The sequence below is a fragment of the Bubalus bubalis genome, chromosome 6 (genome assembly GCF_019923935.1).
Source record: "Bubalus bubalis isolate 160015118507 breed Murrah chromosome 6, NDDB_SH_1, whole genome shotgun sequence".
Classification (NCBI taxonomy): Eukaryota; Metazoa; Chordata; class Mammalia; order Artiodactyla; family Bovidae; genus Bubalus; species Bubalus bubalis.
The window spans coordinates 28,462,858-28,732,041 of NC_059162.1; the positions used below are offsets into that span (position 1 = coordinate 28,462,858).

General features: G+C 37.9%; 3 protein-coding genes, 1 long non-coding RNA gene and 1 other non-coding gene across 16 annotated transcripts in view; 2 read left to right on the plus strand and 3 right to left on the minus strand.

The window, feature by feature from the left end:
- Positions 1-14,703: 14,703 nt before the first annotated feature.
- Positions 14,704-20,028, minus strand: TSHB (thyroid stimulating hormone subunit beta). 2 transcript variants are annotated; one of them, XM_006058672.2, is made up of 3 exons: positions 19,922-20,028; positions 15,483-15,645; positions 14,704-15,041 (listed from the first exon to the last, which is right to left on the minus strand). In XM_006058672.2, the coding sequence occupies exons 1-3, from the start codon at positions 19,978-19,980 to the stop codon at positions 14,787-14,789; spliced, it is 477 nt and encodes a 158-aa protein (XP_006058734.2). In that variant the 5' UTR covers positions 19,981-20,028; the 3' UTR covers positions 14,704-14,786.
- Positions 20,029-39,011: 18,983 nt separating this feature from the next.
- Positions 39,012-190,622, minus strand: SYCP1 (synaptonemal complex protein 1). Of its 10 annotated transcripts, none has more exons than XM_045166061.1 (33): positions 190,452-190,622; positions 189,613-189,749; positions 188,348-188,432; positions 188,124-188,167; positions 187,896-187,952; positions 185,969-186,133; positions 185,160-185,227; positions 182,563-182,636; positions 173,008-173,066; positions 171,708-171,777; positions 170,765-170,838; positions 166,612-166,720; positions 149,251-149,345; positions 148,538-148,722; positions 147,267-147,334; positions 140,920-140,981; positions 114,405-114,509; positions 113,309-113,412; positions 111,550-111,667; positions 110,659-110,729; positions 106,132-106,213; positions 103,582-103,644; positions 99,464-99,526; positions 99,230-99,292; positions 91,356-91,472; positions 90,824-90,934; positions 89,615-89,707; positions 89,052-89,126; positions 53,995-54,054; positions 48,313-48,495; positions 43,700-43,846; positions 39,588-39,677; positions 39,012-39,497 (listed from the first exon to the last, which is right to left on the minus strand). In XM_045166061.1, the coding sequence occupies exons 1-33, from the start codon at positions 190,471-190,473 to the stop codon at positions 39,360-39,362; spliced, it is 3,057 nt and encodes a 1,018-aa protein (XP_045021996.1). In that variant the 5' UTR covers positions 190,474-190,622; the 3' UTR covers positions 39,012-39,359. The 10 variants fall into 10 exon arrangements, with proteins under 10 accessions (XP_045021996.1, XP_044800446.1, XP_025143829.2 ...); XM_044944511.2 differs by lacking the exon at positions 190,452-190,622 and adding an exon at positions 190,294-190,439; XM_025288044.2 differs by lacking the exon at positions 190,452-190,622 and adding an exon at positions 190,186-190,340.
- On the plus strand, positions 143,163-143,269 carry LOC112585841. The gene has a single exon (XR_003110419.1). It is a non-coding gene; the product is annotated as a U6 spliceosomal RNA (small nuclear RNA).
- A 6,382-nt stretch (positions 190,623-197,004) lies between the features above and the next one.
- On the minus strand, positions 197,005-199,517 carry LOC123465928. The gene is made up of 3 exons (XR_006641248.1): positions 198,649-199,517; positions 197,743-197,840; positions 197,005-197,609 (listed from the first exon to the last, which is right to left on the minus strand). It is a non-coding gene; the product is annotated as an uncharacterized LOC123465928 (long non-coding RNA).
- Positions 199,518-265,977: 66,460 nt separating this feature from the next.
- The window catches only part of SIKE1 (suppressor of IKBKE 1), a 7,117-nt gene continuing 3,910 nt past the window's right edge, over positions 265,978-269,184 (plus strand). The window contains exons 1-4 of one of the 2 annotated variants that reach the window (XM_006064801.4): positions 265,978-266,246; positions 266,471-266,576; positions 267,545-267,687; positions 269,035-269,148. In XM_006064801.4, the coding sequence (XP_006064863.1) occupies positions 266,076-266,246; positions 266,471-266,576; positions 267,545-267,687; positions 269,035-269,148 (534 nt within the window). In that variant the 5' untranslated portion in view covers positions 265,978-266,075. The remainder of the gene's footprint in view (positions 266,247-266,470; positions 266,577-267,544; positions 267,688-269,034; positions 269,149-269,184) is intronic. The other variant, XM_006064800.4, reaches the window with a different exon arrangement.

Here is a 269,184-nt window from a genome sequence, read left to right on the forward strand (position 1 = left end):
GTGTATATATAAACACATGTATACATATATGTGTACAAATATATATGCACATATATAAGTTTTTTGTTATATTTGTTTACCTGAACTAATATGAGATCAGACCCAAACATTTTCTTAAATGTATGGTACCCAGACACTGAATCAAAGCATCTTGATGAAATATTTTAAGTTATTTCAAAATTAAATTTTTATGTACTGCAATTGCTTGTTTGATTTATCTTAAAATTCCATCATTTATTTATCCATACCTTCATACAACTTATCTAAATGTCTAACTATTAATATCAATCAACCCAAACAATTGATGAAAAAAGGAAAGAGTAGTAACCTTTCCATAGTGTTATTAGTGGGAACTATGGATCACAACAAACTGGAAAATTCTTAAAGGGATGGGAATACCAGACCACCTTACCTGCCTCCTTAGAAATCTGTATGCAGGTCAAGAAGCAGCAGTTAGAATGGGACATGGAACAACAGACTGGTTCCAAATTGGGAAAGGAGTACGTCAAGGATGTATATTGTCACCCTGCTTATTTAACTTATATGCAGAGTACATCATGCGAAATGCCAGGCCAGATGAAGCACAAGTTGGAATCAAGATTGCCGGGAGAAATATCAATAACCTCAGATATGCAGATGACACCACTCTTATGGTAGAGAGCTAAGAAGAATTAAAGAGACTCTTGATGAAAGTGAAAGAGGAGAGTGAAAAAGTTGGTTTAAAACTCAACATTCAAAAAACTAAGATCATGGCATCCAGTCCCATCACTTCATGGCAAATAGATGGGGAAACAGTGGAAACAGTGACAGACTTTATTTTCTTGGGCTCCAAAATCACTGCAGATAGTGGCTATAGCCATGAAATTAAGATGCTTGCTCCTTGGAAGAAAAGCTATGACCAGCCTAGAGAGCATATTAAAAAACAGAGATATTACTTTGCCAACAAAGTTCTGTCTAATCAAAGCTATGGTTTTTCCAGTAGTCATGTATGGATGTGAGAGTTGGACTATAAAGAAAGCTGAGCACCAAAGAATTGATGCTTTTGAACTGTGGTGTTGGAGAAGACTCTTGAAAGTCCCTTGGACTGCAAGGAGATCTAACCAGTCAATCCTAAGGGAAATCAGTCCTAAATTCTCATTGGAAGGACTGATGCTGAAGCTGAAACTCCAATACTTTGGCCACCTGATGCAAAGAACCAACTCATTTGAAAAGACTCTGATGCTGGGAAAGAATGAAGGCAGGAGAAGAAGGAGACAACAGAGGATGAGATGGTTGGATGGCATCACCGACTTGGTGAACATGAGTCTGAGAAAGCTCCAGGAGTTGGTGATGGACAGGGAAACCTGGCGTGCTGCAGTCCATGGGGTCGCAAAGAGTTGGACATGACTGAGTGACTGAACTAAACTGAAGTGGGAGCTGTACTTAAAAACAACACTCTCACAAAGTTATCGTATATAGTTCTATTTCAATTAATACTGTTTGACCTAAATTACATTTCTCTTCCCCAGAGTAGCTCCTTTATTATCCAAAATACAACCTGTAAAATTGCACACTGCTCCCTTGTAATGCCCTTTGACCACCAGGCCCTTGATTTCAGCAACTTCATTTTCCCTACCCATAGGAGGGAGCACTAACGGGCCTTTGAAGTTAGTTGCTTAACTACATCATCTTAGTTTGGGCTCATCAAAATCAAATTTGTCTCAAGGTATATTTTAAGATGGGCTTCCCTAGTGGCTCAGCAGTAAAGAATCCACCTGCAATGCAGGAGCCACAGGAGACAGAGGTTCAATCCCTGAGTCAGGAAGATCCTCTGGAGGAGGGCATGGCAACCCACTCCAGTATTCTTGCCTGAAGAATCAAGAGGAGCCTGGTGCGCTACAGTCCATAGGGTTGCAAGGAGTCACAGGTGACTGACGGGACATAGCATACACACACGCATATTTTAAGAGAGACAAAAGGTTTCTATTTTCTTTCAACATGACTCTTTTTTCTATAAGATGTGCCTGTGAGGTATTGCATGTGGGTGTCCTTTGAAAGGTAAAAAGACTACACCAATGCAAAATGTTATTATTAATCATTTTGTTGATATTCTCATTTTAACAAGGATGACTAAATACATTTCAGGAGTCCACTATTCAGATGGCTGTCTCTAGGGACATGGAACACATTGAAGAATAGAAGTAATATGTCCAGAAAGCTGCAAAGCAAAATCTATGCTGATTTCACAAAGTTTTTAGCTAATATGCCAGTAACACTTTCAAAATTTTGATGTTGTTTTGTTTTTGTCCTGTATAACCTATGATGGTTTTACTTATATTAAATAGAAGAAATTTAAATTAAATTAAAAGGTATAATCAGCAAAGTGCCTAGCATACCTGACATTGATAAATATTACCTATTGTTATAATTATTATGTTTATGAGTTTTGTTAATTATTAGGTTGGCATGAAAGTAATTATGATTTTGGATGTGAATTTTAAACCATTATAATTCACTCAAACATATCTTTATTAATCAAAATAGGAATGATTACCATCAACACATTTTTACCAATGAGAATTAAGTTTGTTTATTCCTGTAGTGTAAAAATCTGTGCTTCGGGATTCGACGAATTCTTGGAAAGCATTTTCTGCTTGCTGCTGGTTGTCAAGATGCTTGAAGAAGTAGTCATCAGTGGGCAAGAGATCAGGTAAATATGGCTGATGAGACAGCCCAACTCATTCAACTTTTGAAGTGTTGGTTGCGTGACATGTGGTTGGGCATTGTCATGGAGAAGAATTGGACCCATTCTTTTGACCAATATCAGGTGCAGGCATTGTAGTTTTCAGTGCATCTCATCAATTTGCTAAGCATACTTCTCAGATGTAATGGTTTTGCTGGGATTCAGAAAGCTGTAGTGGATCAGATCTGCAGCACAACACCAATTACGGACCATGACCTTTTTTCGGTGCAAGTTTGGTTTTGGGAAGTGCTTTGGAGCTTCTTCTCGGTCCAACCACTGAGCTTGTCATCAGCAGTTGTCAAATAAAATACACTTTTCATCACATATCACATCTGATCAAGAAATGGTTTGTCATTGTGTAGAATAAGAAAAGACAACACTTCAAAATGACAATTTTTAAAAAATTTCAGTCAGTTCATCAGACACCCACTTATCAAGCTTTTTCACCTTTCCAATTTGATTCAAATGCCAAAAGACCATAGACTGGCTGACGTTGAATTCTTGGGGAACTTCTCATGAAGTTTTAAGAGGATCAGCTTCGATAATGGCTCTGAGTTGGTCATTGTCAACTTTTGATGGCCAGCCACTATGCTCCTCATCTTCAAGGCTCATCTCCTTTGCAAAACTTATTGAGCCACCACTGAACTGTATATTCATTAGCAGTTCCTGGGCCAAAGGTATTGTTGGTGTTGTAAGCTGTCTCCACTGCTTTACAACCCATTTTGAACTCAAATAAGAAAATCACTCGAATTTGCTTTTTGTCTAACGTCGTTTCCCTAGCCTAAAATAAAGAGCAAGTAATAAATCATCAGGAAAAAACATAGCACGAGAAATGTGCATTAAAATGATGTTTTAACATAATCACATTTATTTAAGAAGGTATTCCAATATCAAATGACAAATGTCAACAATGCAAAAACCGCAATTACTTTTGCACCAACCTAATATAATTGAAACATGCATAATTGTGTATAACTAATTAAAAGATGCTTACTCCTTGGAAGGAAAGTTATGACCAACCTAGATAGCATATTCAAAAGCAGAGACATTACTTTGCCAACAAAGGTCCATCTAGTCAAAGCTATGGTTTTTCCAGTGGTCATGTATGAATGTGAGAGTTGGACTGTGAAGAAGGCTGAGCGCCGAAGAATTGATGCTTTTTTTGGTGTTGGAGAAGACTCTTGAGAGTCCCTTGGACTGCAAGGAGATCCAACCAGTCCATTCTAAAGGAGATGAGCCCTGGGGTTTCTTTGGAAGGAATGATGCTAAAGCTGAAACTCCAGTACTTTGGCCACCTCATGCAAAGAGTTGACTCATTGGAAAAGACTCTGATGCTGGGAGGGATTGGGGGCATGAGGAAAAGGAGATGACAGAGGATGAGATGGCTGGATGGCATCACTGACTCGATGGACGTGAGTCTGAGTGAACTCCGGGAGATGGTGATAGACAGGGAGGCCTGGTGTGCTGCGATTCATGGGGTCGCAAAGAGTCAGACACGACTGAGCGACTGAACTGAAAGATACTTCCACAAATGACAAATACCTATTTGAACACATTCATCTGTTGAATTAATGAATAGTTTTTGATATATTTCCCAATTCTAATTTAACAACTATATATCAAGAGCCATAGCTAGAGTTCCTGTATTTTTCTCTGGGTCTCTCTGTCTTGTAAGATGCAACCCACTCTTCAGTTCAGTTCAGTCACTCAGTCATGTCCAGCTATTTGTGACCCCATGAACCTCAGCACGGCAGGCCTCCCTGTCCATCACCAACTGCTGGAGTCTACCTAGACCCATGTCCATTGAGTCAGTAATGCCATCCAACCATCTCATCCTCTGTTGTCCCCTTCTCCTCCTGCCCTCAATCTTTCCCAGCATCAGGGTCTTTTCCAATGAGTCAGCTCTTCGTATCAGGTGGCCAAAGTATTGGAGTTTCAGCTTCAACATCAGTCCTTCCAATTAAAATCCAGGACTGATCTCCTTTAGGATGGACTGGTTGGATCTCCTTGCAGTCCAAGGGACTCTCAAGAGTCTTCTCCAACACCACAGTTCAAAAGTGTAAATTCTTCAGTACTCAGCTTTCTTTATAGTCCAACTCACATCCATACATGACTACTGGAAAAACCATAGCCTTGACTAGATGGACCTTTGTTGGCAAAGTAATGTCTCTGCTTTTTAATATGCTGTCTAAGTTGGTCATAACTTTCCTTCCAAGGAGTAAGCATCTTTTAATTTCATGGCTGCAATCGCCATCTGCAGTGATTTTGGAGCCCAGAAAAATAGTCAGCCACTATTTCCGCTGTTTCCCCATCTATTTGCCATGAAGTGATGGGGCCGGATGCCATGAACTTTGTTTCCTGAATACTGAGCTTTAAGCCAACTTTTTCACTCTCCTCTTTCACTTTCATCAAGAAGCTCTTTAGTTCTTCACTTTCTGCCATAAGGGTGGTGTCATCTGCATAACTGAGGTTATTGATATTTCTCCCGGCAATCTTGATTCCAGCTTGTGCTTCTTCCAGCCCAGCATTTCTCATGATGTACTCTGCATAGAAGTTAAATAAGCAGGGTGACAATATACAGCCTTGACATACTCCTTTTCCTATTTGGAACCAGTCTGTTGTTCCATGTCCAGTTCTAACTGTTGCTTCCTGACCTGCATACAGGTTTCTCAAGAGGCAGGTCAGGTGATCTGGTATTCCCATCTCTTTCAGAATTTTCCACAGTTTGTTGTGATCCACACAGTCAAAGGCTTTGGCATAGTCAATAAACCAGAAATTGATGTTTTTCTGGAACTCTCTTGCTTTTTCCATGATCCAGTGGATGTTGTCAATTTGATCTCTGGTTCCTCTGCCTTTTCTAAAACCAGCTTGAACAACTGGAAGTTCACAGTTCACATATTGCTGAAGCCTGGCTTGGAGAATTTTAAGCATTACTTTGCTAGCATGTGAGATGAGTGCAATTGTGTGGTAGTTTGAGCATTCTTTGGCATTGCTTTTCTTTGGGACTGGAATGAAAACTGACCTTTTCCAGTCCTGTGGCCACTGCTGAGTTTTCCAAATTTGCTGGCATATTGAGTGCAGCACTTTCACAGCATCATCTCTTAGGATTTGAAATAGCTCAACTGAAATTCCATCACCTCTACTAGCTTTGTTCATAGTGATGCTGCCTAAGGCCCACTTGACTTCACATTCCAGGATGTCTGGCTCTAGGTGAGTGTGAGTGATCACACCATGTGGGTGTGGGTCGGGAAGATCTTTTTTTGTACAGTTCTTCTGTGTATTCTTGCCACCTCTTCTTAATATCTTCTGCTTCTGTTAGGTAAATACCATTTCTGTCCTTTATTGAGCTCATCTTTGCATGAAATGTTCCCTTGATATCTCTAATTTTCTTGAAGAGATCTCTAGTCTCTTCCATTCTATTGTTTTCCTCTATTTCTTTGCAACCCACTCTAACATTAGAATTATTTTTTTACTTTGTTTTGAAACTACTATTTTGTACACTTGAAAAAACTCTGTTATGAGACTGCTGATATGCTAATATGAACAAAGCAAGTCTCTGCCCTCAAGGAGGTTAGAGTGGAAAACAGGAAAGTATAATTACCATAAGGTAAGTGCTGTGATTATCATTAACCCAGAGTGGATCCACTCAGCCTTGGAGAGGATGGTCAGAGGAGAGAGGCTTCCTGAATTTTAAGGACACCAAACTAAGTCCTGAAGAACCCATACAAATGAGTCAAGTAAAAAGTAATAGAAGTAGAGAAAGTGAGACATAGCTGTGTTAAAAGCTAAATAGAAATGGCCAGGAGAAATGAGAGGGTAGGGAAGAACTTAATACTTAACAATAAAAGTAGAGTGGAAGATACCACAAAAAAAATAATTTTTATTACACTTAAATTCAGACTTGCTGCTCAGTAAAGGAGGCAATCTCATACAGAAAAAACACTTTTAAAAAATTGAGGTATAATTGACATATATTACTTTCAGGTGTATGAATTAATGATTCAATATTTGTAAATATTTCAAAATGATCACCACAATAAGTCTAGGTAATATCTGTCATCATAAATTGTTAAAGAATTTTTTTCTAGTGATGAGAATTTTTAAGATTTATTCTCAGTAACTTTCAACTATGCAACACTATTATTAACTACAGTCACCATGCTGTACACCCCTATGACTTGTTTATTTTATAACTGGAGATTTGTTCCTTTTGACTCCCTTCATCTATTTCATCTACCCACCCCCCACCCTCCTCTTCTGGCAACCACCTATCTGTTATCTTTTTCTCTGGGCTTGTTTGGGATTTTTTGCCACATATAAGTGAAATCAAATGGTATTTGTCTTTCTCCATCAGAATTTTTCACTTATAATACACTCAGGGTCCATCCATGTTGTCAAAAACAGGAAGATTTCCTTCTCTGCTGAGCAGTGGTCTATTATATACATCTACTAAAACTTTATCCATCCATGGCCACTTAGTTGTTTTCAATGATGCTACAATCTTGACTATTATAAATAGTGCAGGAATGAACATAGAGGTGCATATATCTTTTCCAGTTAATGTTTTCATTTTCTTTAGATAAATATCCAAATATGGAATTGTTGGATCATATGGTAGCTCTATTTTCCATTTTTTAATGGAAACTCCATACAGTCTTCCATGGTGGCTCCAATTTATAACCCACCAACAGTGTACAAGGGTTTCCTTTTCTCCTTGCTATTTGTTTTCTTTTTGATAATAGCCATTTAATGGATGTTAGATGCTATCTCATTGTGGTTTTTATTTGCATTTCCCAAAGATTAGTGACACTGTACATTTTTTCATGTACCTGTTGGCCATCTGTATGTATTCTTTGGAAAAACTGTCTATTCAGGTCCTCTGCTCAGTTTTTAATCAGATTGCTTATGTATCTTTTTGATGTTGAGTTATATGAGTCTTTGTTTATTTGGGATATTAACCCCTTGGGATATATTGTTTGCAAATACCTTCTCCTATTTAGTAGGTTGTCTATCTTGTCGATAGTTTCCTTTGCTGTGCAGAAGCTTTTTGGTTTGATGTAGTTCATTTTTGCTCTTGTTTCCATTGTCTGATGAGACCGATTGAAAAAATATTGCTAAAGCCAACATCAAAGAGCATACTGCCTACATTCCCTTTTATGAGTCTTATGGAATTGGGTCTTACCTTTAAGTCTTTAATTCATTTTAAGTTGATTTTTGTATATGCTGTGACAAAGTAGTTCAGTTTCATTCTTTTGCAGATAGATGTCCAGTTTTCTCAACACCATTTATTAAAGAGACTATTCTTTCCACATTGTATAGTTTTGGCTTCTTTGTTGTATATTAATTGACCATATATGCATGGTTTTATTCTAGGTGCTGTATTCTGTTCAACTGATTGTCTTTTTTAATGCCAATACCATACTGTCTTGATAACTATAGATTTGCAATATAGTTTGAAATCAGGGAGGATGATGCTCCAGCTTTGTTCTTCTTTCTCAAATTTGCTTTGTTTATTTGAGATCTCTTGTGGCTCCATACAAACTTTAGAATTGTTTGTTCTAGTTTTGTAAAAACTAGCATTGGAATTTTGATAAAGATTGAATTGAATTATGTAGATCATTTTGGGTAGTATGGAAATTTACTTTAACAACATTAATTCTTCCAGTCCATGAGCACAGAATATCTTCTCATTTATTTGGGTCTTCTTCAGTTTCTTTAATCAATGTCTTATAGTTTTCAGTGTACTGGACTTTTACCTCCTGGGTATTTTATTTTTGATGCAGTTGTAAATAGGATGGTTTTATTAATTTCTCTGTTACTTTATTACTAATGTATAGAAATGCAACCAATTTCTATGCATGATTTTGTATCCTGAAGTTTTACTGAATTCATTTATTAGTTCTCACAGTTTTTTGATGAAGTCTTTAGGGTTTTCTGTATATAGTGTCATGCAGTGACCATTTTCATTTCCAATTTGTATATCTGTTATCTTTTTCTTGCCTACTTGCTCTGGCTAGGACTTCCAATACTATGGTGAGAGTGAATATTCTTGTCTTGTTCCTCATCTTAGAGAAAACGTTTTCATTGGTATGATGTTTTCTGTGGGCTTGTATATATGACATTTATTATGTTGAGGTACATTTCCTCTAAAAGAGAACTTGTATTACTTGAATTTCCTTTTATCAGGAAGCGTCACACTATTACCTGACAATATATCATCTTGGTACATTCACTTACTTCTAAAGAGTTTGGCCATTAGAAAAGCAAAGATTATTGCACTGATTCCAAATCCATTAGGTTATGAAAGAACTCTTTATATTGAAAAATCAAATGAGAAACAAGAGGGACTCTTTTTAAAGAACAGAATCTCAAATCTCCTCTGCCAAAAACTGTCCTTCAAACTTGAGATTGAATTAAAGACCAGTTCAGAACATGTTCCCAAATTTCCATCTTTCTCTTCTCACACAAGCAATAATTCTTCAGTTTCTCATTTATGCTCATTTGTTATTTATTTCTTATTTATTCTAAGTTCTCTATTTATTATCTCACTTCTAAACCCAAAGAATACTAATACTTTCCAAAACAGCATTTCCATATACTCAAGTTTCTGGATCCAGTTGAGGTAAATTGTGGGTCATGCCAATTCCAAAGCTCTTTTCATGGATTCTTTGCTTGGACAACTCCATTTTCAAAAGTAGTTTAATACAACATATATGTGTCTAACCCAAATGGATTGCCTTCAGTGGAAGGAAACAAGTTGTCTCTGATGCACTCACTATAAGGTTCCATGGTGGTACAGGCCACTATACTCATGTCCAGGCCTAGCCTCCTTAATGAAGGAGGAAGCCCACATAACAAATGTCTTCTGAAGAAGTAAAACTCTCACTGTTGGCAGAAGACATGATGCTCTACATAGGAAACCCTAAAGACTCCACCAGAAAATTACTAGAGCTAATCAATGAATATAGTAAAGTTGAAGGATATAAAATTAACACACAGAAATCCTTTGCATTCCTATAACACTAACAATATAGAAATCAGAAAGAGAAATTAAGGAAACAATTCCATTCACCATTGCAACAAAAAGAATAAAATACTTAGGAATATATCTACCTAAAGAAGCAAAAGACCTATATATAGAAAACTATAAAACACTGATGAAAGAAATCAAAGAGGACACAAATAGATGGAGAAATATACCATGTTCATGGATTGGAAGAATCAATATAATGAAAATGAGTATACTACCCAAAGCAATCATAGATTCAATACAATCCCTATCAAGCTACCAACAGTATTTTTCAGAGAACTAGAACAAATAATTTCACAATTTGTATGGAAATACAAAAAACCTCAAATAGCCAAAGCAATCTTGAGAAAGAAGAATGGAACTGGAGGAATCAACCTGCCTGACTTCAGGCTCTCCTACAAAGCCACAGTCATCAAGACAGTATGGTACTTGATGACAGAAATATAGATCAATGGAACAAAATAGAAAGCCCAGAGATAAACCCACCCACCTATGGACACCTTATCTTTGACAGAGGAGGCAAGAATACAATGGAGAAAAGACAATCTCTTTAAACAAGTGGTGCTGGGAAAACTGGTCAACCACTTGTAAAAGAATGAAACTAGAACACTAACACCATAGGCAAAAATAAACTCAAAATGGATTAAAGATCTAAATGTAAGACTAGAAACTATAAAATTCCTAGAGGAAAACATAGGCAAAACACTCTCTGACATAAATCACAGCAGGATCCTCTATGACCCACCTCTCAGAGTAATGGAAATAAAAGCAAAAATAAACAAATGGGACCTAAATAAACTTAAAAGCTTTTGCACAACAAAGGAAACTAAACAAGGTGAAAAGACAGCCTTCAGAATGGGAGAAAATAAGAGCAAATGAAGCAACTGACAAAGAAGTAATCTCAAGAATATACAAGCAACTCCTGCAGCTCAATTCCAGAAAAACAAACGACCCAATCAAAAAATGGGCCAAAGAATTAAACAGACATTTCTCCAAAGAAGACATACAGATGGCTAACAAACACATGAAAATTGCTCAACATCACTCATTATCAGTTCAGTTCAGTTCAGTCACTCAGTCGTGTCCGACTCTTCGCGACCCCATGAATTGCAGCACGCCAGGCCTCCCTGTCCATCACCAACTCCCGGAGTTCACTCAGACTCACGTCCATCGAGTCAGTGATGCCATCCAGCCATCTCATCCTCTGTCCTCCCCTTCTCCTCCTGCCCCCAATCCCTCCCAGCATCAGTCTTTTCCAGTGAGTCAACTCTTCGCATGAGGTGGCCAAAGTACTGGAGTTTCAGCTTCAGCATCATTCCCTCCAAAGAAATCCCAGGGCTGATCTCCTTCAGAATGGACTGGTTGGATCTCCTTGCAATCCAAGGGACTCTCAAGAGTCTTCTCCAACACCACAGTTCAAAAGCATCAATTCTTCGGCGCTCAGCCTTCTTCACAGTCCAACTCTCACATCCATACATAACCACAGGAAAAACCATAGCCTAGATAGACGGACCTTTGTTGGCAAAGTAATGTCTCTGGTTTTGAATATGCTATCTAGGTTGGTCATAACTTTCCTTCCAAGGAGTAAGTGTCTTTTAATTTCATGGCTGCAGTCACCATCTGCAGTGATTTTGGAGCCCCAAAAAATAAAGTCTGACACTGTTTCCACTGTTTCCCTATCTATTTCCCATGAAGTGATGGGACCGGATGCCATGATCTTTGTTTTCTGAATGTTGAGCTTTAAGCCAACTTTTTCACTCTGCACTTTAACTTTCATCAAGAGGCTTTTGAGTTCCTCTTCACTTTCTGCCATAAGGGTGGTGTCATCTGCATATCTGAGGTTATTGATATTTCTCCTGGCAATCTTGATTCCAGCTTGTGTTTCTTCCAGTCCAGCATTTCTCATGATGTACTCTGCATAGAAGTTAAATAAGCAGGGTGATAATATACAGCCTTGATGTACTCCTTCTCCTATTTGGAACCAGTCTGTTGTTCCATGTCTGGTTCTAACTGTTGCTTCCTGACCTGCATACAGGTTTCTCAAGAGGCAGGTCAGGTGGTCTGGTATTCCCATTTCTTTCAGAATTTTCCACAGTTTGTTGTGATCCACGCAGTCAAAGGCTTTGGCATAGTCAATAAACCAGAAATAGTTGTTTTTCTGGAACTCTCTTGCTTTTTCCATGATCCAGCGGATGTTGGCAATTTGATCTCTGGTTCCTCTGCCTTTTCTAAAACCAGCTTGAACATCAGGAAGTTCACAGTTCACATATTGCTGAAGCCTGGCTTGGGGAATTTTGAGCATTACTTTACTAGCATGTGAGATGAGTGCAATTGTACGGTAGTCTGAGCATTCGTTGGCATTGCCTTTCTTTGGGATTGGAATGAAAACTGACCTTTTCCAGTCCTGTGGCCACTGCTGAGTTTTCCAAATTTGCTGGCATATTGAGTGCAGCACTTTTACAGCATCATCTTTCAGGATTTGAGATAGCTCAACTGGAATTCCATCACCTCCACTATCTTTGTTCATAGTGATGCTTTCTAAGGCCCACTTGACTTCATATTCCAGGATGTCTGGCTCTAGGTCAGTGATCACACCATCATGATTAGCTGGGTGGTAAGATCTTTTTTGTCATTATCAGTGAAATGCAAATCAAAACCACAATGAGGTACCATCTCATGCAAGTCAAAATGGCTGCTATCAAAAAGTCTACAAACAATAAATGTTGGAAAAGGTGTAGAGAAAAAGAAGCCCTCTTACACTATCGGTGGGAATGCAAACTAGTACAGCCACTATGGAGAACAGTGTGGAGATTCCTTAAAAAACTGGAAATAGAACTGCCATACAACCCAGCAATCCCACTGCTGGGCATACACACTGAGGAAATCAGAATTGAAAGAGACACATGTACCCCAGTGTTCATCACCACACTGTTTACAATAGCTAGGACATGGAAGCAACCTAGACGTCCATTGGCAGACAAATGGATAAGAAAGCTGTGGTACGTATACACAATGGAGAATTACTCAGCCATTAAAAAGAATGCATTTGAATCAGTTCTAATGAAGTGGATGAAACTGGAGCCTATTATACAGAGTGAAGAAAGTCAGAAAGAAAAACACCAATATAGTATACTAATGCATATATATGGAATTTAGAAAGATGGTAGTGATGACCCTATATGACAACAAAAGAGACACAGATGTAAAGAACAGTCTTTTGGACTCTGTGGGAGAAGGCAAGGGTGGGATGATTTGAGAGGGTAGCGTTGAAATGTGTATATTATCATATGTGAAGTGGATTGCTGGTCCAGGTTCGATGTATGAGACAGGGTGCTCAGGGCTGGTGCACTGGGATGACCCTGGGGGATGCGATGGGGAGGGAGGTGGGAGGGGGGTTCTGGATGGGGAACACATGTGTGCCCATGGTTGATTCATGTCAATGTATCACAAAACCCACTACAATATTGTAAAGTAATTAGCCTCCAATTAAATAAATTAATTAATTTTAAAAAATGTCTTCTGAGCTTGACTATTTATAAGGGCTCTCTCTGAACCTCATAGCCTTTCCACAGTTCAAGTTCTTGAAAAACATTTTTCAGATTCTGTGAAAGTCTTATGTGATTAATGCCAGTTAAGTTTAAACATTAGACTTTTTACTCATTAATCAAATATCTATATTCAATATACAGATTCAGAGGGAATGTTATAATCCTGCAGCTTTAAGTGTTCATGTCATCAAGCAATATGAGAATCCGAAGACCCAGATTAATATTTGGAGCTCATCCTAATATCAACTTCAGATATTAAGGTAAGAATAATTTGGATTCCTGACTTTGCCTATAAATGTACAACTACTGTGTCCTCGTCGGTGGAGCATGGGTTTGGGTACTAATCCATCTGCACTGCCTTAGCATCCCCTCAGACACTGTCAGCCTGTAGGTATTTACATGATGCCCACGTTAATGCAACCAGTGACTGTGGGATATAGCAAAGACAACTGACCCTGCTGACAATGGTTTTCACCCAGTGGCAAATTCTCTATCCAGAATTTGGATAGAGAGAAATGGAAAATACAGGATTAGTCATCCTTCTGAGGTCAGGTCTGCAGGGGACTAGGTCTGTCACTTCACACAGCTCTTGAAACCAAACTCATATGAAAGAGTACTTAAGAAAGGAAAAGAAAAACAAAACACTTACTAAGCAAATTTACTGGAAAACAGTGTTTCCATATTGAAGGTTTAGGTTAAAATTTAAGATGATTCCTCTCAATGAAATCCCTTCACATTCTACCACTATTTCTAAAATCTTTCATAATTATACTAGTTTTTCATGACATCAAAAGCCCAAACAGCACAAGTTGCTGAAAAATGTCTCAAATTACATGAAAGACTACAAAGGATTTAGACTTCTACATGTAAAATGATCATGGCCTCTTATCTAAGCTTTTGGAGTATAGCTTTCATAAGTCAGTAGGCCCACCAGAGTAATTAAATAGATTAGAATATACTGTTTACTGAGTTTTGGTGAAGTTTTATCTTGTGCATTTGAATGACAGGATAAAGTACTATATTGCAAATTTCACATATTCCTTACTATTTCCCTCTGCTCTAGTCTTGTTTCAGCCTTTGGAAGTAGGTGTCTCCAGTACACTGATGCCATGTGTTACTTCAGGAGCTGATAACACTACTCTGTAGCTTTCCCATATTCATTTTCTATTAATAGGCTAAGACGAACCTTATGGCCCTCTGTTAAAAGAGTCTACTTAAGACTGGCTTTCATTAGTAACTCATGTCCCTGTTCTTCATTTTACCACTCTGCCCTTTCATGTGGAAATCATCCTTCATATGAGCTGGAAATGCTCTTTCACTCCCCTTTTCTTCTGAAGCCCTTACGCTCTCTAATGCATGAATGGGTAGGATATGGATGAAATAGTACTCAAATGTATACAAGGTGTTGTGAAATATGTCAATATTTTATTAGTTTTATTCCAGGTAAATACATTTAACCAAATTGCAAATTACATTACTATTAAAATTAGATAGAAAATCCCACCACATAGGACTTCTGAGGTTTGGTACAGTAGTTTGTTTTGATGGCCTCATGTATACAATCACTATAGTCGGTATTACACTTGCCACACTTACAGCTTATAGCTACCGGGTAGGGGAAATAAGGAGTAACATGGCGTGGGCATCCTGGTATTTCTGCAGTCTTGTACATGAAATCTCTGTATGTACAGACATCCTGAGACAGGGCATATTTGGGAAGAAACAGCTTGCCGTTGACATCCTGAGGAAAGAATTTAAAAGGAGCATAATGCAATAGGACTTTAGAAAATAGATAGTAATGGAAACAGATAAAAATTAATTAACATATTATTTTGTCATAAATAGGACTCGAGGAGGATTCTTTAGTTCCATTTCCCAATGCCAACTTAATATATCCACACTAAATCCCATTGAGATAAAAGTGACACTCCCTCTCTTTCATCTTATATCATGCGACCAATATGCCATTTAAATAAATTTTGGAAAAAGCTGTTACAAACAGTTATCTGTGTCCACTGTGCTGAGTATACACTGTAACCTGTGCACTCTACCTCTACAGAGCCAACAAGCATTAGATTTTGGAAATGAGGTTGTGGTTTATCTCATTTTCTTTCTGGATAGAAAAGGACTGGGTCTAGGTTTATCTAATTTTCAGCTAAAAGAACTGAAATGCACTACATACCCGTGTCATACAATATCCAGCACAGATGGTGGTGTTGATGGTTAGGCAGTAAGCACATTCTTTCCTTTCGACATGCATCATATACTCAGTTGGAGTACAAAAAGACATTGCTTGTCCATATGCAAGGCCAAAAATCACAGACATCAGGAAGATAGCAGTCATGCTAAATCAAAGATAAGATTAAGATATTACATGTATCCTTTAGAACATTCAGAAGGGACATTTGGAAAGTGCTATAATGTGTATGTGTGTGTGTATAAATATATGTATGTATTGAATACCCTACTTTGTCTTAGACCCTATATTAGTGTTTTTGAATAGTTAATTTTCTCAATAACCTTTCTGTGCGCACTTAGATGTGGCTATGATCCATGTACCCCATCATGACAAAGCTCACAGAATGAAAGTCCTGCTTGCAAGTGCCACTTAGATCCAGTGAAATGGCGAGCCTGAAACACTACAACAGAAAAGTAGCAGGGACATGTAGTCAACTAAGTACAAAATAATTCATTCATTGGAAACAATCAAAATACCTGCCTTTATCATTATAAGAAGTGAGTTAATAGGCTTCAGTAAGGGCGTTCCCAGAAACGTGCTTTTCTAAAAATTTTGGTTCAATAGCTTAAAAGGCCAACAAATTGGTCATAATAAGAAAGGGCAAAGAAATCAAGGAAGTGAATGATCAAACTTGAGTATCAGCTCAAGGCAAATAATCTTGTGTATGATTCTACCCAATGTCTGTCAAGAAAGACAAGGCTAGAGAAAGTCCAAAAATGGTCAATTAAAATTACACTGGTGTTACAGGGCTAAACCCAGCAATCTAAAAACCCCTCTTCTCAACACTTGGGATATTCCTTTAAAGTTGAAAGAAATAAAGTTGGAAAAATAAAATTATTTTACTTGAAGTTGTATGGAACTCATTATCTTAAAAAGATTATGGAGGCAAAAAATATAGGTTGACACAATGAGAGTAACACAATCAAGGATGACAGGCCCACTGTAGGTTAGCCAGGAAAGTAAAATAAGTTTTGGCTGCATGGAAGACATCAGAGGATTCTCAACCTCTGCAACTTAATTGCCTCTTTTAAAATCATTCATAAATGATTCATTGAGCACCTAAACAAAGAGGTATGATTTCAGGCCCTAAATAATGAGAGCCCCCTGATGAAGAGTGTGTTCACTATCAACTGGTCATTGTAATGAGCTGGATAATGTTATGACAGTTTTGCCACTGACAGGGGATAATCAAGTTTGAGACTTTGGGATATAAGTTGATCACGTCAAAGATTAAGAAGATTTTTTTCATCTTATAAATACCATACAGTTGGCTTGGCATATTTGGATTCTTTACCTTCTCAAGGATCATAGTCAGAAAAGAAAATACATATCTTCATGGAATAGCTTTGAACACAAACTTGTTTTATTATTTTATTAAATAAATTATAATTCATCAAACATTGTTATTCAATCTGGGGCCAAACTATAGTGGAATGACTTCACCGGTGGCTCAGATGTAGGAGACCCAGGTTCAATCCCTGAGTCGGGAAGATCTCCTGGAGAAGAAAATGGCAACCCACTCCAGTATTCTTGCCTGGAAAATCCCATGGACGGAGGAGCCTGGTAGGCTACAGTCCATGGGATCGCAAAGAGTCGGATGCGACTGAGTAACTTCACTTTCACTTTCATTCAATCAAGAAGAGTGTATCAAGGTTTTTCTCAATTTTTCCTCAAATCTATCAATTATATTCCAATAGCATCTTTAAACTGCATACACTAAAACTTCCATTAATTGAAATCTCATGGACTCAGCCTCAGTTAACAAGCTAAAGAATTTTTGTCTTTAATTAACTCATAAGAAAAAAATGAAACCACATTCGACAAGCTAACAGGTATTTTAAATGTCAACTTCCAGAGATTAGTGGCTATTCCAACCAGTCTCCTATTTGCAGAATGAGAACCACAGATGAATTAGACAAATATATATTGAGCATTTTAACTAGGCACTGAGAGATATAAAATGGATGTTATAGTCTTTGACCTCAAGGGCTAGTCTAGTGAAAGAGATAACTATGAACACTAATTAAGAAAAATACCTATTGTTTAACTGGTAACACCACGTGTTGGTGATGATTTTGAATAAATAGAACCTTCATATGCTATTGGTGGGATGGTAAAATGATACATAAAAATATTTTGAAAATCAGTTTGACAGTTTCTTATAAAATTACACATATACTTAACTGATGACCCAGCAATTCTACTCCTAGATATCCACTCAAGATAAATAAGAACAAATGTTTACAAAAAGTAGTTAGTGTTTTAAGTGCTCAGACACTTGAAACTATGACTCTGACACCACAATAATCAAAGACTTTTTCTATATGGACAAGGAAGTGAACTCACCCATTAAAAAGGGTTTTCTGGTAAATACTTTCAAATAAAATTTGCATATTCTTGGTATGAAATACCAAGAAACAAAATTACAGAAATTGTGTACAGCAAAAGAACAGGGCAAAAGCACAAGAGCAAAATTACAAGAATTCCTTGCTCATAGAGTCTGATTTTCTCAGTGCTTCACAAATGTGAGCTCCCTCTATGGTAGAGTTGGTTCCATTATTTTACAGCCACAGACTTAGAGAATCCTCTGAAGGATCGTAAAAATATTGACTGAGTAAATGACATAAAATACTCACACACCATGATCATACAGTTCTTGCCCATTTAGCCAGCCAACCACTGGATTTTTGCCATTGGAAATAATTAATTTCACGTATTTTAACTTTTAGGCGTACGATCTATATAAAATAGATATGTGCTAACCTAGTGATGAGAATATTGGTTCTGAAGGTAAGGAACAGATTTCAAGATCTCCCATAGATCTATGAGAAATCAACTAAAATATTGAATCTGTCTGGCCTAATTTCCCCATCTGCAAAGCAGAAAGAGACAAGTACATCTGATCCTTTTTGAAACTGTAGAATTTTAAAAAAACAGTCTTGGAACTTTTACTCATTGTTCTCATATCCATTATGGACACTCTAAATTGTTCTGAAGTTCCTCTTTTAAATGTAAAACTCCAAGCTAACAAAAGAAAAATTAAAAGTGCTGAATCATCTTTGCTATATAACAGTAAATAAAGTAAGAATTATTCTTTCTCCTTTATTGCAAATAGTAAAACTTCACCCAAAGAATTTTTCTGGGCCTTAATTTCTTCAGCTGTAAAAAAACACTGAGACCCAGAAGATGATAAGGAAGGACTTTTCAGCACAAACACAGTATGATTCTATGTGATAAATTAGTGTCAGGTCCCTGGTCTAATAGTGATCTAAAATTATGCTTCCAGATTTTATTGCAATTGTGTGTAACTAAGAAATTAAGAAATCTGTGCTTTCATTTTTCCATATACTCCTTCCTAAAATCATAATAAGAATAAAACAATACATGTGAAGCACTTGGAATGCTACAGAAGACTATGTAACTATATAACATTCAGTATATAAATCAGTGTTAGGTAATATCTTCTTATAAGACCTGCCACAATTTCTCCTGTATCGTCACCTGGATTCTCAACCTCTGCAACTTAATCGCCTCTTTTAAAATTATTCATAAATGATTTATTGAGCACCTAAACACAGAGGCATGATTTCAGGCACAAATTATGAGATGCCCTTTTCAGTGCCATGATCATGTACATCTACACTTGCAACATTTTTCCTGATTCCAAGATATCCTCTTTGCTTTGTCCCCTACCCAACATTTTCTCTCATTTTTTTGTTCTTACTACCTTTATTCTAAGCACATTTCTCTCTATTGTTCTAGTTTCTTTCACCAATCTTTTCTCTTCAAATCCCTTACTGTGCTATGAAAAGAATCAATTGCCCACCCTGTGAACAATCCAGGAACTACGCTAAAGCAATATATTTTTCTAGAGAGCAAAATGTACCAAAAGGTATGTATGTGCTTTGGACACTATCCAAGGCAGGTTAGCTATAACTAAAATAATACAGAGTAAATTACCTCCACAAGTACCCCAAACTGAATTTACTCCAAGTTTTCTCAGAAGCACATTATCATCAAAAATAATCATTAGTAATTGACAGGATTTAATACATAGATTATTCAGTTGATTAAAACATTTAAATCAAATGTAAACAGTAAGGGAAGGCCATGAATAGCAATCAGCCTTCATTAGGGAACTGACCAATTTTTCCTCTGTGTTGAAGTCAGTAGAAAATTTTCTTATCCTTACATATGTAATTTATTCATCTTCACCCACCATTGAACAATTTTGAAGCAGTAATTAGGATTTCTAGAGCTTATCAAAGCAAATTATCACTCAGCATTTGCCATTTTTAAATACCTGCTAAAATGATGAAAATAAGAATAATTTGCAATAGCAACATTTCATTTCACAAAGCCTTCTCAGGGTAGACACCTACCTTAGTTTGCATTGGTGAGCTGATGTTGTAATGACCCAGACTAAAAGCTCTTGGTTCATTTTATACCCTTCAGGATAATTCCTCTCTGATCCTCTTGTTTATATAATCACATTTGAATTACTGCTTTCTTATCTGAAAACCACCTATTGAAAATTCATACTGAATCTCAAATAAAATGTGTTTAGACAAACAACTTCACATCTTCCTCTGGAAACTCTGACATTATTGTAGCATGAATTTTCCTTTTCTCCTATTTCAAAATAAAATTACTCTTGTAAATACATCCTTTATTAATATTTAAAAATATAAACACAGAAGGAGAAAAAACAAATTCAAAAAAAAAAACAAAACCCTTAATATAGTCTATGTCAGTCTTGGGAAAAGGCGATGGCACCCCACTCCAGTACTCTTGCCTGGAAAATCCTATGGACAGAGGAGCCTGGTAGGCTGCAGTCCATGGGGTCGCAAAGAGTCGGACACGACTGAGCGACTTCACTTTGACTTTTCACTTTCATGCACTGGAGAAGGAAATGGCAACCCACTCCAGTGTTCTTGCCTGGAGAATCCCAGGGATGGGGGAGGCTGGTGGGCTGCCATCTATGGGGTCACACAGAGTCGGACACGACTGAAGTGACTTAGCAGCAGCAGCAGCAGTCTTGGGAATGAAAATTTTGGGGAAATTTGAGTGCCCCAAATTTTATCTAAATGCTCATTTAGAGATATATAAAATTATTGCTCATCTATAAAGCAAAGGTAACTTCTTTATGGCAATCCAGGACAATTGGTTCATATCTTGCTGATTAAAACTTGCTGATTAAAATAGTTCAAAATAACTTAATTGTTTTTTCTTTGAATTTAAAACTTAGTAAATAAAATTTACATGTGGGAAACAATAGTATTTAAGTAAATGGCCAAATATTTTGAGATCTCAAACTGATTGAGCTCAAATCCTAGTTCTGTCATTTACTAGCTATATGATATTAGCATGCTTGAGCTCTCTTTTACTTCCGTTTCTTTGCCTGTTTGAAGGTAGTATCAGTGTTTGTGTAAAGCACTTAACACAGTGCCTGGCATATAATAAATGCTCAATAAATAGTTGTTGCTGTTATTGTTGTGGTGGTGGTATAGTCACTAAGTCGTGTCCAACTCTTTGCCACCCCGTGGACTGCAGCACGTCAGGCTCCCCTGTCCTCCATTATCTCTCAGAGTTTGTTCAAATTCATATCCATTGAGTCAATGATGCTGTTTAACCATATCATTCTCTGCTGCCCTCTTCTCCTTTTGCTTTCAATCTTTCCAAGCATCAGGGTCTTTTCAAATGAGTCAGCTCTTTACATCAGGTGGCCAAATATTGTAGATTCAGCTTCAGCATCAGTCCTTTCAATGAATATTCAGGGTTGATTTCCTTTAGAATTGACCAGTTTGATCTTGCAATCCATGGGACTCTATAGTCTTCTCCAACACCAAAATTTGAAAGCATCAGTTCTTTGGTGCTCAGCCTTCTTTATGGTCCAACTTCACATCTGTACATGACTACTAGAAAAACCATAGCTTTGACTATATGTACTTTTGTTGGCAAAGTGATATCTCTGCTTTTTAATATGTCTAGGTTTGCCGTAGCTTTCCTTCCAAGGAGCAAGTGTCTTTTAATTTCATGGCTGTAGTCACCATCTGCAGTGATTTTGGCACCTAAGAAAATAAAGTCTCTCACTGTTTCCATTTTTTCCCCTTCTATTTGCCATTAAATGATGGGACTGAATGCCATGGTCTTAGTTTTTTTAATATTGAGTTTCAAGCCAACTTTTTCACTCTCCTCTTTTGCCCTCATCAAGAGGCTCTTTAGGTCCTCTTCCCTTTCTGCCATTAGAGTAGTATCATCTGCATATGTGAATTTGTTGACATTTCTCCCAACAATCTTGATCCACCTTGTGAGTGATCCAACCTGGCACTAAGGGCTTCCCAGGTGACTCTGGTAAAGAATCTGCCTGCCAATGCAGGCTCAGTCTCTGGGTCAGGAAGAGCCCCTGGAGAAGGAAATGGCAACCCACTCCAGTATTCTTGCCTGAAAAATCCCATGAACATAGGAAACTGGTAGGCTACAGTCCATGGGGATGCAAAAGAGTTGGATGTGACTTAGTGACTAAGCAACAATCACAATTTATAATAACTCAACATTTATTTAGTTAAAAATATTTAGCTACAGCACCTAGTACATGTTTGTTGAATGCATAAAAGGCTGAGGGAGTACCTGAATAAATAATTACTGAATCTTTGGAACCAACATACACTTTTCTGCATTCCACAGCCATAACTCAGTTTTACCTCTTTAACCCGTTTGCCTCACTGTAACAAAAGCAATATGCCAACAGTTCAATGGACCATTATCTTATAGCATACACAAAAACAAATCCAAAATGGATTAAAGGCTTGGATTTAAGACCTTAAACTATAAAAGCTCTAGGAGAAAATACAGGCAGTATACTCTTTGACATTGGTCTTAGCAATATCTTTCTGGATATGTCTCCTCAGACAAGGAAAACAAAAGCAAAAATAAATAAACAATGCTACATCAAACTAAAAAGCTTCTTCACATCAAAGAAGAAACCATCAACAAAACTAAAAGACAACTTATCAAATGGTAGAAGATACTTGCAAATCATATATCTGATGAGGAGTTAGTATCCAAGAAATATAAAGAACTCATACAAATCAACATCGAAAAAACAAACAACCCAATTAAAATATAAGCACAGAACCTGGATAGATATTACAGATGGCCAACAGACACATGAAAACATGCCCAGCATCACTTATTAATAGGTAAATGCAAATCAGAACCACTGAGTTAGCACCTCATACCCATCAGAATGGCTATTATGGAATACAGAAAAAAATTACAAGTCTTGGAGAGTATGTGGAGGAAAGGGAGCCCTCATACACTTGGTAGAAAGGTAAACTTGTACAGCCACTATGAAAAACAATATGGTTAATTCCTCAAAAAATTAAGAATACAACTACATGATCCATATATTTCACTTCTGGGTATTTATCTGAAGAGTACAAAGATACTAATTCAGTCTCCGGCCGTATCGGCCTGAAGGCGCACGATCTCGTCTGATCTCGGAAGCAAAGATACTAATTCAAAAAGATATATGCACCCTTATGTTCATGGCAGCATTATTCACAATAGCTAAGATATGGAAACAAACTAAAGTGTCTATGAGTGGATGAATACATAAAGAAGATGAAAAACTACTCAGTCATAAAAAGATGAAATCTTGCCATTTGCAACAACATGGATGTACCTTGAGGGTATTAAGCTAAGTGAAATAAGTCAGGTGGAGAAAGACAAATAATGTATGATTTCAATCATATGTGGAATATTTTTAAAAATCAAAAGGAACAAAAACAAACAAATAGATACAGAGGACAGATTGGTGGCTACCAGAGGAGAAAGAAGGTTGGTGAGAAGGCAAAATGGGTAAAGGGGGTCAATTGTATGGTGATGGATAGAAACTAGCCTCTTGGTAGTGAGCACACTGTTGTCTATTCAGAAGCTGAATTATAAAGCTGTACACATGAAGCATATAATGTTATAAACTGTTACCTCAATAAAAATATTATTCTATGTGAAAAAGCTAGACCAAAAAAAGTGCATGCCATATGATCGTTTATATAAAATTCTATAAAATACAAATTAATCATTAGAGCAAAAGCCAGTTAGTGATTATATGGGGATGGGGAAAGACAAGGAAGAAGAGAAGACTGGGATGACAAAGGGGCACAGGAAATTTTTAGGGGTAATATGTTTTTCTTGATTATGATGATTTCACAGGATATACATTTGCCAAACCCTATCAAATTGTACTCTTCAAACATATGCACCATTATGTTCTGTACCCCCAAAATTCATACACTGAAGTGCCAACCCCTAGTAACTCTGAATGTGACCTTATTTGGGAAATAGAGCATTGCAGATGAAATTAGTTAAGATGAAGTGAGTTAGGTCTCTAAAAGAACATCATTTGGTATCCTTATAAAACGGGGAAATTTGGACACAGACATAGGAGCAGGGAGAATGCAATGTGATGATTAAAGTTCCTTGCCACAAGGAACTACCAGAAACTAGGAGATCGGCCTAGAACAGATCCCTTCCCAGCACCTTTGGAGTGGCATGACCCTACCCTACCAATATTTTACCTTGGACTTCTAACCCCTAGAACTATGAGACAAGAAATTTTTGATGTTTAAGCCATTCCATTGTCATGCTTTTTTATAACAGCCCTAAAAATCTAATACATGCAGTTAATTATATGTCATTTAAGTGTTAGTCATTCAGTCTTGTCCGATTCTTTGCCACCCCATGGACTGTGACTGTGTAGCCCGCCAGGCTCCTCTGTTCATGGAATTCTCTGGGCAAGAATATTGGAATGGATTGCCATTTCCTCCTCCAGGGGATCTTTCTGACCCAGGAATTGAACCCGGATCTCCTGCAATGCAGATAGATTCTTTACCATCTGAGCCACCAGGGAAAGCCCATAATTTACAGATTGCTGCAATGTTCACCTTGCTCATGCTCAGTCCTGTCCACCTCTTTGCAACTCTTTGGACTGTAGCCCACCAGGCTCCTCTGTCCATGAGATTTTTCAGGCAAGAATACTGGAATGGGTTGCCATTCCCTTCTCCAAGGGATCTTCCTGACCCAGGGACCAAACTCATGTCTCCTGTGTCTCCTACATTGCAGGCAATTCTTTACCTGCTGGAACAAAACTGCCTGCAATGCAGGAGACACAGGAGACATGGATTCGGTCCCTGGGTCAGGAAGATCCCCTGGAGAAGGGAATGGCTACCTACTCCAGTACTCTTGCCTACAGAGTTCTATGGACAGAGGAACCTGGCAGATTACAGGCCATGGGGTCCCAAAGAGTCAGACATGACTGAGCGACTAACAGTTAATTGCATGTCAGTCATACCCCCAACAGAGCTGTTTTTAAAATTCCAGTAGATAGAAATAGTCTGTGCCTACTTATCTGGATACATGTTGTATTACTTTTTAACTCTTCCTTTTACTATACTCTTTTGAACATTGTAAACTTTTCTTGCAACAGGGCTTTCCATTTGCTGTTTGCTCATTATGAAGAGCTCTTTCACCATATCTCCAAATGGCTTCATTATTTCCCCAGAAAAGGTTTCCTTGACAACCAAATTTACTGTCTCACACTAGCCCTATCACTTTTTATTCTACCCTCTAATACTTTCTTCATAGCATTTATAAGCTTCTGATATTATTTTATTTGCTTACATGTTTTTCTCTGTTTCTCCCTTTCCAAATAGAATATAAGCACCATAAATGGAAGGGCTTATCTGTCATGGTCATCACTGTATCCTCGGAGTTCAAACCAGCCTATTGTCTATACGATATGTTCAATAAATATTTATTGAATGCATAAATGAACATATAGATGCTAATCTCAGAATGTATAATTTGGTGCATAGAGAGGTTATTAACTGCTTCGATGTTCTATAGATAGTTACAGGAAAAGCCAGGCTAAAGTCCAAGTTTCCTAATATCTTTTTTATTACATTAAAATTAAAAAAAAAAAAAATTTTAACTCACTTTCAAAGGTGAAAAAAAAAAAAAAAAGCCATTCACAATTAGTTTAACAGAGCAGTGACATTGGAATATGGATCAGAGTTACTAATACTTTCCCCTCCTCAAAGAGTAGGTGCTTTTCTACCTTGCAATGTGCTCCAGTTCCATAAAATTCTAAAATCCTATGCAACAGATACTTTTTTAAACATCAGTTTATTCATCTGAACCTCTGAGTTATCTATAAGCGTCAAATTACAATAGCCTACAATTTGAAACAAAATTTGTTTATTAAACTCCTTTTAATGCTCTTTTCTTAAACAATACAGATAATTGATAGCAAGTAGAGCTGGACCTAATGGGCATATTGATCATGTTATTATCTTGGAGCTCCAAAGTGAAAAGACAATTTTGATTTAATATGTATAAAAATTACGTCAATTTGCTGTTCTCTTTTGGTAACCAGTTAAAGCCTCTAACATGTCAGATTTATATGAATTTATGCAAACTTGTTCCATCCATTTGAAAACATTTTTAAAATTAAGGTCATCTATAAATGTTAATAGGAATTGCTAATGTTTTCTGTAATAAAATTTGTAGTGTCATATAGTCAGATTAGTATCAATTTTTCTTTCCTATATATCAAAACTTATTTCTCTAACCCTTAGTATAATATATTTCATTCTATTTTTGTTACTTTATATAACCTCTTGGTAATTAGATATTATTTCTCTGGCTGAATAATATGAGCAGTATTAACTGTACTCACAATAACACGTGTAACCACTTCTCAGCAACTAATCAACAATATGTTATGAATTTCACCAAAAAGTATTTTAACTTCTCTCATCTTTGTTTAGTAGACCTTTTTCTTTAAAAGGAGTTCATAGTATTGTTATCTGTCAAAATCAATAAAAGATTGTTAGCAAATTAATCTGTGGTAGCTAAGGAAAATAAACTAATAATATAGTTAACTTTCTTCACTCAGATCAGATCAGTCGCTCAGTCGTGTCCGACTCTTTGCGACCCCATGAATTGCAGCACGCCAGGCCTCCCTGTCCATCACCAACTCCCGGAGTTCACTCAGATTCATGTCCATCGAGTCAGTGATGCCATCCAGCCATCTCATCCTCTGTCGTCCCCTTCTCCTCCTGTCCCCAATCCCTCCCAGCATCAGAGTCTTTTCCAATGAGTCAACTCTTCGCATGAGGTGGCCAAAGTACTGGAGTTTCAGCTTCAGCATCATTCCTTCCAAAGAAATCCCAGGGCTGATCTCCTTCAGAATGGACTGGTTGGATCTCCTTGCAGTCCAAGGGCCTCCAAGAGTCTTCTCCAACACCACAGTTCAAAAGCATCAATTCTTCAGCACTCAGCCTTCTTCACAGTCCAACTCTCACATCCATACATGACCACAGGAAAAACCATAGCCTTGACTAGACGAACCTTTGTTGGCAAAGTAATGTCTCTGCTTTTGAATATGCTATCTAGGTTGGTCATAACTTTCCTTCCAAGGAGTAAGTGTCTTTTAATTTCATGGCTGCAGTCACCATCTGTAGTGATTTTGGAGCCCAGAAAAATAAAGTCTGACACTGTTTCCACTGTTTCCCCATCTATTTCCCATGAAGTGGTGGGACGGGATGCCATGATCTTCGTTTTCATACACATGTGTAAAAAATAATTGAAGTGAAAGAAGCTAGACACACAAAAAATCACATATGACATGATTCTACATATTTGAAATATACAGAATAGGTAAATTCAAAGAGATAGAAAGCAGACTGGTGGCTACTAGGGGCTGGGTGAGTGGAAAATGGGGACTAACAGCTTAGAGGGTAATTAAGTGATTTGGAACTAGATAAAGATAATGCTTGCACAACACTGTGAATATATTAAATGCCACAGAACTGTTCATTTTGAAATGTGTATTCAGCTATAATAAAGAAATATTGCCATTTGCAGCAACATAGATGGACCTATAAAAAGAAAAAATATGATATAACTTACATGTGGAATCTAAAAATAACACAAACAATACTAACAATGTCAAGATGCAAAAATTCTTCACAAGAATTTTAGAAATCAAATTCAATAACATATAAAAAAGGATAATATGTCATGACCAAGTGAGATTTATACCAGGAATACAAAGTTGGTTTAACACTTAAAAGTCAATTAATGTAACTCTAGTAATATGATGAACTTATTCAACATGCTAAAAGATATCTATTGATAACATCATCAGTTCAGTTCAGTCGCTCAGTTGTGTCTGACTCTTTGCGACCCCATGAACTGCAGCATGCCAGGCCTCCCTGTCCATCACCAACTCCCGGAGTCCACCCAAACCCATGTCCATCGAGTCAGTGATGCCATCCAACCATCTCATCCTCTGTTGTCCCCTTCTCCTTCTGCCCTCAATCTTTCCCAGCATCAGGGTCTTTTCAAATGAGTCAGCTCTTCGCGTCAGGTGGCCAGAGTATTGGAGTTTCAGCTTCAGCATCAGTCCTTCCAATGAACACCTAGGACTGATCTCCTTTAGGATGGACTGGTTGGATCTCCTTGCAGTCCTAGGGACTCTCAAGAGTCTTCTCCAATACCACAGTATCATACTTAAGGTGAAATAACTGGGGAAAAGGCAAGGATGTCCTCTCTCACCATGGGAGTATACAATGTAGTACTAAAAATACTAGCCTGTGTAGTAATAAAATAAAAAGAAAAAAAAAACATAGAGGTTGAAAAAGTAAAAATTTCTTTATCCACAGATGACATTGACCATCTATGCAGAAAATATAAGGATTTTTGTAAGGAATATACAAAAATGCTATGAGAACTAGTAAGCAGATTTATCAAGGTCACAGGAATCAAGTTCATTAGACAAAAATTTCTACCTCCCTTGGCATCCTTACCTTCCTTCTGCCACAGGGTGTCTGGAGAGTCAGACTGTTACACTCAGACTATGTTACATACAGACTATGTTACGCTCTCTTTCTGGGTCCTGGTTACTAGTAGGGGGACATCCTCAGGTTCATCTACTTGCTGGGCTGCCAGTTAGCTGCTTTGACTCCCATGTACCACAAACCATTCCATGAGTCCTCCAAAGCAAATGCAGCTCTTAATAAGGCAAATAATACCTGAATCAGCAGAGCTGGCACCCAAAATACCAGTGTTCCAATCCAACCTGGTCTTTAATAGACTGTGGTCACCAATTACTGACCAAAAGCTGCCTTGGGTGGCCCTAACATGCTCATTTGTAGGAACTACAGCCTCCAGGTTAACTTCTGTTTTTAAAGGAACTGGAATAAGCAGGTGGGTAATAATAATGGCTGGCTTCCCTGGTACCTCAGTGGTAAATAATCCATCTGCCAATGCCTGTCTAATGCAGGAGACACGGGTTCAATCCCTGGGTTGGAAAGATCCCCTGGAGAAGGAAATGGCAACCCACTCCAGTATTCTTGCATGAGAAATCCCAAGGACAGAGGAGCCTGGTGGGCTACAGTCCATGGGGTCACAATGAGTTGGACATGACTTAGTGACTAAACAACAATAATAATAGCTACCACAGGCACCAGCTTGGCAATATAGGTTCTCCTGATATATCAAGTACTCCCAGGCTAGGAAGGAGGCTTCTGAGGATAGAGTGAGTTCACAGGGCCAGTCTAGAGCTAGGGAACATCTAAAGTACAAGTCCTCTTTTTTCATTGTCCTTGTTGAATTTTCGCCTTCATGCAGTGAACCAAATTCACTAAAACCTAGTGAAGGCCCCCCTGTCATGGCATTCATAACATTGATTTCATTAACAAAAATTAGAGATAATAATTATTAGCACTTGCTTTGTGCTAGACACCTTTCAAAATGTCTGTTAATTCATTTTCTCTATTTATAATTATCACCATTTTACAGACCAGAAAGCTGAGCCACAGAGAGGTTATTCTGAACTTGAAAGGCAGAGTTAGGACTCCAAATTGAGTCAGCCAAACAAACCCCATACTTTTCACATACACATCATATCCCCTGTGGTTGAAGTAGTTTTGACTTAATTAAACATGATAATTCAATAAACTATATTTGCTATTTAGAGAAGCCCTGATGGCTCCGCAGTAAAGAATCCACTTGCAATGCAGGAGACACAGGTTCAATCCCTGGGTCAGGAAGTTCTCCTGGAGGAGAAAATGGCAACTCACTGCATTATTTTTGCCTGAAAAATCCCATGGACAGGGAACCTGGTGGGTTAGTCCAAAGGGTCACAAAGAGTCAGACATGACTGAGCATGCATATTTGCTATCTAGGTGATAAACAGAATGTACAAAAATCTCAGATACTATTATAAGAGCTAGAAAACCTTAAATGTAATACTTGTTAATCTGGTATAAGTTGAGAGAGGATTTGGCACTATGAACAATTTGTTGTCATTCCGTCACTCAGTCGTGTCCAACTGTTTGCAACCCCATGGACTGCAGTATGCCAGGCTTCCCTGTCCTTCACCGTCTCCCAGAGCTTGCTCAAACTCATGTCATTGAGTTGGTGATACCATCTAACCATCTCATCCTCTGTTGTCCCCTTCTCCTGCCTTCAATCTTTTCTAGCATGAGGGTCTTTTCAAATGAGTCGGCTCTTCACATCAGGTGGCCAAAGTATTGGAGCTTCAGCTTCAGCATCAGTCCTTCCAATGAATATTCAGGACTGATTTCTTTCAGAATTGACTGGATTGATGCTCTTTGCAGTCCAAGAGACTCTCAAGAGTCTTCTCCAACACCACAGTTCAAAAACATCAATTCTTTGGCACTCAGCTTTCTTTATGGTCCAATTCTCACATCCACTCATGACTACTGGAACAATATTGTTGACTATGAACAATACTGTTGACAAAGAAATTCTCTACTCTTTGAGACTACATCATTTAATGACTCTCAATTTACTGGAAAAGTCACTGAAAAAAAATTGATGCATTATCCTTTGAAAAATCATAGTTCGGACACAGGCTTCTTTTAACTACAGACAGCCTCATCAAGCAAATAACACAGCAATAATTTTTAAATTAAAATTAATTTGAAAATTATTAGAATAATTAGATGATCTGCACCATAGTTTTATCACTGGTTTTTTGGTTTTGGGGGTTTTTTTTGGCTGCACTGCACAGCATATGGGATCTTATTAGTTCTCTGCCCATGGATGGAACCTGTTCTCTCTGCAGTGGAAGCATACAGTCTCAACCACTGGACTACCAGGGAAGTGCAGCAACATCTATTAAATTTTAAATATATATCCCCACAGGCCCATGAACTCCAAGCTAATAATTTATCCTATAGAAATGTTCATAGTACATAAAACTGGAAACAAAGAGAAATCCCATTATATCAGTTAAGATAGAATAAGTTTTGCCAACAATGACAAACAACCCTAAACTCACAAGAGCTTAACACCACAAAGTCTTATTTCTTATTCATACTACATGACCATGATGGGGTAATCAGAAAACCTGATTCTATGTAATTTTCACTCACAGACCTAGGATGACAGAGGTTTCGTCATTTATAACATCACGAGTTGATGCAGCAGGAGGAAGAATGTAACAGAGGGTCTCGTGTTATTAACCAAATACTCTGGCACAAAAGTAATGAATGCATACCACTCCTACCTAAAATTGATTGTCCAGAACTTATCATAAAGCCTTACCAAAGTGAGAGGGAAAGTATAATTTTCTCATGTGCCTGGCAAGAGATAAGAACTGGATATACCTGATCATAAATCTCTATCATACTTGAGTAAACAGCTGAATTATGGTTCTACCATGAAATATTACTCAGCAATTTAAAAGAATGAATTGGAACTATATCATGTTTTGGAGAGATTTCCATGAGATAATGAATTGAGTAAAGCAAAACTCTGAAAAGTACACATTATCTCATTTTTATAAATTAGTGGGGAACCCTGCCGTATACAGAGGAAGAAACATGGGGGAAAAGAAAGCAGAAGGATAAAATGAGGCACTAAGAATTTGTATGATTATGTTTAGGCACTGAGAAGGCCATGGCACCCCACTCCAGTACTGTTGCCTAGAGAATCCCAGGGATGGGGGAGCCTGGTGGGCTGCCGTCTATGGGGTCACACAGAGTCGGACACGACTGAAGTGACTTAGCAGCAGCAGTAGGTTATACATATGAATATAGAAACTAAGTCATTTTTATCTTTTCCTTATAATTTTGACTGTTTTTATAGGCCTCAAAACACTGATCTGTTGAAATTAAATGAAGTTTTCACTTCCCCTCAGCTCTAAACTCTGATTTCATAACTTAAATAATAAATCTTATCTATCTCTATTTGTCATTTCCTATTTCTAACCCACAGTTACCTGCTACTGATTAAAGATCTTGATGTACTACTACAGCCTGTTGACTATTAATTACACTGAATTCAGGTTGCCTGAACTATGAATAATTTATTTTTAACCTTTATATCAACCAAAGCAGCTTCCTCTTTTACATCATTAATTTACATTTACTTGAAATGAGATATTTTATTACTGCTTAAGTAATCAAGTTAGGATATTTTTCTTAGGAAAGGTATTAGATCTAATCTAAAAGTCTATAACTTAAATTTTCAGTCTAAGAAATGTTCCTATCTCTCACCTAGACTATTTTAATATCGTCAATAACCTCACTTGTACTGATTTACATTATCTAATGATCTTTCTAAAACAAAAATCTTTTTCAAGTAGGGGAATAAATGATAGACTTGGAAACCATATACTTTATATTCATTTGTAAAATTTTAAAATATATTTTAAGGGATAAAGTCTTAATTTCCTTGCTTAACCTCTATTCCATCTTCCATAAAAAAATGTCCAAGCTTTGCAACAGAATATACAACCTCCTATATGAAGAGACCATGGTCTGGGTATACTAATTACTCTTCATCATTCATATTACATTGTATATATTGCTATTTCTTCCACTTTGATTTCCTCTTGTCCTTATACACCTGTAGAATTTCTATTTATGTCCAAAATCCATCTCTTCCAGAAGGCCTTCTCTGAAGTCAAGACGTGAAATTATCCTGTATGTCTCTGTATCTTTTGTACTTATATTCATTTGTTTACACTTTTATTTTTGCTACTTTTGCTAATGCAAAAGTCACTGAGAGTAGGTACTGTGTATCATATAGACAATTCCCAATCCAACTATTTATTCTATACTTTCAAGTATTACTACTCACAAGTATATGACACAGAATAATCCTTTCTTGAATCACTTTGTTCTTTAGGCTTCCATCATCATTTACACTTCATCTGTCTCTCTTATTGGTCTTTTTTTTTTTTTAATTTTATTTTATTTTTAAACTTTACATAATTGTATTAGTTTTGCCAAATATCAAAATGAATCCGCCACAGGTATACATGTGCTCCCCATCCTGAACCGTCCTCCCTCCCCATTCCATCCCTCTGGGTTGTCCCAGTGCACCAGCCCCAAGCATCCAGTATCATGCATCGAACCTGGACTGGCAACTCGTTTCATACATATTTTACATGTTTCAATGCCATTCTCCCAAATCATCCCACCCTCTCCCTCTCTCACAGAGTCCATAAGACTGTTCTATACATCAGTGTCTCTTTTGCTGTCTCGTACACAGGGTTATTGTTACCATCTTTCTAAATTCCATATATATGCATTAGTATACTGTATTGGTGTTTTTCTTTCTGGCTTACTTCACTCTGTATAATAGGCTCCAGTTTCATCCACCTCATTAGAACTGATTCAAATGTATTCTTTTTAATGGCTGAGTAATACTCCATTGTGTATATGTACCACAGCTTTCTTATCCATTCATCTGCTGATGGACATCTAGGTTGCTTCCATGTCCTGGCTATTATAAACAGTGCTGCGATGAACATTGGGGTACACGTGTCTCTTTCCCTTCTGGTTTCCTCAGTGTGTATGCCCAGCAGTGGGATTGCTGGATCATAAGGCAGATCTATTTCCAGTTTTTTAAGGAATCTCCACGCTGTTCTCCATAGTGGCTGTACTAGTTTGCATTCCCAACGCACATATGGACACCTTATCTTATTGGACTTTAGAGCAACTTCTCTATTGCTTGACAATGTCCCAGTAACCCCAAGACTCAGTATTAACTCCTTTCCCTTCTATAACTACACACTCACTATCTGTAAAGAGAGTGTATTCAGTTCTGTGCTTTAAATAGCATATTTATGCCAATGATTACTAAATACTGACTCTTCTGGAAAACTCTAGATTCATTTGTCCAGTGACACTCTTAACATCTCCACTTAGACATATAAGCTATCTCAAATATTACATGGTCCAAAACAGAACTTCAAAACCCAATCTTTCACCTTTCCTTTCTTTCACCTCATCCTTACTTCCAACCAAACTGTCAGTACTGACAGCACATCTTTTTGGTTCCACTATCAAAATATATCCAAAATATTAACCTTTGAGTCCTACACCCTTGCTCAGTTTAGTATGGCTAATATATGCTCTTTTTACAGCCCAAATTTGGCTCCCTCAGCCCATGCTTCTGGTGGAGCATATGGCCTGTAGACACATTAAGGTACCCATTTTTGCTTCAAAGCTTACATACCATTCACTTAAGATCCATAACCTGTCACCTATTTCTGTAAAAACAGTAATTCATGTAAAAGCAAGGCTACCATAGGCTATAATGATCCACTAAGTGAAAATTCCTATGGGGCCATTGTCCAGAACAGGACCACCACCACCACACCAGACATCAATATTAGGATGTTATTTGGCTCCCCCAAATTCCACTCTATTTTTTCTCAAAGTATACAGCCTATTTATCAAAATACAGGGATTTGATAATGCTCTACTGGATTAAATCTATCCCCTCATTAGAGGACCTTTATTCTGCACGGCAAAGTCTGCCCTGTAAAACATACAGTGCAGAGCAGGTCACACACCTCCTGCAAGAAGTTTCATGCTGAAAAGAGTAGAAGGCCAGGTCCCTTGGGCCCAATTTTTCTAAACTCATCAGTCATATTATATCACTCCTTCAAAGAGTGATTGAAGGGCAGGAAGAATTTCCTACCAACCTAAAAATGGGCTACGACAAAAACCTTCTTATAATAACATCTAAACTACACTCACTTTTTAAAAAGGTATTAAACATTATATAATTTGCTTATAAAAAATTGAATTCTGACTTAAAAAAAATTTTTATAATAATTAAATTATAAATTTTCCAATTGTTTACTAATACTAGTCAAAATTCTTATGAGTTTTTTGTGAGATATTTTTTATGAGATTACCACAAATGAGTATATTGATCTTTTAATTTAGAATGATATATTAATTTTCTTACTCTGATGTTTACTCTAAAACTAAAAATAATAGCATCAGTCTAAATTTTATTCTGGACTTGGTTGTCAAAACTCTCCGGAGCTCAGAACAGAAGAGACAAATATAGGCTACTTACTATAACAACATACTTTGAGAAAATTTTCTAATTTTCTAATTTCTAATATTTGATCTTTTTTTGTTTTTTTTTAAATATAAATTTATTTAATTGGAGGCTAATTACTTTACAATATTGTAGTGGTTTTGCCATACATTGACATGATCTTATTTTTAAATCATGCATTAAAAATTTTGGTTCTGAAGTTTTACTTACTATAAGAATCATCAGTATGATTTGTAAGTTTTCCTTAAGTATATATTACATTTTTATTTAATCAATTCAACAGATATTGAATAACTACCATGGGCCAGGCATTGTTCTAAGTACTCAGGGTGCATCAATAAATGAAGCAGACAAAAATCCCTGACTTTTGAAGTTTACATTCTAGTCAGTGAAGACAATAAATAATAAACATACTAAGTGAAATATATAGTGTGTTAGAACATATGTGCCATGAAGGGAAAAAGCAGTGTGAGGGGAATCAGAAGTACTGGAGTTAGGGGGAAATTTCCAAGGAGCATGCCCGGCATGTTCAAAGAACAGCAAGAAGCAATCATTAAAAACATAAGAGCCTAATTAACTCATTTTTAAATTAATAGCAAGGAAGAACATTTAAAAATTTAAAGAATGTCAACTAATTGTGACAGACTAGTCTTTCATCTGACCCTTCTCCCTAATCTCCTGAGACATAACTAGAAATTGGTCACAGTCTGTCTGGAAATTAAGTGTGGCCATATGATTTGGTTCCAGAAAGTAGAATGTAGGTGGAAGTGATGTACATCTATTTCAGATCTGGGTCATTAAAAGCTTTCCACGTGAATCCTTCATGGTATCTCCCCTTTGGCAACAACCTTAGAAGCAAGTTGTTGAAGATAACAGAACAAGATGTTGGAAGGAGCCAGGGTTCCTAAATAACTGCCTGGAGAAATGCTTCTTACTAAATAGAAACATTTATGTTGGACTTTAGACAAGCTAGAAGTTAATGATTAGCCAGAGAAGCTACTGTTAACAACATACAAATCTTGTTTTATTTTAAAATATCTGAAAATACATAGTAGCTTCAAATGTGAGTATCATGTTATCAAGACTAATAATCCTCCAAAGAAAATACTTACTCAGGAGGCTATAGTTTCACTTAAAGTTTCTAGATCAAAAGTTAGAAATCCTAAGACTATATATCCAGTTTTCAGAGTATAGTTATACAAATTGAAGGAGGAATGTAATTTCTGTAATATTTATAGCATTTCCCCACCATAAGGAAATTAAAATTCTACTGCACCAAATTTGTTATAGACAACTTTAAGACTATTTTGTCCATCTGGCAATTGTTTTTATAAAGTTCATTTACTCCCTTACTTTATGAGTCTTTCATACTTACTCTTCTTTTCACAATTTACAACACTTTCTCCTTAACCTTCATTCTCAATGGGTGATCTTAATTCCGACTTCACTAAGAAAACTGAAGCTATGAAATCAAAAGTTCTACGAATTTCTATCCACCACCATCTTGTGATATACATGGTTCCTTTTCTCTTGTTACTATGTTTCTCTTGTTTCTCATCAATTCAGTTCAGTCCCTCAGTCGTGCGGACTCTTTGCAACCCCATGAATTGCAGCACGCCAGGCCTCCCTGTCCATCACCAACTCCCAGAGTTCACTCAGACTCATGTCCATAGAGTCAGTGATGCCATCCAGCCATCTCATCCTGTCAGTTCTGTCTATTCTCCTAGCTAAAGTGTTAGTCACTTGGTCACATCCGATTCTTTGCGATCCCACAGACTATAGCCTGCCAGGCTCCTCTGTCCATGGAATTAAAAATTCTCCAGCCAAGAATACTGGAGTGGATTGCCATTCCCTTCTCCAGGGGATCTTTCTGACCCAGGGAGAGAACCCGGGTCTTCTGCATTGCAGGCAGATTCTTTACCATCTGAACCACCAGGGAAGCACTTTAATCTCTCACCAGATGTGATCACTTTTCCCTATTACAGGCCATTCTACCAAAAAAAAAATCTTCTTTCTCTTTGGTATAACCATTTCCTATCATCCTGAATCTTTCCCTAATTAAACTTGCTATTAATTCTTATATCTTTTTTAAAAAGAATCTTCTTTTGACTCACTTCCATGTCAAGTGGACATTGTGGACATGTCATTTATCTTCCAAGTATAACTTCTTGAGTTTCTTACTTTTGATGAAGATAGCTGTCTCTACTTTTTCCCTTCCTTTGCTTAAAGAAGTAGTCAAATTCCACTTCACAGGAACTGCCATGTGCTAAGTTGCTTCAGTCGTGTCCAACTCTTTGTCCAAATGTAAGCGCTAGAAGATAAGGCTTATTTTTCCTGCTTCATTCACTGTTATATTCCCAGTATCTAGAACTGTGCTTAAGTCTTAGTGTGGTACATGTGTGCTCAGTCATGTCAGATTCTTTGTGACCCTATGGACGTGTAGCCCGCCAGACTCCTCTGTCCAGGGGATTTTCCAGGCAAGAATACTGGAGTGGGTTGCCATACCCTTCTCCAGGGGGATCTTCCCAACCCAGGGACTGAACCCGACTCTCTTAAGTCTCCTGTATTGGCAGGGGAGTTTTTACCACTAGTGCCACCTGGGAAGCCTGAAACTGCCATTGTTCAGATTAACAAAGACCTCCACATTAATGACACACTAATCAATTTTACCTTACCTTTGAGCAGCATTTAACACAATTTATCACTCTTCTTTGAAATACCTTCTTGCTAGACTTCACTATTACCCTAGCTAATCCTTTTATGGTTCCTTCTCATCTTTGATCTCTTCTCTTTCCTAGGTACAGTCATGCTCACAATTGTACATATTCTCATCCACTCTGATAGCTTTAAATATGCTGCTAACTCCCAAATTTATATCACTACCCTGGATCTGTCTCTAAGCCTGCTTAACTACTTCTATTTGGATGTCTAATATGCATTTTAGACTTAACATGTCCAAAATTGTATTGCTTGGCCCTTTTTATTATATCCCACATCTAATCTTCAAATAGATCTAGAAGTTGACTTCTTTATTCCTCTGCTGCTCTCACCTTTGTTCAAGCCACTACAATCTCTCATGTGCATTATTAAAATAACTAGTTTTCCTCTGTCCTCTTCAAAATCTGTTCTCAATACAACAGTCAGAAAGAGCTTTATTTTTAAAACATAAGTCAGATCATGGTCTTTGCTCAGAAATGTCGTATCATATTCAGAGTAAAAGCCAAAGTTCTTACAATAGCCTAAAGCATTATATAATCTGTCCCCCCAAATTCTCTATCCTGTTAAATACAGGCCTTTTCTACTTTATACCCTTCTTTTGCTCATTGTCCTCTACCCACACTGGCCTCCTTGCTGCTTCCCAGATACACTAAGCACATTTCCACCTCTCGGCCTTTATACTTTTTGTTCTTTTTATCAAGAATGTTATCCTCATGATAGCCACAGTTTCACTATTCATCAGCTCTTCAAATGTCATTTCAGTATAGGTCACTCTACATAAAATTTCAAGTCTTTTCAACACTCTCTAATACTCTTGTTTTATTTCTTCTTAGCAATTATCCTTAACTAATATACTATGTGTTTATATATTTTATTTATTGCCTATTTTCCCTGTAAAATGTAAGCTCTGGAAGAAGGTAAGTCTTATTTTTGTTATATCCCCAGTATCTAGAACTGTACTTAAGTCTTAGTGTGGTACATATGTGCTGAGTCATGTCCGATTCTTTATGACCTTCCTCTTCCAGGGGATCTTCCCAACCCAGGGATCAAATCCATGTCTCCTGCTTCTCCTGCGTTGCAGGTGGATTCTTTACCACTGAACCAGATACTCAATAAATATTTGCCAAATGAATATTGAATAAATGAAGTATTTTAGGAAGTCGTATCAGGAGAATCTTTTTTCTTGCAATGTAAAGCCATCTGTCAATTTTATCAAAAGATAAATCAAAGCTGCTTCAGACTGTGAAACAAATAAAATGACCTCAAGATTTGAAAAATAAATAATACTAACAAAGTTATGATGAGCTGCTCAGGCGACCTCACAAAAACAATGAGAAGTATCTGTGTGAATCCAAAATATTTTAATAGTAAAGAATAAACAGTATATCTCAACAACGTGTTCCTAGTGTTCAATGGACAGTTTTATAAGTGCGAAAACTTAGCCAAAATAGCTTTCATCAATTCAAGAAAAGGTAAAACCAAAACAGTCATCTAATTATCTGAATAGAATTACACATTTTTAAGTAACAATGTGGTTATTTCCCATTTAGGCTGATACATTAAAATATAAAGAAACAAATTATTTACAAATCAAAAGTCTTAATTTCAGAATATGTTTGGCTCTTTAGAAAATAAGAATTAAAAACTTAACTATAAATTTTATGTTATAGGCTCCTTAATCACACTGATTTTCTGAAATTAAACAAACAGCTTTTCTGCTTCCTTTAGTTTTTGTTTCCTATTCATCTTAGCAATTACAGCCCAACGGTCCTCCTGCGTTTTCCTCATAGTTTCAGACTTCTGCATAGATCCAGGAGTCATTAGAGATGAAGGAGTCTGGATAGAAAATAAAGTCATAATATGTTTAACTCAAAAAAAAAAAAGAATTAAATCCAGCTTTTGAAATTTGCTTTCCAAAATAACTACCTTTTTTGGCGTTCTGACACTAAGATGAGAAACTGGTGGATTATTATTCTTGCATAGTTTTCTCAGTGTCTCTTCCTCTGAAACCATGCTCTTAAAGAAAAATATAAAAATATAATTTGGAGGCTGCCACCATTAATATTATATTATAAAATTTTTGTCTATATTCCACATATGAGAATGAAATGGAAGAGTATAAAGAGGAAGAAAAAAAGAGGAGGTGGGGAAGGAGAAAGAAGAGGAAAGAAAATTTAAAAGCCTGAAGGAAGAAGACAATGACAAACTAAACTCAGTCTGCCAGACAAGGAAATCCTATTTTGATTCTACTAACCATACATCTAAAAGGTTATGTAAAATACAAGATGTATATGAATAGTGTTTTTCTACTGATTTCTATTTCAGTTTCACTTTCCCCACTCTTCTTCCCAGCCTTTTTATTCAAACATACTTAGGCCTTATAATAAGCATTCATAATCCTATAAAAATGATAAATGTCAATTATCAATTTCTGAATATTTTCCCAAGTAATAATAGCTAACATTTATTTAGTTCTTTCTTTATGTCAGGCACTGTTTTAAGCACTTGGCATATTTTAACTGGTTTTAATCCTTACAACATTTTTATGATCTACATATACTATTATTATCCTCATTTTAAAGGTGAGGAAATGAGACACACAAATATTAAGTAACTTGCCCAAGACTATAAAGCTAGTAAGAGATAGAGCCAGGATTAAAATCCAGGTAGGCTGGCTCCAGAATCCATTTTCTTAATGAACATGTAACATAAATTTAGTCAGAAGCAAACAGTTCACAATATCTTTTCCTGCTCATTAGAGTCACATTTAATACAAATTTCAGAAGGTTCATGGATGAAAATATTCAATCATTTTCATAAATTCTAAGATTTCAGCAGAATTCACTAAGTCACAAAATTTCTCTTTCTTGAACAGGTTTAGGCAATTTGTGTATTACAAGTATTTTTTCCATTTTTTAATTTCTTCTAGGTTATCTAATTTGTTGGCATATAATTGTTCACAGTACTCTATCTCTAAAAGGTTGGTAATAACATCTCCAATTATATTTCTGACTTAAGTTACTCCATTTTTTGTCAGTCAAACTAAGATTTGTCAACTTAATTGACCTTTTCAAAGAAATAAATTTTGACTTCATTCATTTTCTCTGTTTTCTTTTCCCTAATTTGTTTATCTCCATTCTTTTTTTTTTTTTTATGAGTGCAATCATGTGGTAGTTTGAGCATTCTTTTTTTTTTTTTAACTTTACATAATTGTATTAGTTTTGCATTCTTATCTTATTATTTCCCTCCTCTGTCACCTTTGGGTTTAATTTGATCTTCTTTTTCTAGTTCTTTAAGGTAAAAAGTTAGTTTATTGATTTTTTTTTCTTTTTCAGTGTAGGAACTTAGAGCTATATATTTCCCTTAGAGCACTGGTTTTTCTGTCTCACATAAGTTTTGGTGTATTGTGTTTTCACTTTCATTCATCTCTAAGTCAAATTCCCCTTGTGTTTTCTTCTCTGATCCATTGGTTAGAAGTGTATTAATTCTCACAAATTTGTGAATTTTCTAGTTTTCCTTCTCTTTCTGATTTCTAACTTCATCTCTTTGTATTCAGAGAAGATAATTTATATATGATGCCTAGTTTTTTAAATCTACTGAGACTTGTTTTGGGACCTATATGGTCTATCCTGGAGAATATCCACGTACAGTTGGGAAGAATGTGTATTCTTTTGTTGAACTGAATGTTCTATATGTGTCTATTAAATCTATTTGGTGCGTGTTGTTCCAATCTTATTTCCTTATTTATCTTCTGTCTAGTTGTTTTACCCATTATTGAAGGAGAGGTATTGAAGTATCCAACTATTAATGTATAACTGTCCATTTCTTCAATTCTATAAAGCTTTGCTTCATATATTTTAAGGGTATGTTATTAGGTGTATAAATGATTAAAATTGTCATAACTTCTTGCTATATTGAACCTCTTATTTACATATAATGTCCTTATTTGTTTCTTGTACTTTTTGATTTAAAATCTATTTTGTCAGATATTGGTAAAACCAACCCACCTCTTTTTTGGTTACTATTTGCATATCTTTTTCCATCCTTTCACATTTAGCCAATTTGAAGCTAACATGAGTCTCTTTTTGTTTATTGGAGTATATAATCCTCCAAATATACATTGTAAATTACTCATATGTAAGTAATTACTGATAAAGAGAGACTCAGTTCAGTTCAGTCACTCAGTTGTGTCCGACTCTTTGCAACCCCATGAATCTTTGATATTCATTTCCTATATGCTTTATAGATGTTTTGTTTTGTTTTGATTTGGTTTTGGTCACTCATTTCCTCTATTATTACCTTCTTTTCTGTCTAGGTAACATTTTTGGTGGCAAAATGTTTTGATTTCCTTCCCATTTCCTTTTGGGTATATTCTATGCTTTTGTGGTTACCATAGGGATTACATATAACAACCAAACATTATAGTAACCTAATTTGAATTTATACTAACTTCAATAGCCTACACAAACAGCTCCATTTTCCTTCTGTTACTGATGTCACAATTACATCTTCATATATTGTGTGCCCAGCAATATAGATAAATTAAGCATTAGCTTTTAAGTTATGTAGAAAATAAAAAGTAAAGTTAGAAACCAAAATTACAATCATTTCATCTTTTATAATTTCCCATGTATTTGACTTTATCAAAGACCTTTAATTTCATGTGATAATTGTAACTGATAAAGCCTATTGTGAAGTGTCTTCTTAGATAATTTAAACTGTAATAGTATAAATAAAATACTGTAGTGTTCATGGTGTTACAAAGTTGTGATGCTACTTTTAAAAATGACATGAAATCATGAGTTATTCCAAATCTCAGATAAGTTAAGAAACTAGCCTAAATTCAGAGAAAAACAGTATGAATTCTAGACCTAGTATGTCTAATTCCAGAGCTCATGCTCTTTCTACTAATTCTCATCACTTTTTAAAATATCTTGACTTCAGTTTTACCTGGAAATTATTGTGTACAATGACATACACAGGCCATGGAGTTGGATAGTTGGTGTTCAAATTTTGGCTCCATGACTTTCTAATTATGTGATATTGGAAAAGTACCAGTGTGACTCAGTTTCCTCATCTGTAAAATGAGAATAAGAACTCTGTCCCTACTTCTAAAGTGTTAGATTGTTTTAAGAAATAACTGAAGTATTCTGTGTAAAATTTTTACAATAGTGCCTGGTTTACAGTCTTAATTATTATCTATAAAACAAAGAGATACTAGAGTAGAAATTTTCTTTAGGTTAACTTAAACAATTACAATTTTAAGATTGCAGCTATTTATTATTCTAGAACAAATGAAAGCAGAAGTCTCAAAGCAGTATAAAAGCCTGAAGAATCTCATAGTTATGAGTTGCAATAATAAAACAAATGGCTTTAATTACAATTTTGTAATTAAGAATCTTTGGTAAATTGCTCCATTTTGTATAATGAGGTTAATCTGGTTTTAAACTAAATGAGTATAAGTTTAATTATTCTTAATAAATTATTATTATACCTTTAGAAAATAATGGTATGTATGAAGTAGGGAGTAACTGGTCATACAAACTGCCAGAGGAACTATCTTCCTTAACATGCCATTTTTAACACATTAACTCTTTAAGACTCATAGAAATGTTATTGTTTTCAATTAATAAGTGGTATAAAATTAAAGAAAACATTTATAATATGCAAAATCAAGAGAAGTCCTGAACAACAAATTTGGCTGCAGCAAGATTAAAGGTATTCAGTGGGCCTCAAAAAGAAAAAGGCAAAGAAAATAACACTCTTCTGGAAAATAAGAGAATTAGTCATCTCAAATGCCAACTATGTCATATCAAGTATTTCAAGATGTCCTGTTTTCTGAAGTTGAGAGAGATTTTTTTAACCCTAAATTTTAAAATGCTGCAAAAGCAGAGAGTCCTATATTAAAGGAGATTTTTACTTCTTTTCAGTATTGCAGTAATAGATACTATGCACATATAGTATACACATACATCAAGAAATAATATAGAAATATAATCATGTAAACAATAAATGCTGATTAATTGTAATAATTTTACCAAAAGATCAGTAGTTTCTGAACTATCCGAATTAACATCAAACTCAAAGACCATTTTTCTCTTTTTACTATTACTTTCTTCAATGGGTACATTCTTGTTTCCTCTTTGCTGAATTTTTAGTTTTGTTGGTGTTTTCACAGTATATGCCTATCCAAAATAAAAACAAAACAAAACATTATCCCATCAAATAAAACATATATTATTAATAAAGGCAGGTTGAGTCTTTAACAATCAATAGTAACTCTCCATTATTATTGGCATGTGTATGAAGTAGAAATTTTGGATAAGAATTTAATTCAGAAGTTTTTAATAAAATAATGGGGGAGAGGGAGGGAGAGAAGGAGAAAGGAAGGATGGGAGAGACACTCCAGCTTCAGTAGCCAACAACCTTAAGAAAGACTTTAACTTTTCGAACAATGATTAAGATCAAAGAACTGAGAGCTTTTATTACTACATAAAATCCTGATTTATAAGAAAGCAAGTTTGCTCATGTTTTGTTGATAAAGTAATTCCATTAGTCAATTGTTTAGTATTCCATATTATCCTGTAATATGTAAGTTTTATAATTTTTAAAAATTGTCTTTAAAAAGTAAGGTCACAGCAAGAATGGCAGAGTAAAACTCCAAAAATTTGCTCTTCCAACAAAGCAATAAAAATGCCAGTAAAAGTGGTCAAAATCAATTTGTTTATAACTGTGGAAATTAACAAAAAGCTTGCCACAACCTAAAGAGTTGTTTCTTTTTTTTAAATGGCTGAACCTCTGTAAGAAGAGCAAAACTAGCAATGCCTGAACTCTTCCTCATCTAATCCCCTGCTCTCTTAAAAAGTACATTCCTGGTCCAGCCTGGCAAAACAGCCAAGAGCAAAACACACTTGGGAGCTCTTTCAAAATTTTATGCTAAAAAAGTTGTCAATATTTGACCTGTCTAGTGATTATCTAGCTTCCCTGGTGGCTCAGATGGTAAAATATCTGCCTGCAATGCTGGAGACTCGGGTTCAATCCCTGGGTTGGGAAGATCTCCTGGAGAAGGAAACGGCAACCCACTCCAGTACTCTTGCCTGGAGAATCCCAAGGACGGAGGAGGCTGGTAGGCTACAGTCCATGGGGTCGCAAAGAGTCAGACACGACTGAGCGATTTCACTTTCACTCATTTAGTGATTCTCTAGACAATTTCATTTACAGGGCTGTATTTGACCCAACTTGGAGCTCACTCAGTTAAAGGGGAAAAAAAGGAAAAAAGCTTTCTCCTCAATGTTTATGGAGTTGTTGTTTTTTGTTATTCAGTGGCTAAGTCGTGTCTGACTCTGGGAGCCCATGGGCTGCAACATGCCAGGCTTCCCTGTCCTTCACTATCTCCTGGAGTTTGCTCAAACTCATGTCCATTGAATAAGTGATGCCATCCAACCATCTCATCCTCTGTCACCCCCTTCTCCTCCTGCCCTCAATCTTTCTGGCATCAGGGTCTTTTCCAATGAGTCAGCTCTTTGCATCAAGTGGCCAAAGTATTGAAGCTTTAACAGTTACAAACAAGCGTTTTAACTTCAGTCCTGTCACTTCATAGCAAATAGAAGGGGAAAAAATGGAAGCAGTGACAGATTTAATTTTCTTGGGCTCCAAAAGCACTGCCAATGGTGACTGCAGCCATTAAATTGAAAGACACTTGCTCATTAGAAGGAAAGCTATGACAAGCCTAGATAGTGTATAAAGCAGAGACATCACTTTGCCAACAAAGATCCGTCTAGTCAAAATTATGGTTTTTCCAGTAGTCATGTATGGATGTGGAACTGAACCATAAAAAAGGCTGAGCACCAAAGAACTGATGCTTTCGAACTGGAGAAGACTCTTGAGAGTTCCTTGGACTACAAGGAGATCAAACCAGTTAATCTGAAAGAAAGTTCAGTTCAGTTCAGTTGCTCAGTCATGTCCGACTCTTGTGACCCCATGAATTGCAGCACCCAGGCTTCCCTGTCCATCACAACTCCCGGAGTTTGCTCAAACTCAGGTCCTTTGAATCAGTGATGCTATCCAACCGTCTCATCCTCTGTTGTCCCCTTCTCCTCCTGCCCTCAATCTTTCCCAGCATCTGGGTCTTTTCCAATGAGTTAGTTCTTCGCATCAGGTGGCCAAAGTATTGGAGTTTCAGCTTCAGCATCAGTCCTTCCAATGAATATTCAGGACTGATTTCCTTTAGGATGGACTGGTTGGATCTCCTTGCAGTCCAAGGGACTCTCAAGAGTCTTCTCCAACACCACAGTTCAAAAGCATCAACTCTTTGGTGCTCAGCTTTCTTTATAGTCCAACTCTCACATCCATACATGACTACTGGAAAAACCATAGCTTTGACTAGATGGAATTTTGCTGGCAAAGTAATGTCTCTGCTTTTTAATACACTGTCTAGGTTTGCCATAGCTTTTCTTCCAAGGAGCAAGCATCTTTTAATTTCATGGCTGCAACCACCAACTGCAGTGATTTTGGAGCCCAAGAAAATAAAGTCTGTCACTGTTTCCACTATCTCCCCATCTATTTACCATGAAGTGATGGGACTGGATGCCATGATCTTGGTTTTCTGAATGTTGAGTTTTAAGCCAGCTTTTTCAATCTCCTCTTTCACTTTCATCAAGAGGCTTTTTAGTTCTTCACTTTCTGCCATAATGGTGGTGTCATCTGCATATCTGAGGTTATGATATTTCTCCCAGCAATCTTGATTCCAGCTTGTACTTCATCCAGCCTGGCATTTCGCATGATGTACCCTGCATATAAGTTAAATAAGCAGGGTGACAATATACAGTCTTGACGTACTCCTTTCCCAATTTGGAAGCAGTCTATTGTTCCATGTCCGGTTCTAACTGTTGCTCCTTGACCTGCATACAGATTTCTCAGGAGGCAGGTAAGGTGGTCTGGTATTCCCATTTCTTTCAGAATTTTCCACAGTTTGTTGTGATCCACACAGTCAAAGGCTTTGGCATAGTCAATAAAGCAGAAATAGATGTTTTTCTGGAACTCTCTTGCTTTTTCAATGATCCAGCGTATGTTGGCAATTTGATCTCTGGTTCCTCTGCCTTTTCTAAATCCAGCTTGAACATCTGAAGAAAATCAACCCTAAATATTCATTGGTAGGATTGATGCTGAAGCTGAAGCTCCAATACTTTGGCCACCTGATGTGAATATCCAACTCATTGGAAAAGACCCTGATGCTAGGAAAGACTGAGGGCAGGAGGAGAAGGGGGAACCAGAGGATGAGATGGTTGGATGCCATCATAAACTCAATGGACATGAACTTGCACAAACTCCAGGATATAGTGAAGGACAGGAAAGTTTAATGTGCTGCAGACCATGGGATTGCAAAGAGTTAGACATGATTTAGCAACCTAACAACAATTCTTTAATAGAGATCATTTCATATTTTGAATAATAAAATAATAAATACAACAAGATAATTTCATATAAAAGCCTTGCTATGTACTTTACTAATTTTCATAATTTCCGTGAGGTGGATAATACTGTACATATAATTCAATATATATAATACAGGACATAAATGGGACTATTTTTGTCTGAAATTGTCAACTAAAGCACAAAGTTGGGGGGAAAAGTGCTAGTAACTTACACTCTAAAGAAAGCAATGTATAATTAGGGCTACCTCCTTCTCTAAAGCTTATTAAAAGGTGGTAGAACAGGACTAACAATCACCAAATCTCTCTCTTATTCCCAGTTAATTTATACAAACAGGGAGGGAAAAGCACAAAATTTTGGCTTGGGGGTAAAGATAGATTGAAATACTCCTCCATCAACTCTCAAGGCAAGTAAGGATATAACTCTAAAAAGGAGTTTTCCTTTTTATAGTTAAGTAATTTTCCACTGAGGGGACTTATGTATACCTATGGCTGATTCATGTTTATGTCTGGCAGAAACCATCACAATATTGTAAAGTAATTATTCTCTAGTTAAATTTTTTTTTAAAAAAAAGAAGCCTTATAATGACTAATGGTGCCTTCTAGAAGGGGAGACTGGCATCTCATTCCCTAGGTGGATATAAACCTAGGAAGAAGACTTATTTATCTGTCTTTATGTCTACCTGAACAAGTAAAAAGAAATCAGAGTAAGACAGATGGCAGAGAGGAGGAGAGGGAAGTCAGAAGTAGAGCACTATACACCACCATTTAGCACTGAAAGGTTGAAAGAATTCCCCATGGATTAAGTGGACATGTTGAAGATAGCTAGATATGAGCCACCTTGCTAGTGGTACCTGCTTCACAAGGACACTGCTAACTAAAAGACTCCAGCAACAAGATGATGAGGAGTAAACAGCAAAGGCAGGTAACTGAGGTGATACTGGAAAATTCAAGTCAAAATTAGAGCTTGTCTATCAGGGACCTATGCACTGGTAAAAGCCAGAAAGTGATAAAATTTGCCCAAGATGTCATTAAGATGTGTACAGTGATAGAATAAAACAATTAAACTATTTCACACTGGTGTAACAAATCACCAAAACTTTCAAGACAAAGGTTATTATACCTATGTGTTTGATACCAGATATATGGTATATGATACCAGAGACTTTTTTATTTAAAAAAAAGAAAAGACAACTTTCTTAGAAATTTTAGCAACAAACCTTTGGTAACGGTGTAGATAAGATATTTTTGGCAGGTGTACGCAGATAGTCTCTTTTATCTTTTGAAGATCTGCTCTGATTAGCTGATGGGAAGCTTCGAGATACATTTTGTGAAAGAGGTACTTTAGAATCAAGTTGCCAATAATTAGTTTCAGGTGTTTCCAATAAAGATGTCTGTGTTTTCTATTGAACAACAAAAATGAACGAAGTCATCATTAAGTGTCATTTTAACTGAAGTGCAGCAACTTGTAAAAATAACACCGAAATAAACTAGAATTTACACTCAAGTGTAGTATTGAGTAGAAAACTTTGAATAAATTACAACTATCTTCTTTATGACTTTATTTTTCTTATTTAAAGATGAAAATGGATTTTGCTCCCTTTGTCCTCACAGTGCTGCTATAAAAATAAATAATAATCTCAACTCTCTATTTGACCAAAAGTTGTAAAGTCTCCAAAGACAATTCTCTAGTCCTGGTGGAAAAAAAAAATCTTAATTTGTGATTCATTCCAAAAACCCTACAGCCCAAAGGCATCTCTTTCATGTTCTCATAAGTCCTGTTTCATCTGTAAAAATATCAGCCCTTTTCTATCCACTAGTTTCATTCACCTTCAGGAAAAAAAAAAGGGGGAGAGAGGAAAAATTATGAAAGTAAAAACCTAGAGAAATTTTCAGGGCAAGATAAAGGAGCTGATTATGAGGCACAAACTACTATGTATAAAATAAATAAGCTACAAGGATATATTGTACAGCACAGAGAGTATACCCAATATTTTATAATAACTACAAGTGGAGTATAACCTTTAAAAATTGTGAATCACTATGTTGTATAACTGAAATTTATATTTAATAATACTGTAAGTAAACTATACCTCAATTTAAAAATAAAAAAAATTTTAAAGGAGATAAATGAGGTAATTTGCAGGTTTCTTGCCAAGTTCATAATACTTTTTAACACAAAAAATTAATTTTGGTATCATTTTTTCAGAGATGCATTTTACACCAGTTCAGTTCAGTTCAGTCGTTCAGTCGTGTCCAACTCTTTGCGACCCCATGAACTGCAGCATGCCAGGCCTCCCTGTCCACCACCAACTCCCAGAGTTCATTCAGACTCATGTCCATCGAGTTGGTGATGCCATCAGCCATCTCATCCTCTGTCGTCCCCTTCTCCTCCTGCCCGCAATCCCTCCGAGCATCAGTCTTTTCCAATGAGTCAACTCTTTGCATCAGGTGGTCAAAGTACTGGAGTTTCAGCTTTAGCATTAGTCCTTCCAAAGAACACCCAGGACTGACCTCCTTTAGAATGGACTGGTTGGATCTCCTTGCAGTCCAAGGGACTCGCAAGAGTCTTCTCCAACACCACAGTTTCAAAGCATCAATTCTTCGGTGCTCAGCTTTCTTTATAGTCCAACTCACATCCATACATGACCACTGGAAAAACCATAGCCTTGACTAGATAGACCTTTGTTGACAAAGTAATGTCTCTGCTTTTTAATTTGCAGTCTAGGTTGGTCATAACTTTCCTTCCAAGGAGTAAGCGTCTTTTAATTTCATGGCTGCAATCACCATCTGCAGTGATTTTGGAGCCCAGAAAAATAGTCTGACAGTTTCTCCATCTATTTGCCATGAAGTGATGGGACCAGATGCCATGATCTTGGTTTTCTGAATGTTGAGTTTTAAGCCAACTTTTTCACTTTCCTCTTTCACTTTCATCAAGAGGCTTTTTAGTGTCTCTTCACTTTCTGCCATAGGGTGGTGTCATCTGCATATCTGAGGTTATTGATATTTCTCCTGGCAATCTTGATTCCAGCTTGTGTTTCTTCCAGCCCAGCGTTTCTCATGATGTACTCTGCATATAAGTTAAATAAGCAGGGTGACAATATACAGCCTCAACATACTTCTTTTCCTATTTGGAACTAGTCTGCTGTTCCATGTCCAGTTCTAACTGTTGCTTCCTGACCTGCATATAGGTTTCTCAAGAGGCAGGTCAGGTGGTCTGGTATTCCCATCTCTTGAAGAATTTCCAACAGTTTATTGTGATCCACACAGTCAAAGGCTTTGGCATAGTCAATAAAGCAGAAGTAGATGTTTTTCTGGAACTCTCTTGCTTTTTCGATGATCCAGCAGATGTTGGCAATTTTATCTCTGAGCAAATTTTACATACTCTTCCATAAATATTTCTATAACATAGCTGATAACACAATTTTGATTAAAGAAAACTTGTTCTGCTCTCTGGACTTATCAGGAATCATCCTCAGAATCTCCAAAATTTAACTGCTTTCATGCACAAATTTTTTTCACCCAAAAGGACTGAGAATGGCAACTATACCACCTTGTGGTCATATCTAGGAATCTAACATTTCCCTAGTAGCTTGGTAGACAAAGAAAATGCACCAGCATTCTAGACTACTGAAATAACCCTCTTTGTAATACCTCATGAAGATGTATTACTCTCCTACAAGTTACATTCTTTTCTATTACATTTCCAGTGATGCATATATACAGAACATTCATGCTTTTCTCTGTCATACTTTTTAAACAAATATTTATTCAGCACATCCTATGTGCCAAGCACTATTTCAAATGCTTCACAAATACTATCTCATTTAATCTTTATAACAACTTTTGGGAAAGTTGTTTTATAGATGATAAGACTGAAGTATGAAGAAGTAACATACCCAAACTCAGAAATTTTTGATTGATAAACCTAACAATTCTCATATATAAGGTTTGTGATACTTCAATACTGTTGGAATAAAGCATAGCACACAAAAGCCTATTTAAATCTTTTCATTTATCATTTTCTCTTTATTTGCAATATATATATATATCCAGGCCCCCAGATAAAATATAAGGAATTAACTAATCTATTTGATAATGTATATAGAGAATAGATATATATTACTAGGATTATATAGGAATCAAAACAAATCTGCAAGAATATCTGATATATATTTTCACAATATGAACATATTCTATATTTAGAAGTAAGTACTGGAGTTTAACCAATGTATTATCTTCATCAGACACTTTGCTTAGTCTGTATGTAAGTGAAGTCACTCAGTTGTGTCTGACTCTTTGCAACCCCATGGACTGTAGCCTGCTAGGCTCCTTTGTCCATGGGATTTTCCAGGCAAGAGTACTGGAGTGGATTGCCATTTCCTTCTCCAGGGGATCTTTCCAACCCAGGGGTTTAACCCGGGTCTCCCTCATTGCAGACAGGTGCTTTACTGTCTGAGCCACCAGGGAAGCCCAGTCTGTATCTAATCCTCCCAGCTAATTCTAATATGACAATAATTTCTCCATATATAATGTTTTCGTGTCTGTTATATGTGTCTGGACACATGGAGCACTTAATATTCATTCACAGGTACAATAATTCTTTTTTTCTTCTCTTCGAACACTCACTTCAGTCGTGTCCAACTCTTCGTGACCTTATGGACTGTAGCCTGCCAGGCTCCTCTGTCTATAGGATTCTCTAGGCAAGAATGTTGGAATGGGTTACCATGCCCTCTTCCAGGTATCTTCCTGACACAGGGATTAGACCCGTATCTCTTGCCATTTCCTGCACTGGCAGATGGGTTGTTTATCACTAGCGACACCTGGGAAGCCCTTCTTTGAACACAAACGTATCAAAATTAAAGCACCATCTATACCTTAACAACTGAACTGTTCTCAACAACTCTGTTTTCTTCAGTTTACAGTCTGAGCAACTTCTGTGGAGACTTAGGAGACTACATCACTACATATAAAGAATATTTACTCACTTTAACTAAAATTTGCAAGAACAGTCTTCTGTAATAATCCTATATTACCAAATATATTAGAAGCTGAATATAACCTCCCTTTTTCATACTTGATGCTTCCTTTCATGTGCAGGGAACATTCCTAACCTCTCTCTGCTTCCTTAGGGGAAGAGCAATGACTTAACAGGATTGCTGAATATGGAAGGATTAATTGTGGACATATAATTCAACCTCTTCCTTATTTCTCCCCTTGGGTAACCGAAGAAGCACACATTCTCCTCTACGCCATATATCTTAAAAGAGCAGGTCATTCAAGTGGGTAGACTTGTCCTAATCCAGCTCTATCTATGACAAGAGTAGATAAACTTGTTTAATTTGGGATTTCAGGATTAAGAAATCCTGTTTTCTTCAAATATAAGCCACATTATCCAATATTGTTTATCAATAATAAAGATGAAGGACTGATGTTGAAGCTGAAACTCCAATACTGTGGCCACCTGATGCGAAGAGCTGACTCATTTGAAAAGACCCTGATGCTGGGAAAGACTAAGGGCAGGATGAGAAGGGGACAACAGAGGATGAGATGGTTGGATGGCATCACTGACTCAATGGACATGTGTTTGGGTAGACTCCGGGAGATGGTGACGGACAGGGAGGCCTGGCATGCTGTGGTTTATGGGGTCGCAAAGAGTCAGACACGACTGAGGGACTGAAATGAACTGAACTGAAAAGATACTATTTTGATTTTCACTACCTTTCTCAACTGGTTCAGATTTAAGAAGCAAGATGTGATTTGTTTAGCCCTCTCAAAAACTCAAAATTAGACATAATCTAAACATGAGCTTTAAAATTTTTGAATGAAATGTTTTCCCTCTAACATTGGAAATTTCTCAAGACAGAAACACAAATGTACCTAATTTAATACTATAATAAAAATTTTAAAAGATTAAAATCTTCTCTACATTTCCAAATGACAGATGCTTTAAAATGTTTTAGCTAATGCTTTTGGATTAATAAAGAAACAATTTTGGAAATGAAATTGTGTGATATATATTATTTTTAAAAATTTTTGGTGTATAGTTGATTTATAACATTGTGTTAGTTTCAGGTGTATAGCAAAGTGAATCTGTTATATGTATGCATACGCATATATCCAATCTTGTTTAGATTCTTTTCCCATATAGGCCATTACAGTAGAAGTCCCTGAGCTATACAGGAGGTCTTTATTAGTTATCTATTTTATACATAGTTGTGTGTATAACAGAGAAGGCAATGGCACCCCACTCCAGTACTCTTGCCTGGAAAATCCCATGGGCGGAGCAGCCTGGTAGGCTGCAGTCCATGGGGTCACAAAGAGTCAGACACAACTGAGCAACTTCACTTTCACTTTTCACTTTCATGCATTGGAGAAGGAAATGGCAACCCACTTGAGTGTTCTTGCCTAAAGAATCCCAGGGATGGGGGCAGCCTGGTGGGCTGCCGTCTATGGGGTCGCACAGAGGCGGACACAACTGAAGTGACTTAGCAGTAGCAGTAGCAGCAGTGTGTATATATCAATTCTAATCTTCCAATTTATCCCTTCCCAGCCTCTTACTCCCTGGTAATCATAAATCTAATTTCTACATCTGTAACTCTATTTTTGTTTTGTAGATAAGCTCATTTATAGCCTTTTTTTAGATTCCACATAGAAGTGACCATATGTATAGTTCTTTCTCTGACTTCATTCAGTATGCAATCTCTAGGTCCATTACTGCAAATGGTATTATTTTGTTCTTTTCTATGGCTGAGTACTATTCCATTTTATGTTGGTACCACATCTTTTGTGTGATATATTTTTGATGTTATTTTCCAATTTATGATAAAAAATTTACTAAATAGATATTAGAAAACAAAATGGTTACAAAGAAATTTATGAGAATTATATAAAACTCTTACCTTGTCTTTTTTTTCTTTGAGAGTAACTGTGTTTTCTTTCATCTCTCTTTTGAGTTCCTCCTATTAAAAATGAATATCAAGTACATACAACATAGTCAATACTATTATAAAAATTATTTTTCCTATTATCAAATCTTTCCTAAGAAATACTAATAAAGAATCCTGCCTTCTAAATCTTAAAAAACAATGAAAAGAAAAAAATTATTTCCTTTCTACAGAAGTATGTTATTTGATTTTGATTATCTTTTTTAAAAAATTCTGATCTGTCTCTGGCAGGTACCTGTGGACTCCTGAGTAAGTCCTTTAAGACACCAAATCTCAGCTTTTTCATTTGTAAAATGAAGTACATGGATCAGCTTATAAAGTAAGAGATATACACAATTAACTAGCTATAAAGAGCTGCAAAGAGATTCAAAATATTATGAACCTTTAGAGGCAGAATACACTTATTCTCTGTGTATTAAGAAAAGCAATTCAGTTGAACACTGAATAATAAATTTTCAACATGAGATGAACAGGGATGAGGAATAAAAAGACAGTTACAAAAAAGGTACAAAATAGTTATAAAATAATACATCATTTCTCTAGTACTCCAGGAAATAATGTATTCTGTTGGAGATTAGTGTATGTACATTCAGTAGGGGAAAAAAGGAAAAATTAACCCTGGCCTAGAAAAAATAATATGTACAATGCCTTTAATATGAGAGTCATCTGGAAAACAGAATGGTTACAGCCTCAAGTAGCCTTACAGGTGTCAGAGAAGGAAAAGTTTCAATGCACATGTACAACTTTAGGCAAACCTGCCTTGGCTGCCCATGATGCCTATGACAATATCTGTACTCACTGAACGTCTTATGTACACAATGCTCTCTCTCTTAAAATGTTGCTCTTAACCAGACAATACACTTCACCATGAAAGAAGCTGGCAATAAGCTGATATAACAAGTAGTCACTGTTCTTATTATATATCCTATAAACTGGCAATAGTTGATCTTCAGTTATCACAATTGACATCTACTCTGTGGGTATGAAATGCAGTCTTCTAGGATAAAGTATATCCTCTAAACTAGCTAAATTACACCGACTCTCAGAATACACATCTCAGCTTCTAGAGGACAGAATGGAGAAAGCGCCTTCCTAAACTGTACTTTCTCTGACTCTTGACTTCTGCAGGTCTGGAGATCTTAGTACAGTCTGTTCTAATACAACATGTGTTTCCAAGGTATGGATTAGCTCATACCCAAAAGTGTTTCTCTGGTAATGTCTAACTGATCATGAGTTCCCTAAACTAATGGGCAGTCCACTAAGGTCCCTATTTAATGAGTAACTAAAAAATGTCTGCAATATAGACTGGCAAAGAAAGGATTGACTTGAGGTACAGGAGTAGAGTATGACAGCCTTGTGCTCACCTTTCAGACCTGAATAAATTTATAAACCTAGAACCCTCTAAATTAAAAGATGGATTTTGCAATAATATCAGAAATACATACTGAATTTTGGTAATTGGATATTGACTATCAGCTAACACCAACTCTTATAACCCATAATGTTACTATTTTTTCACTCACTAACTTGAGCACAGGTGTTTTGGGGTCACATGATAAATACATTTAATCTAAGTCCACCTCACGGTGAGCCCATGGAACCATAAACCTATTCTGTGATAATTTCTTTAGATCCTGAGTATACAGTTGAATAGATAAACTCAGTAAGTGGCATAATCACCATATTAGTTCTGAATACACAGTGAGATTTTTTACATTTAGAAGGACAACTGGAAGATTTTAAAACTCTCTTTCCATATCAAGGATATAGACAAATATACAAAATACCACATCTCACTAGGCAGAGAGTAAGGTACCATCAAGAGATGAAAGACACAAGAAAGGTGATTTAGCACAGTCTCACAAAGTCAACGTATTTTAAGTAGAAGCTAAGACTATCATCCAGTAACAATTTCTACATATTGATTGGTATGTAAGAGGTCAAAATCAGAATTGGCATATCATGAAAGCCAAAGTGTTAGCCACTTAGTCATATCTGACTCTTTGCAATCCCATGGACTATAGCCCACCAGGCTCCTCTGTCCACAGAATTCTCTAAGCAAGCACACAGGAGTGGATTGCCATTTCCTACTCCAGGGGATCTTCCCAACCCAGGGATAGAACCTGCATCTCCTGAATTTTAGGCAGATTCTTTACCATCTGAGCCACCAGGAAATATTGGCTTACTGACTAGGATCAAAATTGAAAACTAAGAAAAAGTTTCATATAAAACATGAGTTCAACTTAAATACTGGAACTGTGCTTTTATCGGGCTTCCCTGGTGGCTCAACAGTAATCTGCCTGCAATGCAGGAGACCACAGTTTAATCCCTGGGTCAGGAAGATACCCTGGAGAAGGGAATGGCTACCCACTCCAATATTCTTGCCTGGAGAATTCCATGGACAGAGGAGCCTGGTGAGCTACAGTCCATGAGGTCACAAAGAGTCAGATTAATCTTGATAATATAAAATAATAAAACATAAAAATTATATATATAAAAGAATAGGCAGTAGGAGAAAGTGTTCAATATATTGTTTAAAAACATAAAGATAACCAGTAAAATGTCTCCGCTGCCTTCAAATTATGGTGCTGGAGAAGAGTCCTGAAAGTCCCTTGACAGCAGGGAGATCAAACCCTTCAATATTAAAGGAAATCAACCCTGAATACTCATTGGAAGGATTGATGTTGAAGCTGAAGCTCCAGTATTTTGGTCGTCTGATGCGAAGAACTGATTCATCGGAAAAGACCCTGATGCTGGGAAAGATTGAGGGTAGAAGGAGAAGAGGGCATCAGAGGATGAGATGGCTGGATAGTATAGCCAATGCAATGGACATGAACTTGGGCAAACTCCAGGAAATGGTGAGGGACAGGGAGGTCTGGCATGCTGCAGTCCGTGGGGTCACAAAGAGTGGGACATGACTAGGTGACTGAACAACAACAACCAGTAAAATAATTAAAAAGGCTATATACACCTCCCAAATCAACCAAAGATACACACACACATAATTCAGAGAAAAATAAAATAATTATTAAATTTATATTATATTAAATTAATGTAATATAAAATGACAAAAACATGATTAAAATATATATCATACTGATAAGGGTTAATAATCCAGAATATGCAAGGGTCAGGAATCTAGAATATGAAAGGAACTCCTAGAACTCAACCAAAAAACCAAATAATTTTAAAATGGGCAAAAGATGTAAACAGACAATTTTCCAAAGAGGATATACAAATGGCCAAGAAGCTTATAAAAAGATGTCCAACATCACTAATTATATGTGAAATGCAAATCAAAAGTACAATGAGCTAACATTTCACATTCATTAGGATGATCACTATCAAAGTAATAGAAAATAAGCATTGGCAAGGATGCAGAGAAACTGGAATCCTTGCCCATTATCAGTAGGAATGAAAAATGGTACAGTTGCTATGGAAAACTGTATGGTGGTTCCTCAAAAAATTAATATTAAAATTACCATATGATCCAAGAATCCCACTTTTGGGATATATATCCAAAAGAATTCAAAGCAGGATCTCCAAGAGATATCTGCATACCTCTGTTCATTAAAACATTAATGACAATAGCCAAGAAGTAAAAGCAGCCCTAATTTTCATCACAGATGAATGAATAAAGAATATGTGGCATATACACGCAATGGAATATTAGGCAGCCTTAAAAAAGTAATGAGAGAGACAGAGGGAAGAAGAAAGAGAGACACAGAGAGAGAGAGAGAGGGGAGGGAGGGAAGGACAAGATGATTGCATGGTATCACCAATCAATGGACATGAGTTTGAGCAAGCTCCAAGAGATGGTGAAGGACAGGAAAACCTGGCGTTTTGCAGTCTATGGGGTTGCAAAAAGTTGGACACCACTGAACGACTGAACAAAAGAAGGAAATTTTGTCACATGCTACAACATGGATGAATCTTAAAGACATTTTGCTAACTGAAGTAATCCAGTTACAGAAAGACAAATAATGAATGGTAATTAAAATCACAGAAACAGAGAAAAAAGGTGGTTATAAGGTAGTGTTTAATGGATTTAGACTTTCAGTTTTACAAGTTAAAAAGTTCTAGAGATCTACTGTACAACAATATCTATATGCTTAAAGCTACTAATCTATACACTTAAAACATGTTAAGATGGATATAAGTGTACTGATACATATTTTTACCATGAATTTAAAAACAAAACTACAACTATTCTATCTTATAAATATCAATATAAAGGTATTAAATAAAAATATAGCAAACAGAAAGTAGCATCACATTAAAAATACTTCATGATCAACTGGAGTTCTTTCTAAAAATGCGAGACTAAGTTTTAAATATATATCATATCAATAAATACTATCAGGAAAACTAAGCAGTTAAAGAGACTTCTCATATTAAAGACTCCATTAAGGTTAATAAGAAATAGACAAAAACATATAAAATAACCAAGTATAAAAAGAAAAGATCACAACAGGAATATCGGGCAAAGCTGACTTCAAAGCAAAAAGGGCAAAGATAAAAGATAACAGTTTCCAAGGAGCAATTAATCAGTACAAACTTTTACACAATGAATAGTATTCATCAAAACACATAAAGTAAAATTGGTTAAAAACTCAAGAGGAAGAGAAACAAAACAGTAATAAACCCTTAATGCCTTCTTTCAGTTTACAATTTATCAAAAATTAAAAATATATAACAAAGTAGATGTCAAAAAAAAAATTGATACAGTAGATCAAACTTCTTTGTAAGGGTGGAAGAGTAAATCCAGATTATAAAATCTTCCTCTCTCTAACAAAAAAACACAAAAGGAAAGAGGAAAGGAAAGTGGTTAAGAACTGGCAAAAATGAATCCAACAACAGAAACATGCCGTATCAGGCCATAATCTTCCAATTCTAGTTAAGGTTCATCAGGAAAGACACAGTACTGTCTGATTTGTGCTGTGCTGATCAGAGTACTGGGCTGATTTGACTCAATGTGGCTCCTAACCTAATCATTACTTAGGTATTAGTGGGATTAGTGAAAGCGAATACATATAATAATGAGAATAACTGTCACTAATATACCTGGATTTGATAAGAAGAAATCTGAGGGGATACGTAGGCAGTTCAGGAAAAAGAAGCCTAGGAAATGGAGGAAAAAATCACTAAGTTTTATCACTTTAGTCTCTCTCATCTGGACAAAAAAGTACAACAACCATACCAATAAAGAACTAATTATCCGTGCCAATAAGTAAAACATAGGAGACAAAGAAAAAATCTAAAAAGGAAGAAAAGATTCCCCTGAAGGAGCAGAAAACAAAAAATAAGAGATTCATTAAAAAACCATGTGAATTTTGTCCTTATTCATGTGGCTGCCTGCCGCCACTCTGTAAGTAGGGTATACCAAATCATGATATTCTTGTCTTTTTCCTCATAAAATTTGGTGAGTGAGGAAATATAGCTTTGAAGAGAGACTGGAAAAATGGCAAAAATGAATAACTATAGCTTAACCTGTCAGAAAGACATATGGGCTCCAAGGCTTCACACGGAGTTGGTTAAAACACGTGAAGCCTAAGGACAAAACAATCACCAAAAAATAACCACAGACCAATCTTTGATATGAATATAGATATAAAAAAATCCTCAACAAAATACTAGCAAACCAAATCTCGCTGAATATAAAGAAGGCTATATGTCATGACAAACTAGGATTTCTCCTAAGACTTGAAGTTGAATCTAATCAAAATTATAGACTTTGTACTACAATTGATACCATCAAGAAACTGAAAAGACAATTCAAAAAATGGGAGAAAATATTTAAAAATCTTAAATCAGATAAGAGATTTATATGTAGAATACATAAAGAACTCCTAAAACTCAATACTAAAAAATAAGTAGGAGGTGGTCCTAAGATGGCAGAGGAATAGGACAGGGAGACCACTTTCTCCCCCACAAATTCATCAAAAGAACATTTGAACGCTGAGTAAATTCCACAAAACAACTTCTGAATGCCGGCAGAGGACATCAGGCACCCAGAAAAGCAGCCCATTGTCTTTGAAAGGAGGTAGGAAAAAATATAAAAGATAAAAGAGAGACAAAAGAGGTAGGAATGGAGATCCATCCCGGGAAGGGAGTTTTAAAAAAGAGAGAAGTTTCCAAACACCAGGAAACACTCTCACTGGCAAGTCTGTGGCAAGCCTTGGAACCTCAGAGAGCAATATAACCGAGAGGAAAAATAAATAAATAATTAAAACACACAGATTACGTGCCCAACGGTAACTCCCAGTGGAGAAGCAGCCCAGACACCCGCATCCGCCACTAGCAAGCGGCTGGGGTAGGGAGGCGCCGGCTGCACTGCTTAGAGTAAGGACCAGGCCAGAATGCCCTGAGGGTAATCTGAGGGACCTAACTTGAAGTAGCAAACCAGACTGTGGGATAGCTACCCTGCAAAAAGCCCCTAAGACACTGCCAGGCCTGCTCACAGAACAAAGGACTGAGCAGAGTTAGCCAGCTGCGGACCAGCCCTGCCAGAGACAGGCAGGCAAGGGCAGCCAGAGCCAGAAGGGGGCAATCGTGGCCCCAGAGAGACATCATCTACCAAACTGCAAGCAGGTTTCGTTGCTAACCAAGACTTCTTGGGATTCTGTACAGTTGACATCCGGGGTGCACCAGTTGTACACCCAGAAAACCAGGCAGCAGGGAAGGAGGAGGCGATAAGTCACAGCGACCGCGCTCACCAAACACCTGGTCACCTGAGCTGCTCGGACCTGAGAAGGGCACAAAATGCAGGCCCAACAGAGTCTGCATCTTTGTGGAGTACCTGAGTACCTGAACCTGAGCGGCTTAGTCCTGGGAGGTGCATACAACCCAGAGCCGGCCTCAGACAGTTCCCAGCAGAGCAACCTAGAGCCTAAGCAGTGTAGACTGGGAAAGCACACACACCGTGAGCGGGGGCAAACCCAGTGTGGCCTAGACACTGCGAGGACACGCCAGGGTTATTTGTTTGCAGCGTCCCTCCCTCCCCATAGCACATCTGAACAAGTGAGCTTAAAAAAGTGACCACCACCGCCCCCTTGTGTCAGGTAGAAATTAGACACTGACGAGACCAGCAAACAAGAAGCTAAAACGGAGGGAACCGCCTTGGAAGTGACAGGTGCAATAGATTAAAACCCTATAGTTAGCACCCAACCACATAGGAAGGGGCCTATAGATCTTGAGAAGTATAAGCCGGATCAAGGAACTATCTGAAAACGAACTGACCCCACACTGTCCACAACAACATCAGAGAAAGTCCTAGATATATTTTTACTATTATCATTCTTTAAATTAAAAAAATTTTTTTAAGTCCTCTCTGTTTTAATTTTCATTTTTATAACCTACTACTACATTGCAAAAAAAAAAGACCCTATTTTTTAAGGCAAACTTCATATATATATATATATATATTTTATAATTCTTGTGACTTTTTTCCTTTAATATTGTATTTTTGAGAATCCAACCTCTAGATTTTTAATCTTTAATTTTGGGTATTTGTTACCAATTTTCTACCTTTAAGAACACAATCTTCAGTACCCATTTTTACTTGGGAGCAAGATTACTGGCTTGACTGCTCTCTCCCCCTTTGGACTCTCCTTTTTCTCCACCAGGTTGCCTCTATCTCCTCCCTCCCCCTTCTCTTCTCTACCCAACTCTGTGAATCTCTTTGTGTGTTCTGGGCTGTGGAGAACACTTAGGGAACTGATTAATGGCTGGATCTATCTCTCTCCTTTCGATTCCCCCCTTTATCCTCCTTGCCACCTCTGTCTCCTTCCTCCCTCTTTTCTGTGTAACTCCGTGAACATCTCTGAGGGGTCCAGACTGTGGAGAGTACATAGGGAAGTGATTAACGGCTAGCTTGCTCTCTCCCCTTTTGATTCCCCTTCTTCTCCGCTTGGTCACCTCTATCTCCCTCCTCTTGCTTCTCTTCTCCATGTAACTCTGTGAACCTCTTGGGGCATCCCTCACTGAGAAGAAACTTTTCATCTTTAACCTAGATGTTTTATCATCGGTGCTGTATAGATGGAGAAGTCTTGAGGCTACTGTAAGAATAAGACTGAAAACCAGAGGCAGGAGGCTTAAGTTCAAATCCTGAGAACACCAGAGAACTCCTAACTCCAGGGAACATTAATCGACAGGAGCTCATCAAACACCTCCATACCTACACTGAAACCAAGCACCACCCAAGGGCCAACAAGTTCCAGAGCAAGACATACCATGCAAATTCTCCAGAAACACAGGAACATAGCCCTGAGCTTCAATATACAGGTTTCCCAAAGTCACTCCAAACCCACTGACATCTCAAAACTCATTACTGGACACTTCACTGTACTCCAGAGAGAAGAAATCCAGCTCCACCCACCAGAACATCGACACAAGCTTCCCTAACCAGGAAACCTTGACAAGCCACCCGTCCAACCCCACCCACAGTGAGGAAACTCCACAATAAAGAGAACTCCACAAACTGCCAGAATACAGAAAGGCCACCCCAAACACAGCAATATAAACAAGATGAAGAGGCAGAGGAATACCCAGCAGGTAAAGGAACAGGATAAATGCCCACCAAACCAAACAAACAAGGAAGAGATAGGGAATCTACCTGATAAAGAATTCCGAATAATGATAGTGAAAATGATCCAAAATCTTGAAAACAAAATGGAGTTAAAGATAAATAGCCTGGAGATAAGGATTGAAAACATGCAAGAAAGGTTTAACAAGGACCTAGAAGAAACAAAAAAGAGTCAATATATAATGAATAATGCAATAAATGAGATCAGAAACACTCTGGAGGGAACCAACAGTAGAATAACGGAGGCAGAAGATAGGATACATAAGGTGGAAGATAGAATTGTAGAAATAAATGAATCAGAGAGGAAAAAAAGAAAAATGAATTAAAAGAAATGAGGACAATCTCAGAGACCTCTGGGACAATGTTAAATGCCCCGACATTCGAATCATAGGAGTCTCAGAAGAAGAAGACCAAAAGAAAGACCATGAGAAAATACTTGAGGAGATAATAGTTGAAAACTTCCCTAAAATGGGGAAGGAAATAATCACCCAAGTCCAAGAAACCCAGAGAGTCCCAAACAGGATAAACCCAAGGCGAAACACCCCAAGACACATATTAATCAAATTAACAAAGATCAAATACAAAGAACAAATATTAAATGCAGCAAGGGAAAAACAACAAATAACACACAAGGGGATTCCCATAAGGATAACAGCTGATCTTTCAATAGAAACTCTTCAGGCCAGGAGAGAATGGCAGGACATACTTAAAAGTGATGAAAGAAAATAACCTACCACCCAGATTACTGTACCCAGTAGGGATCTCATTCAAATATGAAGGAGAAATCAAAAGCTTTACAGACAAGCAAAAGCTGAGAGAATTCAGCACCACCAAACCAGCTCTCCAACAAATGCTAAAGGATATTGTCTAGACAGGAGACACAAAAATGGTGTATAAGCTCAAACCCAAAATAATAAAGTAAATGGCAATGGGATCATACTTATCAATAATTACCGTAAATGTAAATGGGTTGAATTCCCCAACCAAAAGACAAAGAATGGCTGAATGGATACAAAAACAAGACCCCTATATATGTTCTCTACAAGAGACCCACCATGAAACCAGGGACACATACAGACTGAAAGTGAAGGGCTGGAAAAAGATATTCCATGCAAATAAAGCCCAAAGGTAGCAGGAGTAGCAATACTCATATCAGATAAAATAGACGTTAAAACAAAGGCTGTGAAAAGAGACAAAGAAGGTCACTACATAATGATCAAAGGATCAATCCAAGAAGATATAACAATTATAAATATATATGCACCCAACATAGGAGCAACGCAATATGTAAGGCAAATGCTAACAAGTATGAAAGGGGAAATTAACAAGAACACAATAATAGTGGGAGACTCTAATACTCCACTCACATCTATGGATAGATCAACTAAACAGAAAATTAACAAGAAAACACAAACTTTAAATGATACAATAGACCAGTTAGACCTAATTGATATCTATAGGACATGTCACCACAAAACAATGAATTTCACCTTTTTTCTCAAGCACACACTGAACCTTCTCAAGGATAGATCATATCCTGGGCCATAAACCTAGCCTTGGTAAACTCAAAAAAATTGAAATCATTCCAATCATCTTTTCTGACCATAATGCAGTAAGATTAGATCTCAATTACAGGAGAAAAACTATTAAAAATTCCAACATATGGAGGGTGAACAACATGCTGCTGAATAACCAACAAATCACAGAAGAAATTTAAAAAGAAATCAAAATATGCATAGAAATGAATGAAAATGAAAACACAACAACCCAAAATTTGTGGGACACTGTAAAAGCAGTGCAAAGGGGAAGGTTTATAGCAATACAGGCATACCTCAAGAAACAAGAAAAAAGTCAAACAAATAACCTAACTGTACACCTAAAGCAACTAGAAAAGGAAGAAATGAAGAACCCCAGGGTTAGTAGAAGGAAAGAAATCTTAAAAATTAGGGCAGAAATAAATGCAAAAGAAATAAAAGAGACTAGAGCAAAAATCAACAAAGCCAAAAGCTGGTTCTTTGAAAAGATAAATAAAATTGACAAACCACTAGCCAGACTCATCAAGAAACAAAGAGAGAAAAATCAAATCAATAAAATTAGAAATGAAAATGGAGAGATCACAACAGACAACACAGAAATACAAAGGATCATAAGAGACTACTATTAGCAATTATATGCCAATAAAATGGACAACGTGGAAGAAATGGACAAATTCTTAGAAAAGTACAACTTTCCAAAACTGAATCAGGAAGAAATAGAAAATCTTAACAGACCCATCACAAGCACAGAAATTGAAACTGTAATCAGAAAATCCTCCAGCAAACAAAAGCCCAGGTCCAGACGGCTTCACAGCTGAATTCTACCAAAAATTTAGAGAAGAGCTAACACCTATCCTTCTCAAACTCTTACAGAAAATTGCAGAGGATGGTAAACTTTCAAACTCATTCTATGAGGCCACCATCACCCTAATACCAAAACCTGACAAAGATGCCACAGAAAGAGAAAACTACAGTCCAATATCACTGATGAGCATAGATGCAAAAAACCTTAACAAAATTCTAGCAGTCAGAATCCAACAACACATTAAAAAGATCATACACCATGACCAAGTGGGCTTTATCCCAGGGATGCAACGATTCTTCAATATCCACAAATCAATCAATGTAATACACCACATTAACAAATAGAAAAATAAAAGCCATATGATTATCTTAATAGATGCAGAGAAAGCCTTTGACAAAATTCAACATCCATTTATGATAAAAACCCTCCAGAAAGCAGGAATAGAAGGAACATACCTCAACATAATAAAATCTATATATGACAAACCCATTGCAAACATTATCCTCAATGGTGAAAAATTAAAAACATTTCCCCTAAAGTCGGGACCACGACAAGGGTGCCCGCTCTCACCACTACTATTCAACATAGTTTTGAAGTTTTGGCCACAGCAATCAGAGCAAAAAAAGAAATAAAAGGAATCCAAATTGGAGAAGAAGAAATAAAATTCTCACTGTTTGCAGATGACATGATCCTCTACATAGAAAACCCTAAAGACTCCACCAGAAAATTACTAGAGCTAATCAATGAATATAGTAAAGTTGAAGGATATAAAATTAACAGAGAAATCCCTTGTATTCCTATACACTAATAATGAGAAAATAGAAAGAGAAATTAAGGAAACAATTCCATTCACCATTGCAACAAAAAGAATAAAATACTTAAGAATATATATACCTAAAGAAACTAAAGACCTATATATAGAAAATCATAAAACACTGGTGAAAGAAATCAAAAAGGACACTAATAGATGGAGAAATATACCGTGTTCATGGATCAGAAGAATCAATATAGTGAAAATGAGTATACTACCCAAAGCAATCTACATAATCAATGCAAGCTACCAACAGTATTTTTCACAGATACTTGATAGTACCCTATCAAGCTACCAACAGTATTTTTCACAGAGCTAGAACAAATAATTTCATAATTTGTATGGAAATACAAAAAACCTCGAATAGCCAAAGCGATCTTGAGAAAGAAGAATGGAACTGGAGGAATCAACCTGCCTGACTTCAGGCTCTACTACAAAGCCACAGTCATCAAGACAGTATGGTACTGGCACAAAGACAGAAATATAGATCAATGGAACAAAACAGAAAGCCCAGAGATAAACCAACGCACCTATGGACACCTTATCTTTGACAAAGGAGGCAAGAATATACAATGGAGAAAAGACAATCTCTTTAACAAGTGGTGCTGGGAAACTGGTCAGCCACTTGTAACAGAATGAAACTAGAACACTTTCTAAAACCATACACAAAAACAAACTCAAAATGGAGTAAAGATCTAAATGTAAGACGAGAATCTATAAAACCCCTAGAGGAGAACATAGGCAAAACACTCTCGGACACAAATCACAGCAGGATCCTCTATGACTCACCTCTCAAAGTAATGGAAATAAAAGTAAAAATAAACAAATGGGACCTAATTACAATTAAAAGCTTCTGCATAACAAAAGAAACTATAAGCAAGGTAAAAATACAGCCTTCAGAATGGGAGAAAATAATAGCAAATGGAGCAACTGACAAAGAATTAATCTCAAAAATATACAAGCAACTCCTGCAGCTCAATTCCAGAAAAACAAATGACCCAATCAAAAAATGGGCCAAAGAACTAAACAGACATTTCTCCACAGAAGACATACAGATGGCTAACAAACACATGAAAAGATGCTCAACATCACTCATTATCAGAGAAATGCACATCAAAACCACAATGAGGTACCATTTCACGCCAGTCATAATGGCTACTATCCAAAAGTCTACAAGCAATAAATGCTTGAGAGGGTGTGCAGAAAAGGGAACCCTCTTACACTGTTGGTGGGAATGCAAACTAGTACAGCCACTATGAAGAACAGTGTGGAGATTCCTTTAAAAACTGGAAATAGAACTGCCATACGACCCAGCAATCCCACTTCTGGGCATACACACTGAGGAAACCAGAACTGAAAGAGACACGTGTACCCCAATGTTCAATGCAGCACTGTTTATAATAGCCAGGACACGGAAGCAACCTAGATGTTCATCAGCAGACGAATGGATAAGAAAGCTGTGGTACATATACACAATGGAGTATTACTCAGCCATTAAAAAGAATACATTTGAATCAGTTCTAATGAGGCGGATAGAACTGGAGCCTATTATACAGAGTGAAGTAAGCCAGAAAGAAAAACACCAATACAGTATAACAAACTATATATATGGAATTTAGAAAGATGGTAACGATAACCCTGTATGAGAGATAGCAAAAGAGACACAGAGGTACAGAACAGTCTTTTGGACTCTGTGGGAGAGGGCGAGGGTGGGATGATTTGGGAGAATGGCATTGAAACATGTATATTATCATATGTGAAATGAATCACCAGTCCAGGTTTGATGCAGGATACAGGATGCTTGGGGCTGGTGCACTGGGATGACCCAAAAGGATTGTATGGGGAGGGAGGTGGGTTTAGGATGGGGAACACATGTACACCTGTAGAAGATTCATATCGATGTATGGCAAAACCAATACAACACAATATTGTAACCAATACAATATTGTAAAGTAATTAGCCTCCAATTAAAATAAATAAATTTATATTTTAAAAAATAAATAAAATAAAAAATAAGTACCATTATATCTACTACTGTGGGCAAGAGTACCTTAGAAAAAATGGAGTAGCCATGATAGTCAACAAAAGGGTCCGAAATGCAGTACTTGGATGCAATCTCAAAAATGACAGAATGATCCCTGTTCATTTCCAAGGCAAACCATTCAATATCACAGTAATTCAAGTCTATGCCCTGACCAGTAATGCTGAAGAAGCTGAAGTTGAACGGTTCTATGAAGACTTACTAGACCTTCTAGAACTAACACCCAAAAAAGATGTCCTTTTCATTATAGGGGACTGGAATGCAAAAGTAGGAAGTCAAGAAACACCTGGAGTAACAGGCAAATTTGGCCTTGGAGTACAGAATGAAGCAAGGCACAGGCTAATAGAGTTTTTCCAAGAGAATGCACTGGTCATAGCAAACACCCTCCTCCAATAACACAAGAAGACTCTACACATGGACATCACCAGATGGTCAACACTGAAATCAGACTGATTATATTCTTTGCAGCCAAACTTGGAGAAGCTCTATACAGTCAGCAAAAACCAGACCGGGAGCTGACTGTGGCTCAGATCATGAACTCCTTATTGGCAAATTCAGACTTAAATTGAAGAAAGTAGGGAAAACCACCAGACCATTCAAACGAACATGAACGTGAAGTCGCTCAGTCGTGTCCAACTCTTTGCAACCCCATGGACTGTAGCCTACCAGGCTCCTCTGTCCATGGGATTTTCCAGGCAATAGTACTGGAGTGGATTGCCATTTCCTTCTCCAAGGGATCTTCCCAACCCAGGGATTGAACCCGGGTCTCCCGCATCGTAGACAGATGCTTTACCATTCAGGTATGACCTAAATCAAATCCCTTACAATTATACAGTGGAAGTGAGAAATAGATTTAAGGGACTAGATCTGATAGAGTGTGATGAACTATGGACAGAGGTTCATGACATTGTACAGGAGAGAGATCAAGACCATCCCAAGAAAAAGAAATGGAAAAAAAGCAAAATGGCTGTCTGAGGAGGCCTTACAAATAGCTGGGAAAAGAAAAGATGCCAAAAGCAAAGGAGAAAAGGAAAGATATACATGTCTGAATGCAGAGTTCCAAAGAATAGCAAAGAGAGATATGAAAGCCTTCCTCAGTGATCAATGCAAAGAAACAGAGGAAAACAATATAATGCGAAAGACTAGAGATCTCTTCAAGAAAATTAGAGATACCAAGGGACCATTTCATGCAAAGATGGGCTTAATAAAGGACAGAAATGGTATGGACCTAACAGAAGCAGAAGATATTAAGAAGAGGTGGTAAGAATACACAGAAGAACTGTACAAAAAAGATCTTCATGACCAAGATAATCACCATGGTGTGATCACTCACCTAGAGCCAGACATCCTGGAAATATGAAGTCAAGTGGGCCTTAGGAAGCATCACTACGAACAAAGCTAGTGGAGGTGATGGAATCCCAGCTGAGCTATTTCAAATCCTGAAAGATGATGCTGTGAAAGTGCTGCACTCAATATGCCAGCAAATTTGGAAAACTCAGCAGTGGCCACAGGACTGGAAAAGGTCAGTTTTCATTCCAATCCCAAAGAAAGGCAATGCCAAAGAATGCTCAAACTACTGCACAATTGCACTCATCTCACACAGTAGTAAAGTAATGCTCAAATTCTCCAAGCCAGGCTTCAACAGTGTGAACTATGAACTTCCTGATGTTCAAGCCGGTTTTAGAAAAGGCAGAGGAATGAGAGATCAAATTGCCAACATCCGCTGGATCTTCAAAAAAGTAAGAGAGTTCCATAAAAACACCTACTTCTGCTCTATTGACTTTGCCAAAGCCTTTGACTGTTTGGATCACAATAAACTGTGGAAAATTCTGAAAGAGATGTGAATACCAGACCACCTGACATGCATCTTGACAAATCTGTATGCAGGTCAGGAAGCAACAGTTAGAACTGGATATGGAACAATAGACTGGTTCCAAATAGGGAAAGAAGTACGTCAAGACTGTATATTGTCAGTTTGCTTATTTAACTTCTATGCAGAGTACACCATGCGAAATGCCAGGCTGGATGAAGCACAAGCTGGACAAGATTGCCAGGAGAAATATCAATAACCTCAGATATCCAGATGATACCATCTTATGGCAGAAAGTGAAGAACTAAAGAGCCTCTTGTTGAAAGTGAAAGAGGAGAGTGAAAAAGCTGGCTTAAAGCTCAACATTCAGAAAACTTAATATCATGTCATCTGGTCCCATCACTTCATGGGAAATAGATGGGGAAACAGTGGAAACAGTGATAGACTATTTTTGGGGGCTCCAGAATCACTGTAGATGGTGACTGCAGCCATGAAATTAAAAGATTTTTGCTCCTTGGAAGAAAAGTTATGACCAACCTGACAGCATATTAAAAAGCAGAGACATTACTTTGCCAACAAAGGTCCGTCTAGTCAAGGCTATGGTTTTACCCATAGTCATATATGGATGTGAGTTGGACTATAAAGAAAGCTGAGCACCAAAGAATTGATGCTTTTAACTGTGGTGTTGGAGAAGACTCATGAGAGTCCCTTGGACTGCAAGGAGATCCAACCAGTCCATTCTAAAGGAGTCCTGAGTATTCATTGGAAGGAGTGATGTTGAAGCTGAAACTCCAATACTTTGGCCACCCAATGCGAAGAGCTGACTCATTGGAAAAGAGCCTGATGCTGCGAAAGATTGAAGGCCAGAGGAGAAGGGGAAGACAGAGGATGAAATGGTTGGATGGCATCACCAACCAATGGAGTTGAGTTTGGGTAAACTCCAGGAGTTCGCGATGGTCAGGTAGGCCTGGCATGCTGCAGTCCATGGGGTCGCAAAGAGTCTGACATGACTGAGCGACTGAATGGAACGTAATGGAACCCTAATTTTAAAATGGGCAAAGTATTTGAGTAGAGATTTCTCCAAAATGGATATAAATGTCAATAGCACATGAAAAGATGATCAATACCATTAGCCATTAAGAAAATACAAATCAAAACACAATGATATACCATGCCACATCCCCCTGGATGACTATAATCTGAAAAGAGACAATAAGTATTGGTGAGGTAATAGAAAAAGTAAGACCTTGATGCATAGATAGTGGAAATCCAAAATGGTACAGTTGGGTAGTATCTTAAAATATGAAACAGAGAAACCATATTACCCAGCCTCTACTCCTAAATATAATCAAGAAAAATGAAAACATATATCCTTACAAAACTTGCACACAAATCTTAACACCATTATTCATAAGTTAAAATGAAAACAATCCAAGTTTCCATCAACTGATAAATGGATAAATAAAATAATATATCCATATAATAAAATATCATTCAGCAGTAAAAAGGAATGAAGTACTGGTATATTCTAGGACACGAGTGTGTGTTAGTCACCCAGTTGTGTCCAACTCTTTGCGACGCTATGGACTATAGCCTGCCAGGTTCCTCCATCCATGGAATTTTCCAGACAAGAACACTGGAGTGGGTTGCCATATCCTTTTTCAGGGGATCTTCCTGACCCAGGGATTGAACCTACATTTCCCACACCGCAGGCAGATTCTTTACCATCATAGCTGGACTTTGAGGACATTATGCTAAAGTGAAAGAAGCCAGTCACAAGACCATATATTACATGATTCCATTTAAGTGAAATATTCAGAATAGGTATATCTTATATAAACAGAAAGTAACAGGGAGGAGCCAAGATGGCGGAGGAGTAGGACGGGGAGAACACTTTCTCCCCCACAAATTCATCAAAAGAGCATTTAAACGTCGAGTAAATTCCACAAAACAACTTCTGAATGCCAGCAGAGGATATCAGGCACCCAGAAAAGCAACCCAACTCTTCGAAAGGAGGTAGGAAAAAATATAAAAGACAAAAAAAGAGACAAAAGAGGGAGGGACGGAGTTCCGTCCCAGGAAGGGAGTCTTAAAAAGAGAGAAGTTTCCAAACACCAGGAAACCTTCTCACTGCCGAATCTGTGCCGAGCTTTGGAAGCACAGAGGGCAACATAACAGGGAGAAAAAAAATAAAAAAACAATTAAAAATTGCAGATTGGGAGCCCTACGGTAACTCCCCCAGTAGAGAAGCAGCGCAGACGCCTGCACACGCCATTAGCAAGCGGGGGCTGGGCAGGGAAGCGCGGCACGGGCTGTGTCGCTTAGAGTAAGAATCTGGCCGGAATGTCCTGAGCTCTATCTGAGTGAAATAATTTGGGGTAGCAAACCAGACTGTGGGATATCTACCACGCGAAAAGCCAGCCCTAACCTAAGACACCGCCAGGCCCGCGCACGGAACAAAGGACTGAACAGAGATAGCCGGCTGCAGACCTTCCCCCTCCGGTGACAGGCAGCCAGAGCCGGAGGGGGGCAATCGCAGCCCCAGAGAGACACTATCTATAAAACTGTAAGCAGGCTTCTTTGCTAACTAAAACTTCTTGGGGGTCTGGACGGTCAACATCTGCCTGAGAAGGTGCGCCAGTTTTACACCCAGATAACTGAGTGGCGGGGAGGCGATAAGTCGCAGCATTGGCGCTGCCAAACACCTCATCACCTGAGCTGCTCGGACCTGGGAAGAGCACAAAACGCAGGCCCAACTGAGTCTGCGCCTCTGAGGACTACCCGAGTGCCTGACCTGAGTGGCTCGGACCTGGGAGGTCAGCCCAGGGCCGGCCTCTGATTGTTCCAGGCGGAACAACCTAGAGCCCGAGCAGTGTGGGCAGGGAGGCTACACGCGCCGTGGGCAGGGGCAGACCCAGTGTGGCTGAGGCACTGCGAGCGCACACCAGTGTTATTTGTTTGCAGCAGCCCTCCCTCCCTCCCCACAGCGCGACTGAACAAGTGAGCCTAAATTAAAAAAAAAAAGTGTCCTCCACCGTCCCCTTTGTGTCAGGGCGGAAACCAGACACTGAAGAGACCAGCAAACAGAAGAAGCTATAACAGAGGGAAACGCCTTGGAAGCTACAGGCCATAGATTAAAACCCTGTGGTTACTACGGACTACATAGGAAGGGGCCTATAGATCTTGAGAAATATAAGTCGGACCAAGGAACTAGCCAAAAATGAACTGAACCCACAATACTCACAACAAAACCAGAGAAAGACCTAGATATATTTTTACTATTTTTACGATCAATCTTTCTTTTTTTTTAATTTTTTTAAAAAAAATTTTAAGTCCTCTATTGTCCTTTAATTTTCACTTTTATAACTTATTACTTTGCACAAAAAAAAAAAAAAGATCCTATTTTTTTTTCTTCTTCAGCAAACTTCATATATATATTTTATAATTTTTTGACCATGTTTTGTTTTTTTTTTGTTTTTCTTCTTCTTCTTTTCTTTAACATTGTATTTTTGAAATTCCAAACTCTACTCTAGATTTTTAATTTTAGCCTTTTGGTATATGTTATCAATTTTGTACCTATAGTTTTTTTTTATAATTTCTGTGACTTTTTTTTTTCCTTTTTTTCCCTCTGTTTCTTTCTCTTCTTCTTTTATATAACATCGTATATCTGCAATTCCAAACTCTACTCAAGATTTTTTTTTTTTAAGATTTTTAATTTATGCTTTTTGGTATTTGATATCAATGTTGTACCTGTATTTTCTTTATAATTTTTGCAACATTGTTTTTGTTGGTTTGTTTGTTTTCTCTCTTTATTTTTCTTCTTTTTTTTTAACATTGTATTTTTGAAATTCCAAACTCTACTCTAGATTTTTAATTTTTGCCTTTTGGTATTAGTTATCAATTTTGTACCTGTAGTTTCTTTATAATTTTCGCAACCTTGTTTGTTTTACTTTGTTCGTTTTTTCTCTCTTTCTTTTCCTTCTTTTCATTAACATCGTATTTTTGAAATTCCAAACTCTACTCTAGATTTTTAATTTTTGCTTTTATGTATTTGTTACCAATTTTGTACCTTTAAGAACCCAATCTTCAGGACCCATTTTTCACTAGGGAGCAAGATTACTGGCTTGACTGCTCTCTCTCCCTTTGGACTCTCCGTTTTCTCCACCAGGTCGCCTGTATCTCCTCCCTAACCCCTCTCTACTCTACCCAACTCTGTGAATTTCTGTGTGTTCCAGACGGTGGAGAGCACTTAGGGAACTGATTACTGGCTGGATCTGTCTCCCTCCTTTTCATTTCCCCCTTTTATCCTTCTGGCCACCTCTGTCTCCTTCCTCCTTCTTCTCTTCTCTGTATAACTCTGTGAACATCTCTGAGCGGTCCAGTTGTGGAGTGCACATAAGGAAGTGACTACTGGCTAGCCCACTCTGTCCACTATTGATTCCACCTCATGTCATTTGGGTCATCTCTAACTCCCTCCTCCCTCTTCTCTTCTCCATGTAACGCTGTGAACCTCTCTGAGTGACCCTCACAGTAGAGAAACTTCTTATCTTTAACGTAGATGTTTTATCAATGGTGCTGTATAGAAGGAGAAGTTTTGAAACTACAGTAAAAATAAGACCGATAACTGGAAGTAGGAGGCTTAAGTCCAAACCCTGACTCCAGGGAACTCCTGACTCCAAGGAACATTAATTGACAGGAGCTCATCAAACGCCTCCATACCGACACTGAAACCAAGCACCACACAAGGGCCAACAAGTTCCAGGGCAAGACATACCAAGCAAATTCTCCAGCAACAAAGGAACACAGCCCTGAGCTTCAAGATACAGGCTGCCCAAAGTCACTCCAAAACCATAGACATCTAATAACTCATTACTGGACATTTCATTACACTCCAGAGAGAAGAAATACAGCTCCATCCACCAGAACATCGACACAAGCTTCCCTAACCAGGAAACCTTAACAAGCCACCTGTACAAGCCCACACACAGGGAGTAAACGCCACAATAAAGAGAACTCCACAAACTGCCAGAATACAGAAAGGACACCCCAAACTCAGCAATTTAAACAAGATGAAGAGACAGAGGAATACCCAGCAGATAAAGGAACAGGATAAATGCCCACCAAACCAAACAAAAGAGGAAGAGATAGGGAATCTACCTGATAAAGAATTCCGAATAATGACAGTGAAATTGATCCAAAATCTTGAAATTAAAATGGAATCACAGATAAATAGCCTGGAGGCAAGGATTGAGAAGATGCAAGAAAGGTTTAACAAGGACTTAGAAGAAATAAAAAAGAGTCAATATATAATGAATAATGCAATAAGTGAAATTAAAAACACTCTGGAGGCAACAAATAGTAGAATAACAGAGGCAGAAGATAGGATTAGTGAATTAGAAGATAGAATGGTAGAAATAAATGAATCAGAGAGGATAAAAGAAAAACGAATTAAAAGAAATGAGGACAATCTCAGAGACCTCCAGGACAATATTAAACGCTACAACATTCGAATCATAGGGGTCCCAGAAGAAGATGACCAAAAGAAAGACCATGAGAAAATACTTGAGGAGATAATAGTTGAAAACTTCCCTAAAATGGGGAAGGAAATAATCACCCAAGTCCAAGAAACCCAGAGAGTCCCAAACAGGATAAACCCAAGGCGAAACACCCCAAGACACATATTAATCAAATTAACAAAGATCAAACACAAAGAACAAATATTAAAAGCAGCAAGGGAAAAACAACAAATAACACGCAAGGGAATACCCATAAGGATAACAGCTGATCTTTCAATAGAAACTCTTCAAGCCAGGAGGGAATGGCAAGACATACTTAAAATGATGAAAGAAAATAACCTACAGCCCAGATTATTGTACCCAGCAAGGATCTCATTCAAGTATGAAGGAGAAATCAAAAGCTTTTCAGACAAGCAAAAGCTGAGAGAATTCTGCACCACCAAACCAGCTCTCCAACAAATGCTAAAGGATATTCTCTAGACAGGAAACACAAAAACAGTGTATAAATTCGAACCCAAAACAATAAAGTAAATGGCAATGGGATCATACGTATCAGTAATTACCTTAAACGTAAATGGGTTGAATGCCCCAACCAAAAGACAAAGACTGACTGAATGGATACAAAAACAAGACCCCTACATATGTTGTCTACAAGAGACCCACCTCAAAACAGGGGACACATACAGACTGAAAGTGAAGGGCTGGAAAAAGATTTTCCATGCAAATAGGGACCAAAAGAAAGCAGGAGTAGCAATACTCATATCAGATAAAATAGACTTTAAAACAAAGGCTGTGAAAAGAGACAAAGAAGGTCACTACATAATGATCAAAGGATCAATCCAAGAAGAAGATATAACAATTATAAATATATATGCACCCAACACGGGAGCACCACAGTATGTAAGACAAATGCTAACAAGTATGAAAGGAGAAATTAACAATAACACAATAATAGTGGGAGACTTTAATACCCCACTCACACCTATGGATAGATCAACTAAACAGAAAATTAACAAGGAAACACAAACTTTAAACGATACAATAGACCAGTTAGACCTAATTGATATCTAAAGGACATTTCATCCCAAAACAATGAATTTCACCTTTTTCTCAAGCACACATGGAACCTTCTCCAGGATAGATCACATCCTGGGCCATAAAGCTAGCCTTGGTAAATTCAAAAAAATAGAAATCATTCCAAGCATCTTTTCTGACCATAATGCAGGAAGATTAGATCTCAATTACAGGAGAAAAACTATTAAAAATTCCAACATATGGAGGGTGAACAACATGCTGCTGAATAACCAACAAATCACAGAAGAAATCAAAAAAGACATCAAAATTTGCATAGAAATGAATGAAAATGAAAACACAACAACCCAAAACTTGTGGGACACGGTAAAAGCAGTCCTAAGGGGAAAGTTCATAGCAATACAGGCACACCTCAAGAAACAAGAAAAAAGTCAAATAAATAACCTAACTCTACACCTAAAGCAACTAGAAAAGGAAGAAATGAAGAACCCCAGGGTTAGTAGAAGGAAAGAAATCTTAAAACTTAGAGCAGAAATAAATGCAAAAGAAACAAAAGTGATCATAGCAAAAATCAACAAAACCAAAAGCTGGTTTTTTAAGATAAATAAAACTGACAAACCATTAGCCAGACTCATCAAGAAACAGGGAGAGAAAAATCAAATCAATAAAATTAGAAATGAAAATGGAGAGATCACAACAGACAACACAGAAATACAAAGGATCATAAGAGACTACTATCAGCAATTATATGCCAATAAAATGGACAATGTGGAAGAAATGGACAAATTCTTAGAAAAGTACAACTTTCCAAAACTCGACCAGGAAGAAATAGAAAATCTTAACAGACCCATCACAAGCACGGAAATTGAAACTGTAATCAAAAATCCTCCAGCAAACAAAAGCCCAGGTCCAGACGGCTTCACAGCTGAATTCTACCAAAAATTTAGAGAAGAGCTGACACCTATCCTGCTCAAACTCTTCCAGAAAATTGCAGAGGATAGTAAACTTCCAAACTCATTCTATGAGGCCACCATCACCCTAATACCAAAACCTAACAAAGATCCCACAAAAAAAGAAAACTACAGGCCAATATCACTGATGAACATAGATGCAAAAATCCTTAACAAAATTCTAGCAATCAGAATCCAACAACACATTAAAAAGATCATACACCATGACCAAGTGGGCTTTATCCCAGGGATGCAACGATTCTTCAATATCCGCAAATCAATCAATGTAATACACCACATTAACAAATTGAAAAATAAAAACCATATGATTATCTCAATAGATGCAGAGAAAGCCTTTGACAAAATTCAACATCCATTTATGATAAAAACCCTCCAGAAAGCAGGAATAGAAGGAACATACCTCAACATAATAAAAGCTATATATGACAAACCCACAGCAAACATTATCCTCAATGGTGAAAAATTGAAAGCATTTCCTCTAAAGTCAGGAACAAGACAAGGGTGCCCACTTTCACCATTACTATTCAACATAGTTTTGGAAGTTTTGGCCACAGCAATCAGAGCAGAAAAAGAAATAAAAGGAATCCAAATTGGAAAAGAAGAAGTAAAGCTCTCACTGTTTGCAGATGACATGATCCTCTACATAGAAAACCCTAAAGACTCCACCAGAAAATTACTAGAACTAATCAATGACTATAGTAAAGTTGCAGGATATAAAATCAACACACAGAAATCACTTGCATTCCTATACACTAATAATGAGAAAACAGAAAGAGAAATTAAGGAAACAATTCCATTCACCATTACAACGGAAAGAATAAAATACTTAGGAATATATCTACCTAAAGAAACTAAAGACCTATATATAGAAAACTATAAAACACTGGTGAAAGAAATCAAAGAGGACACTAACAGATGGAGAAATATACCATGTTCATGGATCAGAAGAATCAATATAGTGAAAATGAGTATACTACCCAAAGCAATCTACAGATTCAATGCAATCCCTATCAAGCTACCAACAGTATTCTTCACAGAGCTAGAACAAATAATTTCACAATTTGTATGGAAATACAAAAAACCTCGAATAGCCAAAGCGATCTTGAGAAAGAAGAATGGAACTGGAGGAATCAACCTACCTGACCTCAGGCTCTACTACAAAGCCACAGTTATCAAGACAGTATGGTACTGGCACAAAGACAGAAATATAGATCAATGGAACAAAATAGAAAGCCCAGAGATAAATCCACGCACATATGGACACCTTATCTTTGACAAAGGAGGCAAGAATATACATTGGATTAAAGACAATCTCTTTAACAAGTGGTGCTGGGAAAACTGGTCAATCACTTGTAAAAGAATGAAACTAAGAACACTTTCTAACACCATACACAAAAATAAACTCAAAATGGATTAAAGATCTAAACGTAAGACCAGAAACTATAAAACTCCTAGAGGAGAACGTGGCAAAACACTCTCTGACATACATCACAGCAGGATCCTCTATGACCCACCTCCCAGAATATTGGAAATAAAAGCAAAAATAAACAAATGGGACCTAATTAACCTTAAAAGCTTCTGCACATCAAAGGAAACTATTAGCAAGGTGAAAAGACAGCCTTCAGAATGGGAGAAGATAATAGCAAATGAAGCAACTGACAAACAACTAATCTCAAGAATATACAAGCAACTCCTATAGCTCAACTCCAGAAAAATAAATGACCCAATCAAAAAATGGGCCAAAGAACTAAATAGACATTTCTCCAAAGAAGACATACAGATGGCTAACAAACACAAGAAAAGATGCTCAACATCACTCATTATCAGAGAAATGCAAATCAAAACCACTATGAGGTACCATTTCACACCAGTCAGAATGGCTGCGATCCAAAAGTCTACAAGCAATAAATGCTGGAGAGGGTGTGGAGAAAAGGGAACCCTCTTACACTGTTGGTGGGAATGAAAACTAGTACAGCCACTATGGAGAACAGTGTGGAGATTCCTTAAAAAACTGGAAATAGAACTGCTTTATGATCCAGCAATCCCACTGCTGGGCATACACACTGAGGAAACCAGAAGGGAAAGAGACACGTGTACCCCAATGTTCATCGCAGCACTGTTTATAATAGCCAGGACATGGAAGCAACCTAGATGTCCATCAGCAGATGAATGGATAAGAACGCCGTGGTACATATACACAATGGAGTATTACTCAGCCATTAAAAAGAATACATTTGAATCAGTTCTAATGAGGTGGATGAAACTGGAGCCTATTATACAGAGTGAAGTAAGCCAGAAAGAAAAACACCAATACAGTATACTAATGCATATATATGGAATTTAGAAAGATGGTAACAATAACCCTGTGTACGACAGCAAAAGAGACACTGATGTATAGAACAGTCTTATGGACTCTGTGGGAGAGGGTGAGGGTGGGAAGATTTGGGAGTATGGCATTGAAACATGTAAAATATCATGTATGAAACGAGTTGCCAGTCCAGGTTCGATGCACGATACTGGATGCTTGGGGCTGGTGCACTGGGACGACCCAGAGGGATGGTATGGGGAGGGAGGAAGGAGGAGGGTTCAGGATGGGGAGCACATGTATACCTGTGGCGGATTCATTTTGATATTTGGCAAAACTAATACAATTATGTAAAGTTTAAAAATAAAATAAAATTAAAAAAAAAATAAACAAAGTAGATTAGTGACTGACTAGAGCTAGTGAATTTGCTGATGAGACCAAGAGGGCAGGTATAATGGCTGCTTGGGGGTTGATACATATATTCTGAAACTATGAGGCAGTGACAGTTACATAACTGTTAATATATTTAAAACCATAGAATTGTACACTTAAAATGGGTGACTGTATAGTACATAAATTGTATGTCAGTGAAATTTTTTTAAAACTTAAGCAGAGACATTACTTTACTAACAAAGGTCCGTCTAGTCAAAGCTCTGTTTTTTCCCAGTAGTCATGTACAGATGTGAGAGATGAGAAAAAAAGAAAAGAAAGTAAAGTAAAAGTAAAGTAAAAAAAGTAAAGAAAGCTGAGCACCAAAAAATTGATGCTTTTGAACTATGATGTTGAAGAAGACTCCTGAGAGTCCCTTGGACTGCAAGGAGATCCAACCAGTCCATCCTAAAGGAAATCAGTCCTGAATATTCATTAGAAGGACTGATGCTGAAGCTGAAACTCCAATACTTTGGCCACCTGATGCAAAGAACTGACTCATCAGAAAAGACCCTGATGCTGGAAAAGATTGAAGGCAGGAGGAGAAGGGGACGACAGAGGGTGAGATGGTTGGATGGCATCATCGACACAATGGACATGAGTTTGAGTAGGCTCCAGGAGTTGGTGATGGACAGGGAAGCCTGGCGTGCTGTAGTCCATGGCGTCGCAAAGAGTCAGACATGACTGAGTGACTGAACTGAACTGAAACAGAGCTGAGACAGGAGACAAACAAAATTGGGGGCTTTTAACACTCTTCTTTCAGCAACTGATAAAATTACAAGGCGAAAGTCAGCAAAAATGTATAAAATGTGAACAATACAACTAATTAGAGTTAAATGACATTTGCAGTACACCAACAATAGCATAACATACACTTGCTTCAAGCACCTATAGATCATCCCCAAGACAGACCATACCCTGGGCCATAAAGCAAACCTCAACAAATTCAAAAGAACAAATTTCTATGGACTGAATGTTTTTATCCCCCCAAAAGTCATATATGAAGGCCTTAACCCACAATGTGGTATGGTGGGGCCAAAGGAGATACAGCCTTTGAGAAGTAATTGGGTTTGGACGAGGTCATGGAGGTGAATCCCTTATGATGGTACTGATACCCTTATAACGAGATAAAGTAACCAGAGTTCTCTCTCAGCCATGTGAAGACACAGCAAGAAGGCTACTATCTACAAGCCAGGAAATGGGCCCTGAACAGAACTTTATCATGCTGGTACCTTGATCTCAGACTGAGAGCCTCCAGAACTGTGGGAAATAATATTTATTATTTAGGCCTTTCAGTCTATGGTGTTTCTGTTAATAGTATCCCACAGACAAATATAGAAATCATAAAGATTGTATTCTCTGATTACAATGTAATTAAACCAGAAATCAGTAACAGAAAGACAACAGGAAAATCTTTGAACATGTGAAGATTTAAAACAAACTTCTAAATAATCAATGGGTCAAAGAAGAAATCTCAAAGAAATACAAAACTGTAAGAACTGAATGAAAACAAAAACACAATATATCAAAATATATGGGACATAGCCAAAGCAGTACTGAATGAGAAATTTATAATGCTTTATAAATACTTATATTAGGAGAAAGGGGAGAGTGATTTCAGCAAAATAGGAGAACAGGCATTTTTACCATCCTCCTCAACAAGAACACAGATTTTGACAATCATCCATAGATGAGAATACCTCTGTGGAAGTTCTGGAGTCCAAGAGAAATTCTAGCACACCACGAAAGCAAAAAAAAAAACAAAAAAACAAACCCCCGATTGAACACACTGAAGAAGAGAAACAGTCTCATTTTACCCATGTCACCACCTTTCCCAGACAAGAATCCTGGAGTGGGCTGCCATTAGCCTGCCAGGCGATAGCCCATGGGGTCATAAAGAGTCAGATAAGACTTAGCAAATAAACAGTACTCTGTCTCCCAAGACAGTACAGCACAGTGGCAAGAGAGAACCTGTCAGTCAGCAATTTTTCCCATGCAGGAAAGTGAGACCATGAGAGTAAGCACCTAGCTTTCCCAACTATGCAAAACACTGCCAAATATTTGCAAACCATATACCTGATAAAAGGTTAAAATAAAAAATACAAAGTTCAATAGCAAGAAAAAAAATCCAACTTAAAAACAGGAAAAGGACTTGAGTAGACATTTTTCCAAAGAAGATATATAAATGGCCAACAGGTATATGAAAAGATGTTCAACATCAAGGAACTGCAAATCAAAACTACAATGTTATATACTATCTCATGCCTGTTAAAATGGCTATCATCAAACAAAACAAGAGATAAATGCTGACAAGGATGAGAAGAAAAAAAGAACCCTGTGCACTGTAGGTGGGAATGTAAGTTGGTTTAGCCACTATAGAAAACAATATAAAGATTCATCAAAAAGTTAAAAACAGACTACCATACAATACCATACCATACTAGAATCTACTTCTGAGACTACATCCAAAGCAAGTTAAATCACTATGTTGAAAAAATATCTGCACTCCCTTGTAGTATTATTCACAACACCTAAGATATGGAAACAACTTAAGCCTCCAAAGATGAAGGAATGGATAAAGAAAGTGCTGTGTGTGTGTGTGTGTGTGCATGTATAAAATATTCCACTGTAAAATATGTACACAATGAGACATTATTTAGCCATAAAAATAAGGAATTCCTTCCATTTGTGACAACATGGATAGATATTGAGAGTATTATGCTAAGTGAAATAAAGACAAATATGATATCACTTATATGTAGAATCTTAAAAAATAAAACATAGCAATTCACAGAATATGTAGAATCTTAAAAAACAAAACATAATGAAATTCACAGAAAAGGGGATAAGATTTGTGGTTACTGATGCATAGGTTGGGGAGATTGGGAACTGGATAAAGCTGGTCAAAAACTCAATTTGTAAGACAAATAAGTACTAGGGATGTAAAATATAACATGATGATTATCATTAACTATTGTCTGGTACATTTTAAAGTTGTGAAGAGAGTAAATCCTAAGAGCTCTCATCACAAAGAAAAAACTTTTTTTCTTTTTCTTCATCTTTATGAGATGATTGATGTTAACTAAACTTACTGTCGTAATCCTTTTAAATATATATGTTAAATCATGCTGTACACCTTAAACTTATACAATGCTATCAATTATATCTCAATTAAACTGAAAAAGAAACTGGAAAAAAGAACATTAGGCATACTTCAATACAAGTATTATTCCTCTTTTACTGAAACAGTAGGATAAAGGTTACGTATGTATTTTAGACATTACTTTGCCAACAAAGGTTCGTCTAGTCAAGGCTATAGTTTTTCCTATGGTCATTTATGGATGTGAAAGTTGGACTGTGAAGAAGGCTGAGCACTGAAGAATTGATGCTTTTTAACTGTGGTGTTGGAGAAGACTCTTGGAGGCCCTTGGACTGCAAGGAGATCCAACCAGTCCATTCTGAAGGAGATCAGCCCTGGGATTTCTTTGGAAGGAATGATGCTAAAGCTGAAACTCCAGTACTTTGGCCACCTCATGCAGAGAGTTGACTCACTGGAAAAGATTCTTATGCTGGGAGGGATTGGAGGCAAGAGGAGAAGGGGACGACAGAGGATGGATGGCTGGATGGCATCACTGACTCGATGGACGTTGAGTCTCAGTGAACTCTGGGAGTTGGTGATGGACAGGGAGGCCTGGCGTGCTGCGATTCATGGGGTTGCAAAGAGTCGGACACGACTGAGCGACTGATCTGATCTGATCTGATGTATTTTACTATCACAGGTGAAGTGAAAGCCTCTTCATCATTTCTTTGACAAACATTTGTTAAAAACAGAAAATTTTCAAAGCACTGTACTCAAATAAAGGAAAGACAAGCAAAGACAAAGATAGACATAACCCTACCCCTTGAGGAACCTGAAATACAATGGAGCAGAGAGTGATAAAACTATTTTAATATAAGAACAAAACACCAAGATTTCCCTGGTAGTCCAGTGGTTAAGAATCTGCTTTTCAATGTAGGGGACATTAGTTTGATCCCTGATCCGGGGAACTAAGATTCTACATGGGTTGAGGCAACTAAGCCGGTGCACCACAACTACTGAGCCTGTACTCCTGGAGCCCAAGTGCTACAACCAGAAAGAAGCCAGAACACCGCAACTAGAGAAGCCCATGCACTGCAAAGTATGATTCTTCATGCTGCAACCAAGACCCAATGCAGTCTAATAAATATATAAATAAATATTGTCTTAAAACAAAATACTATGAGAATACTTATATACAGTAAGCTCACCTTTGCAACATGAAAGATACGTGCAATTTTTCATAGGCGGAGAAAGTAAGAAAGGAATTAAATGCAGGAAACAATGAACAAACACACAGAGATCTGAAATTGAAAGTGCACATTACCTAGGCATGTTGCAGAGTAATTAGGAAATATGATTTCGAATCAAGCAAAATAAACCTAGATTTGAATTCTAAGTTATTCCATTGTTTTTTTATGTGATCCTGAATAAATAACCTAACCTCTGTAAAAATGCAGACAACAGGCTGGTCCAATGGTAATGGGTTACCAGAACTTATTAACATTGGTGTCACTAAAATTGGTATACAACTTCCCACTGCTAAATTTGACTGGCTTTTAAAAAAGAAAAAAAAAAGGCAGACAATAATAAGTATTGTTTAATAGCACTGTTGTAAGGATTAAACTATATACAAGTAGGTTACTCGGCACAGTGTGATGTTATAAAGAAAGAAAAAAAAGTATTGTCATTTTACAGTGTGAGTAAATTCCAAAACACAACAAAACTTGTGCGCACCAGGACCCAGAGGAAAGGAGCAGAGAGCCCACAAGAGACTGAGCCAGACTTGCCTGTGAGTGTCCAGGAGTCTCCAGCAGAGGTGTGGGTCGACAGCTGCCTGTCGCAGGGTCAGAGGCACTGACTACAACAGTCATAGGAGCTGGGCCTGTGGCATAAGTCCTTTTGAAGGAGGTCACCATTACCCCACCATAGTTTGGCCTCAGGACAAACTACAGGGAGGGAACACAGCCTGACTCATCGGAAGATAACTGGATTAAAGATTTACTGAGCATGGCCCTGTGCACCAGAGCAAGACCCAGTTTTACCCATAGCCAGTGCCTCCCACCAGGAAATTTCCACAAGCTTCATATCCTCATCCATCAGAGGGCAGACACTAATCACAAAAACTAACCAAATGAATCACATGGATCACAATCTTGTCTGACACAATGAACTATGAGCCATGCCATGTAGGGCCACACAAGACGGATGGGTCATGGTTAGAGTTCTGACAAAACGTGGTCCACTGGAGAAGGGAATGGAAAGCCACTTTAGCATTCTTGCCTTGACAACCCCAGGAAGAGTATGAAAAGGCAAAAAGATATGACACTAAAAGATGAACTCCCTAGGTTGGGCACCTACCAACATGCTACTGGAAAGGAGCAGAGAAATAGCTCCAGACGGAATGAAGAGGCTGAGCCAAAGTGGAAACAACGCCCAGGTGTGGATGTCTGGTGGTGAAATTAAAGTCCAATGCTATAAAGAACAATACTGCATAGGAATGTATAATGTTAGGTTCATGAATCAAAGTAAACCGGAAGTGGTCAAACAGGAGATGACAAGCATGAATGTTGACATTTTAGGAATTGGTGAACTAAAATGGACTGGAATGGGCGAATTTAATTCAGATGACCATTATATCTACTATTGTGGGCAAGAATACCTTAGAAGAAATGGAGTAGCCATCATAGTCAACAAAAGGGTCCGAAATGCAGTGCTTGGATGCAATCTCAAAAACTACAGAATGATCTCTGTTCGTTTCCAGAGCAAACCATTCAATATCACAGCAATCCAAGTCTATGCCCCCACAAGTAATGCCAAAGAAGCTGAAGTTGAATGGTTCTATGAAGACCTACAAGACCTTCTAGAACTAACACCAAAAAAAGATGTTCATTGCATTATAGGGGACTAGAATGCAAAAGTAGGAAGTCAAGAGACACCTGGAGTAACAGGCAAATTTGGCCTTGGAGTACAAAATTAAGCAGAGCAAAGGCTAACAGAGTTTTGCCAAGAAAATACACTGGTCATAGCAAACACCCTCTTCCAACAACACAAGAGAAGACTCTACACATTGACATCACCAGATGGTCAATACTGAAATCAGATTGATTATATTCTTTGCAGCCAAAAATGGAGAAGCAAAACAAGACCGGGAGCTGACTGTGGCTCAGATCATGAACTCCTTATTGCCAAATTCAGACTTAAATTGGAGAAACTAGGGAAAACCACTAGATCATTCAGGTATGACCTAAATCAAATCCCTTACAATTATACAGTGGAAATGACAAATAGATTTCAGGGATTTGATCTGATAGACAGAGTACCTGAAGAACTATGGACAGAGTTTCATGACATTGTACAGGAGGTAGTGATGAAAACCATCCCCAAGAAAAAGAAATACAAAAAGGCAAAATGGCTGTCTGAGGAGGCCTTACAAATAGCTGAGAAAAGAACAGAAGCAGAAGGCAAAGGAGAAAAGGAAAGATATACCCATTTGAATGCAGAGTTCCAAAGAATAACAAGGAGAGATAAGAAAGCCTTCCTCAGTGATCAGTGCAAAGAAACAAAGGAAAACAACAGAATGGGAAAGACTAGAGAGCTCTTCAAGAAAATTAGAGATACCAAGGGAACATTTCATGCAAAGATGGGCATAATTAAGGACAGAAATGGTATGGATCTAACAGAAGCAACAAAGATATTAAGAAGAGGTGGCAAGAATATACAGAAGAACTATACCAAAAAGATCTTAATGACTCAGATAACCATGATGTGTGACCACTCACCTAGAGCCAGACAGGAGTGCAAAGTCAACTGGGCCTTAGAAAGCATCAGTACAAACAAAGCTAGTGGAGGTGATGGAATCCCAGCTGAGCTATTTCAAATCCTAGAAGATGATGCTGTACTTGGTATGCCAGCAAATATGGAACACTCAGCAGTGGTCACAGGATTGGAAAAGGTCAGTTTTTATTCAAATCCCAAAGAAGAGCAATGCCAAAGACTGTTCAAACTACCACACAATTGCACTCATTTCACATACCAGCAAAGTAATGCTCAAAATTATCCAAGCCAGGCCGCCACAGAAAGTGAACCAAGAACTTTCAGATGTACAAGCTAGATTTAGAAAAGGCAGAGGAACTATAGACCAAATTGCCAAAATCTTTGGATCACAGAAAAAGCAAAAGCGTTTCAGAAAAACATCTACTTCTGCTTTATTGACTATGCTAAAGCCTTTTACTATATGGATCACAACAAACTGTGGAAAATTCTTCAAGAGATGGGAATAGCAGACCACCTTACCTGCCTCCTAAGAAATCTGTATGCAAGTCAAGAAGCAACAGCTAGAACTGGACATGGAACAATGGACTGGTTCCAAACTGGGAAAGGAGTATGTCAAGGCTGTATACTGTCACCCCACTTATTTAACTTATATGTAGAGTACATCATGTGAAATGTCAGACTGGATGAAGCACAAGCTGGGATCAAGATTGCTGAGAGAAATATCAATAACCTCAGATATGCAGATGACACCACCCTAATGGTAGAAAGCAAAGAGGAACCAAAGAGCCCCTTGATGAAGGTGAAAGAGAGAGGGGAAAAGCTGGCTTAAGACTCAATATTTTAAAACAAAAATCACAGCATCTGGTCCCATCACTTCATGGCAAATAGATGGGGAGACAATGGAAACAGTAACAGACTTTATTTTTTGGGGCTCCAAAATCACTGCAGACTTTATTTTTTGGGACTCCAAAATCACCATGGTTGCAGGTGACTGCAGCCATGAAATTAAAAGACACTTGCTCTTTGGGAGAAAAGCTATGACAAACCTAGACAGCGTATTAAAAAGCAGAGACATTACTTTGCCAACAAAGGTCTGTCTAGTCAAAGCTATGGTTTTTCCAGTAGTCATGTATGGATGTGAGAGTTGGACCATCAGAAGGCTGAACGTTGAAGAATTGATGCTTTTGAGCTGTGGTGTTGGAGAAGACTCTTGAGAGTCCCTTGGACTGCAAGAAAATCAAACCAGTCAGTCCTAAAGGAAATCAGTTCTGAATATCCATTAGCAGGACTGATGCTGAAGCTGAAGCTCCAATACTTTGGCCAAGTGATGCAAAGAACTGACTCATTGGAATAGATCTTGATGCTGGGAAAAACTGAAGGCAGCAGAGAAAGGGGACAACAGAGGATGAGATGGTTGGAAGACATCACTGACTCAATGGACATGACTTTGAGAAAGCTCCAGGAGATGGTGAAGGACAGGAAAGCCTGACATGCTGCAGCCCATGGGGTCGCAAAGAGTCGGACACAACTGAGCGACTCAGTATCAGTCTCAGTTCAGTCACTCAGTCGTGTCTGACTCTTTGTGACCCCATGAATCGCAGCATGCCAAGCCTCCCTGTCCATCACCAATTCCCAGAGTCCACCCAAACCCATGTCCATTGAGTCAGTGATGCCATCCAATCATCTCATCCTCTGTCATCCCCTTCTCCTCCTGCCCTCAATCTTTCCCAGCATCAGGGTCTTTTCAAATGAGTCAGCTCTTCACATCAGGTGGCAAAAGTACTGGAGTTTCAGCTTCAACATCAGTCCTTCCAATGAACACCCGGGACTGATCTCCTTTAGGATGGACTAGTTGGATCTCCTTGCAGTCCAAGGGACTCTCAAAAGAGTCTTCTCCAACACCACAGTTCAAAAGCATCAATTCTTCGGCGCTCAGCTTTCTTTATAGTCCAACTTTCACATCCACACATGACCACTGAGTGACTGAACACCACCAAATACAAATACAGGCATTATTTTTTTCTGAAATACGATCAGTAGCTAAAAAGCACATACAAATACATAAGCACTTTTAATATATGAAATATTATTCAAATATTTATATCTAAAAGCATGCATACTTAAAGTAATCCTGTATTTATATGCTTAATATTTAAGCAATAGAATATGTTAAATATTTCTGAAAAAAGCTAATGGGGAAAAATTATACTTTTAATCTATATGTAAACTTATCCTATTATTTTCTAATATTATATTTTTATAAAACTTAGGTTACACCTAAAATCCAAAATTACTTTATCTATATTGCTATAAAACCTACTTTTTCTTCTCTTTCTGTTTCAAGGTGTTTCTTAACAGACCTAAGTTCATTTCTGAGATTGGATAGTTCAGTCTCCTAAAGAAAAAGGAACATGAAATTTATAAGTGCATCTATATAGTTAAGATAATGAAAATGCAAACTAATATTTTAAAACTTTAGTTTTACAGAAAAATGAATTCACTCATAAAAGATATACATTTTAAAAGCTTACTGATATGAAGGCTGCTAGACGAACATAACCAAAGATTTCATTTAGACAAATTTTAACACTATATATATCTCTAAAGAAATATTTAACACTATATGTATCTCTTCTTCTCATCCTCTCCCAATCTATTCCACTCCTCCTTTCCAAACCTCAATCAGAGCTCAAACTTATTTGTAATTGTAATTTATAACTTTTCACTTGAAAAAAAGAGATCATTCTACAATTTCAAAAAAAATCAGAAAACCATCTCCCTATAAGATCTATAATATCCCTTTCAGATGTATGGTTATTTGATTCTATAGATCAAAAATTATGGTTTATATGAAAACTGGCTTCTACTGCTATTTGTTCTCACCAGAGATGCTTTCATTGATGAGTGTTCTTGTTCTTTGCTCTTATACAGTCCTAATTCTGAGTCTCTTTCTTCAACAATTTTATCATATTGGTGCTATATTAAATAGAACATTTTAGATGTATTAGAAGTTCAAAAGCTTATGTTTTAATAACACTGTTATCCTAATGCATTTAATATTTACAAAAATGATGTTTATGAATTCAGTAATATATATTTGAGCATATTTTAAAATTTTTTAAATTACATTTTTAAATGCTAACAATAAAAACAATAAAACATAGATAACGGTCTTAGAAATAACCCGAGCAAAAAATAATATTTTTTAATTAGGAATAATGAATTTCATAATTTTAAAAAAACATTAGAAACACGAGGACCTCTTAGAAAAACTGCTGATTCCAGATCTTGGGCAGGAAATACAAGATGAATCTTAAATATTTTGTTGTTAACAGAAAGTAAGAAAGCTATCACAGATTATTAGGGTCAAGTCAAAAGGACCTGCCAACCAGTTTGAAGAGGTTCCCAATGGCCAAAGTTGGGACAATTTAAGTATCAATAAGGATAAAAACTGTACTGGATTAAGACATACAAAAGTTGCTTACATTTATGAGTTCACAATATTACTTAAAATATTTTTAATTTCTCATAGGTTACTTCATAATAATATCCTAGCAACAACTTATAAAGATTAATTGATATGTATAGCCCACTTTCTATCAAAATCCTGAAGAGTATAAGACTTAATTCCCTAAGGGAATGATTACTTTAAAACAACAGTAAAAAGTACAGCATACTCACAAACACAACTAACATAGTTTTACATCTCTTTATTATTGTTTAGTCTAGTATATGTTGGCCACAGGTAGAGGATACAAATATTATATTTATTTAAGCACATATACTAGGTATGCATTTTAATAAAAATAAGATGGAAAATTCTGTAAGAGACTACTAAGGAAACTGAGAACAAGAGTGGTTATATCTATCCATAAAATGATGAGGAAAGACTTCTTCAAGGAAGTGACGCTTAGGCTCAGCTTCAGGTAGTGAAGATTTGGAAAAATGAGAGATCAAGGGTATTCCAGCTATAATTAGGCACTTTTGTCTAAACAATTTTCTCTAACAAATCAGAATACTACATTTTACCATTTTATGCATAAATATTGCTAAAATTGATAATTTTCATTATACAAAAAGGAAAAAAATCACCTTATGTTTTTCCATAAGTGCAACCATTTCAGCTATTTTATGTTGACATCGTATATCAATTTCTTTCTGTAATTTTACTGCTTCATCAGCTACTACTTTTGCTTTTGCAACCTATGAAATAAATTTAAAGTTTTTTAAAATTAATGCCCAAAAAGCAAATTAAACTCAAATGTTAAATTTAAGTTAAAATGAAGAAATCAAACACCAGGAAATTGGGAAAGCTAAGTAGAAAATGCACTACTGTTTTGGTTTATTTTAGTTAGGGTCTTCTATCAAGTGAGATGACAGTATAACACTGAAAAATCATCTAATCTTTCCAAAACAGTTATATACTACTCAATACTTAAATACTTAGCATAACAATACTTTTAGTTTCTATTTTAAAAAGCTAATTAATTGTCCCTGATATAATTTACTAAATCTTCTAAAGAGTTATAATGTTAAAAGAATTATTACTTTTCTTTTAAAATGTTAACATACAAATATATGGTTTTAGTATAACAAGTTTTCAAACATATTTAGGTTTTCCTACCTCTCCCAAAAGATTTTCTTCTATTAGCTTTTTGTCCTCAATTTCTTTCTGATAGCTGTCAGTCATTTGTTTAAATTTTTGTTTGGCACCTTCTAGTTCTATCTCTAATTTACTGACCTTCGAATAAAGAAAACAGAATGAACATTAGTAAACGCTGTGGATTACTTGAAAAATGCATTCATTTTGGGGTTTTGTGACTCTCAGAAGATGATTTATTTATAAGATATTACAGTTGGATCATTTTCCTTACACTTTTCATATGGGGAGATGTGCTTTATTTTTCACAAAATCTATCTTTTCTCCTAAACTACATAGTCTTGACAAGTAATATCCTAAAAGCAGGCATAGTTTTATTTTTTAAATTTTTTGACAATATTTAAATTATTTAGTCTCTGTTGTTTTATTACAATAAGTAACTATTCCATTTGGACAGAACACCCATGTGATTCAAAGAAAAAGCGACGGGGAGGGAGGTAGGAGGGGGGTTCAGGATGGGGATCACCCGTGGTGGATTCATGTCAAGGTATGGAAAAACCACTACAATACTGTAATGTAATTAGCCTCCAATTAAAATAAATAAACTTATATTACAAAAAAAGGAAAGTTTATTGTGATATAACTTATATGCAAAAAAAAAAAAAAAACCCACATATTTAATGTGGAAATCCAGCTGGATATTTAATGGAGTTCCAACTTAGCTATTTAAAATCCTAAAAGATGATACCATTGAAGTGCTGCACTCAATATGCTAGCAAATATGGAACACTCAGCAGTGGCCATAGGACTGGGAAAGATTATTTTTCATTCCAATTCCAAAGAAAGGCAACACCAAAGAATGTTCAAACTACCATACAACTGTACTCATTTCACATGCTGCTGCTGCTGCTGCTAAGTCACTTCAGTTGTGTCCGACTCTGTGCGACCCCATAGACGGCAGCCTACCAGGCTCCCCTGTCCCTGGGATTCTCCAAGCAAAAACACTGGAGTGGGTTGCCATTTCCTCCTCCAATGCATGAAAGTGAAAAGTCAAAATGAAGTCGCTCAGTCGTGTCCGACTCCTAGTGACCTCATGGACTGCAGCCTACCAGGCTCCTCCATCCAAGGGATTTTCCAGGCAAGAGTACTGGAGTGGGGTGCCATTGCCCCTTCTCCATTTCACATGCTAGCAAGGTAATATTCAAAATCCTTCAAGTGAGGCTTCAGCAGTACATGAACTGAGAACTTCCAGATGTACAAGCTGGATTTAGAAAAGGCAAAGGAACCAGAGATCCAATTGCCAACATCCACTGGATCATAGAAAAAGCAAGGGAACTCCAGGAAAACATCTCCTCCTGCCTCATTGACTACACTGAAGCCTTTGACTGTGTGGATTACAACAAACTGTAGAAAAATCTTAAGGAGATGGGAATACCAGACCACCTTAACTGTCTCCTGAGAAACCTGTATGCAGGTCAAGAAGGAACAGAACAGACATGGAACAACCAAGAGACTTGTTCAAAATTGGAAAGGAGTACCACAAGGCTGTATACTGTCACCCTGTTGATTTAACCTACATGCAGAGTACATGATATGAAATTCTAGGCTGGATGAATCATAAGCTGCAATCAGGACTGGCAGAAGAAATAACAACCTCAGATATGCAGATAATACCACTCTAATGGCAGAAAGTGAAGAAGAACTAAGGAGCCTCTTGCTGAGGGTGAAAGAGGAGAGGGAAAAAGCTGGCTTAAAACTCAACATTCAAAAATCTAAGATCATGGCATCCGGTCCCATCACTTCATGGCAAGTAGATGGGGAGACAATGGAAATAGTGACAGACTTTATTTTCTTGGGCACCAAAATTACTGCACACGGTGACTGCAGCCATGAAATTCAAAGACACGTGCTCTTTGTAAACAAAGTTATGACAAACCTAGATAGCATACTAAAAAATGGAAATATATCACTTTGCCAACAAAGGTCCATATAGTCAAAGCTATAGTTTTTCCAGCAGTCATGTACAGATGTGAGTTGGACCATAAAAAAGGCTAAGCGTTGAAGAATCGATGCTTTTGAATTGTGGTGCTGGACAATACAGCACACACACTCCTTTGGACTGCAAGATCAAACCAGTTAATCCTAAAGGAACTCAACCCTGAATATTCATTGGAAGGACTTATGCTGAAGTTGAAGCTCCAATACTTTGGACACCTGATGAGAAGATCAAACTTACCGGAAAAGACCCTGATGCTGGGAAAGATTGAGGGCAGGAAGAGAAGGGGTTGACAGAGGATGAGATGGTTGGATGGCACCATCGACTCAATGGACATGAGTCTGAGCAAACTCTGGGAGAAAGTCAAGGACAGGGAAGCCTGGCATGCTGCATTCCATGGGGTTACAAAGAGTCAGACATGACTTAGTTACTGATCAACAACACTTAATGTATACAGTTTGATGAGTTTGGACATATGCATGCATCAATGAAATTATCATCAAAATCAAGAAGATAGACATACCCATCACCTTCAAGTTTCCTTCTGTCCCCTTTTTTCCCATAAGAACATTTACATTAAGAGTCTCCCCTCTTAACAAATTTTAACGTAAACAATACAGAATTGTTCACTAGAGACATTATGTAATACAGCATACCTCTAAAACTACATTATCATGCATAACTGAAGTGAAGTGTTAATAGCTCAGTTGTGTCTGACTCTTTGCAACCCCATAGACTTCAGCCCACCAGGCTCCTCTGTCCACAGAGTTCTACAGGCAAGAATACTGGAGTGGGTTGCCATGCCCTTCTCCAGGTGATCTTCCAGACCCAGGAATCAGACCTGGGTCTCCCACATGGCAGGCAGTTTCTTTACCATCTGGGCCACCAGGAAAGCCATAACTGAAATTTACACAAATTGAAGAACAATTCCCCATCCCCCCCCTCCCGCCAGTCCCTGGTATTACTGCTTTCATGTGATTGACTATTTTAAGTATCATGCAGTATTTGTTATTCAGTGACTGGCTTTTGTTGCTGAATTGGAAGTATCCTTTATATATTCTGGGTATTGGATCATTACCAACTACATGATTTGCAAGTATTTCTCCAGTTCTGTGGGTTGTCTTTTCACTCTCTTGATGGTGTCCTTTGACCTTTGATAGTGTTCTCTTGAACACTATAAATAGAGCAAAAAGGTTCAATGCAATCATTCCAACTGCCTTTTTGTCAGAATAAATTGATCCCAAAATTTACAAGAAATTCCCAGGGACCCTGAAGAGCCAAAACCATCTTGGAAAAGAAGATTATTGGAAGACACATAATCCCCAATTTTAAAACTCACTACACAAAGCTACAATAATCAAAACAGTGTGGTACTGACATAAGGTAAACATATGGATCCATGTCTAACCCTTATGGCAGAAAGTGAAGAAGAACTAAAGAGCCTCTTGATAAAAGTGAAAGAGGAGAGTGAAAAAGTTGGCTTAAAGCTCAACATTTAGAAAACGAAGATCATGGCATCCAGTCCCATCAATTCATGGGAAATAGATGGACAAACAACGGAAACAGTAGGTGACTTTGTTTTTCTGGGCTCCAAAATCACTGCAGATGGTGACTGCAGCCATGAAATTAAAAGATGCTTACTCCTTGGAAGGAAAGTTATGACCAACCTAGACAGCATATTGAAAAGCAGAGACATTACTTTGCCAACAAAGGTCCGTCTAGTCAAGGCTATGGTTTTTCCAGTGGTCATGTATGGATGTGAGAGTTGGACTGTGAAGAAAGCTGAGCGCTGAAGAATTGATGCTTTTGAACTGTGGTGTTGGAGAAGACTCTTGAGAGTCCCTTGGATTGCAAGGAGATCCAACCAGTCCATCCTAAAGGAGATCACTCCTGGGTGTTCACTGGAAGGACTGATGTTGAAGCTGAAACTCCAATACTTTGGCTACCTGATGCGAAGAGCTGACTCATCTGAAAAGTCCCTGATGCTGGGAAAGATTGAGGGCAGGAGGAGGAGGTGACAGAGGATGAAATGATTGGATGGCATCACCGACTCAATGGACATGAGTTTGGGTAAACTCCGGGAGTTGGTGATGAACAGGGAGGCCTGGCATGCTGCAGTCCATGGGGTCTCAAAGAGTCAGATACGACTGAGTGACTGAACTGAACTGAAGTGAACAGAACAGCAAGTCCAGAAATAAAGCCATTGCCATACAACTATGGTCGACTTATTTTCAATAAGAGTGACAAGACAATTCAATGGAGAAAGAATAGTCAACAAATGTTGCTGAGACAAATAATTAGTACATGGAAAAGAATAAAGAATGAACCTCAGACCTCATTACAAAAATAACTCAAAATAGATTTAAAAGTAATCAGTTCAGTTCATATGTATTTGGAGAGAAGCAGAATTTTCACATAAATGGTATACTGTTAAAATCACATTTTCTAATAGCTTGTTATACATGTTTAATACTAGTAGTTATTTCCATGTAATGATTGTAAATCCAACATCCTTAATAAACACACTCAATACTTATATTAACTCATCTGGAGATTTTTATAGATTTTCTACATATGCAGCTCCCATCTAAAATCAACTGAATCTGCTCTGTTTTGTGAAGATTTTAAATTGCTGATTCAATCTCTTTTAGGACTATTCAGCCTAATTATTTTTTTTTTGGACATTGTTTTGGTGAATCTATTTCACTTTAACTTTTTCAAATACATTGGCATAACAATGTTCATAGTAAAGGTATTAACTTTAAACTTTAAAAAATACATGCCATAATTTCTAGATTAATAGAACTGTGGCTAGAGGACATACTCTGTGTGATTTCAAGCCTTTGAATTTTATAGCCTTATACATGATATTTTTGTTAACTGAGTGTTCTTGAAGAGTATGTTTCCTTCACTTTTTGACCTAAAAAAATCTCCTTATTTCTTCAACACACTTAAAAGAGAGATATTCTGGAGACATAATTCAAGGTTGACATTTTCTTTGTACTTGAGAATATTTTTTCACTGTTTTCTAACTTACACTGTTGCTTGTTGGAATGTCCATGGTAAATTTCTTGTCATTCTTTCATTGGTGATCTCTTACTTTTCTCCAGCTACTTTTAGGACCTATCTATGTCTAATATTCTACAGTTTTATATATTAAGTCTCATTCTGGATTTATCCTAATTTTTCCTTCTTGGTATATATCAATCTTCCTATATCTGTGAATTCATCAAATCTAACTATTCTCAGTATTTACTGCCTCTCCCCAATTCACTCTATTCTTTCCTTTTTCCTGGGCAATACAAAAACCATTATAAAAATAAATTCATTAAATTAAGTGGCAATAATAAGGACATGATACCATACAAGTTGGACTTCCCAGCTGGCACTAGTGGTAAAGAACCTGCCTGCCAATGCATGAGATGTAAGAGACATTGGTTTGATCCCTGAGTTGGGAACATCCCCTGGAAAAAGGCATGGCAACTCACTCTAGTATTCTTGCTTGGAAAAATCCCACAGAGGAGCCTGGAGGGCTACAATCCAAAGGGTCACAAACAGTCAGACATGACTGAAGCAACTTAGCATGCATGCATGCACCATATAAGTTAGACATGAGAGATAAAGGAGATTTATGTATTCTGAAGCTAAAATGTACCAGTAAAAGCACAAAATTTATGAACTCCAGCTATATGCTGTTTATAAAAGACACATCCAAAACAAAAGCAGAGAAAGCACAATAGTGAATAGGTTGCTAAAAATACAACATTGTACATCAACTATACACCAATAAAATTTTTAAATAAATAAATGAACACCATTCAAACACTAAACACTAAGAAGAAAATTGGTATAACAATAAAACAGAAGAATTACTCTCTAAGGCAAGAGAATATTACTACATAAAGGGAGTGTCTTTATTATGGAAAAAAAGTTCTATTATATGTAGAAAAAACCCCACTCCCTTATCTATGCAGTAGTATAGCACAGACAGAAGTGGTAAAGAAAATAATGGGCAAGCTATACACAGACTAAAATAAATATTGGATTCTGACTTAAAGCCTGCCATCAGATGAGGCTATACAATTGAAGTACATTAACTTACTTGCCACTATAAAGCCTGCCACCAGATGCAGCTTAATTGTCACTTGCCACTCACTGATAGGATTTTGCTATGAATCTGCAAATAACTGATTTATTATGGTCTCTATCAGACTTTACTTTTTTGGGCTCCAAAATCACTGCAGATGGTGACTTCAGCCATGAAATTAAAAGACGCTTACTCCTTGGAAGGAAAGTTATGTCCAACCTAGATAGCATATTCAAAAGCAGAGACATCACTTTGCCAACAAAGGTCCATCCAGTCAAGGCTATGGTTTTTCCTGTGGTCATGTATGGATGTGAGAGTTGGACTGTGAAGAAGGCTGAGCGACGAAGAATTGATGCTTTTGAACTGTGGTGTTGGAGAAGACTCTTGAGAGTCCCTTGGACTGCAAGGAGATCCAACCAGTCCATTCTGAAGGAGATCAGCCCTGGGATTTCTTTGGAGGGAATGATGCTAAAGCTGAAACTCCAGTACTTCGGCCACCTCATGCGAAGAGCTGACTTATTAGAAAAGATCCTGATGCTGGGAGGGATTGGGGGCAGGAGGAGAAGGGGACGACAGAGGATGAGATGGTTGGATGGCATCACCAACTCGATGGACGTGAGTTTGAGTGAACTCCGGGAGATGGTGATGGACAGGGAGGCCTGGCGTGCTGCAATTCATGGGGTTGCGAAGAGTCAGACACGACTGAGCGACTGAACTGAACTGAACTGATGCAGTCACGGAGAAAGCACTGGCACCCCACTCTAGTACTCTTGCCTGGCAAATCCCATGGACGGAGGAGGAGCAAATCCCTGGTAGGCTGCAGTCCATGGGGTCGCGAAGAGTCGGACACGACTGAGCAACTTCACTTTCACTTTTCACTTTCATGCATTGGAGAAGGAAATGGCAACCCACTCCAGTGTTCTTGCCTGAAGAATCCCAGGGACAGAGGAGCCCGGTAGGCTGCCGTCTATGGGGTCGCACAAAGTCAGACACGACTGAAGTGACTTAGCTATGCAGTCAAACCTCTCTGCTAATAATACTCTGTACTTGCAGCTGATCCCCAGTGCTAACATACCTCAGCTCCACCTGAGATCATCAGGCACTAGATTCTCATAAGGAGCAGGCAACCTAGATCCCTCAGCACACACAGTTCACAGTAGGGTTTGCACTCTTATGAGAATCTAATGCCTCCACTGATTTGACAGGAGGCAGAGCTCAAGAGGCAATAAGATTGATGGGGAGTGGGTGAAGCTTTGGTCACTTGCCTGTCACTCATCTGTTTGTGGCCTGGTTCCTAATAGGCTATGAACCAGTATCAGTCCATGGCCCGGAGGTTGGGGACCCCTGGCTTAAATGATTTTAACACAGCTAAACCAAAGATGTGTGTTCTATTAAAACTAAAATAACTGCTACAATATAAAGGGCTTTGTTGCTATGGTTCAGTCACTAAGTCATGTCTGACTTTTTGCAACCTCATCAACACACCAGGCCTTCCTGTCCTTCACTATCCTTCACTGGCCTGGGCTTCCCAGGTAGCATTAGTGGTAAAGAACCTGCCTGCCAATACAGAAGACGTAAGAGATGTGGGTTTGATCCCTGGGTCCGGAAGATCCCCCGGAGAAGGGCATGGCAGCCCACTCCAGTATTCTTTCCTGGAGAATCCCATGGACAGAGTAGCATGGCAGGCTACATTTCATAGGATTGCAAAGAGTCAGACATGAATGAAGTGACTTAGCACACACACAAAGGGCTTAAATTTCTAAATTCTCATCTATGTACTAGTATTATTTTTTCTTAAATAAAGATTCCAAATACCTTTATCTCATAAACATTCAGCTGCTTGCTTTCTGCTGTACTCTTTTTTTTAAAGGCCTTATTCTGTTAGAAGTAAAAAATAAAGAATTATTTTTAATATCAAAGTGATTCAAACTTATACTTTCACTGACAGACTAAATTACTAAAGTAAAGGAAAGCATTATTCTCTAAAACTGCAGTGAATATAAAGGGTTTTTTTTAAAAAGTAATTTGATTTTGAGAATCAGTACATACCTCCTGCTGGAGTTCTTCAATAAACTTGCTTTTATTTTCAACCTGTTTCCTCAAATTGTTACACTAAAAAATGAAGAGAAATTAAAATTATTTTATTCAATATTCCAGTCAAAATAAATACTTTCAAACTAACAAAAATATTAACATAGAGATTACTTCAAAAACTATGTCATTAGGACTTCCCTGATGGTGTCTTGGTTAAGAATCCACCTGCCAATACAGGGAACATGGGTTCAATCTTTGGTCTGGGAAGATGCCACATGCTGTGGAACAACCAAGCCCATGCGCCATAACTACTGACCCCACACTCTAGAGCCCATGCACAACTACTGAGCTAACATGCTGCAAGTACTGAAGCCCATGAGCCTAGAACGTATGCTCTACAAGAAAACCCACTGCAACAAGAAGCCCATGCACTGCAACAAAGAGTAGCCCCCATTCACTGCAACTAAAGAAAGCCCACGTGCAGCAACAAAGACCTAGCAGAGTCAAAACTAAATAGTCGTGTCATTAAATAATTCTATTAATGTCAAACCTACCTAGGGTAAAGGAGATAAGAGATAAAACTGAGAGCTCACTAAAGGTACAGAATCCAGTAAGACAAGCCTGCATAAAGTCCCAAACTCAAAAGACTACCTAATCAGTGAAAGTATAAATAAGAAATAAATCTGCCACATAGAAGAATACAGTAAGGAAACTTGTCTTGACCCTGGCACTGAGTGAATGGTATAAAAACTGTCATGAAAATCTGCAGTAGCCATGAAGTGGCCTTATATTTGGGGGGGGCAGGGGTTAGTTACAACTGAATTCATGTTATCTCAATAATCTTAAAAAACTTCAAATGGAGAATTTACTTTAAAATGGGCTCCTGTTAGTAGTGCCCTCAAGATAATCTTTTTGGGAGGATAACAATTTCAACACAAGCCTCAGAAAATTACCACAGATAGTTCCAAGAAATGAAAAAATGTAAAGAAATAAGGCTCCAAGAGTAAAAATCAGTAGAAAGAACAAAGACCAATACAGTATACTAACGCATATATATGGAATTTAGAAAGATGGTAACAATAACCCTGTGTACGACAGCAAAAGAGACACTGATGTATAGAACAGTCTTATGGACTCTCTGGGAGAGGGAGAGGGTGGGAAGATTTGGGAGAATGCCATTGAAACATGTAAAATATCATGTATGAAATGAGTTGCCAGTCCAGGTTCGATGCACGATACTGGATGCTTGGGGCTGGTGCACTGGGACGACCCAGAGGGATGGTATGGGGAGGGAGGAGGGAGGAGGGTTCAGGATGGGGAACACATGTATACCTGTGGCGGATTCATTTTGATATTTGGCAAAACTAATACAATTATGTAAAGTTTAAAAATAAAACAAAATTTAAAAAAAAAAGAACAAAGAGCAAAATCAGAACTGAAAAGGCTTCAGATATTGAAATAATTAAACAAAGAATATCAAAATAAAATATTTTAAATATTGTTTTTAAAGACCTGAAACTATGAAAAAGAAACAGACCATAAAGGAAAATTGATCAGATTTTTAGAAGAACTAATTAAAACTTCAGTATGCAGCTCAGGAAGCAACAGTTAGAACTGGACATGGAACAACAGACTGGTTCCAAATAGGAAAAGGAGTACATCAAGGCTGTATGTTGTCACCCTGCTTATTTAACTTATATGCAGAGTACATCATGAGAAACACTGGGCTGGAAGAAACACAAGCTGGAATCAAGATTGGCGGGAGAAATATCAATAACCTTAGATATGCAGATGACACCACCCTTATGGCAGAAAGTGAAGAGGAACTAAAAAGCCTTTTGATGAAAGTGAAGGAGGAGAGTGAAAAAGTTGGCTTAAAGCTCAACATTCAGAAACCGAAGATCATGGCATCCAGTCCCATCAATTCATGGGAAATAGATGGGGAAACAGTGGAAACAGTGTCAGACTGTATTTTTTTGTGCTCCCAAATCACTGCAGATAGTGACTTCAGCCATGAAATTAAAAGACGCTTACTCCTTGGAAGGAAAGTTATGATCAACCTAGATAGCATATTAAAAAGCAGAGACATTACTTTGCCAACAAAGGTCTGTCTAGTCAAACCTATGGTTTTTCCAGTGGTCATGTATGGATGTGAGAGTTGGACTGTGAAGAAAGCTGAGCACTGAAGAATTGATGCTTTTGAACTGTGGTGTTGGAGAAGACTCTTGCAAGTCCCTTGGACTGTAAGAAGATCCAACCAGTCCATCCTAAAGGAGATCAGTCCTGGGTGTTCATTGAAAGGACTGATGCTGAAGCTGAAACTCTAGTACTTTGGCCACCTCATCTGAAGAGTTGACTCATTGGAAAATACCCTGACGCTGGGAGGGATTGGGGGCAGGAGGAGAAGGGGACAACAAGAGGATGAGATGGCTGGATGGCATCACCGACTCAATGGACATGAGTTTGGGTAAACTCCGGGAGTTGGTGATAGACAGGGAGGCCTGGCGTGCTGTGATTTATGGGGTCGCAAAGAGTTGGACACGACTGAGCGACTGAACTGAACTGAATAAACATGTAATTAAAATTTAAAACTCAATAGAGACCAGAAAATCAGTCACTTCTTGGCCTTACCAAATGAATGCTGAACAAATTTTTAAACTATCAGTTTTAAGTATAACCAGATTATAATACTGCCTGAGAAAGCACATTTTACATATTTCTCCATTCTTCAGACCATCAAAATTTCCTCGAAGAGTTAATATTGATGATCATATCTTTCTCCTACTTAGCTTTCCCTAGAAAATTATAACTGACATTGCTGTTGCTACTGCTGCTAAGTTGCTTCAGTCGTGTCCAACTCTGTGTGACCCCATAGATGGCAGCCCACCAGGCTCCACCATCCCTGGGATTCTCCAGGCAAGAACACTGGAGTGGGTTGCCATTTCCTTCTCCAACGCATGTAAGTGAAAAGTGAAAGTGAAGTCGCTCAGTTGTGTCCAACTCTTAGCGAACCCATGGACTGCAGCCCACCAGGCCCCTCAGTCCATGGGATTTTCCAGGCAAGAGTACTGGAGTGGGGTGCCTTTGCTTTCTCCATAACTGACATTACTATACAGGGGACGACAGAAGATGAGATGGCTGGATGGCATCACTGATTCGATGAACGTTGAGTCTCAGTGAACTTCAGGAGTTGGTGATGGACAGGGAGGCCTGGTGTGCTGCGATTCATGGGGTCGCAAAGAGTCAGACACGACTGAGCGACTGATCTGATCTGATACATTATAAAAACCCCCTTTATAACTGTAGTTACAATAGTTCAAAAAATATGTATATATAATAACATCAGATCAATTTTGCTATTTTTACTGCCCCATCTCACTCTCTCTTCTGAATAAACTAATGAAAATTAAAGTAACTTAAGTATTCAATCTTTTTAAATTTAAAAAATATCTAAACTTAGGACTAGTTAATATATTTGATGGAATGCCCAGAAATTATTAAAATTTTAAATTATTACAGTTCATTTTTAAGTAAAATAATTCAGGTACATAAAATCAAAGAATCTTATTCACTAGAATTCTAGCTAGAAAAAAAAATAGTGTTAATTATTAGAGCTCAGAACTTTAGAAAGTGAACTACGTTCTCCAAAGGACTATTCGCTAACTCACTACACAGAAAGTCAAGTTTAGGACAAGTGTGTGGTGAAAGTGAATTGGTATCACTAGCCAGAGTAAAAACATCTCACAAAAAGAAAGGGGAAATTTTTCTGCAGCTCCTTTGACTATAAAAAATGGGAGAGATATCTAAGCACAATTTGTTAAAAGCATCTTGTCACTGTAAGATATCCACAGCAAATGCAGCTGCTGAAGGTATGAAATTTGGAGAAAGGAAAGAGATAGTGGACGAGCAATTTAACAAAGCTTTGCTCTTTGAAGCATTATGCAGAAACTCCTAATTCCAAAGCCTCTTCGAACAAACCTGCAGTAAAAATCCTATACTATTCTTGAAAGCCTTCAAAATAGAACTGAGATCTCTTTGTACAGGACAATGTAAAGGTTAGCCCTAAAGAGTCTAGCCATACATATATTGTTACAGAGTCTCTAGTCCCAAGTATCTTTCACATCTGATAATACCTTGTTTTCTAGTATCTTCATTTGTTTATCTTTTTTTATAACTTCACATTCAATGCTTCGAGCCTAAAAAAACATTAACATCAGATTAAAAATGTTAACAGAAATTCTATTTTCTTCTATGAGTATCTTTTAGACAAGGAATTATAAAGCTTAGTCTTATATTTCTAAAAAAAATAGTTATCAGCTCCGCGAGTTTATTTCAGCTACATTTTTAAAAATACATATAAAATTCTTATATTTAAAAAATTAAAAAAAAATGTTTTCATGCATATATGTTAATGTTCATTATTATCTTAGCCTCGTTATCACTTTACAATCTTTTATTAGCTTTCCCAGGTTATACTGAATTTTTAAAATTATATATAGATGTTTCCTGTCTTTTAAACACGTTTTTCACAAATTTATTAAACTGAACTTTGTAACAATCCAATGATGTAGAAAAATAGGTATTATTATACCCATTTTAGAAATGAGGGAAAAAAGGCTCAGATAAAGTATGGATTGGGATAAAAGAAGAGTATAACAAATTTCACCAAGAAATATTTGCAACCTGAATTATTTCCAGGAAACTGTTTCAATAAGCAAACTGAAATCCAACCACGGAAAGCTTAAAGATGCTATCAATTTGTCTTGCATTTCACTTTTTTATTAACTCATCATTAATATCTTCTACATTGGTAAAATAAATTTTAAATTCTTAGTGGAAGATTTTTGTTTTACATTAACCATCAAATTCATGTTTTTTTCTACACCAACAAGATAAGTGTTTTGAAGCAGCCTCTGACACAAATTTTAAAGTAGTGAATTACATACCAAGTCTTTAGGACACTAATTTGGGGGGGGCTGAATTTAACTAATAAATATGAAACTGAAAGAAAAAAACAGCTTTTGGGGGGCGGGGGGAAGTGGTACTGTCTAAAGAATGTTAGAGAGGCAACTCTTCCACTTCTTAGACATGTAGCTTTTTTGCACTTTTACCTTTTGGAGGCCCAGTTTCCTAATTCATGAAATGAGGACAAAAATGACTTCCAGCTTAAATAACATAAAGAATCTAGAATGTTCCTGGTCATTGCAAGTCCTTAAAAATATAGTTCATCTTACCCTTAGACTATTCCAACAGTCTTAAGCCCTCCAACATGTAAATATAATTATGACACTTCTCAGGTCAAAACTTCAATAACCTCAAACTCCTAAATATATCTGTGAGGCCTTAAATGATCTACCCTCATTTTTCCCCATCCTCATTCTTCCATTTATCTTCCCATCTCTCATCTTTCTATACTCTCTCCACCAACACCACTATCTTAAACTCCACCTTTTGGCCTAGATAAACTTGTATAGTTGTTTAAATATAGGGGCCCTCTCATATTTCCAAGGCTCTCTCATACTTCATACATTGTGTGTGCGTGTGTGTGTGTATGTGTAACTTGAAATACTCTTCTCCCTGATCTACTTATGCCTACACCACTGCCTTCCACTAATTGAATTAATCGGAGGTTTTAATATGAATTTTGCTTCTTCCAAGAAGCTTGTCCTGACTCAAGTTCAGACAGTTGTCCTTTCCATGGTCTCCAATAGCAATTATATAGAATTATATATATATATATATATATATATATCTTATTCTATATATAGAGAGAATTATATATATTTTAGTCTTCTTTTTTAGTGTAAATTCCACAGTAACCCTAATCAGTTCATAAAGTTGGATGGGGACTAATCTGTCTCCAAGGGTGGGAATGCAACTCAGGCTTGGAGAGATTACTCTATCCCCTAACTGCAATGAATGGCTCAAGTATAAGTGAGCTAAACTAGGCAAGAGTCCTCACTAACATTTTTTTCAAAGCTTTGAAGACTATTCTTATAGCCTTCTAACTGATTCCAATGCCTTTCACCTCTCCCTACTCTGTTCTTAAAAATTAAAAATGTTACTTGTCTAATAAAAAACCTTAAATGGATCACTACTGCCCAACAAAACAAACTAAAACAAAACTTCAGCACCCAAAACACTGCCTGGCACATTGTAGGTAGTTAATAATATTTGTGGAATGAAGGAAAAAACAAAGTCAGGGTCTTCACAATCTAATTTGATCATTGCAATCTATTTTGGCACAATTTTCTCCCACTGTATGTTATACAACATAATCACTTCACATACTTTGTACTATTCTACTTTTGTGATAATCTTCCCTAAAAGCCTTCCTATCTCAACTCTTTGAAATCATTTCCACCAATGTACAACACAAACTTATTAATCACTTTATTAGTATATTTTATATTACTAAAGCATGAGCCTATTTAGCCTAAAATATAAATCGACATTTATAAATGCTAAGTGTTAAAGAAATTTAGAATTATGCCATTATTTCTTCTAGATAAAAACCACATAAGTAAAACAACTCAACATGGCCCACATTTTTAAGGTCAACAGCCTACAACAGTCCTTGGCCCTCCAGTTATCTGTACAATAGTACACTTGTTTTTGGACACCAGCTACTGCTTTTATGATTTGAAATTTTGTGATAGAACCTACTATTAAATACAACATACATTTTCTTCACTCTTGTCCAATTTACTTTTAACTTCATCTCCTTTCTGTTTTAGTTCTTCTCTCACAGATTCCAGCTCATTCCTTAAAGGAAATAGAAGAGTGACATTGCAATAAAATCTATATTTTCATTTTATTCCCTTTCTGGAACTTCTAAAATTGACTACTGATCAGTTTAAAATTTTTTATTGGTTTATATCTTCACTTTGATTGATCATTTTTCATGCATGAGTATATACACTTCTACTCCTAAATTTAAATTAATTTATACATTTACTTTGAAATTATTTAGATCTTTATAGTTATTTTTACATAAAAAGAAACTTCAAGATAGAAAAACTTATTTCTTATTTAAGTCAAGATTTCACTTTCCTGTTTTCTTAGTCATCATTCTAAGACCCAGTCATAATGCTGTACAAATAAATAAGGGACATATATACAGGTGATTTTAATGAAGAACTGTATGACTGTGATATTTGCATATACTTGTATGCTTACGTATGTATAGAGTATTTCACAGAAACATACACAGGAAACCATGATACCTCTGGAGAGGAAAACTGGATAGCAGGAAGACAAAAGGCAAGAAAGATAGTTTTCTTTCCTCATATCCCTTTGTTTCTTTGATTTTTACACCATATGCATATATAATCCTTTCAAACTTTTTTTAAAAAGCTATCTGCTGTGCATGGAAACAACAGTACTTTGTCTCAGAAGGATATTTAAAGCTATTTCTAATTGTAGACTCTCTTATTATTATAGCTGATATGTTACTAGGTCAAATGTGAATGCATGGAATAGTAATCAATCATGTGAAATAACTGGCCTCATAAAAACTGAGTCTAGGATGCTTACTCTTTGAGTTTTAAATCTTTAATTGGCACATTCTTACTTTTCCTAAATATATTATTTAGAGTTCTGTAAATCCATAGAGTAGGTAGATGTACAAAAAGATATTATCCAAATAATTTCAATTCTCTTAGATAAAAAGTAGCCTTTCTCTAAATATGTTTTCACTTTTCATCCCCAAAATGTTTAGTGGCTTAATCACAGATTTAACCTGTAATCTTCTGAAGAAGAAAAGTAAGCATATAAGACAAAAGTAATCCTTAGAAACATAATAAAAGATGACTTTCCAAATATGGAAAATAGTAACAGTTAAGTATCAGGTACTGTGCTCAGTGCTTTATTCATATTTCCTCACATAATGCCCAAACAGTCCTATGAGGGAGACATACTAGGTCTAAGGAAATATCAAATAATTTAAAACAGTTAAGTTTTAATGACAACATTCTTTAATAAAACCTGAATCAAAACTTAATACATCAGAATATAAGTACAAGCAAGAGCCCCCAAATATTTGGAAATCATCTAAATTACTAATGGATTAAAAGGAAACTGGAAATATAAAAACTCTATCCCAGAGCTACCTACCGGGGAAGTATGTGCAGTATTACAATCTTTAGCAAGGTAATTTTGAAGGTCTTAGAAAATAAGATCTCCTATCAGCTGTCTATCAGGCATCTATAGATCTGTATCTGTGTGTCTGTTTATTGATCAATGGATTGCTGAAGCTTTGGACCCTTTAGCTGATGTTTCAGGGTCCATTGTAAGTGCTGTCACTATGCCCCCTCCATGCAGATGTATGAATGGAGGAAGCAGCTATTTTTAGGAGAATAACCTCCCCAAATGCAAGTGTTCTAGTGGCTACATGGAAATGCAAGTGTTCTAGTGGCTACGTGGGAGGATATTGTGGAATGGGACTTTCACAAGGTGTTCCTCCAGGAACTAACGCGTCCATGCTGTTGACAATCATCCTGATCATCAGAATTGCTGCTTTAGCCGCTTTAGGATTTTTCCACTATCAGAAAACCGGCTCCCTTTTGTCTTATCTGCCCAAGCTGTCAAGCTTAAGCAGTCTCAAATCCTCTGAAAATGGAAATGGGGTGACCTTCAGATCAGGGGATGATGTTAATATGGATATTAGAGTAACTGGTTTTGGGCCTGAGTCTGCTATTGACAGATTGCTGGGAATGAGGGAACATTTTGCCACAGACTTCAGGAAGCCACCCATAATATTTGGGAACCTGATGTATGCCTCCAAGGACACTACTATCACGGCAGCTCAGCCAACAACAGCCCCGGTTAACTGAATCTGGAACAGTGTATAACAAAAACTATGGAAGTCCCATTAACCCTGCTGAACAGGGTTCAGACACAAAGCCAACTCCCTCAAGTCCTGATCAAACGCAGCCAACAAAATGAAATATCTTCAAACAAAAACCAAAACAAAGTATCAACTTTGAAAATCCATTCTATTCCAAGATGGAGAATGAACCAAAGGTCAATGCTGCTAAGGTTTCTTGGAAAAAAGGCTCAACTCCAGGCTACAGTGCAACTACAGGCTACAGAAGATATCAAAGACACCGCGAATTGTTTAGGATTGTTTAGGATTTTGTTTTTCTGTTTTTCTTGGTGTTATCACAATCATCTACTTTAATACCTGTATGCCAGTCAGTCAAGAGGATATAGCATTATTTTAATTTAAGTCTTCTTTTGTTACAGAAGACTCAGAGGCATAGCTGTGCTGGCTATTTAGGGAATAATTAGAAACAGACTTTTGCACATTTTTTTTTTTTACAAACAGATGAAAAAAATTAACATTCAGTACTTTATTAAAAGAATATATTTTTCCCCTGTACTCCTGTAGTTGGTACTGTTTGTAGAAACATTGCCTTGTATGCCTTGTTTACTCATCTCATATTTTTACAAATAATTATCACCTTGTACTATATGTATATCTTTGCACTGAACCTCTCTGAAGGTAATACTATAAATATGTTGTACATTTGTAAATTTGGGAAAGATTATCACATCATTAAATTTGCTAATGAAAGTAAAAAAAACAGGTTATTTAGAAAATAATAAACATGATAAACTGCATATCAAAAACCAGGTCACAGATCTACAGTAGTGTCAGAAGTAAATTGATACTTGAAATGATTTTATTATTTGAAATGATTTTATTAATTTATTATTTGAAAAAGAGAAAGGTAAACTAAATATCAATATATCAATTTTTTAAATAACTAAAGAAAATATTAATATTTGATTGCAGACAGGAAAAAATAAACTTCTAAGTTCATTTATAAATTTATAAATTATGTATATATAATATATATTTCTATATAAATTCATAAATTATTTACATATAATATTTATAAATTATTTATAAATTTACAAAAGCAATGGGAAAAAATTTCAAAAAGAAAGCAATTTAGATTTAAGAAAAACAATTTTTTTTAAATTCTGTACGACAAAATAATTACCCACAGTAAAAGGAAAACAACAGGTTAGGGAAAATATGTGCTGTAAATAAAACAAGATAAAGGATTAATATGTTTTTAAAAGCTTGACTAAATCAGTAAGAAAACAGTCAAGATCTCAAAATATTATAAGCAATGCTGCGAAGTCGCTTCAGTCGACCCCAGACTCTGTGCGACCCCAGAGACGGCAGCCCACCAGGCTCCCCCATCCCTGGGATTCTCCAGGCAAGAACACTGGAGTGGGTTGCCATTTCCTTCTCCAATGCATGAAAGTGAAAAGTGAAAGTGAAGTCGCTCAGTCGCATCCGACTCTTAGCAACCCCATGGACTGCAGCCCACCAGGCTCCTCGTCCATGGGATTTGCCAGGCAAGAGTACTGGAGTGGGGTGCCATTGCCTTCTCCAATTATAGGCAACAGATATAGGCAATTTAGAAAGAAGAAACTCTAGCAAGCACACATAAAAAATTCCAGAGTTTACCCAAAACAATGAAAATTATAAATCCTAAGAACTGTAAGTTATTTCTATTATATCATCAAATAAATAAATGATAATAACCAAAAGTAATTAAAAGTTTTTATAACCAGCATTTTCATAAAACATTGGTTGTACTGCATACTTTACAAGTGATAGAACCTATCAGAAATCATTTGTCTATCAAAAGTAATTGAAATAAATTACTCAATAAATTCACACTTGAAATTTATACTTTAAGAAAAAATCTGTATGTGCCAAAACATTTACTACAGTATTATTTATGAAAGTGAAAAACTGGAAAACGTAAATATCCAAATTAAAAGAATGCTATATCCTCTTGACTGACTGGCATACAGGTATTAAAGTAGATGATTGTGATAACACCAAGAAAAACAGAAAATACTTAAAATAATATTAGAGTTTTAAAATATCTCTTCTAAGTGTTCTGACATATGATTAGTGTACTTTCTGAAATTAATATTAATTATTAGGAAATTTATGATATTTTAAAATTAATTTCTGTATCTAATATCATTATTTCAAACTAAGTATAAAATAGGCATTATTACAATTTTATTTTTAAGCAGGATTCCAAAATAGTAATTTAAGTCTAATTTTTTACTTTATTCTATAGTAAACATAAAATTAATCTAAATTAACTACAACAAGTTAATAGAAAAGAAATACTATTTTTGGCTAGTCAAAAAGGCCAATGCGTTAGTCTTGCCTTAATTGTGTTTCTGTCTCTCCCAGATGTTCTATTTGTTTCAACATCCTTTCTTCTTGCCTTTTGCTATTCTAAAGAAATAATCAGTTTTGTTTATATTAATTAGTTTGCTTCAACAGAAATAAAATTGAAACTAACATTTAAGATCTTTATCTATCTTAAAATTCATTTAGTTATAAATAAAACAAGAGAATGGGTTATTTAACTTGTATAATGCCACACAACTTTTCCAGTCTTACTCTATTCCCTAATATCTATATATTAATACTAGCTAAAAAAATAAGTCTTACTTGCTGTTTCCCACTGATACTTTGAGACTGTGTCCTCTGTACATATTGTTATCGCTTTAAGGAATGCTTTTCCACTCATTGCACCTACTGAGCTCATAATTACTGATTTTTTTAAGGCAAAACTTAATGCTATATTCTTCTGAAGGCTTCTCTTTCCCCAAGGCCGAGGTGAGCCTGTGAATTCTGATAGCACTTGGTCTCCAAAATAATACATATGATATTTTAAGCACTTTTTCATTGAGTCATAAACTCCTAAAGAGGGAGGATGATATTTTATTTATCACTATATGTTCCACAGTGTCTTATATTATTTGCTAACAAATACTTGAATACTTTATTAAAATACTTTATAAAAATCTTGATGCTTCAAATTAGAATAACTTTATCAATAGGGAGCCTCCATCTTCTGTTGCCTTTTATTACCACTGAGGATCAATATGCATATTTTTCTTCTAAAACAAAGTATTTAGAAGAAAAAGATAATCAGATAATCTAAGATAATCAGACTTTTAAAGCTGAAAGAATCTTCAGTGATAGTCTATTCTAAGCCCCTAATTTTACAGTAAGAAAACTGTCAATGATACTTTCTTTTTCAACTCACATTAATGTCTTCTTGTTGTTTCTTGAGTTCCAGGGCCATATCACTTGTTTCTTGTGCTAGTTCTTTGTTTTCCAGTGAAAGCCTGTTGCAGCTTGCAGTTAGTTCAGTATTCTTCAGCCTATTTTTTTTTTAAAACAACATATCATACCAAAATATTTACACATAAAATTATATAATATAGAATTTTATCCAAAATAATCTTAGGGGTAAGAAAGGAAAGGCTGGGGCTACAAATGAAACAAGATTGGCTTTTAGTAAAGAATTTTTGAGGCCAGATAGGTATATGGGCTTCCTAAGTGGTGCTAGTGGTAAAGAACCCGCCCAACAGGGGTTTGATCAAGATCACTTAAAGGAGGGCATGGCACCCCACTCCAGTATTCTTGCCTGGAGAATCCCATGGACAGAGGAGCCTGGCAGGCTACAGTCCATAACAGTCACAGAGTCAGACACAACTGAGGTGACTTAGCAGGCACACATGCATGTATGCACAGTAAGTATATGCTGGTTCATTACATTATTCCCTCTTTTAACATTGTATATATTTGAAATTTTTCTATAATAAGTTTTTTGAGATGTCATATATTTCCTAGCATACTTCCCATAATGCTTCCCCCTTCACCTTTCCATAAATTTTGAAAAGCATATTATTTTTTACATATTTTCTTTCTAACAGGCTGTCTCTTAAAAACTATTTCAAACTTCTGATGATTTAAGTATTACATGAGACATTAATGCTTTAATTAAATATTACAAAATCCATTAAATGAATATTAATATTTTCATTAAAATAAATAAAATATATGCATATGCACAGCACTTAAACTGCTCTTACAAGGTCTCAAATATTCTACATCAGAAGACAGATTACTACTGTTACTAGTTGCAGCCAGGATCAATTTTAAATGAGGGAAGGGAAATGTGTGGCTCATGGAATGATTTCAGAAGCACCTATATCTCCTACTTACTGATGCTGGAAACTCATCAAAGTGTTTTAATTAAAAAATGAAAAGTTGAAAGAACAAATATACCAAGGATAACACAAATTTATATTAATCAGTTAATTCATTAAAAAGGACTTTGGTTAATAGATGAATTTTACCCAGAGCCCCTACAAAAGTATTGTTGAAAAGTACCAGAAGCTGGGAATGGGAGCTGAAAGAGAAGTGACAAGATGCTGAGTAAATTGTTTATTTCTTATTTTTATCTAGAGTTGAAAAGCAACCAGAACACAAAAATTATGCTCTCCACTAGACTGCCTCCTTGAATTTAGTTCTCCCTGAGTGACAACACAACAATTATTTCCTCCTATTTTCTCTAGAAATTAAATTTACTAAGTAAGTTAAGCAACTAAATATTATGCTTGGACAATATAAGAGATGAATTTGTATTTCTGTCATTTCATCAATTCAAACCTACAAAGCAATTTAGTAAAACAACCAAAAAAACTATAGCTAGAACTACAAATGATTATTTTTATAAGAAACTAAATAATCTCCAAAAAAAATATATCACTCTTCTAATATAGTTCTCAAGTTCATGATATACTCTTATGTCAATAATACGTAGTTTCTTTAACAACGAAATTGATAAATTATTTTGATCTTTAATCAGAAATAAAAACTTTAAGCCTATTCAAAAAAGCATTATACATAATTTACTAATTTAGTATTAACTACAGTGAAGAGTAGTTAATATTTTATAATACTACAGAAAGTTTAGGAATTGAACACACAAACTACTTTATAGATAGAAAACATACTTCTCATTTTCAAGCTCAGTTTTCAGCTCTTTAACCTGATTTGAATAATGCTGTTCACTTGTTGCAATGGCAGTTAACTGTATTTCCAAATCATGTACTTTTTTCTGGAAAATAAACACATATTATCACAGCAAATGCCTTTACAATTTTCTCACTTAAGAAGTATGGTCACTCTATGTAAGCAAGTTATATACTTGGTAAAAAATATGTCAAAATTTTTAAATTGATTTAATGCCATAGTCATTATAATTTCAATACAGTGAGCAATGACAAATGCAATACTAAAAGTAAATTTCATTTTCATATTCTGAAGCTCAACCAGTAAAATTAGACTTGAAGTGAAGTGAAGTGGCTCAGTCATGTCCAGCTCTTTGCGACACCATGGACTGTAGCCTGCCAGGCTCCTCCGTCCATGAGGTTTTCCAGGCAAGAATACTGGAGCGGGTTGCCATTTCCTTCTCCAGTGGATCTTCCCAACCCAGGGATCGAACCCAGGTCTCCCTCATTGTAGGCAGATGCTTTTAGCATCTGAGCCACTAGGGAATATTATAAAATACTGTTGTCTGTCTTATACTACCAAGTAATAAATTTCAACTGAAATATCATTATTAAGAAAAAATATATTAGTTAATGAAATCAAGCAATATCAGAAAAGTAAGCTGCTCTTATGTTAGAAAGACAATTACAATGTTAATACTATAATAAACTGAAAACACTTTTTAAAAATAAAAGACATTCTAAAACTATAACATGAGAACTATAAACTAAGAACTTAATAAAAGCTAAAATTAAAAGTATCAATTAATAAATACTTACAAGACATCAAGAAATGTATTATTATAAACCATGCTTATATTATTGGTATCTTAAATGTTGACATTTCTCTGCCTCATTATAATATGGAGGTTTTCTGTTTTAAATCAATTACAGCAGAAACACATGTTCAAGAGGAATTAAATACAGCAGAAACACATGTTCAAGAGGAATTTTGTAAAGCAATCTTGTGCAAATCTAAAAGCCATATAATCTACAATGTAAATCTGTATCCTACTAGCAAAACACTTGAAAGAAAAAAATGTATCCTTTTTAAACGAACCTCTCTGGTTTGGAGAAGCCCAGTTAGTTCTTGTTCTGCTTCTTTTAATTCTTCAGCAATCTTCTCAAATTGTTTCTTCTCATCTAAAAGCTTTTGTTTTTCTGCCTATTTTAAGAACATTAACAAATCATGATAACCAAAGCATATACACATTCAAAATAATCAAACTTCTCAAATATAGTTGTGAAGAGAATTATGACTTTCTCTTTGGTTAAATTTTTTTAAAAAGAGAAAACAAGTCCTTAAGTAAATTCCAAAACTAAATACGATGACAGGATTTAATGGACAGAGCCCTGTAAGTTTTTATTTAAAAAGACTCATACAGACAGAAAGACAAGTGGCAAAGGAGTAGTCAAATGTAGAATGCATCTCTCTTCAAAGATATATCAGGAATACCTCTTCAGATGCAGAAGACCTTGCAGAGCACCAGCTGAAACTGGCAGGAGTCCCTGACCACTGGAACCATGCAAAAATCAACAGGATAAAGGAAGAAAAGGGAAAAAGAGGAGGAGAGTGAACAGGACCGGACCTGCACCCACGGAGTAGGGGAGCTGAAGCAGGGGTGAGGACCTCACACAGGGGCAATTGAGGCTGTTGGAGAGTGAAGCGGCTGATCTGTGAAAGTCTGAATGGAGTAAGAACCACACAGACAATCCATGCCACAGCCTTAAATAGCCCAGACAGGAATGCAAGTCCACTGGAATGTATGGTGGCTGGGAGCTGGAGCATAGTGATTAGAGAGCAATCCCAGACTGCTGTTGACTGTGGGGAGATGGCCCAAAGGGACAGGAGGGAGTAGATCAGAGTGTGGAATGCCTTTGGAGCAAAACCAGGAAGCAGGGCACTACTGCTGAGTTAGGGGCAGAGGGTGGAGCCATCACTGTAGCCCCTCTCCCCACACGCAAGTGCCAGCAGCTGACCAATAGAGAAAGAGCCCAGAGAGCGTGGCCCTTTGAGTCCTGATATGTCAAACAATAGACAAGGACCAGCCAGGCAGGCCCTTTGCAAGTCCAGCTGCCAAAGGCTAGAAAAAGATTCTATTAATAATAGTACTATATCTCCTGCACCTTGGCCACTGGCATCCCTAGACACATAACATCATGAAGGTCCCCACGATCCAAGCAACTGTGCCACCTCCAAGTTTGATCCTTACTGGAGGCAAAGCAGTCAGAGACTAGAAAAAAATCCTAAAATGCTGTATCTCCTCTGCCCATAGTCACCATCTTCCCTGCACACCTGGCATCGCCAGGGTCCCTGCAATCCAAGTAGCTGTGCCATCTCCATGCTTGATCCCCACTAGGGCAGAGATACCATAGGTTAGAAAAAACCCTAATAGTGTCATATCTCCTGTGCCTGTAGTAACCAGATTTCCCTGCATACTTGGCATTGCCAGGGTCCCTGTAATCCAAACAGCTGCTCCACCTACACACCCAGTCCTCACTAGCACAGAATCAAACCCTCCAGTACACTCTCAGGGAAAGACCCTGATGCTGGGAAAGATTGAAGGCAAGAGGAGAAGGGGACGACAGAGGTGGTTGGATGGCATCACCGGCTCAATGGACATGGACTTGGGTGGATTCCGGGAGTTGGTGATGGACAGGGAGGCTTGGCATGCTGTGGTTCATGGGGTCACAAAGAGTCAGACATGACTGAGTGACTGAACCGAACTGATAGTAGCATCTCAATACACAAGGCAAACACTAACAGACATAAAAGGGAAAATCAACAGTAACACAATAATCGTAGTGGACTTTAAAACCCCACTTACACCAATGGACAAATCATCAAAAAAAAATTAATAAGGAAACACAACCCTAAAATGACACAATAGACTCAGTTTAGTTCAGTTCAGCCACTCAATCGTGTCTGACTCTTTGAAACCCAATGAACTGCAGCACACCAGGCTTCCCTGTCCATTACAAACTCCCAGAGCTTGCTCAAACTCATGTTGATCGAGTCGGTGATGCCATCCAACAATCTCATCCACTGTCATCCCCTTCTCCTCCCACCTTCAATCTTTCCCTGCATCAGAGTCTTTTCCAATGAGTCAACTCTTTGCATGAGGTGGCCAAAGTACTCGAGTTTCAGCTTTAGCATCATTTCTTCCAAAGAACACCCAGGGCTGATCTCCTTTAGAATGGACTGTTTGGATCTCCCTGAAGTCCAAGGGACTCTCAAGAGTCTTCTCCAACACCACAGTTCAAAAGCATCAATTCTTCAGCACTCAGATTTCTTTATAGTCCATCTCTCATATCCATACATGACTACTGGAAAAACCATATTTTTGACTAGATGGGCCTTTGTTGGCAAAGTAATATCTCTACTTTTTAATATGCTGTCTAGTTTGGTCATAACTTTTCTTCCAAGAAGTAAGTGTCTTTTAATTCCATGGCTGCAATCACCACCTGCAGTAATTTAGGAGCCCAAGAAAGTAAAGTTTTTCACTGTTTCTATTGTTTCCGCATCTATTTGCCATGAAGTGGTGGGACTGAACGTCATGATCTTAGTTTTCTGAATGTTGAATTTCAAGCCAGCTTTTTTCTCTCTTCTTTCACTTTCATCAAGAAGCTCTTTAGTTCCTCTTCCCTTTCTACCATAAGGGTGGTGTCATCTGCATATATATGGGCCTAACTCATATCTACAGGACATTCTATCCAAATGCAGCAGAATACACTTTCTTCTCGAGTGCACATAGAACATTATCCAGGATAGATCACATCATGTGTCACAAATCAAGTCTCAGTAAAATTAAGAAAAATGAAATTGTATCTGGCATCTTTTCTGACCACAAGGCTATGAGAATACATATTAAAGGAAAAAAATGTTAAAAAACACATATGTGGATGCTAAACAATATGCTTCTAAATAACCAAAAGGTCACTGAAGAAATCAAAGAGGAAGTCAATATCTAGAAACAAATGAAATGAAAACACAACAAACCAAAACTTTTGAGAAGCAGCAAAAGCAGTTCCAAGCGGGAAGTTATAGAAGCCTACCCCAAGAAATGAGTAAAACATTAAATAAACAACCTAACCTTACACCTAAAGCAACCAGAGAAAGAACAAAACCACAAAGTTAGTAGAAGGAAAGAAATCATAAAGATCAGAGCAAAAATAAAAGTAAAAGAAGTGAAGAAAACAGTAGCAGAAATCAATAAAACTAAAAGCTGGTTCTTTGAGAAGACAAATAAAATTGACAGACTTATCAAGGAAAAAAGTGAGAAATTCACAGCAAACATTATTTTCAAAGGTGAAAAACTGAAAACATTTTCTCTAAGATCAGGAATAAAACAAGGGTGCTCACCCTCGCCACTATAATTCAACATAATTTTGGAAGTCCTAGCAATGGAAATCAGAGAAGAAAAAGAAATAAAAGGAATCCCAACTGAAAAAAAGAAGTAAAACACTCACTGTTTGCAGAAAACATGTTACTATACATAGAAAACCCTAAAGATATCACCAGAAAATTACTAATCAATGAATTTAGTAAAGTCTCAGGATACAAAATCAATACACAGAAATCTCTTGCATTCCTATACACTAACAATTTAAAATCAACAGAGAAATTAAGGAATCAATCCCACTCACCACTGCAACAAAAAGAGTGAAATACCTAGGAATAAACCTATTTAAGGAGACAAAGGACCTGTATGTAGAATTATAAATCACTGTCGAAAGAAATCAAAAACCACACAAACTAATGGAGAGATACATCATGTTCCTGGATTTAAAGAACCAATATTGTGAAAATAACTATACTATCCAAAGCAGTCTACAGAGTCAATGCAATCTCTATCAAATTACCAATGGCATTTTTCACAGAACTAGAACAAAAAATTTCACAATTCATGTGTGTGTGTGTGTGTGTGTGTGTGTTAGTCATTCAGTCACATCCAACTCTTTGAAATACCATGGACTGTAGCCAACCAGGCTCCTCTGTCCGTGGAAATCTCTAAGCAAAATAATGGAGTGGGTTGTCATCTCCTTCTCCAGGATATCTTCCCAACCCAGGGATCAAACCCAGGTCTCCTGCATTGCAGGCAAATTCTTTACCACCTGAGCCACCAGGGAAGCCAATTTGTATGTAAACACAAAAGAACCCAAATCGCCAAAGCAATCTTGAGAAAGAAAATGGAGCTGGAGGAGTAATCTTTCCTGACATCAGACTATACGACAAAGCTACAATCATCAAAACAGCATGGTCAGATCAGATCAGGCGCTCAGTCGTGTCTGACTCTTTGCAACCCCATGAATCGCAGCACGCCAGGCCTCCCTGTCCATCACCAACTCCCGGAGTTCACTCAGACTCACGTCCATCAAGTCAGAGATGCCATCCAGCCATCTCATCCTCTGTCGTCCCCTTCTCCTTCTGCCCCCAATCCCTCCCAGCATCAGAGTCTTTTCCAATGAGTCAACTCTTTGCATGAGGTGGCCAAAGTTCTTCAGTTTCAGCTTTAGCATCATTCCTTCCAAAGAAATCCCAGGGCTGATCGCCTTCAGAATGGACTGGTTGGATCTCCTTGCAGTCCAAGGGACTCTCAAGAGTCTTCTCCAACACCACAGTTCAAAAGCATCAATTCTTCGGCACTCAGCCTTCTTCACAGTCCAACTCTCACATCCATACATGACCACTGGAAAGACCATAGCCTTGATTAGACGGACCTTTGTTGGCAAAGTAATGTCTCTGCTTTTGAATATGCTATCTAGGTTGGTCATAACTTTTCTTCCAAGGAGTAAGCGTCTTTTAATTTCATGGCTGCAGTCACCATCTATAGTAATTTTGGAGCCCAGAAAAATACAGTCTGACACTGTTTCCACTGTTTCCCCAACTATTTGCCATGAAGTGGTGGGACCGGATGCCATGATCTTCATTTTCTGAATGTTGAGCTTTAAGCCAACTTTTTCACTCTCCACTTTCACTTTCATCAAGAGGCTTTTGAGTTCCTCTTCACTTTCTGCCATAAGGGTGGTGTCATCTGCATATCTGAGGTGATTGATATTTCTCCTGGCAATCTTGATTTCAGCTTGTGTTTCTTCTAGTTCAGCATTTCTCGTGATGTACTCTGCATATAAGTTAAATAAACAGGATGACAATATACAGCCTTGATGAACTCCTTTTCCTATTTGGAACCAGTCTTTTGTTCCATGTCCAGTTTTCACTGTTGCTTCCTGACCTGCATACAAATTTCTCAAGAGGCACATCAGGTGGTCTGTTATTCCCATCTCTTTCAGAATTTTCCACAGTTTATTGTGATCCACACAGTCAAAGGCTTTGGCATAGTCAATAAAGCAGAAATAGATGCTTTTCTGGAACTCTCTTGCTTTTTCCATGATCCAGCGATGTTGGCAATTTGATCTCTGGTTCCTCTGCCTTTTCTAAGACCAGCTTGAACATCAGGAAGTTCACAGTTCACATATTGCTGAAGCCTGGCTTGGAGAATTTTGAGCATTACTTTACTAGCATGTGAGATGAGTGCAATTGTGTGGTAGTTTGAGCATTCTTTGGCATTGCCTTTCTTTGGGATTGGAATGAAAAGTGACCTTTTCCAGTCCTGTGGCCACCGCTCAGTTTTCCAAATTTGCTGGCATATTGAGTGCAGCACTTTCACAGCATCATCTTTCAGGATTTGAAATAGCTCAACTGGAATTCCATCACCTCCACTAGCTTTGTTCGTAGTGATGCTTTCTAAGGCCCACTTGACTTCACATTCCAGGATGTCTGGCTCTAGGTCAGTGATCACATCATCGTGATTATCTGGGTCATGAAGAGCTTTTTTGTACAGTTCTTCTGTGTATTCTTGCCATCTCTTCTTAATATCTTCTGCTTCTGTTAGGTCCATACCATTTCTGTCCTTTATTGAGCCCATCTTTGCATGAAATGTTCCTTTGGTATGTCTGATTTTCTTGAAGAGTTCCCTAGTCTTTCCCATTCTGTTGTTTTCCTCTATTTCTTTGCATTGATCACTGAAGAAGGCTTTCTTATCTCTTCTTGCTATTCTTTGGAACTCTGCATTCAGATGTTTATATCTTTCCTTTTCTCCTTTGCTTTTCACTTCATTGTTAGAGAAAAGCAAATCAAAACCACACTGAGGTGTTACCACACAGCAGTCAGAATGGTCATCATCATCAAATTCTAAAAACAATAAATGCTACAGAGGATGTGGAGAAAAGAGAACCCTCTTACACTGTTGGTGGAAATATAAATTGATACAGCCATTATGAGGGAGAAGGCGATGGCACCCCACTCCAGTACTCTTGCCTGGAATATCCCATGGATGGAGGAGCCTGGTGGGCTGCAGTCCATGGGGCCACAAAGAGTCCGACACGACTGAGTGACTTCCCTTTCACTTTTCACTTTCATGCATTGGAGAAGGAAATGGCAACCCACTCCAGTGTTCTTGCCTGGAGAATCCCAGGGACGGGGGAGCCTGGTGGGCTGCCGTCTATGGGGTCACACAGAGTCGGACATGACTGAAGTGACTTAGCCGCAGCAGCACAGCCACTATGAAGAACAGTATGGAGATTCCTTAAAAACCTAGAAATATAACTATTAATACCACATGACCCAGAAATCCCACTACTGGGCAGATATCCTCATAGACTCATAATTCAGAAAGACACATGTACCCCCATGTTCACTGCAGCACTATTTACAATAGCCAGGACATGGAAGCAACCTAGATGTCCATCGACAGAAGTATGGATAAAGAAATTGTGGTATATATACAATGGAATATTACTCAGTCATAAAAAGGAATGAATTTCAGTCAGTTTAACTGAGATGGATGAACCCTAGAGCCTTTATACAGAGTGAAGTAGGTCAGAAAGAGAAAAATAAATATTAACACATATATATGGAATCTAGAAAATGGTACTGATGAACCTATGTGTAGGGCAGTGATGGAGACATAGACATAGAGAATGAACCCGTGGACACATCAGAAGAAAGAGACAATGGGACAAATTGAGAGAGTAACACTGAAATATATACATTACCATGTGTAATAGGAAGCTGCTGTTTAATACAGGGAGCTCAGCCCAGTGATTTTTGACAACATAGAGAGGTGGAATGGGAAGGGCAGGAGGGAGATTCAAGAGGGAGGGAATATATGTATATTTATGGCTGATTCACATTGTTGTACAATAGAAACCAACACAAAATTATAAAGCAATTATCCTCCAATTAAAAATACTTTAAAAAAGAAATGCTTTTTAGATTGGAAGAATTATTGTTATTAATATGACCATATCATCCAATGCAATCTACAGATTTAATACAATCCCTATCAAAATACCCATTACATTTTTTACAGAACTAAAACAAGTAATCCTAGAATATATAGAGAGCCACAAAAGACCATGAGTTGTCAAGAAATCCTGGGGGCAAAAAAAAAGAACAAAGCTGGAGGTACATCCTTAATGACTTCAGATGATATTACAAAGCTAAGTAATCAAAACAGTATGGTACTGGCACAAAACTAGACACACAGATGAATGAAACAAAATAGGGAGCTCAGAAATAAATCCACACACCTATTGTCAATTAAGCTATAATAAAAGGGTCAATAGAGAAAAGGCAGTCTCTTTGGTGCTGGGAAAACTGGACAACTACATGTGAAATAATGAAGTTCGAAATATTCTCTAACACCATATATAAAAATAATGCAAAATGGATTAAAACCTAAATGTAAGACTAGAAACTATAAAATTCCTAGAGGAAAACATAGGCAGGATACTTTTTGACATAAATCATAAGCAATATTTTCTTGGATCAGCCCCTAAGGCAAAAAAAGCAAAAATAAATAGATGAAACCCAAGTAAACTTAAAAGCTTTTGCATAGGAAAAGAAACCATCTAGTAAACAAAAAGACAACCTACAAAATAGAAGAAAATATTTGCAAATGATAGACTGACAATAAATTAATATTCAAAAGATACAGACAGCTCATAGAACTCAATATCATACCAGTCAAATCATAAAATGGACAGAAGACCTGTATAATCATTTTTCCAAAGAATGTGTCCAAATGGCTAACAGGCACATGAAAAAATGCTCAGCATAACTTATTACTAGTGAAATGCAAATCAAAAACACAACTAAATATCACCTCACAACTATGAGAATAGCTGTCACCAAAAAGTCTACAAATAACAAATGTTGGAAAGGATGTAGAGAAAAGAGAACCCTGGTACACTGTTGGTGGGAATAAATTGAGGCAGCCACTATGAAAAACAGTATGGAGGTTCCTTTAAAAACTAAAAGTTACCAAATGTTGAAGTAATTCCACTCTGGGCACATATCCAAAAAAACTAAAACACAAACTCAAAAAGATAAATGCAGTCCAATGTTTACAGCCACCCTATTTACAACAGCCAAGGAAACCCAGAAGCAACTCAAGTGCCCATCAATAGATGATTGGATTAAGAGATGTCTACACACACACACACACACACACACACACACACACTACTCAGCCATAAAAAAGAATGAAATACTGCCATCTGCTGCAATATGAATGGACCTTAGTAAAAAAGTCAGAGAACTACAAATATCATATGACTTATATGTGGCATTTAAAAAATAATACAAATGAATGTATATACAAGACAGAAACATACTCACAAATGTAGAAAGCAAACAGAGTTACCATAGGGGAGAAGGAAGTGGGAGAGACAAATTAGGGGTAGGAGGTTAACAAATACAAGCTACTACAAACAAAACAGATAATCAACAGGATATACTGTATAGCACATGGAATTATATTCAATATCTTATAATAACCTACAATGGAATATAATCTGAAAAAAACTAATCACTCTGCTGTACACCTCAAAGTAGCACAATCTATAAAATCAACTATACTTCAACAACAACAAAAAGAAAGCTCTGATAGATTTTACAAAAATAAACCTGTTTAACTTTGAAAAAAATATATATTTTAAATGTCAATAAGAACGTACCTAATAATCATCACTTTAAGTGAAATGGACTAAGGGACTAAATTCTCCCAACAAAAGACAAAGAGTATCTGAGTGAACATAAAAAAAAAATATATATATATATATATATACACACACACACTTCCTATAAGAGACTTACCTCAGATCTAAAGACACAGCTAAAAGTGAGGGGATAGAAAAAAGTATTCCATGCAAATTTAAATCAAAAGTAAGCCAGGGTAACAACACTTACATCAAACAAAGACTCTTACAAAAGACAAAGGACATTACATGATGACCAAGGGATTAATCAAAAAGATGATGCAATAATTATAAATATATATGCACCCAACATAGAAGTATCTAAATACATACTACAAATTCACAGACATAGAGTGGGCAGTTGACAGTAACACAATAACAGGGAACATTAAAACCCCATTTACATCAATAGACAGATTATCCAGACAAAAAACCAATGGCCTTAAATGACAAATTCGACCAAATGAACTTAACATATTTATAAAGAACATCCCATCCAAAATCAGTAGAATATAGTTTCCTTTAAAGTATATATGGAACATTTTCCAAGATAGACCACATGCTAGGCCACAAAAATTATCAGTAAATTTAAGAAAATTCAATTCATATAAAGCATCTTTTCTGACCACACTATGAGTCTAGAAATCAACTACAAAGAAAAAAACTACAAGGGAAAAAAATCCTCAAACATGTGGAGACTAAACAATATGCTACCAACAACCAATGGATCAATGAAAACATAAAATACATGGTGACAAATAAAAATGAAAAAACAACAATCCAAAATCTAAGAGATGCAGCAAACTCAGTTCTAAGATGGCAGTTTATTGTGATACAAGTCTACTGCTAAGTCGCTTCAGTTGTGTCCGACTCTGTGTGACCCCATAGACGGCAGCCCACCAGGCTCCCCCGTTCCCTGGGATTCTCCAGGCAAGAACACTGGAGTGGGTTGCCATTTCCTTCTCCAATGCATGAAAGTGAAAAGTGAAAGGGAAGTCGCTCAGTCGTGTCCGACCCTCAGCAACCCCATGGACTGCAGCCTTTCAGGCTCCATCCATGGGATTTTTCAGGCAAGAGTACTGGAGTGGGGTGCCATTGCCTTCTCTGGTGATACAAATCTACCTCACAGGAAACAACAAAAAAAATCTCAAATAACCTAACCGACACTCAAAGGAAGCAGAAAAGTCACTAGAAGAAAGAAAATCATAAAAATCAGAGCTAAATTTTTAAAGAAAGACTAAAGCAACAATAGAAAGATCAACAAAACCATGAGCTGGTTATGTGAAAAGATAAAGTTGATAAAACTTTAGGAGGTTCATCAAGAGAAAAAGAGGGCCCAAATCAACAAAATCAGAAATAAAAAAGAAATACAACCAATACCACAGAAATACAAAGGATCATGAAAGATTACTATGAACAATTAAATGCCAATTAAATGGATATCCTAGAAGAAAATGACAAATTCCTTAAAAATGTACAATTTTCTAAACATAAACCAGGTAGACACAGAAAGTATAAACCAACCAATTACCAGTAATGAAATTGAATTATTAATTTTAAAAATTTCCAACAAACAAAATTCTAGGACTAGATGGCTTCATAGATGAATTCTACCAAACATTTAAAGGGAAATTAAACCTGTCCTTCTCAAACTAGTCTAAAAAACTGCAAAGGGAGGAACTCTTCCAAACTAATTCTGCCAGGCCAGTATTACCCTATTTACAAAACCAGACAAAGACGTCACAAAAACAGAAGATTAAAGGCCAACAGCATTGATGAAATTAGATACAAAAATCCTCAGCAAAATATTATCAAACCAAGTCTATATAGTCAAAGCTATGGTTTTTCCAGTAGTCACGTATGGATGTGAGAGCTGGACCACAAAGAAGGCTGAGCACCAAAGAATTGATGCTTTTGAACTGAGGTGTTGGATAAGACTCTTGAGAGTCCCTTGGACTGCAAGAAGATCAAAACAGTCAATCCTAAAGGAAATCAATCCTGAATATTCATTGGAAGGACTGATGCTGAAGCTGAAGCTCCAATACTTTGGCCACCTGAAGTGAAGAGCCAAGTCATTAGAAAAGACCCTAATTCTGGGAAAGATTGAAGGCAGGAGGAGAAGGGGATGACAGAGGATGAGATGGTTGAATGGTATCACCGACTCAATACACATGAGTTTGAACAAGATCCGGGAGATGGTGAAGGACAGGGAAGCCTGGCATGCTACAGTCCATGGAGACACAAAGAGTCAGACACAACTGAGCAACTGAACAGCAACAAGGTTCAATAATACATTAAATACACCATGATCAAGTGGGATTTATCCCAAAGATACCAGGATGGCTCAATATCTGCAAATCAATGTGATACGCCACATTAACCAATTGAAGAATAAGAATCATATGATCATCTCAATAGATGCAGAAAAAGTTTTTGACAAATTCAATATCAATTTATGCTAAAAACTGTCCAGAAAGTGAGTATAGACAGAACATACCTCAGCATAACAAAGACCATATATAACAAGCCCACAGCTAATATCACACTCAATGATCAAAAGCTAAAAGTATTGCTTTTGAGATCAGCAATAAGACAAGGATGCCCACTATCACCACTTCTATCTAACATAGAATTGAAAATCCTAGCCACATCTATCATAAAAGGAAAAGGATAAAAGGAATCCAAATTACAAAGGAAGAAATAGAACTGTCACTGTTTGTAGATAACATGATACCATAAACAGGAAATCCTAAAAAACACCACCAAAAACCTACTAGAACTCAAAGATTTCAGTAAAGTTGGAGGTACAAAATTAATACACAGAAATCTGTTACATTTCTATGGACTAACAACAAACTATCTGAAGGAAAAAATAAGAAAACAACCCCATTTACAATCACATCAAAGAGAATAAAATACCTAGGAAAAATTGTAAGAAGAAAAAAAATCTTTACTTGAAAAACTATAAGTCACTAATGAAAGAAATGGGAAACCAACCAAAAAAAAGATAAAAAGATACACTATGTTCATGGACTCAAAAATTAATGTTAAAATGACCATACTACCTAAGGCAATCTACAGATTCATTGCATTCCTATCAAAATACCAATGGCACTTTCCACCATACTATAAAATAATTAATGCACAACAAAAGAGACAAGAAATACAATGGAGAGAAGACAGCCTCTTTCATAAATGGTATGGGGAACACTGGACAGCTACATGTGAAAGAATCAAACTGGATTACTGACTCACACCATGCACAAAAATACATTCAAATGGATTACAGATTTAAGGGTCAGAAAGAAATAGGCAAGGGAGACTAAGAGGTACAAACTTCCAGTTGCAAATAAATGAGTCACAGGTATGAAATGTACAATGTGGAGAATACATGCTAAGTAGCTTCAGTTGTGTCTGACTCTTTGCAACCCTATGGACTGTAGCCCACCAGGCTCCTCTGTCCATGGGATTCTCCAGGCAAGAAAACTGGATTTCCTCCTCCAATGGATCTTTATAACCCAGGGATCAAACCTGCATCTCTTATGTCTCCTACACTGGCAGGCAGGTTCTTTACCACTAGCACAACATGGAAAGATAATATAGTCAATACCCGTGTAATATCTTTGTGTGGTGACATGTTGTAACTAGACTTATCACCGTCATCATTTTGAACTGTTTATAAATATAAAATCACTGGTGTGTGAAAGGAACTAACATACTGTTTTAGGTCACTTATACTTCAAAAATAAGCTCTTAAAAAAGAGATCAGATTTATGGTTATGGAATTGTGTCCACTAGAGAAGGGAATGGCAAACCACTTCAGCATCCTTGCCTTGAGAACCCCAAGAACAGTATGAAAAGGCAAAATGATAGGATACTGAAAGAGGAACTCCACAGGTCAGTAGGTGCTCAATATGCTACTGGAGATCAGTGGAGAAATAACTCCAGAAAGAATGAAGGGATGGAGCCAAAGCAAAAACAATACCCAGTTGTAGATATGACTGGTAATAGAAGCAAGGTCCGATGCTGTAAAGAGCAATATTGCATAGGAACCTGGAATGTCAGGTCCATGAATCAAGGCAAATTGGAAGTGGTCAAACAGAAGATGGCAAGAGTGAAAGTCGAAATTCTAGAAATCAGCAAACTAATATGGACTGGAATGGGTGAATTTAACTCAGATGACCATTATATCTACTATTGCGGGCAGGAATCCCTTAGAAGAAATGGAGTAGCCATCATGGTCAACAGGAGTCCGAAATGCAATACTTGGATGCAATCTCAAAAATGACAGAATGATCTCTGTTCGTTTCCAAGGCAAACCATTCAATATCACAGTAATCCAAGTCTATGCCCAACAAGTAACGCTGGAGAAGCTGAAGTTGAACGGTTCTATGAAGACCTACGGGACCTTTTAGAACTAACACACCCAAAAGATGTCCTTTTCATTATAGGGGACTGGAATGCAAAAGTAGGAAGTCAAGAAACATCTGGAATAACAGGCAAATTTGGCCTTGGAATATGGAATGAAGCAGGGCAAAGGCTAATAGAGTTCTGCCAAGAGAACGCACTGGTCATAGCAAACACCCTCTTCCAACAACACAAGAGAAGACTCTACACATGGACATCACCAGATGGTCAACACCGAAATCAGATTCATTATATTCTTTACAGCCAAAGATGGAGAAGCTCTATACAGTCAACAAAAACAAGATCAGGAGCTGACTGTGGCTCAGATCATGAACTCCTTATTACCAAATTCAGACTTAAATTGAAGAAAGTAGGGAAAACCACTAGACCATTCAGGTATGACCTAAATCAAATCCCTTATGATTATACAGTGGAAGTGAGAAATAGATTTAAGGGACTAGATCTGATAGAGCGCCTGAAGAATTATGGACAGAGGTTTGTGACATTGTACAGGAGACAGGGATCAAGACCATCCCCATGGAAAAGAAATCAAAAAAGCAAAATGGCTGTCTGAGGAGGCCTAAAAATAGCTGTGAAAAGAAGAGAACTGAAAAGCAAAGGAGAAAAGGAAAGATATCAGCATCTAAATGCAGAGTTCCAAAGAATAGCAAGGAGAGATAAGAAAGCCTTCCTCAGCGATCAATGCAAAGAAATAGAAGACAAAAACAGAATGGAAAAGACTAGAGATCTCATCAAGAAAATTAGAGATAACAAGGGAACATTTCATGCAAAGATGGGCTCAATAAAGGACAGAAATGGTATGGACCTAACAGAAGCAGAAGATATTAAGAAGAGGTGGCAGGAATACACAGAAGAACTATACAAAAAAGATCTTCATGACCCAGATAATCACGATGGTGTGATCACTGACCTAGAGCCAGACATCCTGGAATGTGAAGTCAAGTGGGCCTTAGAAAGCATCACTACGAACAAAGCTAGTGAAGGTGATGGAATTCCGGTTGAGCTATTTCAAATCCTGAAAGATGATGCTGTGAAAATGCTGCACTCAATATGCCAGCAAACTTGGAAAACAGCAGTGGCCACAGGACTGGAAAAGGTCAGTTTTCAGTCCAATCCCAAAGAAGGTGAAAGCGAAGTCGCTCAGTCGTGTCAGACTCTTTGCAACCCCATTGACAGAAGCCTGCCAGGCTCCTCCATCCATGGGATTCTCCAGGCAAGACTACTGCAGTGGGTTGCCATTTTCTTCTCCAGGGGATCTTCCCAACCCAGGGATTGAACCCAGGTCTCCCACATTGCAGGCAGACGCTTTAACCTCTGGGGTTTAAACTCTAGGGAAGCCCTAGAATCCCAAAGAAAGGCAATGCCAAAGAATCCTCAAACTACTGCACAATTGCACTCATCTCACACGCTAGTAAAGTAATGCTCAAAATTCTCCAGCCAGGCTTCAGCAATATGTGAACAGTGAACTTCCAGATGTTCTAGCTGGTTTTAGAAAAGGCAGAGGAACCAGAGATCAAATTGCCAACATCCACTGGATCATTGAAAAAGCAAGAGAGTTCCAGAGAAACATCTATTTCTGCTTTATTGACTATGCCAAAGCCTTTGTGTGGATCGTAATAAACTGTGGAAAATTCTTCAAGAGATGGGAATACCAGAACACCTGACCTGCCTCTTGAGAAACCTATATGCAGGTCAGGAAGCAACAGTCAGAACTGGACATGGAACAACAGACTGGTTCCAAATAGGAAAAGGAGTACATCAAGGCTGTATATTGTCACCCTGCTTATATAACTTATAAGCAGAGTACATCATGAGAAACACTGGACTGGAAGAAGCACAAGCTGGAATCAAGACTGCCGGGAGGAGGCGGTTCTAAGATGGCGGAGGAATAGGATGGGGACACCACTTTCTCCCCCACAAATTCATCAAAAGAACATTTAAACACTGAGTAAATTCCACAAAACAACTTCTGAATGCCGGCAGAGGACATCAGGCACCCAGAAAAGCAGCCCATTGTCTTTGAAAGGAGAGAGAAGAAATCCAGCTCCACCCATCAGAACACCAAAACAAGCTTCCCTAACCAAGAAACCTTGACAAGCCACTGTACAACCCCACCCACAGTGAGGAAACTCCACAATAAAGAGAACTCCACAAACTGCCAGAATTCAGAAAGGACACCCAAAACTCAGCAATATAAACAAGATGAAGAGACAGAGGAATACCCAGCAAGTAAAGGAAGAGATAGGAAATCTACCTGATAAAGAATTCCAAATAATGATAGTGAAAATGATCCAAAATCTTGAAATCAAAATGGAATCACAGATAAATAGCCTGGAGACAAGGACTGAGAAGATGCAAGAAAGGTTTAACAAGGACCTACAAAAAATAAAAAAGAGTCCATATATAATGAATAATGCAGTAAATGAGATCAAAAACACTCTGGAGGCAACAAATAGTAGAATAACAGAGGTAGAAGACAGGATTAGTGAATTAGAAGATAGAATGGTAGAAATAAATGAATCAGACAGGAAAAAAGAAAAACGAATTAAAAGAAATGAGGACAATCTCAGAGACCTCCAGGACAATGTTAAACGCCCCAACATTCAAATCATAGGAGTCCCAGAAGAAGAAGACAGAAAGAAAGACCATGAGAAAATACTTGAGGAGATAACACATGTATACCTGTGGTGGATTCATTTTGATATTTGGCAAAACTAATACAATTATGTAAAGTTTAAAAATATAATAAAATTAAAAGAAAAAAGAAAACTCCCCTAAAATGGGGCAGGAAATAATCACCCAAGTCCAAGAAACCCAGAGAGTCCCAAACAGGATAAACCCAAGGCAAAACATCCCAAGACACATATTAATCAAATTAACAAAGATCAAACACAAACAACAAATATTAAAAGCAGCAAGGGAAAAACAACAAATAACACACAAGGGGATTCCCATAAGGATAACAGCTGATCTTTCAATAGAAACTCTTCAGGTCAGGAGGGAATGGCAAGACATACTTAAAGTGATGAAAGAAAATAACCTACTGCCCAGATTACTGTACCCAGCAAGGATCTCATTCAAATATGAAGGAGAAATCAAAAGCTTTACAGACAAGCAAAAGCTGAGAGAATTCAGCACCACCAAACCAGCTCTCCAACAAATGCTAAAGGATATTCTCTAGACAGGAGACACAAAAACGGTGTATAAGCTCGAACCCAAAATAATAAAGTAAATGGCAATGGGATCATACTTATCAGTAATTACCTTAAACGTAAATGGGTTGAATGCCCCAACCAAAAGACAAAGACTGGCTGAATGGATACAAAAACAAGACCCCTACATATGTTGTCTACAAGAGACCCACCTCAAAACAGGGGACACATACAGACTGAAAGTGAAGGGCTGGATAAAGATATTCCATGCAAATAGAGATCAAAAGAAAGCAGGAGTAGCAATACTCATATCAGATAAAACAGACTTTAAAACAAAGGCTGTGAAAAGAGACAAAGGAGGACACTACATAATGATCAAACGATCAATCCAAGAAGAAGATATAACAATTATAAATATATATGCACCCAACATAGGAGCACCACAATATGTAAGACAAATGCTAACAAGTATGAAAGGGGAAATTAACAAGAACACAATAATAGTGGGAGACTTTAATACCCCACTCACACCTATGGACAAATCAACTAAACAGAAAATTAACAAAGAAACACAAACTTTAAATGATACAATAGACCAGTTAGACCTAATTGATATCTATAGGACATTTCACCCAAAAACAATGAATTTCATCTTTTTCTCAAGCGCAAACGAAACTTTCTCCAGGATAGATCATATCCTGGGCCATAAATCTAGCCTTGGTAAATTCAAAAAAACTGAAATCATTCCAAGCATCTTTTCTGACCACAATGCAGTAAGATTAGATCTCAATTACAGGAGAAAAATATTAAAAATTCCAACATATGGAGACTGAACAACACGCTGCTGAATAACCAACAAATCACAGAAGAAATTTAAAAAGAAATCAAAATTTGCATAGAAACGAATGAAAATGAAAACACAACCACCCAAAACCTATGGGACACTGTAAAAGCAGTGCTAAGGGGAAAGTTCATAGCAATACAGGCATACCTCAAAAAAGAAGAAAAAAGTCAAACAAATAACCTAACTCTACACCTAAAGCAACTAGAAAAGGAAGAAATGAAGAACCCCAGGGTTAGTAGAAGGAAAGAAATCTTAAAAATTAGGGCAGAAATAAATGCAAAAGAAACAAAGGAGACCATAGCCAAAATAAACAAAACCAAAAGCTAGTTCTTTGAAAGGATAAATAAAATTGACAAACCATTAGCCAGACTCATCAAGAAACAAAGGGAGAAAACTCAAATCAATAAAATTAGAAATGAAAATGGAGAGATCACAACAGACAACACAGAAATACAAAGGATCATAAGAGACTACTATCAGCAATTATATGCCAATAAAATGGACAACGTGGAAGAAATGGACAAATTCTTAGAAAAGTACAACTTTCCAAAACTGAACCAGGAAGAAATAGAAAATCTTAACAGACCCATCACAAGCACGGAAATTGAAACTGTAATCAGAAATCATCCAGCAAATAAAAGCCCAGGTCCAGACAGCTTCACAGCTGAATTCTACCAAAAATTTAGAGAAGAGCTGACACCTATCCTACTCAAACTCTTCCAGAAAATTGCAGAGGAAGGTAAACTTCCAAACTCATTCTATGAGGCCACCATCACCCTAATACCAAAACCTGACAAAGATGCCACAAAAAAAGAAAACTACAGGCCAATATCACTGATGAACATAGACACAAAAATCCTTAATAAAATCCAGCAATCAGAATCCAACAACACGTTAAAAAGATCATACACCATGACCAAGTGGGCTTTATCCCAGGGATGCAACGATTCTTCAATATCTGCAAATCAATCAATGTAATACACCACATTAACAAATAGAAAAATAAAAGGCATATGATTATTTCAATAGATGCAGAGAAAGCCTTTGATAAAATTCAAGATCCATTTATGATTAAACTCGCCAGAAAGCAGGAATAGAAGGAACATACCTCAACATAATAAAAGCTATATATGACAAACCCACAGCAAACATTATCCTCGATGGTGACAAACTGAAAGCATTTCCTCTAAAGTCAGGAACAAGACAAGGGTGCCCACTCTCACCACTACTATTCAACATAGCTTTGGAAGTTTTGGCCACAGCAATCAGAGCAGAAAAAGAAATAAAAGGAATCCAAATTGGAGAAGAAGAAGTAAAAGTCTCACTGTTTGCAGATGACATTATCCTCTACATAGAAAACCCTAAAGACTCCACCAGAAAATTACTAGAGCTAATCAATGAATATAGTAAAGTTGCAGGATATAAAATCAACACACAGAAATCCCTTGCATTCCTATACACTAATAATGAGAAAATACAAAGAGAAATTAAGGAAACAATTCCATTCACCATTGCAATGAAAAGAATAAAATACTTAGAAATATATCTACCTAAAGAAACTAAAGACCTATATATAGAAAACTGTAAAACACTGATGAAAGAAATCAAAGAGGACACTAATAGATGGAGAAATATACCACGTTCATGGATCGGAAGAATCAATATAGTGAAAATGAGTATACTACCCAAAGCAATCTACAGATTCAATGCAATCCCTATCAAGCTACCAACAGTATTCTTCACAGAGCTAGAACAAATAATTTCACAATTTGTATGGAAATACATAACAACTCAAATAGCCAAAGCAATCTTGAGAAAGAAGAATGGAACTGGAGGAATCAACCTGCCTGACTTCAGGCTCTACTACAAAGCCACAGTCATCAAGACAGTATGGTACTGGCACAAAGACAGAAATATAGGTGAATGGAACAAAATAGAAAGCCCAGAGATAAACCCACGCACCTATGGACACCTTATCTTTGACAAAGGAGGCAAGAATATACAATGGAGAAAAGACAATCTCTTTAACAAGTGGTGCTGGGAAAACTGGTCAATCACTTGTAAAAGAATGAAACTAGAACACTTCTAACACCATACACAAAAATAAACTCAAAATGGATTAAAGATTTAAACAAAAGACCAGAAACTATAAAACTCTTAGAGGAGACCGACAAAACACTCTCCGACATACATCACAGCAGGATCCTCTATGACTCACCTCCCAGAATACTGGAAATAAAAGCAAAAATAAACAAATGGGATCTAATTAAAATTAAAAGCTTCTGCACAACAAAAGAAACTATAAGCAAGGTTAAAAGACAGCCTTCAGAAGGGGAGAAAATAAGAGCAAATGAAGCAACTGACAAACAACTAATCTCAAAAATATACAAGCAAGTCCTGCAGCTCAATTCCAGAAAAATAAACGATCCAATCAAAAATGGGCCAAAGAACTAAATAGACATTTCTCCAAAGAAGACATACAGATGGCTAACAAACACAAGAAAAGATGCTCAACATCACTCATTATCAGAGAAATGCAAATCAAAACCACAATGAGGTACCATTTCACGCCAGTCAGAATGGCTGTGATCCAAAAGTCTACAAGCAATAAATGCTGGAGAGGATGTGGAGAAAAGGGAACCCTCTTACACTGTTGGTGGGAATGAAAACTAGTACAGCCAGTATGGAGAACAGTGTGGAGATTCCTTAAAAAACTGGAAATAGAACTGCCATATGACCCAGCAAGCCCACTGCTGGGCATACACACTGAGGAAACCAGAAGGGAAAGAGACACGTGTACCCCAATGTTCATCGCAGCACTGGTTATAATAGCCAGGACATGGAAGCAACCTAGATGTCCATCAGCAGAAGAATGGATAAGAACGCCGTGGTACATATACACAATGGAGTATTACTCAGCCATTAAAAAGAATACATTTGAATCAGTTCTAATGAGGTGGATGAAAATGGAGCCTATTATACAGAGTGAAGTAACCCAGAAAGAAAAACACCAATACAGTATACTAACGCAAATATATGGAATTTAGAAAGATGGTAATGATAACCCTGTATGCAACACAGCAAAAGAGACACAGATGTATAGAACAGTCTTTTGGACTCTGTGGGAGAGGGAGAGGGTGGGATGATTTGGGAGAATGGCATTGAAACATGTATAATATCATATATGAAACAAATTGCCAGTCCAGGTTCAATGCATGATACTGGATGCTTGGGGCTGGTGCACTGAGATGACCCAGAGGGATGGTATGGGGAGGGAGGAGGAAGAGGGGTTCAGGATGGGGAACACGTGTACACCTGTGGCAGATTCATGTTGATGTATGGCAGAACCAATACAATATTGTAAAGTAATTAACCTCCAATTAAAATAAATAAATTTATATTAAAAAAAAAGATTGCTGGGAGAAATATCAATCACCTCAGATATGCAGATGACACCACCCTTACGGCAGAAAGTGAAGAGGAACTAAAAGGCCTCTTGATGAAAGTCAAAGTGGAGAGTGAAAAAGTTGGCTTAAAGCTCAACATTCAGAAAATGAAGATCATGGCATCTGGTCCCATCACTTCATGGCAAATAGTTGGGGAAACAGTGGAAACAGTGTCAGACTTTATTTTTTGGGCTCCAAAATCACTGCAGATGGTGACTGCAGCCATGAAATTAAAAGACGCTTACACCTTGGAAGAAAAGTTATGACCAACCTAGATAGCTTATTGAAAAGCAGAGACATTACTTTGCCAACAAAGGTCCATCTAGTCAAGGCTATGGTTTTTCCAGTGGTCATGTATGGATGTGAGAGGTGGACTGTGAAGAAGGCTGAGCATTCAAGAATTAATGTTTTGAACTGTGGTGTTGGAGAAGACTCTTGAGAGTCCCTTGGACTGCAAGGAGATCCAACCAGTCCATTCTGAAGGAGATCAGCCCTGGGATTTCTTTGGAAGGAATGATGCTAAAGCTGGAACTCCAGTACTTTGGCCATGTCATGCGAAGAGTTGACTCATTGGAAAAGACTCTGATGCTGGGAGGGATTGCGGGCAGGAGGAGAAGGGGACGACAGAGGATGAGATGGCTGGATGGCATCACTGACTCGATGGACGTGAGTCTGAGTGAACTCTGGGAGATGGTGATGGACAGGGAGGCCTGGTGTGCTGTGATTCATGGGGTCGCAAAGAGTCGGACATGACTGAGAGACTGAAATGAACTGAACAGAAGTGAGGGATACAAGAGGGGATGATAGGTTGGATGAAGCTGTCAAAAGGTACAAACTTTCAGTTACAAAATAAATAGTATTAGGGATGTAATGTACAATATAATTAAAACTGCTATATGTTATATATGTGAGCTGTTAAGAGAATAAATCTTGAGAGTTTTCATCACAAGGAAAATGTGTTTTATATCTCTTTAATCTGTATTTGTCTGAGATGATAGATGTAAATGTATTGTGATGTATGTAAGTCAAATCATTATTTTGTACCCCTGAAACATATATTGTTGTGTGACAAATCTCAAGAAAACTGGAATAAAAATAAAGCACAATTCAATTTTTAAAATATAATTTATATACACAGGGTAATTTCAGAGTCATTTCCCCCTTACCCCTACAACCAAGGAGTCTGCCTTGGGGAAAAAGAGAAATAAGGATGGGATTCAGGTGAAATGGGTGGCAATAGCTAGGCTGAGGCAGTGTCTGATGGAAGGGTGATGGTGAAGAAGGGAAGTAAAGAAGGAAAATGATAGAAGGCAAGATAAAAGGGATTCATTCAGGGTGATGTACGTGTGTATAAGGTAGTAAGAATCATGTGTGTGCTTATGCACATGTGTGTGCACTTGCTCCAAGGACAGACTTTAGAGTAACGGTTTCAATGTAATCAGACTACATCTAAAAAAATTAAATTCAAAAGAATAATAAAGCTGGAGAAATCACACTACCCAAATCTAAGACTCACCATTAAAAGCTACAGTAAGCCAAACACTAGTGAATGGCTAAACCACAAAAATCAATGAAACAGAAATAGCCCCAGAATAGACCTGCACATATATAGTCAATTTTTTTAATAAACATGCAAAGAAACTCAACACAAAAAGGAGAGTCTTGGAAATTCCCTGGAAGTCTAGTGGTTAGCACTCCATACTGCCAAGAACATGGATTCAATCCCTGGTTGGGAAAATAAGACCCCACAAGCCTCTTGGTATGACAAAAATAAACAAACAGTAAATACATACACAAAGAAAAAGAAGAGTCTTTTCAACAAATGGTATTATAACTCTACATCAATCCAAAGTGTTTAAATCTTAAATATCTCTCAAAACCATCCATTTATTCCTCACTACCACCACCATCTCCCAGCCTAAGTTCTCTTCTCTGAATCCTATGTCTGTCTGTCTATTTATAACAGTTCTATCTTAATATACTCTGTTCTCTGTACTGCAAACCAAATGAGCCTTTCAAAATGCAAATCTGACCAAGCCATTCTCTGCTAAAATTCTTTACAGCTTCTCATTACAATTAGTATAAATAAAAATTCTGCTGATATGATTTAAAACGCCATAAATTACTAGGCTCCTACACCCCTGTAGCCTCATTTTGCAAGACACTCTTCCTTTCATTCCATGTTGTATCCACCGTACTCCTTCCTATCAAAGGATCTTTGTATATAAAATTTCTCCATACCTGATAAATACTTCTTGTCCTTCTCTGGATTTCAATTCTATCTTTACTTTTTCAAAAAAGCCTCTCCTAAATTTTCGAAATAGTTCGTGCTCAGTCACTCAGTCATGTCCAACTCTTTGTGAATCTATCAGGCTTCTCTGTCCATGGGATTTTCCAAGCAAGAATACTGGAATGGGTTGCCATTTCCTCCTCCAGGGGATCTTCTGGACTCAAGATTGAACCCACGTGTCCTGTGCCCTCCTGCACTGGCAGACAGATTCTTTACCAGAGAGTCACTTGGGAAGCCCCTAAATTGTTCACATCTAATTACACTGTGAACTAACCCTTTATTGTCCTTGACACCATTGTATTATTACCTTTGAATGACTGTTTGAATTTAACTGTGATTATTTCATGATCACAGCCTTGTCTTGGTGAAGGGGCTTCCATAACTCAAAGGAGCTATGAGCCATGCTGTGCAGGGTGACCCAAAACAGATGGGCCACAGTAAAGAGTTCTGACAAAAAAGTCATCCCCTGAGGAGAGAAATGTCAACCAGCTCCAGTGTTTTTGCCTAGAAAACCCCATGGACAGTATGAAAACGCAAAAAGATACTACACAGGAAGAAAAGCCCCTCCCCCTCAGATCAGAAGGTGTCCAATGTGCTACTGGGTTAGAGCAGAGGGCAATTACTAATAACTCCAGAAAGAATGAAGTGGCTGGGCCAAAGTGGAAATGACATTCAGCTATGGATGTGTCTGGTGATGAAAGTCAAGTCCAATAGTGTAAAGAGCAGTATTGCATCATATCCTAGAATGTTAGGCCCATGAATCAGTGTAAACTGGATGTGGTCAAGCAGGAGATGGCAAGAGTGAACATCAACACCTTAGGAATCAGTAAACTAAAATAGACAAGAAAGGGAGAATTTAATTCAGATGACCATTATATCTACTACTGTGGGCAACAATCCATTAGAAGAAATGGAGTAGACCTTATAGTCAACAAAAGAGTATGAAATGCAGTATTTGGTACAATCTCAAAAATGACAGAATGATCTGTTTGTTTTCAAGGCAAACCATTCAACATCAGAGTAATTCAAGTCTATGCCCCAACCACTGATGCCAAAGAAACTGAAGTTGATCAGTTCTATGAAGACCTACAAATCCTTCTAGAACTGACACCCAAAAAAGATATCCTTTTCATCACACGGGGCTGGAATGCAGAAGTAGGAAGTCGAGAGATACCTGGAGTAACAGGCAAGTTTGGCCTTGGAGTACAAAATGAAGCAGGGCAAAGGCTAACAGAATTTTGCGAAGAGAACGCACTGGTCATAGCAAACACCCTCTTCCAAAAATGCAAGAGACAACTCTACACATGGACATCACCAGATAGTCAACACCAGATTCAGACTGATTATAATTCTTTGCAGCCAAAGACGGAGAAACTCCATACAGTCAACAAAAACAAGATTAGGAGCTCAGTCAGGTCCAACTCTTTGCAATCCCATGGACTATAGCCCACCAGACTCCTCTGTCCATGGGGATTCTCCAGGCAAGAATACTGGAGTAGGTTGCCATTTCCTTCTCCAAGGGATCTTCCCCACCCAGGAACTGAACCTGCGTCTCCTGCATTGCACACAGATTCTTTACCAACTGAGCCACCAGGGGAGCCCCAAACTATGTCTATAGCTGCTCAAATAGAACAAAGCCCTAAACCAAACCTTGTCCATGTGGGAATGTAAAAGTATTTGTAAAATGCTTACAAAGTGTCATTCACTGTGCTAAGTACTGAGGTTACAGGGCAACCAAGACATGGGTGCTTAGGTCTTATTGGAGCATTCCACTGTTTGATCTGCTGACCACCTACTATGTACCATCTACTGTACTACGTAAAGAAGACTCTAAAGGGCAAATAAAGCTGTAAATAATTATACCAAAATAAATTTCATTTGTGGTAAGTGCTATAAAAGGAAAAATTCAGACTGCTATACTTATTGAAATACTCATTGGAAGGACTGATGGTGAAGCTGAAGCTCTAACACTTGGCCACCTGATTCAAAGAGCTGACTCATTGGAAAAGACTCATGCTGGGAAAGATTGAAAGCAGAAAGAGATGAGGAATATAGAGGATGAGATGGTTGGATGGCATCACTAATTCAATGGATATGAACTTGGGCAAACTCCAGGAGATGGTGAGGGACAGGGAAGCCTGGCATGCTGTAGTCCTTGGGGTTGTGAAGAGTCAGGGACAACTTGGCAACTAAACAACAACATGGAGATCTAAACTAGTTAATAATGTCAAGAAAGATTTCTAAAAATTTAATATTTAAGCTGAGACTTGAAGTATAAGTTTATATTATCAAATTTGAAAGAAATGCAAATATTATTTGCAAAAATAATGAAAGTAATTTGCTGAAGAAAGGATAAGCATTTGGAAACAGTGCTTCCCAAGAGATAGAAGAATTAGGAGTTGCAAAATCAGGTAGAGATGTGACAGGTCAAACCCAAAATCAAATATCTGTAATCATAAACAATATTGTCTTCTATAAGCAAAGGTGGCTAACTACAACCTCCAAGACAAAGTCAGCCCACAATCTTCTTTCGCAGGCCCTTGAATTAAGAATCTTTCCTCGAATCCCCAGTCCAGGTTCAATGCATGATACAGGATGCTCGGGGCTGGTGTACTGGGATGACCCAGAGGGATGATATGGGGAGGGAGGTGGGAGGGAGCTTCAGGAAGGGGAACACGTGTACACCCGTGGCAGATTCATGTCAATGTATGGCAAAATCAATACAATATTGTAAAGTAATTAGCCTCCAATTAAAATAAATTAATTAAATTTAAAAAATTAAAAAAAGAATGTTTCCTATGTTTTTATAAGATTGTTAAAAATAAAAGAAGAAAAAAAGGAGGGGAAGGAGAAAATTAACATTCTCTATATAGCCACAAAGCCTAAAATATTTACTATCTAGTCCTTTACAAAAAGTTTACCAACCCATGATCTACACATTATAATCAATTAAACCACAATGAAGCCCTTATCCTAAGAAATTCATTAAATAAATATGATTCTACCTGAACACTAAACATAGGTACTGAATATATATCATATATATCTTTCTCAAAATTGCAGCTTTGTGTCTCAAAGGTAACAAAGGCATACCAAATTTACAATCAGCTACAGAATATACACATTTGATCTCACTTAAAGGTACTATCAACACACTCTTAAATAATATAAATACTTTCACCAAGACAGTTATCAAAATGTACTATAAAAATTGATAGAGATAGAAATGTGGCTTTGCTAAAACCAAATATAATTTTAGAAAATATTTTAGCTGAAAAAGCTACCATAAAACTCTATGAGAGTCTAAGTCATTGGATTTAATACTATTTTGAAAAATAACTGCTACATAGAAATAAGACAACCTATATACTTACCAAGATTTTTTTCAATTCTTCAAGTTCTACTTCTTTGTTATTTTTAAGCTTGGTCATCTCTTCTAAAAAAAAAAAAGCAAAAGAATTTAAATGTGTTAACAGTAGGTTTAAAAAATAGGAAAGGAGAGAAAAGAAGTACGAATAGCACTTGAAAAGGAAAAATCAAAAGAGATGAATTAATACCATTAAGTCAGTTCACTTTGGTCGCTCAGTTGTGTCCAACTCTGCGACCCCAAGAACTGCAGCACTCCAGGCTTCCCTGTGCATCACCAACTCCTGGAGCTTACTCAAACTCATGTCCATTGAGTCGGCATCCTCTGTCGTCCCCTTCTCCTCCTGCCTTCAATCTTTCCTAGCATCAGGGTCTTTTCCAATAAGTCAGTTCTTCGCATCAGGTGGCCAAAGTATTGGAGTTTCAGCTTCAGCATCAGTCCTTCCAATGAATATTCAGGACTGATTTCCTTTAGGGACTGACTGGTTGGATCTCCCTGCAGTCCAAGGAACTCTCAAGATTCTTCTCCAACACCACAGTTCAAAAGCATCAATTAATTAAATAATACAGTTGGAGCACAGTAAAGCATAGAGGAAGTGCAAATGGATCAGATGCAAAATAATAATGGACATATATTAGTAGTACCATTTCCATAAAATTACTTCCACAACTGCTAGGTCACTTCAGTCGTGTCCAACTCTGTGAGACCCCATAGACGGCAGTTCACCAGGCTCCGCCGTCCCTGGGATTCTCCAGGCAAGAACACTTGAGTGGGTTGCCATTTCCTTCTCTAATACATGAAAGTGAAAAGTGAAAGTGAAGTCGCTCAGTCGTGTCCAACTCTTCACGACCCCATGGACTGCAGCCTACCTGGCTCCTGCACCCATAGGATTTTCCAGTCAAGAGTACTGGAGTGGGTTGCCATTGCCTTCTCCTAATTCTACAATTAAATGAGCCCGAAGTTCATTAAACAAACTAAGTCACAAAGCCCGTGCCTGTACCTTCAACTCACTATTATCTAAACATGTGGCCTTTCAATCAAATTTAAAAGGAGAATTAATTCACTTTTCTCAAGCTAACTCTGACCACTGTTCTGGATCTCAACATTTCCATCTCCTGTAAGACTTCAGTTGCTATATTACCAACATATATTGACTCTGTAGCAGAATCTTCAGTTTCCCCATATCCTATCTAAATACCTATTTGAATACAAAATAAAAAAGTATGATTGACGTTTCTGTCTTTTTCATACTATTGTTAAATTTCTTGTTTTGTTTTGTAGCCAAATTCCCATTTGTTATCTATCTACATTTCTTTCTTAATCCCATGCAAAAGTAAAGCTCACCTTCATTAATAAATTATGATCTCAAAGATCACCAACACCCATTTTGTGGTGAAATTCTCAGTCCTTATCATTGTGGAGCTTTCAGCATTTGACACTCTTAGCCACTCTCTACTTGTCTCCCTTCAATTTTCAAGACCTGGCTGTCTTAAGATTTTCTGTTTCCTTAACTCTTACTCTTTTTTTCTTTACCAACACCCTTCCTTCTTGTCACCATAAATAATAAAAATTCAGAATGCTTTTCCCTTTATATTTCCATGAATTCAGCATTAAGGTAATGAATTAAAAAGTCTTCCCAGTTCAAACCTCCTGTTTTTTCTTTCTTACATTTAAAAAAATATCTATAAAGTTCCCAAATGATGTCTTGCTGTTGCTAAGTCGCTTCAGTTGTGTCCGACTCTGTGCGACCCCATAGACGGAAGCCTACTATACTAGGCACCTGCATCCCTGGGATTCTCCAGGCAAGAACACTGGAGTGGGTTGCCATTTCCTTCTCCAATGCATGAAAGTGAAAAGTCAAAGGGAAGTTGCTTAGTCGTGTCCAACTCTCCGCGACCCCATGGACTGCAGCCTACTAGCTGTCACTTAAAATTTTATTATACCTGAAACACTGTCCTTTCTCACTCTGAAGGGTTATTAATTACTGGAGACATAACAGATTGACTGAAAATTTCCCAGACTCTGTACATTAAAAACAAACAAGGAACTTGTAATAACTGCCCAAAGTCTCTAAGAAAAATCAACAAAATATGAAATGCCAATATAGAGTCTAAAAGAAAAACCTGTCATATGCAAAACTTATTTAACCACAAAGATTCATTTTAGGTAAAATGGTTAATTTTTTAAAACTCAATGATTGTGGACTAAGCATGTGTCCACTCACTTCCAATCCCATAAATTATATATATAGTGCTCACTTCAGCAGCACGTATACCAAAGTTAGAATGACATAGGAAAGGTTAGCACGGCTAAGGAGTAAGGATGATATGCAAATTTGTGAAGCGTTCCATATTTCTTTATGTGGCAACCTGGACGGGAGGGGGATTAGGGGAGAATGGATACATGTATATATATTGCTGAAACCCTTCGCTCTTCACCTGAAACTATCATAGTATTGTTAATCAGCTATGTGAAAGTCCCTCAGTCGTGTCTGACTCCTTGTGACCCTATGGACTATAGAGTCCATGGAATCCTTCAGGCCAGAATACTGGAGTGAGTATACTGGAGTGGGTAGCCTGTCCCTTCTCCAGGGGATCATCCTAACCCAGGGATCGAAACCAGGTCCCTTGTATTGTAAGAGGATGCTTTAACAGCTGAGACACAAGGGAAGTCTAAGAATACTGGAGTGGGTAGCCTAGCCCTTCTCCAGTGGACCTTCCAAAACCAGGGATTGAACCAGGGTCTCCTGCATTGCAGGCAGATTCAATATTGCATTGCACTGCCTGCATTGTAGGCGGATTCAACATATGTTGGGAAATAATCAGCTATACACCAATACAAAATAAAAAGTGGAAAAGAAAATCAGTTCAGTTCAGTTCAACGCTTAGTCATGTCCGACTTTTTGCGACCCCATGAATCGCAGCACACCAGGCCTCCCTGTCCATCACCAACTCCCAGAGTTCACTCAAACTCATGTCCATTAAGTCGGTGATGCCATCCAGCCATCTCATCCTCTGTGATCCACACAGTCAAAAGCTTTGGCATAGTCAATAAAGCAGAAATAGATGTTTTTCTGGAACTCTCTTGCTTTTTCGATGATTCAGCGGATGTTGGCAATTTGATCTCTGGTTCCTCTGCCTTTTCTAAAACCAGCTAGAACATCTGGAAGTTCAAGGTTCACGTATTGCTGAAGCCTGGCTTGGAGAATTTTGAGCATTACTTTACTAGAGTGTGAGATGAGTGCAACTGTGCGGTAGTTTGAGCATTCTTTGGCATTGCCTTTTTTTGGGATTGGAATGAAAATTGACCTTTTCCAGTCCTGTGGCCACTGCTGAGTTTTCCAAATTTGCTGGCATATTGAGTGCAACACTTTCACAGCATCATCTTTTAGGATTTGAAATAACTCAACTGGAATTCCATCACCTCCACTAACTTTGTTCGTAGTGATGTTTTCTAAGGCCCACTTGACCTCACATTCCAGGATGTCTGGCTCTAGGTGAGTGATCACACCACCCTGATTATCTGGGTCGTGAAGATCTTTTTTGTATAGTTCTTCTGTGTATTCCTGCCACCTCTTCTTAATATCTTCTGCTTCTGTTAGGTCCATACCATTTCTGTCCTTTATCAAGCCCATCTTCACATAAAATATTCCCTTGTTATCTCTAATTTTCTTGAAGAGATCTCTAGTCTTTCCCATTCTGTTGTTTTCCTCTATTTCTTTGCATTGACTGCTGAGGAAGGCTTTCTTATCTCTCCTTGCTATTCTTTGGAACTCTGCATTCAGATGTTTATATCTTTCCTTTTCTCCTTTGCTTTTTGCTTCTCTTCTTTTCACAGCTATTTGTAAGGCCTCCCCAGACAGCCATTTTGCTTTTTTGCATTTCTTTCCCATGGGGATGGTCTTGATCCCTGTCTCCTGTACAATGTCACGAACCTCCGTCCATAGTTCATCAGGCACTCTATCTATCAGAACTAGTCCCTTAAATCTATTTCTCACTTCCACTGTATAATCATAAGGGATTTGATTTAGGTCATACCTGAATGGTCTAGTGGTTTTCCCTACTTTCTTCAATTTAAGTCTGAATTTGGCAATAAGGAGTTCATGATCTGAGCCACAGTCAGCTCCTGGTCTTGTTTTTGTTGACTGTATAGAGCTTTTCCATCTTTGGCTGCAAAGAATATAATCAATCTGATTTCGGTGTTGACCATCTGGTGATGTCCATGTGTAGAGTCTTCTCTTGTGTCGTTGGAAGAAGGTGTTTGCTATGACCAGTGTGTTCTCTTGGCAGAACTCTATTAGCCTTTGCCCTGCTTCATTCCATATTCCAAGGCCAAATTTGCCTGTTACTCCAGGTGTTTCTTGACTTCCTACTTTTGCATTCCAGTCCCCTATAATGAAAAGGACATCTTTTGGGCGTGTTAGTTCTAAAAGGTCCCGTAGGTCTTCATAGAACCGTTCAACTTCAGCTTCTTCAGCGTTACTGCTTGGGGCATAGACTTGGATTACTGTGATATTGAATGGTTTGCCTTGGAAACGAACGGAGATCATTCTGTCGTTTTTGAGATTGCATCCAAGTACTGCATTTCAGACTCTTTTGTTGACCATGATGGCTACTCCATTTCTTCTAAGGGATTCCTGCCCACAGTAGTAGTTATAATGGTTTCCAATGGAGAATTGGAAACATATATAAACATCTTTTTTCCCAGTTTGGGTAAAAACAATTATTTTTGTAAATTAAAATAAATCATGGTGAGTTAAATTGGTAAGTTAAATTCACCCATTCCAGTCCATTTTAGTTCGCTGATTCCTAGAATATCGACGTTCACTCTTGCCATCCCTTGTTTGACCACTTCCAATTTGCCTTGATTCATGGACCTGACATTCCAGGTTCCTACGCAATATTGCTCTTTACAGCATCGGACCTTGCTTCTATCACCAGTCACATCCATAACTGGGTATTGTTTTTGCTTTGGCTCCATCCCTTCATTCTTTCTTGAGTTATTTCTTCACTGATCAAGAAAATATATATATATATATATATATATAATATAAATTAACAATACTAGGCAGTCTAATATTAACAAACTCAAATGTTGAAGAACCTTGGGGAGTGAAGGGGGATAACCCATATTAATTCAATCAGGCTATGTGAACAACTATACCAGGTATCCACATGCCCAGCCACACAGTCCACCTCAGGTTAAATCAAGCATTCTGAGAATTAGAGCCAAAGGGACATGATACTACGCCTAATAGCTCGTAAACTCTAAGCAACATTAGCATTCCCTATAACCAAAGTGCTAGTCACTCAGTCATCTCCAACTCTTTGCAACTCCATGAACTATAGCCCACCAGGCTCGTCTGTCCATGGAATTCTCCAGGCAAGAATACTGGAGTTGGTAGCCATTCTCTTCTCCAGAGGATCTTCCCAACTCAGGGATCAAACCTGGGTCTCCTGCATTACAGGCAGATTCTTTACCATTTGAGCCACCAAGAAGCTCCCTCTATAACCAAAAGACAAGTTATTTAATACAAAGCCCACCCTTCCTTACAGAACCTCCCATCTCTTCCCACAATCAAAAGAATCAGACTGTAACAAACACGTGAGTAAATACGGATTCTCAAACACTTAGATGAGTAATCAAGAATCAACAATTAGTGAAGAAAAGCAAAACCATGAAAGAAAGGCACCAAATATATTCAAAGTTAATAATAAAGATTACAGAAAGTTATAGAGATTTCTAGAAAAACAATTGTCAATCCATGATTTATTTTAATTTACAAAAATAATTGTTTTTACCCAAACTGGGAAAAAAGATGTTTATGTATGTTTCCAATTCTCCACAATTGTAGATATGAAGCTTTGTAAATATGAAATATAGGGTTTTTAGAATTAGCTAATTAAATGGTCATAAATTCACAAAACAACTACAAATTTCTCACTTTTGGCCATGAAAATTGAATATTAACAATACCATGTGATAAAACAGGGGCACAGTTTCCTGTAAATAGTTCATAATCCAACATGACTACTCAATGAACCTTCAAAATTCAATTAAAATGTAATAGACATTTCCCACTAAGAATTATTAAGATCCCTGGATCCTAAAATAAGAAAAAAACTACAAAAATATCTCTTAGGCTCCTTATAATTCTTGATATTTATGAGCTGCATAATGAATCTGAATAAGTCTTAAGATTTAAATTTCTCTTTCAAAAATCAAATTAATAGTTATCAAATAATCACTATTGGTAAATGACAGAGGAGAAACTATATTTTATTCTGAAATAATGTTGATGGTTTTAAAATTGGCTAATATTATCAGGTACATATGTTATTCTCTAAAACTTACCCAGTTCACTTGATTTCTTCTGAAGTTTCATGGTAAGTACTTTCAATTCATCTTCACTTTTTTCCAAGCTTGTAAAACATATTAGTTCAATGTAAAATGTAAAATCAATGTAAAATATTTTTTTAGTCATAATTCATCTAGTAATTAAAACTGGTGCAATTTAGCAATGACATAGTTTATTATGATTCATTCATTCAATTATTACACATTTCTTGACAATCTACTTTGGCTGGATACTTTAACATGTCAAAATAAGATATTACTAATATACATACATAGTTGTATATTAATTCAATCTACGTAAAACCTCACAACTTATCATCATGATTTATCTCTTAGCTGTTGATGATAATCAAATTAATACTTCCTAGAACTTTGAAAGAGATTGAGTATATAACTACTATTGTACTGAATTCTGCCTTAGGAACAATATAAATATGAGAATTACACAATTCACTTAACTCCTCTAGTTTTCCATTTCCTCATCTGTAAGACAAATGACATATAAGGTCACTTAAAAGTTGAAAATCTGAAAATCACCTGGATAGGTCAATCAAGAATACACAAGAGTAAATGGGCCAGAAAATCTAGCTTTTCTTCCCTCACCATACATAAGCAGTAGAGAAGAAACTCTGCTGGGCCCAGGTCAAGACTTCATAGAGAAGCTTGTTCTTTCATCCTTCAGACTAATGGGTCAAAGATAACTATGTAGGCCTCATAACACAACTTTGTATAAACATTTCCTTAATACAAAGTAGCAAAAAACAGATGAGGTTTTCAACTCAAGTTTTAGAAAAACAATTTAAATGAAATACAAATCAATATTTTATATGTATCTAACCATATTCATTGATTCATTTAAAATGTCTGAGTACCTACTTTGGACCAGGCTAGTTGCTAAATTTATGTATCAGAATGAAAGTTACAGACCCCAGTAAGATAATCAACAATCTAGGAAGTTATTTTTATATAATAACCCACCCTTTAACTAAATATGTCATATCACTGCATCAGTCCTTATGAGCTTATCTATATTGCTTAACTCTATGAAAAGCATGCACAGGAACTATCCTAGAGAATACTTTCTCTCTTTTCCTAGGATACCTGCTTACCCAATACAAACTCTTTAAATGTGTTCCCACTTTATATACAAAAAGATACTTGGTTACAGTTATTATAGGAATTACAAGTCAGTTGACAATGAATAGAAAATGGCACTGAATATTAGAAGTAAATTGTTTTTTATTCAGCTAAATAAGCAGTAACTTTACCTTTGCTGTTCTGTTGTCAATAATCTTTTCAAGTTGCAGATAGTAGTTTTAAGTTCAGTAACCACAGATGAATGGGCAGCTTTAGCTTTATTAAATTCTTCCATTTGAGCTTCTTTTTCTCCAGTGAGTTGATATATATTTTTGGTTGCTATCTGCAAATCTTCCTCTAAAGCCATTTGAGCATTCTAAATGAAATAAAATACAAACAAAAGCTATGAACCAAGAGCTTAAGAAGGAAAAAAAAAAGCTGAATTCATCTGCTTTCTGTAATTTGCTGCCTCTCACCCCTTACCCCCACCCTACTACCCCTCTGACCCCGGTCTCTCCTTACCATCTCACCCTCTTCTACTCCACATTGACCAATCTGGAGTGCCCTACCCACTACTCATTTCAATTCACCATTGCTCCAGAGCCCATTTATAGTCCTAGACTATCCATAGAGTCTTCCTAACCAATCCAGTCCATAGTGTTCTTTTAATTCTTAGAAATATTATAGAATTTTTGCCTGAATCATGTTGATACCTAGCATAGTTTTGCATTTTAGTTATACTTTTGATGTGTTTTATCAAATGTCTTTATACTACAAGCACTTAGAGATTCTATATTCTCTATTTGAAGCTTCAAGGCCTTGTACATAGTATTAGCATTCAATAAGTATTTGTTGACTGGTTGATGGTATGAGAGTTAGAAATTAATCAGTTTTTAAATCATACCACACTTCTTTGCAAAGACATTTTAATATCTTCTAGTTCTGATGTCAGATGATCCTGCTTCTCATTTGATTCTTTTAAGTTTTCATTCTGTAATTCTAAAAGAGAAAGTTGTAAATAGATATTTACTTAATAGAAAATACAAACCAAGAAAACAAATTATTTGTAACAATTATTTTTTCCTACATTACATACTCCAAAATGAGGGAGAATTATGCAAATATAGATTCACTAATATTGGTCATCATCAACTTTTGTTGACCATCAAAATTGTTATTGCCCAAGCACTCAAAGGTGAACATATAGGGGTTTTAGTGCTACATTTTTTAGTAATAGCTAACCATTGGAAGCACTTCCCTGGTGGCTCAGACAGTAAAGAATCTGCTTGCAGTGCAGGAGATCCGAGTTCAATCCCTAGGTTGGGAAGATCCCCTGGAAAAGGGAATGGCTACCACTCTAGTATTCTTGCCTGAAGAAATGCATGGACGGAGGAGCCTGGTGGGCTTCAGTCCATGGAGTCACAAAGAGTAGGACATGACTGAGTGACTATCACTCACTCACTCACTCACGCATGTATTAGGAAACAACCTTAATATTCAAAGGGAGACAAATTAGACTATGGTGATACAATGATATACCATGTAGCCACTGTAAATGATGATGTAGCTGTTTATTTATTACTAATTTGGATATCCATAAAATATAGAATAAAAAGAGCAAGTTAAAAACAGCATTTATATAAATAGTACATGTGAAAGAACACACAAAATGTTCAAAAGCAATTTATCTCCTAATGGTGAAACTGTTCATGATTTTATCATTTACTATTCTGATTTTATATTTTTCTAAATTATTACATTTACTTATTTATATACTATGAAAAAATCAAATAACTTCACTTGATAGCTAATATTTACTAAATCCTAAGTGTCAGGTGCTATTTTTATGCTTTATCTGTGTGTATTCACTTTTAAATCTCATAAAAACACAAACAGTAAGAAACTCATGCTCATCCCTGGGTTCAAATTATTCTACTTCCTTTTACTAGCTACCTACACATGGGCATACTTAACCAACTGCTCCCTACCTTTCCCACATGGAAAATGACAGTTAATGATATTTCAAGGAGTTCCTATTAGGATTACACAAGATAATGCAACTTAAAACATTTAATCACAGTGTCTAGCATATAGTAAAATGTTAAATACTATTATGATGATGGTGATGATAATATGATGCATACAGAAAGTGGAACTACTGGGCAGGCAGACAAATAATCAAAAATAAGTGCTGATGAGTACTCATGAGCAATTTTGGGAATAAATACAGAGGTGGTACCTAAGCCTAATAAGACCAATAAGTGTTAGAAGTAAGGGGAGACAGACATGGGAGAGGGAAAGTTCAAGGAAGGCTTCCAGAAAGTGACAGCTGAGTTAAAACATTTGAAAGCCAATAACTATTAACAAGAGTAACAGGAGCTGAGGGAGGAAAGAAAATCACAAGAGATACAAAAGAGCATATACAAAGTCAAAAAACAGAGATAGGATAAACATTCTGAAGTCTAGAAATGTATCTCAACAGCATGAAACAAAGCACAAGAGAGAAATCATAATATCTGCTATACTAGATATGATTGGAAAAATAATGACAAAGTCATAATAGGATTCACACAACTTGCTCAGAAGTATTTGCTTCCTAAGTCATGAAAAACAATAAAGGATGTCAAGCAACAGAATAATGTTTCAGACATATTTTTTAAAAATTCCAATCTCAAAATCTGTGTAGAAATGAAGGGGTTAGTGCTCCAATTCTAGGAAAAGAATATCTGGAGAGAGGGAAATGATAACTAAAGACTATCTATTACAATACTATTTATAATGGTCTATTAATAAGTGTCTCCTCTGAGAAATCCTAATCACAAACTAGTAGTTAGGCATGTGTGGGAACAGAATATATGCTGCTTAAAAATACTAAAAATCTCTAAGCCAAAACTTAATTTGAAGTTCCCCTAAGTTCCCCCAGAATCCTGGAAGCTATAAAAGTAAATTTTCTCTGTAAAAATATACCTCTAATTCAGCCCTTAAAGAATTTCCACAGATGAAACTAGAGGACTTCACAATCAAAACCACAAGAGTAAACAGAATACTACTACAAGAAAAGTCAGCAGAAAAAAGACAAACTTTGACCTGATTGCAAGATTTCAGATGTTAGGATTACTGGCTGTAATTACTGGATTAAAAAAAAAAGTATTGTGTATCATTTTTAAAAACTAAAAGAAGGAATTTTGCCAGTTGTCCAGTGGTTAAGACTCCATGCTTCCAATGCAAGAGACACAGACTCAGTCCCAGATCAGAGAACAAAGATCCCACATGCTATGCAGCACAGCCAAAAGATTTTTTTTTTAATTAAAAACAAAAAAGGTAAAAGAAATAAGGAAGATATCCAAAAACTAAAACTTACATAGAAATGACATATAAAATTGAAACTGAAAACTCTATTGGAGTAATAGTGAGGTATGTCATTTTAAACAAACACACCTCTAACAGGGAATAAAAAATTCAGGATCAATTATTAAGAATATTAAAATCATTAAACTCCTGAAAAAATAATGAAATTAATGGTCACAAAGTGAAGGCAAAATAGAAACTTGGAGAAATAACATAAGCACAAAAACTGCTTTTGCCTCAAGGAATTCACAAGTCCTGGCAAAGCTGGATTTTGATCTGAAATTATGATGAAGTGAGAAAAAAATATGAAAACTCAGACTGTATAAGGTAAGAAGTTCAAGAATTAAACCTTTGTACAATAAGTTCAGTTCGGTTCAGTTGCTCAGTTGTGTCCTACTCTTTACAACCCTGTGGACTGCAGCACGCCAGGCTTCCCTGTCCATTAGCAAACCTGGAGCCTGCTCAAACTCATGGTCATCAAGTCATGACTCCATCCAACCATCACATCCTCTGTTGTCCCCTTCTACTCCTACCTTCAATCATTCCGAGCTTCTGGGTCTCTCCAAATGAGTCAGTTCTTCACATCAGGTGGCCAAAGTATTGAGATTTCAGCATCAGTCCTTCCAATGAATATTCAAAACTGATTTCCTTTAGGATTGACTGGTTTGATCTCCCTACAGTTCAAGGGACTCTGATGAGTTTTCTCCAACACCACAGTTCAAAAGCATCAATTCTTCAGCATTCAGCTTTCTTTATGGTCCAACTCTCACATCCATACATAACACTGGAAAAACCATAGCTTTGACTATACGGATCTTTCTGTGCAAAGTAAAGCTCTGCTTTTTAATATGCCGTCTAGGTTGGTCATAGCTTTCTTCCAAGGAGCAAGCGTCTTTTAATTTCATGGCTACAGTCACCATCTGCAGTGATTTTGGAGCCCAAGAAAATAAAGTCTGTCACTGTATCCATTGATTGCCCATCTATCTGCCATGAAGTGATGAGACTGGATGTCATGATCTCAGTTTTTTGAATGCTGAGTTTTAAGCCAGCTTTTTCACTCTCCTCTTTCACCTTCATCAAGAGGCTCTTTAGTTCCTCTTCACTTTCTACCATAAGAGTGGTGTCATCTGCATATTTGAGGTTATTGATATTTCTCCCTGCAATCTTGATTCCAGCTTGCGCTTCATCCAGCCCAGCATTTTGCATGATGTACTCTGCATAGAAGTTAAATAGGCAAGATGACAACATAAGCCTTGATGTACTCCTTTCCCAATTTGGAACCAGTCCATTGTTCCATGTCCAGTTCTAACTGTTGCTTCTGGACCTGCATACAGATTTCTCAGGAGGCAGGTAAGGTGGTCTGGTATTCCCATCTCTTAAGAATTTTCCACAGTTTGTTGTGATCCAACAGTCAAAGGCTTTAGCATAGTCAATGAAGCAGAGATTTTTCTGGAATTCCATTGCTTTTCTATGATCCAATGGATGTTGGCAATTTGATCTCTGGCTTCTCTGCCTTTCTAAATCCAGCTTGAACATATGGAAATTCTCAGTTCATGTACTGTTGAAGCCTAGCTTGGAGAACTTTGAGCATTACTTTGCTAGCGTGTGAGATGACTGTAATTGTACGGTAGTCTGAACATTCTTTGGCATTGCCTTTCTTTAGGATTGGAATGAAAAGTGACCTTTTCCAGTCCTGTGGCCACTACTGAGTTTTCCAAATTTGCTGGCATATTGAGTGCAGCACTTTCACAGCATCATCTGTTAGGATTTGAAATAGCTCAACTGGAATTCCATCACCTCCACTAGCTTTATTTGTAGTGATGGCCCACTTGACTTCACATTCCAAAATGTCTGGCTCTAGGTGAGTGATCACATTATCACGGTTATCTGGGTCATAAGATCTTATTGGTATAGTTCTTGCCACCTCTTCTTAATAGCTTCTGTTTCTGTTAGGTCCATACCATTTCTGTCCTTTATCATGCTCATCTTTGCATGAAATATTCCCTTGGTATCTCTAATGTTCTTGAAGAGTCTTTCCTACCTCTGGTCTTTCCCATTGTATTGTTTTCTTCCATTTCTTTGCATTGATAACTTAGGAAGGCTTTCTTATCTCTTCTATTCATTGGAACTCTGCATTCAGATGGATATATGTTTCCTTTTCTTCTTTGCCTTTCACGTCTCTTCTTTCCTCAGCTATTTGTAAGCCCTCCTCAGCCTTTTTTCATTTCTTTTTCTTGGGGATGGTTTTAACCATCACTTCCTGTACAACATCAAGAACCTCTGTCCATATTTCTTCAGACATTCTATCAGATCTAATCCCTTGAATCTGTTTGTCACTTCCACTGTATAATCATAAGGATTTTGATTTAGGTCATACCTGAATGGCCTAGTGATTTTCAGTACTTTCTTCAATATAAGTCTGAATTTCTCAATAAGGAGTTCATGATCTGAGCCACAGTCAGTTCTCAGTCTTGTTTTTGCTGACTGTAGCTTCTCCATCTTCAGCTGCAAATATAATCAATCTGATTTCAGTATTGACCATCTGGTGATGTCCATGTGTAGAGTCGTCTCTTGTGTTCATGGAAGAGGGTGTTTTCTATGACCAGTCTGTTCTCTTGGCAAAACTCTGTTAGCCTTTGCCCTGCTTCATTTTGTACTCCAAGGCCAAACTTCCCTGTTACTCCAGGTATCTCGACTTCCTGCTTTTGCATTCTAGTCCCCTATGATGAAAAGGACATGTTTTCTGTTTGGTGTTAGTTCTAGAAGGTCTTGTAGGTCATCATAGAACCGTTCAGTTTCTTTGGCATTAGTGACTGGAGCACAGACTTGGATTACTGTGATGTTGAATGGTTTGCCTTAGAAACGAACATTAGATCATTCTGTCATTTTTGAAACTGCACCCAATACTGCATTTCAGACTCTTTTGTTGACTATGAGGGTTACTCCATTTCTTCTAAGGGATTCTTGCACACAGTAGTAGATATAATGGTCATCTGGATTAAATTTGCTCATTCCAGTCCATTTTAGTTTACTGATTCCTAAAATGTCGATGTTCACTCTATTCATCTCCTGTTTGACCACTTCCAATTTACTTTGATTCATGGACCTACCATTCCAGGTTCCTATATAATATTGTTCTTTACAGCATCAGACTTTACTTCCATCACCAGTCACATCCAGAACTGGGCTTTGTTTTCACTTTGGTTCAGCCTCTTTATTCTTTCTGGAGCTATTTCTCTACTCTTCTCGAGTAGCATATTGGGCAGCAACCAACCTGGGGAGTTAACCTTTCAGTGTCATATCTTTTGGCCTTTTCATACTGTTAATGGATTTCTCAAGGCAAGAATACTGAAGTGGTTTGCCATTCCCTTCTCCAGTGGACCATGTTTTGTCAGAACTCTCCACCATGATCTGTCTGTCTTGGGTAGCCCTACACAGGTTGGCTCATAGCTTCATTGAGTTAGACAAGACTGTGATCTATATGATTAGTTTGCTTGGTTTTCTGTGATTGTGGTTTTCATTCTGTCTGCCTTCTGATGGATAAGGATAAGGGGCCTGTAGAAGCTTCCTGATGGGAGGGACTAGTTGTGAGGGAATCTGGATCTTGCTCTGATGGGCGGGGCCATGCTCTATAAATCTTTAACCCAATTTTCTGTTGATGGGTAGAGCTGTGTTCTCTCCCTGTAGTTTGGCCTGAGGCCAAACTATGGTAGGGGTAATGATGGTAATGGCGACCTCCTTCAAAAAGACTTACGCTAGCATACCGGCTCCCAGGACTATTGTAGTCAGTGCCCCTGACTCCACTGCAGGCCACTGTCAACCCATGCCTCTGCCTGAGACTCCTGGAAACTCACAGTCAAGTCTGGCTCAGTCTCTTGGGCAGTCACTGCTCCTTTTTCCTGGGTCCTTGTGCACACAAGGTTTTGTTTGTGCCCTCCAAGAGTCTGTTTCCCCAGTCCTGTGGAAGTTCTATAATCAAATCCCACTGGCCTTCAAAGTCAAATTCCCTGGGGGTTCTCAGTCCCTTTGCCAGATTTCCAAGTTGGGGAATCTTTTATGGGCCCTAGAACTTTTCAACGGTTGGAGAACTTCTTTGGTATAATTTTTCTCCAGTTTGTGGGTTATCTGCTTGGTGGCTCTACAGTGGGGCTAATGGCGACCTCCTCCAAGAGAACTTATGCCACACACCATGGCTCCCAGGTCTGCTACAGCCAGAGCCCCTGTCCCCATGGCAGGCCACTGCTGACCTGTGCCTCTGCAGGAGACACTCAAAGGCAGGTCTGGCTCAGTCTCTGTGGGGTCTCTGGGTCCTGGTGCATACAAGGTTTTGTTTGAGGCCTCTGAGCATCTCTGGCAGGTATGGGGTTTGATTTTAAATGCAGTTTTGTACAGTAAGCTAGGACAATCATTACCTATGGATGAAGCAAAAATAAACAAACCCTCAAGCAAATCTGCAGCACAGGTTTACATCACCTGAGTGGTCCAATTAATCCCAAGCCATGAAATTGACTTAAGATGGGTAGAGCCACCATGCACATGGTAAAAGCAAATGAGAATCCTCCAAAGAGGAAGCTAAACCACCTACATACAGGCAGGCCTTATTATACTAATAAGAGCAAGTTTTTCTTGAATAAAATTTTTCAAGAAAAATAATAAACATGTAGTCAACTATGAATAAAATAGATACTAATAAGAACCTCGGAGAAGGCAATGGCACCCCACTCCAGTACTCTTGCTTGGAAAATCCCATGGACGGAGGAGCCTGTTAGGCTGCAATCCATGGGGTCGCTAAGAGTCGGACATGACTGAGCGACTTCACTTTCACTTTTCACTTTCATGCACTGGAGAAGGAAATGGCAGCCCACTCCAGTGTTCTTGCCTGGAGAATCCCAGGGATGGGGGAGCCTGGTGGGCTTCCGTCTATGGGGTCGCACAGAGTCGGACACTGACTGAAGTGACTTAGCATAATGAGAACCTACTGTACAGGACAGGTAACTCTACTCAATGCTCTCAAGTGGCCTATACAGGAAGGAAATCCAAAAAAGAGGAGATTATGTACACATATGGCTGATTCACTTTGCTTTACAGTAGAAAATAACACAATGCTGTAAAGCAACTATACTCCAACATAATTTTTTAAAAATGTAGTCAAAGACAAAAAGGTACCCAATGAAATAAGGCTAAATAAATAAAACAAAATCTGGGCTAAAATTTATCAGAAAAAAAGACAAGTATTTAGGATAAAGAATTATCAGAAAGAAACTATAAATAGCTATTCTTAGTATATTTAAAGAATAAAAAGCTTAAATTAAATAAGAAACAAAATTACATAAAGTAGAATAGCAGATCTGAAAAATAAGAATAATATCTTACAATAAACATCTAATAACTAAAACTGAAAGAGTTCATAGTGGATGAAAAACAAAAACAGAATTAGTGAATGACAAGATGGGTCAATGAAATCATCTAGAATAAGGCACAGAAAGGCAAAACTGTGAAAAGATAGAAAAGAAATTAATAGTCACAAAAGACAGAGAAAATTAGCATGAGTTTTATTCAAATTTCAAAAAGGAGAAGAAACAGAGAATAGAAAAATATAATGCCTGAAGAAAAGCAATAATAAAAGACATTAATTTACAGATTTAAGAAACTATAAAATAAAATTAAGCATATATCATATCATACTGAAAATGCTAAAATATCAAAAACAAAGCAAATCTTGAAAAACCCAAGAGAGGGGAAGGATAACTTATCTTCAAAGGTTCAACAGTTAGTTTGACAAGTAATACAAAGGAAACCAAAAGAAAGCAAATACTACCTTCACTGTGCTAAAACAAAATAGTTTTAATATACAGTGTGCCAACCAGAACTATATACCAAACAAAAAAATCCTTTCAGATGAGAATGAACAAACAAATGTTCAGACAAATAGGAGAGAGATCATCACAAACATATTTTCACTAAAGGATATTCTAAGTATTTCTCTTCAAGGCAGAAAGAATAGGACCCAAATTAAAGATCTAAGAATTAAGGGGAGGGATCAAGATCAAAATGGTAAGAGCAGGAGGACATGAAACTTACCTCCCCACCAGGAACACATCAAAAATACATCTATATGCTGAATGATACTCACTGAAAACTAAGTGAAAAATGGCATCCATTTTTCTTTTTTTTTTTTTTTTCTAAAAATGGCATCCATTTTTTTCCTTGTACATCCAAAGCTGTAAGATGGAATCCGGTAGGAAGAGAAGAGAAGCAATCAGATCAGGACCTCTGCCCCATGAGGCAACATGGAAGAAGAAGGGAATCCTCCTTGAGAGATGAGCAGTTCAAATCACATTTTGGGTATACTAGCCCTCAGGTCCAAAAGCAGGAAAACAAGTCACCCAAACTGGTTAGAAAACCAGTGAGACTAACAAGGTGACTGTAAGAAACCTAGATTCAAATCATGAAGAGAGGTGCAACATTTTCGTACTCCTGAAACAAGGCAGAGAAAGCAAATTGAATTTGCACTGGACTCTAGCTTGTTTCCTGTAACTTCCACAGTGTGCCACCCAGCCTGAGCCAAGTGATTGCTCAGGCCTTGTGTACTTTGCAACACAACTCCACATTAGGGAAAGAGATGCTGTGGCTGAGGACCATGCTCAGTTGTGAGGGACTATACCAGCCCAGACACAAAACAGCATCTGAATAGGGAGGTGCATCCATTACCAGCGCTTACAGTAGCAATGTATCAAAAGTAGTACCAGACTCTGACTACAGCTGACACCACCATAGCCTGCACCCAGACCCACATCAGCCATGCCTGCCAGCTCTGCAGCCCAACTCCAAACTAGGGTGAGGGTTGCAAAGGCAGTTCAGACCTAGAACAGTGTCTGAAGAGGCAGCGGCAGCTATTAATGGTACTCACAGAGGCAGTGCATTAAAAGCAGTCCAGACTCTAACTGTAATCAGGGATGCCACGACCCACACTCAGACCAACATCAAGCACCTGTACTGGCCCCTCTTGCTCCAGAACTGCTCCATATGAGGTAAGGGCGCCAGTGCTGGGAGGGAAGAGAGCACACACCTAGAATGAACAAAGATGGCTCAGACCCAACTCTTAGAGCTTCTGTGTGAGCAAGTGGAGACCTGACCCTGCCTCCAACAGGGTAATGTTAGCCACTGAGAAAAGAAGCCCTGGCTCACACTTGACTGTGGCTCTAGACCCTCCATTTCCAACCCAACCTCTTAGCAAGGTGATAGTTGCCAGCACACACTGGGAAAAGACATGATTCATGTTCACATCAGATCCTGTCCACAACATATAAAAATAATAATAAAAGTAGATTTATAATCAGAGATAAAAAGTTAACATTAGAAAAATAGGTTTAACATTAGAAAATAACATTAAAAACTAATCACTAACAAAGGAAAAAATATGATATCTCAATATATACCCCCTAAAAAGTATTTTATTCTTATTGATATTTTTGTGGATATTGAGTCAATATCCATTCATTATAAAACTCCTTGATATATTGGAAATAGAATTCTCTTCCAGAAAGCAAGGATGCAATAATAAGCAACTGCATTTCCCATAACTAGCTTTGTGCCTGGCATAGAACAGAAAGGAGGTTAATAAAAGTTGAATGGATAAATTAATGAGTAATGATTTGAAAGTGCTAATATATATCCAAAACAAAGTTTCCAACTGCCCTCTAACTCCATTATACATGTATTGTAGGACAATGTAGAGCTTACATTCAAAAGGACAGCAAGGAAGCAGAGACCTCAAATTTGCTAAAGCAAAAAGGTAAAGAAAACTTGCATAAATATGTTGAGGAAGAAAAAAATTTTATATGCTATGTATGAAGAGCAAGGGTTTCCAATTCAAAGTTTGGAAAGGAGAGGAACAACAGAAGTCAAGACAAGCAGAAAAGCCAACACTGATAACAGAATGAAAAAAAGTAATGGGTTTAATCACGTATGACTGATATGTAGCCTCATGAAAAAGATCCAAACCCCCTCCAAACAGAATCCTATTTAAAAGTATAGTACTCTTAATAAACAGAAAAAGAGTCAAATTTTTCTCCCCTTAAATTTTTTTCTTAAATCTCTGATCACTGATACTCTTTAGCAGACAAGTATTGGCAAGTGACAAAAATTAGGTAACAACAAGAAATTATTATTATTTTCTTGTAAAATTATCTCCATACTGCCAAATTCAGACTTAAATTGAAGAAAAGTAAGGAAAACCACTAGACCATTATGTATGACCTAAGTCAAATCCCTTGCGATTATATAGTGGAATTGACAGATTCCAGAGATTAGATCTGATAGAGAAAGTGCCTGAAGAACTATGGACAGAAATTAGTGACATCGTACAGGAGGCAGTGATCAAGACCATCCCCAAGAAAAAAAAGTGCAAAATGGCTGTCTGAGGAGGCCTTACAAATAGCTGAAAAAAGAGAAGCTAAAGGCAAAGGAGAAAAGGAAAGACATACCCATTTGAATTCAGAGTTCCGAAGAATAGCAAGGAGAGATAAGAAAGCCTTTCTCAGCGATCAATGCAAAGAAATAGAGAAAAACAATAGAATGGGAAAGACTAGAGATCTCTTCAAGAAAATTAGAGATACCAAGGGAACATTTCATGCAAAGATGGGCCCAATAAAGGACAGAAATGGTATGGACTTAACAGAAGCAGAAGATATTAAGAACAGGTGGCAAGAATACAGAAGAACTATACAAAAAAAGATCATGACCCAGATAACCACAATGGTGTCATCACTCACCTACAGCCAGACATCGTGGAATGCGAAGTCAAGTGGGCCTTAGGAAGCATCACTACAAATAAAGCTAGTGGAGGTGATGGAATTCCAGCTGAGCTATTTGAAATCCTAAAAGAGGATGCTGTGTAAGTGCTGCACTCAATATGCCAGCAAATTTGGAAGACTCAGCAATGCCACAGGACTGGAAAAGGTCAGGTTTCATTCCAATCCCAGAGAAAGGCAATGCCAAAGAATGTTCAAACTATCACACAATTATACTCATCTCGCATGCTAGCAAAGTAATGCTCAAAAGTCTCCATGCCAGGCTTCAACCATATGTGAACCATAAACTTCCAGATGTGCCAACTGGATTTAGAAAAGCCAGAGAAACCAGAGATCAAATTGCCAACATCTGTTGGATCACTGAAAAGGCAAGAAAGTTTCAGAAAAACATCTACTTCTGCTTCATTGACTACGCCAAAGCCCTTGACCATGGGGATCACAACAAACTGTGGAAAAATCAGAGATGGGAATACCAGACTACCTCACCTGCCTCCTGAGAAATCTGTATGCAGGCCAAGAAGCAATAGTTAGAACTGGACATGGAACAACAGACTGGTTCCAAATCGAGAAAGGAGTACGTCAAGGCTGTATATTGTTACCCTTCTTATTTAACTTATATGCAGCATACATCATGTAAAATGCCAGGCTGGATGAAGCCCAAGCTGGAATCAAGACTGCCGGGAGAAGTATCAATAACCTCAGATATGCCAACGACACCACACTTATGGCAGAAAACTAAGAACTAAAGAGCTTCTTGATGAAAGTGAAAGAGGAGAGTGAAAAAGTTGGCTTAAAACTCAACATTCAGAAAACTAAGATCATGGAATCCGGTCTCATCACTTCCTGGCAAATAGATGGGGAAACAATAGAAACAGCGACAGACTTGATTTTGTTGGGCTCCAAAATCACTGCAGATGGTGATTGCAGCCATGAAATTAAAAGATGCTTGCTCCTTGGAAGAAAAGCTATTATCAACCTAGACAGCATATTAAAAAACAGAGACATTACTTTGCCAACAAAGATCTGTCTAGTCAAAGCTATCATTTTTCCAGTAGTCACGTATGGACTACTGGAGAGTTGGACTAAAGAAAGCTAAGCGCCGAAGAACTGATGTTTTTGAACTGTGGTGTTAGAGAAGACTCTTGAGAATCCCTTGGTCTGCAAGGAGATCAAACCAATCAATCCTAAAGGAAATCAATCCTGAATATTCATTGGAAGGACTGATGCTGAAGCTGAAGCTCCAGTACTTTGGCCACCTGATGCGAAGAACTGACTCACTGCAAAAGACCTTGATGCTGGGAAAGACTAAAGGCAGGAGGAGAAGGGGACAACAGAGGATGAGATAACTGGATGGCATCACCAACTCAAAGGACATCAGTTTGAGCAAGCTCCGGCAGTTGGTTATGGACAGGAAAGCCTGGCATGCTGCAGTCAATGGGGTCGCAAAGTGTCAAACACAACCGAGCGACTGAACTGAACTGAAGAAAATATTAAAAATAAGAATTAGCTGATCATAATTAATTTAAATGGATAGTTCCAGGGAGAATGAAGTAGTTGGTAACAGACCAACCTTCATGCTGAAAATAACTAGTAAACACAGAACAAATCTAAACAAAAGGGACTAAAGAGGCTAAGATTCCTAACAGATACGTCCTAATAAGTCAACTGACAAAATTTAGCTGACATCTACTGATTCTAGGCATGAGCAAGAGGCCTAAATGCTCGCTTGGTCCCAGCAGAGGGCTGTTTCCAGGGAATTAAAATAGACAGCATATACGTGACAACCTAGAGGGGCAGGACCCACCTCCCATCCCCAAGAGAAAGGGGATATACCTATGGTTGATTCATGTTAATATATGGCAGAATCCAACACAATATTGCAAAGCAATTATCCTTCAATTAAAAGTAAATAAATTTTTTAAAATAGCATAGTCTTACGTGTCTCAAAGAGCTGAATAAACAAAATTGAAGACTCAAAAAAAACCTCATAAACTTGACTATTTCCCTTCATTCAGCTAGCCTCTAATTGGATTACAGTAATCAGCCCAATTTCTCCCTAGCAAACAGAAGACAACATCAGCCAGCATCTGTAACTTTTCTTATAACAATGTACGGAATTCAATCAAAAAATTACTGGACACATCAAAAGATAAGGACAAATCATTAAAAAGTAAGATTAAAAAGGAATAGAAAGTAGAATGGAGGTCACCAAGGGCTGAGGGGAGGAGGAAATGGGAAGTTACCACTTAATGGATACAGCAATTTTGCAAGATGAAGAGTTCTGGAGATAAATACTACTGATGACTGCCTAACAATGTGAATGTATCTGTGCCACTGAGCCATACACTTAAAAATGATTAAGATACTAAATTTTATGTTATATGTATTTTACCATGTTTTTAAAAAAGAAACAGATCAAAAGGTGAGCCAGATGTTGAAGTAAAAAGAGAACTATAAAATATCAATGACTAATATATTCAAAAAGGATGAAATGTCACTTTTAAAAGAGAAGTTAACCAGAGAAATGGAATCTTTAGAAAAACAATTAAATGGAAATTTTAGAAGGAAGACGTATGATTAAAGTTAAGGATTCAATAAATGATTTTAAAAGCAACTTGACACAGTAGAAGGCAGGGTTAGATAACAGGTCAGTAGAAGATATCTAAGCTGAAACAAAGAGAAAAACAAGTGGAAGATAGATGGATAGATGGGAAACAATGAAAAGTAATTTAAATGAATATATTTCAGTGGCTATAAGTCTGCAGAATCATACAGTATTATTTATTACCAATAAGTTGTTTCCAGTTTATATGATAAGATTAAACATTCATTCATCTTAACACCTATTAAAATTCTATTTTATATATATATATATGGCAACATGTTGGGCACTATAGAGTTACAAAGATATTTAGTAAGACACTGCCCTCAAGACACTCAAGGTCACAGGAGACATACAAGTAATGCTTAAGCCACTCCTAACAATAAGGAGTTCAGCAGAATTTAGCCAACAGATTTGGAGAGGCGGTAGAAGGTTAATTTTGGTTAGTAGAAGTAGCCAAAAGCTGGTGAGAGAGGGAGAACATAAAATGTAAAAGAAGTTAAACAATTTCAATATCTGGAGTACAGGACACAGTGATGACAGCAAGGTAAAATGAGCAGGCATAGGTTAACAGGAACTAAATAATTCTTTGCCATGTTTTTAAGAAAAAACTGAAAAAATGCCACAAGATCTCCATGATGTTCTGAAAGGAGCACAGTATTTCACAAAGTGCACACCTTTCAAGTGCCTTACTACTTGAACAAGTTTGAAAAACACTCAATAAAAAGATAGTCTAAAATATTACATGACCCTAAAGATCCTTCATAATCTGATCCAAACATTTTTTCCAGTCTCATCTATCTGAGTTCTTTAAGATAAAGGCTTAAAGATATATACTAATATTTATATTATACTAGTATACTAATATATAGTAATCAGTGCTTCAAATATACCCTAATTTTCACACTTTTAAGACTTGCACAAGCCATTTCTTCCGCCTACAGTCCCTCCTCCAATTCACTGTCTCAGTTCAGTCGCTCAGTCGTGTCTGACTCTTTGTGACCCCATGAATCGCAGCACGCCAGGCCTCCCTGTCCATCACCAACTCCCGGAGCTCTCTCAGACTCACGTCCATCGAGTCAGAGACGCCATCCAGCCATCTCATCCTCTGTCGTCCCCTTCCCCTCCTGCCCCCAATCCCTCCCAGCATCAGAGTCTTTTCTAATGAGTCAACTCTTTGTGTGAGGTGGCCAAAGTACTGGAGTTTCAGCTTTAGCATCATTCCTTCCAAAGAAATCCCAGGGCTGATCTCCTTTAGAATGGACTGGCTGGATCTCCTTGCAGTCCAAGGGACTCTCAAGAGTCTTCTCCAACACCACAGTTCAAAAGCATCAATTCTTCGGCACTCAGCCTTCTTCACAGTCCAACTCTCACATCCATACATGACCATAGGAAAAACCATAGCCTTGACTAGACGAACCTTTGTTGGCAAAGTAATGTCTCTGCTTTTGAATATGCTATCTAGGTTGGTCATAACTTTCCTTCCAAGGAGTAAGCATCTTTTAATTTCATGGCTGCAGTCACCATCTGCAGTGATTTTGGAGCTCCCAAAAATAAAGTCTGACATTGTTTCCCCATTTATTTCCCATGAAGTGATGGGACTGGATGCCATGATCTTTGTCTTCTGAATGTTGAGCTTTAAGCCAACTTTTTCACTCTCCACTTTCACTTTCATCAAGAGGCTCTTTGGTTCCTCTTCACTTTCTGCCATAAGGGTGGTGTCATCTGCATATCTGAGGTTATTGATATTTCTCCCGGCAATCTTGATTCCAGCTTGTGCTTCTTCCAGCCTAGCATTTCTCATGATGTACTCTGCATATAAGTTAAATAAGCAGGGTGACGATATACAGCCTTGATGTACTCCTTTTCCTATTTGGAACCAGTCTGTTGTTCCATATCCAGTTCTAACTGTTGCTTCCTGACCTGAATATAGGTTTCTCAAAAGGCAGGTCAGGTGGACTTTTAATCATCTATGATCTACTTACCCTGGAGAAGGAAATGGCAACCCCTCCTTCCCTGGTGGCTCAGACGGTAAAGCATCTGTCTACAATGCAGGAGACCCGGATTTGATCCCTGGGTTGGGAAGATCCCCTGGAGAAGGAAATGGCAATCCACTCCAGTACTATTGCCTGGAAAATCCCATGGAGAGATGAGCCTGGTAGGCTACAGTCCATGGGGTCGCAGACTCAGACATGACTGAGCGACTTCACTTTCACTTTCCAGTACTCTTGTCTGGAAAACCCTATGGATGGAGGAGCCTAGTAGGCTACAGTCCATGGGGTCACAAATTGTCGGACAAGACTGAGCAACTTCACTTTCTTTCTTTCTTTCTTTTAGTAGTTGTGATGTGTGAACTTAGTTGCCCCGAGGCATGTGGAACCTTCTTGGATCAGGGATCAAACCCATGTCCCCTGCATTGGCAGGGGGATTCTTAACCACTGGATCACCAGGGAAGTTCTGAACTGTCTTCTTTAGGCTTTAATATTTGCTGGTGTAACATTTTGGCATACCTGACAGCATTCATTCCCTGGTGGCTCAGATGGTGAAGCACCTGCCTGCAATGTGGAAGACATGGGTTCGATCCCCCTGGGTCAGGAAGATCCCCTAGAGAAGGAGACGGCAACCCACTCCAGTACTCTTGCCTGGAAAATTCCATGGATGGAGGAGCCTGGTAGGTGACAGTCCATAGGATCACCAAGAGTCAGACATGACTGAGCAACTTCACTCATTCATGGTCTACTTCAACAAACAACTTTTCCTTAATGCCTTTCCAAATGCCTTGCTCCAAGACTAATTAATAACTGTCTCCATAGTGCTCCTAGAGTATTCATTTATTTACAAAATATATGATGCCTAATATATATTAGGCACTGCTTTATGCACTTGGAATGCATCAATTAACAAAAAAGACAAAGATCCCTGTTTTCATGGAGCACCTTCTTGAAACTTGAAGAAAATGAGAGTATGGAAAGGGAAAAGAGGAGCACATCTTCTTTTAAAAAGCTTCCTAAGTGACTGTTATTCCCTCCTCCAACTTTTCAACCTGGGTGGAGAATTACAGCATTAAAAACCATTACAACAAAACTGTGTTAGTTGCTCAGTTGTGTCCAACTCTTTGTGATCCCATGGACTGTATCCTTCCAGGCTCTTCTGTCCATGGGATTTCCCAGGCAAGGATACATGTGTGTGTGTGGTGTATGCATGCTCAGTCGTATCTGATTCTTAGAAACCCCATGGATTATAACTCGCCTGGCTCCTCTGTCCATGGGATTTTCCAGACAAGAATACTAGAGTGTATAGCCATTCCTTTCTCCAGGGTATCTTCCCAACCCAGGGATTGAACCTGGGTCTCCTGCACTGCAGGCAGATTCTGAGCCACCAGGGAAGCCCAAAACATTACAAAACTGCTTCATTACAATAAAACTGTAATGAAAGCTAAAATTTTAAACATAACAAGAGGAATACATAACACATTATCATATTTTCTTATATAAATTCTTACTTGTCTTTTCCTCCAATTGATTAATTTTATTTCTGGACTCCTCTAGCAGAAATGTTAACTCTTTCATTTTATTTTCTTTCTCAGTACTTTGGATCAATAGCAGTGATACCTAAAATGAAATATTTAAATAATACATTATAGATACAAAAAATTAAATATGATACCTTAGCACCGATCATCATCTATGATTATTTTATGGACTTCCTTATATGCTTTTCATCAGTCTGTGCCTGGCATTTAGTATGTGCTTGCACAGCAAACATTTATTGAATGAAGGAGTGAGCAAACTAGTGCAACATTCTTAATATTATAATAAGCATTTTAAGTTATCACTTAGAAGATTATATATTGGAATCTACTGGTTCATTTATTCTGTAAGTATTATTGAGCACCTACTCTGTTCCAGAAACCATAATAAGCACTGAATATACACACATGATGGAACTCATCCAAGAAACTCATAGCCTAGACCAGGTGACAAACAACTAAACTTGAATATTATTATAGAACAAAAATCTTACAGGAATTAGAAAAAAAATCTAAATCAGTCTTGGGGGATGTAATCAAAAATTAACCCTTCTCAAAGAATTTAACTGAATCTTGATAGACAAGTACTCAGTCTTGTCTAAGTATTCAGGTTAGCAGGAGGAAATGAGCATTCTAGACTTGTGTAAGAATACAAAGGATCAAAAGATCATGCTTCTATTCAGAGAGCTGAAATGTTTAGATGGCTAGAATACAGACTGCATGTAAAGGAAAGGTGAAAGATAAACTTATAGACTGAAGACTCACAGATTCAAGATGGCAGAAAGACCTCTCTACCCTATTTTCATCTTCAAACCACCCAAAAAATCACCAGAAAAACAACAAAGATGGACTTCATCTTCCATGAAACCATGAGACTTCTATAATCTAAACCACAAAATGTAAAAAAGGAAAACAGTGAAAGGGAACAGAAAATGCTTTAGCATAGAAATGCAAGATCAAAACTAAGAGTCTACACAGGGAAGATTACAAATGAGAAGCAAGATAGTTCAATCCTAAAGAAACCCAGAATGTTTAATGAATCTGAAGCACAGACACTGTGGAAGCTAGGTATGAAACAGGAGACTAAGTAAAAGGAGAAGACTCTTGAGAGTCCCTTGGACTGCAAGAAGATTAAACCAGTCAATCCTAAAGGAAATCAATCCTGAATATTCATTGGAAGGACTGATGCTGAAGCTCCAATACTTTGGCCACCTGATGTGAAGAACTGACTCATTGGAAAAGACCCTGCTGCTGGGAAAGACTGAAGGCAGGAGAAGGGGACGACAGAGGATGAGATGGTTAGAGGGCATCACCGACTCAATCGACATGAGTTTGAGCAAGTTCAGGGAGATAGTGAAAGACAGGAAAGCCTGGCTTGCTGCAGTCCATGGGGTTGCAAAGAGTTGGACATGACTGAGAGACTGAACAACAACAAAAGTTACAAGGAGATTGGAAGTCTGCTAAGAGTAGTAAGTCTTCTCTAGGCCTCTTAACCCTCCTTTCCTGGACTCTACTCCCTGAAAGCCAATCAGAGAACAAGCCTATTCCATCTTTGCAAGAGACACCAGCATGATCAAATCAGAGGGGGAAAAAAAAAAAAACAAAAGAATCTCTAAACCTGGATTTCCAGGCACAGGAAAGGTTGGAGACAAAAGATATTACTAAGAAGTCAACATATGGAATGATGAGACTCAGCCTGTCCTGCTAACCCAGCCCCAAAATGCTATCAACAAAGTTTACATTCCCAGGCAAAGAATTTGGAGATTTCTAGGAAAAAAAAAAAAGTCTTGCAAATAACAACACTTAAAACTTCCAGATATACAAGCAGGATTTAGAAAAGGCAGAGAAACCAGAGATCAAATTGTCAATATTCACTGGATCATGAAGAAAGCAAAGAAATTCTAGAAAAACATCTGCTTCATTAACTATGCAAAAGCCTTTACTGTATGGATCACTACAAACTATGGAAAATTCCTAAAGAGATAGGAATACCAGACCACCATACCTGCTTCCTGAAAAACCTATATGCAGGTCAAGAAGCAACAGTTAGAACCAGATATGGAACAAAAGACTGATATCAAACAGGAAAAGGAGTGTGTCAAGGCTATATATTGTTACCCTATTTTTTAACTTATACATCATGAGTACATGATGAGTACATCATGAGAAATGCTAGGCAGAATGAATCACAAGCTGGAATCAGGATTGCCGGGAAAAATATCAACAACCCAGATATGGAGATGATACCACTCTAATGGTAGAAAGTGAAGAGGAACTAAAGAGCCTCTTGATGAAGGTGAAAGAGGAAATTGAAAAGGCTAGCTTGAAATTCAACATAAAAAAAACTAAGATCATGGCATCCAGTTCCATCACTTCATGGCAAACAAATGGGGAAAAAGTGGAAACAGTTAACAGATTTTATTTTCTTGGGCTCCAAAATCACTGCTGATGGTAACTGCAGCAACAAAAGTAAAATATGCTTGTTCCTTGGAAGAAAAGCTATGACAAACCTAGACAGTGTATTCAAAAGCAGAGAAGTCACTTTGCCAACAAAGATCTGTATAGTCAAAGCAATGGTTTTTCCAGTAGTCATGTATGGATGTGAGAGTTGGACCATAAAGAAGGCCAACTGTTGAAAAATTGATCCTTTCAAACTGTGGTGCTAGAAAGGACTCTTGAGAGTACCCTGGACAGCAAGGAGATCAAACCAGTCAATCTTAAAGGAAATCAACTCTGAATATTGTCTGGAAGGACTGATGCTGAAGCTGAAACTCCAATACTTTGGCCACTTGATGTGAAGAGCCAACTCACTGGAAATACAGGAAAGATGGAGAGCAGGAAAAAAAGGGGGCAACAGTGAATGAGATGATTGGATGGCACCACCAACTCAAAGGACTTGAGTTTGAGCAAACTCTGGGAGATAGTGAAGGACAGGAAAGCTTGGCGTGCTGCAGTCCATGGGGTTGCAAAGAGTCAGATACAACAAAGCAACTAAACAACAAACACAGAGTCCCCACCAAAACACTAGCTGGCCACAGGATCATTTTTATAAAGAACACCCAAGATCTGAAAGTTCAGCTCATGCACTCAGGATTCCAACAAGCTTCTCAGCACTTTATTCTATTTTTGTTTTCTGTATAATAAGCACACTTTTCGCTTTTAAGAATACCTCCTTCTTTCAGAAATCTGGTTAAAAATATATGGTTAAAATACAGAAAAAAATGCTAGCTATTTTAAAAGATCAAAGTATAATACATATAAGAATGAAGTCAAGGAGAAGGCAATGGCACCCCACTCCAGTACTCTTGCCTGGAAAATCACATGGACAGAGGAGCCTGGTAGGCTGCAGTCCATGGGGTCGCTGAGTCGGACACAACTGAGCGACTTCACTTCACTTTACAGAAAACTCTAAGAATCTTCTTTGTACTTTCAATTAATATTTGCCATTATTGTTTAGTACATATCCTTGTTATCTATAATTACAAGGTATTTGTGCCAAGTCAGATAAAAACTCAGAAAAAATAGGGAGAAGTAGAGAGATGATAGTCAAAATAACTATACTACCCAAAGATTCCTTTCTATATTTCATTTTCCATTCTGGATTCAGAAAGCTGGAAACTGTTAAAGTTGGCATAATCATCATCTGAAATCAACATTCTTGTGACTCTAAAAGAATATAAACTCACCATTTTCAAGTTTCCCACTATGTGACATTAACAGAAAGAAGCAAAAGAATGTTTTAGTTCACCTTCATTGGTGTCATGAATCACATATTTCAAAATAAACTGCAAAATGTGGGTTGCATAATCATGATCATATTTATATTTTATGAAGTTTTTATCTGAACAAAAGTCCTCACAAAATAATATATATTTACAGAATGTCCTAATACCCACTAATATAAATATTGTAGAAGATCCACTGATTTTTTAAAAAGGGATAGCATTCAATATGTGCAAATTTGAGTCAATGGAAATTAAGGCATATGGAAAATATATTTAAATATACATAATATTAAAATTCAAAACTTTATCAAGCAGGCAGCAAATAAAAATCTCATGAAATTTTAAGTATCTCATTTATTAGCAAATATAAAGGATACAGAAAATAGATTTGTAAAAAATACCTGCTTTTCCTTGTCATTTACTTCCTTCTTGTACTCTTCTTCAAGGTGTTGGATTTTTTCATAATCTTCCTTTACTTTGAAAGTAAAACAAATATACTTTAATGTAACTATCACAAACAAAATTTTAAGTTTCTGATAATTTATTTCACTTTGTTATTTATCTAGATATTAAATTCCAATGTGAAAAGATGAAACTGCTATCTTCTTGCTGCTAAACTTCTGTTTAGTAAATTTAACAATATCTAAGTTACAATACGGAGAAGGCAATGGCACCCCACTCCAGTACTCTTGCCTAGAAAATCCCATGGACAGAGGAGCCTGGTGGGCTGCAGTCCATGGGGTCACTAAGAGTCGGACACGACTGAGCGACTTCACTTTCACTCTTCACTTTCATGCACTGGAGAAGGAAATGGCAACCCACTCCAGTGTTCTTGCCTGGAGAATCCCAGGGACGGGGGACCCTGGTGGGCTGCCGTCTATGGGGTCGCACAGAGTCGGACACGACTGCAGTGACTTAGCAGCAGTAGCAAGTTACAGTAACTTTCTAACATTCTATAATTTTTATAACAGCACATATATAAAAGTTTTCTTCTTTATAACACAGAAATCTGAAATAACAGATTTTAAAAATATACCTATTATTATTTTAACAAGCAACTTGACCAAGAAATGTAAAAATAAAACCAAATCACACTTCCAAAAACTTAAGTACAAACCATAATTTGATTTCAGGGAAAATGTAGCTTTTGAGTCAAACAGGGTATTTTTAACATATACCAATCCTCTGCCACATTCCACAAGATTTTGAGGGGCTTATAAAACCATATACAGTATAAAAGTTTCCAATAGTTTAGGCATCAAGCTGAAGGTATGAAAACATTAACAGAATTTATTAAAAATATAAATAGCAGAAGAGTAATATTTAAAATAAAAAGATTCCTACACTTAAAATGCATCTCCAGTCTGGAACTCTCAGCTTGCACACGAAGTTCCTCAAAAGCTATTACCATTTTCTGAAATATATTTAAGTTTTAAGAATCATACTAAGGCTTTTAAAATAGCTTTCTTGAAGCAATGAAAATAATAAATTTGTATCAAGTGATCATTACATTTAAAACTATACAACATTGAATAATGAAAATTCTGTAACTTTTAATAATTAAACAATTTACTAAAATGTACTGAGAGTGCCTGTTATGGTAGCTTCCCAGATGCTTAAAGGCACTGGAGACAGGTTATATAATACCAAAGAGCAGCAAAACAATTATTAGTACTCTAGTCATTTACTTAATAGCCCATATCAAAATCTGTAATTTTCAATTGATTTTTGCTTACAATCTACTAGAGTATAATCTCTGTGAGGTCTCTCCCCATAAGAGTTCAAATTATACTTCCTACCTGTCAGCATGAGTTCATTCAACATTCAACAAATCCTGATTTGTAAAACTGGATGAATTCATTTATTCATTTAATAAATAGTTACTGTCAATTATGTGCCAGGCACTGTTTTAGGCATTTAGGATATAAGACAAAGTCCTTATCCTTTCATTTCAATATAAGAAAGAAGACATACCAACACAAATACACACATACACACACACACATGCACACGTGTATATCAAATAAATATCATGCAGTTTCAAGTGCTCTTCAGGAAAGTTAAGACAAGGTGAGGAGAGAAGACGACTGAGTAGAAAGATATTTTAGGTGAAATAATAAGGAGGGTAATAAAAAAGCAGAATTAAGCATATACATTTGCACAAGATCTTGGATACGAAAAGTTCTAGATAGAAAGAACAAATTCAGAGAAGCAAGATCAGAAAGAGTTTAGCAAGTCTGAGAAACAAAAAAGAAAGAATTACAGCAGAGAAGCAAACTGAAGAATGATAGGGGATGGGATTTTTAAAAAAAAGTAAACAGGCATCAGACACAGATTAATAATACTTGCTATGTTTTTCAAATTAGTGGTTATATGTCAAAATGTGCTAGTCTCTGACACAGAGTTAATATCTAATAAATTAAGTTAAATGGTGTCACTAACATGTAAATTAAAAAACCACTAAAAAACAAAACATTAATACTCATAGTATGGAATCTTGAGAATTTTACTAGATATAATCATATATCAAAAGGTAAATAATAATCCCTTTAGCAAGAACAATTGTTCATATTTTTGTAGCTATTACTCTAATTTGCTTAGAAATGCCTCTGTTTAAAATATTCAGATTTTCACTACCACTTACCTCTATGTTACTATTTAGGTCCATATAAACTTGCCTAGTTTCTTCTCGTTCATATTCATCTGTTATAAATACAAAATATTACAAAATTAAATTTAAAAATTCTTCTTGATTCCAACAAGGTAACACTCAAATGTTTCAGGTAAGCATTAAAATATTTAAAAATCTGTGTTAGTAAAGGATATTGGTACATCTTTTGAGTCATTTAAAGTAGTATTAAAAATAATTTACATAAGGCATGGTCATACTTCATGACAACTACCTCAAAAGTTGGAGCTGTTCAGTTATCTCTAATTTCCTTTTATAGAATTATTATTACTCATTACTTTATTCAAATTTTATAATATATTTATAGTTTTAGCATTTACAATAATTTGGGATTTAACAACTATCTGTGAAGTATTTTTCCTTTGTATTTTTAAGATTCATGAGGTGAATTTTATTATTTTTTTCTTAGAAGAAAACTTTGAGGTCCTCTATTTAACAGATAAAAAGCTAAGTGAGTGTCCCAAGGATAAAAGACACTTTTTATTAGAGTGAGAAACCATATGCAGGACTCAGGCAGGTCCTTTCCATTGGACCACCACCCACTGGATAGCATTTCTTTTTTTTTTTTTTTACTTTACAATATTGTATTGGTTTTGCCATACATCAACATGAATCCGCCACTGGTGTACACGTGTTCCCAATCCTGAACCCCTCTCCCACCTCCCACCCCATACCATCCCTCTGGGTCATCCCAGTACACCAGCCCCAAGCATCCTGTATCCTGCATCGAACCTGGACTGGTGTTTGGTTTCTTATACGATATTATACATGTTTCAATGCCATTCTCCCAAATCATCCGCCCTCCCTCTCCCACAGAGTCCAAAAGACTGTTCTATACATCTGTGTCCATGAGGTGAATTTTAAATGAAACACAAATCTCACTCTTGTTTCTGCTCTATTTTTTTGAAGAGACAGAAAGGAAAATAAACATCAAGACAAGAATAAGCTAAGAATAAGTGTAGTCCCAAAGAGAAATCTCCTGTAAATCCTTTACAATATTTTTAGGGTTTTTTTTTTTAATTTTTTTTTTAACCTGAGCAATGATTCCCTCTAACTATACTCAAACTGAGTGTTGATATGTGGTACTACAGAGAATTAAGGCACAAGGCAGTAAAAGACAATGTGACTATCCTTTCATAATTCCACCCTTTTGGGCCAAGAATCACAAAAACCATGTTAAACTGAAGGGACAGTATTAGTTCCAGATTCTAAGTAACAAGTTGCAAAACAAGAATGGCAGCTATGATAGACTCAAATGTCAATGAGGAGCCAAATGAACTGACTTTAGAAGATATAAGTATTCTTGTATTCTCAAAAACACTGGAAAGAGGTCTAGACTTATCAAACCACATGGAACAGGAGCCAGACCGCTTTTATTTGAGTATTCATGGGCTGGAAAAGTTAAAGAAATAGAGACAGAACACATTGGTATTTCAACAGAAAGTTCATCCTTCTCACTCCAACCATTCACTGTCTCATATTTACTACCCAACACAGTTAGCAACAAATCTCTATTCCACAAAAACTATTTGTGCCAAAGAATTGCATCCTATTGCCAACACTTCCAATCTTCCCATTACCATCATCATCAGTACTTCCAAAATACCCTCCAGTCATTCTTACAATAGACAAGTACTGGAAAGATAATAAAACTACAAAAAAGAAAATAAATTGGTATAGACGTACTTTATAGTTGTCAGGAGCAAGTTGCTACAGCGGGGCATAGAGAAGGGACTTTGGTAAAGTGTTCTAATGTACTGATATAATAATTGTAACCAATAAAACCTATCTTTTTTGTTTTCTTGGTATCTATTCATCTCCCCACCCCCAGCTCACTCCCTCCTTTCACATTCCCTCCTCCCTTCCCTCTCTCTCTATCCCTTATTTCTTTCTGTCTCTTATGTGTATACACACACACACATACACACACACACACACACATACACACACACACACTTACTTTGCCCTAATTTGGCCAACTAGATCTTGCTGCATTCATTGTCTTAGATGAGAGATGATTCAACCAAAAGCAACAAAAATGTCTGAGTTCCAAATCCCCAGTGTTGGGGTTAAGGGAAAGAGTCAAGATATAAGCAAGTAATAGATTTTCAAAATATACAAATCAGAACAAAGCTACCATCCTCTAGTCTTAAGAAATATTCACAGTTTGCAGGGAAAAAAGCCTTTAAAAAGGAAACAGAGAGCTTACTGGATTCTGGCAAGTACTTATGCAATGATTCCACAGCCCTCTACACTCATCAAGCTAAGCCTCAGGGTTGGGGAACACAGAAACCAAAGAGTTTAGGCAAACCAAGAGTAGAGTGAGACTGAGATTTTCTTTTTGCACAAACCAAGAGCAGAGTGGGACCGTCATCCCTAGGAAGATGACAAAACCTGAGAAGAAATGACTGTCAAATATATCTAGACAGATGGGACCTTAGCTTCACAAATTCCCTTGTCCCAACATACTGTGTAGTTAGGACAAGGGAATTTGTGAAGCTAAGGTCCCATCTTAGCAGGATAAAGCACAGGATAAAGCACACAGGATCAGTGCAACTGAATAGGCCCTGAGGACTGGTATCGATCCCGGCAGTATCAGGAACAGCTTAGCAACAATCTATGTAGACCAGTAACTGAATACCTATCGAAATGATCAAAGTCTCAAAGGACAGATGACTGAGAAGTCAATGTCCCTCTCTACCACATGGCACGATATGGGCACCCCCAAATTTATATACAACCCCAGGTAATGAAGAAAAATTCCAATTTACTAAGATAAATTTCTTCCATGTGAGCAGAATAAAGGCTTTAAGGTTTTTTAACATTTTAAGATATAAAAATTTTGTGCATGCCTGCGTTTGTTGGCTAAACTCACTAAGAATCACATATTCCACAAAAGTTATCAGAGTATCAGAAAAACAGGCAGAAGGGACAGAAAGGAGATTCCCTACCACAAGTAGACCCATGCAAGGTGAAGACATTAGAAACTGTTCAGTGACTGGCCATACAACTATAAATATCAAAAGAGGATTCAACCACTATACTAAGTCCAAAGCCAGTTTAACATCTTGTTTATTTATTTAGTCTAGATAGTTCTTGCTTATTTCAATGATGTATATGGTTAGAAAATCTACACAAGGCCATGAAAAAATACTATCAAAGAAAAGAGAACATGAAAGAGGTGAGAAAACAAATATTAGAACAATTATAGAAATGAAAAACAAGGGCCAACAAATAAATAACAAGTATGCCCAAACAGAAATCAGAATAAGTGGCCAAAGATATCATAAAACTTTTCTGGTCTAAAGAAAGAGTATTACACATAGATTCAAATGACTGTCCTGACAAAACTGTAACTTTTAAGTGTTAGGTAGGAAGATAGGCATGAGCAATGAGGAAAGGAATCCAAGCTGATCTCTAAACCCATCCCAGACACACTCAGGAGAGCTCACAGATATGCTACAAAATAACCACAGAGACTTACTCCACTCCTGTACTTGTGTCCTAGGCACAGAGTGGATACAAACTACCCACAGGGGCTTCTTCAAGTAACCTTAGGCAGCTAGGAGCTCATTTAGGGTTCATAAATATTCTATACATATATACATCTGATTATAACAGACTGAATTATGGGAAGACATACACAACAGAGCCTGTTCTATAAATTGCAACTGTCAATCAGCCTTGAGTTTATGCCTATTTGCATTCCTTTTCTTGATTGATGGTGGGTAAAACCCCTATTTTGCACAGGGCACAACAAAAAGGAAGAGAGGAGAAGTATAAAAAGAGGGAAGCCAAAAGGGGTTGGGAGGACAATGACTCCTTTGGGGTCAGCCTGCTCCCACATCTTGAGAAAGTGAAACAAAGCGAAAGTCGCTGAGTCATGTTCAACTCTTTGCGACCCCATGGACTATACAGTTCAGGGAATTCTCCAGGCCAGAATACTGGAGTGGGTAGCCTTTCCCTTCTCCAGGGAATCTTTCCAACCCAGGGATCAAATCCAGGTCTCCCACATTGCAGGCAGATTCGTTACCAGCTGAGCCACAAAGCATGCCCAACAATACTAGAGTGGGCGGCCTATCCCTTCTTCAGTAGATCTTCCCAACCCAGGAATCGAACTGGGGTCTCCTGCATTTGCAGGTGGATTCTTTTCTAACTGAGCTAAAAGATATGTCTGCTTGAGTTGTAATTGAGTTGCAACTTGTCTGTTGTTTGAAACCTTTAGTCTGTCATTCCAAATTTTTGTTACTGATGAGACAAGAACTGAGGGAGAGAGAGAAACTGACCTGACATAAGGACCAAAAAAATGCCTGAGTCCTGGCAAAGGGAAAAATACACACATAAGTACATATATTATATATGAAATCTAAGTATAGATAAATAGAACTGTGGTTATCCCCATTTCATAGATAACAAAAGTGTGACACAGAAAAATTATGTTATTTGCCAGGATCCCAAAATAATAAGTGGTGGCACATGATTAAAACAGAGATATGCCTAATGAAATTATAGTAGGGATAAATGCAAAGAATGCTATTTGGATCCAAAAGTCTAAATGCATGTGTAAATAATGAAGTAAAAAAAAGTTAAAGATTTTAATTAATAGTGAAATCACTAAGCCTTTAATACAATGTAACTAGCAAATAAGCTGACTTTAAAGTTCATTAATGACACCTACAATTAGACAAGAAATAGGCCTTTACACAGGTCAAATTACAAATTAGATTACCTCATACAGGTCTGTATTCCTAAATATTCAAACAGACCAACCAAAATAACAAAAGCACAAAGAATCTTGAAAATGTAAGTTACAGAAGATAAGATTCAAAAAGGACAAGTAACTATCTTTAAAAATCTAAAAAGATAAAAATGTGCTTTAGACTTTTTCTATATGCCTTAAGGAGAAGAATTACATTAAGAATAGAGAAGCTACAGAGATTTCAGTATAAAAAATTTCAACTCCCTGTTTAAATTTCTTAATTTCAACTAACCCTGGCAGTCCAGTGGTTAGGACTCCACACTATCACTGCAAGGGGCCTGGGTTCAATCCCTGGTGGGGAACTAAGATCCCACAAGCTACATGACGTAGCCAAAAACCAACAACAAAACACACACAGATTCAACATGAAAATAAGAGTTGTCATTAAATGACAATCTTAGGGTTAGTGAGTTTCAACCATAAATATATTCAAACAAAGAAAAGACTACCACTTGGTAGTCATAAAGAAAATTATTAATCTCCTATAAAGATAATTAAAGCAATGGATATGTAAATAGAACAAAAAGTTTTTAAATCCTTTCCAACACAAAGTAATCCTTAGATTAAATAGTAAGGCTACAAAAAAAATGTATGCAGTACTTCGAACGGCAGGCTAAAGAATTTCAGTGTATTTAAGTGTGCAACAGACAGCCATGCAAAGGGTTTTTTTTAAAGGAACATCTAAGAACAAATCTTTATTCATTCATTCATGAATTTATTTATTGCCTACTATCTTCACATACACTGTGCAAAGCATTGAATATACTGAGTCAAATAAGGCATGATCCCTCGCCTGCAAGCTTACAGTGAGATGTCTAGCATGTGGTAGGTACTCAATATTTGTTGAAGGAACTGATAAATACATGATAAAAGCATAGTAAGGGCACTAAGTAAAAGAAGAGGAGCATCTAAGTCAGAGTGAAAATTTAGAGAATATATCTCAAGGAATTAAGAATTAAGATGAAAAAGGAAGGAGGATCGGCCAATAAACATATATGAAAACTCACAAGCATAATCTGTTTAGTTCTCCATAAGCCTGTGTATGTGGAGCATGTGGAAACATTTAGCAAGGCAAAGGGAAGTGGCAAACACCATGCTATCCTGAAAATTATGGAAAGCCACTGAAAAAATTAGACTGTGACATTATTTGATCTATATTTTGAAAAAATGTTCAGGACTCTGTTTTCTGGTAACAACAAAGTAATTCAGACCAACCTTCCTCCCAAAGACATTTAAAAATCTGGAGGAATTTTTTGAGTTATTAAAAGAAACAATGACCTAAAAAGATAATAATGAATCATCAGACCAAGAATAGTTGAGAATTATAACAGAAAATCTAAACCAATTTCCAGTATCAGTCAGGATGGAATAAGCCCACTATAGCCTTTCTCTACCATTGATTACAACAAAAACTCAGAATGAAATCTATAAAGCAACTACTTAAAGAATCTGAAAACTAAGCAAAAGCAGGTAGATTGGGAAGAAAAGTAAAAAGCTGAAGAAGTGACTCATGTGAAGGCAAGTTCCCTGTTTGTTTAGTTTTTTCCTGCCTTCTCTTCTAGAATTACTAAAAATGTAAGGGCCCAGCAGAAATCTAACAAGAAGTATGGGCAGCAAAAGGAAATTCTAATTTTTTTTTCTCTCTTCCAGCCCTGTCTCAAGGGTGGCCCCAGAAGTGGAGCTACAGCAGCCACGGCAGAAAGGACATACAAAACCCCAGGAGAAACTCCATGATTCTGGCCAAGGGACAAAAGGACAGGACCTCTTTAAGGCTAAGGGTGAGGAGGGTAATGCTAGAGAGAGCTGGAGAAGAGGATTGCTATTTATTTATATGACTAGGTACAAGTCCCATAGGGAAAAGGGAGGATGTGCATACCCAAGATAGACCCAAGACAAATATAGCAGAGGCTCTGAAATCACTATCCAAGTCCCAGAACTAATCTAATCTTGAGTGGAGCATATATGAAACAGATCCAAAGTAACACAGCAAAAGCTTTGAAAACTGAACTGGTAATGGAATCCCAACACACAAAAGGTAAGAAAGAACTTATGATCTGAACCTGAATTGCCTATCTGCTAAAATATAAACCAAAAAAAGGTAAGAAATATGGGAAGTAACAGCACAGTGACCTCATTGTTATGACTTGAAAGATTAAACAGGCTCTTGACTAAGGAATTTTGCATTTACTATTTCTTCTGCCTGAAATAACTCATTCCCAAAACAGCTTCATGGTACAGCCCCTCAATTATTCAGGTCTCTAATCAAATAGCACTTAATCAGAAAAAAACTTCCCCAAATACTCTATCCCAAAATATTCTCTTTTTAAACAGTTATCAGCACCTAACATACATTATATTTACTCATTTATGGTATGTGTCCCCTTACTAGAGTACATACTCCATAACAGCAGAAAATTTGTATCTTTACTATTGTTTTCCCTCAGCATCTAGAACATTTCATGGTGCATAGTAGGTACTTTTTTAAATGTTGAATGAATAAAAAACAGAAAATTACAATAGAAAAATAAAGGCTTAAAGCAAGAATACATATGGAGTTCACACTAAATATAAGGCAAGTATTAAGACTTGTTTAGGGCAAGAATGTACAATGGAGAAAAAACAATCTCTTCAATAAGTGGCACTGGGAAAACTAGACAGCTACAAATGTAAACAAATGAAATTATAAAACTGTAATACACAAAAAAACTCAAAACGAATAAAAGAACTAAATATAATGCCATATACTATAAAACTCTCAAAAGAAAACATAGGCAGGACACTTTATGACATAACTTGCAGCAAGATCTTTTTCGATCCACCTCCTAGAGTAATGAAAATAATTGGGACCTAATTATACTTAAAAGGTTTTGCACAGCAAAGAAAACCATACACAAAACAAAAAGATAACCCTCAGAATGGAAGAAAATATTTGCAAACAAGCAACCAACAAAGGATTAATCTCCAAAACATAGAAACAGCTCATGTAGAGCTCAATATCAAAAAAGCCTTGAAAGAGGACCAGGGACTTCCCCAGCAGTCCAGTGGTTAGAACTCTATACTTTCACTGCCAAGGGCACAGGTTCAATCCTTATTTGGGGAACTAAGATCCCACAAGCCATACAGCATGGCCATAAATAATTAGATAAACTGAAATATTGGAAAAAAAAAGATACACTCTTTAGTTCATATAAGAAAGCACCTAAAAAATGTTTAAAAAGTTCTAACCTATCCCACCAACTGATCTCTGACTTAGCTTAAAACTAAACAGAAGAAAGAACTAACAGCCTTGTCTCTCTAGCCCAGGTTACTTCCTACAAGGCAATCAATATAGAATCTCTCTACCCACATCCATATACTTTTCACCACTTTTTATATCTAGGCAGAAAAGTTCATCTTGAAAGTTGAATAAACAGGGTATAGTGGAACTGCTGATAGTGGAGCAATACATTCTAGAAAGTATATATAGTTACAAAAGCTAAGTACTATAGGCAGGGATCAAGAATAAAAAACTAGCAATACTGGAAACAACATTAACAGCTAATATATATTGAGTACTTTGCACTGTTCTAAGCATTTTATATTTATTACCTAATTTAATTCTCTAAACAACACTAAGAGGTACTTTAATAAACAGAAGGGCAGAGAGGTTACATAAATTATTCAAGATCAGGCAGATAAAAACTGAAAGTTTGAATTTGAACACAGGGATATCTAACTCTTCAGTCCAAGCTCTTAAGCAATAAGCTGTGTGATATCAATTAAAATTTGAAAAATAGAAGCTATCTTGGAAAAGCAGGTACACAATATTTCCCAATAGATTCTTGGCAGAAACAAATAACAAAGTAGAGCTGGTGTCAGATTAATGACAAAGACAAACACTATTATTTTTGAAAATCAGACAATGTTTTTCATCAAAACAAAAAAATTCCTACTTTACAATTAACATCAAAATACACACAAAATAAATACATGCACTTTCACATATATACCATAACCTTAATAGAATGTTTTAAAATAATGTTTCTTTAGGATGTGAGGGCGATCTGGTTGTGACATCTGTCACCCCATTGATCGCCAGGGTTGATTCGGCTGATCTGGCTGGCTAGGCGGGTGTCCCCTTCCTCCCTTACCGCTCCATATGCATCCCTCCCGAACCTGCATGCTCAGTCGAAGAGGATGACCATCCCCGATAGAGGAGGACCGGTCTTTGGTCAAGGGTATACAAGTAGCTGTGCTCCCCTGCTAGAACCTCTAAAATAATGTTTCTTTAGAAGAAATTTGAGAATTCTATTTATAAATACTACATGGCTATTCTTAAGTACTATGCTTTCAGCATAGCCCTCCATCAGTATTTTCTATTATGAATATGACTATATATCATTTTTGACTCAACTTCCTGGTTATTCTAGACAGAAGAGGTTATCTCAAGATCACACTTTAACAAAAATGAGAATTAACCATAAATGTCAAGTATCAATATATACCTTTTGAAATATATAATATTATCTTTCAAAAACCTTTGTGCTTTTGAAGCTCAAAGAATTAAGAATCTTGTTATTATATAAAGAAATGGTTATGAGACATTAATTCTAGTTATTATATAAAGAAATGGTATAAGACACATATAACATGTTCAAATAAAAACTGGTTTCAAAAAATTAAAAGATAATCTGTTCCCTTCTCCACCTCCCATCATTAAAGTAATAACAACAAATTGATAAAAATCATATAAAACAAGAAAAGATATTTACATTTCTTTGTCTTTTCTGCAGATCTGGCACAAGTTTCTTTGAGTAGATTACATAAATGCCTTGTAGCATTATTCCTGGAACAAAGGAAAGAGTTTGCATAAATGTAATCTGATCTCAAAGCAAAATCATATCTAAAAGTTATTGAACATTATAATTTTAAAGAAATTCTTAAAACATTATAATATTTTATACATATCATGAATCACTCATAAGTGACTATATGAAGGAAAATGGGTTGACTGTACTATTAGTTATTAAATCACTGCCTTCTTTGATTTAATAACTGCCTTCTTTGAAAGTAAAAGCCTCCTTAACAAGTTTCTACCCAAGTAGCTTTCAATAATCTCTTAGTAAACAGTTTCAGATTCACCTAAGAAATAAAATGAGAAGACAGGATTGGGATCTTCATTTACTAATTATTCCAGAAATATTCCAGCTATTAAAACATAAAATGAGTAATTTCCTAAATTTCATTATGTGAATAAAACCTCTGATCATCTCACAGATGCAGAGAAAGCATTTGAGAAAATTCAAAACTCATTTATGATAAAAATTCTTAACAGAGTGGGTATACAGGGAACCTATATCAACATAATAAAAGCCATATATAACAAGCCCACAGCTAACATCATATCCAGTCCTGAAAAGCTGAAAGTTTGTCCTCTAAGATCAGGAACAGGACAGGATGCTCATTTTCACCACCACAGCAAAAGACAGGAAAAAGAAAGAAAGCACTCAAATCACAAAGAACAAAGTAAAACTGTCACTATTTGCAGATGACTTTATTATATATAGAAAACCCTCAGACTCTGACAAAAAACTGTTAGAAAAATTTAAACAAATTCAGTAAAGTTACAGTATATCAAACTTCTATTACAGGCCAGGAATATGATTTTTAAACACCCAAAGTCTCTTTCAAACTCAAGAAAAAATACAAAAATAAAAAAAGAATACACTAAAATCTACATTCCTTTCAGAAAGTCATGATCAAGCGAATAATTGGTTGATCTGAGTGACTTTCTATTAATATTAAATTTGTTATCCAATAATCAAGTCACTCTATTATTCTAAGTATTACTTTGTTTCTTATCTACATTCTGACAAAGCTCTTAACTAAATGTTAGGTGCTCTCAAATGACAACTGACAATTTGAGACCAAAACTGACACTCAACTGAATCAAGTGCTTAAAATAGAAAGATACCACACCAAAATATAGTCACTCCCTCCCACCATAAATTCTATATTATACTATATCATAATACACTGTTCCATACTACAGTGTATGCTATATATATAAACTAAGCAGTTACAGTATTCACAAAAAAAGTCAACTGTTTATTAATGGAGACAGCAGCGATTTAAGAAAGCTCACAAGTTACCAAATACTGGTATTAGGGCTACGGAAGACTTCAGATCTGCCTTATACTGTAGAAGGCCTTCCCAGGTGGTGCCCTCCAGTGGTAAAGAATCTGCCTGCCAATGCAGAAGACACAGGAGACTCAGGTTTGATCCCTGGGTCAGGAAGATGCCCTGGAAGAGGAAATGGCAACCCACTCCAGTAGTCTTGCCTGGAAAATCCCATAAACACGATGGGAGCCTGGTGGGTTACAGTCCATGAGATCACAGAGAGTCAGACACAACTGAGCATGCACGCATGTATACTATAGAAACTCAATCACATATCCATATAAAAGTGACAAGTACCAAACATATAGTAGGCACACAATTTTAGAAACTTCCTCTTCTTTCTCCCTTCCCCCTAATATCCAAACCATATTTAGCCAGAAAAAAAATTAAGGTAAACATCTAGATTTTTCTGGAAAATCATAGGTTGTCTTTGAATTAAGCTAAAACAATATGCTGTAATAATATTTTTCACTTATTAGCAACTTTACTGACAAGGTGAGAAGCCTTCTAGAACCATATTTAGCATAATGTTTAACTTAAAGCAAATAGAAATAAATTTATCACTGTATGTGGATTCACATTATATTCTAACCATTCAACATTTATTTATTTGGCAGATAAATTAAACAATTACATTTTTCTATTAAATTCTGCATGATACCATCTGAAGTGAAAGAAGCAGAAAATAAAGTTTATCTATTGCCTAGAACAAAGAAAAGGCAAAGTCAAAGACGATACTAAAGTTTCAAGCCAAAGTTAATGGAAGAATGATTGCACCACTGGCAAAAACAGGAATTTGACAGTTAGCATCAGGTTGGAACTAAGTTGAGCCCTATTCTGCAAGAGCTTCATCTAAAACAATAATCAAACAGAAAGGTATACAATACACATAGGCAGTTATAAATACAGGATCATCAGGCACCCTTTTCAACACCAAATAATGGCTTCCTCTGTCATTTTAAAAAGTGAGAAATTTTTTTTTAATGTGAGAAGTTATTAGTCAGTGACCAGTTTGCCAAATGAAAGAATGTAAAATATGTATGTTTTCCTTTTCTCCACAGCATCCAGACATAATTCTATATATCAATTAATATAGAAAGAGGTCACTAAATTTTTGGAAATTATTTTAATAATTAGCTTGAAATAAAAATAAATTTGTAAAGAACAAATTCATTAAATTATTACTTACTCTTTTATTAAATCTTTATTTTCTTGAATTCCTTCTTCTAATTTCAAACTTACTTTTTCATTTTCAAACTAATTTACAAGACAGAAGAACAGTTCATCACGTTTTAGTTAGCAAAATAAACATAACTATAATCATTAAGCAGCATTTCTTTGTTAACTTGCTATGATGGTCTATAAAAATTATTTTTTGAACAAAAAAAAGAACTTTTTGTCACATTTATGGATTACCTATAAGAATATGGGTCTTACTTTCATCAATCTAAAATTAGGTTTCCTGAGTCATCTCCAAAATGTATCCAATATTTTTATGTAAGATTATCTTCCCTAAACATTTTGAGAAGGTGTTTTATCTTTGTCCTAACCCAGTGTTACATTTTCTCAAAATTTTTCTTTCACCATGCCATAATATTGAAGCTAAACAGCTTCAAATTCAAAGTTTTATCTGCTTTTTTATATATTAGAAAATGCCATTTTCTAATATATAAAAAAACACATTTATATCAAACAAAACATCATCAGGAATATAAACTGGTAAAAATTAAAACTCTATAATTAGAATCATTAACTCAATCTTTATCTAAAATAAGTTACTGTTTCCCTAGACATTTAATTAAGCTTTGTGCAACCTCTCCTGTGTTCATCCTAAAACTGAAATGCAAATAATATTAATGAAACTTCAAAAAAGCACCATTCTTAAAATCCACATGATAGAAACAAGATAAACCTAAGTTAACCATGAAATAACACTTCAGTTTAAATAGCACTATAAGATTTACTATACCATATTTTCAATTCCAAGTCTCATTATACCTGTAGTTCTTGAATGGCCTTCCGCTGTGCTTCAATTATTTTTCTATTTTCTTGCAACTTGTTTTCTTTATGCTTCAGTTCAGATTCTACATTCACTTTCCACTTCTTGATCTTTTCAGCCTCCTTATACAGTTTTGAATATAGTCTGCTCATTGGCTCTGAATTCTATTATAAAATAAGTTTTCAAAGACTGTTAATTGTTCAAAGTTTAGTATAACCAAACTACAGCTGCTTACTGAAAACATCCATGAGTATCTTAGTACTTGAGACCAAATCTCTCCTCAGTTTTTGCCCTAATATCATACTGAAAGCTATGTTAACTTTTTTTTAACTACTAAGGCAATACTAGCTACTTCACTTTATAACTTGGTCATGTGACTAAGGTTACTGATCACTTGACTAAGTTATTCATTGCTGAATAAAATCAAATTACTTCAAAATGTACGTTAAGTCAAAAGTTAGAAATCCTTAAGTCAATTAGAGAATCTGGCTGGTTAAAAGCTAAAATAAACCACTCTACAAATCTATAAATTTTACCAAAGGTCTTGCAACATTTTGGTTACACAGTTTAAGAATTAACCGAAAGATACGAAGTTTACAATACAATGACACGAAAAATAATACTGAACACAAGTTCTTTCATTTAGCCTGAGATTTTGTTTGGATTTCCTGCATCAACAATTTACATATTATAAGATAAATATCAGAAGTTGTTTTTTTCTAATCACTCTTTGATAGTTCTGTTATCAAAATTTAGGAATTCCATATTTATAAATTTGTAATACCATAATCCAAGCAACAAACATATAGCATTTTATCAGGCCATGAAATGTCTGTTTTAAAGACATCTATGTGCCATAAGAATGATTTTTATAACTAAAATCAAAAGTAGAGTATATCCTACAAATTCTTTAGATAGTAAGCCTAAGAATCATACCTGCTAATTCAAGAATTTTTTTTTAAATACTGGCTTACGTCTCAGCCTTCTCACATATTGTATCCATCTCTCCTTTTTCTATTTTTTTTTTGAGAAGGGTACTTCATTACTTATTTTGTGATACTTCCTATTTTTTAATTGAAGGATAATTGCTTTATAGAATTTTGTTATTTTCTGCCAATTCAAAATAATCAGCCATAGGTATAGGTTATGTCCCCTCCCTCTGGAACCTCCCTCCCATCTCCCTCTCCATCCCACCCCTCTAGGTTGTTACAGAGTTCCTATCTGAGTTCCCTAAGTCATACAGCAAATTCCTACTGGCTATCTATTTTACACATGGTAATATAAGTTTCCATGTTACTCTCTCCATACATCTCACCCTCTCCTTCCTCCAACCTTCCCACATTCGTAAGTCTATCCTCTGTTTGTTTCTCCATTACTGCCCTGCAAATAAATTCATCAGTACCATCGTTCTAGATTCCATATATATGCATTAGTATACAGTATTTATCTTTCTTTTTCTGATTTACTTCACTCTGTATAGTGGAAAGTGAAGTCGCTCAGTCGTGTCCGACTCTTTGCGACCCCATGGACTGTAGCCTATCAGGCTCCTCCATCCATGGGATTTTCCAGGCAAGAGTGCTGGAGTGGATTGCCATTTCCTTCTCCAGGGATCTTCCCGACCCAGGAATCGAACCCGGGTCTCCTGCATTGCAGGCAGAAGCTTTACCGTCCGTTATTTTCTATTCTTGATTTTTATGATTTAAAGTTAAATTACCTCTTAAGAATGGATGCTTTTATAATCCAGGAAAATACAGAGGCCTACTGTTCAGCAAATTTAAAAGAAGGGGATAAAAGGTTTAAAAAATGTAACTTAAAACAATAACTAAATATTAATTCTTTGGAAGCCTCAAAAGAAAGATAAACACAAGTAATAATAAATGATACTCCAATTATAAGAAATTAAATATGAATAGGAAATTTTCTGACCTCAAAATCAGAGTCTTTTAGTCCCTCCTGGTAATGACAACTGTCAGAATTATCAGTCTAAAAAAATGAATAAATTTTTCCTGTGAGAATATATTTCTGATGTTTCCAAACAGTAGCAATTAAATACTGAAGACTAGTAATCCAACAACTAAAGAATTTTTTTTCTTTTTCAAGTAAGCAATTCAATACCTAAACAGGTTATATCCATATACACTATACGTAACTGACCTGTTCAAGCATGGGCAAAAAGTTAACTTTTTGTAAAGCAGGATCTGCAAGATAAAAGATAACTAGAATTAAATGCCAACATCTTATTTTTTATACTAAGTATTATATCCAGCTTTAATGTCAAGGCTAATATCAATCAATATAATAGTTATATTTGATATCTAGCAAAGTATATTTTAAAAATGCTTCTACAAAGGTAATACATTGCTTTTCTATTCTCCTACCTGAATCAATGTTTTCCCCATTTTTGGAGACATTAGTCATTGCAAATGGAAAACCAAAATCATCTTCAACACATTTGTTGAAACCCTAGAAACACAAAGAAGTTCTTAAACACACTGTACCATATCACTCCAATAACTAGCAGTGTAAATAATATGTAATTGCATATACATCTCCTTAAAGAAGTGACTATAATTGTAAATTATTTAATGTTAATGTCCATGGGATTTTCCAGGCAAGAATACTGGAGTGGGTTTCCATTTCCTTCTCCAGGGGATCTTCCCGACCCAGGGATCCAACCCGGGTCTCCCACATTACAGGCAGACGCTTTACCCTCTAAGCCACCAGGGAAGCCCCCTCTTTAACGTGTACATTGTGTTAAAACTATCAAATGACCCTGGTATGTAAACAGAGCAAAATTTTTTAATTTTCACTTATAAGAGAAAGCTAACTAAAATTACATTACACATGTTTTATAAGTACTCAGGAATAATATAAGTAAATTTAATTAGTAGCCTGGAATATTCGTTTTCTTCAATTTTATTAATATCTTTCCCCTGGTAGAATTGAGAATTTTCTTCACTGAATAACATTTTAGCATTATACTCTTGGCTATAAAGACATAAGAATTTTTCTACAGCATAGAAAATTAAAATATTCATTGCTTCATCCCATCTCCAACCTATAGTTCCACTTGAGAAATTTAATTACTAAACAAACAAACAAAAAAAACACCTCTATTTTGCCTGAGAAACTTGAAATAATTCCTCCTTTCCAAAAAGAATCTACATGTACAAATTTCCCTTTTTATCCTGTCAACCAGGAAGCTCAGAATCAAATTTTAACTTCAGTCACACTAATTTTTACCACTATATCCATATATTTGTCTAAATTTTCTTAATTTTCCTTGATTCTAACATTCTTCTAATTTATATCCTATTGTATATAAATTGCTTTAAATCATTTTAAGAAAAGTGAGAAAGGAGGATTAAAATAAGCAGGTCCCATTATGCATGCAGAATTCTAAAGCACCACTGATTACTTCTTTAAATGAATGATGCCTAAACATATTAAGTATGCTCATTATTAATTCAGAGCAATGCTATTCAATATACTTGAGAATAGCAAGACTAAATGAGATTAAATAACAATATTAAATGAGACGATATTTACAGAAAAAAAAATTATAAAACATCACCAGTAGGAAAGTTCAGTTTGCTTCCTTTACCTAAAGAATAGTCAAATCAAAATTCATATGCAAATTTACCTTGAAGAAATTAGAATCTCCTCCCGAAGTCTGAGGTTTCACTGCAGATACCTGACTGCTACTTAATCTTGGTGGCACAAACAATTTAAAGGGCTTTTGTTTTTCCATTTTCTCTCTTCCAGTCGCGTAATTATCTACTGCTCAAGGAGGGGAAAGTGTTTCACATTGTTTTATTAATACCCTACTTGTTCTGTAATAAATGGGTATATATATAAGGGAATAGGCGAAACTTCTGCTACCACGTAAGTCTACAGCGTCCCTTACTACCGGGGCGGGGGCGGGGGGGGAACATCCCCTAAGTCCCCACCATTCCCCTACCACCAACGGCCGTGCTGGCGCCGTACATAATCGAGAAACTCAAACTAGCATCATCACCAGGACAGCCTGAAAAGAAGCCCGTTACCTCTACCAGCACTGTTAAATTGCATCACCTCGCAGGGACGAACTAGCTTAGGTGCTTAGACGACTACAGAGGCGTTGGAGGCTGCCCTGCGTGAGGGAGCGGCAGTATCAAAATGTCGCCCACCTCTAGGTTTCCTCCTCAGGAAAGGAACTCGGCACGCCTGACCCTACCTTTAAAAGAAATTAGCGGGAAATCGCGGGCTCAGTGCCCACGCGAACCACCACCTGCTGTCTTATTAGGGCAGCAGAAAGAACCAACAAGAACTTCTGCCTGCGAACCTCGGAAAAGGCGGGAAACAGCTCCACCGCAGCGGCCAGGAGGGAGGGGCAGGGCGAACCTCGATTTAACCGCGAAATAACGGTCAGCAGCGTCTGCCCGCCAAGCGCGAAGACCTACATCTCGCGAGATTTCCCTTTACGTCAGTAACAATTCTTACCTGGATTCTTAGAATTTGACATTCTTTAAGCTTCTGCTATTGTTAAAGAATGTGAAGAAAACTATTAGGTGCTGTGATAGATTAGGTGCTATAATAGGGTTTCCATTATAGCTCAGTCGGTAAAGACTCTGCCTGCAGTGCAGGAGACTGGGGTTCGATCCCTGGGTTGGGAAGATTCCCTGGAGAAGGAAATGGCAACCCACTCCAGTATCCCTGCCTGGAAAATCTCATGGAAAGAGGAGCCTGATGGGCTGCAGTCCATGAGGTCGCAAAGAGTCGGGCACGGTTGAGTGACTAACACTTATTTACACTATGATAGATTGGAACTGAGAGTGAAAAATCTATTTCTGTCCTCCAAGACCTCACAGTCACAGGAAGGAAACAAGTACAAACAGATAATTATAGCCCCTGTAATCACCTAATGGTTGCAAGGGGTCATTGAGACACTTCGAAAGGGAAAATGGCCTTTACAGTGGCTTGGGAGTCAGGAGAATCCTTCACAGATGTGCTACTGTTACTGCTTCTATAGAAAACAGAAAGGGGAAATAAAACTATGGCTAGATAATGAATACGGAAAGGGGGATTCCTAGCTGAAGGACCGTAGCGCTCAAGTTGTGAGGCGCTCGAGCTGAAGGCGCTCGAGTTGTGAGAGATGAGTCCAAGAGAGTGAAACCAAGCAATGCAGTACAGGTGTGTGAGGACGCAAATGGGAAAATGATGAGACTTAGCAGGTGTGAAGGCATTGCAAAGGCTTTTGGATTTTAGACTTGATGGATGGGAATCTTGAGAGATTTTGAGCAGAAACGGAGGCATGATCAAGTTCAGAAGAAAATTCGTAGTATGAAAAATGGTTTAGGTTTACGAGACTGGATTAGGGAGACAGTTTTAATAGCCTGGTGAGTAAGGTATGAGGATCTAAGCTATGACAGAGCCATTAAAGATGAAAATGTGTCAAATGTAAAAGATAATTAGAAAGTAAAATTAATAGAACTTGATGGCTTTTTTAAAGTGAGCAGCAAAAGTCTGAAATGACTGTCTCATTTCAGATTTGAGCTACTAGAAGCAATAAATATGGTGCTAGGTACCTAGGTTTGAGCAGTAAGACAATACATTCTGTTTTCAACATACTGACTATATGTCCTAATTTTCTCCATGTCCTACAGTATAATCGATGCTTTTCCAAAGGACTTTAGTAATATTTTTAAATAATTCATTTTGTTTTGTGTAACTTTAACCTATCAGACATAATAGTTTCTGAAAACTTACTAAAAATGTAAGTTTCAAAAACTTAAATTTTTGAGCTGGGAAAAACATAATTTTTGAGCTGGAAAAAAGTGAAAGATTTTCATTTTATATGAAAAAGGGTCTAGGTACCCTAAAAAAGACTAAATACTCCCTTTAAGAAATGATACCAAGAATAAATGCATAAGATAATCCCTGGGGGAAATAGCTGACACATTTAATTAACATTTAAAAAGTTAAAGGTATAAATTCAATATTCCAAATTGTTTTAAGTTTTGTAACAATGAAATATTCAACTATGGTCTTTTTTCTTATTGAAAGCCAAAATGTCATTCCTAGTATTAAATTCAGTTTTATTTACTCAGGTCCAGTCTTTCTAAACAATTGGGTTTCCATATAATTTCTCATTTTTTTGTATTTCACATGAAATGTTTTAATGTTAATCCAGTTCTTATAAGGATTAAAATGTGGTAAGATTTCAGGTTTTAAGAACTTTAATTTTTTCTACGAAAGGCGTTAGCAAAAATGTTAAAATATTGTCTACCAGAATGAGCATTAAATTGTGCTTAATTTCCCAACATATGTTAACATATTTTGTCATTTTAATTTTTCAGTATCTTTCCATGAGAACACTTTTAATTGGGACTTTTAAAGATCTGTTTTTTAAAGACATTAAGAAAAAGTAAGAGTTGGACAAAGCTTTGTTCCTCTTTAATAATTTGTAAAATGCTATAACAGTAATAGGTTTAAGATGTTTAGCCATCAACCTAGCCTTAAGTTCACAAACTGCTTTTATTCTGATTACAACTATTTCCACTAGATAGTCTTTTTTATATCTATAAGCAATCTATATATTTTCATTCGATTTTCTGCTAAATGAAAAGAAGAGTTTCTTCAGGTAAGAACTGTATTTAGTACTACTCCCTTTGGAAGGGAACATACAGGCACAGTAACCATTGCTTCCTTGGGCACGAATCTTGAAAAGAATCCTAGATGTCCCTCTAGTGGTGGTCCTATGTTCCACAGAATTTGATGAGCCCTTGACAATGTCCATTTTATAGCAATATATTGGTGACAGCAATTCTGTTCATGTTTTTCAAATCAATCATCCTATGATGATAAAGTAAACAATCTAGATTTAAGAAGTGTAAGACAAACCACAACGTTATAAAATTTCAGCAGCATGAATACAAATTCCATTTCTCGAGAGTAGTCAATTTGAGGTCCTTTGTCTTCCAAATCCTAAGTATGTTTGAGTGGTTGTGGCTCAGTGTTCTCAGTTTAGTGAGCCTCCCTATGAGATGAGCAAAATGCTGTAGATCTTCTGGATGATAAATTTTTGAATATTTGTACAAAATTTGTAAAACTGGTTCCTGTAAATTTTCTACATGTTGCTTATTTTTAAGGCATGGGCAATCTGAAAAACATCATCATATATATCGTAATGAATACTGGAAAATGGCAGAAGATAATTAATTAATTTAAGACAATACAGTTTAAAATAATAAAAATAGAAAATACACACTGAACCTTTCATATATGCCAGATTTTATGCTAGGTAACCTCCTTCTATGCAATGTCTTATTTGAGCTTCATAATACTCTATGAGGGGCTTCCCTGGTGGCTCAGAGGGTAAAGCATCTGCCTACAATGTGGGAGACCCGGGTCTCCCTACAATGTTGGATCCCTGGGTCGGGAAGATCCCCTGGAGAAGGAAATGGCAACCCACTCCAGTACTCTTGCCTAGAAAATCCCATGGACTGAGAAGCTTGGTAGGCTACAGTCCATGGGGTCGCAAAGAGTTGGACATGACTGAGCGTATTTCTTAATGATTAGACAGCATTCATTCATCTAGTCATTGTGCTGGAGATACAGCAGTGAGCATAGACCAAGTTTCCTGCCCTTATTGAGCTTGTATTTTGGGTCTAGGAGGAGTAGGGGAGAATAGAGACATATACACATTTTAAAAATAAAAATATATGACAAAAATTAAGAGTAGGGAATAAGAATTTAGGGTAGAGGCACAACAGCTATTTTTTAAAGGGTAATCAGATTTAATATGGCACTTAGCAGAGATCCAGGATGGTGAAGGAGGGAGCCATGAAGCTCTCTAGAAAGGAGTTTTCAAGCAGAAAATTTGTCAAGTACAGTAGAACTTGTGGAAGGAGCCTACTTAAAATTTTCAGGGAACATATGCATCAAAAGTAATGTGGTTGTGGTGATGTTAGCAAAAGGAATAGTTGCAAGCAATATCAGAAAGAACTTTGGCTGTAAATTGTATGAAAGAGAAATCCATTAAAGGATTATGTGCAGAAGAATGACATGATAGGGCTTATGTTGTCAAAGAATCACTGTGACTACTGTATAAAGAATAGATCCTAAGGAGGCAAGGGCAGAAATAGGAAAGTGAGTTAGTAGTTTTATTAGGATGGCAGAGACAGTAAGAAGTGGTTGAGTTCTAGATCTATTTTGAAGCTAGAATCAACAAGATTTGTTGCATATTTAATATGGATATAAGAGTAAAAAAGAAGTGAAGGATGACTTCAAGAATTTTGACTTCTACAACTTAAAGAATTGAGATGCCATTTAGAAGAGATGAAGGAAGAATACAGAAGGATCAGGGGAACAATCAAGAGTTCACATGGGGGGGTTAAATTTTATATCCCTTCTAAACATCAAAATTGAAATCTTGAGTAGGCTATGTAATGGAGCTTAGGGTAGCAGTCCAAGTTGGCATATAGTTTGGGAGATGTCAGCCCCTAGATGGTATTTTAAACCATGAGACGGGATGTAGTTTCTAAGGAAGTGGGTATAGAAGAGAACTAAGTGTTGGAACATTTTTAACAATTATCAGTGTGGAAGATGATGGGGAATTAACAAAGAAGACAGAAAGAGCAGCTACTGAGGAGAAAACCAAGAGACTATAATGTCCTGGAAATTAAGTGGAAAAAAATCATGCCAAGAAGGAGGGAGTGATCAATTGAAGATAACTGTTCTAAGAAAGAGAAAGCGATCTGCTGTGTCAAAAGTAGCTGATGGATTAAGGAAGATCAGGACTTAAGAACTGATCACTGGAATTCACAATGTCAAATTACTGAAGATTTTGACAAGTTATGGTGGAGGGGACAAAATCTACCTGTATTAGTTTCAGAAGTGAATGAGAAGACAGACATGGAGGCAGATATATAAACAGTTCTTAATTTTTTTAAATTTGACTATAATGTAAAACAGAAATAGGAGAATAGCTCAAAGGGGATTCAAAGTCAAAAAGGCATTTTATTAAGATGCAAGAAATTACAGCATGTTTGTAAGCTGAAAGGAATGCTCTTATAGAGAAGTCAATGTTGATTAAAACTGGTACATTTGGAATCAATGAATAATATAATAACCACAAATTTCATGATTTCATTGCCAAACTTAATCCAAACTCTATTGCCAAATGTATTTTTACCTGAAAAAAAGCACTGTTGTGGCTGCAAGCAGAGCATATTCAGTATTAGCAATATTAAGCTCACTCATTATTCTACAGAAGCAATATGGTGTGATAATAAATTCTTCAGCAATACCTAAAAAGATTAATATCAAATGTATTTTCGTCAAAACATAGTGCTGACTCATATTGCCATTATCACATTTTCTCAAAGCTGTATAAGAAGAAAATGAAATCAACTTTCTGACCAATTTTTTGGTCTGACCAACTTTTTACATCCAAAACAATATTTGTATTACATGTGATATTACCAGTAAGCAAATAGAAGAACAGTCTTCATTGCAAAATGTTTCCATGGGATAAATAGCATTTCTATTACCACTCTGATTGTGATAATTCATTGAATGATCTAAATTATATAATAGCTTCATAGTATCTAAGTAAGTAAGTGTTAGTCGCAGTATCTAAGTAAGTAAGTGTTAGTCGCTCAGTTGTGCCTGACTCTTTGTACCTAAGTAAGTGGCACCCCACTCCAGTACTCCTGCCTGGAAAATCCCATGGATGGAGGAGCCTGGTGGGCTGCAGTCCATGGGGTTGCTATGAGTCAGACACAACTGAGCGACTTCACTTTCACTTTTCACTTTCAAGCTTTGGAGAAGGAAATGGCAACCCACTCCAGTATTCTTGCCTGGAGAATCCCAGGGACGGGGGAGCCTGTTGAGCTGCCATCTATGGGGTCACACAGAGTCGGACACGACTGAAGTGACTTAGCAGCAGCAAGTAAGTATTAGTTGCTCAGTCATGCCCGACTCTTTGAGACCCCATGGACTGCAGCCCATCAGACTCCTGTGTCCATGAGATTTTCCAGGCAAGGATACTGGAGTGGGTTGCCATTTCCTTCTCCAGGTGATCTTCCCAACCCAGGGTTCGAACCAAGGCTCCTGCACTACAGGCAGATTCTTTACCAACTGAGCCACAAGGGAAGCCCCTCATAGTACATAGTTAAGGGGAAAATATAAAGTCTGCTTTTTAAAAATCTTTATGCAGATAGTAATTTCAATAACTCTAATATCTGTTATACAGGAAACATTCCCAACAAATAATAGCTTTATAATTTCTATTACTGAAACATGAATCTAGAATAATAGTTCATACTTTATATAAAAACTATATAGAAGACCCTTCAAAATGTGTTTTCTGTGATGCTATAAAAAAATGACTTTCTTTAAAAAGGACAAAAGCTAAAACAAAGAATTGGTAAACTACAAACAGCTATTATTGACATACTTGTTTGTATATTAACTAGTAAAATTAAAATATAATAAAAAATAGTTCAATGTTAAACAATTTGTTGCTAAATTTAATAATAACTATTAAGATTGAGTTAGTTGGCCCTTTTTATTTTCAGAAGTTGATGAAAAACATTCTTTTTGACTGTAAATCTGGGCCACATGAAGGAATATCACTTCAGTGTTTGATCCCTTCTGTAATGCAGTCTGATCCTCGTTGGTCAGATTTTCAAATCCTTAATGAAAAGATCACATAATTGTTTGAAATAGATAATGAAAAGGTAATTTTCAAGTATAGAATTTAACATTTTTATATTATTTATGATATGAATCCTAACTGTCCCCTTAGAATAATCATGATTCCACATTTAATATTTTAGTGCACTTTCATCAGAACCAGATAATAAGTTCCAATGGCATACACAAACTAAACATAGTTGGTTTAGCCTTGAAGAATTTATTTTTGCAGAGAGTTATCTGTATATGTAAATAGATAGCTACATTTTGGCCGACAGTTGCTTGATTTTTTTTTTTTTTTTTTTGGTATGGTACAAGGAATTTTGTTTATCTAAAAACCAAAACAGTTTATTTCCAAAAATAAAATAAAACATACAACCAATCACAGTTTGTCTTAACTCTAAGTCTTTGAAGTCACTTGAATAATATTTTTAAATATTTATATTTTCATCCGCCTGATTGATTAAAGCAAACAAAGTCAATATGTTTTTGAATTTAGAGGCAGTTTTGGTAGAGAACTAGAAGGTTTTGTCTTCTTAAAATGTCACCTTCCTTTAAAACAAGGAACTTTTAAAAAATTACATATTAAATTACTTTAATTTTTTCCAAAGGCAGTGTGATACCTGGAAGTCCCTTGGTGAAATCCACTAAGCTCTGTATATGTAAGACTATCTATGAGAGTTGCAGAAAGATCAGTTCAGGATTTCCATATCCCTGCAGCTAACCAACAAAAAAAGAAATACAATTTATAATTTCTTTCTTTCAAATAACTTTAAATTTTAAACTTTTATGATTATGCTGTTATTTTCTAACATAATTAATTACAAATTATTTCTTGCCATTAATGAACACATACAAATCTTTCTGTTGCTTCTAAAAGAATTGTATATTTTTGATGAGCAGCCACAATGTGTTAATGAGCTGATGTTCCTCTTGAGTTAGTTCCATGTCCTCCTGAATCTGTAAGAAAATATGGGGGAAAACTATAACACATACTTATCAAACAAGATATCATCATTAAAGAAACAAGACATTTTATGAGTCTTGCCACTTTTCCAGATCTAGTGGTGTATGATACAAGCTTGTTGTTTACCCCTTTCTCTTCTGTTTTGATGTTAGAGCCGAAGCTATTCTTCTGCTTAAAGTTCTTTCGAAGTCCATTTGATTTGCATTGGATTTCTGTGAGCAAACCTGTGATATTACAAAATTCACATGATGAAATGTTTTAGGTACATCAAATACCATCATAAGATTGATGAAAATTGTCTTACATTGTAACACATGTGATCACAAACCAGTCTTTTCAAAAAGAACCTTTATTTTTTGGTAAGCCTATAGAACAGCAGTTAAACTTACTGTTTGCATTACTTCTTTTGTTTCCACAACAACTTGTCTACTTAAAACTACAGTCATCCTAGACATAAATTAAAATTAATTTTACATCTCAAAATTATAAATTTAGGCCTTTTTATGTTAGAGAAATTTCCTCATGATACCTTGGAAGCAACAGAATGTCAATTGAAGAGAAACTATTAATTTAAAATTCTGCTTTTTCTAGATGAATTATATAACTTGAGGTTAACTAAAATAAAAACTCAAGGGTTTCCAATTAGGAAGAAAATATGATTACTGCCAAAGTTAGACAAATAGAGTATAGAACAGAGTTTATATAAATAATTACCAAGATTGGTAACTGGTTGTTCTAATTTAGCAGTTGCTAGAGAAATAGCTTGAAAGTGAAAGTTGCTCAGTCGTATCAGACTCTTTGCAACCCCATGAACTATACAGTCCATGGAATTCTCCAGGCCAAAATACTGGAATGGGTAGCCTTTCCCTTCTCCAGGGGATCTTCCCAAACCAGGGATCCCCCGCTTAAATCTAGACAAATATATTATGTTCAAATATGCTCAAAATAACTTGAAGAGTATAAGTTCCCAGTAAGGTAATAAAAACTAAAACCCTTCTCAAAAAAAAAAAGAAAGTACACAATGGTACTTACATTCTCCTTACATTCTTACTGCCTTACACTTTTTAGTCTGCACTCTTGACATTTTGTCTGCATGTATATGTCCATTTCACGATGACCACCATTCTTGCAACTGTATACTGCATTCCTGCTGATGTTACATGGAAAAAAACCCTAGTAACAAAACAAGAGTTTTAAAAATTTTACTATAAGGTATTTTTTAGTTACTTGTTTTTAATCTTTATCATAAAGTAATTAAGTTAACTAAATTGTTTCAATAAAATGTTTTTCCCCTCAATAGAAAAGTTTAGTTTAATATACATTTATCAGGATAATTGTTTTAATCATCTCCTGTTTGATATATTTTAGTCCATGTTTATTCCTGTCAATAATCTATCTGGAAATTAAGCTAAATAACCCAAACACATTAAACCAATTCCCTATTTTTTATGGTTATATCATATAAAAGCATTTTAAAAACTGTATCTTAGAGAATATCATGATTCTGTGACACATCACTCAAGGTTGCCTAGAAGGAATGTATGCTCACGTAAAATAAAACTATAAGAAAAGCCTCTCTTTTCCTCTCCTCGCATTGCTACCTCAACTCAAAAAAGAAGAGATACTCTTCCAAACTTACCCTTCTTTACTTTTTTAGCACTTCTCCAGATGAGATAATGCTGCTAACTTATCTAGTCCAAGAATGTTGAATGAGGAGTTTTGTGTGTGTGTGTGTGTGTGTGTGTGTGTGTGTGTGTGAAGGACTGGGTGGAGATTCTACATTTTCCTAAATAATGCATAGCAATCTCTTTCCACTTCCTCTTTTATTTCCCATTCCTATGTAATAATCCCTGCTGTTGCTGCTAAGCTGCTAAGTCATTTCAGTCGTGTCCGACTCTGTGAGACCCCATAGACGGCAACCCACCAGGCTCCGCCATCCCTGGGATTCTCCAAGCAAGAACACTGGAGTGGGTTGCCATTTCCTTCTCCAATGCATGAAAGTGAAAAGTGAAAGTGAAGTTGCTCCAGTCGTGTCCAACTCTTCGACTCTTTGCAACCCCATGGACTGCAGCCTACCAGGCTCCTCTATCCATGGGATTTTCCAGGCAAGAATACTGGAGTGGGTTGCCATTGCCTTAGCAGTAAAGTTGATAAGACTAGTCAATATCCCTCTTAGTAGCCTGCCATATTCTTTCTGCAGACACAGTTGAGAGTGGGAGTTTCATGACTTAGATTCAGCAAAGGGACTAGAAAGCCCAGCTTAGGTTTCCAGAACTGTGCCTCATTCTTCAGTTTAGCTTTAACAGCTGTTGTTCTTCAATCTTCGTGGACTTGTAGTCCACCACACTCCTCTGTCTTTGGGATTTTTCAGGCAAGAACACTGAAGTGGGCTGCCGTTTCTTTCTCCAGGAGTCGTCCCTACCCAAGAGAACCCACATATCCTGCATTAGAAGGCGGATTCCTTCCCACTGAGCCACCAGAGAAGTCCCAGTTTTAATAACAAGGCCCTGCATTTTAAGATGAAGCAAATACTGGCCCAGCTATTCTTCTATTCATAAAGCTAGTACCTCTTTTCCCTTGGTCTTTGTTTGGCTATTCTTTACAGGAAGTGAGTGTAAGATTCCAACAATAAGACTTTATCTTGAACTAAGACGTTTACTCGGAGAAGGCAATGGCACCCCACTCCAGTACTCTCGCCTGTTAAATCCCATGGACGGAGGAGCCTGGTAGGCTGCAGTCCATGGGGTGGCTAAGAGTCGGGCACAACTGAGCGATTTCACTTTCACTCTTCACTTTCATGCATTGGAGAAGGAAACGGCAACCCACTCCAGTACTCTTGCCTGGAGAATCCCAGGGACGGGGAGCCTGGTGGGCTGCCATCTATGGGGTCGCACAGAGTCGGACACGACTGAAGCGACTTAGCAGCAGCAGCAGCAGCAGCAGCAGAAGACGTTTACTGCTGCTACTGCTGCTGCTGCTAAGTCGTTTCAGTCGTGTCCGACTCTGTGCGACCCCATAGATGGCAGCCCACCAGGCTCCCCCGTCCCTGGGATTCTCCAGGCAAGAGTACTGGAGTGGGTTGCCAGTGCAGTATTGATCTAATCATTTCTAGGTTTTGTGCCAATATTGCATTTGTGAATAAAAAATATAGAATGCTTCAAAACTTCATCAAAGACTATTTTACTCTTTGAAAATGCCATTGTCAGTGATAATCTTCACTTGCCGATCTCCTATTTGTTTTCAAGAAAAGCATTCCTAAAAATTAGACTTAGATAGAATCTTAGAAGTCATTTAATTGAAATTTCCTCCTATTTCAAGAATTATACCAGCCACATGAGAAAATGTAATAGTTAACATTCAGAACTTTTTAGAAGACATTTTTGAATTCTAACATCAGATTCACCTAGGAACATGGAAACTTTCTGTCACATAAATATTTGAAGTTTATATTTAATTGTTAATTCAGTTCAGTTCAGTCGCTCAGTCGTGTCCGACTCTTCACGACCCCATGAATCGCAGCACGGCAGGCCTCCCTGTCCATCACCAACTCCCGGAGTTCACTCAGACTCATGTCCATCGAGTCAGTGATGCCATCCAGCCATCTCATCCTCTGTCGTCCCCTTCTCCTCCTGCCCCCAATCCCTCCCAGCATCAGAGTCTTTTCCAATGAGTCAACTCTCCGCATGAGGTGGCCAAAGTACTGGAGTTTCAGCCTCAGCATCATTCCCTCCAAAGAAATTCCAGGGCTGATCTCCTTCAGAATGGACTGGTTGGATCTCCTTGCAGTCCAAGGGACTCTCAAGAGTCTTCTCCAACACCACAGTTCAAAAGCATCAATTCTTCAGTGCTCAGCCTTCTTCACAGTCCAACTCTCACATCCATACATGACCATAGGAAAAACCATAGCCTTGACTAGACGAACCTTTGTTGGCAAAGTAATGTCTCTGCTTTTGAATATGCTATCTAGGTTGGTCATAACTTTCCTTCCAAGGAGTAAGCGTCTTTTAATTTCATGGCTGCAGTCACCATCTGCAGTGATTTTGGAGCCCCAAAAAATAAAGTCTGACATCGTTTCCACTGTTTCCCCATCTATTTCCTATGAAGTGATGGGACCAGATGCCATAATCTTCGTTTTCTGAATGTTGAGCTTTAAGCCAACTTTTTCACTCTCCACTTTCACTTTCATCAAGAGGCTTTTGAGTTCCTCTTCACTTTCTGCCATAAGGGTGGTGTCATCTGCATATCTGAGGTGATTGATATTTCTCCCGGCAATCTTGATTCCAGCTTGTGCTTCTTCCAGCCCAGCATTTCTCATGATGTACTCTGCATATAAGTTAAATAAGCAGGGTGATAATATACAGCCTTGACGTACTCCTTTTCCTATTTGGAACCAGTCTGTTGTTCCATGTCCAGTTCTAACTGTTGCTTCCTGACCTGCATACAGATTTCTCAAAAGGCAGATCAGGTGGTCTGGTATTCCCATCTCTTTCAGAATTTTCCACAGTTTATTGTGATCCACACAGTCAAAGGCTTTGGCATAGTCAATAAAGCAGAAATAGATGTTTTTCTCAAACTCTCTTGCTTTTTCCATGATCCAGCAGATGTTGGCAATTTGATCTCGGGTTCCTCTGCCTTTTCTAAAACCAGCTTGAACATCAGGAAGTTCATGGTTCACATATTGCTAAAGCCTGGCTTGGAGAATTTTGAGCATTACTTTACTAGCGTGTGAGATGAGTGCAATTGTGTGGTAGTTTGAGCATTCTTTGGCATTGGCTTTCTTTGAGATTGGAATGAAAACTGACCTTTTCCAGTCCTGTGGCCACCGCTCAGTTTTCCAAATTTGCTGGCATATTGAGTGCAACACTTTCACAGCATCATCTTTCAGGATTTGGAATAGCTCAACTGGAATTCCATCACCTCCACTAGCTTTGTTCGTAGTGATGCTTTCTAAGGCCCACTTGACTTCACATTCCAGGATGTCTGGCTCTAGGTCAGTGATCACACCATCGTGATTATCTGGGTCATGAAGATCTTTTTTGTACAGTTCTTCTGTGTATTCTTGCCATCTCTTCTTAATATCTTCTGCTTCTGTTAGGTCCATACCATTTCTGTCCTTTATCGAGCCCATCTTTGCATGAAATGTTCCCTTGGTATCTCTAATTTTCTTGAAGAGATCTCTAGTCTTTCCCATTCTGTTGTTTTCCTCTATTTCTTTCCATTGATCGCTGAGGAAGGCTTTCTTATCTCTTCTTGCTATTCTTTGGAACTCTGCATTCAGATGCTTATATCTTTCCTTTTCTCCTTTGCTTTTCACTCACAGCTATTTGTAAGGCCTCCCCAGACAGCCATTTTGCTTTTTTGCATTTCTTTTCCATGGGGATGGTCTTGATCCCTGTCTCCTGTACAAAGTCACGAACCTCCGTCCATAGTTCATCAGGCACTCTATCTATCAGATCTAGTCCCTTAAATCTATTTCCACTTTCACTGTATAATCATAAGGGATTTGATTTAGGTCATATCTGAATGGTCTAGTGGTTTTCCCTACTTTCTTCAATTTAAGTCTGAATTTGGCAATAAGGAGCTCATGATCTGAGCCACAGTCAGCTCCTAGTCTTGTTTTTGTTGACTGTATAGAGCTTCTCCATCTTTGGCTGCAAAGAATAGAATCAATCTGATTTTGGTGTTGACCATCTGGTGATGTCCATGTGTAGAGTCTTCTCTTGCGTTGTTGGAAGAGGGTGTTTGCTATGACCAGTGCATTTTCTTGGCAAAACTCTATTAGTCTTTGCCCTGCTTCATTCCGTATTCCAAGGCCAAATTTGCCTGTTACTCCAGATGTTTCTTGACTTCCTACTTTTGTATTCCAGTCCCCTATAATGAAAAGGACATCTTTTGGGCGTGTTAGTTCTAAAAGGTCCCATAGGTCTTCATAGAACCGTTCAACTTCAGCTTCTTCAGCGTTACTGGTTGGGGCATAGACTTGGATTACTGTGATATTGAATGGTTTGCCTTGGAAATGAACAGAGGTCATTCTGTCGTTTTTGAGATTGCATCCAAGTACTGCATTACAGACTCTTTTGTTGACTATGATGGCTACTCCATTTCTTTTAAGGGATTCCTGGCCTCAGTAGTAGATATAATGGTCATCTAAGTTAAATTCACCCTTTCCAGTCCATTTAAGTTCGCTGATTCCTAAAATGTCGACACTCACTCTTGCCATCTCCTGTTTGACCACTTCCAATACTTTGGCCACTTCATGCTAAGAGCTGACTCATTGGAAAAGACTCTGATGCTGGGAGGGATTGGGGGCAGGAGGAGAAGGGGACGACAGAGGATGAGATGGCTGGATGGCATCACTGACTTGATGGATGTGAGTCTGAGTGAACTCCGGGAGTTGGTGATGGACAGGGAACCTGGCGTGCTGCGATTCATGGGGTCGCAAAGAGCCGGACATGACTGAGTGACTGAACTGAACTGAACTGAATTTGCCTTGATTCATGGACCTAACATTCCAGGTTCCTATGCAATATTGCTCTTTACAGCATCGGACCTTGCTTCTATCACCAGTCACATCCACAAATGGGTATTGTTTTTGCTTTGACTCCATCCCTTCATTCTTTCTGGAGTTATTTCTCCACTGATCTCCAGTAGCATATTGGGCACCTACTGACCTAGGGGGTTCCTTTTTCAGTATCCTATCATTTTGCCTTTTCATACTGTTCATGGGGTTCTCAAGGCAAGAATACTGAAGTGGTTTGCCATTCCCTTCTGCAGTGGACCACATTCTGTCAGACCTCTCCACCATGACCTGCCGATCTTGGGTTGCCTCATGGGCATGGCTTAGTTTCATTGAGTTAGACAAGGCTGTGGTCCTAGTCTGATTACATTGACTAGTTTTCTGTGATTATGTTTTCAGTGTGTCTGCCCTCTGATGCCCTCTCGCAACACCTACCGTCTTACTTGGGTTTCTCTTACCTTGGACGTGGAGTATCTCTTCACAGCTGCTCCAGCAAAGCATAGCCACTGCTCCTTACCTTGGACGATGGGTATCTCCTCTCCGCCGCCCCTCCTGACCTTGAACGTGGAGTAGCTCCTCTCGGCCCTCCTGCACCCACGCAGCCACTGCTTCTTGGATGTGGGGTTGCTCCTCTTGGCCACCGCCCCTGACCTCGGACGTGGGGTAACTCCTCTCGGCTGCCCTGTGCCGTCACAGCCTGGCACTCATGGCCACCGCCCCTCCTGACCTCAGACAGCGGGTAGCTCCTCTTGGCTGCTCCTGCCAAGGAAACAGAATATTACTCAGTCATTAAAAAGAATACATTTGAATCAGTTCTAATGAGGTGGATGAAACTGGAGCCTATTATACAGAGTGAGGTAAGCCAGAAAGAAAAACACCAATACAGTATACTAACACAAATATATGGAATTTAGAAAGAAGTTAACGATAACCCTGGATGCGAGACAGCAAAAGAGACACAGATGTACTGAACAGTCTCTTGGACTCTGTGGGAGAGATTGAGGGTGGGATGATATGGGAGAATGGCATTGAAACATGTAAAATATCACATGTGAAACGAATTGCCAGTCCAGGTTTGATGCATGATACAGGGTGCTCAGGGCTGGTGCACTGGGATGACCCAGATGGATGGGATGGGGAAGGAAGTGGCAGGGGGGTTCAGGATGGGGAACACGTGTACACTCATGGCGGATTCAAGTCAATGTATGACAAAACCAATACAATATTGTAAAGTAAAATAAATAAATTAATTTTTTAAAAAAACCTCTGGTTAACCATAATTCCCACAAAAAATGTTTTATTAACTATCATACCGTAGTTTTTTGTCACATACCATAGTGCTGCACTGGTTCAGCCAGAGAATACCCATTAGATGCAGTGACATAAAAACTGGCCATTCTCTGACCAATTTTCATTTTTTCACTAGTAAATGCTAACATAGTAAAGGAAACAAAAATTTTGTAGACTTTTTGAAAGTATGATTATCAAATCAGTATGATTTGATAGAAGTATAATACTGGTTTTGAAAATTAAAGAATTTAGCATACATTATACATGATACATTTATATTTACTCTTTAACTGGAAGAATATTGATTTTTAATATCTCCATGTATCAAATTATTTAATTCTTAAAATTTCTTATTGCTCAGCTCTTTAAAATAATTTAAATCTTGGTAATAATCATTATAGCTCTTGTAAAGGTACCAAGCTTTAGAGTTAGACTTCATACACTGACCCATACATATGGTTCATTTTTACACCTCTCTGAACCTTAATTTCTTCATTGAGAAATAGTGAAATATGCCTAGCAAAGTTTTTGGAGAGTTTAATTAGTGTGTTTAAAATCCAGCACAGTTCTTGACTTAGTAACTGAGTCCTATTATTATTATTCTAACAGTTTCAGTAGATCTCAGTATTTTAAATTTAGATGACTTAGAAAGAAAAAGTACATTCTTTCATGAAGAAAATTAAAGAGTAGGAAAAGAATGGCTTTCATAGCACTTTATTTAATCTTCTAAGTCCTTTGTTAATATTTTTCATAGTACTATGATACACTAAACATTAAAATATTAATTTTGGTTCTATTTGACTAATGAAAATAATTTTTTATTATTGAAAAGACAAGTGTTTTATTTTTAATAGTAAAGACTAAAAATCATAAGCTGTTATAAGAAAAAATTATTCAAAATTTAAGACTATCCCTTATGGAAAAAGCTATTTTTGTTATTTCCTAGGAAGGAACTCCAAAAACAATGCATCTTTGAATAGACTTACACAGGAAATCACAGTTAAAGAAACTGGAAATTATTGAAAGAAAATAAAGGTCTCTAGAGTCCATGATATTTTATAGGTTTTATAGATTTTTATAGGTTTATCCTATCTATTAGAAGGTAAAGACTGTTTTCACCTTTTAAAAGAACCAAAAAAGAAGAAAATGGGTTTTAAATCATACCAAAATACATACATGATAAACTTCTGAGGTAGCTTCTGAGATTATGTTGAAATTTGTTTTACTTAGATTTAGTTCTTATATGATAGTGTCATTGCTAAGGTTTCTACTTTCATGAAAATGCTTAAAATAGTAATATCTCTAGAATTTGTCTTCTGTAATATTTAATAGGCTCTAGGTTCCTTTTGGGGGGCTAAAAAATCACTGCAGATGATGACTGCAGCCATGAAATTAAAAGACACTTACCCTTTGGAAGGAAAGTTATGACAAACCTAGACAGCATATTAAAAAGCAGAAATATTACTTTGCCAACAAAGGTCCGTCTAGTCAAGGCTATGGTTTTTCCAGTGGTCATGTATGGATGTGAGAGTTGGACTGTGAAGAAGGCTGAGCACTGAAGAATTGATGCTTTTGAACTGTGGTGTTGGAGAAGACTCTTGAGAGTCCCTTGGACTGCAAGGAGATCCAACCAGTCCATTCTGAAGGAGATCAGTCCTGGGTGTTCATTGGAAGGACTGATGCTGAGGCTGAAACTCTAATACTTTGGCCACCTCATTGGAAGAGTTGACTCATTTGAAAAGACCCTGATGCTGGGAGGGATTGGGGGCAGGAGGAGAAGGGGACAACAGAGGATGAGATGGCTGGATGGAATCACCGACTCGATGCATATGACTTTGAGTCAACACTGGGAGTTGGTGATGGACAGGGAGGACTGGCGTGCTGCTATTCATGGGGTCACAAAGAATAGGACATGACTGAGCGACTGAACTGAACTGAACTGAGGTTCCTTTAAAAGTACTTGAATCTCCCACTCTGATAGCATAGTAGCAGTCCCCTGGAGAAGGAAATGACATCCCACTCCAGTATTCTTACCTGGAGAATTCCATGGACAGAGGAGCCTGGCAGGCTACAGTCCATGACTGAGTGACTGAGTACAGAAGAGGAAGTACTGAATGGAACAGGTGATGCAAAAGTGATGCCCCCAAATAATTGCATTTTCTTTTTTTATTTTATTTATTTACTTGTTTATTTTCTATTTTTTGGCTGTGTTGGGTCTTCATTGCTGCATGGGCCTTTTTCTAGTTGCAGCAAGAGAGGGCTACGCTCTAGTTGCACTGCACAGGCTTCTCATTGGGCTTCCCTCATAGCTCAGTTGGTAAAGAATCCGCCTGCCATGCAGGAGACCCCAGTTCTATGCCTAGGTCAGGAAGATCCCCTGAAGAAAGGATAGGCTACCTGCTCCAGTTTTCTTGGGCTTCCCTTGTGGCTCAGCTGGTAAAGAATCCAACCGCAATATGGGAGACCTGGGTTCAATCCCTGTGTTGGGAAAAACCCCTGGAGAAAGGAAAGGCTACCCATTCCACTAGGGGTTGCAAAGAGTCGGACACAAATGAGGTACTTTCGCCACCATCTCTTGTTGCTGAACACAGACTCTAGGGCACGCAGGCTTCAACAGTGGCAGCACACAGGCTCAGGAGTTGTGGTTACCAGGCTCTACAGCACAGGCTCAATAGTTGTGGCACATGAGCCTAGTCTCTCCTCGGCATGTGGATCTTCCAGGATCAGGGATCAAACCCATGTATCCTGCATTGGCAGACAGATTCTCTACCACTGAGTCACCAAGGAAGCCCAAGTGCACTTTCAATATGAAGTTTTCCTTGAAAAGTAAGAACTAAAATCAGTAAGATCAGTCATTATTACCACAGGTTTATTGGCTCTCCATATAAAAAGGATTCTAAATACCATTAGTTTAATTTGTGTCACAGTTTTTAGCAATAATCCTGTTTAGTTCTTTCCAAACTTCTCTTTGAGTCTAAATTCCATATTAGAAAATTCCAAATGAATATGAAAACTTAAAGTTGTTAACCTTCTTTTTAAATTATTGCTTTCAGCATTAGGCTTCAGAGAACATTAAATATCTGAAAATTAAAAAACATTTGGTACTTTGCCGGGAGCCAGCACGGGAGTCCCCACCCATAACAAGGTATGTGGGAGTTCTGGTGGGTAAGGCGAGCCAGAACTCGAGGGGTGCCCCTCTGGGCCTGCCTGAGCGTCTACCCCAAAACCACAGTCTGCCTACTTTACTGCTTTGTGCTCTCACCTACACCTCTGACTTTACGGGGGCTTTCCCCCACCACCATCTCTCTCTCTGAAAAAGAGATAACTTACAGCTCCAGTTAATAAAGTTCCTGGGCGTGACAAGAGTGTTTTAGTTCACAAACCCCTCAGATGGCTCTCTAACTTGCCTGACAGGTTTACCCGGACTCCTACAGCTATGCATATGATTGTTTAGTCTCCCAGCAGGGAGAGGCATGGGGAGCTTAAGATATTCATGTAGTATAGAGCCTCTTGGAGAGTTAGAAATTGTCAGAATAGAACTAGTAGAAGATTTCATTGCTGAGCCAATGCTTGCTGTCAAGTTTCCACATCCCCTGTATTGTATCCTTGGAAGTGTATTAATTAATATAGTTGGTATGTAGAAAAAATAAGTAGTGGCCTTGGTATTAACAACTTTAGCCCCTTAAGGTAATAAATTCTTTCCTTTGTTGTAAACCCACTGCACCTTTGCCCTATAGGAATGCAACTTTATCTAACATCTTCGGAGGATGGCGCCAAACTTTAAAATAATTACTCTTAGAGAAAATAAGTCTTATGGTTGACAAACCTTTGTCAGAGTCATAAAATGTTAACAGGCCTTCTGGCCAGAAGATGATGTAAATCACCTAAACCATTTGTATACGATAAGTTTGCAGAAAAGAAACCCTGGTTTCGATAAGGATCAAAGACTGCTGACTTTGCATGATTTCACACCCCCTATTTTCTGGGCTCCGAAATCACTACAGATGGTGACTGCAGCCATGAAATTAAAAGACGCTTACTCCTTGGAAGGAAAGTTATGACCAACCTAGATAGCATATTCAAAAGCAGAGACATTACTTTGCCAACAAAGGTTCGTCTAGTCAAGGCTATGGTTTTTCCAGTGGTCATGTATGGATGTGAGAGTTGGACTGTGAAGAAGGCTGAGTGCCAAAGAATTGATGCTTTTAAACTGTGGTGTTGGAGAAGACTCTTGAGAGTCCCTTGGACTGCAAGGAGATCCAACCAGTCCGTTCTGAAGGCGATCAGCCCTGGGATTTCTTTGGAAGGAATGACGTTAAAGCTGAAACTCCAGTACTTTGGCTACCTCATGTGAAGAGATGACTCACTGGAAAAGACTCTGATGCTGGGAGGGATTGGGGGCAGGAGGAGAAGGGGACGACAGAGGATGAGATGGCTGGATGGCATCACTGACTCGATGGACATGAGTCTCAGTGAACTCTGGGAGTTGGGGATGGACAGGGAGGCCTGGCGTGCTGCAATTCATGGGGTCGCAAAGAGTCGGACACGACTGAGTGAGTGATCTGATCTGATTATCCTCTGTGTGCAACTTAGGGTATAAAAGCCCCTGTTGAAAATAAAGCTACGGGCCTTGCTCACCGAAGCTTGGTCTCCCCATGTCGTTCTTTCTCTCACCTTCTGGCTGAATTCCCATCTGGAGCATGGAGGCTCGTCCAGCCTACTAATTTTGCCTGGGCTTCTAAGATGTCTCCTCTCCTTCGGGAGAACAGGAGGATGCCTGCAGCCTACGTAGGTGACGCAAACTCCTTGTCTTGGAGTTTTATTGGTTTTCCACATAAACCAAGTTATTCAGCCTCTTTTCTCCACTGAATTTTCTCACTGAGCTATCCCTATTTAACCACTGTTTATATCTCTAATTAATACTTAATTAAGCTATTGTGATTCTAAATCGCCGGAGAAGGCAATGGCACCCCACTCCAGTACTCTTGCCTGGAAAATCCCACGGACGGAGGAGCCTGGTAGGCTCCAGTCCCTGGGGTCGCTAAGAGTCAGGCATGATTGAGCGCCTTCACTTTCACTTTTCACTTTCATGCATTGGAGAAGGAAATGGCAACCCACTCCCGTATTCTTGCCTGGAGAATCCCAGGGACAGAGAAGCCTGGTGGGCTGCCATCTATGGGGTCACACAGAGTCGGACATGACTGAAGTGACTTAGCAGCAGCAGCAGCATTCTAAATTGCTGATGCCGTCATCCTGAGGGAATCCCTGGATCCAACCAGGGCTGGACCCCAGCAGTACTCCTTTTCTAGCTGAGCAAAATTTCATTTAAGAAATGATATAGAATAAATCAGAGATAGCACATTAAAACAGACTGGTAATATCCTGGCAAATTCACACATAAGTATCTTACAGCAATGCCACTGTCAGGTTTCAAATCACAAATAGCAATGTTCTCAAACTAAGTCCTTCCAATACTGATAAATAAATGCCCTCAAACATTCTCTAAAGCAGAAATGTTTTATCAGTTTATGGAATACAGGTGTACCTCAGCAATATTGCAGGACTGATTCCAGACCCTTGAAATTAAGCAGATATCACAATAACGCAAGTCACATACATTTTTTAATGTCCTAGTGCATATTATGACACCCCAATCCAGTACTCTTGCCTGGAAAATCCCATGGACAGAGGAGCCTGGTAGGCTGCAGTCCATGGGGTCGAGAAGAGTCGGACACGACTGAGCGACTTCACTTTCTCTTTTCACTTTCATGCATTGGAGAAGGAAATGGCAACCCACTCCAGTGTTCTTGCCTGGAGAATCCCAGGGACAGAGGAGCCTGGTGGGCTGCTGTCTATGGGGTCGCACAGAGTCAGACATGACTGAAGCACCTTAGCATAGCATAGCATGAAGTTACGCACATTGACTGACTCTTCCTTTCAAGAGCAATTTCTCTGTAGCATGCCCTGCTGTTTCATAGCAGTTTACACATAGTCGAACTTCTTTCAAAAGTGGAATCAATCTTTCAAGCCTTGCCAGTGCTTTATCAACAAGGTTTACTTAATATTCTAAATCCTTTGTTGTCATTTCAACAACCTTCATAGCATCTTCACCAGGGGTGGCTTCCATCTCAAGAAACCACTTTCTTTGCTCTTCCATAAGAGGCAACTCTTCATCCATTCATGTTTTATCATGAAATTGCAGCAATTCAGTCATCTTCATGCTTGACTTCTAATTCTAGTTCTCTTGCTATTTCCATAACAATAGCAGTTCCTTCCTCTATTGAAGTTTTGAACCTCTCAAAGTCACTCATAGGGTTGGGATCAAATTCCTGTTAATGTTGATATTTTGACCCATGACTCATGAATGTTCTCAATGGCATCTAAAAAGGTGAATCCCCATCAGAAGATTTTCAAGTTACTTGGCTTAGATCCATCAGAGTAATCACCATCTGTGGAAGCTATAGACTTATAAAATGTATTTCTTAAATAATAAGATTTGAAAGTTAAAGTCATGGGCTGCAGAATGGATGTTGTACTAGCAGGCATAAAAAGAACATTAAACTGACTGTACAGCTCCCTTAGAACTCTTGAGTGACCAGGTACATTGTCAATAACCAATAATGTTTTGATTCTTTACTTCTGAGCAGTAAATTTCAACAATACATTTAAAATATACAGTATACCATGTTGTAAACCATGAAAATTCTTAAAGAGATAGGAATACCAGACCACTTTAACTGTCTCCTGAGAAACCTATATGCAGGTCAAGAAGCAACAGTTAGAACCAGACATGGAACAACAGACTGCTTCCAAGTTGGGAAAAGAGTACAAAAAGGCTGTATATTGACACACTGCTTATTTAACCTATATGCAGAGTACGTCATGCAAAATGCAGAGCTGGATGAATCACAAGCTGGAGTCAAGATTGCCAGGAGAGGCTGCTCTGGTGATCCAGTGGTTAAGAATCCACCTGCCAATGCAGGCACATGGGTTTGATCCCTGCTCTGGGAAGATTCCACATGCTGCTGAGCAACTAACTCATGGGCCACAACTATTAAGTTTGTGCTCTAGAGCCCAGGAGCCCCAACTACTGAGCCCATACCCTGCAACTACTGAAGCCCATGCTCCACAACGAGAGAAGCCACCACAATGAGAAGTCATGCACTGCAACTAGAGAGTAGCCCTTCCTTGCCACAACTAGAGAAAAGCCAGTGCAGCAATGAAGAACAAGCACAGCCATAAATAAATAATAAAATATCTATTAAAAAATTAAGATATCTAAAAAAAAAGATTGCTGGGAGAAATATCAACAAAAAAAGATTGCTGTGGTATTATCATCAGATAAGCAGATGATACCACAATAATGGCAGAAAGTGAAGAGGAATTTTTCATACTGTTCCTCATCCAACCATCTCATCCTCTGTTGTCCCCTTCTCCTCCTGCCCTCAATCTTTCCCAGCATCAGGATCTGTTCCCAATGAGTCAGCTCTTCGCATCAGGTGGCCAAAGTACTGGAGTTTCAGCTTCAACATCAGTCCTTCCAATGAACACCCAGGACTGATCTCCTTTAGGATGGACTCGTTGGATGTCCTTGCAGTCCAAGGGACTCTCAAAAGTCTTCTCCAACACCACAGTTCAAAAGCATCAATTCTTCGGCACTCAGCTTTCTTTATAGTCCAACTCTCACATCCATACATGACCACTGGAAAAACCATAGCCTTAACTAGACGGACCTTTGTTGGCAAAGTAATGTCTCTGCTTTTTAATATGCTGTCTAGGTTGGTCATAACTTTCCTTCCAAGGAGTAAGCATCTTTTAATTTCATGGCTGCAATCATCATCTGCAGTGATTTTGGAGCCCCAAAAAATAAAGTCAGCCACTGTTTCCACTGTTTCCCCATCTATTTCCCATGAAGTGATGGGACCAGATGCCATGATCTTCGTTTTCTGAATGTTGAGCTTTAAGCCAACTTTTTCCACTCTCCTCTTTCACTTTCATCAAGAGGCTCTTTAGTTCCTCTTCACTTTCTGCCATAAGGGTAGTGTCATCTGCATGTCTGAGGTTATTGATATTTCTCCTGGCAATCTTGATTCCAGCTTGTGCTTCCTCCAGCCCAGCGTTTCTCATGATGTACTCTGCATATAAGTTAATTAAGCAGGATGACACTATACAGCCTTGACGTACTCCTTTTCCTATTTGGAACCAGTCTGCTGTTCCATGTCCAGTTCTAACTGTTGCTTCCTGACCTGCATACAGATTTCTCAAGAGGCAGATCAGGTGGTCTGGTATTCCCATCTCTTTAAGAATTTTCCACAGTTTATTGTGATCCACACAGTCAAAGGCTTTTGGGCATAGTCAATAAAGCAGAAATAGATGTTTTTCTGGAACTCTTATGCTTTTTCAATGATCCAGCGGATGTTGGCAATTTGATCTCTGGTTCCTCTGTCTTTTTTAAAACCAGCTTGAACATCTGGGAGTTCACAGTTCACGAATTGCTGAAGCCTGGCTTGGAGAATTTTAAGCATTATTTTGCTAGCATGTGAGATTAGTACAATTGTGCAGTAGTTTGAGCATTCTTTGGCATTGCCTTTCTCTGGGAGTGGAATGAAAAGTGACCTTTTCCAGCCCTGTGGCCACTGCTGAGCTTTCCAAAGGACATGGGTTTGGGTGGACTCTGGAAGTTGGTGATGGACAGGGAGGCCTGGCATGCTGCGGTTCATGGGGTCGCAAAGAGTCAGACACTACTAAGTGACTGAACTGAACTGAACTGAACTGAACTGAAGAGAAACTAAAGAGCCTCTTGATGAAAGTGAAACAGGAGAGTGAAAAAGCTGGCTTAAAACTCTACATTCAAAAACTAAGATCATGGCATCCAGTCCCACCACTTCATGGCAAATAGAAGGTGAAAAAGTGGAAACAGTGACAGCTTTTATTTTCTTGGGCTCCAAAATCACTGCAGCCATGAAATTAAAAGATGCTTGCTCCTTGGAACGAATGCTATGGCAAATCTGACAGTGTATTAAAAAATAGAGACATCACTTTCCTGACAAAGGTCTGTATAGTCAAAACTATGATCTTTCCAGTAGTCATGTACAGATGTGAGAGTTGGACCATAAACAATGCTGAGCGCCAAAGAATTGATGCTTTCAAACTGTGGTGCTGGAGAAGATTCTTGAGAGTCCCTCGGACAGCAAGGAGATCAAACCAATCAATCCTGAAGGAAATCGACTCTGAATATTCATTGGCAGGACTGATGCTGAAGCTGAAACTCCAATACTTCGGCCACCTGATCCAAAGAACTGAGTCATTGGAAAACATCCTGATGCTGGGAAAGATTGAGGGCAAAAGGAGAAAGGGACGAAAGAGAATGAGATGGTTGTATAGCATCACTGACTCTATCATGAGTTTGAGCAAACTCATGGACATGGACATGAATTTGAGCAAACTCTGGCAGATAGTGAAGGACAAGGAAGCCTGGCGTGCTGCAGTCCATGGGGTTGCAAAGAATCGGACACATCTTAGTAACTAAAAAACAACCACCTTCATTTATTATTTGGGTACAACTCTGGATAACTTGCTACAGTGTCTTCATCAGCACTTGCTGCTTCGCCTTGCACTTTTATGTTATAGAGATGGCTTCATTCCTTAAACATCATGAAACTACCTCTGCTAGCTTTGAACTTTTCTTCTGCAGCTTCCTCATCACTCTCAGCCTTTGTAGAATTGAAGAGAGTTATGACATTGCTGTGGATTAGGCTTCAGCTTAAAGGAATGTTGTGGCTGGTTTAATCTTCCATCCAGACCACTAAAACTTTCTCCATATCAGCAATATCACTTTATCATTTGTGTGTTCACTAGAGAAGCAGCTCTAATTTTCTACAAGAACTTTTCCTTTGCATTCACAACCGTTGGCACGTGAGGCCTAATTTTTGACCTATCTCAGCTTTCAGCATACCTTCTTCCTCACTATGTTTAATCATTTCTAACTTTTGATTTAAAGTGAGAGTCATGAGACTCTTCCTTTTATTTGAGCACTTAGAAGTCATCATAGGGTTACTCAGTGACCTAATTTCAATATAGTCTGAAAGAATCCGGAGGCCCAAGGAGAGGCAGAGAGATGGGAACCAGCAAGTCAGTGGAACCGTCAGAACACATACAATATTTTGTTCGCATTTTATATGAGTATGGGTTGGTTCATGGTACCCCAAAACAATTACAATAATAACATCAGAAATCAATGATCCAGGTCACTATAACAAATACAATAATAATGGAAAAGTTTGAAATATTACTAGAATTACCAAAATGTGACACAGAGACACAAACTGAGCTAACTGCTGTTGGAAAAAAATGATGCCAATAGATTTGCTCAATGTAGGGTTGCCACAAAACTTCAATTTGTAAAAAACTCAGTATCTACAAAGTGTAACAAAGCAAAGTGCAATGAAATGAGGTATGCTTGTAGTTATATTTCAGAGCATATATGGGACATAAATATGCCTTTTAAAAATAGGAAATATTTATCTCTTTTTGATGTTCATAGTAATAGTTGCATTATTTTCTACATAAAATGTTCACTAATTAAATTTTTCTTCAGATTTTTAATGTTTAATAGAAATATTTTATTTATTAAGTTTATTTATTTTAATAGGAGATAATTGCTTTGCAATACTGTGTTGGTTTCTGTGTTGTGTTCTGTGTTGTGTCACATACAATACCGTGTTGTGTATGTTGCCATACATCAACAGAACTCAGCCATGGGTATACATATGTCCCCTCCCTCTTTAACTAACAGAAGTATCAATATAACAGTATGTATTCATGGAAAAACAAAATTTTCAGAAACAATAAGCTTATAAAATTAGTTTAAAAACACTTAGGTAAATTATTAACAACATAGAGAGAGGTGTGTAATTAAAAACTTGCTATCCTATTGAAACAAAGAGAAAAGTTACAATGGGCTTGGAATGATTCTGTTTCATTATCTTTCCTAGTAAATATTTATTTTAAAAGAAAATAACTTAGTTAAGAGAGGAGATTTTATCAAGAGGACCAATTTTGCCCTGGGCAAAGTCTGTTTTTTAGTTTAACAAATACAACTTTACAAAAAACTGTATTTTTCACAGATTATGATAGCTATTTTACTGCTAAGTCACTTCAGTCGTTTCTGACTCTGTGCGACTCCATCCATAGACGGAAGCCCACCAGGCTCCCCCATCCCTGGGATTCTCCAGGCAAGAACACTGGAGTGGGTTGCCATTGCCTTCTCCAGTGCATGAAAGTAAAAAGTGAAAGGGAAGTCACTCAGTCGTGTCCGACTCTTAGTGACCCCATGGACTGCAGCCTACCAGGCTCCTCCGTCCATGGGATTTTCCAGGCAAGAGTACTGGAGTGGGGTGCCATTGCCAAAAACCTTAATTGAATAAATGAATTTGCATCTCCTCTGCTTTAGCCATAAACTGATCTTAGTAAATCTTCATATGTCTAAAATCTTAACAGGAAAAACATCAATTCCTAAGAACTACATCTATCAGTTAAAGAATTTTTAAGTTTTCACATTTTTATACTTACAATATATGTAATTTGAATCATGAATAATGCGTTGCTTAAAACTGACTTAATTGAAAAATAATAGATTGCTTCACAAGAAAAACCTTTTAGTTTTCATTATAGTATCTACTAAAAAATGAGCAATAGCACTAGGTGATACGTAATTATAAAAAGATTTTTTATGGTAGTGCTTCTTTGAGCCAAAATTCTCTGAGTTTATTGGAACCAGGAAAAATGAAAAGAATATATTTGACTAATAACACAAACTAAGGGTTCTTGATTCTTTCATAAGAATTTATCCTTTAACTTTTGAATACAAGGAGGATTTAACACTGTGACACTGTGAAGTCTACTCATGGATTTATATAGCTTTATCAATATGTGATTTACATTTGTAATTTAACAAATTACATATGTAATTTACATAACATCATATTCATTCTTTTAAATTACTGTATACTTCAGTGGATTTTAAAATATTCACAGAGTGTGTAGCAAGTACCATCACTTAATCCCAGAGTATTTTTGTCACCCCAAAATGATCACCCTATATCTGTAAGCATAACACCTAATTCCCTCCTCCCCATCCCTGACAACTACTAAGCAACTTCCTGTTTCTATGAATATGCCTATTCTAGACATTTCATATAAATCTAATCAGATCATCCATACAGTTCTAAGTGAAAAAAGAGATTAATACCATGTTAGGTATTTTTCACAACATAAGATAGAAAGAGAAAATAGATTAAATATTTAGAAAATTCATAAATATGAAAGTAATATTTTATATATTCTATATATTTTATATATTCTATAGGGATATAGAAATATTTTTGTGTCTATGTCCATAATCTGACATAATTTTCATAATTATGTAATCATAGAGTTTTCAACAAAAGTATAATTCCCTGAATACACCTTTATTAGAATTTATTTCAAGAGGCCTGAATTTACATACAATCTATTGCTTCAAAAAATAAAGTAGCTTATCAATAAGTTCTTTATTTAAAAAAAGTTTAATTTTTAAAATATAACAGTAAACAGCACTGTGGAATGACTTATCACATCAAATATCAAGTCCAACTAAAGTCCAAAATTACCTTGTCATTCTTTAGGAATCAAATTACTGTGTAATCTACTTAATTAAATTTTTTATTTTCAAGGGGAAAATGTTTTTTACAGTTTGACTCTCATAGTAATAACAATTGTCTTATTCACCTTGCAAAATTAATTTACTGTTAGTGAAATCTAAGGATCTCAAAAAAGAATATCTTATTATTTTTTAATATCTAAAACTAATATTATTTAATAGTTTAATAATAAAGTTACCAACAAAATTAACATTCATATTTAATCTAGACAGCTGCTGTTGCTAAGTCACTTCAGTCGTGTCCGACTCTGTGCAACCCCAAAGATGGCAGCCCACTAGGCTCCCCCGTCCCTGGGATTCTCCAGGCAAGAACACTGGAGTGGGTTGCCATTCCCTTCTCCAATGCATGAAAGTGAAAAGTGAAAGTGAAGTCGCTCAGTCGTGTCTGACTCTTAGCGACCCCATGGACTGCAGCCCACCAGGCTCCTCCATCCATGGGATTTTCCAGGCAAGAGTACTGGAGTGGGTTGCCATTGCCTTCTCCAATTTAGACAGCACAAAATACATTTTTCTTATTTTAGAGAGAACAAAATACTCACAGTTCAGTGATATTACTAGAGATTGTTCTTTTCCTAACAGAATGAATACAGATTTAGCAATGACTTTAACTTTCCATCTGGAGCAACTGAGCCATTTCCCTATTTATCAAGGAGTGGAAAGGGGCACTCTGCATAAACTTAAGCTATAGACACTCTGCAGAGCAATGCTTCATCTCTATCTTAGAGATGAACTTCCCACCCAGTCCTCTCCAGTCAAAGCAAGGGCAGTTACAAGCTCACACAAATCAAATGGCACCCAGATCATTAAGGAGAGACCTTTGAGACCTTCCAGGTCACATTCTGCCAGAGCTTCTTATTGTTTACTTAGTAAAGTCTTTGTTTTCTTAATTGAATTTGACATTCTATTTTGATTTCAAAACATTGGGCCTCTACAAACAACTGAGTGATACATAAAGCAAAGGGGAAAAACCATTAAATTCAAACTCCACTAATATAGATGCTGTAACAATTCAACTTGAAGTTTCATTGCTGCTGCTGCTAAGTCACTTCAGTTGTGTCCGACTCTGTGCAACCCCACAGATGGCAGCCCACCAGGCTCCCCCGTCCCTGGGATTCTCCAGGCAAGAACACTGGAGTGGGTTGCCATTTCAGTTAAACCAATTAGTAGTGTGTAATAATAATTTATAGACTGCTGCAATGTTAGATGTGTACAAATCATCTAATCCAACTCTCTCATGTTTATGGCTAAGAAAAACTGCAACATAAATAGATACTATTCCTTTTTCAAGTTCTCATGGATAATTAGTAGCAGAAATGAAACTCAGTGAAAATCCAAGCAGTTGAATAGGATTTATAAATAATTTCATTCAGTTCAGTTGCTCAGTTGTGTCCGACTCTTTGTGACCCCATGAATTGCAGCACACCAGGCCTCCCTGTCCATCACCAACTCCCGGAGTTCACTCAAACTCATGTCCATCAAGTCGGTGATGCCATCTAGCCATCTCATCCTCTATCATCCCCTTCTCCTCCTGCCCCCAATCCCTCCCAGCATCAGAGTCTTTTCCAATGAGTCAACTCTTCGCATGAGGTGATCTCTTTATTGTCTCTTACATATATAAAGTCTGTTGGATACCAGACTCAGAGTCTCACTCCTTTAAGACATTTGTACAGAAGCAAATTTACAAAGTTTAAAAAGCAAAGACATTACTTTGCCAACAAAGGTTCATCTAGTCAAGGCTATGGTTTTTCCAGTGGTCATGTATGGATTTGAGAGTTGGACTATAAAGAAAGCTGAGCGCCGAAGAATTGATGCTTTTGAACTGTGCTGTTGGAGAAGACTCTTGAGAGTCCCTTGGACTGCAAGGAGATCCAACTAGTCCATTCTGAAGGAGATCAGCCCTGGGATTTCTTTGGAAGGAATGATGCTAAAGCTGAAACTCCAGTACTTTGGCCACCTCATGCGAAGAGTTGACTCATTGGAAAAGACCCTGATGCTGGGAGGGATTGGGGGCAGAAGGAGAAGGGGACGACAGAGGATGAGATGGCTGGATGGCATCACTGACTTGATACACATGAGTTTGGGTGAACTCTGGGAGTTGGTGATGGACACGGAGGCCTGGTGTGCTGCAGTTCATGAGGTTGCAAAGAGTCGGACATGACTGAGCAACTGAACTGAACTGAACTGAAGTTTACAAATGTGTTCTACCACTGAACTCCATTCTCCTGGTCACACCGTCTCTGATCTGATGACTCACTGTATTTTTATCTGACTCTACACTCTTGTCTCAGTCCTGCCCAGTTCTACTTTCACATAAACATGGCTCAATTTCAGTATACATTCTCTATTTTTCCTGGCATCTGATCTTGTCCACCTCCAGTTTCTGACTTCAGACTCTTATACTGATGATGAATTCTTCAAAAGTTTTCATCTACTATGGAGTAGAATTCCTGATAAAAAATCTCCAAGTCATCTCACATAGAGTTTTGTTTACTTTTTAAAATAATAGGTCTGTATCTGAGAATTGTTATTAGTGAACCAAAAAATAAGTCATTGCATTATAATTCATTTGTGTTGACTCTAAGACATTCCAAAAATAGGCTCCAAATTATGTCTTAAAAGAAGTGATACTCTACTAGCAACCTTACATGAAAAAATAGCAAAACAACTACATGAAGCTGGAAATGATGGAATTCCAGGTCAATTTTTACTACTTCACCCTAATATGTAAAACATTTTCCTCAAGAAATGATAGGATAAGTATAAAAAAAGGAAAGGGAAATATCAAAACAAACATCTAAGTACTTGATTTTTTAAAAAGCATTGCTTAACTTCTAAGCTCCAGAACATTTGTTTCTTAAGAGAACACATTTTTTTTTAAGAACTTCAATTCTTTCACTATTAACATACAAATATCAGGGATAATTTATAAAATGTTTTTGCTTATATAATTCCCAATTTTAACCTCTGCTTATAAGCAGAGTTATACGTTTCTATATTAAAAAAATACAATTTCAAATGCTCAGTGATTCAAATTTTTTACTTATTCATATCATCCTGACCACTCATAGCCTCAATTATACCCTGATTATATCTGAGATATTACAATTCATTGACAATCAGCTTCCTTGTTTAGTTTTACAAAAAAAAATTTTTTTGGTAATTCCCTGGTAGTCCAGTGGTTAGAACTCAGCACTTTCACAGTGGTTCAGTTCAGTTCAGTTCAGTTCAGTCTCTCAGTCGTGTCCGACTCTTTACGACCCCATGAATCACAGCACACCAGGCCTCCCTGTCCATCACCAACTCCCAGAGTTCACTCAAACTCATGTCCATCGGGTCGCTGATGCCATCCAGCCATCTCATCCTCTGTTGTCCCCTTCTCCTCCTGCCCCCAATCCCTCCCAGCATCAGAGTCTTTTCCAATAAGTCAACTCTTCGCATGAGGAGGCCAAAGTACTGGAGTTTCAGCTTCAGCATCGGTCCTTCCAATGAACACCCAGGACTGATCTCCTTTAGGATGGACTGGTTGGATCTCCTTGCAGTCCAAGGGACTCTCAAGAGTCTTCTCCAACACCACAGTCCAAAAGCATCAAGGTGGACAGGGTTTAAAAGCTGGTGGAGAACTAAGATCCTGCAAGAAGCGTGGCTGCAGCCAATAAAAAAAGATTCGTCTGGAACTTCACAGCTACGAAATTTTTATATGTACTTCCCTGGTTTATAATAATAGTGTAGACTTACTGTGACATTAGCATGATGCTCATTCCAAGGTATTTAAAGATATATTGATATTTTTAAAATAAGGAAAGTAGAATGTATTTTTCAAATTTTACCCAGGCTTCTGTCAACAGAGCATTCTATTCATGCTCATATGTTTCACTGATATCATTTAATAGCACAAATGAGGAAATTTCTTGAAATTTATTCTTTTCATTGTGTCACTCAATACACAGCTGGCCTCTATTTATAGATACATGCCATTAAAAATATACTGATATTGCTATATTATCAATTTTAAAAAATCTAAAAAGTTACAAATCTAACCCACTTGTTTGCTGTGTAACTAGGAAGATCATTAGGGAAGGTTTTTTTGAGAAAGTGACATCCAAAGCAAGACCTAAAGGATGAGGAAAAGCTAGTCATAGGACAAGTTGAGGGATGAGTGATTTAGGGGGAACAATACACAGTTAGTTGTGTGTTGGTTTGTGTAACATCCAAAGAAGGCCAGTGTGGTGAATGGCGACAGAAGACATGAACAGAACAAAATGAGACTGGAGAGAAATTAAAACCAGATTATAACAGCCTTAAGAGAGAAGTCTGAATTTTATTCTGGGCATAATGAGAAATCACTAAAGGATTTTAAGCAGAAAAGAGACCATCTGAAGTATATTTTTTGTTTTGTTTTCTTTTGATGTTTTGTTTTTAATTGACATTTTCATTGAGATCATTGTAGATTTACTTGCAGTTTTAAGAAATAATACAGATAGAGCATGTGCTTAATTTAGTTTCCCCCAGCGATAACAAGTTGTAAAACTGCAGTATAATGTAGCTACCAGTATATGGGCATTGACAAAAACACCTTATTCAGAGTTCCCCAATTTTATCTATACTTATTTACACATATGAATTAAATCCTATACAATTTTATCACTTGTAGGTTCATGAACCCATCACACAATCAAGATTCTGAATAATTCCAATATTAGGAATCCCTCAAGTAACCCTGTTTTAACCACACCCACCTCCCTCTTCCATCTCCCCATTCTCAACTTCTGGCAACCACTAATTTGTCCCCGATTTCTAAAAATTTGTCTTTTCAAGATGTTATATAATTGATCATATATTGTGTAACCTTTTTTATTAATTTATTTTATTTTTGGTTGTGGTGGGCCTTTGTTGTTGCTCTCTCCAGCTTTCTTTAGTTGCAGTGAACGGAAGCTACCTGCTGGCTGCAGGGCGTGAGTTTCTCATTGTGGTGGCTTCTCTTGTCTTGGAGCTCAGGCTCTAGGTGTGAGGGCTTCAGTAGTTGCAGCTCATGGGCTCTAGAGTGCAGGCTCATCAGTTGTGGCACATAGGCTTAGTTGCTCTGCAGCATGTGGGATCCTCCCAGACCAAGGATCAAACCAGGGCCCCTTGCATCACAAGGCAATTCTCAATCACTGGACCACCAGGGAAGCTCATGTGTAACCTTTTGTGATTGGCTTTTTTCCTTCATTAGTTCCCTGGAGGTTGATCCAAATTGTTGTGTATATCAATAGTTTGCTTGTTTTCATTGCTGAGTAGTAGTCTGTGGTTATGCGCATGAAGAAGTGAAGGTGTTTGTCCCTCAGTCATGTCAAACTCTTTGCAACCCCATGAACTGTAGCCCTCCAGATTTCTTTGTCCATGGAATTATCCAGGCAAGAACTGGAGTGAGTAGCCATTCCTTTCTGCAGGGGATCTTCCCGACCCAGAGATCAAACCCAGTCTCCTGCATTGCAGGAGAATTCTTTACCATCTTGAGTCACCAGGGAAGCCCAGTTACGGACTTGCTGCTGCTGCTGCTAAGTCGCTTCAGTCGTGTCCAACTCTGTGCGACCCCATAGACGGCAGCCCACCAGGCTCCCCAGTCCCTGGGATTCTCCAGGCAAGAACAGTGGAGTGGGTTGCCATTTCCTTCTCCAATGCATGAAAGTGAAAAGTGAAAGTGAAGTCGCTCAGTCGTGTCCAACTCTAGCGACCCCATGGACTACAGCCTACCAGGCTCCTCCGTCCATGGGATTTTCCAGGCAAGAGTACTGGAGTGGGGTGCCACTGCCTTCTCCAGTTACGGGCATACCACAGTATAAATATTTACCTTTGGAAGGGTATATGGGTTAATTCCATTTTCTGCTACTGCAAATAAAGTTGCTATGAACACTCATGTACAGATTTACATAAGAACATAAGTTTTCATTTCTCTGAGGTAAAAGCCCAAACATATAACTTCTAGTTTTATGATAATTGTATATTGTATTTTATTTAAAACTGTCAAACTTTTCCAGAATAACTGTATAATTTTACATTTCTACTAGCAATATAGAAATGATCCAATTTCTCTGCATCTTTGCCAGAATTTGATATTGTCACTATTTTTAATTTTAGCATTTCTGATAGATGCATAGTGGTAGCTTGCACTTTTCATTTGCATTTCTCTCGTGGCTAATCATACTGAATGTCGTTTCACATGTTTTTTTGCCATCTGTTTATCCTCTTTGGGGAAATGTCTGTTGATGCCTTTTCCCTATTTTCTAATTGAAGTGTTCATCTTTTTATTACTGAGTTTTCAGGGTTGTTTATATATTTTAGATAGTACTCTTTTGTTGCAAATGTGGTTTTGCAAATATTTTTCCTAATCTGTAGTGTATCTTTGCATCCTCTTTACAGAATCTTTTGCAGAGCAAAAGTTTTTAATTTTGATGAAGCATAATTTATCAATTCATCCTTTTATGGATTATACTAATAGTATTAAGTCTAAGAACTCTTTCCTTGCCTCTGGATTCCCAAAATTTTCTTCTACATATTTTTCTAAAAGTTTCATATTTTAAGTTTTACATTCAAGTCTAGAATTCATTTTTAGTTACTATTTTTATAAGATACGAAGTTTAAGGTTTTGTTTTGATTGTCTGTGTTCAGTTCCTCAGTCGTGTTCAACTATGTGACCCCAGGGACTGTAGCCCACCAGCTTCTCTTTCCGTGGGACTTCCAGGCAAGAATACTGAGCGAGTAGTCAATTGCTTGGGCACTGTTTGTGAAAAAGTGATCCTTCCTTTGTTGAATTGTTTTTGCACATTGTCAAAATTCAGTTGGGCATACATGTGTGAGTATATTTTGGGTTTCACTATTCTATCAATTAATTTATCTATCTCTCCACCATAACCATATCTCACTTTTTTGCAGTAGCTAACTAGAAAAAATGTGATTTTTAGTGGAGGAATCTTCTCACTTTACCCTTCTTTTTCAAGATTGTCTTAGTCATTCTGGGACATGTGCTGAGACAATTTTTCATATAAATTTCAAAATGCATGTTAAGTTGCCTCAGTAATGTCGGACACTTTGCAACCCCATGGACTGTAGCCTTCTAGGCTTCTCTGTCCATGGGATTCTCCAGGCAAGAATACTGTCCCAGAATGGGTTGTCATGCCCTCCTCCAGAGGATCTTCCCGACCCAAGGATCGAACCCACAGCTCTTACGTCTCTTGCACTGGCAGGTGGGTTCTTTACCAGCTGAGCCCTGTGTGTTTCTACACACATACACACACACACACAAAAATTGCTAGGATTTTTATAAGAATTGCACTAAACCTACTGATCAGTTTGAGGAGAATTGCCTTCCAACCCATGAGCATGGTATACCTCTTCATTTAATTGGGTGGTCTTTGATTTCTTTCCTCACAAATTTCAGCATATAAATCCTGTACATGTTTTGCTAAGTAAATATGTAAGTACTTCATTTTCTTTGGAATGACTGTAAATAGTATTGTTTTTAATTGTAGTTACTTCATTGTTGATTTATAGAAATATGATTGCATTTTTCTGTTGTTCTTGTATCTTGCAACCTTGCTGAATTTATTAGCTCTAAAGAGATTTTTCTTCTCCTTGGAATATTCTATGTAGACAATCATATCTTCTGCAAGGAGAAATAGTTTGGTTTTCTTGAGAAATAGTTTTATATCTTCCTTTCCCATCTGTATGTCTTTTATTTCTTTTTCTTGACTTATTAAAATGGCTAGAACTTCCAGTACTGTGTTCAATAAGAGTGGTGAGAGTGGACATGCTTACCTTTCTTCCAAAATTAGGAAGAAAGCATTGTTTTTCACCATTAAGTGTGATGTCAGCTAAGATTTTTATACACGCTCTTTGTTAAGCTGAAGTAATTCTCCTCTATTCTTAACTAAGTACTGAATGAGTGAATTTTATTTTCACATAATTCTGATGCAATATATGGAGGAGGAGAGCAAAATAAGTGAGGTAACCAGTAAGATGACTATCACAGTACTCCAGGTGAGAGATGATGGTAACCTAGACTAAGATGATGGTGGTGATATGGATTAGGAGATAAGAGGGCAGATTCAAGATATACTTTGTTGTATAACCCATAGGACTTGCTGATGGATTGGGTGGTTAGAGTCAGAAATTGCATTTGGCTACAAATAACAGAAAACTCTGGGCTTCCAAGGTGGCTCAGTAGTAAAAGAACCCTCTTGCAATGCAAGAGAAGCAGGAAATGTGGGTTTGATCCCTGGGGCAGGAACATCCCCTGGAGAAGGAAATGGCAACCCAGTCCAGTATTCTTGCCTGGGAAATCCCATGGACAGATAAGGTTGACAGGCTACAGTCCATGGGGTCACAAAAGAGTTGGACATGACTTAGCAACTAAACAACAACAAACAGAAAACTCTACTACAATGACTTAAGTAGAGGCTTCCCCCTCACCCCCGCCCTGCACAAAAAGAAGTCTGAGAATAAGCAGTTCTATCAATCTCATCTGTGTCTCAGATCCTTTTATTCTTTGCTGTTTCATAATAACATATGACTTTGAACCATATAGTCACAAGATGGATGTGGTACTTCTAGGTACCACAGATAAGTTCCAGTAAGAAAGACAGAGTTGCAAAATTTTTCTTTTAGTGATACTTTATTCAGAAAGTTAAGCACTTCCAGAGACATTTATCTATATTTCCTTAATGAAAACTATGTCATGAAAAAAAAAAAAAAAAAAACCCTATGTCACTGACCACTCAATTGCAAGGGAAGCTAGGGAATTGATATTTTACTTTCCAGTCTCTAAAGTAGGGAAAAACAGGGAATAGCTAATTGCAGTGGACACTAAGTGAGCCAATCCATAGTACCTACCACACTAAGGATGATGGAAATAAGGAAAAATGGATTACTTCCATATTTCTGGTTGACAGATTACATTACTGTTTACTAGGATGTATAAGAGTGGAAGAGACATGGATGTTAAGAGAAAGCAATAGTTCAGCATTGGCCACGTTGAGATTAAAATGTTTATGAAGCATCTAGAATGTCAAGCAAAGAATTACATACATGAGGCTGAAATTCAGAAATGTCAATACTGAAGGTAATAATCTTGAAGTTACCAGGATACTGATGGTATTTAGAGCTATTGAACTATATAAGATCACCTTGGAAGAAAAAAAGTAGTTGTACACAGCTTTGAGGAACTCCAATATTTAAGTATTGGCTTTGGGAAAAGTGAACTCACAAAATAGACTGAGTAGCTAAAAAGTGTGGAGAAGGCAATGGCACCCCACTCCAGTACTCTTGCCTGGAAAATCCCATGGATGGAGGACCCTGGTAGGCTGCAGTCCATGGGGTCGTGAAGAGTCGGATATGACTGAGCGACTTCACTTTCACTTTTCACTTTCATGCATTGGAGAAGGAAATGGCAACCCACTCCACTGTTCTTGCCTGGAGAATCCCAGGGATGGGGGAGCCTGGTGGGCTGCCGTCTATGGGGTCTCACAGAGTCGGACACGACTGAAGCGACTTAGCAGCAGTAGCAGCAGCTAAAAAGCAAATAGAGAAACCACGAAAGAGGCATTAAAGGCATAAATGGAAATATGTGTTTCACGGAGAAGGTATTCTATAGAGTAGAATGCTACTGAGAGAAGATAAATAAGATAAAGAGAGAAACTTCCATTGAATTTAGCAGCATGAAAGTAGTTGATGATTGAATTAATTAAAACCAATTTCAGAGTCAAGAAATAAAAAATCCACTTAAACCCCAAATAGGAGTCTGTTATTTTTCCCACACAACAAAAAGTCTGGATGTAAGCAGCTAAAGGTATTAGGGAGCCAATCATCAGAGCCTACTGCTTTGTGATTCCCTTGGACTTTCTCTCATGACTAGAAAGTGGGTGTCCTTGCTCTGGGCTCATGTACAAAACAGCAGAAGAAAAGGAAAGGTGTGGTGCCAGCACCATATGCCCTTTACCAAGAGTAGAAAAACTCCCCCTTCCCTCAGAATTATTTTGCATCTCATTAGTCAGATCTATGTAACACAGTCATCCTGAACTTCAGGGGAAACTCTGGGAAGGTGAGTTTAACAATAAATTGTTAAAGCAACATTAAAGCAACAACAGCTTTAATGGTATGGGATAGTGAGACTGAAACCAGATTACAGGGGATTGAAGAGTGAATGGGAGATGGTGAGGTAGCAAAATGCAATGGATAGAAACATTTTCTATTCATTTGGCCAGAAATTTACTTGTGAAGGGTTTCCCTGGTGGCTCAGATGGTAAAGGATCTGCCTGCAATGCGGGAGACCTGGGTTTGATCCCTGGGTTGGGAAGGTCTCTGGGTTGGGAAGCTCTCTGGGTTGCAGAAGGGAACAGCTACCCACTCCAGTATTCTAGCCTGGAAAATTCCATGGACTGTACAGTCCAAGGAGTCACAAAGAGTTAGACGCAACTTTCACTTTCACTTTAGTTGTGAAGAGGAGCAGAGAAGTAGGATGGTATCTAGATTGAGTTGTAAGGTCCAGTGATGTTTTTTACTTTGTATTATTGTTGTTGTTGCTGTTAACATGAAGTAAAAAATTATGTTTGTAAAATGATGAGAATGATCATTGTGAGGAGGGGAGAGACAATTGATACAAAAGGAAAGAGAATGAAACTAAAGACTCCAAAACATTCATGCTGGTAGGTTCTAGCCTGCTTATGATGTTCCCTTCCTGATAACCTGCCTATGGACTTTGGACTTGCTTAGTCACCTTCACAATTGTATCAACTTATTCCCTATAATAGATCACTTAAAATTTCCAGTTCTGCTTCTGGGACTGAATCCTGACTGATACAGAATTTGATCCTCAAAAAGTCCTCGAAGAGGCAATAAAATTATGTATTAGTTTCTATGAAAGAAGACAGGAGGCGAAGGAAAGTTGCATGGCTCAAGGTAGCCCGGAGTTAAAACTCCCCTCCAGGTCCTCCCCACCATTCTAGGCAAAACAAAGAACTTTCTCACCAGAAGAAAAAAATAGACATTAGGTTGATTACACCCAGCTCCAAACCGGCCCAGCCTCTGGCCCATCTCCAGAACTCCTTGCCCCAGCCATTTAAGAGATAACTACTCCCAGCAACCTTGGAAAAGAACAGGCCCCCTTAAGACAGTGGCTTTCTACATACATGCCTATATATACTTACTCTTTTCTTAGATAAGTGAAACAGCTCACTAATCTGACTGCTGCCCCTGCTCGCCTCGTTAAAGGTGATCTGTTCCTGTAGAGTGCCAGTCTCATTCTTTTTCTGAACCTCGCCTACTCTAACTCCTGACCTTATATTTTTGGTGCCGAAACCCAGGGGCTTGAGGTTCCTTCTCCTTCTCCACGGCCAGCTCTTCGGAGAGTGGAAGCCTGCCGAGCTTGCTTTCCTGCCCGGGCTCCTTGAGAGGACGCCCTGTGCCTTCATGAGCAGTACAAGTCCTGTGTAAGGGCTTTATTGGTTTTCCATGTACCACGAGGAATATTGGCCTCTCTCTCCCTCTCTCTCTTCCTGCTTTCTCTACACTCTCTTTTTCTTGAGACTGACCAACTCCAGGACATAAGCCTTTTGCCATTTGACCGCTTTACATGCAACTCTCCATTCAAGCCGGCCCCTAAATTAAGGTAAGATCCAATCTGGACGGTTTTCTAGAAGCGCCCTAAAACTTAGTCCTCTCCGGGTCCCGGGGACCCCCAGCCTAAGGCCACTCTGAAGGCAACGGTGGGGGACGCTCCACCTCGACACAGAGCTCTCTTCTCGTAACTCCTATTGCAACTAGGGGTGACGACTTAAGCTCCCAGTAGGAGCCTCCGCTTGCCTTTCAATTATGGGGTCTGGCCAATCTCTCCCAAAGGATTCCCCTCTGGCCTGTGTTCTCAAAAATCTCAAGCCACTCTCTCTCACTGAACTCAAAGCAAATCGCTTAAAACAACTCTGTATACAGATCTGGCCTCAATACCAATTAGACAACCAAAACCACTGGCCTGAGTTCGGGACTTTCTATTTCAATATTTTATCAGATCTCACTAAGTTCCTCAAATGGAATGGCAAAGGGTTGGAGGTCCCACATGCCCAAGCCTTTTGGGCCCTTTGGAACAGGCCCTCCCTATGCAAAAACTGCTCCACCTATGAGGTCCTTCTATGTACCTTGCTTCCCAAACAAAAGGGCTCTTCTTCTTCAACCACCGGTCAAGACCTTCTGCACCCCCAGAGTTTGACCCAGCGGACGAGCCCCCTCCCTAGCCACCACCCCACCAACCCTCTCCTTCCCCCTCATCCAATTCCAAAACCTCTCCTGACTCCCCCTCAACCCCGCTACCCCATCTCCCTGACTCCACCTCCCCTCTTCTCTCTCCTCCTCCCACACGGTCCTGTACCCCACACGTTTCCCCTGAGAGAGGTGGCAGGACCAGAGGGCCCCACCTGAGTCCATGTGCCATTTTCATTGTCAGATGAGCCGGATAGAAGAAAAGTTAGGATCATTTTCTGAAAATCCTACCAGATACAGAAAAGAATTCTGAGACTCTCCCAGGCCTATAACCTCACATGGAGTGACATATATTATATCCTAAATGCCACTCTCACCCCAGATGAAAAAGACCATATCTGGCAAGCAGCAAAAGCCCATGCCCATCACTTGCATAACCAAGACCGGGATAGCCCAGTTGTTGATGAGGCGGTGCCTCAATTAGATCCCCACTGGACTTACCAGCTCAATGACCCAGGTATCAAGAGACTCAATCATATGATTACTTGCCTTCTAGAAGGAATGCAGAAAAATATTCATATCCATGTCAATTATGATAAAGTCAGAGAAATCACCCAAGGGGCAGACAAAAATCCAGCCCTACTCTTGGCACGCCTCATAGAGGCAGTCCAAAAGTATACTAATCTAGATATCACCACTCCTGCTGGATTACTCTACCTTCATGTTCAATTCATCAGCCAGTCCGCCCCTGACATTAGACGCAAGCTTCGACAACTAGAGAAGGGACTTAAGAACCCCCCGGACCCTACTTCCGATGTAACCAGTCAGGACACTGAGCAAAGGCATGCCCAAACCTGAGGCCCCCTACAAAAGCATGCCCGACCTGTGGCCAATGGGGACACTGGAAGATGGACTGTCCCCAGGGGCGCCCTGATGCCCCTGGAGAGGTCCCCACCTCCCAGACCTGGAGAATGGAATGTCCAAAGAGACACCCTGGCACCCCTGGGGAGATCCCCACTTCTCCCCAGAACCCCAGCCCAACACTATGAGAGTTGTTCCAATGATGGGGCCCACGTTCCAGCCCCCCAGCCTGTGTCCCAGACACGAGCTCGGAACTTAGGGCAGACAGGGTAGTGACTGGAAAAAAGACCTCCTTTATAATAGACACTGGAGCCACTTTCTCTCTTCTAACTTCCTACTCTGGCCTAACTCAGAACTAACAATCAAGGTGGTCTCTGAAGTTCCCTTAAGGCCAAAAATCAGCCCTCCATTACTCCGTCAATTTGGAAAATCGACCGTTGTACCTCATCCCTCATAATGTTTAAGTGCCCAATGGCATTCCTGCTGCTGCTGCTGCTGCTAAGTCGCTTCAGTCGTGTCCAACTCTGTGCGACCCCATAGATGGCAGCTCAACAGGCTCCACCGTCCCTGGGATTCTCCAGGCAAGAACACTGGAGTGGGTTGCCATTTCCTTCTCCAATGCATGAAAGTGAAAAGTGAAAGTAAAGTTGCTCAGTCGTGTCCGACTCTTCGCGACCCCATGGACTGTATGTAGCCCACCAGGCTCCTCCGTCCATGGGATTTTCCAGGCAAGAGTACCGGAGTGGGGTGCCATTGCCTTCTCCAATGGCACTCCTAGGGAGAGATCTATTATCCAAATTGGGAGTCTTTATTACCATACCCCATCCCCTTGATACAGTCTCTATATTCTGCATGCAGATGGCACCTGGACCATCCCTATCCCTCACCCCTGACCTTCCCTTGGATCTACCCACCTTAGACTCCCAAGTCTGGGATACTGATCACCCATGCATAGCCAAACATCATCCCCCAGTCCACATTACCCTAAAAGACCCCTCGACTATAATCACCCAACAACAGTACTCTCTCACCCCGGAGGCCCACAAGGGACTTAAGCCTATCATACACCGTCTTCTTCAAGCCTCTATCCTAATTCCTACCCATTCATCACACAACACCCCTATTCTGGCAGTAAGAAAGCGACCAAACTCTTGGAGACTGGTCTAGGACCAGAGAAAAATCAGTGAGGCTATTACACCAACATTCCCAGTAGTCCCTAATCCTTACACCCTTCTGTCTACCATACCCCCAACTGCAACCTGCTTCACAGTATTAGATCTCAAAGATGCCTTTTTCACCATCCCCCTCCACCCCCTCTCCCAACCCCTTTTCGCCTTCACGTGGCAAGACCCAAGACTCACATTTCCCAACAACTAACATGGACAGTTCTCCTCCAGGGGTTCAGAGACAGCCCCCACTTTTTTGGACAGGCTTTACAAAAGGGCCTACAGACACTTGACCTAGCTCCAAGTCATCTCCTCCAATATGTAGATGACCTCCTCCTTTGTAGGCCAACCTGAAAACTCTGCTTCCAACATACTCCCAAACTCCTTGGGGCCCTGGGATCCTGGGGTTATTGGGTGTCCCAATCCAAGGCCCAAGAAGTACAGACAAATGTCACCTACTTGGTCTCTCCATATCCTACCAACAAAGAACTATTCCCCCAGATAGAATCCAGGCCTTGATTAACTGTCCACTTCCAAAAACAAAAAGGGAGCTCCTGTCTATGCTCAACCTCCTAAACTTTTCCTGTATCTGGATCCCTAACTTCCCCCTCATTGCAAAGCCGCTCTATGAGGCAACTAAAGGATGTCTGGATGAGCCCTTCTTTAACCCCTTCTCGCTGGCTAATCCTCTTCACCAGCTCACCCAGAGCCTCCTCCGAGTGCCAACTCTCCACCTGCCAGATCACACCAGACCATTCTTTGTCTTTGCCCATTCCAACCAAGGACACGCCCTGGGATTTCTATGTCAGCAGGCCAGAGACACCTGGGCTCCCATAGCCTATCTGTCAAAACAGCTTGACATGGTGACCAAGGGGTGGCCTCCCTGCATGCAGGCCATGGCTGCTATCGCAGCCCTCGTACCCGAAGCAAATAAACTGTCTAGGAAGCCCCTTGAACAGTCTGTTCTCCACACACCTTCCGAGACTTACTATCACTTCGGGCTTTCCTCTCTCTTCGCCCTGCCAGGGTACAGGTCCTACATGCCTTTTTCCTCGACCCTCAGCTCTCATTCTCCCCCTGCTCTCCCCTTAACCCCACCAGCTTATTATCTACATCCCCTACAACAGACCCTCTCCTATATAGCTACAGCCTAACAGTAGATCTTACCCAAAACCCATTTCAACATTTAACAGATCAGCCCATCCTAGACCCAGACACCCCACACTGGTTCACTAATGGCAGCTCTCAAAAATCCCACCCTTCGCAGCAGGATATGCCATCATCCAGGGGGACCTTCATCACAATCACGAAACCCAGGCAATTGAAGCTTCACCTCTGCACCTCACACCACCTCCCAACAGGCAGAACTGATAGCTCTCACCAGAGCTTTGACTCTGGCTAACAGTCTAAGGGTTAACATCCACACAGACTCCAAATATGCCTGTAACATACTTCACTCAAACATCCTAATATGGAGAGAAAGAGGTTTCCTAACCCAAAAGGGATCCCCCATGATTAATTCAGACCTGATCCACAAACTTCTAGAGGCAGCACTCTTACCAAATAAAGCCGCCATCCTCCACTGTAGGGGACATCAAAAGAGAAGTCTCATGTCAGCCTACAACAATGCTGCAGACCAGAAGGCAAAAGATATAGTCCTGTCCCATCCTTCCCTCCAGTCCCCTGTCATGTTAGCTCTGACTCCACCCGGCCCTCCCACCACCAGAGAAATCCTCTCTTGTCTACACTCACTTTTTCATCCCTCATCCAAGACACTCCAACAGTTCCTCAACTGTTGCGTAACCACTTCCCCATATCCAATGCTGACCAACAATATTTAGATAACCTTACCCACTCCTGTCAAACATGTCAACGTACTAACCCCAATTCCAACCTTAAACCGACATCCTTTCCAACCCATCAAATGCGAGGCAGCCTCCCAGCACAGGATTGGCAGATAGACTTTACACATATGCGCCCGGTCCGGAGAGTCAGATACCTCCTGGTCCTTGTGGACACCTTTTCGGGATGGGTAGAAGCATTTCCGACTACACACAAAAGAGCCCACACCATGGCCCAGATCCTCCTCACAGAAATTATCCCCAGGTTTGGCCAGCCTTCATCCCTACAGTCTGATGAAGCCTGGAATTTACATCCAAGGTCACCCAACAACTTGTCCAATTCTTACAGATACCCTGGAAATTTCACATTCCATATCATCCCCAGTCCTCAGGAAAGACAGAAAGGATAAATAGAATAATCAAAGAAACTCTTACCAAATTAATCTGGATTGGACTAAACATTTGCCGATTGTTCATCTCACAGTGTGGGCTTTGCCCAGAAAGCCCCTGGGGCTGAGCGCCTTTGAGGTGATGTATGGAAGGCCCATACTCCCTCCTGGACTCCCCCCCTGAACCTCCTCCCATACCAAGCTTCCTACACTCCCCTCTGCTGGCAGAACTCTGCAATGCCCTCTGGAAATACGTCAACCACAACTTGCCTGCCCCTGACCCCCAAGCCCCCTTGGCCCCTTTACAGTTGGGGACATGGTCTATCTGTCAGATAATGCCCAGGGTGACCTAACCCCAAAGTGGCAGGGACCATTCAAAATCATCCTCCTTACCCCAACTGGAGCTAAACTCAACAAGGTCACTTCCTGGGTACACCTCTCACCTAAAACAGGTCACCTCCGATCCTGCGTTGCCCTCCTTAACTGACCCCTATCAGGCCTCCCTCACAGGATCCACCTCCTTAAAATTCACCCAGCGACAACCTCTGTCGATTATCTGAGAAGATGCTGAATGACCTGGACACTCACAACCTACAACTGTTCCTGACCCAACAGCTCCAACCCTGATATAACAGAAACATGCCTAGACAAAAGCCTGTAGTTAACTCTTAACATGTTTTGAAATAGACAACCCACTTTGCCTGAGATGTCAGCCTTAGACAGATTAGTACAACTTCAAGCCAAAATTAAAAAAAAAAAAATGAGGGCAAAGGGACCTTTTAAATCTTAAAGCAGAAAAGTGAGTTCTCTGTCTGTCAGTAAAAAAGGTTTGTGGAAAATGAAACCCAAGAAGAAAGTTCTATGTGTGGTACATTTTATTAAGAGAAAAAGAAGTATGGCTTACAGATGGCTATTCTATGAATGGGCAAATAAAGTGATGAATACAGAAAGTGTAAAAAAGGTTTGTGGTAAGTAGAAGAGAGTTTTGCGCATGATACAAGTTTCTTAAGACATTAAACTGCCTTTGTCTTAAACTGCCTTTGCAAAAAAAAAAAACAACCATATGTTTCTATCCTACTACCCACTGGAGACATTCCTCAAAGAAGAAGAGGTAAAACAAAGAGTCTACCCCCAAGGAAAATGCTCCCACAGAAAAAGACGAGCTGGCATAGCCCCTCCTGACTGGGACTGCCATAGCAGCAGCCCTGGACACCGAGACTGTGGGCATCTCCATCTCGGCCCATTTCAACTACTAACTGTCCCAAGAACTTAATGAGGATATGGAGCAAGTAGCAGAGTCCTTTGTTTCAGCCAAAAGGCAAATTAATTCATTGGCTTCTGTGGCCCTACAAAATAGGCGAGCCCTGGACCTTCTCACCACAGAAAAGGGAGGGACCTGCCTTTTTCTAGGGGAATACTGCTGCTATTTTGTTAATGAAACGGGCATAGTCCAGGGCAGAATCAAAGAACTTAGAGACAGAATTGAACGCTGCAAAAAAGAGTTACAAAACCTTTACACTCCCCAAAACCTGTTCCAACAAGCCCTCCCTTGGTTACTCCCTTTCTGGAGACCACTGGTACTTATTTTATTCCTCTTATTTGGACTCTGTCTCCTCAATCTCTTTCAAAGGTTTCTCCAGCAACGGATTCGGGCCATCTCTCGAGACCAAGTCAAGACTGTTCTTTTGCTTGAAACCCGGATGGCGAGAATAAAAAATCAACACTACAAGCCTTGGACTTCCTTCCTCCCAGACTACAAACCCCTGACCCTCATTTATCAACACGAAGAATCCCTGAACATTAACAGCGCCAACATCTCTTTCTCTTTTTATATATATTCCTTAAGGTCTGGAATGAAGGAAAGTTGCATGGCTCAAGGTAGCCTGGAGTTAAAACTCCCCTCCAGGTCCTCCCCACCATTCTAGACAAAACAAAGAACTTTCTCACCAGAAGAAAAAAATAGACATTAGGTTGATTACACCCAGCTCCAAACCAGCCCAGCCTCTGGCCCACCTCCAGAACTCCTTGCCCCAGCCATTTAAGAGATAACTACTCCTAGAAACCTTGGAAAAGAACAGGCCCCCTTAAGACAGTAGCTTTCTACATACATGCCTATATATACTTACTCTTTTCTTAGATAAGTGCAGCAGCTCACTAATCTGACTGCTGCCCCTTCTCGCCTCATTAGAGGTGATCTGTTCCTGTAGAGTGCCAGTCTTGTTCTTTTTCTGAACCTCGCCTCTTCTAACTCCGGACCTTACAGGAGGTGCATGACCTGGGAAAGTGAGTGAAGATTTCTGGAGTGAGATTTCACTTAAATTGAGTTTAAAGAGTTGTTTAAAATTGGTAAGACGAGGCAGCAGTGGTCTAGTGAACCAGCTCACTGGAGAAGGAAAAAAAGCTTGATTTGTAACATTTGAGAATTTCCTCGGTGTATATATTCCTGCTGCTGCTGCTGCAGTTTAGTCACTCAGCCATGTCCCACTCTTTGTGACCCCATGGACTGTAGCCTGCCAAGCTCCTCTGTCTACAGAATTTTCCAGGCAAGAATACTGAAGTGGGTAGCCATTTCCTTTCCCAGGGGATCTTCCTGACCCAGAGGTTGAACCCTGGGTCCTGCACTGCAGGCAGATTCTTTAATACTGAGCCACCTGGGAAGCCCCATATACACTTCTAGCATGGCCAATTTTAAGCTATCAACATGATGTCATATAAACATAGAATTAGAAAGAGATGCACACAATTGGCTTTCATAAGTTAGTATGAGTACACAACACTAAGTCGAAGGTGTGGGGGAAACAGCACGTGCACCAAAAAATAAATACCAATTTTCTTTCTTGTACAAGACATTTTATTGTGGAAAAAAGATCCAGTGGACCCCCTCCCCCACCAGTTGTCATTGCAATTAAAGAACAATGCTCAGAAACAATAACTGCATTTTTTTGGCAGCGTACCAATGATGAGCACCACAATGATTAATTCAACTAAGGAACTTCTAGACCTTGTCCTGTAAAAGCAGATAATATTATTTGTCTGAGATCAATGACAAGTAAATGCAGAGGTGTGATTCAAATGCTAAGTAACCTAAAGAGGATGCTTTTTCTACTACAGAAATCTTCTTTACTACCACATCCTGTTATGATACTTGGAAAATCCTCACACCCCCATTAGTCCAGAATCAAATTTTTCAGAATTGTTTTTTGTAAGATGGAAAAGTGCACTTGGTTTTGAAGGAATTTAAAAGCTAGTCTTTAGCCCATACAGTGATGATTTTGACAGGGTGCCAATACCATTCAATGGTGACAGAATAGTTTCTTCAACATCTAGTGCTGGGACATCTCAACATCCACTTGCAAAAGTAAGAAGTTGAAGCCCTACTTCACATCATACCAAAAAAATCAACTCAAAAATGGGTGGTGATGGATAATGACCTAAACATCAAGATCCAAACCATAAATCTCTTACAAGAAAACATAGGAATAAATTGTCACGATCCTGGATTTAAAAATTGTTTCTTAAATATGACACCAAAAATATGAGTAACAAAATAAAATATAGGTAAATTGAACTTCACCAAAATTAAAGACTTTTGTACATTGAAGAACATTACCAGTAAAGTGAAAAGAAAATCTATTGAATGGTAGAAACATTTGCAATCATATATTGATAATGGTATGGTATCCATAATATATAAAGAACTCATAAATCAGCAGCAAAAAGAAAAAACTCAATTTAAAAGTGGGCAAAGGACTTGATTAGTTACCATGGAAATGTGAACCAGAACCACATCACCATCCCTAAGGTAGCTAGTGATGAGGTGCCTAATCACCACCCCTAGGCTAGCTATAATAATTAAAAAACAAACAAACAGAAAATAAATGTTGACAAGCCTGCAGGGAAACTAGAACCTTCCTACATTGCTTATGGGAACATAAAATGATTCAGCATTTTCGTGGAAAATCATTTGGTGATTCCTCAAAAAAGTTAAACATGGCTTTGCTACCTGACCAAGCTATTCTACTGTTAAGTACATACCCAAAAGAATTAAAGATAAGAACTTAAATAAATACACGTTCATAGCATCACTATTCATGTTAGCCAAAAATGTAAACAATATGAATGTCCATCAATAATTGAATGGATAAATAAACTGGTATGAGGACTTCCCTGATGGTCTGGTGGGTAAGACTCTGCACTTCCACTGCAGGGGGCATGGGTTTGACCCCTGGTTGGGGGAGTTCTGCATGCTGTGTGGTGTACAAAAATAAATGAAATAAAGTAAACATGCAATGAAATATTGAGCCATAAAAAGAAATACTGCTAAATGCTATAACAAATGAATCTCAAAAATATTATTAAATTAATGAAAGTAAACACAAAAGGTCACATATCATATGTTTCCATTTATATGAAATATTCAGAAGAGGTAAATCCACAGAGACAGAACATACATTTGTAGCTGCCAGCAGCTGGGGGTGGGGCAAATGGGAAGTAACAGTTTAGTGGGTATGGGCTTTCCTTTTGGGTGATGAAAATGCTTTGGAACTAGAGGTGCTAGTTGCACAACACTAAATTTGGAAAACTCAGCAGTGGCCACAGGACTGGAAAAGGTCGCTTTCCATTCCAATCCCAAAGAAAGGCAATGCCAAAGAATGCTCAAACTACTGCACAATTGCACTCATCTCAGATGCCACTAAAAAATGCTCAAAATTCTCCAAGCCAGGCTTCAGCAATACGTGAACCATGAACTTCCTGATGTTCAAGCTGGTTTTAGAAAAGGCAGAGGAGCCAGAGATCAAATTGCCAACATCCGCTGGATCATGGAAAAAGCAAGCGAGTTCCAGAAAAACATCTATTTCTGCTTTATTGACTATGCCAAAGCCTTTGACTATATGGATCACAATAAACTGTGGAAAATTGTGAAAGAGATGGGAATACCAGACCACCTGACCTGCCTGTGAGAAATCTGTATGCAGGTCAGGAGGCAACAGTTAGAACTGGACATGGAAAAAAAAAAAAAAAAGAACTGGACATGGAACAACAGACTGGCTCCAAATAGGAAAAGGAGTACATCAAGGCTGTATATTGTCACCCTGCTTATTTAACTTCTATGCAGAGTACATCATGAGAAACGCTGGACTGGAAGAAACACAAGCTGGAATCAAGATTGCCGGGAGAAATATCAATAACCTCAGATATGCAGATGACACCATCCTTATGGCAGACAGTGAAGAGGAACTCAAAAGCCTCTTGACGAAAGTGAAAGTGGAGAGTGAAAAAGTTGGCTTAAAGCTCAACATTCAGAAAACAGATCATGGCATCTGGTCCCATCACTTCATGGGAAATAGATGGGGAAAACAGTGGAAACAGTGTCAGACTTTATTTTTCTGGGCTCCAAAATCACTGCAGATGGTGACTGCAGCCATGAAATTAAAAGATGCTTACTCATTGGAAGAAAAGTTATGACCAACCTAGATAGCATATTGAAAAGCAGAGACATTACTTTGCCAACATAGGTTCATCTAGTCAAGGCTATGGTTTTTCCTGTGGTCATGTATGGATGTGAGAGTTGGACTGTGAAGAAGGCTGAGCGCCGAAGAATTGATGCTTTTGAACTGTGCTGTTGGAGAAGACTCTTGAGAGTCCCTTGGACTGCAAGGAGATCCAACCAGTCCATTCTGAAGGAGCTCAGCCCTGGGATTTCTTTGGAAGGAATGATGCTAAAGCTGAAACTCCAGTACTTTGGCCACCTCATGTGAAGAGTTGACTCATTGGAATTGAATCATCCCTCCCTCATTGCTGGGAGAGATTGGGGGCAGGAGGAGAAGGGGACGACAGAGGATGAGATGGCTGGATGGCATCACTGACTCGATGGACGTGAGTCTGAGTGAACTTCGGGAGTTGGTGATGGACAGGGAGGCCTGGCGTGCTGCAGTTCATGGGGTCACAAAGAGTCGGACACGACTGAGCGACTGAACTGACTGAACTGAAATGTACTAAGTATAACTGGAATGTTCACTTGAAAATGGTTACTATTTTGTGACATGAATCTTACCTCAGTTTAAAAACAAGAAAGTCCTTAATCTATAATTGAGGTTCATGTTAAGCAAACAAAAGGATTGTCTCAAAGTTGCACTGATTTTCATTTTCTGTTAAGATCAAATGAATTTCATTTTGTGTTTTGGAATTGTTTTACTGGGTTTGAAAACTATACTACATGTGGCTTTCAATCCTAAACAAAACAGTAAGAAAGTTACAAGATTGGTGGTTTGGGGTTTTTTTCTCAAGTGTTTTAAAACATTTCTGACATTTTTAATAGTAAAAGGAAATCATATTTAGTACAGCTGGATCATTTCTACATAATTGGCTTTTCATCCTTGATCTGGGTTTGAACTGTTTACCCCCACTTTACTATTTAACCATTATCAGCTTCATTAATTAAACAGAAACAACCTCTAATAATTTATAAAATGCATATCAAAGAAAATTTAAACAAAGAATAGGATCTGGGCAAAATAACATCTCTCTTTTTTTTCCCCCAGTTTTTATTTATTTATTTTTAAATATAAATTTATTTATTTTAATTGGAGACTAATTATATTACAGTATTGTATTGGTTTTGCCATACATTGACATGAATCCGCTCTTTAAAAGCTGCTGCAACTAATCATAGGAGTTTCCAAGTTATTTTGTTGTTGTTTTCCATTTATTATGAAACAATACTGAAGATCTACAGCATTTCTCTTGGTGTAGTTATCTGAATTCTTTTAAACAAGAGTAATTCTGTTAACAACACTTTTCACTGATATGAAAAATAGAATTTTCAGCAGCTTATTTATGTCTATAAGCTATAAAACTCAGATTCCTATTTAATCAAGCCTTTAGATACATCTATTTGAATAGAATACTTTCTATTCTATTTAACTTTTAGTTGATTGAGTAAAAAATAGCATGGGAGACAGTTTATGATATGCTTAAAAGAGTGTACAAGCAAAATTATTAGTTTGTGTATCCATAAACAAAATTAGATTTAAATATTCAATTCCAAAAGATTGTTCTACTGGATTTTAATGAGACTGCCACAAAGCTCTAAGTGATTTATAGGAAAATATGCTCCAATCTTGTAATTTTTTTCCCCAAGGCTTTGTATTTTATAAAGTTGAGACTATTAGAAAAATAAGGCAAAAAACTAGAATGCTAGTTCAAAATAAAAGGGATAATGATGAGATGCAGACTTTATATATACATAAATGATGCTAGTGGCTGATCATCAGGTGACCTGTGCTTTGAGTTTCTTCTCTAGTTCACCATTGCACTTGACTGATTAAGGCATCAGTCTGTAGCTATAGAGAAGGAATGGCTTCTTAGGCTGATTCCATCAATGATCTTTTTCTGTTACTATCCCATTGGACTCTTGGTCTGCGGCTATCTTCTTCACTATTGCATTCCTAGTGCCCATTACAGGGCCTAACTCACAATAAATGCTCAATAAATATTTCTTGATTTGAATAAACAAATAAATTAAGAATGAATGGCAGCTATGCTAAACAGCTGAGTTACCTATACATGGGGAGTGAAAGTAAAGATGTAAAAAAGTAATGCCTCTGGCATTTTTTTTTAAAGAAAGTCAAAATACCCAATTAAGGACTTCATTATTTTACACCTTCTGTGTTGGATTCAAGATTTATTTATTCTTATTTTGTGGGAGGAAAACTGAGCACTGGTAGTTGACAGTTTGTTTATGTATCTATTAGTGCTTTTACTCCCTGGGCTATAAATTGGTTTTATTCATATTTATCTAATGAATTAATCATATATATACAGAGACCATGCTTATTTTTATTTCCGTGGTGCTTAATACAGTCACTTGCACATAAGATATAATCAATAAATGCCTGTTGAACCCAAAGTTGATACTTTCTCTAAAATATTTTCCTCTTCATTTTTATTTTGTTTCTAGTATATTAATGTATCAATAGTACAGTCCTTTCAGAATACAGAAATTGTAGGTAATAGTAGGGACATTTCTATGTATTTATAACTTATACTTAATACATTAAAAAAATCTTATTGATTAGCACTGGTTTATTTTACAGCTCCAAAAATGTATGGCTTCTAATTAACAGTAAATAATATTTCATGATATTTCTTCACTCAGCTTTTGCAGAATAGTATATATTTTTTAAGATCTTATTAATAAAATAATCAATGAAAAATTAATTATTATAACAATCTTAATTTCAAAGGTGGGAAATTTTTCCTATCTAGAGAATTTTTAAACTAATACTGCCCAGTATTTTCTTATAATACTAGTGAAAATCTTCAGAGAAAAAAGTATTATTTTTTCCTCCAAAGTGGCAAAGGTACAGGACAGCTTGTTAAGGGTTCTCATTTTGAGGGGGAAAAAATCACCTGGTTTAAACAGCCAGGTAAATCTCCTTTGTATGAATTAAAGAGCTGAATAATATCAGAGAAAATTTGAAAGTCACTGTTTATAATACTCACAGTCTTTACCTGGAAATTTCACCTTTGGTTTTAGGCTGTCAGATATTTTGTATAAATGCACTTTAAAATACAGAATTAAGTCTTCTAAGACTTCTTTTCATTATACTTCCCCTTTTCCTTAATCAATATCCTATTTGGCATAATGTTATAGAAATGCACATGGTTTGTGCAGACCATTTAGTTTTGTTTTAGCTTTATCAGCCTATTTTATTTAATGGGATATTAACAGATCAGCTCAGGCTCTAATTGTAAGGATAAAGTATTATTTGCATTTTTAACATAGTGTTTATAAAATTTTATGTAATGCTTATAAATTTTTGTGTAGTGCTTACAAATACTTGGCATTTCCTTTTTTATTAGTACCAGAGTTAGAATGGGTATATTGAAAATTATCTATGAAGGAGGATAGTTGTTCTTTCCTGTTTTTTAACTAAATCAAGTAATTCTTTGTTAGTAGCTCTTCTGAGTCCTGCCAGAATGGAGTTGTATTATTTTGACAAAATGCAGAAGTTGCACTAATAGTTATTAAAAAGCATCAAAACATTAACCTTTAGCAACCTCATTTTTCACTTGGTACCTTTGTTTAACTATTTTATCAAACTGAAGTTAAACACTAAAAATTAAAGTGAACAACTAATCTACTCTCTTCAGCCTAAAAAGAATAAATGTGACAGAAAGTAAAAGCATTAGAAGGAAAAACAGTGTAAACTGTTGTTTTAGTGTTAACTGATACAGTTCTAATTTTTTACAACTAGTGAAACTGAAGTGTCAGGGAATAGTGCAAGAAACACTTTATCATTTAATCTTCAGAATTTTAAGATTATAGATTCAATAGTATCAGGAACTGGTTTATTAAACATTACATGAACACTCTAGATTAAAGGATTTTCAGGGATTTCCTTGGTTGTCCAGTCGTTACAGGACGTGAGTTCACTCCCCAATCAGGGAACTAAGATCCTGCAAGCCATGAGGCCCAAATAACAAGACCAAAATAAATTTCAGATCAGAATATTTTAGCTCTCTAATCACAAATTTAATTGAGCTCACTTACAGAACACCTGATTAGGGAGTTCTTAACAAATATTAACAACTGCCCTAAATTTGTTGCCACTTGACTATAAACTAAGCACTTCTCTGACTACTAAAACAGAAGATAAATAAAATATAAATCATTTCTAGGTAGGAAGGAGGAGATGAATGTAGGTAACTACTATACAGGGTTCAGTAGAGTTCAGTCACTCAATCGTGTCCGACCCTGCGACCCCATGAATTGCAGCACGCCAGGCCTCCCTGTCCATCACCAACTCCCGGAGTTCACCCAGACTCACGTCCATCGAGTCAGTGATGCCATCCAGCCATCTCATCCTCTGTCGTCCCCTTCTCCTCCTGCCCCCAATCCCTCCCAGCATCAGAGTCTTTTCCAATGAGTCTACTCTCCGCATGAGGTGGCCAAAGTACTGGAGTTTCAGCTTTAGCATCATTCCTTCCAAAGAAATCCCAGTGCTGAGCTCCTTCAGAATGGACTGGTTGGATCTCCTTGCAGTCCAAGGGACTCTCCAGAGTCTTCTCCAACACCACAGTTCAAAAGCATCAATTCTTCGGCGCTCAGCTTTCTTCACAGTCCAGCTCTCATATCCATACATGACCACTGGAAAAACCATAGCCTTGACTAGACGGACCTTTGTTGGCAAAGTAATGTCTCTGCTTTTGAATATGCTATCTAGGTTGGTCATAACTTTCCTTCCAAGGAGTAAGCGTCTTTTAATTTCATGGCTGCAGTCACCATCTGCAGTGATTTTGGAGCCCCAAAAAATAAAGTCTGACACTGTTTCCACTGTTTCCCCATCTATTTCCCATGAAGTGATGGGACCAGATGCCATGATCTTCGTTTTCTGAATGTTGAGCTTTAAGCCAACTTTTTCACTCTCCTCTTTCACTTTCATCAAGAGGCTCTTTAGTTCCTCTTCACTGTCTGCCATAAGGGTGGTGTCATCTGCATATCTGAGGTTATTGATATTTCTCCCAGCAATCTTGATTCCAGCTGGTGCTTCTTCCAGCCCAGCGTTTCTCATGATGTGCTCTGTATATAAGTTAAATAAGCAGGCTGAAACTATACAGCCTTGACATACTCCTTTTCCTATTTGGAACCAGTCTGTTGTTCCATGTCCAGTTCCATGTTATTCCATGTCCATGTCCATGAAAGATGATGCTGTGAAAGTGCTTCACTCAATATGCCAGCAAATTTGGAAAACTCAGCAGTGGCCACAGGACTGGAAAAGGTCAGTTTTCATTCCAATCTCAAAGAAAGACAATGCCAAAGAATGCTCAAACTACCACACAATTGCACTCATCTCACACACTAGTAAAGTAATGCTCAAAATTCCAAGCCAGGCTTCAGCAATACATGAACCGTGAACTTCCAGATGTTCAAGCTGGTTTCAGAAAAGGCAGAGGAACCAGAGATCAAATTGCCAACATCCACTGGATCATGGAAAAAGCAAGAGAGGTTCCAGAAAAACATCTATTTCTGCTTTATTGACTATGCCAAAGCCTTTGACTGTGTAGATCACAATAAACTGTGGAAAATTGTGAAAGAGATGGGAATACCAGACCACCTGACCTGCCTCTTGAGAAATCTGTATGCAGGTCAGGAAGCAACAATTAGAACTGGACATGGAACAACAGACTATACAGGGTAGAACATAGTAAGTGCTAAGCAGACAAAGAATTATAAGGACACAGCAGAGGAAGAAATAAATATTAGCATAGCCCACAGTAAGCATTTCCATGGACTATACACTCCATGGAATTCTCTAGATCGGAATGCTAGAGTGGTAGCCTTTCCCTTCACCAGTGAATCTTCCCAACCCAGGGATTGAACCAGTCTCCCACACTGCAGGCAAATTCTTTACTAGCTGAGCCACAAGGGAAGCCCAAACATTTGTAGATGACATCTATCATTCTTTCTAGCCACCTGGTACCTGAAACTTTTCACTATGTTTGAAAAAGTTCCTCTCATGATTCTTCGTAGGGTGGAGCCCAGATTTCACTATGTAAACTAAAAATGTGGCCTTCCTTGCAGCTAGAACATGGGCCCATGACTTAGTCCCAACTGACCAGATATTTTCCCTACTCTCATTCTTCCCAATAGCAAAGATTGCACAGAACTCTCCATGGTAGTGGCTGAAACTGCAAATAATGTTACAGGAGCAACTATAGTAGACATATTTAAAAACTGTCTGCATAACAAACTGAAGCACCTAGTAATAAAGATGGTGGCTGTAATATTCTCACTAGACAAGTCCTGCAACATGATTTGGAACATTGTTTCTGGTTGCACAACTACGAAGTTGATTTTCCAGTCTTCCTAGTGGATCTTTCAGCAAACCAATATCCTTAAAACAAATGATTTTCCATTCAAATCAATCAGAATTTTATTATTTAGTTAGCATCTAAGAGGGTTTCCCTGGTGGCTCAGCTGGTTAAGGACTGGCCTGTGAATGCAGGAGATGCAAGAGACGTTGGTTCAATCCCTAGGTCAGGAAGATCCCCTGGAGAAGGAAATGGCAACCAGAGGAGCTTGGCAGGCTACAATCCATGGGGTCACAAAGAGTCAGACATGACTGAGTGTGCGTATAGACACACACTCAAAATGTAAGAATGTTGGTGGACACAGCACTTGATAAATAGTAGTATGCTTTTCTTGTGTCATAATTCCATCTGCTACCCCAGGATGCTAAACAGGACTTTCTAGTATATGTAATTCAATGGTCCCCCAGTTCAGCTAACCATCAGAATCAAACTGAGGAGCTTTTAAATTCAAGCTAATGGAATACCAGACCACCTGATCTGCCTCTTGAGAAATTTGTATGCAGGTCAGGAAGCAACAATTAGAACTGGACATGGAAGAACGACTGGTTCCAAATAGGAAAAGGAGTACATCAAGGCTGTATAGTTTCACCCTGCTTATTTAACTTATATACAGAGCACATCATGAGAAACGCTGGACTGGAAGAAACACAAGCTGGAATCAAGACTGCTGAGAGAAATATCAATAACCTCAGATATGCAGATGACACCACCCTTATGGCAGAAAGTGAAGAGGAACTCAAAAGCCTCTTGATGAAAGTGAAAGAGGAGAGTGAAAAAGTTGGCTTAAAGCTCAACATTCAGAAAACGAAGATCATGGCATCTGGTCCCATCACTTCATGGGAAATAGATGGGGAAACAGTGGAAACAGTGTCAGGCTTTATTTTTTGGGGCTCCAAAATCACTGCAGATGGTGACTGCAGCCATGAAATTAAAAGACGCTTACTCCTTGGAAGGAAAGTTATGACCAACCTAGATAGCATATTCAAAAGCAGAGGCATTACTTTACCAACATAGGTTCGTCTAGTCAAGGCTATGGTTTTTCCTGTGGTCACGTATGGATATGAGAGTTGGACTGTGAAGAAGCTGAGCACCGAAGAATTGATGCTTTTGAACTGTGGTGTTGGAGAAGACTCTGGAGAGTCCCTTGGACTGCCAGGAGATCCAACCAGTCTATTCTGAAGGAGCTCAGCCCTGGGATTTCTTTGGAAGGAATGATGCTAAAGCTGAAACTCCAGTACTTTGGCCACCTCATGCAGAGAGTTGACTCACTGGAAAAGACTCTGATGCTGGGAGGGATTGGGGGCAGGAGGAGAAGGGGACGACAGAGGATGAGATGGCTGGATGGCATCACTGACTCGATGGACGTGAGTCTGGGTGAACTCCGGGAGTTGGTGATGGACAGGGAGGCCTGGCGTGCTGCTGATTCATGGGGTCGCAAAGAGTCGGACATGACTGAGTGACTGAACTGAACTGAATGGAACTTGATCAAGAGGACCTGATGGCATCATTCATTCATTGCACAATATTTATTGAACACTTACTATTTTTCAGGCACTCTGAAGGTGCCAGGAATCAGTAACAGCAAAAATAAACATTATCTCAGATTTAGTGCAGATTACTGTCTTATGGGGAAACAAAGTAATCTCATAATCATATTAATGAAACATCACTATAAATAAATGTGTGAAAAAACATAGTTTTATGACTGCATGTAATAAAAGAAACTAACCAAAACTGAGAGATTGCACAAAACTTCCCAGATGAAGGATTGAGTTGAGATCTGAAGAAGTAAAGGCATTTGATTTAGGCCTTGAAGAATCTCAGGCAAATATGCAAGAGTGAAAGTCAGATCAGTGATCAGATTAGATAACATGTTTCATGGAACTACGAGAGAGCTAGAGACCAAGAGAGAGCCGCCACCTCTTTATTTTTTTAATGGTTCTTTTTTGTTGTTATTATTGAGATATATTGACATAAAACACTTTCAGTTTTAGGTGTACAACATAACAATTTGATACATATATGTATTTTGAAATGATCATCATACTAAGTCCAGTCAACACCCATTACAACACATAATTACATTTTCTCCTTGTGATAAGAACCCTCAAGAGCTACTCTCCTAGAAACCGTCAAATATATAATGTAGTCCTATTGACTACAGTTACCAGACTGCAAGACTTATTTATTCTATAACCGGAAATTTGTAATCTTTTTCCACACTTACCAATTTCACTCATATGCCATGCCCACCTCTAACAGCCACAAATCTGTTCTCTGTATCTGTGAATTTGGGGATTTTGTTTGCCTGCTTGGTTGTTTGTTCATTTTTAGGTTTCACACATAAATGAGATCTTTTTTCTGTTTGACATTTCACTTGGCATAAGGCCTCAAGATCCATTCATATTGTTGCAAAAAGCAAAATTTTATTCTTTTTTATGACCGAATAATATTCCGTTGTATACATATACCACATTTTTTACCCATTCATCTGACTATGAAGATTAACATGAAGAGGAACACACCAAGACACATTGTAATCAAAGTGACAAAAATTAAAGATAGGGACTTCCCTGGTGGTCCAGTGGTTATGAATCCACCTTGCAATGTAGGAGATATGGGTTCAATTCCTGGTCAGGGAGCTAAAATCCTGCAGGCCATGGAGCAATTAAAACCTGATGTAGCCAACTACATAAATATTTTTTAAAAATTAAAGGTAGGGAATACTAAAAGCATCAAAGGAAAAGCAATGAATCATATACAAGGGAACTCTCATAAGATTATCAGCTGATTTTTTTCAGTAGAAACTCTACAGGACAAAAGGGAGTGGCACAACATATTTAAAGTGATGAAAGGGAAAAACCTAAGACCAAAAATATTCTACCCAGCAAGGTTCTCGTTCATACTTGATGAAGAAATCATCTCTCAGTGAACTAAAGTCAATTCCATATCTTGGCTACAGTGTGTATTGTAAATATTCCAATGAACATGGGGGTGCGGATAGTGTTTTTATTTTCTTCACATAACTACCCAGAAGTGGAATTGGTGGATCATATTATAATTCTATTTTTAATTTTTTGAGGAACCTACATACTATTTTTCATAATTACTGTCAGTCGCCTCTTAAGAGGGTTCAAAGAGATCAGTATTATCAAGGAAAAGTCAAACTTCTGGAGACAGAAAATATGTTTGAAGAATTCAGGCAACTGAAAATTTTATTCACAAAAGAAAGGATGTTTCTGAGGGTACATCGTTAAGTCATCAGTTTCTAAACCAGCATACTGGTACCCCTGGAAATGCATAAGACATCCTTATATCACTGAAGGATGTTTTTGAGAAATCAATTTCAAGAACGTTGAGAAGTCTTTTTTACAATTGATCTGTGTGAGAATGAGCCTATGTTCATAATAATAATTATCCTAGTTTATAAAAGGAGTATATATTCTTCATCCAATCAAAATGTTACCATGATACTTTCCCCTGGGTCATATTTCCAAAGCATCAAACAAAAGCATAAATGAAAATACCAGTTTGGGAGAAATCTCCTTTAATAAAAAAACAAAGCACACTAACCCATCGGACTGCCTATCTTTCTTAATAAGACTTAGCATTAGATATTGGGTATTTTGGCCCACATAGGGATATTCTGAATTTAACAGATGAATAAGTATAAATTAGTGAGAATTCTTCTTTTAAATATAAATATAATACATATTTATATATGTTATATATATATGTATAATATACAGAGCTGACTGTGGCTCAAATCATGAACTCCTTACTGCCAAATTCAGACTTAAATTGAAGAAAGTAGGGAAAACCACTAGACCATTCAGGTATGACCTAAATCAAATCCCTTATGATTATACAGTGGACATGACAAATAGATTCAAGGGATTAAATCCGATAGACAGAGAGCCTGAAGAATTATGGATGGAGGTTCCTAACATGTACAAGAGGCTGTGATCAAAACCATGCCCAAGAAAAAGAAATGCAAAAAGGCAAAAGGGTTGTCTGAGGAGGCCTTACATATAGCTGAAGACAGAAGAGAAGCTAAAGGCAAAGGAGAAAAGGAAAGATATATCCATTTGAATGCAGAGTTCCACAGAATAGCAAGGAGAGAAAAGAAAGACTTCCTCAGTGATCAATGCAAAGAAATAGAGGAAAACAATAAAATGGGAAAGACTAGAGATTTCTTCAAGAAAATATCTAATTAGATATCTAATATTAGATATCTAATATCTAAACGAGGGAACATTTCATGCAAAGATGGGGACAATTAAGGACAGAAATGATATGGACCTAACAGAAATAGAAGATATTAAGAAGAGGTGGCAAGAATACACAGAAGAACTATACAAAAAAGATCTTCATGACCCAGATAACCATGATGATGTCATCACTCACCTAGAGCCAGACATCCTGGAATGTGAAGTCAAGTGGGCCTTAGGAAGCATCACTACAAATAAAGCTAGTGGAGGTGATGGAATTCCAGTTAACCTATTTCAAATCCTAAAAGATGATGTTGTGAAAGTGCTGCACTCAATATGTCAGCAAATTTGGAAAAATCAGCAGTGGCCATAAGACTGGAAAAGGTCAGTTTTCATTCCAATCCCAAAGAAAGGCAATGCCAAAGAATGTTCAAACTACCACACAATTGCACTCATCTCACACGCTAGCAAAGTAATGCTCAAAATTCTCCAAGCCAGGCTTCAAAAGTACATGAACCGTGAACTTCCAGATGTCCATGCTGGATTTAGATAAGGCAGAGGAACCAGAGATCAAATTGCCAACATCTGTTGGATCACTGAAAAGGCAAGAGAGTTCCAGAGAAACATCTACTTCTGCTTCATTGACTATGCCAAAGCTTTTGATTGTGTAGATCACAATAAACTGTGGAAAATTCTTCAAGAGATGGAAATACCAGACCACCTTACCTGCCTCCTAATAAATCTGTATGCAGATCAAGAAGCAACATTTAGAACTGAACATGGAACAACAGACTTGTTCCAAATAGGGAAAGGAGTATGTCAAGGCTGTATATGGTCACCCTGGTAATTTAACTTCTATGCAGAGTACATCATGCAAAATGCCAGGCTGGATGAAGCACCAGCTGGAATCAAGATTGCCGGGAGAAATATCAATAACCTCACATACTCAGATGACACCACCCTTATGGCAGAAAGCAAAGAAGAACTAAAGAGCCTCTTGATGAACGTGAAAGAGGAGAGTGAAAAAGTTGGCTTAAAACTCAACATTCAGAAAACGAAGATCATGGCATCTGGTCCCATCATTTCATGGCAAATAGATGGGGAAACAGTGGAAACAGTGGCTGACTTTATTTGTTGGGGCTGCAAAATCACTGCAGAGAGTGATTGCTGCCATGAGATTAAAAGATGCTTGCTCCTTGGAAAAAAAGCTATAACAAACCTAGACAGCAATATTAAAAAGCAGAGACATTGAAACATGTAAAATATCATGTATGAAACGAGTTGCCAGGCCAGGTTCAATGCACGATACTGAATGCTTAGGGCTGGTGCACTGGGACGACCCAGAGGGATGGAATGGGGAGGGAGGAGGGAGGAGGGTTCAGGATGGGGAACACATGTATACCTGTGGCGGATTCATTTTGATATTTGGCAAAACTAATATAATTATGTAAAGTTTAAAAATAAAATAAAATTAAAAATAAATAAATAAATAAAAGGAAGTTCCATTCTGGCATAGTAAAAAAATAAATAAATAAAAAGCAGAGACATTACTTTGCTAACAAAGGTCCATCTAGTCAAAGCTATGGTTTTTCCAGTAGTCATGTATGGATGTGAAAGTTGGACTATAAAGAAAGCTAAGGCCAAAGAACTGATGCTTTTGAACTGTGGTATTGGAGAAGACTCTTGAAAGTCCCTTGGACTGCAAGGAGATCAAACCAGTCAATCTTAAAGGAAATTAGTCCTGAATATTCATTGGAAGGACTGATGCTGAAGCTGAAACTCCAATACCTTGGCCACCTGATGTGAAGAATTGACTCACCGGAAAAGACCCTGATACTGGGAAAGATTGAAGGTGAGAAGAGAAGGGGACAACAGAGGATGAGATGGTTGGATGGCATCACGGACTCGATGGACATGAGTTCGAGTGAACACTGGGAGTTGGTGATGGACAGGGAGGCCTGGTGTGCTGCAGTCCATGGTGTCGCAGAGTTAGACACTATTGAGCAACTGAACTGAACTGAACTGAACTGATAATGTATATAAATAGAATATTTGGGAGACTCCCAAATATTTTGAGGTACATTGACTAAAATCCACAGGTAAATGATGTGCTTTATTCAATTAATTATTAAAACAAAATATATCAAATCATATAATTAAATATTCTAGTTAGCTAATTATCATCTTATAAATATTTACTATTTTTTATCGAATTTTATTTTAAAAGTGAATTCAGATATAAAGAACAAACTAGTGGTTACGAGTAGGGGAGGGGCAAAGTAGGTAGGGGTGAGGAAGTGGGTATAAGATAAGCTACAAGGATGTATTGTCCCACACAGGGAAAATTGCCAATAGTTTGTCATAACTGAAAATGGAATATAACCTTACAATTTTTATGAAAAATTAAAAATTCATAAGAAAGTATATTTATATTTATGATGAGCAATCACAGATAACTTAAAAATAATAAGTAGGTCAGTATTTCTTTAGAATTCTTGTAGAGAATGTACAAATGTATAAGGAAAGTGTTGTGCTCATCTTTGAGTGAGCATGCATGGTGACCACAGTTGTTTTGGGCAAGCACTATATTTAAAAAAATGTTTAATCTTTAGGTAGGGTTGTTGTGGGGAGGCACACTCTCGAATTCTTCACCGCAGAGCCTTCTACTTCCTATTATTAGCTCTTAGCTCCATTAACTAATTTGCTATTCCTGGTATGACCCCTCTTAGGCTAGAAATAGTATGCATTTGGAATAATACCAGGAGGTAGTTGTTGAAGGGCAGTTCTCCAAGGGTCTCTCACATTTACGCACATCTTCCAACTGAGGTATTTACTTCCCTTTATTCATACCATCTTTTCAAAGGTGTTTGACTAGAAAACAACCTTTAAGTATAAGATAGCATCTCCCTCCAGACCAAAAGGAAGGCATGCTTGCTGCTGCTGCTGCTGCTGCTGCTAAGTCGCTTCAGTCGTGTCCGACTCTGTGCGACCCCATAGACGGCAGCCCACCAGGCTCCCCCGTCCCTGGGATTCTCCAGACAAGAACACTGGAGTGGGTTGCCATTGCCTTCTCCAATGCATGAAAGTGAAAAGTGAAAGAGAAGTCACTCAGTCGTGTCCGACTCTTAGTGACCCCATGGACTGCAGCCCACCAGGGTCCTCCATCCATGGGATTTTCCAGGCAAAAGTACTGGAGTGGGGTGCCATTGCCTCCTTAATTATAAGATATTCACGTTCCCTAAACTCCAGATTTTCCTATAGAAACCCACCACATGTGCAGGTGTCATCCTGACCCCTTTACATCACTTTGTGGGAAAGCATTAAAGTGCTGATGCTCTGGCTCTTGTTATTGCAGAGAATAATAAACTACCCTCATCTCTGACCCAGGAATTTCCAGCATTGTTCCCTCTAATCTTTTATATGGTTCTTTCTCCAGCCTCAGGCAGTTTCCTAATATTCTTATGCTAATCAGTTTTTGGCTAAAGAATTTAGGTGGACTCTTCCTGAAGATTCAGGGCTGGGACTAGGATGAGGCAAGAGAGGTGTCCAGGGAAAAAAATTTAAAGAGGTCTTCACTTTTGGGCTCAAGCAAGAACCTAAGAATAAGTACCTCCTTGAAGTCTATGACCTGGACATCTCTCTTGCCTCACCCTAGTCCTAGCCATGTCCACATCTCCAGAGCACTCTTTCATTCTCCTCCTCCCTCTTCCTCTCTCAGGCTTTTTTCTCTGTAGTATTCTACCCCAAGAACCCTGGGATGTTGTGAAAAGTAAATGTACTAATATCTATAAATGTTTGTGTGTGCACGTGTGTGTGTGTATGCTAAGTAACTTCAGTTGAGTCCAACTCTGTGCGACCTGATGGACTGTAGCCCACCAGGCTCCTTTTTCCATGGGATTCTCCAGGCAACAATACTGGAATGCCCTCCTCCAGGGGATCTTCCCAATTCAGGGATTTAGTCCACATCTCCTGCATTGCAGGCAGATTTTTTACCACTGAGCCATGCGGAAGCACCTCTAAATGTTTATTGCAGGCTTAAAACATAGAAAGTGCTCAAAAAATGTTTATTTTTTGTGATTATTATTATAGATATTTTGTGTTTTTTGATGGATATATTTGTTAAGTTTTGTTGCTATTCTGTTTTTCTAACAAAGATGTTCCATTAAATCAAATTCACCAAAGAATTTCTATCAGATCAGATCAGATCAGATCAGTCACTCAGTCGTGTCTGACTCTTTGCGACCCCATGAATCGAAGCACGCCAGGCCTCCCTGTCCATCACCAACTCCCGGAGTTCACCCAGACTCACATCCATCGAGTCAGTGATGCCATCCAGCCATCTCATCCTCTGTCGTCCCCTTCTCCTCCTGCCCCCAATCCCTCCCAGCATCAGAGTCTTTTCCAATGAGTCAACTCTTCACATGAGGTGGCCAAAGTACTGGAGTTTCAGCTTTAGCATCATTCCTTCCAAAGAAACCCCAGGGCTGATCTCCTTCAGAATGGACTGGTTGGATCTCCTTGCAGTCCAAGGGACTCTCAAGAGTCTTCTCCAACACCACAGTTCAAAAGCATCAATTCTTCGGCGCTCAGCCTTCTTCACAGTCCAACTCTTACATCCATACATGACCACAGGAAAAACCATAGCCTTGACTAGATGAAACTTTGTTGGGAAAGTAATGTCTCTGATTTTGAATATGCTATCTAGATTGGTCATAACTTTCCTTCCAAGGAGTAAGCGTCTTTTAATTTCATGGCTGAAGTCAGCATCTGCAGGGATTTTGGAGCCCAGAAAAATAAAGTCTGACACTGTTTCCACTGTTTCCCCATCTATTTCCCATGAAGTGATGGGACCAGATGCCATGATCTTCATTTTCTGAATGTTGAGCTTTAAGCCAACTTTTTCACTCTCCACTTTCACTTTCATCAAGAGGCTTTTGAGTTCCTCTTCACTGTCTGCCATAAGGGTGGTGTCATCTGCATATCTGAGGTGATTGATATTTCTCCCGGCAATCTTGATTCCAGCTTGTGCTTCTTCCAGTCCAGCATTTCTCATGATGTACTCTGCATAGAAGTTAAATAAGCAGGGTGACAATATACAGCCTTGACGTACTCCTTTTCCTATTTGGAACCAGTCTGTTGTTCCATGTCCAGTTCTAACTGTTGCTTCCTGACCTGCATACAAATTTCTCAAGAGGCAGGTCAGGTGGTCTGGTATTCCCATCTCTTTCAGAATTTCCCACAGTTTATTGTGAGTCACACAGTCAAAGGCTTTGGCATAGTCAATAAAGCAGAAATAGATGTTTTTCTGGAACTCTCTTGCTTTTTCCATGATCCAGCGGATGTTGGCAATTTGATCTCTGGTTCCTCTGCCTTTTCTAAAACCAGCTTGAACATCAGGAAGTTCACAGTTCACATATTGCTGAAGCCTGGCTTGGAGAATTTTAAGCATTACTTTACTAGCGTGTGAGATGAGTGCAATTGTGTGGTAGTTTGAGCATTCTTTGGCATTGCCTTTCTTTGGGATTGGAATGAAAACGGACCTTTTCCAGTCCTGTGGCCACTGCTGTTTTCCAAATTTGCTGGCATATTGAGTGCAGCACTTTCACAGCATCATCTTTCAGGATTTGGAATAGCTCAACTGGAATTCCATCACCTCCACTAGCTTTGTTCGTAGTGATGCTTTCTAAGGCCCACTTGACTTTACATTCCCGGATGTCTGACTCTAGGTCAGTGATCACACCATCATGATTATCTGGGTCATGAAGATCTTTTTTGTACAGTTCTTCTGTGTATTCTTGCCATCTCTTCTTAATATCTTCTGCTTCTGTTAGGTCCATACCATTTCTGTCCTTTATGGAGCCCATCTTTGCATGAAATGTTCCCTTGGTATCTCTAATTTTCTTGAAGAGATCTCTAGTCTTTCCCATTCTGTTGTTTTCCTCTATTTCTTTGCATTGATCACTGAAGAAGGCTTTCTTATCTCTTCTTGCTATTCTTTGGAACTCTGCATTCAGATGTTTATATCTTTCCTTTTCTCCTTTGCTTTTCGCTTCTCTTCTTTTCACAGGTATTTGTAAGGCCTCCCCAGACAGCCATTTTGCTTTTTTGCATTTCTTTTCCATGGGGATGGTCTTGATCCCTGATAGCACTTTTTAAAGGAAAAAGATGACATCTAATGATATCTGGGGAGAAAGCAATGGCACCCCACTCCAGTACTCTTGCCTGGAAAATCCCATGGATGGAGGAGCCTGGAAGGCTGCAGTCCATGGGATCGCTGAGGGTCGCACATGACTGAGCGACTTCACTTTCACTTTTCACTTTCATACATTGGAGAAGGAAATGGCAACCCACTCCAGTGTTCTTGCCTGCAAAATCCCAGGGACGGGGCATTCTGGTGGGCTGCCGTCTATGGGGTCGCACAGAGTCGGACATGACTGAAGTGACTCAGCAGCAGCAGCAGCAGCAGCAATGATATCTGGAAATGGCTCACATTGTTTAGAAATTGCACATTACAATTCTAAACCTTTATTAAAAGCATATACAGCCTTATAAATGGAAAAGCTGAAATGTTGGCATCAGTCCAGAGAAGGAACTCAACTACATAGTCATTACTACCCGATTTGAGAGTAACAAAGCTAAAGTTATAACCTGCCATTACTCCCCACACATACACACATCATTCACAAGTGGGAAGAAAAGAAAAAAAAAAAGAAAGCAAGCATGCGTACTTCATTCAACTTTCCAATATATCAAAAATTAAAGCCACTATCTTCTTGGGAATTATGGTTTATATTGTGTGTGAAATTTAAAAACCTAATGTATCACCAGCTTTGTCTCTACTTACTCTTATAAGACCTGTGTCTTCTAACAAAATTTACATTTATATTTATGGATGTCCACTCCCTGGGCTTGGCTTCCCTTGTAACTCAGTCGGTAAAGAATCTGCCTGCAGTATAGGAGACTGGGGTTCGATCCCTGGATTGGGAACATCCTCTGGAGAAGGAAATGGCAACCCACTCCAGTATCCTTGCGTGGAAAATCGCATGGACAGAGGAGCCTGGTGGGCTGCAGTCCATGGGGTCGCAAAGAGTCGGGCACAACTGAGCAACTAACACGTCCTTACTTACTCCCTGGGGTCAGCGGTAAAGAATCTGCCTGCCAATGCAGGAGATCCAGGTTTGATCCCTGGATCAGGAAGATGCCCTGGGGAAGGAAATGGCAACCCACTCTAGTATTGTTTCATGAGAATTCCAAGGACAGAGGAGCCTGGTAGGCTATGGTCCATGGGGTTGCAAAGAGTCGTACACAACTTAGCAAATAAACAACAACAAAGAATGTGTTACGTGTGATAACAGACAGGACCAAAGACTCTGGATTCACATTGTTTTGCCCCTCCTATCCCAGTAAAAGCCATAGTCTCTGCTGGGTGCTTTCTACTGGATGGTTCTGCCTTTATCAAGCACCACTCCCACTTCAGTTACATATAAGTCCATCCACGAGATACCATCCCCCCAGACCCACTGCCTTCTTCTTCAGCTGGACCTCATACTGATTCCCAAAGACCTCACTCTCAACTTGTCTCTAAGAAGTTGAACAATACTATAGAAAATTGTAAAATCATGGAGATTGTGCCACCACACAAGTATAATTTCTAATTTTAATCAGACCTCTAACACCTCTCATTTATTTTTAACCATTGGAACCTCTCCTTCTATGAGATATTGCAAATGTTCTATGGTAGATTGTAAAACTGGACTCCATCTTTTCCTTCCCAGAAAGAAGTGGGGTGTATTTCTCCATCCCGTGAATGTGGGCTGGCCACATGATTTGCTTTGGCCAGTGAGACACTGTAGTATACATGAGTAAGCAGAGGTGAGGAAACACTTGCACATTTGGTCTTGTATTGATCTTGTTGTTACACAGCCATGTGAACAAGCTATGGCTAGCCTACTAAAGGGTGAGAGATCAATGCCCAGGCACCACCATCACTCCAGTTGACAGCAGGCCTACCATCAGACATGTGAGTATACCCAGGACCAGCTAGCCCTCTGCCAACCAATCACAAATCTAGAATCAGCCAAATCTGACCCATATGAGAAAGACAACTCAGAAGAGTAGTGAGCAAAATAAATGACTACTGTTTTAAACCACTAAGCTGTGGGGTAGTTTCTTGTGTAGCAGTAAACAAATGGTATATACCCTCTGATTTCCTTCAGTAATTGCTTAATTCCAAACCCTTGCATCACTTACAAACCATGCCCCACCCCTGTCAGCACCTGATTTTACCCCCTTTTTTAATGAGAAATACACTTAACTCCTCACCCTACCCTGATACCACACTACAGTGTAGTGGTAGAGAGTACTGATTCTGAAGCCAGACTCCCAATTCTTATCTTGTCTCTAAAACATATAAACAGTAAGACAAAATTACACATTCCTTCTCTATTAAAGTAGGGATAATGATAATACCTAGCACATATAGTTGTTGTGAAAGTTATTTATGAAGAAGCCTTCAGATAATTTCATTGCACATAGTGAATGTTTTAAAAATATAAGCTACTATTATTTTATTGTGCACTAACCAATGATAGGGGACTGGAATGCAAAAGTAGGAAGTCAAGAAACACCTGGAGTAACAGGCAAATTTGGCCTTGGAGTACGGAATGAAGCAGGGCAAAAGTGAATAGAGTTTTGCCAAGAGAACGCACTGGTCATAGCAAACACCCTCTTCCAACAACACAAGAGAAGACTCTACACATGGACATCACGAGATGGTCAACACCAAAATCAGATTGATTCTATTCTTTGCAGCCAAAGATGGAGAAGCTCTATACAGTCAACAAAAACAAGACCAGGAGCTGACTGTGGCTCAGGTCATGAACTGCTTATTGATAAATTTAGACTTAAATTGAAGAAAGTGGAGAAAACCACTAGACCATTCAAGTATGACCTAAATCAAATCTCTTATGATTATACAATGGAAGTGGGAAATAGATTTAAGGGACTAGATCTGATAGACAGAGTGCCTGATGAACTGTGGATGGAGGTTCGTGACATTGTATAGGAGACAGGGATCAAGACCATCCCCGTGGAAAAGAAATGCAAAAAAGCAAAATGGCTGTATGGGGAGGCCCTACAAATAGCTGTGAAAAGAAGGGAAGCAAAAAGCAAAGGAGAAAAGGAAAGATATAAGCATCTGAATGCAGAGTTCCAAAGAATAGCAAGGAGAGATAAGAAAGCCTTCCTCAGCAATCAATGCAAAGAAATAGAGGAAAACAACAGAATGGGAAAGACTAGAGATCTCTTCAAGAAAATTAGAGATACCAAGGGAACATTTCATGCAAAGATGGGCTTGATAAAGGACCGAAATGGTATGGATCTAACAGATGCAGACAATATTAAGAAGAGGTGGCAAGATAACACAGAAGAACTGTACAAAAAAGAGCTTCACGACCCATATAATCACGATGGTGTGATCACTGACCTAGAGCCAGACATCCTGGAATGTGAAGTCAAGTGGGCCTTAGAAAGCATCACTACAAACAAAGCTAGTGGAGGTGATGGAATTCCAGTTGAGCTATCTCAAATCCTGAAAGATGCTAGTGGAGGTGATGGAATTCTGGTTAACCTATTTCAAATCCTGAAAGATGATGCTGTGAAAGTGCTGCACTCAGTATGTCAGAAAATTTGGAAAACTCAGCAGTGGCCACAGGACTGGAAAAGGTCAGTTTTCATTCCAATCCCAAAGAAAGGCAATGCCAAAGAATGCTCAAACTACCGCACAACTGCACTCCTCTCACACGCTAGTAAAGTAATGCTCAAAATTCTAAAAGCCAGGCTTCAGCAATATGTGAACTGGGAACTTCCTGATGTTCAAGCTGGTTTTAGAAAAGGCAGAGGAACCCGAGATCAAATTGCCAACATCCACTGGATCATGGAAAAAGCAAATGAGTTCCAGAAAAACATGTATTTCTGCTTTATTGACTATGCCAAAGCCTTTGACTGTGTGGATCACAATAAACTGTGGGAAATTCTGAAAGAGACGGGAATACCAGACCACCTGATCTGCCTCTTGAGAAACCAGTATGCAGGTCAGGAAGCAACAGATAGAATGGGACATGGAACAACAGACTGGTTCCAAATAGGAAAAGGAGTACGTCAAGGCTGTATATTGTCACCCTGCTTATTTAACTTATATGCAGAATACATCATGAGAAACACTGGGCTGGAAGAAGCACAAGCTGGAATCAAGATTGGCGGGAGAAATATCAATAACCTCAGATATGCAGATGACACCACCCTTATGGCAGAAAGTGAAGAGGAACTCAAAAGCCTCTTGATGAAAGTGAAAGTGGAGAGTGAAAAAGTTGGCTTAAAGTTCAACATTCAGAAAATGAAGATCATGGCATCTGGTCCCATCACTTCATGGGAAATAGATGGGGAAACAGAGGAAACAGTGTCAGACTTTATTTCTGGGGGCTCCAAAATCACTGCAGATGGTGACTGCAGCCATGAAATTAAATGACGCTTACTCCTTGGAAGGAAAGTTATGACCAACCTAGATAGTATATTGAAAAGCAGAGACATTACTTTGCCAACAAAGGTCCATCTAGTCAAGGCTTTGGTTTTCCAGTGGTCACGTATGGATGTAAGAGTTGGACTGTGAAGAAAGCTGAGCGCCGAAAAATTGATGCTTTTGAACTGTGGTGTCAGGGAAGACTCTTGAGAGTCCCTTGGACTGCAAGGAGATCCAACCAGTCCATCCTAAAGGAGATGAGTCCTGGGTAGTTCATTGGAAGGACTGATGTTGAAGCTGAAGCTCCAATACTTTGGCCACCTCATGGGAAGAGTTGACTCATTTGAAAAGACCCTGATGCTGGGAGGGATTGGGGGCAGGAGAAGAAGAGGACGACAGAGGATGAGATGGCCGGATGGCATCACCGACTCGATGAACATGAGTTTAAGTGAACTCCGGGAGTTGGTGATGGACAGGGAGTCCTGGCGTGCTGCTATTCATGGGGTTGCAAAGAGTCGGACACGACTGAGCAACTGAACTGAACTGAACCAGTGATCCAGGACTTGATCTTTTAACAGCTTTATTCACATGTTTATTTATAAATAGCCCATACAATTCATGCAGATAAAGCATACATTTCAGTGATTTTTAGTATATTCAGTGTAGTGCAAACATCATCACAATCTAACTTTAGAGCAGACTCTTAACACTTTGCCCCAGTACAGACTGAGGCACCTCCCTAAAATCCTTAAGTACAGCTAACTTGAAGCTTAGGTATTTATAAATTTAACTACTGACCCAAAGATAAAAGGGACTGTAACACGGGAAAAGATGATCATGGAAAACAAAATTTTAGTTATCATTGCCCTAGAATCTACTGGCAATACTTTATCCCAGTGTTTCCTACCAGTGATCTCTCTCATTTATCCCTCTGTTGGCCACAGAGTTGTAGAATGGCAGCTGTCCTCTCAAAATCAGGGGTCACTTTAGCATCATCGTTTCCTTTCCAAGCCATGACCTCTCACTCTTTCTCAGACCCAGCTAGAGAAAAGTTGACCTCTACCTAGAGGCCATATTTTCTCCTTAAGGATGATTGATAGTGGGAACAAGGATTAAATTCAGGAAATATCTTCTATTTCCCACCATGTTAAGTATGATATGGACCCTGGTCCCAGAAAATCAATCCATAATAGTTGACAGTATAGTTTCCAAAGTCTGACTCATTCAATCTTAACTAGGATCATGTGTGGTTCACTGACTGTTCTACTCAGACACTGCTATGTCAGATGCAGTTCAGTTTCTTTTTATACACCTTTCCTCCAGGTAATAGTTAAAAGAATTTCAGACCTTCATGCTCCTGTTGTGGACTGTTTCTGAAGTTCTTATAAGGAAATACTTATACCAAAAACATTCACACTCCTAAAGAAAAATAATAATTATATTATGTCATAGAGAAGCATAAGACTGGAAATATCAAGAAAACTTTTAACTGTAGGCAGTTTTATTAAAAATGCAATATATGTGCAAAAGATACACATAATTCATTCAAACCCTAGTATTAAGTGATATACAGTATATGGATCTTAATACCTTTCTAAAGTATTAAATTTTCTGAATCTCAGAAAACATTATGTCCCAAGGTTTTGAATAAGGAATTATGAACTTGTATAATCAAAAGCTGATTTAGGGAAAGTGGTCAAATCTGAAAAGAAAAATTTGTGCTCTCTAGATAACACTAAAGCTCTCTGATGCATACGGCATTGTTTAAAGGAAATCTAGGCTTCCTCGGTGACTCAGAAGGTAAAAGAATCTGCCTGCAAGTCAGGAGACCCAGGTTCAATTCCTGGGTTGGGAAGATCCCCTGGAGAAGGATCTTCTACCCACTCCAGTATTCTTGAGTGGAGAATTCCTTGGACAGAGTAGATTGGCAGGCGATATAGTTCATGGGGTCACAAAGAGTCAGACACAACAGAGCAACTAATACTTCAACACTTTCACAGAGGAAATCTAACACATGGTAATTGTGAGGATTATATAACTGAATCACCATAAAGTCCTTAGAATACTGACAGGTGCAGAGTAAGCACTTAATAAACATCAGTATTACTGTCAATACTGATAGCAATTATGATATAATTCTTTCTACAGACCAGGTGTTAGAGACGGTTATGCTGCTATGCTGTGTTGCTAAGTCACTTCAATAGTGTCCGACTCTGTGGGACCCCATGTTCCACCAAGCTCCTCTATCCATGGGATTCTCCAGGCAAAAATACTGGAATGGGTTGCCATGCCCTCCTCCAGGGCATCTTCTCGATCCAGGGATCCATACTGTGTCTCTAAAGTCTCCTGCATTGGCAGGCAGGCTCTTTACCACTAGCGTCACCTGGGAAGCCCTATAGAAGCATAAAGCAAGTATATCTTCCAAAGTTTGATTTCCCAGGTCAGGAAAAAGTGGGGAAGGACAAGATAGACAGAGCAGAGAACGGTAATAGGAAAAACCTTCCACAGGATAGCACAATAAGAGGTAGAATTCAAAAGTGTTGATTAAGTACTTTTGTGCCTTTTGAATAGACCTAAAAAGTCTTCTTCCAGATTTCATTAGGAACAGATTGCATGAGTGTAGCAAAAAGAGAATTATAGAATTCGCCTAGATTGTCTCTCCTATGGGCCACTGACTGTTGTGTATACTTAGCATGTCACCTTTGCATAAGGTAAACGTCCTATAAAGCTGTGATTCAGATGGTGAGGGAAAGTGTAGGAGAGCACTATTTGCATGGAATTGTGGTTTTAGTAAAAGAATATATTAAAATATTGTTTGCAAATTCTGCAACAGTGGGGTAAGTGGGCCAGCCGTATTATCTATAGGAGGTATGGTAGGCAGATTTTCTTCCAGAATATGCTGAGAATACAAAGGTAAAAAGTCAATTCTCCTCTCCAACCCCCTTCTCTGACCTCTCACTACTGCCATGGCACTCTTGCCCTTTCACTGGGCTCCTAATTCTGTTATTACCTTCAACTATTTATAAGAGTTTGAACTCTTTCTCCCATTAGAATATAAACTCCCTAAGGGTCAAGACCTTGTGTCATTCTCTGCTGTATTTCCAGACACCAAACAGTGCCTGAAACAAGACTTTTCAAAAATATTTACAGTAATAATCAATGGAAAAGAACAAAGCTTGACACACAAGCTTGTGATATAATAGCACAACTCATTGCTGTTCTAGTTAAATTTATTTTCAATTAATAATTGAGCTAAAATAGAAAAAAATAGGTAAGCAGACAATGACTCTACCTCACACCCATTAAAATGGCTATTGAAGAAAACATAAAATAACAAGTGTATGCAAAGATGTGAAGAAATTGAAACCCTTATGTACTGTTGGTAAAAATGTAAAATGATGCAGCCACTGTGGCAAACAGTTTGGTCATTCCTCAAAAATTTAAAAATAGAATTAACCATGTCCCCATTCCACTTCTGGATATACACTCAAAAGAATTTAAAGGAGGGATTCAAACAGATATTTATACATGTATTCATAACAGCATTATTCACAACAGCAAAAAGATGAAGGCTCCCCAAGGGTCCATCAGTAGCTGTCATTGTTGAGTCATGTCCAAGTCTTTGTGATCCCACAGATTGTAGCCCACCAGGCTCCTCTGTCCATGGGATTCTCCAGGCAAGAATAATGGAGTGGGTTGCCAGTTCCTCCTCCATGGGATCTTCGTGATCCAGGGATAGAACATGAAGTCTCCTGCACTGGCCAGCAGATTCTTTACCACTGAGCCACCATGGAAGCCTGTACATATGCACACACATATATATGAATATTAGTCAGTCTTAACAAGAAAGGAATTTCTGCTTGCATGGATGAACCTTGAGGACATTATGCCAAGTGAAATAAGCCATTCACAAAAATGACAATTATGTTTTCTATGATTCCACTTGTATGAGGTATCTAATGTAGTTAAATTCATAGAGACAGAAAATAGAGGAGTGGCTGCCAAGGGCTGGGAGGAAGGCAGAATAAGGAGTTAAAGTCTAATGCTGTTGTGTTTAGTTGCTAAGTAGCTTTCCACTCTTTGCAACCCCATGGACTGCAGCACACCAGGTTTTCTAGTCCTTCACTATCTCCCAGAGTTTGCTCAAATTCATTGTATCAGTGAAGCTATTCAACCATCTTATCCTCTGTCACCCCCTTCTCCTCCCGCCCTCAACCCTTCTGAGCATCAGTCTTTTTCAGTGAATCGGTTCTTAGCATCAGGTGGCCAAAGTACTTGAGCTTAGGCTTCATCATCAGTCCTTCCAATGAATAGTCAGGGCTGATTTCCTTTAGGATTGACTGATTTGATCTCCTTGCAGTCCAAGAGACTGTTAAGACTTCAGTTTTGCAAAATGAAAAGAATTCTGCAGATGAATGGTAGTGATGACTGCACAACAACTTGAATGTACTTAATACTATTGGTTAAGATGATAAATTTAAAGCGTGTTTACCACATTAAAAGAAAAAAAATATTAAACGGTGATAAGAGCAATCCACATCAATCAAAACCAGTAGGAACAGGGGAAACTCAAGACTAGCCCAGCCTTAACACAACTTGACCACCAGGCAGTGGAAACAGGAAACCAAAGGCGTGGCAAGGGCAGGCCTCTGGGGCTCTTGCACAGGGCGAGGATGCGGGGAAGCCGCAGGTTAAAGACGGTCAGCACCACCGAGGCTGCCACTGCGCAAGCGCATATCGCGGGTGCCGCCGAGGCTCCTTTTAAACGTACCCGGAAGTGACGTCTGTAAAGCTGAGACTCGCTCAGGGACGCGCTGAGTTCTTGGCACTGGTGAGCGGTGTTCTGACTGCGGTCCTGGGGCCGCTATGAGCTGCACCATCGAGAAGATTCTGACAGACGCTAAGACTCTACTGGAGAGGCTGAGGGAGCACGATGCGGCCGCCGAGTCACTAGTGGATCAGTCGGCGGCTCTGCACCGGCGGGTAGCCGCTATGCGGGAGGCGGGGACAGCGCTTCCGGACCAGGTCAGGCAGAGGGTACGGGCCCGTGCCCTCGGGTTTCTGGGCACTTGAGGGGTGGAGGATGAGGTGAAGTGGAAACTCGGCTTGGAGGTTTTTTTCTGGTCCCAGAGGGTGGCTGTGAGACCTTTCTGTGGGGTCGGGGCTGCCAGTGCTGTCCTGGAGTTCTGCCTCCTTCCTCTTCAGTTGCGTCTGCGGCTGTTATGTTTACGGCGCGATTAGTTTGTCTCTTGTTTGTCCAGTATCAAGAGGATGCATCCGATATAAAGGACATGTCCAAATACAAACCTCACATTCTGCTGTCCCAAGAGAATACACAGATTAGAGACTTGCAGCAGGAAAACAGAGGTTAGTCAGGCCTTTTTGTGTGTAATGATTTTCTCATATCCAGTGATATTTCAAAAGTTCTTGCAAAAATGACAAGTCACAAAAGTGCACATGCTGTGGTGGTGATTTAGTCACTAAGTCGTGTCCGACTCTTGCGACCCCATGGACTGTAGCCTGCCAGGCTCCTCTGTCTGTGGGATTCTCCAGGCAAGAATAATGGAGTGGGTTGCCATAGCCTGTGATGACCCAGTAGCAGTAAAGTTTATTACATTACTCTTTTCAAGGTCATCTGACTGATTTTGTATTTAAACGCAGCTTATCCAAGAGGTGCTTAGTAGAGTTGAATTATTATTGCATGGCTTGTTAGGTGTCTGGAGACTAAGGGTTGCATAATGGAAGAGTTAATATCCTCAAGGGCTTAAGATTTAATGTTTAAATATTAATTGAAATAAACATTAAAGCTAGGATTGAAGGGATTTTTATGTTCTTATGCAAGGTGGAAGAGCTAAAGTTAATCCTTGGGTGTGTATTCTTGGGCTTGGTGAATAGATTGTTAATGATAGTAGTATGAATAGTTATTTGTATATAAATTTACAGAGGGCCTTCACATATATCATGCAATACATATATGTATTCTCATATGTTCATTTTGAAGTAGACAAGCCAGGTTTTTATTATTACAAGGCAGATAAGAAATAGGCTCAGAGAGGTTACATGATTTAAGAGTAGTAATCTAGTAATTCACAGAATTGAACTTAAACTCATGCTTCTGATGCCACATCCCATGTTGATTCTACCAGATTTTGCTGCTGCTGCCTGGAAAGATATTTTTTTGCATAGACCATGACTGTTGAGTTTTGTGGACTTAAACGCCAATTTACATCTTTGGGTTCATAATACTTCACGCATGTCATAAAATCCAGCTGTTTGAGTTTGGCTTTAGGAGGTATCTCAGACATCACTGCCAAGTTATTTTGTTTTTTTGATAGAGCTATGGGTTTCCTTGGAGGAACACCAGGATGCTTTGGAACTCATCATGAGCAAATACCGAAAACAGATGTTACAATTAATGGTTGCTAAAAAAGCAGCGGATGCTGAACCGGTCCTGAAAGCTCACCAGTCTCACTCTGCAGTAAGAAACTTTGATGGATAAATTCTAAATGAATTCAAGTCTTGACGTTGTTTTAGATCATGTGCTTGCTTTTGAAGTAAGCTTGTTTTCCTTTCATGTTTACCACATTTGCTGTAGGTTTTAGTATAGCTTTGTAAAAATATGAGTAGAAAAACGGGGGTAAAGGGCCTTTTATCTGAGTAAGACTCAAGTTCATCCCTCCACTAAGATCTCTCTTCAAGATGTTAATGAACACTTAGTTTTTCCACTGAACAATGTCAGTTAGCGTTAAAGTGAAAATGAAAGTCACTCAGTCATGTCTGATTCTTTGGGACCCCAAGGACTGTACAGTTCATGGAATTCTCCAGGCCAGAATACTGGAGTGGGTAATCTTTCCCTTTTCCAGGGTATCTTCCCAATCTAGGGATTGAACCCAGGTCTCCTGGATTGCAGCCAGATCCTTTACCAGCTGAGCCACAAGGGAAGCCTGTTAGTATTAAAGGTATTCGGTAAATACTTGAGTTGTTATTATGGTATGTTTCACTAAACTGTAAGCTCCTTGCTTGTAAGGAGCATGAATTTATCTTTTATCCCTAACATAGTACTTGGCACATAGCAGGGGAGTCAGTATACATAGCATCATACTGTGTTGTTAGGAGAGAGAAGTACGGTTTAAAAAAAAAAAAAGGGCGTAGTTTCTATACTCTTGTTGCTTATGGCTTAATTTGGGAGATGCAGTAATTTTCTTAAGTTTGTAGAGTGCTTTAGAGTTGTCTTTGTACGTTTGCATGTACTATATCATTTAATCCTAAATTAATAGATTGACACCTCACTATTTGCTGCAGTGGAGTTTATGGAAGATAAGTTTCATCTGAGATTCCATTGAAAGCATTTTAATGAATTTAACTAACTAAGGTCATAGGGAACAGGGATCTTTTAAATATGTGAATGACTTTCATCTGTGATCCAAAGGAGAAAAACCTGATCCTTGAAGAAGACAGAATTTAGCTTATATGAAAAGCCTGCTAAGAGGTATGTCCAAAGATAGAATAAGGTACCTTGGAATGTGGCAAGCTTCCTGCCAATAAAAGTATTTAAATTTAAGTTAAACAGCCATTTAGAGATAGCGTCCAATATGTAGTGGATGATTAGACTAGAGTCAATCTTCTGAAAATGAATTATCTGTGAATATCACAAGATAAGTTAATTATGGCTTTACCTCTGAGGACTTAGATTGTAGTGAAATTACTATAACCTCTGTACCACAGATTAAATGAATTTTTAACATCATAATACACATGGTCTCGTGACCTTCATATCTGCTAAAAAAATGACTTTTTCACTTTCTTATTCTGAATATCTTCACAGGAAATTGAGAATCAGATAGACAGAATCTGTGAAATGGGAGAAGTGATGAGGAAAGCAGTTCAAATGGATGATGACCAATTTTGTAAGATTCAGGAAAAACTAGCGCAATTAGAGGTAAGATTATTGCTGTTTTAGGTTCATAATATCTTA

Excerpts from the sequence above, each read along its gene's own strand:
- SYCP1 (XM_044944510.1), bottom strand. The coding sequence starts at position 190,040 with ATGCAATTTAACAGTGCTGGTAGAG. Across the intron at positions 39,678-43,699 it reads CAGAAACTACTGATCTTTTG|AGCATGGTTTCAGAGGAAGA; the intron begins GTAAAATTATTA and ends TTTTTCTTTAAG. Across the intron at positions 39,498-39,587 it reads GTGTCAGAACGCCAAAAAAG|ACTCCTTCATCTCTAATGAC; the intron begins GTAGTTATTTTG and ends TTTTCTATCCAG.
- TSHB (XM_006058672.2), bottom strand. The coding sequence starts at position 19,980 with ATGAACCAAGAGCTTTTAGTCTGGGTCATTACAACATCAGCTCACCAA. Across the intron at positions 15,646-19,921 it reads GCTCACCAATGCAAACTAAG|CATGACTGCTATCTTCCTGA; the intron begins GTAGGTGTCTAC and ends TCTTTGATTTAG. Across the intron at positions 15,042-15,482 it reads CTGGATATTGTATGACACGG|GATGTCAACGGCAAGCTGTT; the intron begins GTATGTAGTGCA and ends TTCTTTCCTCAG.